Below are 288,358 nucleotides of genomic sequence, written 5' to 3'. Positions count from 1 at the left end.
ACCTAACAGAGCCTGGATCACAACAAAAGCTTAAGATCATCCACAGACATCACTGAAGGAAGAGGCTGCTGTCACCTGCTGCTCAGCTCCACAGGACCATGTCCAGCTCAAGGACAACTGGACTTCCCAAGAGCACTGTCTGAGGAGTCCTGCCGAGGCTGCCACATCAAACATCTCCAGAGGGTACCAGGACTCATGCACATTGGCGTCTCCACAAATGGGACCCCGGGGACACTTTTCTGGATGGATGTTCTCCCTGGGAGCTTTGGGACTTTGAGGCTCTAATTGCTGTGGCAGCCTCGTGTGCTGGGTCTCTCAGGAGCATCCAGACACGGGCATGGGTAACCAACACTTCTCTATGAGGTGTGAGGGATTCCTGTGAAGCTAGAACTAACCATTTAAACTGGGTCTGTGTTGTTGATAAAATATTTCAGGAACATGTAAAGTGCTGGCGGCCACAAATCATTTCCGACTTCGTAGCTGGGGAGAGGTAGTGTTAGGGCAGCTGAGAAAGGGGATGCCAGGGGAGTGTCAGGAATTCCAATTAGTTCTGTGCCCAAGGCTGACCCTGCTTTGCAATATTTGACCCAAGGGATACTTGAGGCAGGAAAATAGGGTCTGGAAGCAGGAAACATTAGGCCAATCCGCACTTCAGCCGTGACAGAAAATAGCCTCTCCTTAAAGCAGACACTGAGTAAATGACTTTGTAACTTTACTTCAGCCTTTTCATTTATATAGGGTGTAACCACATCACCAAGGGAAGCCCTTAGAGGGTATTGAAACCCCCACAAATTCTGTAACAGGGCCATTGAGCCCCTTTGCTTGGGCCTGCTCCCACCCTGCGGAGGGTACTTTCATTTTCAATAAATCCCTTCATTCCTTCCTCCCTTTGTGCATTTTGTCCAATCCTTTGTTCATGCCATGAACCTAGGCACCCCCCCACAGGTAGCATGTTGCTGTGAAGCCCTTTGTGTGCTGTTTTCCTACGGAAACCAGGACCTCAAAGATAGGCTTATTTTCTATAACCCACGTGGAGTCTCATGCTGGGAATCCGAGGGGGCGTCTGCTGGGAAGATGCTGTGAAATAAATACACCTAGGAGAGGGTATGTGTGTGTGCGTGTGCATGTGTGCGTGTGCATGTGTGTGTGCGTGTGTGTGCATGTGTGTGTGCGTGTGCATGTGTGCGTGCGCATGTGTGTGTGTGTGGTGGTGATGGTTGTAGTGGGGTGTGGATCTGGTGTTTTAAAGTTTTTAAGATTGTGTGTAATATAAACAGACTCCAGTTTGTTTAATTAAGGCTAAAGTTTCATTAACCAGAAGATCCCTGGCCTGCTCAGGGACTGAAGAAGACTTGAGCAACCAAGATGCCCACAGTGCAGGGAGCAGGTGGCTTGGGAACCCTTACCAGCAAGTGTTTGGGGCTCTCTGGAGATCAGGGGTGGGCAACCATTTTCTGTAAAGTGCCAGGTAGTGTCTGCTCTGGGGCCACACTCAGCTAGCCTTATCCTGTGAAAGTGGCCATAGTCTGCATGCAAGAGCGTACTGTGATCCAATGAAACTAATATATTTACAAACAAAGGCAGTGGCCAAATTGGGTCCTCAGGCAGTGGGAGCTGGTGTGCGGCCTGGACTGAAGCTACAGTTAGGATGGTGACTTCCTCCCTGCAGTCACTGCACTTCCTCTGTGTGGAACTCTATCACCTTGAAAGAGCGATTTTGTTGGTGAAAGCCAGGATGTGATTGCATGAAGGCAGAAGCAGCTCCATCTCAGATGCTGATCCTCCACATTGACCTCTGATTAACCCCACTTCCGGGAATGCTTCTAAAATTTGGCTTTTAGCTACTGTTCCTTGTGTAAGAGCATCTGCTTACCTAGTAAATCCTGCTCTTAGGTCAAACAACCTTGACCATCAGTCCTGCCTGTAGGCAGATTCACATTCATTCTTGTCTTTCTCTTTCCCTGAGGGGTCCACTTCGACCTTCAGGGACATCTCTTGCCTGGGTCTGAGGCCCAGGGAGACCATGAATCTGGAGACAAGGGCTTATTTGTAAGTCTCTGCTAAATGTTGCTTTCTGAAAAACTATATGTCATCCTCTTTCCCCAGCCTCTCGGCTTCCTCAGATTTTGGAAGAGGTGTCTGTAAGCCTACCCAACAAAAACAGATCTGTCTGGTACCCTAGGCGCAAGGCAGTCAATTCACTGACTGACCACTGACTGAGTGATTGGGTCAAGTTGTTCCCGTCAGATTAAAGTAGGACTTCGTTGAGTGAAAGGGAGAAAGATTTTTCTTCTGCTCACCTCTCCCTCTCCCTCTCCTCCTCCCTCTCTTCCTCCTGTGTAGGGACAGCTGATATCTGTGCAGGAGCTCATGAAGTCTGAGGTTTTTGTCAACTCAGGATCCAGGGCTTCTGCCCACTTCCCTTTCCAATCAAGACATACCAGATCGAGCTAATTCCACGTCCTGAGCCATTACTATGTGTCAAGTATCAGTGAGTCCCAGCAGGTGTAGAGATGCATGAGCCAGAGAAGCCATTCCACATGTCTTCAACAAACTTGTGACTGCTGAGGAAGACGGACACACAACCAACAAATTCACAATGCGATGTGTTGCAGCAAAGACGAACTGTGAGGACAAACCATCGTCCTTGCATAGAAGAGGTGGCAGGGCTGGAAGAAGGAGGCTCTGGCCCAGCAGAGGTCATGTCAGAGCAATAACTGGAAAGCTCTGTGGCTTTGCAGGGACACATGCACACAGAGGAATAGGAGCAGCATCACAAAGCGTGAAAATCCCTAGTGTGTTCAGATGCCCCTCTTCGAATCTTTCCTACTCTACCTGCCAAAGGGAGACCTGGGCTTATTTAGAATGACAGACCCAAAGAGCTGCCTCAATGCCATCACTCAATAACTAGTTCAAGCCCCAGCCAGCAGATGCTGCAAGCAGCTGACCTTCGCAGAGCCCACTGATGGCAGAGGTGAGAAGCTGGCTGTCCAGGACAGACATGTCCTCAGGTTACATGGGAAGCCATCAGGCTGCTGCCTGAACCACTTCCATGCAAATCTGCAGCCCTCTGGACTCCTTAATGCACTGCATGAGGCTGGATTGATGTTAAATAAACTTGCACCCCAATTCCGGCACAGAAATTTTTTATGTGTGTGAACTTGGGCAAGTCACTTTATGTCTCTGACTGCAGTTAGCTTATATGCACAAAAAGTTTATTTAAATCCATCTCCAATAGTGTCATGAGGCTGGAAATCATGGATATAGCCAGCCTGGCACACAGTGGAGCTTAGTAGCTATGAGACAGGAGCATTACTAATCCCATAAGGCTGGTGCCAGGGTGTGCAAGGACTCTCAAGGACTTTGAAGCAGAGGTTGTCAAAGGCCAGAGCTTTAGAACCTGTGGAAACAGGTGGAAGACTCCTCTGAGAAATGAAGTCTGTCTATTCTCCTGGGCTGCTTGAGTCATCGGCTGGCCCAGATGTATCCTTGGGAAAGCACGCCACCATCTTCACCCCTGCGAGATACTCCTAACTAGCCAGGACTTCACACCTGTATGGATGAGATCAAGACTAACCCATGTACAATTCCCCCAGGACAGGTTCCGGCCTTTGACCTTTGGGCTCCTACTGGACCTCTTCCAACCACCTACAAACCAAAAATAAAATTCTAAGCTCCCCAATCAACTGTTGGACCCCCATCGTGGCCAGAAGCATTCCAAAGTAAACTCGAAAATCCAGTGCAAGCCAAGATGGGAAGGGGCGGTCAGACAGGCCTCAAGATACCCTCATCCCTTTGGAATTCAGGCACAACTGACCAGCGTTAGAATGAAAACAAAGATCTTTAGAATGACAAAACAGAATCTTTGGTAGCAATAAGACACCAATTCCAGCCTAATTCCAGTGTAGTATCACATGAGAGATCGGGGCCCTGAAAGAGATTGAAGTATTTTACCACACAATATATTTCTTTGGCTTTTTTTTCTTTCTTGACAGATTCTCTCTCTGCCACCCACGCGGTAGTGCAGTGGTGTGAACTCAGCTCACTGCAACTTCTACCTCTCAGGTTCAAGCCATTCTCCTGCCTCGGTCTTTCAGGCAGCGGGCGATCACAGGCATGCACCACCACCCCTGGTGGTATTTTTAGTAGAGGTTAGGTTTTGCCATGTTGGCCAGGCTGGTCTCGAACTCCTGTGCTCATGAGATACTTCAGCCTCAGTCTCCCAAAATGCTGGAATTACGGGTATAAGCCACTATGCCTGATCTCTCTGGCATATTTTGAAATGGTTTGTAAAACTGTCCCATGTGGAGAAAATCTACATTCTATAGAGAATCCTCTTCCATTTCCAGGTCTTCTCCATTATCCAGGAGAGAATTAACTAAGAGTGTGGCACCTTTTAAAATCTGATAAGAAACATTTACCATCCATCCTCTTTGTACCCTGCTATGTAGGGGTTTCATCTGCAATAAGAACCTTGGCCTCCACAACACCTTACTTAACCCAGACTCTCCCTTCTGTAGATTCCAGGTCTGTAGATAATAACTTAACTCTTTCAGCCAATTGCCACACCCGCTTCAAGTTGTCCTGCTTTTCAGACCAAACCAATGTGCATCTTACATGTATTGACTGATTCTCCCCAGCACGTATAAAACCAAGCTATAGCCTGATCACCTTGGGCTCATGTTCTCAGGATCTCCTGGGGTTGTGTCCTGGGCCATAGTCACTTATATTTGGCTCAGAAGAAATCTATTCAAATATTTCACAGTTCAACTCTTTTTTTTTTTTTTTTTGAGACAGAGTCTCACTCTGTCACCAGGGGCCAGGCTGGAGTGCAGTGGCACGACCTCAGCTCACTGAACCTCTGCCTTCCGGGTTCAAGCAATTCTCCTGCCTCAGCCTCCCGAGTAGCTGGGACTACAGGCTCGCGCCACCACACCCGGCTAATATTTTTGTATTTTTAGTAGACACGGAGTTTCACCACGTTAGCCAGGATGGTCTTGATCTCTTGACCTCATGATCTGCCCGCCTCGGCTTCCCAAAGTGCTGGGATTACAGGCGTGAGCCATCGGGTCCAGCCCACAGTTCAACTCTTCATAGACATACTGAAATGTCTGAATGCTGGGGCTTCAACCATGCACCATGTTTATCTGTTTAAAATGTGTATCTGTTTTAAAAATTAATTACAATTAATTACAAATAAATTAATTAATATTTCTGCTTTTAAAATTAAGCCTGATACTATTAAAAAAAAAAACAGCTTAGATGGACGAGGCCATCCCTGCTGTGGAGGAAGGCTGTTTGAAAGAGGCTTTGCAATGCATGGCTGGGTGGGGCAGCTTTCACAAAACCTTCAAGCTCCTTTGCTGTGGCTGCATCCACATTTCCAACGAACAGCATGGATAGAATGGATTGCACTGATCCTCACTGGACACTGATGGGCTTAGCAGCAAGGCCATTATGCTATTGGATGTTTGGAGGTGGAGGGCCCTCAGGGGGTGATTTGTTGTCTTTGTTGGGTACTGACGCCTGCATTTGTGGACGGAGTGTTTTCACAGATGTGCTCTACTCTGCAGGCTTGCCAGCAGGCCTCTGCAAATTACAAGCCACCTCCAGGGCCACCTCTCTCAAGCTGCTAAGCCGTGAAAGGGAGTAGGACCTCAGCTGCCCAGACAGAGAGGAGTGTCTCTTTCCAAACCTGTAGCCAGCTGGGTGGGTGCCCCAAAGGAGCACTGAGGGTTCAGTGAGATGGGAGTTCAAGTTCTAGAATGTTCTCATTTGGTGCAACCAAGGGGCTGCCTCTTGGGGCGGTTGCCTCCTTCCTTTCACTTAGATGTGGTGGGAAGAGCCCAACTGCAGGTGATGAGCCAGGGGAGGGGCCCAGAGCCTTTCTGAGCCCCAGAGTTGTGGCCTGAGAGACCCTAGTAATGTCAACTTACTCTGGGTGGTATCCTGGGAGTGTCACATGTGAGACTCTTAACAGGGGCTTAACTGAGACCATGTGCCCTGCTGGCTATCCTGGCTCTGTGAGAACAGTGACTGAGGTCCCAGGTGACAATGGCCTGCCACACTCAACTGGTGCATGGTGAGAAGAGGCCTCATCGAACCCACCTACCGCATCCAGCATCTTTACTCCAGGACCTCTGAGCCACAGTGTGGGGGAGGGAAGCTCTGGGGAATACAGACAGCTTTAGAGCTTCTGCTTGGACAATAACAATCTCTGGGCTGGGGAACCCCGGGGCAGCCTGGCAGCCATAGGGCTCCACAGGGAGGTACCGAGAGAAGTTCCCTGGGTGGTCTTAGAACAATCTTCCCTCCTTTCTCAAGTGCATGTAATGTGCTGTGCCCTGGTAAGGCCCTGGAGACTCAGCAACCAGCCAGGCACTGCCCTTCTCCTACAGTCTGTTTAATGGTTACCTTCTTTTAGCTCCCTGAACATTTTGAGGTTGGGAGGGGTGTCACCAAATCATAAATCATCCAACTGAGGTGAATGATTTTTGTACCAGACATTGTGCAAGGCACTGGGGAACTGAGTAAACAAAGCCCCCTACCTAGCCCCCTGTTCTGGGTGTACAGTTGACTGCATAAGAACATGCTCTGCAACAAAGGTTCAAAACAAGCCCAGAGAAGAGACAGTCTCTAAGGGGATGACTGTGTGAGCTCAGCTCCTGGCTGGGCCTTGTGGAGGATAAAGGAAAAGAGCACAACTTTTGTGCCCTCTGTTGGTGTGGATCTGAGCCTTCTGGCTGCATAGAGTCATCATTAAATATTTATTCATTCATTTTTTCTTTGAGACAGGGTCTCACTCTGTTGCCCAGGCTGGAATGCAGTGATGTGATCACAGCACGCTGTAGCCTAGACCTCCTGGGCTCAAGCAATCTTCTCACCTTAGCCTCCTGAGTAGCTGGGACTACAGGTGTACACCACCATTCCTCGGTAATGGTCCAAAACGTTTTGTAGAGGTGAGGTCTCACAGTGTTGCCCAGGCTGGTCTCCTGGGCTCAAGCAATTCTCCTGCCTCAGCCTCCCAAAGTGCTAGGAGCACTTTGGCCATCACACTTGGCCGTCATTTAATATTTAAATAATTATCCCATGTAGAGGTAAGAATGTGGAATTCTCTCTCACTCTCAAAGTTCCAGAGATTTTGAGAGGCTTCCTCTTTCCTCAGTTTCCCTTGCACCAGTTCCATGCTTTAACAATTGCATTAGTCATCCCAGACACATTTCCTTTCTTTGTCTTGCTTTGGGTCCCCTAACACCCTGAGATGATAATTCAGTGCAGGTTTTCAGTTTGAAAAATTATCCCAGAAACACTGCAAGTGAAGCAGCCGTGTTGTCTGGGGTATATACCTTGGGGTTCATTGTCACGTGCCAGGAAAATTTAGGACATGGACACACATGAGGAGTTTAGGAGAGAAGGTATGATAGGTAGAAGAGAAGAGAAAGAGAAATAGCTTCCACTATAGAAGAAGGAGCATCCCATTGGAAAGGACCAGCTGGTGGCAAATGAATGGAGTTTTATAGTCCAGTTTGAGGAGGTGGTATCTGATTTATGGGGGGCTCACAGATTGGCTCAATTAGCTATGACATTTACATAGTGTGCAGGGAAGCCTGGGTGCCCACCCTAATCTTCTAATGCAAATGGGCTTTCCAGTTGATGGGTGCCATCTTGTCTGCTCCTTATGACACACGTGGCTGGCAGAGAAGGGAAGATGGAGCTGCCATTTTGAAACTGTCTAGCCCTTAGTGCCTGCTGGCATTCACCTGTGCAAGCTCCCAGCTTACAGGCTGCTCTTTGTTAGAACATGATTTGGGGCTGCTTTTCATTGAAAAGAAAAGCCTTACCGAGGACTCCCATGCCCTTGCTATCTGCCTAAGCAGTTTCTTCTTAACTCCTGTATCACAAGAATGCGAGGAGGTGGGGAAGGAAAGGGGATCATTGAGGGTGTGTTGTGAAGCCAGGTACCACTGTGGGCAGCTGGGCTCAGTCCACTGGGGGCTCTGAGCGATTACACAGAATGTGATGCAAAGTTGTCTCCACTGAGAGGCAGGGAAGCATCCCCCACTTTCTCTGTCACTGGCTGAGGGGTGATTCTGAGGCCTAAAGCAAGCTGATGTGGGAGGCCTCTAGAAGCTGGGAAAGAAAGATCCTCCCCTGAGGCTCCGGAGTTCAGAAGCCTCAGGAGGAGCACCAATGGTGACAGCTTTCTGCAGTGTCGTGCAAAATGTGACATAGTATGAGTGAGGGCAGACAGCCTTGGGAACCAAGACGGGCTCCTGTGCCAGCCTGTGGGTGCTGAGGAAGCTCACTACAAAGATGAGATAGCTGAGCTCCTTCTGAAAGTAAACAGGGTTAGCCAAGGTTGAAAGGCAGCCTGGGGGCCCTGGACTCCAAGGGGACGTTGTGAAGGAGCCGCAGCAGAGAGAAGTAGCACAATGGATTAGGAAGACATAGGCAACTCACCCAGCACCGGAGGCCTGGTGGGGGCTGAATTAGGAAGTGAGGCTCAGAGGGTCATAGTGCCCAGTGTGGAGTACTGGGGCAGCAGGAAGAACAGGCTACTTCAAGGAACAATGGGGCCAGGTGTGGGATCTTGGCATCCTCCTTACACCCAGCCAAGTTAGGGAGAAGGAAGGAGAGGGCGGGGTCACTCTTCCTCCTGGATTCCCCCATCACATTCTGCTAGGCAGCTGGGCAGTGCCAGCCCAGGGCTCAGTGCTTTATGAATATTAACCCTTTTACTTCTAAGAACCACATTGTGGAGTAAGTGATATTATTGAATCCACTTGGTAGATGAGGAAACTGAAGCACAAAGAGATTACTTCCCTGAGGTTAACATTGTTGAGTAGAACTGTGGTGAGATGGAGTAATGTCCGCCTCAAAGATGTCCAGGTCCTACCTCTGGGAACCTCTGAATGTGTTATTTCACATGGCAAAGGGACTTTGCTGATGTGATTAAGAATCTCGAGATGGGGGAATTATCCTAGATCATTTGAGTGAGCCCAATATAATCATAGTGGTCTCTATAAGAGAAAGGCTAAAGTGGCAGTGGTGGGGGGAATGTGATAACAGAAACAGTGCTAGGAGTGATGTAGCCACAAGCCAGGAAATGCAGGTGCCTCTGGAAGCTGGAAGAAGCAAGGAACACGTCCTCCCCTAGAGCCCCAGGAGGAACCCAGTCCTGTTGTCATCTTGATTATAGTCCCATAAGTCCATTTTGGAATTTCTGACCTTCAGAACTATAAGATATTCAATTTATGTTGTTTTAAGCTGCAAAGTTTGGGAAAATCCATTACAGTAAGAAAGTAATACAACATGTAATGGACTCCATTCTACCCAGGAGATGGCATGTGGGTTCCCTATGTGACACTGAGGAGGGAAGACAGATGTTTAAAGGACAGATTGATTGTAGAAGCAAGCCTGTGGGATGCCCTAAATTATAAAGCCTCTGGCATAATGGTCATGATCCATTATAATCTTTCTGAACTGCCATGGTCCCCCCACCCCCCATGCTGCCAACCTTCCCCAGTCCCTGGCATTGAGGCTTCCCCTGGTGAGGCCACGCTATTCATCTGTGCCTTGAATGTTGAGCCCTCAAAGCTCACCTCGCCGACGCCTCTACATGGTGGTTCAGTTTTCTCAAATCATTCTTGTCTTTCGAGGTTAATGACAGCAGGAGGTTATTATATATCTTGGACAATAGGACTTGCTCTTTTGGGAACTGGACTATTTATAGCATTTTTTAGCTTCTAAAACTCCTGTAGGGGACTATGGAAGTTTGTTCCTCTCCAGCTATGGGGTTGGCACACATCAAATTTTTAAGTCAGAGTTAGCCTAGAATGCTCCTAGGTAGGCGTCAGGGGTGAGAGAAAGGAGAACATGTTGTTCCTGAGCACCCCTTTCTGCCAGGCGGGGCAGAGCCCTTCTCTTTTTAGTGCTTCCTATCCAGATTGGCTAGCACATGCTGACCAGAGCGGGCCCAGAGCCAGAATGTTCAGCTCTGAGTTCAAATGTTGCCAGCTTCTAGCTATCACCTAGGACAACATCTTATCTCTACTCCTCACTTTCCTCATCTATAATGTGAGAATGACAGCATAGGCCTTGTTGTGAGATCACGCAGATAATGCATTTTTAATATTATTTTTATCTTGTTTCATTTGAGAGAGGATCTTGCTCTGTTGCCCAGGCTGGAGTGCAGTGGCTCGATCATGGCTCATTGCAACCTTAAACTCCTGGGCTCAAGCACTCCTCCCACTTCAGCCTCCCTTGTAGCTGGGCTATAGGTGCACACCACCAAACCCTTCTCACTTTCTGTAGTGATGGAGGGCTATCACTATGCTGTTCAGGCTGATCTCAAACTCCTGGGCTCAAGTGACCTTCCTGCCTGGGTCTCCCAAAACGTTGGGATTACAGGTGTGAACCACCGTACCTGGCCCATTTTTAACATTCTTTGAATGGTATCTGACATCTGAGAATGTGAAATATCTGCTAGTTGTTACATTGATGATCATCAGTGTCATAGTTACAGCATCCTTATTTCTTATTCTGTGAAAGAGATTTATTCTCATCTCTATTTTGGAGGCGATAAAACTGAGCCTCACTGAGGTCAATTGCATGTCCAAAGCCACATGGAGAATGGGTCAGAGCTGCATTTCAATACCAGAGCTCTCTTTTTCTCTTTTAATACTAAGCAATTTCTGAACCTTCATTTTCCTCTGTGCATCCAGGACACACGACACTCAGGTTGTCTCTTCCCGGTGATCCAACTCCCAGGCCCTTGGGCTTTGTCAGTTCAGATTCCCAGCGTACTCAGAGGCTCTGTCCTTCCATAATGAGTTCTCTGTCAATTACCAGCTCCTGCCCAGCAGCCTCCAGGGCAGTGCAGGCCAATTGTTCTGTCAGGCTTTGGACTGAGCAGGGCATCTCAATTTGGGCAGCTACTCAGTGGTCAATCACAACCTAAAACAGAGACAGCAGGGTGGCCTTATGCCCGGTGATTTCTGGAAACCAGCCAGCCCTTTTCCCCAATAAGACACTCTATTTCTCAGCATGCAGTTTTCTACCAGACTTTTTATGCTAAGCCAGGCTAGTCCTAATTGTAATTGGTTCTGGCTAGTTCCTGCAAGAGCTGTTAAATCTTTTATTTGCTCATTCTCTGGGGAAGTCGGCTCCCATTGGGAACTAACTCTTATACCCTTGAGAAAAGGTGTCTCCCCTGCCCTTGCTAGAACTTACTCTTTCACTCCTGTCCCACTCACCCAGCCATCAGCAGTGTCCTTAGATGGACATTATTTTTGATCTTCTAGAAAAATCAGTGTGCCCTGATTCTTTTGATAGACCTTAAACCTAAGGCTCTGGACATCTGCTTCTCTGTAAGGAGTATTTGCTGGCAAATCGACCTTCTATTCAATAAGGCCTAGCCAGTAGAATCTCTGCCAAATTATCCTTGTGACTTCTACAGGTTTAATTGGAAGTTTATGGGGTTCAACATGCATCGTCACTAAGTTTAAATAGCACATTGATTTAGGATTTACCTCTTAGCTGGAGATGGTTTCTCATCAGTCCAGGATTCTAGTAACTGCACAGGGCTGTAGCTGTCTACGATCCCAAAACACTTGTCACAGCTGTGATCCTATCTGGTCCTGAGAGTAAGTCTTCAAAGTAGCAGTTATTATTATCTCTGTTTACCAGATGAGGAAATGGGGCTCAGAATGGTTAAATAATTTGCCTCAGGCCACACAGTTATGACAGAGCCAGGATTTGAACCTGATATCATTTGGATGCGAAGCTTCTTGTTCTTTTTACTGTGTCCATTTTCAATTGGTCCCTTCGTTTATTCCAAGCCTATTTATTGAGTGCTTACCAAACAATGATCTAGGCCCCAGGAGCCCAGCAGCAATGAAATGGTTTCCATCCTGGGGGAGAAAAGCAATGAACAAACAATATTGGAAAGTGGTAATTGCTCTGCAGAGGATTAGAATAAGGGGAGGCTGGTGGAAGTGTAAACTGGGACAGCCTCTGTAAAGAGCAACTGGGCAATAGCTCAATCAAAATTTAAAATGTGTATCAACTTTGATTTGGCAGTTTGGCTCCTAGGTAATTTATCCTGCAAACATGTTAGCACATATGCAAAGCAACGGATGTATGTACAAGGATATTTGCTTCATCATTGAATGAGCAAATCAAAGCGGAAGTAATGTAAATGTCCATCAATAGGGAATGCAGTGTATCCCTACAATAGAGCCCTCTGGAACTATTAAAAAGAGCAACGCAACATACCTACAACCATCTGATCTTTGACAAACCTGACAAAAACAAGCAATGGCTCTTGACGTGTCCCAACAAGACCACTGAGTTTATATCCAGGCAGCCATTGGACAGGGCTGAGATATTGCCCCAAGTTACCCTGAATTGAGAGTTAGGTCAGTCAGCAAGGTAGTGTGTTTTCCTCTGGGAATGTTGGATATCAGGGAGAATACCTGCCTCACCTCTCAGGACTGTGCAGAGTACTAAACTGTCAACATCTATTGACTGGTACAAAATAGAAGCTGTGATTGCTATTAAAGTTGGAATCGGCGTTGTCCCTGAGCTTAGCTCGGTGTTGGGTTTTAGTATTTGCTGAATGCTTTCTCAGCGCTTTATTGCAATCCTTCTCTCCCTCTCTCTCTCTCCCTCTCTTTTGACTTTTCTCAGGTGTAGACCACTACATGAATGAGTAAGTGAATTAATGAGGAACAGACTCTGATCAGGTAAGAGTGATGGAGAGAGAGAGGAAGACAGAGAAGCTAAGGGTGTTTTCAAGGAAGTGATTCCATTTTCTCCCTGAGAAAAGGAGAAAAGTTAAGGTACACATGAGGCACTTAAAATAATAGATTGGTAAGGTTAACGGATTTTCAAATATTGTTGCAATGAGTACACTAGGTAGGTAATAGGAGGGAACAGGGAGTGAGTGGCTGGAATAGAGTGTCAGATGAATGCAGTTATTTTAACAAGGTCAAGGATATAGCCATAACATCGTGTAGCTGAGAAGATAGAGGGACAGATTGTTGGAGGTGAGGCAAAGGTGATTTGATGGATCACGTATGGATATATGTCTTCATGAATCATGATAAAATTGAAGAAAAGGCAGACAATGAGCCAAGACCCAATGTTAACCATGAATGAATACACTAATGGAGAGTCAGCAAGCTGATGTGTTTGCCTCCTGTAATATTCAGCTGTTCAAGGGTAGGCCACTGCCTGGGTGAAGAATGAATTAGTGAGGTTTGTGCTTGACCAGGTAAGAATGATAGAAGAGGGGACAAAGAGTTCAAGGGGTTTTCGAGGAAGTGATTCCAATGATGAGCCATGGTCCCTCAGGGAGATGAAGAGAGAAGTATGTGGCATGTGATGTACTGGCATATGCCAACACAAAGAGCACTGGAGGACAGGAATCTGATGGCACAGACTTCAAAATAAATGAAGTTTTGGAAGATAAAGATTCTCTCTTTCTTTTTCTCTCTCCACAATGATTCATGCATATTATCGTTTTCTCTCTAATAAAATAGAAAGTACTTAGAGGCCAAAAAATGTATGGTTACTCATTATTATTATTTTGTCCTTACAGAACCAAGCATCACAAGGTCAGGCATACAGGCCCATTTTAAATGGGCTTATTAGGCATGATCTTGGTTGCTAATGACAGAAACATAGCTCAATCTGGCTTAATGAACTGCCTTAGAAGACCAGGAATCACAGGGCTCCAGGCCTCTCTCTATCCTGACGTTCTGTGATGACTTTCACTGGGAGTCTGTTGTCCCTTGGCTGCGTCTGAGTTCCTTCTCAGAGAAGTGCAAAGAAGGTTCCAGCAGCTCTAGGTTTTAGCATCCTTCAAATGGCAACCCAGTGAGAGAGAAAACTATCTACCAGTGCTGACACAGAACTTTTCTGGCTGATTTTGACTAATTTGGCTTGGATCATATGCCAAAGTGTAGGCCCATGTCTAGAGAGATGGAGTTCTCTGATGGCCCAGCTTATGAGCTCCCTTTGGGGCCAGGAAAGGGGTCAACCTAATTAAAGCTTATAAACACAATATTAAAAAAGCGTGGTTTCTCAGAGGTAAATTTGCGTTGTTATTATCAAAGAAGGCAGAGGAGGCCCGTTAGGCAGCAGAAACACCAGATGTTCATCCGTGTACAGGGACAGAAGCTGCTGACGGAGTCATCGGGAAGATTAAATGAGATACAGGGTATAAAGCCCTGCTGTGGTACATGGTACCAAGTAGGTGTTAAATACCTTTTCATTTCCTATAACTCTCCTGCTGTATTCTGGGTTCTGATCATGACTTGTTCTGTGACACTGGATAAATCTGTAACCTTCGGGATCAGTGAGTTTATCTATCTGATGTCTTCATGGTAAATCTCAGCAAAAAATGGCCACAATTTTCCCCTTCCAGTACCCATATTCCTTGCCACAGGACTTGCAGCTCCTCCCAACAGAAGGCAGAGTCCATTATCTCACACTTTGAATTGAGGCTGGCCTGGTGACTTGCTTTGACTAATAAAATATGATAGAACTAGAGGCCAGTTTCATACCTAGGTCACAGAGACCCTGTGTTTCTGCTCCCTGCCTTGGGAACCTGTGAACAAGCCTGAGCTAGCCTGCTACAGCGTGAGACCACGTGGAGATGAAAATCTCAGCCAAGGTCCATCCTAGACTAACCAGGTCTTAACAGATCTGCCAGGAGGTGCAGATTTGGAGTAAGCTCAGCTGAGATCAGCCCAGCCCAGCCCAGACCTACAGAACTGCTCAAGTGACCCACAACCACCCTAGCTAAGTAAATGCTTGTAATTTAAGGCACTCAATCTTTGGGTGGTTTGTTACAGCTATAACAATTTGATACTGTCCTACGCAGCACGGGACTCCTATATTTTCAATTCTTGTTAAATGCCACTTTCTGCTTGCTCTTTGAATATATTTGATGAGATAAAAGCCCTTTCCTTTCCACAAAACTGAGTTTCCTGCATGTTAAACAGCTTTCTTTCAGAAGCTTCAGTTCCCAGGGTTTCAATCTACATGTGTTAGGCAGCAGTCTCTGCAATAAAAGCATGTTCAAGGGCACTTTTCCTGATCAACTATGTGATCTGTTGATTTTTCTTGTTTCCTGGAGTCCTGGTGAATGATTTGACGCTAACGCTTTCCCTTTCCTTTGGTTTTTTACATAGTTCTTATCTGTGTGTTTTAAAGGTTTTCTCTTTTTTTCTTTAAATTTCAGTGCTTTACTGAATAAGCCTTTGCGGCTGGACTTAGAGGACGCAGGTGCAGAGCTCAGTTCTCCTTTCTCTGGCTGTGCTGCCTGGGACAGTACAGCTCTGGGGCTTCCTCACATGCAGCATTAGGGGTTATGAGCATCGGCCTCATAGGATTTCAGAAAGGATCACCTGAAACTGAATGCCGGGAGGTGTTAGTGTGGTGCCAGGCATAGGGAAGGGGCTCGATTAGTTCCTCTCCTCCCTAATGACTGTAACCCTCTTGAACCGACCGTAATGGAACTGAGCTCCATTAATGTAACCCGCGATGGCTGCTGAGAAGCAGAGATAAATGAGACATCACAGAGGTTATCTTTTAATTATAATGATTATTTTTAAAAGAATACTGTAAAATATGCTGTAATAACAAGTCCAGAGAATAAGGGAACAGTGGAGGGACATTTATTCTCATGTGCAGTGGAATTATGAAGTGATGAGGGGCAAAGATCTTAGATCTCCCTGTTGGTGGTGGTTACAAGCTGGGATACAAGGTTGAGCATGCCCCATTTCAAATCCTGGTTTGTCCATTTATAACGGGTGTGACTGCCCACAAACTACTTCAACGACACAAGCCTCAGCCTCCCCGTTTGCAAAATAGGGAAAACAATATCTCCTCTATGTGGATTTTGTTGACTGAGATGAGAGAGTACTTAGCCTTGAGCACAATGCCTGTAAGTAGCAAGAGAGATATTTGATTTATCCACACCTTCCCTGGATGCGTGAGGAAACCGAGACTCTGAAAACACCTTCGGCTTCCTGAGCTTGCACAGATGGGTAGGGCCAGGCCCTCCAGTTTCTGGTTTTAGTAAGTGGTAATTTGAGCTTATATCTTCCAGGGTATAAAATTACAAAGCAGATTCTCATCAGGGAGAAAGAGTTTCTGCCAATTTCCAAATCAAACAGCTATTCTTCTAGTTGTGAAATAGAATTGATTTTCAGAGCTTAAAAAAGTAACGAAAAAGTAAGCAAGTAAACCCTCAGAGTGGCTATGGTGTTTAGCAACCTGCTACCCAGAGGTTGATTTGGTTTCTTGGTGTCCCATCATATCCAGGTATGATGGTGTGGGGCATGGGGAACATCACAGACAGGGGCAGGGAATGCAGATACTTGAGGAGCCTCAGACATACCTAAAGAGGACTATCAGGCAGTCAGGAGCTGAGTGCTGATGGGTGTTAGGCAGTGAGAGTCAAAGGTAAAGAGAGAAGGACAGGCTCTATCTTTTAGGAGCTTCCACTGGAAGCTTATTATTCTGGCAACAGCCAGACCTGGAAGTGCCAGGCTCAATTAGCACAACATGAGAATTTAAGAACATTTCTTTAGGGTCATGTTGCATTGCCACTTCTAAATGAAGCATCAAAACTTAGGCTGGCCTGATCTAATGTTAAGGAAAAAGGGTAACTGTAAAGTTTCTAGAGGAATATTCAAGCAATTCTGATTGAACCTGATGGGAACCCTGCCTGCTGCTAGGCACAGGAGGACCGAGGTAGCTCTTGCTTTCCAGTTGTCCAATAGAGTGGGAACAACAGATGGAAACAGATAAGTCAGCAGAAAGTGACCTTACAGACACAGGCTCACTCTGGCAGATAGTGGATGGGCAGCCAGAAAGCTGGGCATTGAGGATGAAGCGGAGTAGACCAGATGGAGAAGCGGAGGAATGGGACTGAGAAAGTAGAAGGAGGAATGAATGTGTAAATGACTTTAAAGGCTGTCATGTTTGAGAGGTGTGAGGTCATAGTGCACCCAGAGGCAGGGCTAGTCCCAAGAAAGTAGATGGGGAGACTGGACAAGATTGTGTAAGAATTCAAAGAAACTGACTCTTCCTAATTGCTTCTATATCTCTTACAAACTCCATCATGATACCTAACCATACGAAGACATTAAATCATTGATGAGTGAATGAATGAGGGAATGAATGATGTGCCAGTGCTTGAGTACAGTGTCTGGTAGAAGGGAAAGTGCTGATCAGAGATAAAGGGGAAGGCTGCATTGGGAGTTTCCAACAGCAGCGAGCAGATGGCAAGTGCTGGGGCAGCACGGAGTGCTGACTGAAGGATGCTGTGGAGTCAGAGGGACCAGAGAGGATCCCGGCCAGGCCGAGCATTCTATCTGTGGTTCTAGCCAACTCAAGAAGCCTCTCAGAGCCTCAGTCCCTTCTGCTGTCATACAAGGATAATAATTAGAATCTGGTTAGTCAGCACTACTTTGCTTGTAAGGGACAAAAAACCCAATCTGAGATGCTTAGGCAAAAGAGGGATATATTGTCTCTCGCAACTGAAATGCCTGGGTGTGATTTAGTCTGGGAGCACACATGAGGCTGCTGTGACCCACTTTTTCTCCATCTCTTAGCCCTGTTTTCCTGCAGGTTGGTTTTGCTCTCAGATGTGGCATGCTGGTGAGTGAGGAAGTCAGCCTCTGTCATAAAGGGGCCCTAATATCACACATTCTGAAAGTTCAAACGTCAGCTACACAGAGATTATTAATGTTTTATTCCCTGGGGTGAACACTGGGACTTCTTTCCAGGTCTTCAGTGCTGTACTCCTCTTGGAAAATTTTGTGATAACTTTTGTGATGATTAATTTTATGTGTCAACTTTGCTGGGCCGAGAGATGCCCAGGTGCTGATAAAACATTATTTATGGGTGTGTCTATGAGAGTTTGGCTCCTTCCTTCCTATAAAACAGTTCTTGGAATGGCAAAGCCTTGTTCTTTTTTGTTGTTGTTGTTTTGTTTGTAGAAAGTTATTTATTTAAAGAGAGAGAAAAAAGGAGAAGGAGAGAGAAAGAAACAGCTAACTTTCAAACGGAGTGAGAGAATCCAGAAAGATGGAATCCAGGAGAGAAAAGCAGCTTCCACACTGAGTGGAAGGGAATAGAGAGAGAGAGATGGAGTTTAGGAGGGGAAGACAGGCTTCCATGAGAGAGTGTGGAAGGGGATCCAAGGAGGGATATCCAGGAGAGAGAAAGATGGCTTCCATGAAGCGAGTGTTTGTGGAAGGGGACCCAAACATGGAGTCCAAAGCCTTGTTCTTAAATGTTGAGGTTGAGTTTAATTTTTCATAGCACAAACAGCTGCTGAGAGCGCATGGCCTCCATTTCTCTTCCTAGACTCAAGTCTGGTAGAAAAGAAACCTGTTCTCTTTCCCTCATTTTAAACACAGGTGTTTGGCCTCATTTCCTTGCTCTGAATTTGATCCTGTGCCTTATTTCTGTGTCTATTCCCTGGGATCAGTGGGATGGGCTGCATGGATTGGCTTATACCTTGCTCACCTGTCCACTGACAAGAGGAAGAACTCAGCTACACCAAATAACATCAATCGAGGACAGATCAGCGATTTTCCAAAAAGCAATTCACGATGCTATTGCCAGAGAAAGAAATGGTTGCTGAATCACAGCCAGCAAGTGTCTAATACACATTACTAATTGGTGATGGTGTGAAGATGGATTAAGATGGCATGCGCAAGGGCTCTAACACATGGTATGTACCCAATAAATTCCCAATATTAGTGTATTTTATAATGCAGCTGCTGATGCTAACAGTAATAAGTACGACTTCCTGCTTCATTCAGTTTATTACACTAGGAAAGAGCATACCTCCCAAAAGCTGCCTGCTTGAGCTCCAATTCCATCATTTCCTCTTGCCAGTTTTGTGTTCTTGGACAAGTGACATTCCCTATCTGTGGTGCATAATACCTACCTCAAGCCTTATGAGAACTATCTGAGTTAATACAGTTAATGTGTTTAGAGCAATGTCTGGCATGCAGAAAGAGCTAAGCATTTGTGGCTATTACCCTGAGCATGTCCGTGGTCAATTATACAACAAAGGGCTCTGATCTCTGCTTCTTAGGCAGTTAACCACGCAGAAGGAAGAGACTTCAATTACAAAGAAATGCTCCCATCTCCCTCAGTGCATGTACAAACAATCCAAGATTGCTAACAAAACAGTGCAGAGGGCTATCTGGAATTCTTCAGGCTGTTATGAGAGCTGGGGAAATGGACAACCTTCCTGGTTAGTGAAATGTGGTCAGAGACAAACAAGGTCCAGCTGGAAGCATAGAGTCTAGGCTAGGTTGAAATGGATTGAGTCGAGTCCAGAGGTTTGTCTCCAGCCCTGCAAGTATTTGGGAACCAAGCTTTATGAGGAGTGACTGACAACCAGTGGTGTGATGGTAAATATTTAACAATTGACTCTCTAGGGAAAGAAAAAATGGCATGATTTCCAGTATTTATTTGTCCATTTCGGTCTAGTAAATACTCCCACCACGGCTGAATTCAAATGACCAATGTTACTGATTAATCAAGGAGTTGGGAAAGAGAGGTACATGGTTGCTCCTCACAAGCCTGTATAAATAGTTGCCAGCACATCATTCTTGAATCTTCCTTGGTGATTTCCAGCTTTGACTCATTCCTTCAGCATCACTTCTGGCTACTTATATGTTCAAATTACTTCCTGGGCGGACAGCAGGATGTGCAGTTCCCTGAGCAAGTGTCATGTTCAACTCTGCCTACTTAGCTTTCCCTCCCTTTTGCCTGCTTATCCTCGCTTCCCCTGAATGACCTAAGAATGCTGCATCAGGTAGAGCAGGCTGTGTATTGCATCACTTCAGGAAGGCCATCAATGAAGGCTGAAGTGGTGCAGGGTATAACATATACAATCACCTGTGGCAGCTCAAATCTCAGACTTTTTCTTTTCCAAGAAGTCTTTCTTATTATTCTAGGCTGAGTTGTTACTGCTCCTCTGTATTCTCATAGAACCCTGAGTTTTTCTCAGTTCCCAATTTCCCTAAGCTAAGAAAGATATCTTCCCTGAAATATCAAAAGTCTCTTTTAGTGTTTAATATGGTTTGGTTCTGTGTCCCCACTCTAATCTCATCTGGAATTGTAATCCCCACATGTGGTGGGAAGGGCCTGATGGGAGGTGAGTGGATCATAGGGGCAGTTTCCCCATGCTCTTCTTATAATAGGGAGTGAGTTCTCATGAGATCTGATGGTTTAAAAGTGTGTGATGGTCCAGCTAAACCAGTGTTAAGACGGAAATTTGTAGTACTAAATGCCCACTTCAGAAAGCTAGAAAGATCTCAAATTGACACCCTAACATCACACTTAAAAGCTCTAGAAAAGCAAGAGCAAAGTAATCCAAAACCTAGCAGAAGACAAGAAACAACTAAGATTAGAGCAGAACTGAAAGAGATAGAGACAAAAAATCCTCCAAAAAAATCAAGGAATCCAGAAACTGCTTTTTTTTGAATTAATTAACAAAATAGACCACTAGCTAGGCTAATAAATAAGAAAAGAGAGAAGAATCAAATAGACGCAATAAAAGGTGATAAAGGGGTTATCACCACTGGCCCCACAGAAATACAAACTACCATCAAAGAATACTATAAACACCTCTATGCAAATAAACTAGAAAATCTAGAAGAAATGGATAAATTCCTGGACATATACACCCTTCCAGGAAGAAGTTGAATCCCTGAATAGACCAATGACAAGTTCTGAAATTGAGGCAGTAATTAATAGTCTACCAATCAAAAAATGCCCAGGACCAGATGGATTCCCAGCCAAATTCTACCAGAGGTACAAAGAAAAGCTGATACAATTTCTTCTGAAACTATTCCAAACAATTGAAAAGGAGGGACTCCTCCCTAACTCATTTTATGAAGATAGCATCATCCTGATGCCAGAACTGGGAAGAGATACAAAAAAAAAAAAAAAAAAAAAAGAAAACTTCAGGCCAATATCCCTGATAAACGTTGATGTGAGAATCCTCAATAAAATACTGGCAAACTGAATCCAGCAGCACATCAAAAAGCTTATCTGCCATGATTAAGTCAGCTTCATTCCTGAGATGTGAGGCTAGTTCAACATACACAAATCAATAAACGCAATCCATCACATAATGGAACCAAAGACAAAAACCACATGATTATCTCAATAGATGGAGAAAAGATCTTTGATAAAATTCAACTTCTCTTCATGTTAAAAACTCTCAATAAACTAAGTACTGATGGAACATATCTCATAATAATAAGAGCTATTTATGACAAACCTACAGCCAATGTCATATTGATTGGGTAAAAGCTGGAAGCATTCCCTTTGAAAACTGGTACAAGACAAGGATGTACTCGCTCACCACTCCTATTCAACATAGTTTTGGAAGTTCTGGCCAGGGCAATCAATCAAGAGAAAGAAATAAAGGACATTCAAATAGGAAGAGAGGAAGTCAAATTGTCTCTGTTTGCAGATGACATGATTTTTATACTTAGAAAACTCCACCATCTCTGCCCCAAAACTCCTTAAACGGATAAGAAACTTCAGCAGAGTCTCAGGATACAAAATTAGTGTGCAAAAATCACAAGCATTCCTTTACACCAACAATAGACAAGCAGAGAGCCAAATCATGAATGAGCTCCCATTCACAATCACTACAAAGAGAATAAAATACTTACAAATATAACTAACAAGGGATGTGAAGGACTTCTTCAAGGAGAACTACAAACCGCTGCTCAAGGAAATGAGAGAGGACACAAACAAGTGGAAAAACATGTCATCCTCATGAATAGAAAGAATCAGTGTTGTGAAAATGGCCATACTGCCCAAAGTAATTTATTGATTCAATGTTATTCCCATCCAATTACCACTGAAATTCTTCACAGAATTAGAAAAAAAAAGTACTTTAAATTTCATATGGAATTGAAGAAGATCCCATATAACCAAGACAATCGTAGGCAAAAAGAACAAAGCTGGAGTCAACATGCTACCTGATTTCAAACTATAGTACAAGGCTACAGTAACCAAAACAGCATGGTACTTTTTACCAAAACAGACATATAGACCAATGGAACAGAACGGAGACTTCAGAAATAACACCACATATCTGTAATCATCTGATCTTCAACAAACCTGACAAAAACAAGCAATGGGGAATGGATCACCTATTCAATAAATGGTGCTGGGAAAACCAGTTAGCCATACACAGAAAACTGAAACTGGACCCCTTCCTTACACCTTATACAAAAAGTTACTCAAGATGAATCAAAGACTCAAATGTAATACCCCAAACCAAAAAACCCTAGAGAAAACCTAAGCAATATCATTTAGGACATAGGCATAGGCAAAGACTTCATGATGAAAATGCCAAAAGCAATTGCAACAAAAGCCAAAATTTACAAATAGCATCTAATTAAACTAAAGAACTTCTGCACAGCAAAGGAAACTATCAGAGTAAACAGGCAACCTACAGAATGGAAAAAAAGGTTTTGCAAGCTACCTATCTGACAAACATCTATTATCCGAAATTGACAAGGAACTTGAATTTACCAGAAAAAAAAAACAACACCATCAAAATGTGGACAAAGAATATGAACAGACACTTCTCAAAAGAAGGCATTTATGTGAAACAAATGAAAATTTATTTATATGAAAAAAAGCTCAACATCACTTCTCATTAGAGAAATGCAAATCAAAACCACAATGAAATACCATCTCGTGCTAGTCAGAATGGCGATTATTAGAAACTTAAGAAATAATAGATGCTGGCAAGGCTGTGGAGAAATAGAAACACTTTTACACTGTTGGTTGGAATGTAAATTAGTTCAACCATTGTGGAAGACTGTATGGCTGTTTCTCAAGGAACTAGAACCAGAAATACCATTTGACCCTCAAATACCATTTGATCTCATTATTGGAAATATACTCAAAGGACTATACATCATTCTACTATAAAGACACATGCACATGTATGCTTTGCAGCACTATTTACAATTACAAAGTTCTAGACATGCAAAACTGTGAGTCAATTAAACCTCTTTTCTTTATAAATGACCTGGTCTCATGTGGGCCTTTATTGCAGTGTGAAAATGGACTAATACAGTGTCTGTCTCCACTGGGTATCATAAGTTCTCTAAGAAGAGAGGCCAAGTTGTATTCACTTCTGTATCCACAGAACCTACTACAGGGGTGTCCAATTTGGGGGCTCTTCGGGCCACATTGGAAGAAGAATTGCCTTGGGCCACACTAAAGTACACTAACACTAACAATAGCTGATGAGCTAAGAAAAAAAAAATCTCATAGTGTTTTAGGAATGTTTATGAATTTGCGTTGGGCTGCATGTGGCCTGTAGACCATAGGTTGGACAAGCTTGACCTACTGGAGCACCCGGCCCAGGGGTTCTGTCTGAACTATATTAGGTTGAGGCAGAGAATCCTCAGGGTAGACAATTATAACTGTGCCTGATTACCAGAAGGGACTCCATGCAAGGAGCAACTGGATTAGGTCTGTCGAAGAAAAGACATTCTGGGAGACAGATGACAATTCTAATGAACAATATTTTAACTGACAAAGCTCGTCAAGCAGTGAATGAGCTGCCTTGAGAGGTGGTGAGCTCCTTGTCTCTAGAAATATGTAAGTGAAGGTTGAGATATACAGAGGTAAGCTGTCTGAGAATTTCTTGTACTGAATAAGAGATTGATGCAGAATGTTTTGTGAAGCACTGAAGGAGGAAGATAAAATATAAGCTGACATTGACTTGGCTTTAGCTTCGTAACAAGTGAGACATCTTCAGAGAATCCATGCAAAGCTCTAGACAGCATATCATAAGAGGGAAAGGGGGAATTGACTCAGCACAGATCTCCCATCAGTTAAATTTCATAGGACATCAGCACCCTAGAATTTCCTAGTTGCCCCACCCAGTCCCTCTGGCAGTCTCTGGAGAAGCTAAATCCCAAAAAACTGTGGAGTCGTTTTCAGGGCAAACCATCTGCCTTCTTGGAGCTTGGAGGGTGGCCAGCCAGGTAACAGTGGGCCTGGGGCATTCTGCACCTCAGCAGCAGCAAGGAACACCAGGGAGAGAACGTGCAGACCAGGATGGAGAGGCACAGAAATTATGAGGCAAGATGCTTTCTGAGCTTGCCCACTGGCCATATTCAGGTCCAGGTTGGCGTGGCCAGTTGAGAGGGAGGGACATCATTCTGGGAATGGCCCCTTCCCAAAAGATGGCAACAGAATAGATTCACTATTAAATAAAAATGAAAAACTCCTCTCTACAGCCTACATGAGTTATATTGATTGCAGAAATCTGCCTGAACGTTCATCAGTAACCTCAAAAAAACACAGCTGAGTATATCCAGGGAGGCACTTAAACTGAATCCAGCACAGACTCCAACATCACAAATGCAAATCATCAGTATGTACATTTTCTTCATTCCAGGGAATGCATTTTTCCAGGATTCTAGTGGTAAGAGATCGTGTTACATTTCTTTGTACACTTTCCTTTTCTCCAAAGGAAAGGATGGAACCAAGAAAGTTGATAAGGTCTGCACCAAGAAGTCAGGATGGAACACTTACTATGCAAGATGTCTGTGTGTGTACATGCACATGCTTATAAGCAAATGTGAGTTTGCATTCAAATGAGCATGTTCATGTGTCAGCGTGAATATGTGGGCTTGATTGTTCTTGAAAGTACACATGCATTCTTAGCTGCATGTGCACAGCTTTGCATGAGCCTAGATGTGGGTGTGCATGTGTCTTATTCACGTGGATCTGAGTATGCAATGAGAGGGCACTCCAATGTGTGTCTGTGCATGGTGTAAAGAGGCCTTGTCTGCTGGTTAATGTGTGTGTGCAGCTTTCTCTGCAGCTTCCCCTCCCATTCTGCCTGCCCCTGGAAAGACCTGTGCTTTCCATGTATTTAGGAATCTGTGCACCTCTGCCTCCAAGACAGACTGAGGTTGTTTCTCAGGAGGAGCCAGCTTGACCCACCTCTAAACCCTAGGTCCTGCCTTGGACTGTGAATTTCACTATTGACGTTCTCTTCTAGGAAATGAGAAAGAATAAAAGCCCAGACCTAAAGCAAATATTCAACAAGACAGTGTTACTAATCCTGCCTGTACTCCTTGAAGAGAGCATCACGGTGACAAAAGTCAATCAGCCAGCTGAGCCTCACTTTGCACCCCTAGGGGTTAGGCCTGCACAGTCTGCAGATCTGCTGGCATTCTTACCAGCTCTGTCCCTGCACTTGCCCCTACCCAGCTGGATTCAATATGTCTGGTTTCCAAGTCCCAGCCCCTCTTGACCTGCCCTGACTAATGTCATTTGGTTCAATACAATTCATTTCAAGGCAAGTTGATATCATCATAATACAAAAATGGAGAAAATCCTTAAAACCAAAAGCAGGTTTAAAAATGTGTAGGGCTGAGACTCAGACTGACAGTTGCCTGCTGCCCTGAACAACACCTCCAGGGTGGTGAGGGAGGCAGGTTTGGGCCTGAGAGAGAAGTTCCACTGAGACACGCTTGCATCACAAGCCTCTGTCTCACCAGCAGCTCTGGAACTGAGCAGCCTTCAGGGCTGTTGCCAACTGAGGCAAGCGGGCAGTGTGTACACATCACCACTAACCCTTTCCGGAACTCTTCTCATCTTGCAAAAATGAAGTTTTATATGTCTTCAGTAACACCTCCCTATTTCTTCTTCTGTGGCAACCACTCTTCTACTTTCTGTCTCTGTGACTTTGAGTATCACATGTAAGCGGAATCAGATAGTATTTGTATTTTTTTGTGACTGGCTTATTTCACTCAGCTTAATGCCCTCAAGGATAATCCATGCTGTGGCAGTGTCAGAGTTTCCTTTCTTTTTGAAGCTGAGTAATATTTCATTGTTTGTATATTCCACATTTATACATCAGTATAATTAGTGAGAGTTTATGCATCCTTTCACTCTTTAGCATATATACTCAGAAGAAGTGGAACTGCTGGATCATATGAAGCATAAAATTCTATGTTTAATTCTTTGAGGGATGGCCATGCTGTTTTCTATGGCAACTGCACCATTTTGCAATCCTACCAGTAAGGTGCAAGGATTCCAGTTTCTCCACAATCTCATCAACACTTGTTTTATTTATTGATTTGCCATCCTAATGGGTATGAGGTGCTGAAATGGCTTCTGAAACATGGAGAAAAAAGAGTGGAAGAGAAGCAGGAGCAAACTAAATGTGCACAGCCTTACCCAGTTTCACTGTCCCAAGAACCATCGATGCTCTTGGGTGCAAAAACACAGAGTGAACAATGATTCTAGAAGGGAGAGAGGTAGAGAATAGTAGAGGCAAGCTGTGAACTAGGATGGCCAACAGAGCTGTTGTCCTGCCTTTTTGGTCACTTAGAGGTAACTGGACTTTCCACATTGCTGAAACTGCAATCAGGAAATGTACCTTTTCATAAATCCCTGACGATCTAGAAAACGGTTCTTGTTCTTTTGTGGCTACTTCCTTGACATCACACAAAATACAGGTGTGACCAGCTACCCTACTGAGATTCACATCCTTAAGGAAGTAAAGGGCCTGGCCTGGCATTAACAAGGGCCCAAATAATCACACCCCTCTATTCCCAGAAGCAGAGGGCCAGGCCTCGTCAGTTAGAGAGAAGTCAAGCCAGGGAGTCAAGAGACCCAGGAACAAGTCCAGCCAGTCAACCGTGCCCATGGCAGCACCTGACCTTGAGGTCACTTGAGCTAATAAACATCCTTACAAGGCTTTGTGTCTTGTGTTTCAGACCCTGGCTTCAGTGCCAGGATACAGGGTAAGACCAACTCTGTACCCTACAGTAACCTGTAGTCTCACCACATAAACACAATTATAATGCAATGAGTACTGTTGGAAGGCAAAGGGGAGCTGCACTTTGCAGCCTGGGAATGGGAGTGAAAGAAGGCAAAGGATGAATAGAATTGAGTTGGATGTGGAGAGGAGAGCAAATGGATTAGAATCAACTAGAGGTCACAATGCTGGCCATATTTTATGGGCTTCAGAGGGCATCCATGCTATTGCTGTTGATGATTATGATACGATACTATGACTCCCAGTTTAGTGTTCTTCTCTGAGTCCCTTCCCAGGAAGTCCATTGCAAGAGAATGCCATGAGTTTACCCACACGGCTTAACTTGGATTCATACAATGCAAATGCTTAGTCAGAGGATTCTCACTTCCTGCCTACTGCTGTCTGCGGATGGGATCTTATTTCCATGCATTTGTACCATGGGGCTGAAAAAGAAATGGGATTGGCTTTTGTGGTTTGTTTGATTTGCCTGCCTCTTCTTACCTTAGGAGGAAGCCTTCTGGTGTGATGGGGAGTGCCCTGGGAAAGTCAGGAGCCCTGGCAGGGAGATTCTTTATTTGTCATGGCACATAAAGAACAAATCTTTACACATCCCTGGGTTTGTTACGTGTGGAGAGGGTGGAAGTTTGGTCCAAATAACAGCAATTATGGGCACCGTTTTAGCATTTTCGTATCTTACATGATCCCCCTAAATCTTGGAGGAACTCTAATATATAGTTGGGGGAATAACAATGCTGTGGAAAGAAGATTGTTCTTGGACTCACACCCTTAGTGTCATGTCTTCTGAGTTCCATAGCAGAGCTCATCCTCATCAAACCTCAGCTTTCTCGTGCATAAAATAAGAGTCGTCGTGCCTCTCTTGAAAACCGTTTTGATGATTTGAATGAAGCATTAACGTGTCTTACATGTAGTAGTTAAGAGTCGAGTGTTACTGGAATCTGTAGTAAAGGATTGCAACCCTACTTTAAAGCAGCTATCCAAAGTGACATTCTCTAATAAGGTTCAGCAACTTCTGTGTTCTGGAAACCCTTCTGACACCACATTTTGGCTTATGCATCCAAACGAACATTTTTTTAAAGTTCTTTCAGGAGGCTACATATTTATTCCAGCAAAGCTGCTGTTGCTCAATACATAATTAGTCTGGTCTGGAAATGCACTTCAGAGCAGTGTTGCATAGAAATAGAATATGAGTCACATGTGCACTGTAATACTTCCTTGTAGCCTCATTGAAAAAAAATTAAAAAGCAGGTGAAATTAATTTTAATCATATATTTTATTTAGCTCCTAATATTAAAAATATTATTTCAATATGTAATCAATATAAAAACTATCAATAAGATATTTTACATTCTTTCTTTCATATTAAGCCTGTAACATCCAGTGAGTGTTTTACTGACAGCACCTCTCAATTCAGATGCTAAATTTTCACTCTAAGTACTTACTCGATTGATGCTATAATCTCATAGAATTTGCAGTTGCAAAAAAATAGATTCATGCATTCACATTGCTCTAAGCATGCTTAAAAGTTTTTAAATAAAGCTGTGTTAATGGTAGACTATTTTACTGTGCTTCAGTTTTTAGATTTAAGTTTAAATTATTCAAAATTGAAGAAAATTAAATATTCACGTTCTCACTCACATTAGCTATTTTGCAAGCACTCAGCCACATGTAGCTAGTGACTATTAGACCGCACATCTTTGGTCTGATCTGAAGATATTTCTCTGAAGGTCCTCAGCAACACTCATCTTTTTGAAGTTGGTTCCATGTTTGCTGAAAAATACCCTGAACTCACTGGGAGTCTTGTCATTTAGGCGGAGATTGTGAAGAATGATAAAGTGCTTGCTTTCAGACTGAAGACTGGCTACACTGAGAAGGGGTTACTTCCCTCGTGCGACTCCTGCCTGGAAATTGTTTTTGAGATCGTGAAACCTATTTGGGTAAACAAGTCCCAGTGTGTTTGCTTTACAATTGCTTGCATTACTTCACTGTCACTCCTGGCTCAGATTACAAAATAGGTGGTGTGACCCGATACACAGACACGCTGATGTCTCAGCATTGCTCATGAGTGCAGTGGCCAGGGAAACTGGAAATGAGCTGGAGAGTTGAATCAGAATCTCCCTAGGGCTGTCTACCCCCACCCAAGTCTGTACCCTTCCTGAGAAGGCAGGTTCCACGCTACAAAGAGGCCTTCACTAAAGCAGGACTGAACATCTTAGCTGTTCCATTGTGAACACAGGCAGCCTGATGATTCCCTCTTTGGTGCCTGGCTTTATATCCTATTTCCCATCTGGCTTATGCTGAACCCATTTTGAAAATGACCTATAGGTAAAAGAGCAGTTTTCCTTCTTAACATAGTAACCTGTAATAGCCTCAGCAGGTATGAAAATTGAACTACACTAAAAAAAGATTTTTGGTCATCAAACCCAGAGTTCCCCATCAGCTGCTTGAATACTCTATTATTATTATTATTATTATTGCAGTTGACTGTATTGAGCAGTGCCAAGATTACACAAGTACAAGATATGATGACTCTCAAGTCCACCTCATACACAGGATGGTAGTACCAGGAGCCTTAGGGTTAATTTTTACCTGGCCTCTTCTTTCTTTTCTTCCATTTTTCTATTTAATCAACATTTTGAAAGCACCTGGGGCAGCTTCTAGGGTTTCTAAGACTTACGAGGCAGGGGCCTTGCTCTTCTCCTTTAGCAGATGTAAACAGATGTGAAAATACATAGATTTAAGTATGTACATAATAGTAACTATTATCTTCATCAGTTTAAATACTTCTCTAGCCATTATTTTACTCAGGCACTGAGCTGGAAAAAGCCCAGGATTTGAAGTAAATGGACTAAAATTCAAAATTCTAACTTATTTATTACAACATTTTATGTACCCTTGGGTAAGTCACTTAACTCCTTTGAGCCTCAACTTCTTCATCTGTATAATGGGGTGTTAACACCTACTTTACAAGGCGGTTTTGAAGATTCAGTGAGCTGATCAGTGTAAAACCACATGTACTCCAGGAGCCCCAGGAACACATGGGCTGGCTCTCAACACATGCAACACCAGTGAGTACTACTTTTAATGAATCCTTCCAGCGGATTTGAAGTGGTCTTCACTGTCATGAAAATTGAAGCCCAGAGGAGAAATGCATCTTGCTATTGCTTCCAATGTTACATGCCAGATGGGAGTCTCAGCCACTGGAAGATGAGGACAGGCTGTCAACCTGCCTCAGGGTGCCAGGAAAGCACATTTGAGGAACACCCCACACAGTGGGGAACATGGGAGGCCCCCTGGGGGAGAAACCTTCTAATGAGAGAACTAGAGAAGACCATGGGGAAAAGCAAGTTCAGGGTAGAAAGAGGAAAAAGAAGAAAGAGATGAAATAATATCTAAGACCAAAGGACAGAGAATGGACAATAACCAGAGACAAAAAAAATGCATGGCATCTACAGATAACAGAAAAAAATGAAGTATGACTAGAGTGGGTGTGCGTATTCATGTATGCGTATGCGCATGTGTATGCATGCATGTGTGCATTCATGTGCATGTATGCGTTCATGTGCATGTGTGTGCTCATGTACATGTGTGCCTGTGTGCATTCATGTGTACATATGCACATGCACATGTGTATGCATTCATGTGCACGTGTCTGTTCATGTGCATGTGTGCACATGCACATGTGTATGCATGCAACATACGTGTTCATATGTATATGTGCGTATGTGTGTGTATGCATGCATGTGTGCATTCGTGTGAAGTGTGTGTTCATGTGCACGTGTGCGTTCATGTGATGTGTGTGTTCATGTGCATGTGTGCATATATGCATGTGTATGCATGCACGTGTGTGTTCATGTGCAGGTGTACATTCATGTGCATGTGTGCATATATGTGTGTTGTGACTGGGGAAGTAGATAATGGTCAGGTCATGTGATGAGCATCACATTGGGGTCACCACCTGAGGCTTTGACCTGATACTTACCACAGCTAGCACCTGAACAGGGACACTGACGTGACTGACGCCACAGCTGTACCCCAGTGCAAAGAGACCTGACCGTGATACTTATCACAGCTGGCACCTGGACAGGGACACTGACTTGACTGAGGTCTCAGGTGGTGACCCCAACATGATTAAGGTCTCAAGGTTCTGGGGCCTGGAGTAAACACTATTAACAGGTAATTCCCCTTCGACCTCCCCCTAAGAGGATCATCCAGTACAACTTTTACATTAGGTAAAAGTGAACAGTTAGGGTAAAGGAAAAGGGATGTGGTATAAACAGACTTAACTAGGGAAGCTTTCATGTCCCTATCTTTTATGCTATGACTTGAAATTCTAACCTAATGAACTGGCTGCCTTCAGCCCACTCCATTAAAACTTTTGGCCTTCCAAAAGGTTTTAGACTATAATCTCCTGACTTTCCCTAATCTTTTGCCAACTACCCCAAGAGAATCCCAACAAGGTCACATCAAGCTAAATTAAGATTTTTGTTTAATCTTTGCAAATCATTGAAATGTTTCAATTGTTCACATATGAATTTTAGGTGGATCATAATGACTGCTGTGTGGAAAAAATATAGGAGAAGGAGACTGGAGGCAGAGAAAGCAGGAAAGACACTGCTGCCAGTGTCCAGGCAAGCAATGATGGTGGCCTGCTCCGAGGAAGCAGCAGTGGTGATGAAGAACCCTGTACAGGCTTGAAAGATGTTCAGAGGGTATGGTGGACTCAAAGCCATGGCTTCTGATTTGTGGCCACTAGTCCAAACATCCACAGAAGCAACAATTCAGTTTGTTCCTAGAAATTCACAGATGATGGCTTGTCTCTGGGTGTCTGTTGTAGCTTTGTCTTGGGATTTTTTTTTCTTGATGCCAATGAACTGTGTTGTCATTGGGGTGAAACTCATTTTATAAACACAGCCTTAGATTGGGTGGCTGTGTAGGGGAATTAATGTTAATCGTTACAACAAATAACACGATTTTAGTGGCTTAACACAATAAAATTTTGTTTTCCCTGACATGAAAATAAATGTGGTTGTGGTGGATGATTTTTCTCCAGCCCAGATGACTCAGTAGTCCAGGGGCCATTTAATTAGTGGCTCAGATGTTCTCAGAGCCTTGGAATCCACCTCTTCGTCTTCTGCATCCAGCCACCCTATGATCAAAAGGAAAATTGTGTGGGAAGCTTAAGGAGTCAGGTCTGGAGCTGGTATACATATACGGATGCTCATATCCCATTGTTCAGAAACAGTCTCATGGCTCATATTTAAATAATCTGACAAATACAGTCTGACCACGCACAAGGGAAGAAGTAGGATCTGGTGAACATCGAGCCAGATTCTGCCATGATGCAAGCAACAACTGGGTGAATCAAAGAAGTAGATTCATTTCAACAATGTTTACTTTCTATTTTATTTTATCTTATTTTTGACTCTGTCTCACATTGTTGACCAGGCTGGAGTGCAGTAGCGTGATCTTGGCTCACTGCAACCTCCGCCTCCCAGATTTAAGCAATTCTACCTCAGCCTCCCTGAGTTGCCAAGACTTCAGGCGTGGGCCACCACACTCAGCTAATTTTTGTGTTTTTTAGTAGAGACAAGGTAGCCAGGATGGTCTCGGTCTTTTGACCTTGTGATCCACCTACTTCAGCCTCTCAAAGTGACAAGATTACAGATGTGAGCCACCATGCCTGGCCCAATGTTTACTTTCTTTAACCCAGAATCCTCTAGGTTTCTTCCTCTATCTTAAATGACTACCACTTTTAAGAAATGTGAACAGAAAACTTCAAGCGTGCTTAAGGCTGGCCTCATCTTCTGTTTGGTTTCGTGCCAGACCCGGTAGGCATGGTAGCGAATGTTGATGAGATGCTGATGTTAAGAGCAGAATGAGGCTTGAGTCTTCAGTGTCAGCCTAATCTAGGCATTCATTAGACACTAAGATCCTGGTTCCCTGTCCTATCCCTTGCTGGGTTTGTTCGGGCAAAAATTACTCTGTGATTCCTAGTATATGAGTGGATCTTCAATATTTCCAACTCTTTTTGGCAAGTATAGCCACCCAACACAATGAAGAGGAGGGCAAGGGAGTTTAAAGTGGGGGCATGTGATAGAAGACAAAGTCTCCTTAGCAGTCAGCAGGAGAAGCAGGTCTAAAACTGAGGTTTATTGCTTAGCAGTTGAGCTCTGTCAGCCCAAATTAATTGTTTCCTGTAGTTTTTCTTCTCATCCTAATTACATGCTTAACCAGAAGTCAGACAGTCCTCTATTTAAATTCATTCTCTAATGGTTATTGGTTGCTTGACTTTTGCAAAGCTCCTTGCCCATTTTAAGCTTCTATTTTCTCTTTTCTAAGTTGGATTTGATGATTTCTAAAATTGCTCTGGACTCTAATCTCATATGCCTCTGTCAAGGAATCATGAAACAGGAGAAAAAAGGTAAAACAGAAAAAAGCTGAGAGTCCTTGCTTTCATCTTTACAGAGGAATGCGTTAGGAAATTAACATTCCCAAAAAGACCTGGGATCTCATATGTTGTTTATCAAACTGTGATTAAGGAATAAGACAATCTATTTCTATACCCAGTATAGCTAGGTCACTGACACTTTCTGTGCTGTGGTCCCATCTATCTTGGCAAGACTACATGGGTGAAAATGCTGGTTTCACAGTTAAAAAGAGGAATCCTTCCCTCCACACGGCCATGTGAAGCATACTGGGGACCTGACTAATGGTAATTTCCACCTAGCATCAGTGTTCAGTGGAAATTACAGATGAATGAGTTGCCCTATCTACCATGTCAGCAAAAGTACTCTGTAATAAAAGGTTGACCCAAAGACTACTCAGTGGAGAATACACTTTCCAGGAAAAAAAAGAAGCTACAGAGATTCAGAAAGAGAATAAAATAGACATCAATTGTTTTGCCCATGCCTCTTTCTTTCCTCTGCTAGAACACTCCGATTTTCCTGGAGAACTCCCCCTTTCCTTCTGCTGTTCTCTGTGGTTATGGTGGGGTTAACCCGGTCCATTAGTCCCAGTCCAAAATCAGTCACCCTGGTCAGAGGATTGGTCTGAAAATGGTCAAAGACATTTCTAGGAATTGATGTAAGAAAATGGCCCTATGAGGCTATTCAGAGGAGGATACTTGAGGAATAAGCTGCAAGATAGAAATGCCATTTGCAGCAACCTGGATGGGATTGGAGACTATTATTCTAAGTGAAGTAACTCAGGAATGGAAAACCAAACATCGTATATTCTCACTCATAAGTGGGAGCTAAGCTATGAGGATGCAAAGGCATAAGAAGGATACAATCAACTTCAGGGACTTGGGGGAAAGGGTGGGAAAAGGGTAATGGATAACAGACTACAAAATGAGTTCAGTGTATACTGCTCAGTATGTGTGCACCGAAACTCCACAAATCACCACTCAAGAACTTATGTGACCAAATACCACCTGTTCCCCCAAAACCTATGGAAATTTAAAGAGATAGAAATGCCGGATAAGCAAGTAGAGAAACTGAATCCTGAGGACCTGTTCAAGATCCTGGATATTACAGTCCTTAAACCTTATATGCTCAACATATATTTGATTTTCCTTTTGATTGAAAACATTTTAAGGGAATGGGGAAAGGGTCTATATTCTGCAATGAAAAGGCTTTGACTAATGCAAGAGGGAACCAGATTGCTTATACTCTTTGAATAATGATCATTTTAACTGCACTGATAATGACTCTTCTCTGGCCTCCTGCTAGGCACTGCACACATGTGGCTCTTCTCTCCCAATAACAAGAAATACAATGCTCATAATTACATAGTTGTAATTACGAAGGTTCTGTTACATTGCGTGACTGGACCATGGTCAAATTGCTTGTAAGAAGTGAAGCAGAGGCCAGTACAGTGAGTCACACCTGTAATCCCAGCAAATTGGAAGGCTGAGATTGGTGGATCACCTGAGGTCAGGAGTTCAAGATCAGCCTGTTCAACATAGTGAAACCCCATCTCTACTAAAAATACAAAAATTAGCTGGGTCTGGTGGTGTGTGCCCGTAATCCTAGCTACTCAGGAGGCTGAGACAGAAGAATCTTGAACTCAGGAGGTAAAGATTACAGTGAGCCAAGATCAAGCCACTGCACTTCAGCCTGGGCAACAGAGTGAGACTCTGTCTCAAAACAAAAAGTGAAGCAGAGAATCAAACCCAATTTTGCTTGCATGGGCTTGTCTCTCTCTCACATGGTTTTTCCTGAAGGGAAAGGCTCAATAAGCATGAGGGCAAATCAGAGAATCAGAGAACACAATTGTTTAGCTATTCAAATAATACAAAGGATTTTCCATCAAAGACACAAATATCTAGAAAAGGGGTTATTGCTATATCAAAGAAAAAGATTGAAGAGAAACAAACAAACAAGCAAGCATATTTGAAAAGAGCATTTGCCTAAATAAAAGGAAAGGGTTTGTTCTGTGCCTAACATTTTGTGAGGATTTTTTGGTGCATTCGTAAATATCAACTGGAACTAATTTGTTATAAGAATACAGAAATCTTACAGAGTCTGATGTGGAATTAACTGAGTTTCAGACAAGGTTGGAAGTGGAGACAAGAAAAACCTCAGGCCTCTAATTCTTATTCCCAGTTGTCTCTGCTTGTCTGCTTTGCCCTTCTCTTTCTCTGTACACAGGCTTTCTGTCATCTGCTGTCTGTGGGTCAGAGCCTGGCTGCCTACGACTCCCTGGTTGGTATATTGCAGAGATACCCAGTCACTCAGAGAAGCTGATTTTCTGTCTCAACTCCCATTTTCTGCCACTTCCAAATTTCGCAGAAGAGGGTAACTGACTAGGTTGGTGAGGTAAGGATGCCACCCTGGCAGATTCCATCCTGGATCATTACTGGAGTGGAGAGGGAATAATGCTAGGATCCTGAATTTAGGAGCCCTCAGCAGAGGGTCTTGTGATGCACTGCTCAGATGCCCTGCCAGGCCCTGAAAACCTATTGTTTCAGCTAGCATCAGCTGCTTTCCAACATCACCTTGCCAGAGGTCATGCCACCTTCACACAGGAGCCAGGGTCTTCTTCCTCTAAGTGGGAAATCTCTTAAGGTTACTTTGCAGGGGGCTACTTAGGGCTTAAATCACAACTCAATTTCTCCTTCACCTCAATCATATGTTTTCCCCTTATAGCCCACACGATTTGTCTTGAATAAATGTCCTGCATTGAAATTTTCACCTGAATCTCCTTTGGAGAACCTAGTCTGTGACAGCTGGTTCCAAGGATTTTCTGAGAAAGGAGACGCTAAGATGAGATTCTGGGATGGGATAACCCACTGCTTGTCTGGCGACAAGGACTCTATTCCTGGGGTTAGTTGGAACACAGCTGCCCCCAGGGTGCGTAACAGAATAATTTCTGGCTTTTCATGAGTGGTGATCTGGGATGGATACCAGGGGACGGGGATGCATTAGCTGGTGCAAAGCATCAGATGTTTGTAAATATGGGGCAGAGAGTAAATATGAGTGGAATAGGATGGTTATTGCTAAGCTCAACTGAGATTCTGGAAAATTGAAATGAAAAGGTGAGAGCGATTAATTGGTAAGTCAGAGCTAAGTGTGAAAACCAGGAACCTCCTGGTTCGCATAAAAAGAGCTCTCAGCTCCTATAGCAAGAGGGCAGACAGAGCTGTGGACTTAGTTGTCAGAATATTTGACCTCTAAAGAAAGTAGAACTCCCCAACCAGGCAGTTCAGCTAGCAATTCCAGGGTCACCAGATCTTCAATCTCTAGGTTCCCCTGGACCTCTGGGCCACTTGCCCCTAGTAAGTGCTGGCACTCCTCCTTAGCTTGAAGGTGATTTAGAGGCCTTGCCTCTGCCAGAGAACGAGAGCTACTCTCAGGATCCATATCCACTGCCCTGCAACCCCCTCGCTGCTAGGCTGAGAACCAGAAATTATTCCCCTTTATGTTTGGGCAAGCTGAGGCAAGAAGAAGAAAGCTATACACTAAAAGAGCTATACACTGAAAGACTGAAAGATCCAGTCAGTCTTCATCAGCAGGAGCTGGGGGAATATGCAAGAGATGAGATTTTAGGGTGTGAAATTAAGAAGGATTTTATTGATTCAGGAACACTTTCCTGGGATACAAGAGGTAGCTCCTTGGAAAGAACCCTGAGAGATGCTAAGAAAACACTGACTCCAAGAAGCATGGAGAGATCAGTGGTCCCCAAACCCCAACTGGGGGCAATTTCAAAGGTTCCTCAATGCTCTAGAGTCCCCGTGGGGTCAAATTAAGGTCTTTGCTGGAACTACAGAGTAACTCAGCTTCCCCTTTTGCCAAACCCTGCTTTCTTCCCCTGTGTTTCACAGGTCTTAAGAGCAATTCTCAATAAACTTTGTGCATTCTAATTTTTGTCTCAGCATTTTCTGCCAAGAAAACTCAGCCTGCTACAGACGCCACTTCTCTTGGTGGGGCTGAAGATCCTGGAGTGTAGATGCTGGATAGTTACTCCATAAAGGTCTCCATATATACAGCATTGGAAGAACAGTTGATTTGCCCAGAGAAAATCGGTCACACTGAAGTCCAGATCCAGATATGTCTGTCTTCAAAGCCATTCGCATACTGCTGTGTTTTCCTATTTAATACATATTTTTATGATTGATCTGTTGGCAAAGTGTCTAAATTTACAGGCAGAGAAAATCAAGTTGATAGACATCAATTATAGCACGTGGTTGCAAACAGTTGGAACACAGTATATAAGATGAGCTAAGTGTCTGTGATTCATTCATTTAACAAACTTTTATTAAGCTCTTCTTATTCTGTGCCAGCCGTAGGCTAGGCACTGAGAATACAGCAAGAAATAAAGCCTTGATTCTGATTTCCAAAATGCATGATCCAGCAGGAGATTCATAAATCATTTAAAGGCTGTTAAAGAATGGTTCAAGCTTCCACTTAACATCCCATGAGAAGAGTTGAGCACTATTTCTTGAAGACAGAGGCCCACAGTGCTTCTGTGCCCCTCAGGCTCAGCAAAATGCTGAAATCATCTGGTATAGAACTGGCAATAAAACTGATTACCCTGTCTTCCCTTGTACGACTCACTCTGGTGTGAGCCAAACACCATACAGGCCTACATTCCATATTAAAGAAATTACAATCAGTGCTTCTTAACGGGATGCCACAGGTAGGTATGGCCTACTGGCAACTTTTGGTTGAAGCCGCATATGGCAACAACATTGTCCTTTTAATTTTCTCCTTTGGTGGTGATTTCCAGTGCCAAGCAGGATGAGAGGCAGGACCCCTCCACGAATATAGAAAGTGGACTGTTGCATTGAAAAAAGTGGAGTGCAGTGCCACAAGTAACTAGTGAACAGTGGGTGCTAGTGAGCATAGGGCCATGGTTGTGCATGGAAATGTCATTAGTTTTCCTTTTTCTTTCCCCATCATTGGCCACTAGTAATCTATATCTGCCACCCTACCTAGCAGGCACATAACAGAGCTTCCAGTGGCAAGAAGTTCCTAAGTTAAGGGTAAACACAATGAACGTCCATCAAGGTGGGGAAGTGAAGAATTATGTAGCCATCCTTCAGCATCCATCAAGGACTGGTTCCACGACCTCCCAAGGATCCCAAAATTCAAAGATGCTCAAGTTCCTGATGTTAAATGGTGTAGTATTTGCATATAGTCTATGCACAGACACCATTTACTTTAAATCATTTCTAGATTACTTAAAATTCTGAATACAAAGTAAATGCTATAGAATAGTTGTTATGAATCGTATTGTTTAGGCAAAAATGGCAAGGAAAAAGTCTGTACATGTTCAGTAAAGATGCAGTTCTTTGATCTGTTGTTGTTTGAATGGTTGGATGTGGGACTCATGGATATTGAGGGCTGACCATAGGTAGAGAAGGAAAAATGAGAAGAAGACATTTAATCATTAATCAACACATGAGTACTGCATTGTTTTTCATTCCAGAGCCCATGGTCCTGAGTAGCCAGAGAGGATATGATCCAGAACATGCATGGCCAAGTGGTCTTAGATCCAGTGTCAGGAGGAGATGGAGGAGACAGTTGTGTCCCAGTGGAGGCAGGACAGTGGTGGAGGTACACGGCAGGGGTGAAGGGGCTTTCCTACCAACAGGGTTGCTCAGCGCCTTTATTTGTCAGTCAAAGTCTTTCTCCAGCTAATGTCAACTTGCATCTCCATGTATTTTACATGGTCCAAACTTCATCCCACATGACCTGGCCAGGCCTTCAGCAGTAGATGTTACACCTAAAGTTCCTTTTGCCCAAAGAGCCTCCTGTGTTATCTAAGTAGCCAATGCTCCCCGCAGCCCGCACAATGGCCGTTGCCTGTCTAAATAGCCAATGCTCCCCACAGCCTGCACAATGGTCGTTGCCTATCTAAGTAGCCAATGCTCCCCGCAGCCTGCACAATGGCCGTTGCCTATCTTGCTTCCTCTGATGGACCTGGTTAGTCAATCCTTCTGCCCTGTGGGCTTCTTTGCTACTTGGTTTACTCATCTGTTGAAGCTCCCTGTGCACAAAGGTGGAGCTTCCCTCATTGCTGAATCAGCAGCTCCCAGCATAGAGCACAGGATTGGCCAGTCATTCCGCAGGCCACGGGGAATGTATGATTTGTAGAAGGAATTAATGAATGAGCATCTCATTGTGTCACTGATCCAGGTCAATGAAAGGGCTGCACAGAGACTGGCAGATGAGATTAGTGGCTCTCACTGGGGATGTCCGCCAATGGAACCAGAGGGAATTTGGGGAAGTCTGGGACCTCTTAGAATAAACAAATCAGCCTCTCTGGGTATTTTTAGGGAACAGTGGGATGCCACCCTCTCTGTTAGGAATCAAAGTCTGAGCAGGTCTCTTGAGGTCCTTTCATTTTGTACATTCATGAATTCTGTTTTGTTCTGTGGGTTTTAGTCTGAAAAAGTGGTGCTCCAATACCAGGATGCATTGAGTCCTCCCTGAGCAGCTGCCCCAGTTAGCCTGAGCAGTGACATGCAAATCCCCAAGATGTTTTGCATTTTCTCTAGCACTGTCCTCCACAGCCTGCTCTGTGTTATCTTTGTTTGGGTAAGAGCTGAGTCCCAGCCCTTTAGGAGCCTCGACAGCCAGGGGCAGATGTGCTCGTTTCTGTTTCTCCGTAGACCTAGTAAGTAACTGGCTCACAATGTGCCCCCTGTCCACTTTTTGTTTGCATTTTTTCCTCACTGAAATGAAATTGAATTCATCTGGGTAGTGCCCTCTTACCCTTAGTTACAATTTTGACCTTTAGAAGGATAATCAGATGTGTACAAATTTTCAGATTAACAAATTATGCTGTTTATCTGGAAAGGTTTGACAGCCTGGAAGCTCCAGGTAAACGCTACACTCTTACGGGTGCCCAGGCTGGAGTGCAGTGGCACAATCATAACTCACTGCAGCCTTGAATTTCTGGGCTCAAGGGATCCTCCTGCTTCAGCATCCTGAGTAACTAGGGCTATAGGCATACATCAGTATTCCTGGTTAAGTTTCTAGAATTTTTTGGTAGAAATATATTTTCACTATTTTCATCCCATGTTGGTCTTAAACTCTTGGCCCAAGTGATCCCCTTGCGTTAGCCTCCCAAAGTGCTGAGATTACAGGCATGAGCCAGTCTGCCCGGCCACACAACATTATTTTTTTATGGAAGTGGGCACAGCATTCCCAGAAGCTTGCAGTCACTGCTGGGCAGTGGCAGACAAGCCAGGGGAAGTAATTCCATTCTCTGAGCACCAGGCTGGGTGCTTCCCACCTATCAGCCTGAAAAAGGGGTGCTAATGGTTCTCCCTTCACAGATGAAGAATTTGAGGCTAGGGGATGAAGGTCACCCCCGCTTAACATGTGTTCTGTTTATCAGAAAGAAATCTCTTTGCGGAGAATCCCTCCACCGTGGCCTCATCCTCAAAACCATTGCCTTTCAAATAGCTGGCTGGTCCTATTAAGAATAGGCTGTCCTTGGATTGCTAAGGGTCCTGGCCTGGTGAGAGAAGTGCACACTTGGAAAAGGATCTAAAGACACCTCCTGAAAATGAGCCAGAAAGAGCCCCCCCATGCAATAGGAGGAGGATGAGTACACCATGGGAGAAGCTCGCTCAGCTTCCGACAGTCCCTGCATTCCACTCTACAGTCTAGATCTACCCAAGCCCTGTGTGTCTCCCTCACACCCAACTCTTTCTCCATCTCAGACTTTGCTCACACTGTTTCCTCTTCCTGGAAAAGCCTACTGATATCCTTGGCTCCTTCTGGCTGGTGCCTCTTCACACTGTAGCAGATGCTGCTGGTGCCTGGCCCCAGTTCCCCCTGGCCACCTTGAGGTTCTCCTGCACCAGCCACCTAGCGTCCAACTTCCACCTCTTTTTGCCTCTGCTCCTCTGCCCAAGGGCTTCATTTGGCAGAAGCCAGCTGATACGGTTTGGCTGTGTTCCCATCAAATCTCATCCCAAATTGTGGCTCCCATAATTCCCGTGTTGTGGGACGGACCTGGTGGGAGGTAATCGAATCATGGGGCCAGGTCTTTCCCTTGCTATTATGACAGTGAATAAGTCTCATGAGATCTGAAGGTTTTATAAGGGGAGTTCCCCTGCACAAGCTCTTGCCCATTGCCATGTAAGAGATGACTTTGCTTCTCCTTCACCTTCTGCCATGACTGTGGGGCCTCCCCAGCCATGCAGAACGGTGAGTCCATTAAACCCTTTTCCTTTATACATTACCCAGTCTCAGGCAGGTTTCTATTAGCAGCGTGAGAACAGACTGATACACCAGCTCAGCACTGTGTAGGGCAGGTGGAAAGTGCCAGAGATTTGGTGCCCTCAGGGCAGTCCTCAATCAGTGAGGGAAGAGAATGTGTGTGGAAGTGCCCCAGCTTCCTGGTCCCTGGAGGGGACAATGCTGAGATGCCTTCTGCACAATTGTCACCTGTTGCCTAGAGGGCCACCTGCCCTTTGATGCCGCTTTCTTGGCTTTTGTCCTTAATGATTCACCTTCCCTCTCACTCACTTTTGCTTCCAGGGATCACCTCTCAGGTAAGCTACCTGTACCAAGTCCTGATCTCAGGGTCAGCTTGGAGCAGGGAGCAGGGAGACAGGTGAGACAGACTATAAGAAATAATAGCACATTGTATGTTTCAAAATTGCTGAGGGAGTAGATTGCAAAAGTTTTCACTACAAAAACATAAGTATGTGAGATAATGAATTTGTTATTTAGTGTGATCTCATCATCCCACAGTGTGAGCATATATCAAAACATACAATCATTATTTGTCCATTAACATTAAAAGAAGACACTCATTAAGGTCCACTCACACCTTATCTGGTGACTGCATCCTAGGTGAGAGCTGTGAGGGTCTCCTCCTCAGAGGTCCCAGGCATTTGTGGGCTTCCCTGTCCAGAGCAGATGAACTGCAATGGTCTGTTCACTTCTGTCTCCCCCAGCAGGCTGTGGGTTCCTGGAGGGCAGGAGCTCTGTCTTGTGATCTTTAGACTCCAGTGCCTAGCAGATAGGAGATTCTCAGTGTTTACTTTTCAACCCAGTGATTCACCTTGTGGCTCCATTTCTCCATTATGAGCTTGTGTATAGGGCCCCTGACCTTGTGAGTCTCCATGAGGACAGAATGTGGGGCAGGCCAGGTGTCACCTGGGGCTCCTGCCACCAGGGAAGGTCCTGATATAACTAAAGTTAAAGTTGTGGTGTGGGGCAAGGGGCGAGGGACAGTCCAGATGAGCAGACTTGGATCAATTTCTTAACATTTTTTAAGGGCTGTGATGTATCTTGGCTGTAAATGATCTTTTCTGCACCAGGGGATATTTCTTTTATAAATGCTGCCTTGGAGGTCAGATTAAGATGCATTTAAATGGAGCATTTAATGACTGTTTTAAAACAGCCCAGGCCATAGCATACAAACACAGGCACACTGATTCTGTGCACTGTATCCTGCGGACCGGAACCAAGACTTGCTAAGTGAGTCCTCACCCTCTAGCTTAGAGAAAACAGGTGAGGATGTGGCCACTACAAAGCTAGAGGACAGAGCAGCACAGAATGGAGCAGAGGACTCTGTCTCACTGTACTGCTCTCTGGGGCTCCTGCAACGTGCTCTTCAAACATGAACAGCAAGTCACTCAGCAAGGGCTTGATCGGCCACTGTTTCCAGCTCCCCCAGAAACTTTCCTTGACAAGTATTTTCTCTCAGAGAAAAAATTTAAAAACACCTGTAACTGGATGAGGGGAAATGAGTGTAGATTTTTTTAACTGTACTTTGGGCTCTGGGGTACATGGCACATCTTGCATCCTGCAGGATTGTTGCCTAGGTACATACAAGCCATGGTGGTTTGCTGTCTCCATCCCCCTCACTCCCCACCCCCCCAGTCACCTACATCAGGCATTTCTCCTGGTGTTATCCCTCCCCATCCTCTCTGCCCCCTACTGTCCCTCCCCTCTCCATTTTAGACTAAGCCAATGCAGACCCTACCATCTCCCCAGAGTCTCCAATCTGGCAAAGACCTTTGAGAGTATTTCTTTGAAATCTACTTTTCACAATTATTTACTGGCCCCATGTCCCCCACTTTGGAATCCTATGAGACCTGCAGTTTCTTTCCTTGGGGAAAGACAGGATGAATGTACCCAGCTATCAGACACAACTCCAGGGGTGCCTGGATCCCCTGAAATCCAGTGGGCCCTGGATGGAGCTACCTCCAGATGACAAGTGCAGGCCAAGGGTCCAGGATGAAAAAGGCCTTCCCCACATCACACATCAGTCAGGGGAAGGCTTAGACACAAAGCGAGGAAGCCTGGTGCCTATCTCATCAGACAAAGAAAAATCAGGTAATTCACCAACAACACAGTCATTGATATTTAATCTTGTGTCCAGGTTCAGGGCCAACTGTATTTTTTTTTTTTTTTTTTTTTTTTTGAGAAAGGGTCTTGCTCTGTTGCTCAGGCTGGATTGCAGTGGTGCAGTCATGGCTCACTGCAGCTTCGACTTCCCGGACTCAAGTGATCCTCCCACCTCAGCCCTTCCAAGTAGCTGGAACTTCAGGCATGCACCACCACGCCTGGCTAATTTTTCTAATTTTTGTTTTGTTTTGTTTTGATTTGATTTGTTTTGTTTTTTTAGAGACCGGGTTTAACTATGTTACCCAGTCTGGTCTCAAACGCCTGAGCTCAAGTGATGGGCTGGCCCAAAGTGCTGGGAGTACAGATGTGAGCCACCAGGCTTAACTGTATTTTTAAAATACTCTTTTTTTTTTTAGGTATAATTTACTTACTGTAAAATTTACTACAAAGCATGTACAATTCAATGATTTTATAGTGTAGAATTGTGTTCACTAAAATAGTGATGATAGTGACTATCACTAAAAATTTAGTATAGATTTTTTTTGTTGAATTATAAAAAAACTTCATGCTCACTACCCGTCACTCCCCATTCTTACCTCTACCCTAGGTAAACACTAGTCTACTTTCTCTCTGTAGATTTGCCTTTTCTGAACATTTCATAGGAAAGGAATCACAATATGTAGTTTTTTTTTGTGCTTGGTTTCTTCCACTTAGTATAGTGTTTTGGAGGTTTAGCCATGTTGTACTTGGTTCATTTTTTATTACTGAATTGTAGTCCCAGGGCCAACTGTTTAAGGTGGTAGCATGTGTGTGTGTGTGTGTGTGTACTCCTGTGTGTGCATATGTGCATGTGTGCGTTTGTGCATGCGAGCATGTGGATGAGGCACAAGGAGCTGAGACCCTGTCGGGAGGGCTGGCTGGGTGTCTATATCACAAGCTGTTTTAGTGTCTACCCATTCTGAATGGTGAGATGACCCATATTCAGGGGCTTCAAATTAGCTGGAGAGAGCAGGTACAGTATCCTCTTACTGCAGAGACAAGGGCTGACTACAACAGTCTGCTTTTTTCCTCCTTACCAAGTCCTTGGCACATTTCTTCTGAAAACAATAGGGATTTTTGATTGTTTAATGGATTAGTCCATTCTTGCATTGCTATAAAAAACTACCTGAGACTGGGTAATTTATAAAGGAAAGAGGTTTAATTGACTCAAAGTTCTACAGGCCGTGTAGACACCAGGCTGAGGGCATGGGGACACTAAGGTTCTGCCTATCCCTCATAGGGACTGACTCATGAAATGGGCATGGCTGACCCTTCTTGGGCAGGGCTTCTGGGTCTACCACTGAGTGAGCTGAAGGAAGTTTGGGTTAATTTCTTTTTTGTCACTGCAAGTATCTTCCCATTTCCCTAAGCTCTGGGCTTTGGGGTTAAATGGCTGAGGTTAAGTAATAAGAAATAAGTAAATCCATGAGTCATTCTCATGTCTTTCTGATGTCCTCAGCCCTATTAGTCCCCAGTAAATTCTCCTTAATATTCTCAGCATTATTGTGCAGTTTAACGGCTTCTGTATTTAAGAGGGACAGTGAACTTGCCATGCAATCATTCTTATAAGATCCTTTATGAATAGCAACAGTGTCCACATTACGATTTTACAATTCCGCTTTAATAAGGATGGAATTGCCATGGGCCATTTTGAATGAGCTTGTCTTGGCTTCTAACTGCTTTAGGTCTTCTGGCAGCAGCCTGCTCTATTTCCTGGCTCTTCACTAGATTAAATTATTTTTCTCACAGTTCATCCCTTAACCCCTCTTTAGGCTAGCAATCTTGGAGAGACAGACCAAGGATTATAGAATTTTGGGGACTCAAGGGTTCTTAGAAGCCCCTTGTCCCCAAGAAAGTACAGAAATATTCAAAATGGCAGAACAGACCTATTCAAGTCCAATTTCAACTTGAATCCTACCAAGGATAGGTCTCCCTGTTTTAGCCACAGATGGTTCTTTTGCTCAGTAGCTCCAGAGAACTCCCCTTAACATTGAGCAGAGTGGACCAAACAAAGAAAAGTGTTTTTGGAGGCAAACAGATATGGGCTGAGTCTGACTGTGTCTATAACACTAAGCAGATTGTTTAGTTTCTCTGTGTTTCAGTTTTACCATTGGTAAAATGCACATAATGATGTTGATTGCGTGTTGTATGCAGACTTAGCTGTGATAATAGATGGTAATGCTCAACATGGAACAGGTGCTCCACAACCTATAATTATATTTCTGAGTAATGGTAATACCCTGGCAGGTACTAAAGACAGACTCCTTCAAGATCTATTCCAAACCACTTCAGACTCACCTTTACAAGAAAGGATAGAAAGCTCAAACTAAAATGAAATTAAAGAAAACTGACATTTCCTGTTCTCTCCTGCATCCAGATTTCTGCCGGAGATTGGGACAGCAGTGAGAAAGCGGAGATGATGGCCTGGAAGAAATAATGGAATATTTAGGTAGGTTTGGTGTCTGGGTTTCCTGGGGTAGTTGCTGTAGAGTTTCTAAGTATCTGGTTCCCAAGCACCACAGAAGCTAAGTGGAGCCCCAGCCTGGGATTCTCTCCTGGAGTGTGAGCTATGGTTAAGCATCTCTCCTGCCTACATTGTTCCTGGACATGTAGAATCGAATTCTGATTTCCTGGCTCTTCCAGAGATGCTGTGAGCCAAGTCTTTAATAAATTATGTATTATCTAAATTAACATAAATTGATTCTTCTTTTAAAAATCTGTAGCCTAAAACCATGACCAATGTGATTGCTTATAACAACTCCTCCACTACTTCTAAGTGCTGTCTAAAATGCATTTTTTTTTGAGGCAGAGTCTCACTCTGTTGCGCAGGCTGGAGCCCAGTGGCGTGATCTTGGCTCATTGCAACCCCCACCTCCTGGGTTCAAGTAATTCTGCCTCTGCCTCCTGAGTAGCTGGGATCACAGATACCCACCACCATGGCTGGCTAATTTTTGTATTTTTAGTAGAGACAAGATTTAGCCATGTTGGCCAGGCTAGTCTCAATCTAAACTCTTGACCTCAGGTGGTTTGCCCATCTCAGCCTCCCAAAGTGCTGCAATTACAAGTGTGAGCTACCATGCCCTCCCTAAAATGCTATTTGGAGGAGCACAGAACATATCTGTGTGCAGACAGCCAGCAATGAGAAGATCACAACAGCTCATTAATCTGGGCACTTTATTTTACAGAGAGGAAAACTGAGAGCCAGTATTGAACAGCAACTCTCCCAGAGTCTCCCAGCTTGGTGTCAAGAGTATTGAGCATTTGGTCCTGCTTTGCTGGGCTATGTACTCAATCCCATATTTGTCATCTCATGTAATCCTTTCTAGAGTCCTGAGGTGTATATAGACTTTATCATCTCTTTATAGGAGTGAAGTAAGGCTCAGAAGGCTTATGAAACTTCCCCAGAAGTCAGATATTTATAAGCAGAGCTGGAACTGTGACGTGGAACTAATGGCAAAGCCTATATTTTGAACCTGAACATGTGTTTGCCTTTGATTACATGGCTTTTCATATCACCCCTTCATTATCCCAACTAACTGGGGGTGATTTTAAGGTGACTATAAAGGGAATGTAAAATGACATTGGTGCCACTTCTGCACACAATGGTGCCGGCTGGGTGCTGAACCAAAGACAATGTTGTGCAAAGGTTAAATCTCTGAGAGTAGATGAAGGCTCCATTGGCAAGGACAAATGTAGGCTCACTATAAGCAGAGAGAATGGCTACCTCCATGGAACAAATAGTATCTTCTATGCATGTAGAGAAAGAACCCCTGTCATTCCTTCCCACCCTTTCACCTTCTTCCCACCATCCAACCAACTCCCTTATATGGGAGGACAATTACTAATATAATGGGATCTGGTCTTGGGACCTGGATTGGACCAGATTTTACCAGTGCCTGGACAGGGGCTTTCCCTTCAGGACACTTGATGAGATCGTTCTCTCTCTATCTCTCTCTTTCTGCCATCTCTGTCATTGCAACATTACAGGCCATAAATTCATGAGAAAAGATGGGAGTGCTGAACACCATTCATGTTTGGAGAATGTCAAGTAGATCCAAGTGACTGAGAGTGTGGTGTATCATAGAAGGAGGTGGCCAGAAGGTGGACCAGACCATACAGGCTCTGAGTAGCTTTAAGACACTCAGGCATTCAATCCCGGCTATCCAGCCAAACCCCATATGTAACTAAAACTACATGGAAGTCCTTCTTCAACTTCTCCTTATCTTGCCCTAGCTTCTCCCTTCCTTCCTTCCTCCACAGTTTCAGATTTCCTTTTGGTACCTTTTTCCTTCAAATACACTTAGCATGATGATTTTAATCTGCTTTCACTCAGACCCAGCTGTCAAAAGTAGATGAACCCTGTAGACCAATGTCCTATCCCCATTCCAGAATGTCACACAAACAGAACACCTACTCTAACCAGAATCCATGCCTGTAGCTTTTCTATCACGATAACATTTGATGGTCTGAGCACCTAGTGAGTTAGAAGTTATCAGCCTCTAATAAGTGAGGGAGGCCCAGAGAGACTTGGCAAAATCCCCAGAGTTGCTCAGAGTCTTAGTAGCTGAGCCTCAAATCTTGACAGTTGTGACACCAGTGCTGGTGCTCCTACTGGACTGGGGATTTATATCATCTTCCTCATCCTTGGCCTTGGCCAAACCCTCCTGAAATCCATGACAATGGCCTGCTGAACTTGGCCCCACAGAATAAGCCAAGTCTTGTCTTAGGCTGGCTTTTCTTTCCTCTCGAGGCCCTGAGCCTCCTCATGTTACTGGAGGGCTCTAAAGAACAGCGTGAAGAACCGAGGTTGCTGTTAGCAGGTGGCAGTTGAGTGGGTTTGGTTGGTTGGGAGGTGAGAGCACAAGCCTTGCTGGAACACCTTGCTTCTGCTTTCCTCAGTTTTCCTCACCTGTGCAATTGGGAAGGTGGGCAGGCACACAGCCTGGCTTAGCTCTCATGGCTCATAGGTCTGTAGTCCGAGAAATAGAAAAAAAAGAAGAAGAAGTCCTACAGGAAGGCCTGTTCCTGCTTTTCTGGGCCCACCCCTGAGCTTCAGCCATGCTGTTTCTGAGCTGATGAGGGCCAGAGGCCAACAGAAACTTATGGGTCATCTCCTGGGAAGCTCAGATGGGTTATTGGTGGTAGCATAGATGGTACGTTGAAAGAATTCTTGGGCTTAGCAGGGAAAGAATTCTGGGCCTGATTCATAGTGCCTACCACGAGGGCAGGATTTGGAGGTGGTGGCATACATGCCACAAGCAGCCAACTCTAGCCAGTGGTAAAATCAGCTCATCAGCTGTGGAGGAAAGAATGACTTTATTTCCACTGGCCTTGAATCAGTTTTTCCAGAAGTAAGCTCTAGGTCTCCTTTCATCCTCAAACCATATTTCATGTAAAGATATCATGATTCTTATTTTATATGCAAGTAAATGAATGCTTAAAGAGGTTGGGCAACTTGCCCAAAGCCACTCAGCTCATGGCCACTCAGGACATGGCGTATCTAGGATTCAAACCCAGATCTGTCTAATTCCAGTTTGCTTTCTTTCCATGCATTGGTACATTCTGCTCCCTATGTTTCCTCTCTGGCAAGAGCTGAATTAAGATTTTACAAGTATGCATGCATTTTTCAAAAGACCATCACCAAATGAAAAGTTGAAATAATCTTTAAATAAAAGATTTCTCAGCTCAAGAATAAAAACCCTGATTTGAAAAATTAAAGTCATAGAACAGTTGCAGGGACAGTCATTAAGTCCTTTAAAATCTACTCCTGAACTTGAGAGAGAGCAGCTAGTGAGAGCTAGTAGAAATGCTCGCAAAGGTGACCTCAGGCCTTTCCAGAGATTAGCCCAAAGCAGATAAGGATGAAATAGTTTCATTAGTGCAATTAGAGCCAGCATGAGAGGAATGTTCCCAGGAGATGTTGCCTCCAGAACACTTTCACTATAAGCCCCAGGCATTTGCCACAGTACCTTAAGGCAGAGAAAGAGTTAGATCTATTTCTAACTGAAAAGGCAGGAAAACCCTCCATCAGGTTCAACAAAGAGTTCATCCTTCAATGGTCTATTCTGGTCTCACATGTAAATTTTTTTTCTCTTCCTTCTCAATGTCTGATTTATCCAGTGGCATATCACATAACTAGACACAAAGCAAGTAGAGATGAGAGAGTTACCAAGTGACGCCCAAGGGTTTCTAGAGTTGAGGCGGTTCTCTGAAATCATAGAACTCTTTAGGATCTATGATGTTGATAACTGTTTTTAGATATAGTCTGGGCATGGTAGGTTATAGGCATGAGAGGTGGGGGCTAGATCACGGAGGGCCTTGAGTGGTGTGCTAAGATAACTGGACTTCATCTTGTGGGCGTTCTTTAAACAGTCTGAAAAGGGTGGATTGACATAATCAGATTGGCATTGCAAATAGCCAATCCAGTGAAGTGTGGAAAGTGGACAGAGGGAAACCAGACTGGAGGCAGGAAGATAGTCAAAAAGCAGATGGAAAATATCTGGTTTCCCATTTTACTGGTTCCAATAGGGCAGAAATTGCACCTGATTTATCTATTTGTATATCCTAGAGCTAAGAATAGTGTCTAACATCTAGCAGGCTGTATTACTCAACTTGCACACTGCTATAAAGAATTATCTGAGACTGGGGAATTTATAAAGAAAAGAGGTTTAATTGAATCACAGTTCCATATCACCAGGGAGGCCTTAGGAAATGTAGAATCACAGCAGAAGACACAGGGGAAGCAAGGCACATCTTACATGGTGGCAGGAGAGAGAGGTAGACTTTTAAACCATCAAAGATCATAAGACTTCAACCACTATCACAAGAACATCATGGGGGAAACCACCCCTATGATCTAATCACCTTTCACCAGGTCCCTTCCTAGACACATGGGATTACAATTCAAGATGAGATTTGGATGGAGATACAGAGCCAAACCACTGAACAGGCCCCAAATATGTATTTTTTAAATGACTGAATGATGTGATTTCAGTAATTCTATTCGGAAAAGAGAGTAAAATCTTAACCAAATTCTTAGTAGAGGGAACTGAGAGGAGAGGATGGATTTGAGAAACAGGGAATAAAGTTGGGAGACTTTGGTAATGGATAGAAGTGGGATGTGGGGACAAAAAAAGAGTCTTTCTAGCTTGGGGACATGGGGGCTCTCACTGAGTGTGATGGAAACAGATTTTGGGAGATGGGGGTCAGGGCGAGGTTAGGATGCTCTTGAAAGATGCATGGGAGCATATGCTCATAACACTGAGCAGCCAACTTTCTCTTCTGCACAGGCCCTTAGCATGCACTGTTCTCTTCAGACAGAATCTCTTCCTTCCCTTTCATACAGTTAACTCTCCTCAGTTCTGCAGGGAAGACCTTCCTGGACCCAGCTAGTCCAGCCAGATTCCCAGGCTCCAGTGAACTGGCTTCTTCTCTTCCAGCTGTAGATCTCAACTGGCCCCTTGTGTGTAGCTCATGGATTAATGTCTATCTCCCCTTTAAGAGAGGGTCAGCTCATAAGTACCAGGAGCATGTCTCTTTGGTAGTCACCACTGACTCCTAGTAATAAACACTATGCCTGACACACGATAAGCACTCAAAAAGATATTCATTGAATAAATGATTAAGTGAATTCATACCTGTATAAACAAATGAACGCATGTACGGGTGTCATAACTCTATCCTATAACACGTAATATGATCTGAGTCTCAATTAGCTTTCCCAATGCAATCAAAGAGGCAGTTTTTCAGAATAACATGGGTATCTGGATTTGAATTGATGTGCCTGCAACACAGTAGGTACTTGGCAAATACTTATTGAATTATTCCAAGCTTTTCTGACTATCTCATCTGAACATCTTCAGGCAAGAAATACAATGTTTTGAAACTTTGACTTTATCCACAAGAGGATAATGACACCTCAGTTCTTTAAAAAATGAGAACTTGGTGAGATTACCTATGTCGAAACCAGGCACATAGAAGGCACTCAATAAATGTTTATAATCAACAACTAGGTGAATTATGTAATAGAAATCCCCAAGAGTTTACAAGGGCCACTCAATAAAAAATGAGTGCAGCATCAAGAAAATCCAGGTCTTTCCACACACAAAAGGACACACACATACACACACATACACACACATACACACACATGCACACAGCCCTCACCCCGTATCTTCCCTCCGTATTGTCTATCAGCTTTCTGCAGCTGGTCAAACTCCTAGAAAGGGGTTAGCTTTCTTGCTGTGAAGAGTTCCCAAATATTTTAAGACATGACTCAAACACAGTGAAGTGAGTGAATTTCTGAATGTGTGTGTGTTCAATAACAATGTCCACTGCACGGCAGATACTCAGTACAAAAGGAAGCCTACTCCCTTCCTTTTGCATTTCCCTCTGTCTTCTCAGCTCTTTGCACAAAGCTTAACACATAGTAGGTGCTCTGTGAAAGTTTGAGCCAAACACAGAGGAAAAGAAGAAACGAAGAGAGGGAAGGGGGTCTTATTAACACGTGTTCATGTTTTCCTTTCTTTCCAGGCACATTATTACCATCCGGGATGCATTTAAGGAGAGAGTGGAATAGATGGGAGCTATCAGAGAGGGCAGGCTCATGGTCTGGAGCTGCACAGCACCTTTATGTATGATTACCGCCACGTGGAGCCCCTAGCATCGCTTGAGTTTGCAGGCTCCATGCCACCCACTGTGCCTAATGTTACCCTGCTGCTGTTGTTAAATCACTAGGAGACCCTGGCCACCTTCTTGTGACTTCCCTGACTCCATTTCTGGATACCTGGATTTGGTGATTCTCTGACAAGTGGTAAGAAGAGTAGAACAGCCCTTTGACTTATACAGCACTCTAGAGTCACAGATCTCCCTGCAGACCACAGCTCTCTCCCGAGCTGCCTTCTGGACATCTCAGCAGGTGCAACACGCATCACATGATCTTCACAGGCCTCTGTTTAGTCCCTTCTCCTCCGTCATTCAACTTGTCAACCAGTGAAGTGGGAGTCATCCTAGAAGCCCCAGATCAGTTCATCTTGAATCTACCAGGATTTAAATCCCATCTCAACTCCTTACCAACTGTGCCACCTCGAGTAAATTACCTAACTTCTCTCAGCCCTGTTTTCTCATCTGCAAAATGGGGAAGAATGGACCTTACTTAGAGTTGTTGACAAGGATGATAAAAGGTCACACGTGCAAAAATGTCAGCCTAGTGTAGACAAAATACTTAATACATAAGTCTTTTCACGCCCTGGCTCACCCATGCTCAATTCTCAGAAATTAATATATCATCACAGAATGACCACTTTTCCTTGTATTCTCTTAAGTCTTAAACCTCAGCATCCGCATCATGAGAGGCACCATTTAACATGCAGGTTCTCAGCCCTGCTTTTTAACATGCCACTGCCTTCATGCTGCAGGGCCCAGGAGTCTGCATTTATAAAGAGGGGCCTCTGATGCCGTAAAGACCGCCGCTTGAAAAAGCCTTGTTTTCAGTGGAGATCTGTGGTTGAATTAGAGCCCACTTCGTACCCAGCTGATTGGCTTGAGGCTTTGTGGAGTAGAGGAAACAGAAAGAAGGGGAACTTTAAAAAGGTTAAAGAGATCAGAGGGGGGTCCCTGCACAGTTGTCTCTCGCTGTATGGGAAAGGTTGACAAAGCCTCTGTCTCTTATATAAAACGACTATTGTGCTTAAATTGGCAATGCTTAAGGAAAGAAGCATGCCGTCTTGGCTCCACATAACTGTAATCATGGCTCTCCTAATTAAAGGCTGCTGGCGGAAGGCCGTCATGGCATCTAAAAACTCCCTCTGGGGCAGCCACATTTCTAAATGCCAGTGGTTGGTTCCTGGAGCTCTGGGAGAGAGGAGCTCCCAGAAGTTTCCTGGGGAATGTAGCTCTGGAAGATTATTTGTATCTCCTAATCAGCATCAGAGATTTGTAGGGAAGGGGGTTCTCAGCATCCTTGCCCCCTTCTCATTGCCCAAAGGTTTTTAAAGACTCGAGGGTAAATTGCTACCTTTCACTCATCCTCTCTCCTCGCCTCCTCTCTCCTGCTTGGAATCGAAGGACAGTTACCTGAGTGGGAATCAAGTGACCCAGTGAGTGAACAGGAAGAAAGGATCTGCACACGCAAATCCCGAAGTTCAGATTCAAGGTCTGGTTTCTCCCTCATTTTGGCTATTTTTATTGATTTCTGGACATTGAAAAAGTAACTGCAAAGTCACTTCTTAAATTCTGGCATTGCTCCTTTCCTAGGAGATGTCCTGGCTCTATTTCAATAGCGCATGGAAATCATACCTTGCAGAGCTAAGCGGGGATCAGAAGCAAAGCATGCAAGGTGGCTGGAGTAGCATGGTGGAATGATTTCATTTGCTGCCCATTTAAGTTTGTTTTACAAAACTTCCCGAGAGAGAGATAAAAGGAGGCAATTTGGGAGTGAGAGAGCCGTGGGTTCGAATCCAGTGCTCCATGCATCTTTCAATAGCAAGGCAGCTGCCAAGAGCAGCCCACCCTCTCTGACTCCAGCTCTCCAAGACTACACACCAGTGCTGTTAACATCCAGCTCAGAGTTTTAGGTAGACACGAGCCTTTTCTTCCTACAGCAAAACATCTCAGTAGTCACCTAGAAATATAAAAGTAACACATGAGAATATGTTTGTATAGTCCCAGGCTGCTTCGCCTTCAGTTGCTCGGTAAAGTGAGGTCTCAGGAACATTTTGTTCCTCTTCTATTGGCTTGAGGGGTTGCTCTTAATATAGCCAGACTTGAGGCCGCTTTTTTTTTTTTGAAATGGAGTCTTTCTCTGTCACCCAGACTGGAGCTCAGTGGCATGATCTCGGCTCACTGCAATCTCTGTCTCCCAGGTTCAACCTCTGTCTCCTGCCTCAGCTTCCCGAGTAGCTGGGATTACAGACATGCACCACCATACCTGGCTAATTCTTGTGTTTTTAGTAGAGACGGGGTTTCACCATGTTAGCCAGGCTAATCTTGAACTCCTGACCTCAGGTGATCTGTCCGCCTCGGCCTTTGAAAGTGTGGGGATTGCAGGCGTGAACCACGGTGCCCTGCCCTACTTTCAAGATTTCTAACTTCTCCTTGGCTACCTCACCAGTTGTAAGACACTCCAGAGCTGTTTTATTTAATTTATCGTATATTTGTATTCCAAGGCTCAAAGATTATAAGATATATAAAACTTATATCTATAAACACATATATGTATATCCATTTACATATATGTGCATGCATGGAGCACACAATATACATATATATGCATAAGCACATGTGTTTCTATTCATAAATGCATATAGAACACATGTAAACACATATATATTGACATGCTTCATATATAAATGTGTGTATACATATATAGTTATAAATGCCCACACTTACATGATCTACATACATGTGCATGTACACAGGTATGAATCATGTGGACTTGGAAGTCCCAGATGTATATCAGAGGCTCTCAGTGGTCAGCAACGGCTCCCAGGCCCTCTCACTGTATCTAGGCCATCACCCGTGGAGCCTCTGGCTGATGCCTCTGTTAGAGGTCACCCTGGCCTCCCGGCCTCTGCCCAGCACCCTAGCAGCCGGCTGCTTTATCTGCTGCACCCCACCTTGCATCATGGTGTCAGTGGGAGCAGTGCTCACTCAGTACCTTCTGACTGTGGAGAAGGCCCAGTGCAGCAAGGTTTGGGTGCTGAGCAGTTAACATGCAGGTGCTTCAGGTTCTTCATGGCCTTTCCTCCTGAGAAGCCCAGGGGCAGGGTAAGGCTAGTTGGCATGCCCTGCCCTGTTCCACCCTCAGGCCTGAGGCTGAGTCTTCGTACCAGATAACCTCACTCAGAGGCCTTCTGAACCCCCTCCCTGCAGGGTGCCTTTCATTGTGCTGCGTCTGCTCCCGGCCCCTCCACACCCACACCAAGCCACAGACCTCCACACAGGCCCTCAGGTGTCTGAACCCTAAATTCAAATCTGGTGTTACGCTTTTCCTAAAAGATGCCTTGGCTCCATTTCAACAGCACATGGAAATCATATCTTGTGGAGACAACCAGGAGATTAGAAATAAAGAATACAAGGTGGCTGGCATAGCATGGTGGCGTGACAAATGAGGGGTGGCATTGCCACTCTCGATTCACAGCTGAAGAAACAGAGAGGTGAGTGAACTTGCCCAATGTCACCCAGCTGAGAAGTGGGATCCTGGAGTCAACCTCAAGTTTGCCTGTCTGACTTGGAAGTCCATGGTCTTTCCTCTGCAGGGCCTCTTTGGGTAGCAGCAGAGCTGGGGGGAGGCATCGACTGACTCTTTTGGCTCTGGGCTCAGTATTCTTTGTGCAATGCCAGGGCCTATCCAGGTGAAAAACTGAAGACACAAGCTCAAAGCCTGCAGGGCCCAGGGAGCTGCCGGTGTCAGTGATCCTGGCACTGGGGCCAGCTCCAGTGGGTGGAGGGAGCCTGGCCAGCTGGAGGAGAACACCCTCTACCTAGAGGGGCAACTGCTCCTCTGCCCAATGTATGGGCCCCTGGGAGTAAAAGCCCAGAGTTGCCAGATCTTAATGGAAGTCATACTTTGAGGATTTTAGGTAAAATTAACCAAGGACTAATTCCCAGTAGCTAATTCAAACTATGTGTGTGTGTGTGTGTGCACGTGTGTGTGTATGTATATTACACTAGCTAAACAGAACACATATGTTAGCAGAATCTTGCTGGCAAGCTGCCAATTTGCCTCCTCTGCTATAAACTGTTTTACAATTTAAGGGACATATTTTGGTTAATTTTTGTTTGTTTTGTAGTTGAATCTGACAAACCTATCTCAGTTACCCCACAGCTCCTATGACCAACTTTAAGCTCTGGTCAGAGAAACAGAGGCAAAAGCAGCCTGAGAATTACTGAGGAAGACTGGACAGAAACCAGGGTCAGGTGGGGGGGTCACAGCTTTGTGAACCTCTGAGGCTCCAGCTCACCTTTAGAGTGAGCTCTTCGGCTGAGCAACATGCAAGCTCTATGTCCTCATCCATAGCCCAGGAAAGTACCAACTTATAAAGTTAAAGGGTTTGTGTCTGCGAAGAACCTAGGGTAGTACCTGGGACAGAGTGACCCTACATGGCAGCCCACAGGCCTGGCTGCTTGATTTGTGTGTCCCAGCGCAAGGTGGAAATGTGAGGTTGCTTGTTCAGAACCTGTTAAGAATTTCACTACAGTGACACAGAGTATTAAGTGGAGCCAGGGGCCCTTCTAAACATAGACCCTGTGTGACTCTATAGCTCGTATACCCATGAAGCCAGCCCTGGGTAGCCATCTTTATTAGCTAATAGAAACAATATTTGTTGAGCAACTACTGAGTGCTGGGCACCACGCTAAGTGCTTGCCATGGTTTTATGTAATCCTTGCTGTAGCCTTATGCATGGATGTAGCTGTTATTCTCATTGAACAGGAAAGGAGAATAAGGCACTTGCTCAGGATCGCTCAGAGAGGTTGATTCACTTGTTCAGGATCACTCAGCTGATGAGTGGCAAAGCTGGGTTTGATCCAGGCAGTCTGGCCCAGAAGCTCATATTAGTAACCAGTGAGCTATATTACACCGTTCTTATGATTATTATCATTATCATTGTCTTCTTCTGAACTTAAACAGGGAGCTGGGTCTGACTGGGATGGAGCACCCAGAGACCCCCCGAGCCAGGCCAGAAGATCAGGCCCAGGAAGCTCATTTCCAAAGCCAGAGAAGGTCAGGTAGAGGTGGCAGGATGTGTTCCTCCCTGGAGATGCTACCTGTGCGGTGCTTACATTGGGAGGTCGGCACCCACAGAGCAAGGAGAAGAGAGTTCAAATGAGGACACTCCTGCTATTCATTAAACCAAAGAGAGGCCTCTGCAGGACTCAACGCTTTATTCTTTATTCTCTGATCCAAACTCAGGATCAGAGCTAATCAACCGCAGAGCGATTACTCACATTACGCAGCTTCGGGCTGACTCAGCACCTTTGGAACCCAGGCTGGATAACAGATCCTCTCTTCCCACTGCCCTGCAGAGTTTCAGCGGGGGCCACCCCATTCAATAAGAGACTGCAGCAAATTCTCCTGAGATCAGATAGGTGCATGCCACTGACTAAGGAGTATTCTTTCTCTGTATTTTCTTCTTCTGGGTCTGTGTGGTCCCATCTTCTTTTTTTTTTTTTTTTTTTTTTTTTTTTGAGACAGAGTCTTGCTCTGTTACCCAGGCTGGAGTGCAGTGGCACGATCTCAACTCACTGCCACCTCTGCTTCCCAGGTTCAAGCGATTCTACTGCCTCAGCCTCCCAAGTAGCTGGGATTACAGATGCCCGCCACCACATCCAACTAATTTTTTGTATTTTAGTAGAGACAGGATTTCACCCTGTTGCCCAGACTGGTCTCAGACTCTTAAACTAAAGCAATTCACCCGCCTCGGCTTCCCAAACTGCTGGGATTACAGGGATGAGCCACCACGCCTGGCCCCCATCTTTTTCAAATAATCTTATGAATTCAAGATTTTAAGTTGCAAGGGGGAGGATGATGTATCAGCCACATCTTTGAAAATGTTGAAAACAGAGAAAAAAAGGTACTCCAGTTTCAATGATTCTCAGAGCAGTGATTTAATTTCTCACCTGCGAAATAGGAATGATAGTAATAATGGTGATGATCGTAACAGCTAACATATTCAGCGCTCACGGTGTCCCAGGCACTTTGCTAAACGCTTGACTCAAATTACCTCACGCACGCACTCTGACTTGACATAGGTGTGATCCTGCTGTCCAAACCACTTACAATCTTTTTTCAAGATGCACTAAATTATAGCTCAGACAATTTACATCAATTAATCTCCTTAATGGAGCATTTATGGTTAGATAATAGAACCATGGTAGAGATGAGTGGCAATCCATTGAGCTCCTCTGCTCAGGCTGGATCTTGCCTGTTCTGAGAGGGTGTGATGGACGTGGAAAGGAAAGCGAAGGGGAGGCAGGGCTGGGAAGCTGACCGCTGCCAGTGATACTTGTTTCCCTCTGTATCTCCTGTCCTTGCTCCCTCACTCAGCTCCAGGCACACCGTCCTCCTTTTTTCTTTCTTTGTTCCTTAAATTCTCTGTGCTTCACCCCTCTCCACGGCCTTTGCAAGTCTGTTTGCCTGGGTTGCATCCACACACCCTTCTGGCCTACAGCTTGACGTCATGTACTCGGGAAGCCCTCTGGGACCCTGGGTCCTGGCTCTGCTGTGCAGCCTCCTTCCTATTGTTTGCCAAAGCTGCACTTGAACATTTGTGTTGGATCTTATTTGTGAGTGCCCCCCCCCCACTGCATTAGACTCTTCCCATCCTGAGGACGGAGAGCATGCCCATCTCACCTATTCTTATTTATTACCATTGCAACCCTACTACCTAACACACAGTATGAATTAAATAAGTGCTTGTTGAAGGAGTGAATAAGTAGAAAGATATGTTCAGGTAGCAGGTGGGTGTCAGCTCTGTGAATGTGGGTGATGAATTCATGCTCAGCTGGACCCTAGTGCATACCTGGGGAAAGAGGCTCAGGTATCATGGCCTCAGCCACGGGTCAGATAGGCACACTGGATACTTTGTAAGTTGATGGCAGCATCATCGAGTCTGATATTCCAGGCTATGGGGCTGGCTGGCCCTTATGTGGACTGGATTTGAAGCTGGAAAAAAAGAGAAACTGGGAGAGCCAGGCAGGTGGGAAGCGAATGCCCTTCCACTGGCCCAGAATTCTCCCCACTGTCTGAAGCAGAAGCACTGAGCCCTCAAAATTTAGACCAAGAGGTGGTAAAAATTCTCTGTAAACGTCCAGAGAGTAAACATTTCAGCTCTGTAGGCCTTATGGATGTGTGGTACGACTATTCGACTTATGCCATCATAGCACAAAAGCAGCCACAGACGATGCATCAGCCAGTGAGTCTGGCTGTGCTCCAATACATACTTATTTATTGAAATTTGAATTTCACATCATCTTCATGCATCACAAAGTATTTTTTTTTTTTTAGATTTTTTTTTCCTCACGATTAAAAGACATTAAGATGATTATCAGCTTGTTGGTTGCACAAAAAAGCAGGCGACCTGCTGGATTTGGCTCACTGGCTGGGGTCTGCCGACCCTGATCCATACTCTTGCTTTGTATCTCTGTTTTCTCTGCCATTTCACAGAAGATGCTCTTTTAGTTCAGCTGGGTCCAGGTCCTCAGCTGTCATTTCCTCCTTGTGTGATCTAGGGTGTGTCATTTGATCTCTTGGGGCCTGAGCATTTAGGGGTTGGATTAGATAAGTTCTAAGCTGAGGCTTTCCGTTAATAGTTAGGCGATGCTGTTGTCTGGAGTCTCCTGCTGGGGTCTCTCCACTCTATGCTGAGGTTTCTTCTGGGGAGGTTCTGGGTGGCTTTGAGTAAAACTGAAAATCAGAGAGAGACCACTACCAGAGGAAGCCACCAGTCGATAGAGAAGCAGGTACCAGATTCCAGGTGCCACTGGAGGCTTGTTTATCCAGGTCACCCTTGGAATTGGACCTGAGCCACATATTCATTCCTTTTCCTTCCAGAAAACTGTGCAAGATCACGGAAATCCATTCTTATCTTCAAACACTTTGCTATTATGAAATAAGGACTTGATTTCTACCAACATGAAGAGGTGAGACTTGAGTGGGGTAAGGGACATGGGGCATGTTAACACAAGTAGTGTGTGTGCCAAGATCACAGCTCAGATCCGACTTGAAAAACAAAAAAACCTGGCCAACGTGTTTTGGTCTTATTCACTTATTCTTTGTCAGTGACCCAAGTGTATCCCCAACCCAGAAACCTGGGCTTCCTCGGGCCTCCCATCCGTTCTCCCACACACACCATTAATCCTGTCGGTCTGTGCATTTTCCCCAGGACCACTTGCAAGTGTGTGGCCTTTCTTGGACTCCAACCCACACTTCCGTCACTCAGCATTTAACCTTCCCTCACCTGAACCAAATTTGACCTCCTAAAATCATTTATCGTCGTCCTGCCTTTAGACACTTTCTAATTTTCAGGTCATGATAAATGTTATTGTTGTGTGTTTGTTTTGCTTTATTTTCCAAAAAGGAAAATCTAATTGTATCAGTTACCTGGTAGAAATTGTTTAATGGCTTAGGATAATGAAAAATTCTGGACATGGATATTGGTGACAGATGCCCAGCAATGCAGATGGGCTTAATGCCACTGAATTACACTTCAATATGGTTAACATGATAAATTTATGTTCTATGCATTTTATTTTTTTTTATAGACAGGGTATTGCTCTGTTGCTCAGGCTGGAGTATAATGGTACAACTGTAGCTTGCTATAACCTCCAACTCCTGGACTCAAGCTATTTTCTTGCCTCAGCCTCCCAAGTTGCTGGGACTACAGGTGGGAAGGCAACTTGTTTGGTAGAGGTAGAATCTTACTATGTTGCCCAGACTGTGTTTTATGTATTTTGCTACAATAAAATTTCTTTAATCATTCTCCCTCATTGCAAAACATGTTTGTAAAGTTTGTAGAGACCTTGCAAAGACTCAAATCTCCCACCACGCAAGTTTCCTTATACACACTCTGATCTCAGCTTCACCTTCAGCAACTTGTCATTCCTAACTAAACTCTTTTTGTCTCCCTATATTCCGTTTCTATTTCATCTGCCTAATATATATTTCATCTCCCCCTCTTTCCTATTGCCTGAACATTTGTTCAAACTTGAAGACCCAAGTCAACAAGACACTGTCATCTCCCCCATCATTGACCTCTTACTGATGGCATTAAAGGACTGTTTGTTTAATTTTAATATTAATATTAGATCAGCAAAAAAGGCCCCAGATATTTATAAGGGGTATGTCAGATAATGTCAGATAAGGAGAACTTCAGTGAAATAAACACCACTCATTCTATGCAAAAGATAACCAACGTCTTTGTAGTTTTCTGTATGTCTATTCTCAAACTTCTTCCCCTCCTTCCCCCTTCAGACTTGACTCCCACCATTAATTTTGTATTTGTCTGTCTATTTATTTTCTTTTTTTTTTTTACTTTTTTAATTGCATTTTAGGTTTGGGGGTACACGTAAAGAACATTCAAGATTGTTGCATAGGTATACACATGGCAGTGTGATTTGCTGTCTTTCTCCCCAGCACTTTTATCTGGCATTTCTCCCCATACTATCTCTCCCTAACTCCCCAGCCCCCCGCTGTCCCTCCCCTATTTCCCCCCGACAGATTCCAGTGTGTGATGCTTCCCTCCCTGTGTCCATGTGTTCTCATTGTTCAACATCCACCTATGAGTGAGAACATGTGGTGTTTGGTTTTCTGTTCTTGTGTCAGTTTGCTGAGAATGATGGTTTCCAGGTTCATCCATGTCCCTACAAAGGACACGAACTCAACGTTTTTGTTGGCTGCATAATATTCCATGGTGTATATGTGCCACATTTTCCCTGTCCAGTCTATCATCGATGGGCATTTGGGTTGGTTCCAGGTAAACAGTGTAATTGTAAACAGTGCTGCAATGAACAATCATGTGCATGTGTCCTTATAGTAGAACGATTTATGATCCCTTGGACATATACCCAGTAATGGGATTGCTGGGTCAAATGGAATTTCTATTTTGAGGTCCTTGAGGAATCGCCACATTGTCTTCCACAAGGGTTGAACTAACTTACACTCCCACCAACAGTGTAAAAGTGTTCCTGTTTCTCCACATCCTCTCCAGCATCTGTTGTCTCCAGATTTTTAATGATCGCCATTCTAACTGGCGTGAGATGGTATCTCAGTGTAGTTTTGGTTTGCATTTCTCTAATGACCAGTGATGATTATTTATTTTCTTCTGTTTTATTATGCTAATTTTTCTCCCTGAACAGGGTATCATGTAGTTGAACATGCTCTTGAACTTTACATAAATGGAATCATACTGCACCTTCTCTATGACTTGCGTTCTCCCCCTCAAAATCAAGTGTGTGAAATCCATTCACTGTTTTGCATGTTATTGCCAATCCATTCATTTTACTGGTATATACTGTTTGATAGGGTAAATATAATACATTTAGGCTCGGCATGGTGGCTCATGCCTGTAATCCCAGCACATTAGCAGGCCGAGGTGGGCAGATCACAAGATCAGGAGATTGAGACCATCATGGCTAACCCAGTGAAATCTCATCTCTACTGAAACTACAAAAGTTAGCTGGATGTGGTGGCTTGCTCCTGTTTCTCAGCTACTCTGGAGGCTGAGGCAGGAGAATTGCTTGAACCCTGGAGACAGAGGTTGCAGTGAGCCGAGATCGTGCCACTGCACTCCAGCCTGGGAGACAGAGGTAGACTCTGTCTCAAAATAATAATAATAATAATAATATATATATATATATTACATTTTAAAAAAACCTATTCCTGCTGGTGATGGAAATTTTAATTGTTTCCAGCTTTTGCTATTAAAAAAAATGTGCTGACATGACTTAGCTCTCCCTGTGCAGGTTTCTTAGGGCAAACCCAAGATTTTCCAGGTATATAGACAGAAGTGGTAATGCTGGTGCAGACTTACGGGTCTCCTTAACTACATCTGATAATGCCAAATTACTGTCTGCTGTGACTTTATCAAATTACACTCTCACCCAGCATTAGTTAAAAGGAGTGATTGCTCCATTTCCATGCATCATTGATTATCAGACTTTAATTTTTGCTTACTTGGTGGATGTGAAATGATATCTCATTGTGGCTTTATTTCACATTTCCAAATGACTGGAGAGGTTGAGTTTCTCATTATATGTTGATTGTTGATTTATAGTTTATTTTATATTGAGTAAAATCTGCTTTGCTCATTTCTTTCTATTGAATTTTTTGTTTTGTTCTTGTTGATTTAAGGTTGGTTATATATTCTAGAAAGTACTTAATTAATTTTATATATAGCAAATGTTTTCCCCTAGCTTTGGCTGACCTTAACACGCTCTATAGTTTCTTTGCTAAGTCGAAGTTTTTAAGTTTAATGTAGATAATATTGTCTATTTATTTCTCTTTCTTTATTTTATTTTAGAGATAGGATCTTGCTCTGTCACCCAGGCCCAGACTTGAGTGCAGTGTTGCAATCATAGCTCTCTGAAACCTTGACCTCCTTTGCTCAAGTGATCCTCCAACCCCAGATTGCTGAATAGCTGGGACTATAGGTACGTGCCACCATACCTGGTCATTTAAAAATTTTTTTGTGAATATAGCTATATAGCCCAAGCTGGTTTTGAACTCCTGGACTCAAGTGATCCTCCTGCCTTGGCCTTTTTGTAATTCCAGCGTTGACTAGAATTGCAAGCGTGAGACACCACACCTGGACATTTTTCTTTATTGCTTGTGATTTTTGTATCTTGTTTAATAAATTGTTTTCTACCTTGAGGCCATAAAGGCCTCCTCTATGTCTTCTTTTAAAATGTGACTAGTTTTACCTTAACTTTGTGGTATTCAAGTCTACTGAAGTGGATTTTTACATATGATGTAACAAAGGTGTCCCAGGCAAAATATTTTACCATTTGGATGACAATTATTCCAGAATCATTCATTGCACATCTACCGTTTTCCCACAGATCTGCCGCAGGGCTTTCATCGATTGAGATTCTGTCCCCGGGCTTTCTATTCAGCTCTAGTGTTTATTCCTGGGTCCTCACCACACTGTTTTCATTCCTAGAGCTTACTAATGTGTCTCAATATTTGTCAAGGCAAGTTATATCAGCAATTCTTCCTCTGAAATGCCTTGACTATTTCTATTTCTTTACTTTTTCATTCACATTTCATTATAAGCTTATCAGATTTCATTAAAAGCTCATGATGTAATTATATAATTCTCAGTCATGGCTCTCATAGTGTTTTATATGACACACATAAATCCATGCATGCTTATTTGTTCCCAGGATTCACATCTTATCCTTAAAGCTTTTCATAGTACCTGATACATAGTAAGTTCCTTAAATTAATGGATGATTGATCAAAGTTTTCTATTCAGCTGTGGTTCTATCTTATACAAAACCCCAAATTTATAGTATAATTAAATTATTCATTTAATTAATGATAGATCCTTGTCAAAGGATCTATCATTCCACAAAAGAGCAGAGAAAAAGTACCTGTCACTATCTGACCAGCTACCATGTGCCAGGAATGTTGCCAGGTAAGAGGCAAGCAAAGAGCCATTTTGGAGTTCCATAAAAGACACCGTGAAAACACCTGAGTGCTTTAAAAAGAGAATGCAATTTTCAAAAGTTAGGATTTTTGCCTTCTTCTCAGAACATGTGGCTTGTGGAAGGCAAGGAGTCCCTGCCTTGGCCTTCTGTGTGTGGGCTTTGTGAGTGCCTCCCAGGGTAACCCCCCTGACATCTTGTATGTCAGACCTGAACATTTCAAAATGGAAGTTTCATCAAACAAGGCTCACAAGTGTCCAAGTGTTCTGACTTTATATATATGGGAAATATTGGGAAGCACACAGATACAAACAATTTTTAAAAGGTGTTGGGGGTGCAACAGGGTCTCTTTTATTCTTTTTCTTTTTAATTCACTCTTAGAGTAATTTACAACATAGACTTACTCTTGATAAACAAGAAGCCTTCGGCCAGGGACCATGGGTCATGCCTGTAATCCCAGCACTTTGGGAGGCCAAGGCGGGTGGATCACGAGGTCAAGAGATCGAGACCATCCTGGCCAACATGGTGAAACCCCGTCTCTACTAAAAATACAAAAAAATTAGCTGGACATGGTGGCACATGCCTGTAGTCCTAGCTACTTGGGAGGCTGAGGCAGGAGAATTGCTTGAACCCAGGAGGCGGAGGTTGCAGTAAGCTGAGGTCACACCACTGCACTCCAGCCTGGTGCCTGGTGACAGAGTGAGACTCTGTCTCAAAAAAAAAGGCCTCCCTCTGAAAGTTAGCAAGGAAATAAAGCAACCCCCTGGGCCATGCTTCCTGACCTTAAAAGCTGTAGTATTAAAGCCTCGGTTTGAATCCAGGCTTGAGGAGGGGCAAAGTTGTCACTGAAATGAAGAACGGAAATAATCAGGCTTGTCTCCCATGAGGCTACGCTCTTGAGATAAGAAACCCCTCATAACCAGTAACATGTCCTGGAAATTCTAGCTCACTCACTCATTCACTCAAGAAGTATTCACTGAGCACCTACTATGTGCTGGGCTCCATAGAAGAAGTAGATGCGCAGCCATTGTGTGTTTTAGGAACTCACTCTATCACCCAGGCTGAAATGCAGTGGCATGATCTCAGCTCATTGCAACCTCTGCCTCCCAGGTTCAGGTGATTCTTGTGCCTCAGCCTCCCGAGTAGAACTGGAATTATAGGAACGTGCCACCCTGCCTGGCCAATTTTTGTATTTCTAATAGAGACAGGACTTCACCATGTTGGCCAGGCTGATCTCGAACTCCTGAGCTCAGGCAATCGCCCGCCTCAGCCTCCCAAAGTGCTGGGATTACAGGCATGAGCCACTGTGCTCAGCTTAGGAGCTGCCTTTTGCTAGTAACAGAAATCCAACAACCTTGGTTAATACAAGGGTATGCTCTTGGGATGGGAAATCCCTCACAGCTAGTAACATATCCTGGGAATCCCAGATCACTCATTCGTTCACTCGAGAAGCATTCAATGAGCACCTACTGTGTGCTGTGCTTTAGAGTAGAAGTGGATGCACAGCAATCGAATAACGTTCCTCCCTCAGAGCTGGTCCAGTGGTAGGCAAGAGACACCAAACAAATCAAAAGCTACAGAGAAAAATAAGGTTGGCTAATAAGCGGGGCAGTGACTGTGGGAGTGGGAGTGGTGCTGAGAATATTGCATGTGAACTGGACAAGAAAGGCCCCTTTGACAAGGTGACACTTGAGCAGTGGAAACTGACATAAGCAAGGGGGTGAGCCCCACGCTGTCTGGGGAAATCCTTTCTTGCAGGGGGAACTATGGGCATAAAGTCCCTGAGACAGGTGGTCACCAAGGGATGGCAGTGACCTGAGGTGGGTGGGGTGGGGCTTGCAAGTCTAGTGGTTGAATCTTCTGAGCAAGAGTGTCCAGGGGCATGGCCCATGATTTTCTCATCTGCAAGTATGAGGATGAGTGAAAAGAATGTTGGATGAAGCAGGACTCAAAAGGAATCCCTCTTGCACAAAATGCCTCTCTTTCAATAAAAATTTATTCAGCCAGTTGCAAAGTGCTTCCACCAAGCTATTTCCATAGGTACTTAGTGAATGATTCATATCACTTCCTGGGGAAGTCAGCTTCCCCAGGAAACAGACTCTAAGGTGGAGCTTACCATGTGGGACATTTATTAAGGGGTGTCATTGGAACCAACGTCTGTGGAAGGAAGGAGAAGCAAGTGGGATTGGGCAGAAGGGGAAGCTGAGCTGTGATGTCCCTAAAAAGGCCTCAGGTGACACCCCAGGAACCTCTGGAGCTGAAGTAGCCCTGCAGGGTTGTTTGGAGTGAAAGGGTGGGGACTGAGCCTTTTAGTGTCTCAGTGTGATTCGTCCTTACATGCAGGCTTTCCCTGGAAGGAGGTGTGACTTTGCAGTAACTAAGCCCCTGTTATGCCCCAGAAATTGTGCTAGGAGCTGTGATGACATGGGTCCACCCCTCTAACTAACATTTCCCTCTTCATGATGGTTCTTTCTGTATCTAGAACCCAGCACATCACCTTTCTGGCTTCAGAGCCTTTGCAATTGCTGTTCTTCCTGTCTAAAATACTCCTTTCCCTTGTGTTTCCATGGTTCATTCCTTTCTACTTTACAGGTCTCAGCTGAGATGTGACCTCTTCAAAAAGAGTCTCTGTGTTTGTTAGGGACTGACTCTTGCTAGTAACAAAAACACAACCTTGGTTAATTCAAAAGGCCTTATTCACTCACATTAAGGTCATTCAGAGAAGGCAGCAGAACTCTGGAATCGATGCTCAATGAGGTCATTAAGGACCCAGGCTTGTTCGATGACTCCTTCCCCTATCAATGGTGGGGGATTGTTTTCATCCTTAAATTTTAGGAAGGCTGCTGGGGCTCCACCCATCATTTATACATTCCAGATAGGCAGAAAACAAGAAGAGTCGAAGTTGCATCCATGATCTAGCTGTTTCTTCTCCTAAGGAGCTTTCTAGGAATTCTAGCTTAAAAATATTGCACTTAGATTATCTGCTCTTACCTGCAGAGGCTGAGAAACATAGCCTTATCCTGGGTACATTATTGCTGAGAATAAAATAAGTGTTCTAAAAATGCGTGGAGAGTTGGGTAAGCAGCTAGTGACCTCTGCTACCCCTTTCCTAATGACTGTAATACCACCTTCGCAGGCTCTTGACTTTGTTATATTGGCGTATTTTTAATTTTTTGTTAAGAAAACATTATTATCTGAAATGGTCATTTTCTGCTGTCTTACTCACGAGACTGGAAGCTCCCTGAGCTTTGCCTGTTTTGATTTCTTCTGCATCTTTATTTTTCTGTAGTGAGCTTAGAGCACTTAGGTTCTACTGTCAAAAAAAGAGTGGTAGCAATAGACACATGGATGTATTCATTCATTCATGTATCTTATTACTTTATCCTGCAATTATTTTTTAAGCTCTGTCTTGCTTTGCATGAAACACTGGGAGAGATAAACTGCCTCTCCTAAGGGAGATTGACATACAGATGTAAAAACTGAACGATAATATGAAAAAACAAGCTTAAGTAAAGTCATGTGTAGAAGCTGTAGGAGCCTAGAAGGGAGGATGCTCACCTGTCTGGAGAAGGAGCTATTAATGAGGCACTGTAGGTAGGTCATGCAAGGTAAGTAAGAGTTCACCAGGTAAACAGGGCTTTTAGCTCCAGCATCTTCCTCTCCGAATGAGCTAAGAAAATGCAAGCTATGAGGGAAGCAAGACAATGCAGTCTATTTTTATTCTGCAGGATGTTTTTCATCATGCCTATAAGACTGTGGGCTCAGGGGATGCTGATGAAGAGAGAACAAAGGCTCTCAAGGTCTTGGGGTCTCAGAGGATTGTATCTGGGAGGGAGGAGAAAGAATGACGGAGATGGGAGAAGGAGCTCAAGGCTGTATGAAAAGTCATTACGGGCTTTTAAGTAAATTCTCAATTACAATTATTCTAATGGATTTAATAAGTCTGCAATTTGGAACTACAGTGTTCCCAAGTGTCAGCTGTCATATGTCTCAGTGAAAGAGTCTCTTTTCTCCTTTGAAAACCAATAATAAGAAGATACCTCCATGGAGAATTCTGTCGATTACTCGCTCACCAGGGATGGGGACCTTCTATATTAATTTAAGACTAATTCAGTCACTAAGGTGCAGTGATAGACCCCAGCCCAGAACTGTCTATTCTGAACTCTACTAATTTGGGATATTAAGTAAGTGACAGCAGCAGAGAATGTGCCAGTGGGAATGAGTAACTGGGGCAGATGCTGCTTAAATGATTTGGATTCGAATCCTGTTTCTGCCTCATCCTAACAAGGAAACTTTGGGCGAGCCAGTTTTCTTCTCCATGTCTCAGTTTTCTCATTTGTAAAGTAAGGATGATGACAGTGCCCACCTCACGGCACTGGGGAAACAAATAAAAGCCTCTTCTTGCCATATAATGGACTTTTCTCATGATAGCCGAAGATTTTTTTTTTTTTTTTTAGATGAGAACAAAAAATAAGCTGACTGTCCAACATCACTTAGCAACAAAACGGCCAGCACGGTGAGCCAGCAAGATGAAGCCAAAAGAATACCTTGAACTTGGGCATCAAAAAGACTTAAATCAAATCCCAGCTCTGCCATTTATCACTTTCGTGGCTCTGTGCAAATTTCTGTCTTGCCTCAGGGCTCTTTCCCGTTGCCTGAGCTGTTCTTCCCTGACACCCTTCACGGAAGAAGAAATACTTCACTCCTTCAGGTCTCTGCTCAAAAGGCCACTTGATCAGAGAAGGTTGCTGAGTGCCCTGCATCACTCCCTCCCCCGCTTACCCTGCTTGAGGTTGTCATCTGACATACCAACTTGTTTATTCTTTTATCTTCTGTCTCCTCCAAGGACAGTGAAAGCTCTTTGAGAACAGAGATATCTGTGTGTTTTATTCCCTCTTAAACCTCTGCGTCCTAGAACGCCACCTGGCATAGATGAGGTACATAATGCCAATTGTTGAATAGATGTTGAATGAAAGGGTCTTAATTTCTCTAAACTTAAATTCTTCATGGAATGACTTACCTGCCCGAATCATTGTGGAGATAGCTTTTAAGTGCTTAGCATCGGTACAAGGATTGCGGGCGGATGTCAGTGTGATGCTAATGATGAGTTCTATAGACCCCTGTGGCTGTGGCAACACTTTCATAGGCTGACTCTGCTCCTCAAAGCTTTGGTCAAAGAAGGAGGATCCGGGTGTTTCCCACCTCTGGCTGCAGATGAGCATCACCTGGGAGCCTTGTAGAAAGGCAGCTGTCTGGGCCCTGCTGGGACCCTTCTGACCCAGATCCCTGGATGGAGCTCGGGAATCGGTGTTTTTTAAATATTGGAGTAGACATGGAATTTCCCCTTTAGGAATTAGAAAGGAGGCCACTCCAGAGAGAAGTATGTGACTCCAGTGCTTCCTGTGAGGGTCATTATTATTACAAAGAATAAACACTTCCTGAACAACGTAAAGGCTACATATAAAAAGCAAAATTACAAGTGAAGGAAAGGGAGCAAAGGACTATTGACCAGAGAGGCCTTGCTCTCAAAGAGCAAGCAACTTGGTCAGATACAGGAACTGCTCTAGCCACATCCACAGCAAACAGGCTGCATTTCTGTACATGAAACCAATGAAAGCAACGTGATAGTTCTTTCTTTCTTAAAACGCCGTCACTGCTGCATAGCAGGCAGGTAGTAAATGCTTGCAAGACTGTTGGCATTGGTGAGTGTTTAATCTTTTAATTATTACCCTTGGAGTTTTTTCCAATGTAATGCTAATAAGCAAACACATGGCCTCTTTCTTGAACTTAATTTCATGCATGGAGTATTTACACAACTGTGAATCCCTGCAGTGCAAAATACTGGGGCCAAGAGTTAAACCCATTAGATAAACAAACTGAAATCATTCTGTGTTTACAATAAATAAGCATATAAATAAGTAACCAGGCTGATATTTTCTTAGTAATTATCTAGATCTGTGCTATCCAATATGTAGCCATTAGTCACATGTGGCTTTTTAAATTTAATTAAAATTGAATTAAAAATTTAAGTCCTTGGTTGCCCTACCCACTTTTCAAGTGCTCAGTGACCACATGGGGCTATGGCTATCGTGCTGGACAACACAAACTAGGACATTCCCATCACGACATATGCTGCTGGACAACGCTGATGGAAATTTTCTAGAATTTGTGGAAATCTGCCATATATGGTATGCGCTAAACAACAAAATGGGCCCTAAGCATGAAAGACGTATTGTTGAGAAATTTGAGTCTCAGAGCAAGATTTTATTACTTTGTTGTCTTGGACACTTAAGAAAGGGCTGTACGCCTGTAATCCCAGCACTTTGGGAAGCCGAGGCATGCAGATCACCTGAGGTCACGAGTTTGAGACCAGCCTGACCAACATGGACAAGCTCCATGTCTACTAAAAATACAAAATTAGCTGGGCATGGTGGTGCATGCCTGTAATCCCAGCTACTCGGGAGGCTGAGACAGGAGACTCACTTGAGCCCAGGAGTTGGAGGTTGCAGTGAGCTGAGATTGCACCATTGCAGTCCAGCCTGGGCAACAAGAATGAAACTGTCTTAAAAAAAAAAAAGACCGGGCTGTAAATTGTTGATAGGAGGACACTATCTATATATTAAACAGACGATCAAAGTGGCTGCACATGAACGTTTGGAAGTTCTCTCCCAAAGAATGTCTTTGCTTGTGAAGGAAATGGAAAGATGAGTTTTCTGTTCTTCCTAGTCTCCCTTGTAAGGACGACTGTGCTTCTCACAGCCCCTCACCAGGGGGAAGGAAGATAAAATGAGAAGCGTTCATGTTCGGATTGGTATTTGCTTTGCTATGCCCTAAGAAAGCAAGCCAGATTGGATTTGAGAGTGATGTTACCTGAACTCATACCTCTCCCCCTGTTGGTCACCTTCTCTTCTCATAGCAAAGACAAGCTGAAGTCAGACAAAGCGGGGGCTGCTTCGCTGTAACATTTATACCTCACAATCAGCCTCAGTAAGATCTGGCTGTGCTGTGTGACGTCGGTCAAGTTATTTCAACTCTGTGAGCTTCAGTTATCCTGTCAGTAAAATAGCAATAACAGTGTGTCTGTCTGATGGAGCTGTTTTAAGAGGAAAATGAGACAGTGCATACATGCACTGAACATGGTGCCTGCCTCATGACACACATGCAACAAACAGTTTATCGTAATGTGTGCATGCGGCACCAATCTCAGCTTTGCTATTAATTGACTCTCTGCTTCACTAAATATATTAATGCATTTGTGTTGAATTCCTCATCCATATGTTGTCAGTGGTGTTACCACCCACATGTGGAAATTTCTTATGAGAACCAAATGAAACGAACTGCGCCAGGGAGCACTGACGTGGGCTGACACATAGTAGGAGCTTCACACATAGTAGGAGCAGCTGTTGCTGCTCTTGCCTAAAAATATCTTTGGGAGCAAAACCTTTTTAATTCTTAAGCCTTTAATGTTTTTCTGTTAAGATCAAGACTAAGCTGGACCATATTCAAGAGCAAGTGGATTTGCCCTGTATGCATGAGCTCTGCTGGGTCCAAGCATCCCTTCCACTCCCCGAGGACAGGGGAGGAGAGCTCCATTCCATATCAGAGGGTCCCAGGGTACCATGGGCAGGTCAGTGGGTGAGAACAGAAAACGTCAACTGGGCTTGTTGCTGAAGCCTCAGCTTCTTACACAGAGAGACTTCGTCCACTGGAAGCTGCCTCCGGTGCAACAGCTGGGCTTGTGTGCTGTTGGAAGAGTGGCATGTTGTGGACCTGCTCTGCCTTTCCCTCATACAGTAACCAAGCTGCCCATTTTCCTGGGGCTTCCTACCACTCCATGTGATTTTTTTTTTTTTTTAACTTTGTAAAACGTTTTTTAGAGACGGGGTCTTCTTCTGTTGCCCAGGCTGGAGTGCAGTGTCACGATCAGAGCTCACTGCAGGCTTCCACTCCTGACCTCAAACAATCCTCTCACCTTGGCCTCCCAAAGTGCTGGGATTAAAAACATGAGTCACCACAGCCGTCCACCCACATAGTAGTGCGTGCATGCGGCACCAATCTCAGCTTTGCTATTAATTGATTAATGTGCAGGAAGAGAGCAGGCAGGGCATTTCTATTGTACAGATATGGAAGCTGACTCTCAGAAAGAAGGAATACTTAATACTTTCTGGGAAGACATAGCTTGTACATAGTCAGGCTGGGATGAGAGCCTAGGACCTCAAATCCTACCTCTGCTTTGCTTTGTCTTTTTTTCACTGTAACATCCCTCGTGCTGTTTCTCTGAGCTCTGAATCCTCTGCATCTTCCCCCAGCCCCATTTTGCCTACTGCAGCCCCTGTCCCATGCATACCCCATCTCCTCTAACGGCTTCATCCTCACAGCCTGACTAAGGTACATGTAACTTGACCAAAATGATTCTTTCTAATGGCATAATGCCTAATATTTACCAGCTCAAGAGGTTTGGAAAAGAGACTGGATTATTCTAACCACATCCCATTGTGGCAAATCACAGGCACTTAATAACACCAGATCTCGAGGCAAGGGGCAGAGTGTGAGGCATGGCTTTGCTGCTTCATTGCCAGGTGACATTGGGCTGGCTTCTTAAACCCGAGCCTCAACCTCTTCATGTATGAAATGAAGTCATTCAACCCTAAAGCTTTCAGAAGGCACTTCCAGCTCTAGGATTCTTTGAAATGAGGAGAAGCATTTCAGCCTCTGAAGAGATCATGTTGCTCCATTCTCCTCCTCCTGTTTGAGGTAATGATGCATGTGGATTTGGAGACTGTATCAAGGGGAGACATGGTCAGTTTCCCTTGATGTCCTGCAGCAACTCCCTGTGCAGGCAGCTATGGGCACATAAAGCTCAAGATCCCATTCTTCTTGGAAATCCCTAAGGATTCTCTCCTTTTCTTTAATCTCCAGGGAATTTCCTGTTCCCCTTTGGATCAGGTCCAAAGGTTTTTACTGATAAATTATTAATGTTTGTCTCCATGTCTTCTCCTTCTGCCAGCAGCCTGCACAGTTCCCCTAAGAGCCAGGAGGGGTGACTGTGTGTCTAAAGTTTCCTCCGTTTTTGACACAGCCATAAATAAAACCTTCAGGCAAGGAAATCAAGCTGTAGTAGAGCAGAGCAAACTATCTGTAATGGTGAAGACGAAATATAAATTAGTACTCCAGTTCTGTCAGCTACATGCATACGTGTACACCAGCCAGGGGCTAATGAGCACAATTCAGTATTTGTCAAACATCTGTTGAGCACCCACCATGACTGGAACTTATTTGCAAATTGCTTTACAGTTCATAGAGCATAGATTATGCACTGAATTAGTCAAGGTTCTACTAGTGGCCAAAAAAATAAAAACTAGTTCTAACTGTAACTAACTTCTAAAAAAATGTACGTATGTGTGTGTGTACGTGTGTGCCCATGTGCATGTGTGATGGGTGAGATTCACTGGAGGAGCACAAAGGCAGTTCAGAGAGACAAAGAACATCGAAGACACAAAAGGGTAGGAGCCTGGGGCCCTTTGGGACTGCATCCGTCAGAGTCACACTTAGTGCACAGAAATGATTCTAGGTCTTTTGAATAGATGGCATCTAATATGGGGAAATGGTTATACAGGTGATGGAATAACTGAAAATTCCAATGGGTGACAGCAAAGTCACCAGATTGGCAGTAGCCAAAAGCCTACTTCTTCTGGGGCTAAATGTTTTCATCTCACTGGGAGAAGGTGATACTCAAATTCATAAGTGGGGGTCTGTATGAAGAGCTGGAACCACAGTGGGGCTGTCTCATCAGGTGCTGGGACATTAAGGCGGGAGGGTTACCTGAACTTGGCATTAAAGCTACTGAAAAGAGACAAAGCCACTACTGAATGACACCAGAGGGAACAGAAAGGTGGGAGAAATGCCTGGTTCTTCCCTCCCCTTGCCCACCAGTCTTCTGCCTGAGCTTCCCACTGCCTGAGCCTACCCAGAAGGCAGCTGGCAAGGGAGCTGGTGTACTCAGCTGCCTGCATGGCAGAGTACTGCAGAAGAGAAGAGTCCACGAGGAGGCAGGCAAATGGCCAGCTCGGAAACTTCAGCCATCCTTACTCCTGAGTACGGCCCCAGTATGACTCAGCTAAGCCATCTTTTGTCCTTAGCTTACTCTCTTAAAGGTTCAAGTTCCCAGCAAGGGATCTAATGGCCCAGCTTGATTCAGGCAATTCCTCTGGATGCTCAATGATGGTCAAGGCACAGCGTCAGTAAGAGAACTGTTGCGAGTGCCCTCATTCCTGACCTCCTCCAATATAAAATTATTGCAGATGCGTTTTCTCACTTAATGTCCTGGGAACTGGTCTTTATTTTCAGCTTACTCTGCAGACAAAGACACCGAAGCTCAGCAGGAGAGAATAATTTCCCACATAGTGTGTGAGGGCCAAGAGCTACGTGCAGTCACAGAGTTTGGATTCAAATTATGATTCTGACTCTCATTGGCCGAGTAATGTTGAACAGACAATTTGACCTCACAGCATTATTGGGCAAATACAATGAGATCACACACACACACACACGCACACACACACACACGTACACACAGACCTGGCAAAGCTGGTATTCAAAAACCCCTATTTCCAACAGAGCAGCTGCTTTTCTTTGCGTGCCATGACCCAATTAATGGAAGGTTTTAGCCAGGTTAGTAAGCTTTCCCATCGCATTAAAGAAGGCTGTTGTGGGGCAAAAGGTCACTCAGAGTGATCTGCATTACACGGAAAGACAGGATTAGTATCTTCTAATCCATGCATTTTCAACACGGGGCCAGGGGATGGTGGTGGTGCAAAAATTGGTTCTTGAGGAAAGAAAATATCACACTCTTGTTGTGTATAGAGAACATATACATACATACAGTATGTGAAGAATTATAGAGTATGTTTTTGGTATTAAAATTTCATGGGAGGAAGTGGTGACTAGGAAAAACGTATGTAAAAGGCTCCTTAGCCAGGCAATAATAAGATGCCCTTAGCTCTCTCTAGGAACTCTTTTATTGTTCAATAGAGAGTCATTCCTGCCATGCCAAGGGAGACTTTGGGGGGCAGGTAACTTATAACCTCTGATTTAAGAGAAGCATGGAGGGTAGGGATCATGCTATGGGCTTTTGAATCAGATAGAAATGACAGTCTCTCCTGCATCCTAACTACATGCCCTGGGAAGCTACTTTGTGTCTCTGGGCCTCAGTTTCCTTAACTCTGAATTGGGGATGGTGACGTTTCCTTGCAGACATGGAAAGGAATAGAGACAAAGCCTGTGAGGTACAGTAAGTGGCACGTTTTTGCTGCTCCATGCAAGGTGCTTGGGTCACCCTAACTTTGCTCAAGGCAGGGACTTGAAGCCTTTTTCTCATTTCTGATTTTCATGTCATGCTGTCTTGTTCTCTCTCTCTCCCATCTCCTGACCCTGCTCCTTCCCACCCCTGATGCATGGGCCTGATATCTTTCTCTGCTTCTGACTTTCCTTCAATGTATTGGACCCACCTTGGGGTTCACACCAGTCCTACCAAGTGCTGGGCTTTCTTTGGTTGCCCTTAGTGTCTTCTGAGAGTAGATCAAACACTCTTGTCTGTCCCTGAGTCCTGTCCACTCACCCTCAGCCATACACCAGGGACACAACAATCATCCCATGCAGTGATTATCCTGTGTTGCTTAGATGGTGATTCTGCCTTCAGAATTCCAAGACAAGGCACTGGGGCATTGTTCCCCATGCAGCCTCAGTGGCCTGGTATTAAAGAGCCAATATCTCTGTTTGGGCCCAAGCTGGCAATTCTCTAGCTTCCTGCCTGGGTAATAAGTCTTTAATGCTGCCCTTCCTATATCATTGCCAGTGGGTAGGGAAAAATTCTCTGCAAACACTCAAGATCTGCCTCCTTCACAAATGACTGCATCTGCTTTGCCTCAGTTCACCTATAGGTTCTTCAAATACAGACCTGGCTCTAAACCCTTTTGCATCGGTGTTTTTTACCTATTCATTTATCATTCACCCATCTGCCCATTGGATCACTCAGTAAACATCTATCAGTCACCTACTGTATTAGTTTCCTAGTGCTGTCCTAACAAAGTGCCACAAATGAGACAACAGAAACAACAGGACTGTACTGTCTCATGGTTCTGGAGGGTAGGATTCCATAATCAAGGTGTAGACAGGGCCATGCTCCCTCTGAATGCCTTAGAGAAGAAGCCTTCCTTGTCTCTTTCTAGCTTCTGGTGTTTGCTGGAAATCTCCTGGGTTCTTTGGCGTACAGATACATCACACCAATATATTCCTTGTTCTTCACACCATCTTCCCTGTGTGTCACTCAGTCTCTTAAACTTTTTTTTGTAGAAATGAGATCTCGCTATGTTGCCCAGACTGGTCTTAACTTCTATTTTCAAGTGCTTCTCCCACCTCAGCCTCTCAAAGTGCTGGAATCACAGGCAGAAGCCACTGTGTCTGGCCTCTCTTTGTTTCTTCACATATCATTCTTATCTCTGTGTATCTCCACATTTCCCTCATTTTTTAAAGACCCAAGTCATAGGATTTGAGCCCATCCTAATCTAGTATGGCCTCATCTTAACTTGACTGCAGCTGCCAAGTCCGTGTTTCCAAATAAGGTCGTATTTACAGATATTGAGGGTTAGGATATCAACATATCTTTTCAGGAATGTGATTCAACCCACAGTGTCTACTATTTGCTGAGGCCTGTCTGTGCTAGACATTGTGACAAGCAATGGACTCACTGCCCAACTTTATCGTGGGTCAACTGGTAAGGAGTCAGGAGGCAACACTCAAGAGCTGTCTCCCGGATCTGGGATGAGCCGAGCTTTTCTGGCTTTCCTAACTAGTCCTAACTAGTCCCAGGTGATGCTATTCAGCTAGCCAGCCATGCTGGTGGTGTTAACAATTAGATGAGTAAGGCTTTTTCCCATTGAGCATGCCCAAGCCACATGACTTGCAGTCTTTTCTATAGCAACTTAAGCAATGATGAATTGGCTTGAGCTGGTCCCATGATTACAATATTACTGCCCGATTCTTAGTGTGGGCTCCATGAGTTTACACTCTCAAGGTATATTCAAGCCATGAGGGGTCATCAAACTAATTCTTTGTTTCTACTTAGTCATCATTTTCAGGTAGCTGCTTGGATCTCTGGCCGTCTCTTTCCACTGGAGCTAAATTTCTCAATTTTTTTTTAACATTTTAAAAATTATCCTATTGTCAGTGTCTAACCTCTAGGAAACAAGAAGTTTAGCTCAGTGGCATATCTGTGCAAACATCTGCCAGGATGAGCTGCTTGGCTAGCTCAGAGGACAATAAGAAGGAATAGAAAAGAAATTGAATTAGAGGGAACAAGAATAATCACCTGTCTCAGGTTCTCTTGGAGAAAACAAAACAAAACATGATTTCAATCATTTTCAGGGGAATCCTTACTCCCAGCTCCACAGATTCAACAGCTGTACTCAATTTTCCCTTTGGAAATTGTCAGAGTCAACATTTTCCCAGAAAAATCAGTTACTGCAAGGGTAGGCAAACTCGTTCTGCAAAGGGCCCAATTGTGAATACTTGTAGCTTTGTGGCCATAGGGTCTCCATCATAACTGCTCAGCTCTGCTGTTGCAGTGAAAGCAGCTGTGGACAAACCACAAAGGACTGCCCCGAGCTGTGTCCCAATAAAACCTTGGTTACAAAAAGAAGCAGCAGACTGGACTTGGCATGTGGGCCATACTTTAGCAACCCTTGGGTTATGGCAGAGAATTATGAAGAATCTCCAAGAAACTGACTTAGAACCAAAAAGAGCCTTGAGTGTGACCCAGTGGCAGGGGGTTGGACCATCTCTGCACAGCAAGCCTAGCTTGCATGTCTCACAATGGAGATGTGTACTTCTCCAGATTATGCATTCATCCATTCTGTAAGGAAGCTCTCACTTATGCTGACCCAAAATCTATCTCCCTGTGTCTTCCTCCACTGGACCTTGGGACCACATAGAACTGCACTTGCCCCCAATAGCTCTCTTGCACCCAATAGCTCTTTGAATATTTCTATTCCCCTGAGTCTTCTCTCATCCAGATAAAACATTCTAAGTCTTTGGGATCATCTCTTTGACTAACATGGTTTTAATTCCTCCCCTTTTCAAATCACCCTCATCATGTGGAATGTTGGTTTCAGACAGAAAATCCAAAAAGCAGAAAGAGTTGCTACCTGAGATACTCACCTGGAGGGTAAGGTGATCTGCTTCTGGGCAGCAGAGGCCCCTCACCTGGGGAATGGGATAAGTATGCTGAGCTCACAGAGTTGCTGTGAGGAGGTGATGGAAACTATCTGCCCCCATGGGCCCTGGCACAAAGAGGGCTCTAGGTTAATAATTCGGGTCCTATCTTGGGACACCAGAAGGAATGGTCAGGGCTGATCAGGAGGGATGACTCCTGGAAGATGACTGACTCCTGCAATGGTGTAGAGAGTGGAGGGGTCCGGTGTGGTGCACTGAAATCACCTTAATGGTTCTGACACAGATGTAGGAGGAGAAAAAACAGGTGAGTGAGGGAGCCCATCTGAGTCAATCAGGGCACGCCCGCCAGGGAGATTCGTTCCTGTGTTGGTGGTGATGCAGGTGTGCCAACAAGCCAGTGGGGACTAGAGCGGAGATGGTCTCTGCCTCGAAGGGACCGGCAGAATGTCAGCTTGCTCTTCTCTTGGGGCGGCTGAAGGATTCTTCATGTTTCCTCAATTATGTTAATTCTGATCTTGCAGAATTCTGTTTTCAAAGTATGCTTCATTAGAAGGATGAGGGCTGGGTTGGGGACGGAAAAGGCTATGGGTCTCTCCCTCTCTCTCCCTCCCTCCTTCCCTCTTTCTCTCTCCTTCTCTCTCTCCCTCCTTCTCTTTCTCCCTCCCTCCATTCCTCTCTCTCTCTCTCTTTCTCTCTCCTTCTCTCTCTCTCTCCTACCCAGTACCTCTCTCCCTCACCACCCCCATCTCAATCTCTTCCCCGCTTCCTCTCCTGATCAACCTGGCCCAAAGTCAGGAAACAGTGGTGCTTGCTTTGCTTCATACCTCCTCACCATCCCTCTCCCTCTGTTAAAACAGACTTTAGAAACTATTCAGATTACATAGGAAGAATGGGGACCAAACTTGGCCTGAATAATGTTAACAATTGCTATTTTGTAATTCTAAGGTTCTGAGGACAGGCCTGACTGCTCTTATTTCTCCAAGAGTAATGAATTATTAACCACCCACCTGTTTTACCCCTGCCATCCCCCTCCCTCACGAAAATGAAGCCTTAACTACCCTGAGGTTATTTTTCCTAGTGTGGTGAAATACCAAACTCCCTTCCCTTGATGCTCCAACTTGGAATTCATCTTCTTTCTGGTTCCTCCCTTGATAGATAAATTTAACATGGGGATTCTGATTTAATCTATTTGTTTGGTCAAATAGACTTTCAACTTAAAACATGAGTTGAAAGTCTACCACATGCAAGCCCCCTGTGCTAGGCAATAGAGGTAGCAATAAGAAAATACAGCTTTTGACTTATGAAGTACTACAGTTCAATTTGGGTGACAGACTTTTTGCAAAAATTATCCTATGACAAGATGATTAATTAAGGTATGCATTTGTGGCATTGGGACCATAGGAAAACACACTTAAATGTCATTGGCAGGAATAGAAAAGCAGGAACAGGGCCAGGCGTGGTGCCTTATGCCTGTAATCCCAGCACTTTGGGAGGCCAAGGCAGGCTGATCACCTGAGGTCAGGAGTTCGAGACCAGCCTGGCCAACATGGCGAAACTCAAGTCTCTACTAAAAAAATACAAAAATTACCTGGGCGTGGTGGCATGTGTCTATAGTCCCAGCTACTTCGGAGGCTGAGGCAGGAGAATCCCTTGAACCTGGGAGGCAGAGGTTGCAGTGAGCTGAGATCGTGTCACTGCACTCCAGCCTGGGCCACAAGAGCAAGAATCTGTCTCAAAAAAAAAAAAAGAAAAAAGAAAAGCAGGAACACAGGGTTCTGGGAAGGAGGCAGCATGATAGTTGAGTTTCCTAAGAAAAGCCATTTCTGGCTGCAGAGAAACTGTACAAAGTGCTGAAAGAAGCATCGCCTTCGGACATCCCAACCTGGAGCTGAGAACAGTTTCTTCATGACTCAGTAGTGTTCTAACTGGATGCCATTCATGAAAAATAAAACCTCTATTGGCTCCCGGTTGGTCTTCTGATTGGCACTTTATTGCCATGTTGGCTGGGGGGCTGGCGTTTAATCTAGATTGTGTTCATAAGCACTGCAGTGGGAAATAGGGATATCGTGATGTCAGTGTGGATTCTCTGGAAGCAGATGCTGAGGCTGAGTTTTGGGTGCAAGATATTTATTTGGAACCAACGCCTGTAAAAGGAATGAGGAGGAAGCCGGGCTAGATGAAGAAAGAGTTTGAATTTCGAGGCTGACTGGAAGAAGTTTACGTTAGTAAAGCCAGGGTTTCTCAGACTCAGCCCTGTTGACATTTGGGGCCGGATGATTCTTAGTTGTGAGGGCTATGCCGTGCATGGTGGGACATTTAGCAACATCTCTGGCCACCACCCACCAAGTGCCAGCAACACCCTGATACATCATGACAACAAAAAGTATCTCCAAAAATTGTCAGACCCTCTGGGAGGAGGTGGGAGCGCAATCACCCTTGGTTGAGGGTCACTGAATGGTGGGCTTGGATCAAGACGTGTCTATCAGAGTTGCTTCATGGTGGTCAGAGACATCCAAGCCTCCACTGCTCATTCCCTGCCTGCAATTGCCCTGATAAAGCTTGGCCCAGGAAGGAGCTGGCGGAGTAGGTCTGCCGCACTCTGCACTGCAGGGCAGCGTGCCCTTCCTTGAAGGGGATCCAGGGCATCTCTCCTGTAACAGCCTATGCTTGCTTCCTTAGCTCCGCTTCTCCATACACCATGGGAGGCAGCTGCTCTAGGATGTTGGCTAATTCTTTGTCTTAAGGGGATGACCATAGCCCCTGCCACAGCAGTTGGCATTGGGACCACAGTTGACACTCACTGCTTCTCTTCTCCTGTCTCCAATCTAAACTCCCCTCACCTTTAAATACCACCCATCCATCTGGCTACCACTGAAATCTCAGCTTTATAGATGGCTGGATGCAATGCTCAACGCTATGCTCACTGGGAGGAATTTCTCTTGCTGCTGTCCTTCAAGGCCACCCCTGAATGGGGCCAAAGTCTATGTGTGGCTTACAGCTACATAGCAAACTGACCCATCCTTGAACCAAGATCAGACATTGTCCCCACATTCAGCTGCCCATGCATGATCCCCCACACAGGCCCAGGTGTGAGCTGGGAGGCATCCTGCTCTGACAGTGCGGAGGCCGTGGGAGTCTGCAATGCCTGTTCATGCAGCTGGCATGTGCTCGCCAGTCCTGCTTGAGCTTGGATGACCACTCTCATCTTGCCCTGGATGTCTGCTCCTCCTGCCCAGCCTGAGTTAGTGGTTCTGAGTGGACCCAGCTCATGATGGGCAATTCCAGCCAGATGGTCACATGGTGTTACCCAGTCAGTCACTCTGTCTCCACCAAGGGGCCAGTAACAAACAGGAATTGTGTTGAAAAGACATGTGATTCTTTTCAACCTAAATTCCAAGGGCCTGTCTGGGATCTATTTCCTGGAGCTTGCCACAAACTCCATATGGCATCTTTCTCCACCACCGACACTTCCAGTGGCATAGGCTCTGTTGAGACCTACGGTCCATGAGGTAACACAGGCCAGACCTGTTCAGAGCCCCTATGTGGTCCTGTTCCCCCTCAAAGCTGGTCACCTATGATGTCATCAGCCTGAGAATCAAAGCACAGAATATATGGGTGGCAGGTTCTCTGACAAGAACCTAAAAAGACCCACCACATGCTATACTTTCTGATTTCTGAAGGGAGGTTCAAGATGAAGGAACCTCCCTATTACTTTGCAGACAATGTCCAGGCATCCCTCTGGCTGGTGGATCCAGAAACATTCCGTGGTAGTGGCAGGACTTGAATCTTGGTAGGATTTCTCTGCTAACCTGGGGAACATGTGTCTTATCAATGTCTCCAGTGTGCCAGCGTCTGGTCCTATCACTATAACATCACCAAGGCAATACATCAAAGGGAAGCTCCGTGGCACATCCATGAGTCCCAAGATCTCTGATAATGTTATGAAATAAAGCCAGAGAGCTGAAATAGCCCTGGGCTCTGAGTGTGTGTGGTTGTCCATTCCACGTGAGTGAAACCATGGGTGACCTTCTAATACAACAGAATACATCCGCCAAACCAGTGGCTGCATACCATGCCCGGAGGTTGTTTCAATCTGCTCTAGTACAGATACCACAGCTGGCATATAGGCTCCCACAAGGGCCACCACTTGTCTGAGCTTGCAGTTGTCTAGTGTTGTTCTCTTGGATGCATGTGGTTTCTGCAGGGGCCACACCCATGAACTGAATGGAAATATGTTGAGGACTACCAACCCTACCTGCAACCTTAGATTCTTAAGAAAGGCTCCTTTCTCCCCAGCCTCCCTCAATTAGGAATTGTTTTTATTTGCCATTTACTATATTGACCAATGGGGGCAGGGCACAATTTTAGAACCACCCTCATAGTCTTCCCCACTGTGATAGCTCTTATTCCTCAAGCCCAGGGCCCAATATGGAGCATGACATAACCAACAGGCCTTGGGAGAGAGAGAAAGGACACTGACCCACTGTTGTCTGCAACATTCAAGTGACAGAGAGGGTGGGTGGGAGGGTGCTAGCCGGGGAGATGGTGGGATGGAGTCAGGTTCTGAATATGTTTTGAAGGTAATGGTGGAAGAATTTGCTACACTTTGGGCATGAGTGTAAGAGAAAGGGCAAGGTTTTTGGCCTGCAATCTTAGAAGACTGGAAGGACGATTTATAGAGATGGAGAATAGATTAAAAGAAGCAGATTTTGCAGAGAAAAGATGAGGTGTTTACTATTGATACCATCCAAATTACCAAGCATTTCCTGTTATGGGGCATTTTTAACAAACATTCTCTGATTGGATTTTATCCTTATAACAAACCTGTAAAGTAAGCAGGAGCATGCACATGCAGGCACTATCCTCCCCTCCACAGGTTTCCAAATATATCGGGATACTTTTCAGAAAGGGGACAGATCCATTCCAGAGAGGGCAGTTGCCACAGCATTACTTTTATCTCGTCACTTTCTTTATTGCAAAATTTTAGAAGGTTAGGCCAGGCATGGTGGCTCATGCCTGTAATCCCAGCACTTTGGGAGGCCAAGGCGGGTGGATCACGAGGTCAAGAGATCGAGACCATCCTGGTCAACATGGTGAAACCCCGTCTCTACTAAAAAAAAAAATACAAAAAATTAGCTGGGCCTGGTGGCACGTGCCTGTAATCCCAGCTACTCAGGAGGCTGAGGTAGGAGAATTGCCTGAACCCAGGAGGCAGAGGTTGCGGTGAGCCGAGATCGCACCATTGCACTCCAGCCTGGGTAACAAGAGCGAAACTCCGTCTCAATAAAAAAAAATAAAAATAAATAAATTTTAAAAAAATTTAGAAGGTTATTTCTCTCTTGTGTAACAGGTAGAGTTAAGTGTTTCTGGGAAATCTATTGTCCTCTGTCTCTGGCTCTAAAGCAGTGGTTCCAGTCATCCCTGAATGGATAGGGGACAGCAAGGCATTCCCCTTGTGTTTGAAAAGCACAAGATGCATGGTCCACACAGTGCCTCTGCTCAAATCCTGTTGGACAAACACGAATCACACTACCTCACCTGGCTGCAACAGAGACAAAGAAGCAGAATGTTTGCAACTGGGTGGCCACGTTTCCAGCTGCAGCTTGGAGAGGTCTATCACCGAAACAAAAATGTGAATTTATAAAGGAGCCCTGCCATGCTTATCTCCTCCAATCCCATTTAACAGAGAACCTGACCTCAGCGAGCTGATAATTTCCTCAAATCACCAATCTGACTGTTAATGTCCTAAAGTGCAATATATTCGTTCATTGATTTTCTGTCTCCAACCAAGGGTCAGTAAAAGAATGAGTTCATTGTATAACATCCCAGAGATCTTCCCAACGTCCTATTTACCCAACATCTCTCTCCCCAAGATCTCAACCTCAACTCAATTTATGAATGTCATTTTAGCTTATGTTGATCTGTCCATTCCTATCTCAAGCCAATCACCAATTATATAATTATCAAACTAAAGCCAAGACAAGCAATACAAACAGATTCTAGATCAGCAGGAAGGAGAATGGAAGGGGAATAAGTATGAACAATGATAATGTAATGTTTTGACACATATACATGCATATGTGTGTATGTGTACTGGTGTGTGTGTGTGTATGTGTACCTGTGTGTGTGTGTGTATGTGTACCTGTGTGTGTGTGTGTGTGTAACATCTGAGTGGGTTCCCTTATAAAAGCTCCTCAAATCACCTAATGTCCATGCAGTTAGAAGATGAGGTTTCTTTCCTCGGTTCAAAACCTACGCATAGTTTCTTTTATTATTACTATTTTTTTGTCAGTCAGGAAAGCAGGGACACATCATGGAGCGCAGAACCTCAGAGCCTTCCTCTGTCTCCTTGCTCCAACTTTTATGCATACTCTCAGGAAAAATATACACATTTCTCCCCTTTGTTTTAGAGCAAAATTTCATTCCAACTAGGAGGAATCAAACCTATCTGAAGGATGAGTTACGGTTTGCCAGGCAGGTAGGTAGACGGCATTTTAGCATTTCAGTTGGGGCAATAGATGGGCCTCTGAGGTCTTCCCTGTGTAAGCTCCCGTGATGTTTGAGTTTCATGTACAATCTTTCTGGCCCATTGAATACCCTTTCCCTGTCCTTACCTCCATAATGATTCACACAAAAAGTAGTGAAAACTGGAGATAGCCAGTTGCCTGCTCATGCTTGGTTCATTTTGGATCTCTGCAAGAGGGAAATCAATTGTTGGCTGATTGTGTTCAGAGTGTGACAAGAGAATGACCCACACACTAGCCAGAGCATCTGCAAGGAGGCTACCTTGAGAAGCCCACTGGTGCCACTTGAGGCACCACATTGCAGAAATGAGCCCCAAAGTGTCTGGAGATCATGGGTGGGGAGGAGTGGGGCAACCCAGAGGATCTGGATGGGCAGCTGGGGGCAGAGGCATTCAAAGGATTCAGCTCTCTTTCTGGCTCTGCCACATCATGCCCTGTGCCCCTTCTAGCTCTTCTGCGAGCCTGTGCCTTCCCTGTTTCTCTGCTCCTCCCTTCGGATAAGAGGAGCTTCTCCTGTTTCCACAAACAGAGTAATGACGATGACCCCCACTCCCAGGCTGGCCAAGGCAAGACTGGCTACATAATTTGTGGGGTATAGTGTAACATGAAAATCCAGGTCCCCTTACTCAAATATTATTAAGTATTCCACGACAGCATCAGCAGAGCATTGAATGAAGCATGGAAATTCCCCGGGTTACGGTGTCCTCATCTCACCCTGACTTTTGGTGAGGACAAAGCACGTGCAAGGGTTTTCCCAAATGTCTGTTGAGCTGAGCTGACCCTACAGTTCCTCATCCATGTCACATCTGCCTTAGAGAGTTCTTACACGGATTCCATGCAACGATAAAACAGGAAGGGCTGAGCACAATGCTTGGTGCAAAGTTGCAGTTTAATAAATGGGAACTGTCTTTGGAATCAAGTAAGAAGAACAGCAACTTCGTCTTGTTTAGTGCTTACAATGTGCTGAGTATTTGTCGAAGTACTTTCCATACATAGTAACTTGTTTCAGCCTCAAATGGCATCTTACGTTGCTGGTTCTATCATCATTTTCACTTTACAAACTGTCTGTGTATCCGTTCAGTAAGTGGCGGGACTAAAATTTAAATGAGGGCAGTTTTGGGTTGGAATCTGTGCCCTCAGCTCCTAAGCTTGCTTCCTTCCTCGCAGCACGATATGAACCAGAGCCTCTAAGTGGGCTCTGATGGCGCAAGGTACCTACAGATGTTCAAAGCTGCATTTCTTTACTTTCTAGTGATACCATTTAATGATTTATTTCACTTTTTAATTTAAAAGAATTTTAATTGTGGTAAAATACACATAACATAAAATTTAAAAGTCACTATTTTTAAGTGAACTGTTCAGTTGTGCTAAGTATATTCACAGTGGTGTGCAACCAACCTCCAGAATGCTTTTCATTTGCAAAACTAAACTCTATTTCCTTTAAACAGCTTTTCATGTTTTCCTCTTCCTAGCCCCTGGCAGCCACCATTCTACTTGGTGATTCCGTGAATTTGACTACTCTAGATTGCTCTTGGAATCACACAGTGCTTGTCTTCTTGTGACTGCCTTATCACACTTAGCATCCTGTCCTCAAGATTCATTCATGTTGTTACAGAATTTCCCTTTTTTAAGACTGTGTAGTATTTTATTGTATGAAAGTATTATGTTTTCTTTACCTATTTACATATTGGCTACCACGTGGGTTGCTTCCCACCTCTTGGTTGTTATGAATAATGCTGCTATATACACTGGGTACAAATAATTTTTTAAGGTCTGCCTTCTTCTTTGGCTGTAATTTCAGAAGCAGAATTGCTGGGTCATATGGCAATTCTACTTTTAATTTTTTAAGGAATCACCATACTGTTTTTCACAGTGGCTGTACCATTTTACATGCCTACTAACAGCATACAAGGATTCTGATTACTCCCCATCTTGGCCAACATTTGTTATTTCCTTTTTAAAATAGCATGCATTTAATCTTTAAACAGAGATAATTTTACTTTTTTCTTTCCAGTTTGGATGGAGTTTCTTTTTGTTGCCTAATTGTTACAGCTGAGACTTCCAGTACTATATTTGAATGGAAGTGGCAAAACTGGGCATCTTTGTCTTATTTCTAATCTCAGAGAAAAACCCTTTAGTCTTTCACTATAGAGTATAATATTAACCATAAGCTTTTCTTTTCTGTTTTCTTTTTTTGGGACAGAGTCTCACTCTGTTGCCCAGCTTTGAGTGTGCAGTGGTGTGATCTTGGTTCACTGCAACCTCTGCTCCTTGGGTTCAAGTGATTCTCCTACCTCAGCCTCCCAAGTAGCTGGCACTACAGGTGTGCACCACCACACCTGGCTAATTTTTGTGTTTTTAGTAGAGATGGGGTTTCGCCATGTTGGCCAGGCTAATCTAACTCCTGGCCTCAGGTAAAGCACCTGCCTCAGCCTCCTGAAGTGCTGCGATTACAGACACGAGCCACCACACCTGGCCATATAAGGTTTTCATAGATGGTCAATGTTATGCTTAGGCAATTTCCTTCTATTTACTACTGTATTGATTGTTTTATCATGAAAGGGTTTGTATTCGGTGTTTTTTTTGCAACATTTGGGATGATCACGTGTTTTTTCCATCATCCTATTAATGTGGTATGGTATATTGCATTGATTGATTTTCATATGTTGAACTATCCTTGCATTTCAGGTATAAATCCTTTTAACAGTTGAATCCTTTTAATAGTGATATTATTTTTGTTAAGTGTACTTGGTGTGCTGTTTATGAGTAATAACTTATGAATATTATTTCTCCTGCTTCAAGTCGTATTATTATTATTAGTAATTCATGGTGTATGTACAGTACCTAGTAGCAACCATACCTAATAGCAATTGACACTGAACTTTTGCAAATCAAATGCTCATACTCCTAGTTATCCTATAAATAAAAGAAGGTAGTTTTATCCTCATTTCATAGATCAAACAACTGTGAAACCAGAAAGGTTAAATCATTTTCTCTAGGTCACCAATAAGAATAGTCAAACAGCTGCTACAAGAATATAAATTATTGATTAGGCCTATTTTGTGTGGCTCTGATGAGGCTAAGTAGGAACTCTGATTAATGGCATGTGAAGACAGGCTTTAGTCAGCAAAATTATAGCTCTCTAATTCTCAGAACTGTTTGAAGTGAGAATAGGATGCACTAGGCAGTGTAATCTTCATTTAGGGGATTTGCTTGCAAAAGTGAGAAGGTCTTCACCAAGGGAGATGCTATTGAGGAAATGGCTGAAACAAGAGATGAAGATAAGAAAAGAATGGATATTTTTAATACATCTTCAAGTCTTTATTATTTTTGTAGCTCTTTTCAGCACTAAGCACTCAAGGTAAACAAATTTAGAATTACCACAATGTTCTAAAGCTGTACCTATATTCTAAGAAATACTGTTTAAGAAGAGAAATATCTAGAATCTAAAGACAATTCCTGCACTCTAGGTATTCTTGAAGACAATAGCTTCATTTCTTTATCTGTAGTGGTTAGCACAAGACATGACCCATAAACGAATATTTGTTTAATGAAAACAAAATAAATGAATAAATAAATAAATGAATTTATTTCATCCTTGAACCCAGGATGAAATAAAAGAAATTCTTCTTCCTCCAAACTAATTTCAAAAGGTTTTTTTAGTGGCTGGTTACGGAAAGAATTATTGTAGAGCTCATTAATTCCACTTGTCTTTTTTGATAAAGAGGAATCAATGACCAGCAAGATTCACAAGTTTGCCAAAAGTTAATTTCATAAGGTTGCATTCCTTCCCTTCTTTCCTGATCATAGCTGTATGGACCTGTTACCAGCTGTTATGGACCAGATGCTTGTGTCCCCCTAAAATTCACATGTTAAAACCCTACCCCTTAATGTGATGGTGTTAGGAGATGCGGTCTCTAGGAGGGAATTAGGACTAGATGAGGTTGTTAGGCAGAGCACTCAAATGGAATCATTATCCTTCTAAAAGTTCCAAGAGAGCCTGCTTCTCTTTCCATTGTGTAAGGACACAGGAATAAGACCGCCATCTATAAAATAGTAAGTAGAGCTTAAAGTATAATAAACAAATTAAAACAAAAAAGAAAAACTAAAACAGTAAGCAGGCCCTCCCCAGACACCAAATCTGCTGGTGCCTTGAGGTCGAACTTCCTGGTCTCCACAACTGTGAGAAATAAATGGTTGTTGTTTATATCACCTAGTTCATGATATTTTAAAATTTGGGGTATCTTGCATGTACCTTTCAGCAGCCCAAGCTAAGACCAGTTAACACTGACATCTGTTCATTTTACTAGTACATCCCGTCAACAACAACAAAATGTTTTTATATGAGTATTGAATGCATTTCTAGAGGGCTTGCTCTAGGATAGCTATTGAATTCAGTTTCATGGCAAAGATAACATTTAAAAGTAATATTATTTACTTTGGAAAGATCTGTTAGGGCCTAATCTGCTACTGAGTTTCTCCTTGTAGTTTACACGAGTCTCTCATGCTATAATTTCTGAGTTATCTCTTATAATGCTGAACTCATATGTCCCCTATTCTCTGGGCTCTGCCAACCTTTGCCATGACAGATCTTATACTCTTAAGATTCAAGGTACTGGTCAGGCATGAATGGCTCACCTGTAATCCCAACACCACGGGAGGCTGAGGTGGGTGGATCACCTGAGGTAGGGAGTTCAAGACCATCCTGACCAACATGGAGAAACTCCATTTCTACTAAAAATACAAAATTAGCCAGGCATGGTGGCACATGCCTGTAATTTCGGCTACTTGGGAGGCTGAGGCAGGAGAATCACTTGAACCCAGGAGGCGGAGATTGTGGTGAGCTGAGATCAAGCTATTTCACTCCAGCCTGGGCAACAAGATCAAAACTCTATCTCAAACACACACACACACAAACAGATTCGGGGTATCTTGTATGTCTCCCTCACTAAAGAACATGCTGTCTCAGGCTAAGGATGCTGCAGGTGCCAGTGCCAATCACAGGCAGGGCACTTGGGGCACGGCCAGGAGATGTGTTGAATCACACCAGCCTAGAAGGAGCCCCAGAGGCCATGGGTGCTGTGCCTTCATTGTACAGTCAAGGAAACGCAGGACCAGGCAGATTGCCCAACATATTCAAAGTCACATCGCTATTTTGTGGCAGAGCAGAACTCAATGATTTCAGGCACTCAAATAACAAAGACGATGATGTCACAAAAGCTACAGATCTTTTATTTTCCCAACGCTCTGACATTCACGAAGAACACCTTTGTGTCTGAATCATGTATCCTCACAGTACATTTATGGCCATGATGGGTCAGACGATACCACCCAAACTCTCAAGGCATCTAAAGAGTTGAATTTGGGGAAAACTCTTCTCAGAATTTCCTCCATTACCACCTTGTTCACCTGAAATGCCTGTTTACTGAACAGAAAGATAACAGCACTTCTTGTGGTATTCACCAAATGTCCTATTCTACGTAAAAGTCAGGACTGTCTCATCTATTTTCCTTTCTGTTTTATACATTCATTCTTAGAATTCTCTTTCTTCATTAGAATAAAAGTTCATAAAGCCATCTGCCCTCCACGCATTAACTTTATTTACCTAATTTAACTTCTGAGTGATTTGAAATTTATTTTAAATGCCTCAATGAATGACCTGCATTTTTACTAGCAGCTATTCAATGACTTGCGAGAAAACTCTTCTCTCATGGAATTGCCATATGTTGACCATATTTACGTCTTCATTCTTATGTCTGTACTTTCTTTTCTGCAGATGGAGAACCAGAGTAAACCCTCGTGGTGTCCTGGGTTCTAAGCATTTTGCTGGGGAGAAGGGACGACCAGGTACCCCGTTCCTCTGCATGAGCAAAGCCTGCAATACAGGTTTTCATGAGGAATAAACAACACTGAACAAGCTGCTTTTCCACACAGAAAATCACGGACTAACATGACTGGCCAGATGCACTGAAAAGAGAACTGAGACTCTGAACTCAGAGCACCCAGAGAGAGATGGAGAAAGATTAAATTTCATCTAACTGCGCTTGTATGTTTCCTCAACCTTGTCTTGGAAGGAGGTAAGGAGAATATAGTCTCAACTCACCTGTAAGCCACACTGTACCACCAAGAAATGAAATCTCAAACCAATCATTCCTCCCTCTCCTGCCTTCTCCCCTATGTGCCCCTTGGATGTCATCTGGGAAATCAATAGACTGAGTGGTGGGGGCTGGTGCTTTGCACACTGACTTAAGACATTCTTCTTAAAGAAATTTGATTCTTTTTGTTATATAGGGAGATATAAAAATGCATATGAATATGCAATTTTATTGCTTGATTTGAGCATTAAATTTTATTAACGCAGTGGGTGTGTTTTGTCATACCCATTAGTGTCTGTTAACGGTGAGGATGAGAGTGTTGTTCTAGCTTGCATGGAGAGGGACATTCACACGGTGTTTTAGGGGAGCCCCCTGCCGTATTATAGCAGTTTTCCAAAGCACCCATCTCATGGATCCCAGGTGCTTGTCTCTGCAAGCCCTACCGGACAGTTGGCTCCTTGTGGGCAAGGACCACTTGTTAACTCTTTACCTGGTACACGCCTGGTATACAGCTGATACTCAGCAACTATCTTGACTTCCGTTTCCTCCTTTTTATTCTAATTGCAATGTTCTTCCCTTTGTTCCGTACTGCCCTTGGAGATAGATCAGGTTTTTTTCTGCTTCCTCCAAAGCTCATGCCTTATCATTCACGAAACCATCCTTTGCTGTGCCCCAGGTAATGTGTCCAAGGATGATGTGTGGCCTTGCTGATGCAGCATTTCTTGGAGAGGCTGTCTACTGTTCAAGGCCCTGTGAGAGCAGAGGCAGGCAGGGCCCCATCCTGCCACAATTGATCTCTGCGTGAGCTGCACAGGAAATGAATTGGCAGGCAGGTTGGAAAATGTTGCAAAATGAATAGTCACTTGTAAGGGATCAGGATTTGGAGCACGAGCCTGAGAGAAACTTGATCCCAAACATTAAGACATAGTGGGAGGTTCCCTGGGATGCTAACTGCTGTGCCGAGACTTCTTGTGAAGCTATCTAAGCCCCTGCAAAAGAGACATCTGCAATCACAGAAGAGATGAAGAGTAATCCTGAGTCATGGCAGGAGAGGCCCTGGAGCAAGGCTAACCTGAGTTCAGCTCTGCCCCTCCACTTACTAGGAAGGATTTGAGCAAGCTGCTTAAGGTCTCTGAGACTCAGCCTCTGTACGATGGGTACCAGAACACCTTTTTCTGTGAGGGGTACATGAATTAGTAGAGATCCAGTGGTGAATAAAAAATCTGTTGAATGAATCATTTAATATAAATCACTTTTCCCAGTGCCTAGTTTCTCATTTTGCTTTTAATGAGTGAATAAATAAATAATATAAGTTTCCTACCATAATGCAAGTTAGCTCTTTCCCCCACCAAAATTTCACCCCTCCCACTTATCTGCTTTCATGATTTGTAATGTCTGGCCCAGAGAAATGAAATGATCTTGTGAAGGTCACAGAGAGGCAGCAAGCCAGAACCCGCTCTACTGCCCCTCACCCTGACTCCTCTTCTCTAACTGGCACCTTGTGTTTTCTTTTCTATATAATTTACCACCATGTATTGAATTTGTATGCCTTTTGCCTGCCTTTTTTGTCTGTCGGGGAACACCTTGAGGGCAAAGATTCTCTTATTCATCTCACGTGTTCTAGCACAGAGCAAAGTTGTATTTTAGAGAAAAAAAAGTAAAGGAGGAAGGAAGGAAGGAGGGAAGGAAGGAAGGAAGCAAGGGAGGGAGGGAGGAGAGGAGAAAGGGAGGGAGGAAGGGAGAAAGGGAGGGAGGGAGGGAGGAAGGGAGGAAGGAAGGGAGGGACAGAGGGAGGGAGAGAGGGAGGGAAACAAAATGGCTAAAACAAATGCAATACCAGCTTCAATTGGTGGGAATGTGTCATATGTCACAGGAGCAGAAGAACCAACTGGAAGAGCTCCTGATGGTCAAAGCTGGAACAATCTGAACAAGGAAATGAATGAATATTGGATTAAACCCAAAGTATAAATTATTCACACATCCATGCTCATATAAATAACTGATTTAATGAATGAGAACATTTTTTAAATAATTTATGTAGATATTCCAACCTCCAATAAAGAAAACATAACTTTCTATTTCTTAGGTGTTAAGCATACATGGTGACGTTCTTCTAAAAAGAACAGTAAGGAGAGAGGGAAAAATAGCAACTTTCTGGTGAAGAAAGTTGACAAACAAGACCTCAACCAGGTGATCAGAGTGAAATGTCAAGAGTCATCAATCATGTTGCTTACATGTACCCTGATATGAAGTGAAGAAGATGGCACTTCATCTTTTCCTTCCAAAAAGTCCGATCATGAGAAGAAGAAATAGAAAAACATTCAGTAGTGGAATATCTTACAAACCATCTTCAAAACTATCAAGGTCGGGCCAGGTGCGGTGGCTCACGCCTGTAATCCCAGCACTTTGGGAGGCTGAGGCAGGTGGGTCACCTGCAGTCAGGAGTTTGAGACCAGCCTGGCAACATGGTGAAATTCCATCTCTACTAAAAATTCAAAATTAGCTAAGCATGGTGGTGGTCACCTGTAATCCCAACTACTCAGGAAGCTGAGGCAAGAGAATCATTTGAACCCAGGAGGCAAAGGTTGCAGTGAGCTGAGATTGTACCACTGACTGCACTCCGGCTGGGGCAACAAGAGAGAAATTCTGTCTAAAAAAAGGGACAAAAAGAAAAGAAACTGTCAAGGTCAAGAAAAACAAGGCAAATCTGAGAAAGAGCCAAGCAGAGACTTAAAGAGACATGACAGGTAAATGTAACATGGTATCCTGGAAGAATGCTGGAACAGAAAGAGAACATTAGGTTAAAACCAAGAAAATCGGAATAAGCTGTGGACTCCAGTTGGCAATATGGTATCAATATCATTTTATTAATTGTAAAAAATGGATCATGCTAATGTAAGATTTTAAAAAAAGAGGAAACTGGGTGTGGAGTAAGTGAAAATCTGTATCATCTTCTCAAGTTTTCTGTACATCTAAATGGTTCTAAAGCATAAAGTCTATTAGAAGAATAAGAAAAGTGGGATAGTTATCAAACATCAGCCTACAGCAATGTCTTGAACTTCCTTATCTGCACCTTAATTCACACACAAAAAAACCCAACAACAATGAGAGAGTGTGAGAGAGAGAGAGAGAAACAGAAAGAAGGAGGGAGAGAGAAGGGGAGGAGGGTGAGAAAGAGAAACACACAGAGAGAGCAAGAGAGAGAGGGGGGGAAGAGATGGGGGCAGGAGAGAGGGGAGAGAGAGGGAATGGGGAGAGAGGAGAGGAGAGAAGAGTGGAGGAGAGGAGAGGAAAGGAGAGAAGAGGAGGGGAGGGGAGGGGAGGAGAGGGGAGGGAAGGGGAGGAAAGGAGAGGAGAGGAGAGAAGAGGAGGGGAGGGGAGGGGAGGGGAGGGGAGGGGAGGAGAGGGGAGGAGAGGGGAGGGGAGGGGAGGAGAGTGGAGGGGAAGGGAGGAGAGGGGAGGGGAAGGGAGGAGAGGGGAGGAGAGGGGAGGAGAGGGGAGGGGAAGGGAGGAGAGGGGAGGGGAAGGGAGGAGAGGGGAGGGGAAGGGAGGAGAGGTGAGGAGAGGGGGAGAGGGGCAGGGAGGGGCGGGGAGAGGGGAGGGGCGGGGCGGGGAGAGGGAGATTGAGAACCAGGACTCAAACCCAGGGCTGCACCTATAAGTAAGACTACGCTCATTACCTGTGAAACTGAAAGTATGTTTGTTTCTTCTACTGATTTTCCCTTCCCATAGAAGATTATTTCCAAAGTAACAAACTACAGTTTAGTCTTAATCTTTCAGGTTTGGGAGACTCATCTCTCTCCACCCCAAGCCTAGCTCATAGTAGTGATTTTTATTCTGAAGAGGGAATCAACTAAGAGGATGAGTGAGGACAATACCCAGATACTAGCGCCTCCCCATCAGTCACGGAAGTTTGTGTTCGCTCTCTAGCTCCACCTACTGGACCTTGACTAAATCACCGGAATAAATGCACAAGTGCTCACGGCAAGACCCCCATCCTATGCAAGGCACTGAGGGAAAGGAAGCAACATGCATTCTTTCAGGGACTGCTAGGATTAAAAGAAACGTTTAAGGTGAATCTCCTCTTTTACTGAAGGGGAAACTAAGTGCTAGATGCATTGGACATTTGCTACATGTGGAGTCAAATTGGCCAGGGTTGGAACCACAATCCTGCCACTTCCTGATAATGGCACCACAGGCAAGACACTGACTCTGTTGGGAATTCTGCTTCCTCCTCTGTAAAATGAGGATAACAAACTGTACCCCGTGCCTGCTGCTATTGTAGTTTTTAATTTTTATTACTTAGTCATTAACCTTTAATATGAGGACAAAGACATGTTTGGTAGATATTTCTTGATGGATACTTGAACTTATAACTGTCTTCTGGTCCCCCTACACACACATGTGCACACACATTTACACATAGACATCGTCCTTGACCTGGGAGTTTTGGAGAGTGGACTGCAGCAAGACTTCAGTTGGACTATTTCAGTCCAGGCTGGGCCAGGTAAGAAGGAAAAAAGGCAAGAGAAAGACAGCTGGCACCAGTAAGATTAGCAAAAGTGAACATCTGCCTCCATCTCACCATCAGGTTACATGAAACCATTATATGTTCACGCATTCAAAAATACTGACTTCGTATCTTCTATGTGGGTGATCTCTGCCCACATGCTGCAGCATCACCAACATAGGTCCGTGCTCCTGGGAGACTCTAAGGCCACCACTAATCTGACAGGAGGCCGAGCTTCGGAGTGATACTTGCTTGCCTGCCACTCATGGCCTGCTGTATGACCCAGTTCCTAGCAGGCCATGGACCAGTACTGGTCTGCAGCCTGGGGGTTGGGGACCCCTGTAACAAGGGAAACCATTGTCTGCTATGTTACAAAACATAATACACACACCCCTTTGTTACTCTATCAGACTTCTCTATGGTATCCGGTTCCATTTACCATTCCTTTCTTTTAGAAAGTCCTTACTTTTGGCTGGGCATGGTGTCTCATGCCTGTAGTCCTAGCACTTTGGGAGGCTGAGACTGGCAGATTACCTAGGTCGGGAGTTCCAGATCAGCCTGACCAACATGGAGAAACCCTGTCTCTACTAAAAATACAAAATTAGCTGGGTGTGGTGGTGCATGCCTGTAATTCTAGCTACTCAGGAGGCTGAAGCAGGAGAATCTCTTGAACTCGGGAGCCAGAGGTTGGAGTGAGCTGAGATTGTGCCATTGCACTCCAGCCTGGGCAATGTCAGTGAAACTCCATCTCAAAAAAAAGAAAGAAAGAAAGAAGAAAGAAAGAAAGAAAGAAAGAAAGAAAGAAAGAAAGAAAGAAAGAAAGAAGAAAGAAAGAAAGAAAGAAAGTTCTTCCTTTTTTCTGCCTTCCATGTCAACACTGTCTTCTAGTCTCCTTCACTTTCTTTCTGGAGCTTTGAACCAACCAATGCAACTGTGTCCTCTCAAGCATCGTAAGTTCAACATACCCAAAATTTAACATGTCATTTGGTTCCATCGAAAAAATGCTACTGAGAATAAAGGGGTGTTTTCTGAATGGAGTGCTCGTACTGGAGTGAAGTGCAGATGGCTGCATTCTTAAATGGTTTTGAAGTCAAAGATGATACCACTACCCCAAGACGAAGTGGTCAATACAAGGATCCAGATGCAGAACGGGAGGAGATGGCTGTGAAAACAAAAGTGCTACAGCTGAGTGGGAGATGGACGGCATTATTAGAAGGTTAAAATGCTGACATGGAGATGCTAATGAAGTAATTTTTAAGCTGCTTTACATGGATGCCTGAAGTTCATTTAAATGGGCAGGCTGTTTTCTTTCAAAGCCTAGGTCTTTTAAACTTCTAGAGATTTCAGACAGGGGTAAGTAATACATGGCCGATGAGAATGATATCAGTGCAAATCCAATAGAGCCATCCTTGGAATGGGCCCTCCAAACGCTGCAGTAAAGGGAGCTTAGAATTCTCAGTGTAGAGAAACAAACACATTGGTGGCCAGGTGCATAGTGGTCTTCTGTGTCTATAGGAGCTTCACTTCAAGTACAGAATTCCTCATAGCCATATGCCACTGAGCTCCAACTGGTAAGAGTCCACGGGGAAAAAAATGGCAAGAATTGTCCTACATATTACATGTTTTTGCTTCAGAGGAATGAGAGGAGAGAGAGAAAGGGAGATGTGAAAAGGTTAATTAGCATTTAAACACACAGTTGTGTTTTCTATTTGGTCTGACTGGGAAAATAAATTATGCTCTTCAAAGCACAGGCTTGCAGGCTATAATTGAAAATGGGCATGGTGAGTACAGCTTAGCCAATGTGGCACAAAAGAAAAAAAAAGAATCACATAGAAGCAAGCGAAGAGCTACCCCCAACCCCCAGCCTGGGGCTGAATGAGAAAGTGGAGATGGGGCAGAGAAGTTTGCTTTTGACTCTGATCCTGCCACTTTCCTCAGCTCACCTTGGGGAGATGACTTGGCTTTTCTGAACCCCTGGATTTTCATTTATAAAATGAAGGTAATAATGCTTTTCTTTCCCATATGTTGTTAGGAGTTAATGAGATGGTGTTTGGGAGAAGGGCTGGCATGGTGTCAGGTACAAAGGGTTTATTCAGGAACTGCTTATCCCCAATAACTCTCTGTTCAGTCCACTTTCATCTCTCTTTCTCTGATAAGTTCTGTAATTCTATAAAAGCTGGGAAAAGCCCTTAATGAGATGATGTCCCCTATTGTTCTTTAATTGTATCATGTTTAGTTTGCATCCTTGTCAAATCAATCCAATTTCAGTCCATTTACTGTAGTTCAATTAAAAAATATTTGTTAGTAAGTGACTGTGTTCCCAGAACGATACTTGGGAAACACGAATAAGAACAAGTGAATGCCTTCAGCCCAGGCACAGTGGCTCGTGCCTGTAATCCCAGCATTTTGAGGGGCTAAGGCAGGTGGATCATGAGGTCAAGAGATAGAAACCATCCTGGCCAACATGGTGAAACCCTATCTCTACTAAAAACATAAAAATCAGCTGGGCGTGGTGGTGCACGCCTGTAGTCCCAGCTACTCAGGAGGCTGAGGCAGGAGAATCACTTGAAAACTGCACTCCAGCCTGGTGGCAGAGCAAGACTCCAGCTAAAGAAAAAAAAAAGGGCTTCAAAGACCTTAAGCCACGTTAAAAGAAATAAGCAAATATTTGAGGGGCTCTAATCAGCATTTGGACACCCATTATTAATCAGTGGAGAGCGCCGATGAAGACGTGAAGACATCCATCATCATTTTCGTAGGAAGCTCATGAAGTGGTGGCTATACAGATCAGGGAGCTAAGACATGGAGAAGGTAACTGACTTGCTCAAGGTCAAGACAAGAGGATGGGCCTGAGTCCACGTCTGCCTGCCGGAGCCTCTCAGCGCTTTGGTTTTCTCCAGGAATGCTGCACCACCCCTGCCCAGCCCAAGGCATGTCTTAGCTTCCAGTGCTCCTGGTGCCTGTGTGCTAACGCTCAGCTGTTTGCAACTCTTCACACTAAACCCATGGGACGAAGACATATGTCATATATCAAATACCTCATTGTTAAAGACAGAGGAATTGGGGTTATCATCAAGAAGACTTTTTTTTCCACGACTGTTAGGGAAGTGCCCTAATAAAGTGTGTGTATTTGTCCCTGCCCACATCTCACGTTTAAATGTAATCCCCAATGTTGCAGCTGGGGCCTGGTGAGAGGTGTTTGAGTCATGGGGCAGACCCCTCATGACTTAGTGCTGTCCTTGCAGTAATGAGTGAATTCTCATGAGATCTGGTTGTTGTAAAATGTGACATTCCCCCTATCCTACAGCTCTCTGTCTTGCTCCAGCTTTCACCGTGTAACATGCCTGCTCCTGCTTCACCTTCTATCATGAGTAAAAGCTCTGTGAGGCCTCCCCGGAAGCCAGCAGATGCCAGAATCATGCTTTTCTGTACAGCCTGCAGAACTGTGAGCCAATAACACCTCTTTTGTTTATAAATGTCTTCTTTCTTTCTTTTGACTGAGTCTCCCTGTTGCCCAGGCTGCAGTACAATGGCACAATCAAACATCACTATAGCCTCCACCTCCTGGGCTCAAGCAATCCTCCTACCTCAGCCTTCCATATAGCTGGAAATACCATAACCTGCTGATTTGGGGATTTTTTTGGTAGAGATGAAAAAATTTTCCAGCTGCAGAATTTTTGTATATTAATGCAAGAATGTAACTCATATTCCAAAGGCATGTAACACCCTATCTACAGTTTATATGCACCACCTCTTTCTAGAATAAAACAAAAAACTGAAGTGGGTCTCAGCATTGTCATGCATAACCAAGGTTACTCTAGGAATCCATTACAATTTACATTAACACATCCATGAAAAAAGGACTTTTCTGTCTTGCTCATCTCTGTATCATCTGCCTGGAAGAGGGCCCCTCACAAGAAGGAGCTGGATACTTACAGTCACTACAAGATGATGACAGTTTCTATTCTTTCTGCTGTTAAACTGTATTTCCAATATTCACAGTTAACCAATTATTTTTCTAACTTCTACGTTTATTCTTTATCTCAACCATTCTCATAAGGCACATAGTATCTCAGACACTTTACTTATTAAACATCCCAGTATCTTCTTTGTTCTTAGTTTTAATTTCACCACCTGTAAAACACACAATAGCAATCATTATTAATTTCTTGAAATCAATTGTTAAATATGCTTTCCACTACATTTTACTACCTTCTGTGATTGCCCGTATTTTCTCCATCCCTATCCATCTCATGCTGATTTTATTTTTTCAGTAAGGGCCAACGAGTAGTGAATTTTTTGTATTCCTACATGTCTTTATTTAACTGTCATCATTAAATTATCATGATGCTGAGTACAGGCCTCTAGGCTACCAAACAAGTGCTCAGAAATGGATGCCTGCTATTTGTTGTTCATGCTGATTGTCAGTTATTTCTCCTTGGCCCTTTCCCAATGATAGACCACCTTTCCTGACATCTGCGGTTGGGGATGAAAGGTCTACTGAACTTATAATTGCCATCCCTTTGTAGCTAACCTGTCCTTTTCCCTGATGACTTTGAATACTACCATTTTCACTTTGATGCTCTGAGGCTTCTCTCTGAAACGTCTGGTAAGGGGCTGCCTGTAATCTACTCTTTGGGCTTCCCAGCTGTGGGGTGCTGAGGGGCATCTCCTGGCAGTCTTGTCTTGGGGCTGGAGCCATCAGTATCTGGTGTCAGCTCCTCATTCTCTCCTGTCAGTGTGTCCCCCACACATGCGCCTCCTTCATTCCAGCCATGTGGAAAGACCTGTGGTGATTCTTCGCATGCCATATTATTTCACAGCTTCTCACCAGGCTGGCTGCTAGGGTGAGGCATGTGAGCCACCCAGGGTGCATGACTGAAAAAGGCTCTCACTCCCAGGCACTGGTCCTGCAGTGTGCAAGCCTGGAAGCAAAAGTCATCCTGAGTTAGCAAATAAGAAAAACAAAGCAGCCAGGCACAGTGGCTCCTGCCCATAGACCCAGCTACTCAGGAGGCTGAGACAGGAGGATTGCTTGAGTTCAGGAGTTCAAGACTAGCCTGGGAAACATAGCAAGACCCATCACTTAAAAAAAAAAAAAATTAGCTGGTTGTGGTAGTCCCAGCTACTTGGGATGCTGGGGCAGGAGCGTTGCTCGAGCCCAGGAGATGGAGGCTGCAGTGAGTTATGATTGTGACACTGTACTCCAGCCAGGGCAACAGTGAGGCTGTCTTAAGAAAGAAAGAAAGGAAAGAAAGAAAAATAAATAGAAAGGGAGGAAAACAGAAAGAAAAGGAAAAGGAATGGGAGGGAAGGAGAGAAGAAGATAGGAAAGAGAGAGAAAAAAGAAACAGGAGGAGGGAGGAAAGGCAAGGAAGGGGAGGGGAGGGAAGGGGAGGGAGGGGATGGGAGGGAGGGGATGAGAGGGAGGGGAGGGAGGTGAGGGGAAGAAACCGAAGCAGAGGGGAATTAAATACATTGCCCAAGAGTTGGTAGCTTGTCAGAGGCAAAACTGGGATTGAAGCTCTGATCAATCTGAAGTCAAAGTCACTCTTTCTAACGTTCCTGGGCACAAATCGTTATCCAGCTCCTGCTCACTGAGATGGGGCTGGAACAACTGCCATAAGCAGGCAGAATGGGCACGGGATGCAGGAGGGTTCCTGGTTTCCCCTTTTCTTCTGCAACACACGCAGGGCTCACTAGCATGGAGGCCTCATATTGTGTTGCTCTTTTTTTTTTTTTTTTTTAGCTACAATTTGGGTTTCACTTCTGCATCAGGAAGTCCCTCTGGGGCTACAGACTTTCTGACAACTAGGAGGGGGTGAGTGTTGCTGCTCAGAGATGCCCATGTCCTGCAGACTTTTGCTATGTTAACCCTTATTCAGTCTCTGAGCCTCTGTACTTCAAAAACTAAATTTGGCCACGGTTTTAGAGGGAAGCCAGTGTCTATGCACATAAAAGTGGTGTACATGGAGCTCGGGGCTAAATTCCAGCCCTTACACCACACACACACACACACACACACACACACCACATACACACACGTGCGCACACACACACGCACACACAAACACCACAAGCACACACGCATACCACACCCCATGAGCACACACACACACAGAGGCATTAAACAATATCCTATTGCAGAATTATAAGATAACCCAGAGGCATGACATTCATTTCTTCTCTCAGAATATCATGTTTTTACTGAGTAGCTAGTATGTGCCAGGATCACTTGTGAGATATATATATATATTCTGAGAGAATAAATACATCAAAGTGGGGTCGCATGACAATCACAACACAATGCCATGCTCATTCAAGCCTGGTGTTTATCTCACATCCACTCTCCCATCATCCCAATACTGCCGCACACCGAAGACCCTTACCCTGGCTGTTCCACCGTGCCTATCTCCCTAACACCTACTTTCAATGTCTCCCTTTTCCCACTTCTTCCTCCCAGATTCATTGTGTTAAGGTTCAGTTTTGATCATGTGATTCCCTCACTCAAAAGTATTTATTGACTCCCCTATTGCCTTCTTGGTTATGCACCAATTATCTGGCTTAGCTCCCAAGTCCATCTGTCCGGGAGATCTGTCCTTCAGTTTTTACCTCCGAATGCTCCATTGTGTTTACTTGCATGAGGCGCTTCCTAAACCCCCAGCAAACAAGAAGCAGCATGCACAGCATAGTCCTTGTGCTGGATCCAGCTAACAGGCTCATCCCTCAACTCTTCTATTCACCAGCTGTGGGATCTTGGTCAAGTTGTCTATGACAGCATCAGTTTCAGAATGGCATTGTGAGAGTGAGATGCACTGGCTCAGCATGAAGCCCTCATAACATTGCCTGGCACATGCTAAGTGCTCTGCAATCCTTGTGGTCTTGCAATGAAGTCCCTGGACACTCTGTTTATAATAGGCTTATTTTTAGCTTTATGCTTAACATTCTAGATAACTGCATGTTTTATAAAACCTTCTCAACTCTTAGAGGATGGGGACAGTGTTGTGTTAATCCTCTATAGTTCCTACAACAGACATTAAACTAACATTAATGAATGGCTGTGAAATGGAATTACTTATCAAATGACCCTCCAGAATACATATATTCAGCTCTGTTGGGTTGTGCCAATAGCCCATTTGGATGAGTCATCCTTCTTTGTTAGCTCGTTTATCCCACACTTGATTAAAAACATAGTCCAAGAAGCCTGTGTGACCTCACATAGAATATGAAGAATAAGTGGGAGAGGCCTGGTGTCCAAGGGTCGTAAAGCACTTATCAGACCAGTCTTCAGAGATGCTGGAATTCATCCTCCAGGGGCAAACCTGATATCTGGACTTGGAAATTTCTATAGTTGACTCAAGCTTTCATGGCTGCCTATAAGCAGATCTCAGTTCCCCTTCTGTTCTGAAAGTTCCCCCTCTCCAAACAGAGAAGTGAAGCAGAAGATTCCTGCCTTCTGAAAGAATTCTAGAATACTACAAATTCTTTCATAATTCCTCTTATAGAAGATTTGGGCATCACTTTTAAGTGGGATGGAAATCAGATGTCCATCACGGCTCTGATCCAGACCAGCAGCCTTGTATTTCAATTCCAACCTTCTCTGTGTGGCTCCCAGCAAGGCTGGCAACTCTCTGGAAATGAGAGATACCTTTTCCTCAGTGGACTACTCAAGGTTTCCCTCAGTTCCTTAGTGTATAGCAATAGAGTTCATGCCAGAGCCATCTCCTTTGCTACGAAGTCTATTGAAGTTATGCACAGTTACATTACCTGTGATGTGATCAGCAATACTTGCCATGTTGTCTTTTATTCTTACATTTTTATTTTTGACTTTTGTGAAGCCTGGATTAAAAGACCCTTTCAGTGAATTCAAATCAAAACCATGTCAATCCCCATATCTAGTGCATTCCAAATACCAACATGACTGCTGGTGGGGGTGTTGACTTGGACAGCTGTTTTGGAAATCAGTGTGGTAATATTTGTCAAGACTCTTCAGAATCTTGATTACTTTTGTTTCCGTAATTTCACTTCTAGAAATTTACTCAGTGAAAAGAAGTAGAAATGTAGACAAAGACCTATGTTGACATGTGTAGGTATGCATTTTGAGGATGACGTTTTTGGTAAGAACACAAAATGGAAACAATCTATCTAAAAATATTGTGTCATTAAAATGACAGTACATTGAAATGACATGTATAATGAATGTCTAATGATGAGGAGTAAAAGCATGATGTGACATTAAGTGAAACTGCAGAATACCAATGGTGCACAGATCCCAATTGTGATATTTTACACATGCATTTGATTAAAATGTAGTTTTTTAAATAAAAGAACAGGAATTAGAACATGATGGATCTGGGTCAATATTTTTCAACTGGAGGCGATTCTGCCTCCCAGGGAAATGTCTGAAGACATTTTTGACTGTGGTGCCTTAGAGTAGAGGAGGCTGCTGGCCTTGAGTTGTAGAGGCTGAGATGCTGTTAAACGTCCTATAAATTGCCCCACAGCCCCCTCCAGCAGAGACTTTTCCAGCCCAGCGTGCCAGTGGAGCTGAGGTTAGCAAACCTGACAGGGAGTCCTCACCTTCTGTTAACCTCTTTCTAATATGAGCAAATTCCCTTATCTCTGTCTTTCTTTCCCTCTCTTTCTTTCTCTTTTCTTTTTCTAATATGTATTGAGGCCTGCGTATACCAGGCACTGTCCTAAGCATTTTTCCACACATTAACTAACGTTAATACACAACAACCTCATGGGGTAGGAACTGTTATTGTCATCCTAGGTGAGATAATCTTTCAAACTGTTTTGAGATTTCAAAATAATCATTATTTCTGATTGTACTATACTGCTTAGTAGTATAGTGTCTGAGTTACAGATAAATACATACATGCAGTTATGTACGTGTGTGTACACATACACGCAGTGAGTGTACATGCTACCTGTATATATTACGGCAAAATTATAAAAATGACTAGTTTTGGATAGTGGAATGCGAAAAAAGTTTTGTGTTTTATCTTTATACTTTATATTTTCTATATATACACATTTCTATATCTCCATATTTTCTTCAATAGATATTTATTTATTTATTTTGCTGCTGAAACAACCTAATAGTATATGAAAGCCCTGGAGGGCTTAAGGGCTGTCTACGAGAAGAACAGTCCCTGTTACATGAGAAAGTTTAAAGAAACTCTATTCCCTTCAAGTTATATATTTCACTAAAATAGAGCCCTGGCTCACATCACCAAACAAAGCTTCACTTCCTCTGATTCAATGCAGTCAGCATTGGGACCACAGATCCTGCTTGTAGCGATCAATTTGCTTGCTATGTTTTACCACGGCTAACTCCATTGGGATTAATCATTTCCTATTGATCTCATTATGCAACAGAAATCTTTTCCATTTATCCTTTGAATGACCCTTCTCATTTCCTCTCGGTCAAATGACACTCTAGTAGAGCGGACATAAACAAAGTTTTCATCTTTGTTTACATATCTGATTTATCTGGGGAGCACTTAAGAAATAAAAATGACCCATTGCTATCTTGAGAGATTATGATTTAACTTCTCTGGAGATAAGCGCTCTATTTTTAAACTTCCCAGAGCTTTTCATACACAGCCAGGGTTGAGAATCACTGCCTGAGCTATAGTCATGCTTACAGTTTTTGAACGGGCCCAAAGAGGAGGAAAATAAGCTTTCAGATGCAGCCTACATCAAGGAAGCTGCCTGCTGTTAGGGGAACAGGATACCTGCAGAGGCTCAAGTCCTGACAACGCCCTCAGCTCCACCTCCCACCAAAGACCTGTGTGATGTCAGCAGCAGCCCTTTTGGTAGGCTAGGTGAGAACTTACAGCCCTGACCATTGGGATGCTCTCCACCTAAAATGCAACCCCTTGGGGTGCTGAGGAACATACCAGAGCCTGCTTTCACTTGCCAGTCCTTCAACTATTTACAGGTGGGCCTCATGTCCCTCCACAGTCTTCTCTGCCCCTGCCCCCACTAAACACTCCCAGTCTTTTCCACCATCTCTCAGGGGACAAACGTGCTCCTCACACATTCTGTTTCTCTGGGTTCCTGCTTTCTATCAGAAAAGTTGTTTATAGCACCTGGCTGATCCTCACCATATGTTACTGCTCATTTCTGGAGTCTGAATAGTCTGGCTAATTATCATTTCTCCCATGAGCAGAACTTCCCAGAGCGGGTTTTCTGCAGTGGAAGCAGTAAGGCAGCACCCACATGTCCCAGAGGAAGGGTTGTCAGCTGACAGCTCACAGCTGGATCACTCTGGGGGATTTCTTCTTTTCCCCAAGAGAAAACGCATCTGATGACTGATTGAGATGGGGAACAGAAGCCTGGCCCTTTGCCTAAGTATGAAAGGTCTTTGAAGGGCCTTGTCAACTTCTGTACTCCCCATGGAATCAGCTGATGCCTCTGTTTTAACTGTATGGCAAATTACCCTCTCCCTCTGCTCAGTTGTGCTTCCTTTATTCCTTATGTTGCTGATCCTGACAGCACATCATGCTAAACTTTCTGCATAGATATTTTTTTTTTTTTTTTGAGACGGAGTTTCGCTCTTGTTACCCAGGCTGGAGTGCAATGGCGCAATCTCAGCTCACTGCAACCTCCGCCTCCTGGGTTCAGGCAATTCTCCTACCTCAGCCTCCCGAGTAGCTGGGATTACAGGCACACACCACCATGCCCAGCTAATTTTTGTATTTTTAGTAGAGACGGGGTTTCAGCATGTTGACCAGGATGGTCTCCATCTCTTGACCTTGTGATCCACCCGCCTCGGCCTCCCAAAGTGCTGGGCTTATAGGCGTGAGCCACCGTGCCCAGCCTTCTCCATAGATATTTTCATCTCGGGGTCTATTTTCCAGATAGCCCAACCTAAAGACACCTGCTCATAAAAGCAAAATGAACCTGTGAATTGACTGCCCTGAGTCAGATAGTTAGAACTCATGGTTGTCCATAAAAGGCCTAGGGAGAAGAATAGAGCCCTTTCCTCTACAAAGGGGTCATAGGAAGGCCTGTCTCCATTGCCATAACCAGAATACAATGCTTTCAAATTCCTCTGCCACCCTGGCTCCCTTCTCTGCTTCAGTTTTGGTGGTCTCAAAGGTCTTATATAGGACTAGAAACTTCAGATGGGGGTCTGGATAGTGGAGAATGGATATGAAACCTCAAACCACACATAAATGCCATTACTTTATGTACTATTCCAGCTCCAATAGCTACAGGTAAACACAAAGCAATCCTGTGTTTATTAGTCTTAGTCTGACCTCAAGTTGTGTTGTGATCTTGGCTAGCCTTGTTTCTCTGACTGCATCTCCCGACATAATCCTGCGTTGCGCCCATTGCTATAGCTTGTAAATCCTGTTACTTTAGTATACCCAGTATATGCTATAGCCGTAGTATAGGTTGTCCTCCCTGTAACTAAAATTGCCACCTGGCTTGAACTCCTTTGCCTTCTCACCAGCTATTTCCCCCGCCCACTTCAGCCAGCCTGACCAACTCGTGTATTTCCCTGAAATCTCAACTCACTCACCATTTCTTTTAGATTCTTAGCACCTATGCTGACCTCCTTAAGCTAGATGGGTCATCTCCATTTTGTACTGTCACCCTAGTTCCCCTGGAGACCTCATCACATCACTTGCCGTTTTCCGTTGCAGGATCCTATCCTTCAGGGCACAGGCCACATCTCATTCACCTTTGTACCTCCAGCAGCTAGAAATGTGCCTGGGACATCTATGGTGCAATTGGAGTAAACTAAACTCAAATTTTAAATTCTAATTTTGATATTTTCAGTCTATTAGAGAGATATCAGCTCTGCCAACCTACCTCATTGCCTTGTGATACATCGGGCAACTTTGCAAGTAGTTTCAAAGTTTCCATTTGTGATTGACCCAACTCCTCCCTAAACCCACAGGAGGGAAGTGAGAAATGGGCTTGATGTTTATAATGACACAGCCAGCTATGCAAGTCACTCCTGTTTGTTTTGACTCAGAAATATTTCAGCACAGAACCTTGGATTCCGGGGGATTCCTGAGGGAGGTGAAGCATGTGATCATCCTGACTTTTTCTTTGCGGCTACTCCTGAATCATGGCCCAGGAAGGCAGAATCCAAGCAGAGCACAACAGGTTTACTAAACTGGAGAGGCAGAGATTCGAGTCGAAAGTTTGCAGAGGGTCAGGATAACTGAGAGAACAGAGCTGCATAAAAGAGCAACTGCAGAAATTTATGTATTAATCCCCTTCAGGCACTGGATGAAATTAAAACATACATGTTTAGGGCAAGACTACCCGACCTTTGGCAAAAACAGCTTCCGGAGAGCTATGAGATGAGCAGAGCTCTCTGATGTTACACAGTGCTGAGAAATATTGGTGTTCCAATCATCCAGAGTGGAGAGAAGACCTCAACTGAGACCCAGAAAGGCCACATCTGAGAAGCCGTGTTCCTCTCCTCCTAGAGTAGGAGCACTCTAGAAGCACTCTAGCGAAGCCTAGCACCAGGCCTCTAAGGGTCAAGCTGATCTTCCAGCAAATTAACTGCCTACAAGAACAAAACAGCATTCTCTGAGGAGAAGCAACACAATTCAGACTTGGAAGGTGGTGTCGCGATGTCTAGACTACAAGAAAATCTTACAGACAAACACAGAACCAAGAAAATGCAATCTATGCACACGTCACTGGTAAAAACTGATCCTAAGATGATCCAGATGTTGGGTCAAGAATTTTAAAACAGCTTTGCAAATATGTTCGAGTACATAAAGGAAAATGTAATGATGATAAATTAACAGATGTGGAATCTTAACAGAGAAATGTAATTTATAAAAAGGAACCAAATTAAAATTTTAGAGCTAAAATGTATAACATCTGATGTAAAAAATTAACTGATGGAATTAACAACCAATTGGAGACAACGGAAGAAAGGACAGATAAACTTTCATATATTAATAGAAAATTTCCAGTGGAAAACAGCTGGTAGAAGTTGTCAATATCTGGTAAAACTATTATTTATTTTAATATTAGTTTTGCCTCAAAACATTTCCTTCTCTCTCTCTCTCTCTCTCTCTCTCTCTCTCTCTCTCTCTTCATCCCTTTTGCTCTTTCTCTTTCTGTTTCACAATGATAACTCCAATTTGAATCCAGCACCATAGGGTTTATTCTGGTTTTCTCTTTCCAGTATTTGTCGCTCCCTTCTCTGATAGCACAAAACCTAGGTCCCATTTTCTTTAATACCACTACTTTTTGGCTCAGTCCTCTACATATCCTCTAATCATGTATGTCTCACACCATCCCAACCCTCTCTGCTGTGCAGGTGCCCTCCTCCCTGTGCTTAGGTTCCGAAAGCCCAGGTCAAACAACTGCCCTCTGTGGACACTCTCCTTAGCCTTCTGTAGCTTAGGTGCCCCACTGTGTTTCCTCCCCAACCCTTGCAAGTAGAAGACTCAGAATATTAAACCACTTGGATTTACAAAACATGCCAGACTCCCTTGTATTTCTGCCCATCCTCAAATTTCATTCCCTGACATGGAATATCCTCTCTGACATGACCAATGGGCAAAGTCCTCTTTTTAAATTTGAGTTTAAATATTTTCTGATCCTCAAAGCCTTCTTTGTGCCAGGGATGGTTGCAATGCTCCTTTATCCTGGTCTTGATCTTGCATGCCCCTCCATTGCCCAAGTATTTCCAGATTCTGCTGCAGGGTAAGCATCAGCAACATCTAACACATCGAAGATGTCTGAAGGTGTGGCCAATGAAACTTACCCCTGTTGCAGCAGCACCAGGTAAGTGAGAATGTCTTTGTGTGGCAAACAATGTGTGAAGTTAATACACCAGCTTCAAGTGTGTTTTAGGGGACCTGCTTATCTGTCTTTCATGCCACCATGAAAGACAGCTCTGCCACCATGGGTCAGATCCAACCCCTTACCTGCCGCTTCATTACTGGAGTACCCTAAGAAATACAAGATCATTTTACTCCTTAGTTGTTTTTCAGGTTTAGGGCAAAGTCTGCTGCGCACAGTGCAGTTTTTGTTCTATTAGAAAACTTGTGAATAGTTCTGTCTTCACGGTTAAATGAATATGAACCTTTGAAATCCATAAAATACATAGAATGAAGATTTAGCCCATCAGATTTGGCAGCTTCATAAAACTGACCTAAACCTTCTTGTGCTTCTTGGATTCCAGTTTCCAGCCTAAGGCGGGGAATGAGAGACATGCTGATGTGTTTAATACTCATGAGAACCACTCCGAGGCTGGAAAGGGAACCCCAAGAGAAAGGTTTCATGAAAAAATAGGAGGTAAGAAGGGTTTTCTTTCTACCTCTGAACGTAACACGCAGAGGGAGGCTGGTTTTAAGTTTGGGGCTTGTCTGCATTTCTTCATAGGGAATACTAAATAAGGAGGTTTTGGTTGCAGGATTCAGGATTCCCTGAAAGATAAGAGTGAAATACTCCCTCTTTCTGCCTAGCCGCCACCATCTCGGGGCAGCTGGCATCAGACCTCTCTGGGGTCTGCAGGGGCCCCTCACCTGGCCTACCTGATCTGAATCTCTCTCCACTTTGATCAGATAACTTGTCTCTTTCAGGTCTTTGGGCTGCTGACTCACTGAAATGGAAACTCTGTGACCTGTTGTTGGGTTTTTACAGCTGGTCCCGCATGGCAACCATACCTGACAGCCTGGCCTTGGCTTCAGCTGTCCTCTTCCTGAATGACTTCAGCAATCCTCCCTGCATCCGCTTTCTCGTTTATAAAACAAAGACAGGATTATTGTGAGCATCGAAGAAAATAATAGATATAAGTTTTCATTGATTGTCAAGTGTTAAAAAAATTGTTATAGTTATGTAGTTATTACAAGAACTCAATGAGACATGTTAAAATGTGTTTCTCCGTGGTTTGGATAGTTAAATATTATAAAAATTGCTTGAGGGACACATGGAGCCTCTTTGAGTGGATCATAAAACCAAAAACTGGGAAGACTGTGGCAGTGATTAAATCTACCACCCCGAACCATGGCTTTATGATGACTATCAGCATCTTGGTGTTACACATATGCCCTTATCAGCTCTATGATATATGGAGCCTGAAAGAGGTTCAGGATCTCACAATCTAATCCTGAAAATTCATAAATGAAGAAATAGATCCCCAAGAAGCAGCATGGTTTGCTCAATGTTGTACAGCTAGCAGTAGAGCAAATACTAATGAAAGTAGAGGACTGTAGGCTTTCAGCGAAACGCAGTTCCAACAGGACCTCACTCTGGCTTCAGAACTGCTCAGCATAGACATTAACTAGCTTACCAGAGTTTTCCAGATACTCATTTTTCAAACCAATCTTTGAAGACAGGCTTCAGAGGTTCTTCAAAAAGCACACAAACAAAATCAAACAAAAACTCGTTACAGTTTTCCCCCCCCATCCAAAAATGGAGATTTAAATGTTCAGGGAACCCATGTGTTGCTTTTATCTGTTTTATGACATGTTGGGGTTTTGTTAAAGATTCTCGTTGAAACACAGGGTCTGCTACTGAGAATGCTGTGAAAATCATTGATCTAGAAGAAACAAGTATTTGAAGGGAGCAAAGATAAGATTGCATGAGGGTGGGTTTGTGTGTAAGTGTAGAGGGGTGATGGGTATTCAGAGGGGAGCAGAAGAAAAGTCAATGCATTCATCAAGTATTTTTCAAGTCCCTAACATGTAAATATGTCACCAACAGGAAGTGAATTTTACAATTCCCCAAGTTATACCACAAAGTCTTTTCTCTGCCATTCTCTGTTACTAAAGCTCTCTCTGGAGTCAAGGACTCCTGCCCTTATCTAGCCAAGTCATCTGCAGAAAACACCTGGCTCTATTCTATGAGGACAGACAGATTTAATCCTCAGGTAGAAGCTATGAACACGGTTACTCTCTACGTTCCTAAGGATGTTGCCATTGAAGCGTCCTCCTGAGGAAACATGTCAGAGAGTCCTTTTATTTTATTTTTTGTGAAGGGCTTCCTATCTTAGAAAGAGAAGAGAGACTGTGGATAATTCCAGTCAGTGGAGCCTCAGCATTTTTTAATATAAGAAAAGCTTAAGATAATGTTTTATAAACTGCCTTGACCCATGACCTACAGTAAAAAGAAAATATAGTTTGCATTGTACTCCAGTATGCACACATGCACACAAGAGTCACAAAACAGAACCAAATATATTACACAATACTCACTCTATGCAATGCACTCATTCCTTTTCTATTTTAAAACATTTGGAAAGTACCCACTAAATTGACTTTAGCATCCACTAATATATCTTGTAGTTTTTAAACATTTACTAAGGGGTAACATTCTAAAAGTTGGGAGCTAAAGGACTAATCTTACAGCTGGTTTTGCACTGCGTGTGACAGTAGATTGAGACTATGTCACTGTCCGTTCACTGTCCGTCCACTGTCCCTTCACTATATCAATGAAGGGAACAGGTGGAGATTATGGGGGAGTTTTCTGCCTCCACTGGCTCCATGTCTCTTTCCACCGATGCTGATGAAGTATTAGAGCTTGTTGATTTGCCAAACATCAACCCCCTCAAAGTGGTCCCAAAGAAGAGTAACCAGTTGGGAGGAGGCTTCACATCTGGTCTTCTGAGGAGCTGGGTACTTTGGGGAAGAGGTGGCTTGGGGCAGTTGAGCATGGTTTGAGCATGGACTTCCAAGGACAATGTTAGGGCAACATATGGAGACTCTAGGGAGAGGGACTGGGGTGTCCTGTGAAGGGTGGACTCTTTTGCAGGCCACTACTGCTTTCAGGGGCTGAGTGCCCAGGGAGGGAGTCAGTATGGGGAGGGCAGAAGCTGTGAGGAGTTGCTTCAAAGTGGATTCTAAATGCATATTTCCTGCCTCGTTTGTGACAATCATCTACCTACTGATTGTTAATATTAGCTGATTGTACACAGAAGTCATCAGGTGTCAAGAGCTGTTCTAAGTGCTTTATATATAAAAACTCATGTAAGCCTCACAAGAAGCCAGGAGGTAGGATTTATTATTATCATCCTGCTTTACAACTGAGGAAATGGAAACCTGGAGAGATTAATTGCACAAGATTGCCAATTCAGGTTTGACCTCATGTGTCAGGCTCAAGAGCTCCCCAGTCAGCATTGATCTGTGTGGATTTTTGCAGGGCAGCCACGTGCCCAGCATGCTGGCTGACACAGGTCAGGGACCAGATGGACTCGCCATTTACCATGATTGTTCTCTTACAGCACAAACTATGAAGCAGAGATTGATAAGACGTAAGGCTGCAGAGACAGAGGACAAGCATTATGCCCAGGGCCATCAACACCCTGCCTGAAACTTTGCACTCCATTCTATAGTTTAGGGTTTTCTAAAACACTGGTTCTGAAGTACAGAATCAAATATGTTTTTAAAACAGTAGGGTTAAAAGAATTAAATAGGTTCCTGCTATGCAGATCTGGTCAACACTTGGTGCTGGGGTGAGGCATAGCCTGCAACGTTCCCTTCAGGAATTCTAGGCTCTTGGCAACACTGATGAGAGGACAACTCCTTTAGGCATCAGAAGTTACCTTGAGGACTGACATGGGGGCAGTGATATGAGGAGCTTGCATTTTGGAAAGACCATTCTGGTTTCAAGGATCTAGAAAAAGGATAGAGTGGGGAGCTGGATGGGAGCGGAGGGATGTTGCTCAGAAGACCCATTAGGAGGCACATCTACCAATTCTGGGTACCTGTAGTAGGAATCATGTGGCGGGATGAATTGCAGAAATAATTGGAGGGCAGAATTGATGAGACTTTCTGACTGATTGGAAATGGCAAGGGAAGGAGAAGGATGGATAGAGATGACAGCCAGGTTTCTGACTTGGGTACCAGCCTCCTGAGGCTTCCACTACATGAGTCAGAAGACAGTGGACAATAGGAGAGAAGAAGTGAGATTTAGGCAAGCTCATCTAGAGAGATTTAGGCAAGCTGAGGGCCAAGAATAGGATGCAGTGAATTACCACTGTATAGTGTATGGGCAGAGAAAGATGAGTGCAGAGAGAGAAGAACAAACACCCAGAGATGAAAATCTAGCCAGGGAAGTCATGTCATAAAAGCCCAGGGAGCAGGGAGTGAAAATAGTAGCTGGCAACCATGAGTTTTTAAGGGTTCATTCCATAAGCCACACCTTCATAGACTGAGCTTCTAAAATTCTCACAGTTGAAGAATGTGTGGTTAAGGAAACGTGTACAGTGGTAGCATTGGCCCTAAGGGGCAAGGTCCTGAGAGAAGTTTTGACATCACTTAAACATTTTATTTTCACATTTATCAGTAAAATAGCACATTATTTAAAATAATTTGCATCTCAGATTAGTGGCAATAATGTTAACCAGGACTTGTGGAGGGTTTTTTGGATTCCAATGATGATACTGGATACTTTCACGTATTAAATAAGATTAAATGATCTCAATGCTCAAAATAATCCTATAGAGCCAATACTACTTTATGTTCCTTTTCCAAATGAAACATGCATACACACACACACACACACACCCCAGAAAACTTGGAATACTTAATTGCTTAAGACCACTCCATTAGTAAGTGGCAGAGCCAGACTTTTTCTTTTTTCTTTTTTTTTTTTAATTGTACTTTAGGTTCTGGGGTACATGTGCAGATTATGCAAGGTTGTTGCATAGGTACATACGTGGCAGGTGCTTTGCTGCCTCCATCCCCTCATCACCTATATCTGGTATTTCTCCCCATGTTATCCCTCCTCAACATACCCACCCCCTGCTGTCCCTCCCATAGCCCCCCAACAGACCCCAGTGTGTGATGCTCCCCTCCCTGTGTCCATGTGTTCTCATTGTTCAACACCCGCCTATGAGTAAGAACATGTGGTGTTTGATTTTCTGCTCTTGTGTTGGTTTGCTGAGAATGATGCTTTCTAGATTCATCTATGTCCTTACAGAGGACATGGACTCACTGTTTTTTTATGGCTGTATAGTATTCCATGGTGTATATGTCCCACATTTTCCTTGTCCAGTCTATCATTGATAGGCATTTGAGTTGGTTCCAGGTCTTTGCTATTGTAAACAGTGCTGCAATGAACATATGTGTTCTTGTGTCTTTATAATAGAATGATTTATAATCCTTTGGGTATATACCCAGTAATGGGATTGCTGGATCAAATGGAATTTCTATTTCTAGATCCTTGAGGAATTGCCACACTGTCTTCCACAATGGTTGAATTAATTCACACTCCCACCAACAGTGTAAAAGTGTTCCTATTTCTCCACATCCTCTCCAGCATCTGTTGTCTCCAGATTTTTTAATGATCTTCATTCTAACTGGCATGAGATGGTATCTCAATGTGGTTTTGATTTGCATTTCTCTAATGACCAGTGATGATGAGCATTTTTTCATATGTTTGTTGGTCTCATATATGTCTTCTTTAAAAGTGTCTGTTCATATCCTTCACCCACTTTTGAATGGGGTTGTTTGTTTCTTTCTTGTAAATCTGTTTTATTTCTTTGTAGATTCTGGATATCAGCCCTTTGTCAGATGGTTAGATTGCAAAAATTTTTTTCCCATGCTGTTGGTTGCCAGTTCACGCTAATGATTGTATCTTTTACTGTACAGAAGCCCTAAAGTTTAATTAGATCTCATTTGTCTGTTTTGGCTTTTGTTGCCAATGCTGTTGGTGTTTTAGTTATGAAGTCCTTGCCTATGCCTATGTCCTGAATGGTTTTGCCTAGGTTTACTTCTAGGGTTTTTATGGTGTTTGGTCTTATGTTTGAGTCTTTAATTCATCTGGAGTTAATTTTAGTGTAAGGTGTCAGGAAGGGGTCCAGTTTCTGCTTTCTGCACATAGCTAGCCAGTTTTTCCAACACCATTTATTAAACTGGGAATCCTTTCCCCATTGCTTGTTTTTGTCAGGTTTGTCAAAGATCAGATGGTGGTAGATGTGTGGCATCACCTCTGAGGCCTCTGTTCTGCTCCATTGGTCTATGTGTATGTTTTGGTACCAGTACCATGCTGTTTTGATTACTGTAGCCTTATAGTGTAGTTTGAAGTCAGGTAGCGTGATGCCTCCAGCTTTGTTCTTTTTGCTTAGAATTGACTTGGCTATGCGGGCTCTCTTTTGGTTCCAAATGAAGTTTAAGGTGATTTTTTCCAGTTCTGTGAAGAAGGTCATTGGTAGCTTGATGGAGATAACATTGTTTTAATGTGAATTTGTATCTGGACCATTAGCCACGGCAGTATGCAATGTCATCCACGCTATGTAATTATGTCATAAATATCTAGTTACAAATTCTTTCATCACTAGAAACTCTTCAGATTCTAACCCCCTTAGAGCCTTAGGACAATGATTGTGCATTTTGCATGTGTTGTGCAGGGAACACACAAAGAACAATCTTTAGCTTTCTGGTTTTCTAATCGTTCTACATATTTTGAGCATTGCCACTAATAGTTTTGATGTCTCTCATCCTAAGGAATCTCAAGGAATGCCTTGAAATTTGCATAAACCTCAATAATAAATGCTTAGGTAAATAGAAGCTAATCCGTATATGCTACAATAATGTATGAGGAGTGTTTGTGGATGGGAAGAATTGCAACATGTATTAGTTTTCAAATGTAATTATATGTGTTGTGGAAGGGAAACAGCCCAGTTAGAGAATCCTAAGGCAAAGATAATTACATTTTGGAACTTTCATTTCCCTAGAAACAGAGCACATGGATTATGGCCTCTTTCCCCGATATGAACATTGTCAGAAAGTAAAAACAAGAAAGCTATTCCTTGCGGTTGACTTACAGGCATTCTCTCTGATCCTTCTTCAGGTTGATAAGAAACTAAGAAGCAGACCCCTTGACTGCACTCTTTAGAAATAGAGGAAAGATTGTATCCCTTGACGATGTCTGTCAGCTTGAAAGAGTTATGAATCACAGCAAAATGGCATCTTATATTTAGTTATTCATTTCCCATTCAGATCCAGGTGACAAATCTTGTGCAAAACAGCTCCCTATGACTCACATCAGCTTTTAAAGATGTTGATGATGAAGTCTGATGAATCGTCATCAACCCAGCTTTGAGGGTGTACACAGTTTATTTCAGCTATTAATAAGATATGCAATCTTCATCTGGTTTGGAACATAATTATTATTATTTTTTCCCTCGTCGTGGCTCTCATGACAAGAAAGAAGATGTATTCCTGACTTAATGGAGCCTCTGGGAATCATGTCAAAAGACATGCTTCTAAATTTTGCCACATCTAGAAGTCTTGGGATGGATTCTAGAGATAAGACAAAAGTGGGGAATGCATAAAAATGGACATGAGGTACAATAATAATCACTTCATTATTAATAGATTAATGGTTTATTCATGTTAAAATTTACACAATAAAAAGTGATAAAGGTTAAAGAGATAGTAAACACACAGGTGGTTCCGAATCACCCCATTCTTGTTTTCTGTGGCTCAAGCCTGGGTTTTTTTCTATCAGCCCCTCTGACTGGTTGTGCCAAATCTGACCTTATTTCATTAGTTAGCTCATCTTTTGAATCGATGGTTATTCAGAGAGCATATTAGGTGCTGGGTTATGAAACTGGATAAGGCCTGGTTCCCAGCTGAGAAAGTGCTCACAGCCCCGAAGAGAAGTCCATAATACTCACAATGACATTCTGCATAGATTTAGGTAGGCATGTGGGACCACAGAGAAGAGACTGAGCAATTGTGTGTGTGTGCATGTATTCCCCTCAGATTTCAGAGAAGAACAGATATTTGATTTTCAGTACAGCAGAGCAATTGAATTACAGAATTGGGAGTTAGTGGCTTGGACTTGAGTCTTAGGTCAGAAACTTTGGACATAGTGTTTACCTTTCCAGCTCTCATCTTTTTCTTTTGTAAAATGGGACTCATCATCTTTGTAGTAAAGGGAAGCTTAAATGAGCCTATACAAGTGAACAGGCTCACAATGACCCATGAAAAGCATTTAGTAGTGTGTTTAGAGAGTCATACTAAAGACCTGCTTTCTGAATGACTAAATGAATACTCACTCCAGGTCAGGCATTGGGCAGTCTTAGAAACCCCCTGCCAAGCATGATCTGGAGGGGTTGGATGGCATTGAATCTAGAACACGAGACCTCCACACTGGCAGCAACCGCTGTCTCTCTGGTGTCCACATGCAATGCATCTTGGTGCAATGTGAGAGATGGCTTCTTCAGCTGTTCTCTCTTCTGTCCTCTTACCCTACTCCCTGCCTCACCTTGGGTGTGACATCATCTATCTGATCCTTATATGCATTCAGTGGCAAATAAAAGACCACCCAAGTAACGAGAATTTCACCACCAAATTATGTTTCTTGAATCTCATGTGAAACTGTTGTGTTGGAAGTCATTAAAACAAAGTGTCTACCATGCCATCTCCATGTCTGATGTTGTGACTTATCCTCATGGTCACATGAAGGCTGTTGCATCTCCAGGCCTATCTACATTCTAAGCAAGAAGAGACAAAGATGCAGGAGCAAAAGCAGTGGATGCTGGGCTGAAGGTCATGCTAGCTGGGTCTCTCTCAAAGAGTTCTACCCAGGGACTTCTTCTATTCCACAGGGCAGACTGGGCCACATGGCCATGGCTATCTATAAAGGAGTCTAAAAAGGAAGGCAAGGAGACAAGGAGTTGCTATCGTTTCGGGGTTGCCCTAACATGGAATATGTAACGCCTGCCACCCTCCAGGACCTAATTTAACTGTCACTGGCCCCAGGAATCTTCTCTTGACAACTGGTATTATGCCTGTTACTCTCATCCCATGAAAGGCCAAGGCATTCGCTCTCCATACCCCATCATTAAGCCTTAAACACTGACATTGATGACAACACTGGTGAGCACGTCACTTCACAGTTAACAATGTGCTTTCCACCATGACATTATGACTTCCTTTTCAACTCTGACCATCATTGGGCGAGCCATACACCTTTTCTGAGGTCCCAAGAAGGAAATTGCCCAATCTCACACAAAAGGGTGGTGAGGATGTAAGAACTGTTAGTCTCAGCTTACGAGATTTTGGAATCAGGTGGTATCAAATTCCAATGTTGGTTGGCCACTTGTTAGCTGTGCTAAGTTGGTGTCTTAGTCTGTTTTGTGCTGCTGTAACAGAAGACCACAGACTGGGTAATTTATAAGGTACAGAAATAGCTTTCCTTATACTTCTGGAAGCTAGAAGGTGCAAGCTTGCAGGACCAGCCTCTTGCAAGTTCCCTTCTTTCTATGTCATCCTATTGTGGAAGGCAGAAGGGCAAGAGAGAGAGAAAGGGAACTGAACTCACTTTTGCAATGAATCAACTCCCATAATAGAGGCATAAATTCATTCATATGGGAAGTTAGAAAAGAGATTTCAGCCTTGATTTTTTGAACAAGTGAACAGAAACAAAAATAGTATGGCACAGAAGGAAATAAAATCAGGTCAGAAAGCACAGATACTAAGGACTGTGTGATCCAGCTTCATCTGCTTGCCTATGAAGGACTGAAATTCTAAGATCCAAGTGCTTTGCTCAGCTCACCTGCAATACCATGCACCAGATAGAATCCAAGTCTCAGAATACCCAGGGCATGTGTCTTTCCAACACTCTCTTCATAAAGAAACCAAATGAGCAGCTAATGTCCAGAGCGTATCTCTTCAGCTTTGTTCAAAAGGAATGTTGTAGCCATTCAGATTTTGTAGCTGTGATCTCCGAATGGGGTGAATGGTAAATGCCATTCCTAAAGCCACATTCAATGCCCAGATGCTATGTTTCTATGGAACAATTTATTATTTTTTTATTGTTGTTTTCCCCTTTCTTTTTCTAGAAGTCATTCATTTCTTCATTCCTTCTGCTATAGATATTTATTATTTATTATGCACCTACTGTGCACCAAGCATGCTGTAGGGCACTGTGGATACCACACTGAATGCGAGGAGCTGCTTCATGAAACTTTGAGTCTGGTGCAGAAAGAAACTCATCAGGTAACAAATAAACATGTCATAATAAATGGAAGAGAAATGTTAGGGAGGAAGTCCACCTTCTGGCATGAGGAAGAAACCAGGGATGATCCATGTGTTTAAGGAGGTCTCAGGAAAGACCCTACTGAGCAGGAGATATTCGGTGAGATGTGAGGAGCGAGATGGACCCGGGTGGTCTCCAGACTCTGCTTCCCTCAGCATCCTCACCTGTGTGGGCAGACAGACTGACTGCAGGGCCAGGGCTGGGGCTGGGATGAGTGCTTAGGAACCCAAGTAATCCAGAAGCTTCCGAGTGACAAAAGTTACCACCAGGAATAACACATTTCCTTGAATTTTCAAACACTAGACTCATCTGCAGTTGAGCAGATGCACACATGCTACTCAGCATCTGACAGAATGGGGGCTGGCTTTCAGGAAGGCAGGCAGTTAGGATGGCTCTTTGCCAGGAAAGCCCTGCTTCCCTGTGGATTTTTGGGAAGGCCGGGCAGGGATGGGCTGGGAAGGCGGGGCATGTCAGAGTCCCCAAGAGATGAGGGCACAGTTGGTACAGGACTATCTAGGCAGCTCTGGGCACTCCATTCTGTAGCTAACACAGGATCTCATTCTAAATCCTCTCATGGCCCTAATCCTAAGATATTTTGCAATTTACTTCCACATCTATGTCCTTGGATGGAAGAAGTTTCTCAGCATGTTCTGAGTAGCAATCATCATCCCTGCCACCATTCTCCTCAACTTCATCTCAATAAATATATCATCCCAATAAATTCCCATTGCAATAGAAACTACAAACAAAGACTTTTACATAAACTGTCTCCCTTGCTTCTTATAGTAAGGCACTGATATAAGCAGTGTGCCAATTATTCCCACTTTACAGAGGAGAAATGGAGTTCAGGCCTTGCTGTGTGGAGAGTAAGGGGAGAGTTGGCCTTTGAACTCAGAGCTGACTCCAAATCAGATGCTTTAAGCCCTATGGAAGACCACTTCCTCCTTGACACAATGTGTCCATAGCCCCGAGGAACACCGTGTCTTGTGGTACTTACTGGTAGTAACATCAGCAGCAGTATGAGCAGCATTACTAGCAGCAGCAATCACAGTCACCGTATTCATAGTAGCAGTTGCAATAGCCATAGCAGCGGCAGCAGCGGCAGCAGGAGTAATAGCAGCCGCATCAGCAGGAGTAACATCAGTAGCAGCATGAGCAGCATTACTAGCAGCAGCAATCACAGTCACCGTATTCATAGTAGCAGTTGCAATAGCCATAGCAGCGGCAGCAGCGGCAGCAGGAGTAATAGCAGCCGCATCAGCAGGAGTAACATCAGTAGCAGCATGAGCAGTATTACTAGCAGCAGCAATCACAGTCACCGTATTCATAGTAGCAGCGGCAGCAGGAATAATAGCAGCAGCAGTAGTAACACTTTCTGAGCACTGCCTACGAGTCAGGCGCCACTTTATGTGATTTCTGTGAGTCAGCTCATTTAATTTCAGAACAATACTGAGAGTTAGGTAGTACTGATGTCTCCCTTTCCCTGCACTGAGAATCACAGAAGGTAAGTAGCTTGTTTGAAGTCACACGGCTGTTAAGTAGCCGTGCGGGTTTTCTGCCTCCATCTGGCCCTTCCCTCTCTCCACTCTGCCTCTTTCTGTGTTTTCAAGTGGAATGTCTTCACGTCACAGATTAGAAGGTGGGTGATCATGAAGGGCAAGCATGGCTATGATGCGACTCAGGTAGACACCTGTTGAGATTGCAGTTCTACTACTTACTCAGCAAAGGACTTTATCTTTCTGTCCTCAGTTTCCTCTTACATAGATTGGGGTGGGCAATAGAGTACAACTGAGCAGGTTTTGTCAAGAGGACAGACGCATTCAGCATGTAGTTGGGGGGCACAGGACTGATCCCGCATGCTTTGCAGCTCATGTGAGGAGGTGTTACAGTCCCGCCCAACACTCCAACAGCCCAGCTCATCGCTGACAACCATGGATTAGCCTCAGTTTGCAGCCATTGGTGGAGGGAGCTTATCTGTCCCAGGGCAGCCCATCCTAACGTGAGGATCCTAGAGGGCTCTGAAAGGAAACTAAAATCTCAGGATCCCAAAACTACTATGCCAAAGGGAAAATTTAAGCTTGGACAGTGACTCATGAAAAGAAATCCTGCTTTTCTTTTTGTTCCTAAATAGTTACAACACAGAAGACCACATACCTCCCTAGGTGGCCTCTCTCACCCTGACAATGTAAATTAACAGCTTATCTTCACAGGTACAGGACAAAGACGAAACGAGACATCTTCCTTCCGCCTACCCAGAGACAAATGCAGATTTACTGAGCACGAGACGAATACATAATTGACAGTTCTTCTACCGGCTCCTTTCCCATGTGACATACGAATTCAGTGAGCACTAATCAAAACTGCTCAAGAATGCGGCCACTTATCTCACTACTAACCCTCCATTTTTTTTTTTCTTTCCCCTTCCTCTCCTGCCTGCTCTTTTTCCTTTAAATATTAAAACCAGTGGGTGGGGTGGTTCACACTTGTAATCCCAGCACTTCAGGAGGTGAAGGTAGGGGGACGACTCGGGAGTTTCTGACCAGCCTGGGTATAGTTAGACCCCATCTCTACAGGAAAATTTTAAAGAATCAGCATTGCCTGGTGGTGCATGCCTGTCACCCCAACTACTTGAGAGGCAGAGGAAGAAGAATCTCTTAAGCCCGGGTAGTCAAGGCTGCAGTGAGCCATGATCATGTCACGGCATTCCAACCTGAGCATCAGTGAGACCTTGTCTCAAAATACACATATTTGTGTATGTGTATGTGTGTGTGTGTATAAGGGCTTATATATACATATGTGTGTGCACATATATAAATATAAACATATATATACACGTGTGAGGGCTTATACATGTATATATAAGCCCTCAAAATCCTCTTTGGAAAAATATGGGTCACAGATCTTACCGTGATGTGTCTCTTTTTCCCAGGCACATCCTCAGCCTTGACAAAATAAACCTCTAAATTGATTGAGACTGTCTCAGACATGTTTTGTTTCACAACATAAAACAGACCGAATGCCTGTTCTGCGTGTGGACGATGCCCTTGGGCATGCTTTCCTGTCCACTTTCTCAGGGTGGAGCATCACAGGCCTGCCAGCTCTGCGCACCACCCAGGGCCCCCTTTCCTGAAGAGAATGCAGCCTTTCTGGTACTTCCTTGGCATCTGTGTTCTGGCCAGTCTTTCTCCAAATCTTCCTGCTTCTTTGTCCTGCATTCCTTCCACAGGGACCCCACCCCACATCCAGAATAAGTTTCTGGAGCCCTGGCTTCACCTGGCATAACCCCAACTCTTCACTATTGTCTAAGCTATGCCCTGTGCCTGGTGTGCCCTTCCCCCTGCACCTGGGGCCATTCACTCCTGCACCATCCAAGCACTGCAGGACTATTTGGTAAGAAAACAGGCAGGTAACCAGGTTATGCAAGTATAATTCATACTCTAGAGAGAGAAGCGAACACAGCCTTTCCTAAGGATGCCAGCTCCTTATGCAACATGGGAGGAGGAGATGGGGAAGTCCCAAAAAACTTCCTGGAGGAGGTAGTATCCATCCACATTGGAAATGTTGAGAGGGCCTTTGCTTGGTGAAAATAGGGCAGGGATCTAAGAGGGAACAGTGTAAAAAAAATCATGGATGAGAGAGCAGCTGATACGTAGGGGAAGTACTTACCATCCGTAGCTTGTTGTGTATGCAACAATAATAGGTATTACTTAGTGCAGAACAAAAAACACATATACAAAAAACATGTAGGTATGCATGTATGTATGTATGTATGTATGTATGTATGTATGTATGTATTTATGTATTTCCCCAGCATCTTCAAGCACCAGGTTCTTCCAGACAGAAATATGGATTCCAAGATTTGAGCGCTTTGTCCACCACCCCTACCCCACGGGGCCAGATTGATTGTCCCCAGTTAGGGAAGAGAATCTCATCCCCATCACTTGCTCCCTGTGCCAGGCTTTGTCTCAGTCTCCCTCTCTTCTGAGATTCTTCCTCAAACTCTCCACCCTGGCTCTCTCTGCTTCCCAACAATCTTTCTCAATGTTTCTATACTCTGTTTCTTTCTCCCCTCTCTGTGCATTTCTCTTTCTGACATTGTCCAGATCCTATTTCATTCTATATGTGTCTCATCTTTTCTTCCTCAGTTCTCTTATTGTTATATATCTTCTCTGCTTCTTTTTTTTTTGAGATGGAGTTTCGCTCATGTTACCCAGGCTGGAGTGCAATGGCACGATCTCGGCTCACTGCAACCTCTGCCTCCTGGGTTCAGGCAATTCTCCTGCCTCAGCCTCCTGAGTGGCTGGGATTACAGGCATGTGCCACCATGCCTAGCTAATTTTTTGTACTTTTTAGTAGAGACGGGGTTTCACCATGTTGATCAGGATGGTCTTGATCTCTTGACCTTGTGATCCACCTGCCTGGGCCTCCCAAAGTGCTGGGATTACAGGCGTGAGCCACCGCACCTGGCCCTGGCCTTATCTTCTCTGCTTCTATCTTTTCTCTCCTTTCCCACCCTCTGTGTCTCCCTTTGGTATCTGGATTCTTTCTCTCATTCATTTACTCATCATAGATTCATGGAACACATGCTAACTTAGCTTATATTGTGGGTCATGCACTCTGGCAGGCTGTAGGGATGTAGTGAGGACTTTATAAATAGCAAGAAAGGCAGTCACTGACCTATACTTAGCAGCCTTCTCCCCTCCTCACAGCTCAAGACACCTGCTGTCTTTGTTCCGTGTGGAATAATGTAAGAAGCATGAACCTCAGTCATACAAATCTGAGTTTGAACTCTGGCTCCCGTGCTCATAAATGGTAATGTAGGGCAAGGCTCTGGATCCCACTGAGCTCTCCTCTCCTCAACTTTCTGTATAGAGTGATTGGTTATTGTGGGTGCTTAATAGACTTCAATAAAGGGAAACCTTTGTCCTTACTTTTAGTAGAAAACAGGGTGTCTGCATTGTGACACACATTGCACTAAACATTAACAAGACAAAGTTATATTTATTTTGCAGCATCTTACACTCTAACGAAGAAGAGATTGTATATAAATGATGCTGTAACCCAAGCATAATCTGTGTCCATGTGTGGCTCACACCCTGCCTAAAATCACATTTTAAGAAGCCTAGTCCAACCACAAAATGTCATTTTCAGAAAGTAATACCAAACTTCTCTTGAGTCTTTTGAGGAACTCGGATGAAGATACAATTGGTAATCCACATCAGCCATTCACTATCTTCTTCCTTGAGTCCTTGCTCCTTCTGATTCTGCCTTTGCTCAGAAATGCCTTGCATGCCACTCCCCCAGCATCTCCTTCCGGCTTCCAAGCCAGCTGGCTTCCCCTTCCCCTTGTCCTTTCCTTCTGACCATCCTCTTTAGTACATAAACTGACTTTGCCTCGTTGGCTAAGATCTTATCCCTTTCTTCTCGTCTCTCATGTTGGGGTATTCTTTTTCTGCTCCTCTGACCAGACATGAAAACCATCTTGTAACCACTGTAGCAAGTACTTGCCTTTAATTGAGAAAAGCTCTGAGTAAAATGGTAAAAATAAGGCGTGCACGTGTTAGTAAATCCTGTTTCTGTTATAACGTCACTGCAAAATCCACATATTGATAATTGCACCTCACAGTGAACGACCATCAGGAATATGTTGTCTTCATGTACACTGTCCTTTGAAACTCAGAAAACTTCTGGAATGAAAGTGTGAGTGCTGAGCTGCCTGTGTGTAGCTCCTCCTCCTTTTTGCCAGGGCCTAATGAACCCATCCGAACTGCAGGAGAAGATGCATGGGTGAATCTTTTTACACTGTGGATGGCGGTGTTTCCTCTCTCTCTGGCACCGGGGATGAACAATAAACAACCAGCCTCAGCTACAAAGGGAAGCAGTGCTGAGGGCAAAATAAACATTGACAAGAAGGCGGAAAACCGTGAGGAAATGGCGGCAACTGATCACCCACGCTGGGCTCTCACTTCCTCTGACTTCCTGCCCAGAAATGTGTTTGTTTCTCAAGTCGCTTTAACTCAGAAACCCACTGACATGTCAAAAGCTCTAAGATTTCGGGTGATCTAATGCTTTTCTTTCTTCATTCCTCCAAGACATCTGAATAGCTTTCCTCTTGACAAAAGCATCACTTTCCTATTTCTAGCACTAAGCATGTGGGATTTTAAAGATAAAACCAGGGAAAAAATATTGACAAGAAAGAAGCAATTTCTGTTCCCTGGTTTCTTCAGGGTCTTTCTGTTTGGAAGCAGCTGTGAAGAGGGGCTGGGCTGGCTGCTGACTTCACCACGCTGGTTGCAGAGCGCTGACCTCAGTGTTCACTTTGGAACATGTTCTAGGCTCCGAAAAGAAAAGAGAGTCTCCACCAACTAACTCCCTGGGATTAAAAGCAACTATAAGCAATAGTTTCCTTTGAAGCTCAGCTCTGGAGAGAACCCATTCATTTCACGATCAAATTAGATCAGAGGGTGAGAAGGCAGCCCAGCAGAGGGTCCTCATGAGATCTGTTGGGCCTTGGATCTGAGAAATAACTGAGGAAGAGTTGGTCTTAAGAGAAGAGTCATCATCCCTAGCAAACTAATACAGGAACAGAAAACCAAATACCACATATTCTGACTTATAACTAGGAGCTAAATAATGAAATGTCATGGACACAAAGAGGCGAACAACAGGCATGAGGCCTCCTTGATGATGGAGGGTAGGAGGAGGGAGAAGATCAGGAAACGTAACTATGAGGTACTAGCCTTGATGCCTGGGTGATGGAATAATCTGCACAACACACCCCTGTGCAGTTTACCTATCTAACAAAAATTCACGAGTACCCCGAACATAAAAGTTAAAAAAAAACTAAAGTCAAAAAAATTAAAATCGTGGGCGAAGGATATGAACAGACCCTTTACAAAAGAAGACATACATGAGGCCAACAAACATATGAAAAAATGCTCATCATCACTGGTCATCAGAGAAATGCAAATCAAAACTACATTGAGATACCATCTCACGCCTGTTAGAATGGCGATCATTAAAATATCTGGAAACAGCAGATGCTGGAGAGGATGTGGAGAAATAGGAACATTTTTACACTGCTGGTGGGAGTGTAAATTAGTTCAACCATTGTGGAAGACAGTATGGCGATTCCTCAAGGACCTAGAAATAGAAATTTCATTTGACCCAGCAATCCCATTACTGGGTATATATCCAAAGGTTTATAAATCGTTCTACTCTAAGGACACATGCACATGAATGTTTCATTATGGCACTGTTTACAACAGCAAAGATCTGGAACCAACCCAAATGCCCATTGATGACAGACTGGACAGGGAAAATGTGGCACATATACACTATGCTGCCATAAAAAACAATGATTTTGTGTCCTTTGTAGGGACATGGATGAACCTGGAAACCATCATTCTCAGCAAACTGACACAAGAACAGAAAATCAAGCACAGCATGTTCTCACTCATAGGTGGGTGTTGAACAATGGGAACACATGGACACAGGGAGGGGAGCCTCACACACTGAGGTCTGTTTTGCGGGGGCAAGGGAGGGACAGTGGGAGGGTGGGGAGTTGGAGAGAGATAGCATGGGGAGAAATGCCAGATATAGGTTATGGGGAGGAAGGCAGCAAATCACGCTGCCATGTGTGTACCTATGCAACAATCTTGCATGTTCTTCACATGTACCCCAAAACCTAACATGCAATTAAAAAATCTGGAAAACAAAAAGAAACAAAAACATACAAAAAAATTTAAGATTAAAATTACACACACACACACAAAGAAAAATGATCAAGGCACACATTTGGTTCTAGGCCAAACTACTGCCTTGGAGAGGACTAGGGAGTTCAGCAGAGGTCTGTCACTGAGGCTGTCTGTAGACCCCAGGACAGGTCCCATGCCTTCCAGCCTGAGTAGGTGAGAAGGCTATTGCTTCAAGACTCTCTGAGACACTGGAAGTCCAGAACTGGGGTCTGGGGGTGCAACAGTGGGATGGAGGGACACCCTGCCTTGAGCCTAGTGCACATGGGTGGGGGCTGTATGGAGCAGCATAGCAGGGCCGGAGTTGCCAGTTAGTTATGAAAGAACATCCCCCATTGCTTGTGGGCAGATTTCAGCAACAGAATCTCAGACATCAGGAAACCAGAGCCCCAGCAGGAGAGGCCATGGTGAAGCCCGTGCATCTGAGCAAGCAGGAAATCCTGCTCCTCCTCAGGCTCCCAGAAATGGCTGGGCATCCCTGGTCATGGGAGAGGCTGAAAGTCTTTACTAGGTAGTCTCCTTCATGTCCCAGCTGGCAAAATCTCAGGGTTAGCTATGGTTAAAAATGCAAAGATGGCTGGCATGGTGGCTCACATCTATAATTCCAGCACTTTGGGAGGCTGAGGTGGGCAGATCACGAGGTCAGAAGTTCGAAACCAGCCTGGCCAATATGGTGAAATCCCATCTCTACTAAAAATAAAAAAATTATCTGGGTGTGGTGGTGTGCACTTGTAGTCCCAGCTACTCAGGAGGCAGAGACAGAAGAATTGCTTAAACCTGGGAGACGGAGGTTGCAGTGAGCCGACATCACACCACTGCACTCCAGCAACCTGGTGACAGAGTGAGACTCCATCTAAAAAATAAAGCAAAGATCACGTTGTCCTTTACAATGGAAATGTTAGGCACTGCTAACATTTTTTTGTTGTTTATTCATTTTTTTTCTGCTCAGACCCTGTTTCCCAAAGGAAACCAGTCCATTTCCTGGCTTTAGCCACCAAGATCCTGTTCTGAGCATAGGAAACAGAAAAGAAAATACAGGTTCTGAGCAATACCATGTCCCTTGAATAGTGAGGGATGCAAGCAGGAGAAAAATGATACATAGAATCTGGGAAATAAATGGCCTTCTTTTTGTCAGGGATAATGAGCTATAAAAATACAGGCATGTGGTATACAGAAGGCGTCTTTTCTAGTATCACTGCAGGAAGCCCAGCTGAGAGTGACGGCAGCACATGGGAAACAGGCCAAACGCTGCTGGAGACACAGAGACCATGGCATCAGCTGAGCCCTAGACCGGGACGTGGCTGCAGCCAATTTCTACCTCGGATTTCCTTCTACTTTAAGCCTTTATTTTCCTTCCTCCCTTCCTTTCTTCCTTCTTAATTTACTTTTAGTTGAGTTATTTTGAAAGATTTCCATTTAACCAAGAAATTACTGCTTAGAGGTGACGAGCCCTGTAAAACAGGCTCCCCCGGGGTTAAGGCTAGGTATAAGGTGTGAGGAATCCCCTGTCGCATCTGGGAAGCTGGCAATCCTGATCTGCATATCTAAAGCCTCAGTCCCTGAACCTTCTGAAAGGAGGAATTGGTAGTCAATTTCAGGATGTTAAGAAGTAGACTCCTATGGCTTTAACTATTGCACACTTCAAGCCAGTTATTTTTAAAGAAGGAAGGAAATGATGGGCATTTTGTTTAGAGGCATTTTCTGCCTCTGGGCAGCTGTTCAAGATCACTGAGAATCAGATTTATGGGGCCTATAAATTTGCAAACGCCCTCATCCTTACCCCAATAAGGCTAGTGAAGTTGGAAAGTATAACTGGAAATAAGATTGTATCCCAGAAGAAGCTGGAAAATGGGAAACCCTGACCCCTTGTATTCTTCCAGAGACACTCTCTCTATACACTCTGTTTTTCAGCCTGGAAGGAGAGCATAGGGGACAGATCAGCCTCCCTACTGAGCTAGCCACCCAAATGCAGGCCATTTAGCTGAGGAATGGGCAGAGCTTTAAGATCCACTAATAAGTAACGAAAACTGTGGCTTGGCGCAGTGGCTCACACCTACAATCCCAGCACTTTAGGAGGCCGAGGCAGGTGGATCATGAGGTCAAAAGATTAAGACCATCCTGGCCAACATGGTGAAACCCCATCTCTATTGAAAATACAAAAATTAGCTGGGTGTAGTGGCACGTGCCTGTAGTCCCAGCTACTCAGGCGGCTGAGGCAGGAGAATCACTTAAACCCAGGAGGTGGAGGTTGCAGTGAGCCGAGATCGCATCACTACACTCCAACCTGGTGACAGAGGGAGACTCCATCTAAAAAAGAAGTTAACAAAAATGTTAAGGGAGCATCCAGATTCATGAACTCTGACTTATAAAGCTCTCGTGTTTGGTTACCGGCCAGTGGTGTTTTCAGAAATTACATTACTTAACAGGTAACTGAGGTGTTAGGGGATTTTGTGTGGCAGGAAGAACTGTAATCCTGGTAAATGCAAGGTGGTGATTGCACAACTCCCCAGGCTTCTGAGACAATGGGGAGCCGGCTACCAAGTGATTGCAGGCGGGGGAGGGGATTCCTTCCAGGGCTTGCTTCAAATGTGGTACAGAGTGGTGGACAAAAGCAAGCTGTTTAAAGAACAGAATCGGATGGGCCAGGTTGACTGATCAGGAAACTTCCCGACTTGCCAAAACAATTGAATCTGGCTCTGCTGCCCAAGAGGACGTCTGTGCAAACACAAGCCACTTCCCCCTCCCCACTTATCCAAGCGGAGACAACCTTGATCTTTTTCTTTCTTTGTTTTTCCTCTACTATTGTATACTGGGCATCAAGACTAGCTACAATTATTACTCATCTTATTGGTCAATGGACAATGAAAAATACATTGGAAGACAACTAAGAAGAATTTAATCAGAAAACTGTGAATTTGCAATTGAATGTAGTAACTAAAAACATCTTGGAATTGTCTCTCTTTGAGGAAGGAGTGGGTACATTTTCATTTGTATATGGGATGGTTGTCTTTTTTAAGAAAAAAATATTTCTGGAACTTATGAAAATAAGGGTACAAGAATGCACAGGGCAGCCGAAGGGTGGAATGTAGTGGTGAGAACACATCTATTTCCTTTGGGTCTACTAATTTTCCTTCCCAATTCTTCATGTTCACACTGAGATTGTTCATCATGGCGGTGATGGACAATCCTAATGTGATTATCCGCCCTCATTAGTTATGAGGTGTTTCAGTTATCCATTGCTGTGTAACAGATGACCCTACAACTTAGTGGTTTAAATAACGCATCACTTCTTATGATCTAAACATTGGCGGGACTTAGCTTGTCCCTGCTGCTGTTCTGTGTGATTGTTGTGTGGCTACATTCTGTTGGAAGCTCATCTGGGGCTGGGATAGATCCAGGATGGCCCTGAAAGGCTAACAATGAAAGCTTCAAGGTCTCCGAAGATGTAATCCAAAAAGTTATACAGCATCACTTCCACCACCACATTCTATCGGCCAAAATGAATCAGAAGGCCAGCTCAGATTCAAAGGGAGAAAACATAGACTCTGCCCCCTAATGGGAGGAGCAGTATGCATAGACAAGGACAAGAGAAATGTTGGTAGATCTCTTTGCTGATGATAAATTACACTTCACCCTGGCTACAAATATTTATGTCTCTCATGTGTACACAATACACTCAGACCCTCCCAAGATCCCTGGAGTCTCATCAAATCATGGCATAGGCTGCTCCAAGTCCAAAATCTCATCATGTAATGAGGTCTAGGTACAGATTAAACTTCTTAGGTGTGATTCCTTGAATGTAACTCCTTGGGTGAAACACCAGTTGATCCAATGGCCTGGGCACTAAAAACAAAGTTATCCTCTACATGAACACTCAATATGCAATGATAAGACAGAACCAAAGAGCTGCATTTGATAATTCTGTTTATAAATGCGAAAGGAGGAAGAATAGGACACACAAAGCCATCATTAGCAACTCTGAAATTTAGCCAGGCACATGTAACTTGCACCCCAAGCTTAGCAGCTTGAAAGAGAATACTATAACAATTTATTCTTTATGATTCTGTACGTTGGTTGGGTTCTGTTGGGTGGTTCTGCTCCATGAGCTGTTGGCTGTTATCACTCATACAGCTGCAGGACTAGATTCCTGAGCATGTGACCAGTGCATTTCAAGGAGCCTGTGCTTAGAAGGGCCTCAAGATTGAGGTTTAAAGCTTTGTGGTCACTATCTTGAAATAGTGGTCACATTTATCTTTGAATTTTTGTTTTGTAAATAATAGGACAATTGAATATTCATAGAGGCCTTGGAACATGTGGCCCTGCTTCCCACTATATCTCTCCTGTCTCCCCACCCCATCCCCAGATGGGATTTTTCAGCCACTTTCTCCATGTACCTTGATGTCCTGGGATCCACCTGGCATTCCTCCCTTGACCTCTGCCCCATGAACACGGTTTCCCTCCACGTGGGATGGTGACCAGGTTCGGTCAGCAAGGGGAAAGCCTGTGTTCTGCCACCACCCTCTACTCTCTAATGTTGAAGGGACCCAGGCACAGGGTGTGAAAAGGGTCTGGATCAGACATCCATGCCCCATGGCTTCTTGGGGTAGGTCACGGCAGTGGCCATTCCTGCCCTCGGCTGGCAGGACCCCAGCACCATTTGGTGGGTGACTCAGCACTGAAGGAGCCTCTTGCCCATCCCTGACTTGCACGTCCTGGCATGGAGGTTGCAATATCCTTGAGGATTGCTTGTTTGCTATGATTGGGGTGGCAGGTTATGGAATGAGAAAATGTCTCACTTGACTTCTCCACCCTCATCCCAGTCCTGGCCACCATTCCAATAGTTTGTGGGAGGAGTATGCCAGTGGCCATCAGGCCTGCTCCCAGGTTGCAGGGCAGGAACCCCAGACAACTGTGAGAGTCTGCACCTGCCCCATGAGTGCCCTAAGGAGCCCCTCTCTTGGTCTCTGTGCCTGGGGGGTCCCACTCTGAAACTTTTCTTCTGGTCACCTGGAAGCACTACCCAGAGATGATGAGTCACAAAACACAAATTGTGAAATTTCAGTGATTCTGCATATGAGTTAAGTGCTCTGATGTTTGTACTTAAAAGTAGAATTAAAAATGAATGGTAAAATTCATGCTAATAATTTAATATCTTAATGTTCTTAAAACAATATTAAATTGCAATTTTTTAAAAAAGTCATGAGTAGAAAGAGAAACCATGAGCTAAAGGGAACAACTTGTATATTTTAATACATTTTAGGGTACTTTTTTCCTGCTTTTTGGACAAAAGACTCCATGTTTTTATTTTGCGTTGCATCCCATGAATTCTGTGAGCAGTGCTGTGTGGATGTAATTAACTGGGAGCTTGGCTAGTGCTGGAACATCCAACATGGCTTCACTCCAAGGTCTGTGGGCTCAGCAAAGACGCTGAAATGGCTGGGACTACCTGTGCCTCTCTGTCTTGTGTAATTTCTCACCATGGAGCAGTCAACCTCAAGCTTCTTTACATGGTGGCTTGCTCCCAAGAAGATGAAAATGAAGATAAAGGAGCTCTAAAAACTTAGGACTTGAAAATCTTGCATTGCTACTTCCACTGCATTTATGGGTCAAACTATATCACAAGGCATCCCAGATTCAAGAGAGAGGTTACAGATATACTTCTGATGAAAGAAGTGGCATATGCAACCGGGGTAGAGAGGGATTGTAGTCAGCCTTGTTGCAGGCAACCATCCACAGAAGAGCAAGCAGGTTAGGTTAATCCTCATGCCCTCTCTCTGTGGCAGCAGTCAGAGAGTGGTCCCCAGATAAACACATGCCTCGAGAAAATCTATTCTATTCACAGCATCTAGCATTTTTACTTTGGAAGAGGAATTTCTTTTTCTTTCAGATTACAGTTGTTTGGATTTAGACTTGAGATGATCAGTCATTTTTCCTTTGAGGTAGGAAGAGCTAGATCATCAAATGAAACAACAGAGAAGCAATGTCCTACCATCATCTTTGGAAGACCTGGTTGCACCTATGCATATGGCCAGCATGACCCTTAGTTTCCCACGGTGTGAATCAACACTATTTATGTGCTTAAGTCATCTTGAATTTAATCTCTGCCATATTCTCAAAATATTTAGTAATACAATGAGGCACTATAGACAGGCTATGCACATTGTTTTACATCATTCTTTCAAGAGCGTTATCCTATTGCTTAAGCCAAAAGCCTAAGAATCATGACCCTTTCTTTCCCTGCCTTTTCAGACTTGAAATCTAATCCATTAACATTTCTTTTTGACTATTCTGATCTAAAGCCTAAATTCATTTACTGCTGATCATCCTCTCTCCATAATTTAAGCCAACATTATCCTGCCTATAATAGAATCCTAACAAACCCTCCTGCTTCTACTCTTTATGAATCTTCATGCAGCACAGTAATTTTTAAAATAAAATGAGATCATAACACTCCACGAATTATGACCTTCCTATGGCTTTCTGTGTGTTTAGATTAAAATCCAAACAGCCGACATTTACAAATCTACTGTATCCTGGTCTCTGTCTATCCCTCCAACCCTCGGACCCACGTCAGCTCATGTTCTCTGCACACCAAACACACTGTCAGGCTCTTCCGTGAACACTTGTGATTCTTCTGTCTACAGGTTTCTCCTTCTCACTTCACACCCTTGATTCCCATATGGCTTCTCCTAGTCACCCTTTAGGACCCAGATCAAATATCTCCTTTTCAGAGAGTCTCTCCCAGAAGCCTCTATATCTGTCTAAAAGAGATCCCTCTAATTCACCCTCAATCATGTTATAAGATAGAGATTATTTCTGTGGTAGCACTTGCTATTCTGTGACATTATCTTATTATGTTAACATTTTTTTTTTTGTCTACTATCTGAATTCTTCTATTTAAGTATAAGCTCCTTGAGGGTAGGCACTATTTTCAGTGCCTAGCAATGTTTTCTAGACATTCAACAAAAGTAGCAACAATGAAAACCAATGAAACAATAATCCACACTATGAGGCACATGTTATAATCCTCATTTTACAGATTTAAATTCTAAGGCTCAGAGAAGTCAAATGCCATGTCTAAAGTCACCTATCTAGGAAGAGTTGAAGCAAGTATTCAAGTCAAATTTTGCCTGCCTTCAAAACCCAAGCCCTTATTGCCCTAGTGTACCCTTTTCATAAAATCTTCTACTCAGGGTTTATATTTAAAGGTCTTGTAGATCAAGAATCATCCACAGTGGGACGCTGAAGGTATGAGCCAATCAAACGGTGTCTTGGCTCCTCTCACTGTGTTCTTACTACCAAACAGATTCAAATGATTCTCAAGCATGGCTGTTAAGGTAAATGGTAACAAGAGGTAACACACAGCCTCCAGGTGAGTCCAAAGGGGTTCTTCTTGACTCTGGTGGAGGGATTCAGGAGCTGGTTTTACGTTTAAGAGTTTTGTTTTACCATTAAATGAGTCACTTTTTACCCTCCATTTGGAAAAAGGGCGGGACCTTCCATTGAAAGCTTAGAGTAATTGACTTATTTTGTGCTAAGATGTTCTTTCCTCATTCATCTCACCTTCTGCAGGTCTTGCTATGCTTCTTGCTCAGGTTTCTGCACAGATAATCTCCTCAGGGCGGCCTACACCCATCACCCTATGCATTTCCAAGTCCTGAGCCTGCTCTTTTGCCTCAGTGCAACCATCATTACCTGCCATATTTTCCACATATGCGTCTGAGTCTGGGTCTTCCAGGACAATGTAAGCTCCCTAGCATCAAGGACTTTATTTTCCCATGCATACTGACAGCCTTGAAAGGTGTTAGTGAATAGTGGAAATTCAGTGTGTATAGTGTGTTTGGTATATAGTGAAATTCAATTTGTTGAACATATGGATAAATACATAAGTGAATCCTTTCAAGTATGGATTTATAGCATGCTAAGGAAGACCCTTTCTGCTTTAAAGGAATGGGAAGGAGCTGCCATTTCTTGAATTTCCCCGATGCCCAGGGTTCTTTCTCCAAAGAAACTCATTTGTCTTTCTCGCTCTGCAGTTAGAGAGCTATAATTATGCCCATTGGTCTGATGAGAAAGCTCAAGAGTTGGAGAGGTTGGGTTACATGTGCATGATGCACAGATGGAAAACGGTGTGGCCAGGATTACATTCTGGTCTGGCCTACTCGAAAGCCATGCTCTTTCAGCTGAGGAGTATTACACAAGGCCAGGTGGTGAGGAGACTCACATTAATTACAATATTGAAATAGAAGTGTAGTGATTTAAAAGTAGGAAAAATGTCCTACTTCCATTCTCTATTAGGCATTTGACATTTTCCTTTCAAAGTAGAATGAAATTTTATAGCTCTGAATGATCAAACTTTTTTAAAAAATATGGCTCAAAAGGTGTTTTCTTTGTCCTTTTGGTTATTTCACCATCTTCTTTGCAGTAGCACTGTTATTTCTAGAATCTTTCTGAGTGGAATGAATTCCCCTGATATGTACAATTTATTTAACGTAGAATCTTTGTTAGGTAATTTGGAAAGCTGAACTCATCAACTGAGTTGTAAATCTTTGAATATCATAAGACAAGCCCTCCAAACACATGATTTTCAGGACCCTGACTCTGCCTCAGGTCAGCAGGCCACAATGGTAAGGAGGGAAAGCAGTGATTAGGGGGTCACTGTAGGACACTTTGTAATACAGATGCTCTTTGGCTTATGATGAGGTTACCTCAAAACAAATGCATCGTAAGTAGAAATTAGCATATGTCAAAAATGCGTTTAACATACCTAACCTACTGAACGTTATGGCTTAGCTTACCTCAAACATGCTCAGAACATTTACCTTACCCTACAGTCGGGCAAAATCATCTAACGCAAGGTTTATTTTATAGTAGGGTGTGGAATATCTCATGTAATTTATTGAATACTGAGTGAAAAACAGAATGGTTGTATGGGTGCTATCATCTAGAAATTATACAATATAAATCTGGAAAGGAGACTTTATTTCTCATAAAAGGTTACAGCCTGCAGGGTGGCCATCTGACAGGCTGAGAAGTGCAGCCTCTGGCCAAAGCCATTAGCAAGTACTTCAAGGGAGGGAAGGATGAGATGGGACTCAATGGTGTACAGGTTGGCCAAGTGTCAACATGCAACAGGTTTTAGGAAGAGCTATGAATATTCATGAAGGGGGAAGAGAATTCTGTTTAAGTATACAGAATAAACGTGTATGTTACTTGCAGCCCATGTTCACTTTGGCATGGAGACTTAAAATTTAAATGTATCACAATTGAGTCCTGTATGTCAAAAGGTGAAGTGGGAACACAAAGGCACTCCATGCACAGCCTCTGTAAACCAGCCAGAATCAGTCCGTAGTCAGGGATCTTCCTCTCAGGTGGAAGTTACTGAAATCAATCTCTTGTTCAGTTGAAGCTGTGGTTATGGTTTGTGGAGCACGGAGGAAGTCAGTGTCTAGCAGTAGATGAGCTGCAATTGTTTTCACGTTGCTTACTTTGAGGACCGTGCTCATTTCGCTGCTAGAGAAAAAGAAAAATCTTATGGCAGTTAGAAAATAGTTTATTCTTTCAGTGGTGAGTGTGTTATGGTTTGGCTCTGTGTTCTCATCCAAATCTCATCTTGGATTGTAATTCTTATAATCCCCATATGTTGACGGAGGAATCCAGTGTGGGACGGGGGTGACGGATCATGGGAGCAGTTTCCCCCATGCTGTTCTCATGATAGTGAGTGAGTTCTCACAAGATCTGATGGTTTTATAAGGGACTCTTTTGTCTTCACTCCTCACTCTTTTCTCTCCTGCCACCTTGTGAAGAAGGTGATTGCTTTCCCTTCTGCTGTGATTGTAAGTATCCTAGGCCTCCCCAGCCATGCAGAACTGTGAGCCAATTAAACCTCTTTTCTTTGTAAATTACCCAGTTTTGGTGGTATCTTCACAGAAGTGTGAAAATCAACTAAAACAGCGTGTGTGACTTAATCCTTAATTGGCATGGTCTTAGGTTCTGTTTATAATTTGCTATCTTATTGCCACAAAGAGTTCATTCCGTCAATCTTACAATCTCCATTTTAACATCAATGCTGGTCAGTTGTGTCTATACTGTAAAAGGGAGGGAATATAATAAAATGTGTGTCTGACCTCCCATCCTGTCATGGTTTGGAACCTAGTTTTTAATTAAGGTTTCTGTGAGGTCCCCTTGGCCAAGGGGGAGGTCAGGTAGGGGATTTAGATTTTATTTTTGGTGCTTAGTACTCACCATTAACGTACACAGCTAAAAGCACACCGGACTTGGAGAATGGAGAATGTTTGAAGCATTAAACTAAAATTAATTTCTGGCTGATGGGGAAGCTGTAGCACCAGGATCATCAATTTTTCTCCTTCTGATGAGGCCGGAACAGTGGTCCCCAGCCTTTTTGACACCAGGAACCAGTTTCATGGAAGACAATTTTTTTTCATGAATCTGAGTTTGGAATGCTTTCATGGAGGGAATGGTTTGGGGATGCTTCAAACACATTGAATTTATTGTGCACTTTATTTCTATTATTATTACATTGTACCATCTAGTGAACTCACCATAACGTAGAATTAGTGGGAGCATTGAGCTTGTTTCCTGCAACTAGGTGGTCCCATCTGGGGGTGATAAGAGACAGTGACGGATCACTGGACATTAGATTCTCATAAAGAGTGAGCAACTTATATCCCTTGCATATGCATTTCACAATAGGGTTCATGCTCCTGTGAGATCTAATGCCACTGCTGATCTGACAGAAGGTGGAGCTCCAGTGGTAATGCAAGTGATGGGGAGTGACTTTAAATACAGATGAAGCTTTGCTCACTCACCCCTTTGCTCACCAGGGGTTGGGAACCCCTGGGCTAGAGATTGGCAGATAAAGGCACTGAGACACTAACACTGTATAATGCTCTTCAGAAGGATATCAATTTTTGACTGCATAGTTTGTTTTTTCTTTTCGTTATCTATTTCCCTATAGCAAGCGTGACCATCCTGTGTCTGCCCGTCAGCTCCCGTGAATCTCTTCAAAAGACCATTTCTTTCCATATCCATACACCACTTCTGACAGTAGCTGACACTTTGGCCAGTTTTTTTGCTGTGACCTTTCTTGGTGCCTCAGGTATAACTTCTCCTCCCTCTGCCTCAACTTCTTTACATTTTTTCCCCCAGTTCAGTCTTCCAGGTCATCATTAGCAAGCTCTTCAGCCTCAATGCCAACAAGCTCATGAGTATCCTCTTCATCAGTGCCCAACACTGGCTGTTCCAAAGCACTAACAACTTGTGTATTTTTACTATTTCCTCAGCAGAAGAATTTTTGTTAAAGACTTTGAATGTGTTCTCATATGTTTTCAAAACTGTCTTTCAAAAGCTGTTTATTCATTCCTGTGTGTCTCCTTCCCATGCTGCAGTGATATTCTGGACAGCATTTAGGATGTTATAGCCTTCCTAAAACTCACAGTGTATAGCCAGATTCAGTCACTTCAACGGCCTGCACAAACTTTTGGCATAAATAGTATGCTTTGAAGACAGCTACGTGCCTTAGTCCATTGGTTGAATCAGTGTGGCTGTGCACGGTGATAGCAAATACACAACTCTCACAGCAGGATGCCTGTCCCCAATATGCTGTGGATGCTCTGGAGTATTGTCAAAGATTAGAAGAATCCTGAATGAGATGTTTTGCCTACAATATTCTCCTGCCTGTGGAATAAAACTGTTCAAAACCAGTCATCAAACAATGCAGATGTCACCCAGGCTTTCTTGTTAAGGACATAATAAAGGGAAATGCATTCTTGCTCACGTTTGTGAATGCTCTAGGGTTCTCCATGATAGATTGGGAAAGGCTTGAATTTGAACCTTGCAGTACTTCCATCCCAAAGCGGCATTAAACAGTTCTTGAATGCCTCGATCCTGGCATTGTTTGGACTTTTGATGCGTATATGTACTCTCCAGCATATGCTTCCGGAACAAGCTTGTTTTATTGACATTAAATATTTGTTCCAGTAAATGTTTCTAATTCACAATTACCCTCTGCAGCTCTTTCTTAAGAGCTTCAGCACCTTCAGTATCGCCACGTGCTGCCTCACTGCTGACCTTCATGTTATAAAAATTACAGTGACGTATGAAGCATCGGAACTGTCCATGCCTTGCTGTAAGGGTGTTTGTGTACATGAGGTCCCTGAACTCTCTTTTAGTGTATTATATAAGATTTCTTGCCTTAGTCTGAACCCTCAGTAGAATAAGTGGTGTGGACTTCTGTATCTGGTCTTCTGTCCACGTGACAAGTAATTTTTTTATATCATAAATTGGTTCAGCTCTTTCTTCATGGTAATGATCGATTTAACCAGTGCTGACAATTTCACGCATTACTGGTTTACTTCTTATCCTTTAAGACGGTTGAGATGGTGGATTGTGAAAGTCCTAACTCCCTTTGCATTAATCATTACTGGCTTGCTGCCTTTATGCCAGGCAATTACTCTTGAGATGAAACTCAAGAGTAATTGCCTTCCTTTTCTTCTCACCCGAAGCAGGAGACACAGATGGGCATTTTGTAGACATGATAGAATGTGAAAACACTACACACAATATCCAAGAGAAAAAAAACACCCCTCTGTCAATGCAGCACACTGTAGAGTGCTGGCTCTTTACTGCTGTGATTGTGTGGCTGGCAGGGAGCTGCAGCTTGCTACGGCATCATGGAAGAGTAATGCCAGCACAGAAAAAGATCAAAATTCCAAGTGTAGTTTCTGGTGAATGCATATCGCTTCTGCATCATGATAAAGTAAAAAAGCCAAGTCAACACATCGTAAGTTGGGGACCATCTATAGTCTGTTTTATAAAATATTTATAAAATGCATATCTTTCCATTGACCTTGACCTAGAATGTTGCCTGAATTCCACCCATCTAACCTCTAACCAAATCAAGAAATAGAACAATCCTGGAATCCCATAAACTCCTCTCAGACTGTGACCTGCTACCCCTCACTCCTCCCAGAGGCAAATACAGCTCTTGCTTCTCCTGCTTCAGATTAATTATTCTGGTTTGTGAACTGTGTTTTAGGTTATAATGTGGTATCCACTTATTATACCTGGTTTCTTTCCCTAATGATGTGACTGGGTACTTTATTATGTTATTGTAAATAACAAAGTTTAACTCATTTGCATGGGTGTTTGTTTACCATTGTATTAACTAACATAATTTGTTGATCCTTTACTTATGACCGACATGTGGGTGATTACCAGTTTGGCACTTGTCATGGGCTGTGTTTCCTAGAAGCATAACTCAAGACAGGAATTCTTGTACAAGTGATTCATTAAGAAGCTGTGTTTAGAAGAAACCTGTAATGAGGTGAAGAAAGCAGGATGGGAAAAGTTCTGCGGCCAGGGGAGAAGCTAAGGGTGAATGTGGGTACAGGTAAAGCCCAACCCCAGTCGGATCATGTAGGAAGCACTGGAGCATAAATCACACCACAGAATCCGGCCTGGCTTAGGGAAAGAAAGTGAGGCTTTTGCTTTCCACAGTAGCCAGTCCTGGCTCCAAGCCACCCAAGATGGTGGCTATGAATTTACCTCTTAGGAACTTTTGGTGAAGGCAGTCCCAGTTGCTGAGGGCAGTGTTCTGAGAAGGTTGCAAGTACAACAAGCCTTTGGCAGTGGCCACTGGCAACAGGAAAGCAGATGACGCTGGGGGGCACTTTTAACAGTATCTGCTTCAGCTGATATGAAACATGCTGCTATTGGGGTCAGGATGACTGTGAGTCAAGGGAGGCAGCAAGGGAACAAAATTTAAAGAAGCCATCACCCTCAAGGCTTGCAAAGTACAGGCTCAGCTCTTACATGATCCCGAGAATGACAGCCTATTTCAATTGTGCACCCTAGGTGCCTTGTTGGCCTCACTTGCAAGTCCAGGACTTGCTGCTGTGAACACTTTGCACTTCTTTGGTGCATATATGCCTATGTATCTGCTGGATATAGACCTAGGAGTGGAATTGCTAAACCACAGAGTAGCATGTGGGTATGTTTATGTTCAGCTCTAGTAGATATGGCCTAACAATTTTCCAAAAATGGTTTTATCAGTTTTCACGCACACTGTTAACAGAGTATTGAATTCCAATGCTACACATTCTTGGTATTTTCAGTTTTTCTAATATTTGCCATTCTGGTCAGATATATTGTTATCTGAGTGGGTTTAATTTGTTTTTTTTCTGATGACTAGTGATGTTGAGCACATTTTCATATTTATTAATTATTCATTGCCTAGTGCTTTTGTTTTTTATTTGTCCAATTGTGTTTGTTGTCTGATTTTTATTGATTTATAGGAGAGAGAGAAAAAAAAAAAAGAAGAGAGAGGGTATTATCTTGGATACAAATTCTTTGTAGATAATATTTACTGAAAACGTTTTGTTCCCATGCTGTGGCTATTTATTCATTTAATGGCATATTTTGATGAAGAGAATTTCCTAATTTTAACATAGTCCAACTCTTAGTAATCTTTTTTATAAGTTTTGCTTATTTTTGTGTTCTGATTAAGAAACTGTTGCTACCCCAAGATTATGTACATTTTGTATTATCTTCTAGAAGTTTTATAGTTTACATTTAAATAAATTTTTATTTTAAGGTAGCTTTAGATTTCCAGAGAAGCTGCAAAGGTAATGCAGAAAGTTCCTACCTATTCTTTGCTCAATTTCCCCTATGGTTAGCATCTTACATTACTGTGGCCCATTTACCACAACTAATGAATCAATACTGATGCACTATTATTAACTAAAGTCCTTACTTTACTGAGATTTTCTTAGTTTTTCCCAATATCTTTTTTTTTTTTGAGACGGAGTTTTGCTCTTGTTACCCAGGCTGGAGTGCAATGGCACTATCTCGGCTCACCGCAACCTCCGCCTCCTGGGTTCAGGCAATTCTCCTGCCTCAGCCTCCTGAGTAGCTGGGATTACAGGCACGCGCCACCATGCCCAGCTAATTTTTTGTATTTTTAGTAGAGATGGGGTTTCACCATGTTGACCAGGATGGTCTCGATCTCTTGACCTCGTGATCTAGCTGCTTCGGCCTCCCAAAGTGCTGGGATTACAAGCTTGAGCCGCCACGCCCAGCGCCCCCAATATCTTTTTTTAAAATTTTTGAGATGAAGTCTTGCTTCCTCACCCAGGCTGCAGTGCAGTGGCACCGTCTCAGCTCACTGCAACTTCCACCTCCTGGGTTCAAGTGATTCTCCTACCTCAGCCTCCTGAGTAGCTGGGATTACAGGCACCACCACCATGGCCAGGTAATGTTTGCATTTTAGTAGAGATGGTGTTTCACCATGTTGGCCAGGCTGGTCTCACATTCAATATCTTTTATCTGTGTCAGAATTCCACCAAGGATACCGCATTACATTTAGGCATCATGTCTCCTTAGACACCTATGGCTAGGATAATTTCTTAGATTTTTTTCTGTTTTTTTTTTTTTGTTTATGACTTTGACAAGTTTGAAGAGTCTTAATCAAGTGTTTGTAGAATGTCCCTCAATTTGGATCTGTCCTATGTTCTCTCCTGCTTAGACTAGGGTTATGGGGTTTTGGGAGAAAGACCAGAGAAGTGAAGTGTCTTATCAAAACATGGTATCAAGGATACATGCTATCAACATGACTTATCACTGATGATGTCGACTCTGATCCCCTGGCTGAAGTCATGCTGCCAGCTTTTTTCTACTGTGGAGTCACCCTCCTCTCCCCCTTTTCTACACTGTACTCTTTGAAGCAAGTTTCTAAGAGCCGTTTGGAATTTAAGGTTCTACCTCCTTGAGGGCAGAGAAGCTACATAAGTTATTTGGAATTCTTCTGTATGGTGGATTTGTGTTTTTCTCCTCCTCCTTTTATTTATTTATTCAGTCGTTTATTTACACTGATATGGATTCTTGGATACTTCTTTTATACTTTGAGTTATTTATTTATTTCATTAGTTTGCTCAAGTTGTTCGGTTTTGACCAATGACCCCGTTAGCTCATGTGTCTTTTTAATATGACTCAATCCTGCTTTTTACATTTTATTACTTCTTTACTTTCTATCACTTCAAGACTCTTCAGGCCACTTTTGCATATTCCATGCCACCACCCTAGAATCAGCCATTTCTCTAGGAAGTTCTGGTTCCCTTTATTGGAGCACGGTGTTAGAAACCAAGAGCTGAGTGCTAGGTGTGCTTGTCACTGATGGGGCAGGTGTCATGGTTTCTAGGCTGTCTCAGAGGACTGTTAAAGAAAAGTTATTTGATGATATTTGTTAGATAAGGGTAAGGAAGATTTTATTCAAAGTCATCGCAGTTGATGTGGGAGCTGCTGTAGCACATCTTCCCGTGGAGGAGAGAGATTGGGCTCAACTCTGAATGCAGCATGAGCGAGTGGGAAATGGTAGCCAAGGAGCAGTATGGGAGTCAGTGAGTGGGAAATTACTAAGAGGAAACATCAAGGTAAAGGGAATTCTGGCTCAACTAACCTAAAAGGATTATTGATGAAGATAGTCCAGAGTCATCAGACATCACTTGGGGGTGGTGGAGGCTGAGGAACTGAATAAATATCAAGGATGAGGGCTTCTCACTAAACTGAGTTAGCAGGTGTATGGGTCCATTTTCATACTGCTATAAAGAACTGCCTGACACTGGGTAATTTATAAAGAAAAGATGTTTAATTGACCCAGTTCAGCATGACTGAGAAGGCCTCAGGAAACTTACATTTACTGTAACGGTAGAAGGCAAAGGAGAAGCAGGGCACCTTCTTCACAAGACAGCAGGAAGAAGAATGAACATAGGAGGAGCTACCAAACTCTTATAAAACTGTCAGATTTCTTGAGAACTCACTCACTATCACAAGAACAGCATAAAGGAAACTGCCGCCATGATCCAGTTACCTCCACCTGGTTTCTCCCTTGATACGTGGGGATTACAGAGATTATGAAGATTCAATTCAAGATGAGATTTAGGACACAGCCAGACCATATCAGCAGGGCTCTTTGTTAAAACTGGATTCTGCAAGGAAGTGCACAGATGGGGCTAGCAAAAGATTCAGAAGGCTGACTAACTTTGTCCAAGCAAAGAATCTATGTCAGGACAGAGCTAAGAAATATATATATGTATGTGCATTCAAACCATTTATATAGGTATCACATATATCTGTAATTATTGTTATACCTATCCGGTAGTACTTACATTAAGCTAAATGTTAGTTCATACTCATGGTTCCAACTTTAATTCATCTCACATGGATTATTCTAGTATTTCTGCTTGTCTGTAAACTCCTGGTTCAACAGTGGAAAATCTGGTTTCCACCATCTATTTACATATTGTTTAATCACAGTATGCATTAGAGTTTGAGAATTGTTAATTCATACCCTTATGAGAAACAATATTACCAATTAGAGTACAGTGTGTTTGTACAGTTCCTTTTGTATTTTGTCTACCTATTTCCATTAATCTCTAAAGTTACTTAAATCATCACCCCTTTTCCCCACCTGCTTCAGAGAGGTTATGTCATACATTTGTAATATAGTCAGATTTTTTTGCTACAGTTTGTATTCCATCTCGAACTCTCCCACCCTCCTATTTTTTAAAAAACATTGCATACATTAAGGTTTACTGTTTGTTCTAAGAAGTTCTATAAATTTTGAGAATGGATAGGGTCAGGTATCTACTACTACATAACCACACAAAACAGTTTTATATTCCTAAAAATTCCCCGTGCTTCACCTAATCAACTTTCCCTCATCCCCTTATCAATGGCAATTACTAATCGGGCTTCCATCTTTAAAATTTTGCTGTCTTAAAATATTCACCCCCCCCTGAATATTTCAGAATAGTAAATAAGTAGATGCATATACTGTGTAGCTTTTTCAAACTGACTTATTTTATTTATCAATATGCATTTAAGTTTTATCTATGTTGCTGTGTGGATAAATAGTTTACTCCTTTCAGTTGTTAAATAGCCTTCAATTGTCTGGATGTACCACAGATTATTTATTCATTTACCAGTTAAAGAATTTCTTGGTTATTTCCAATTTTGATGGATTAGAAATAAAACCTCTATAAATAATTATCTCAAGGTTTTTGTGTAAACATAAGTTTTCAAATCCATTGGGTAAATATCTATGAGTGCAATTAATAGGTCACATGGTAAATCTATGTTTAGCTTGAAAAGAAATCACCAAACTGTCTTTCAACATAATCAGACCCATTTGCATTTCCACCAACAATGAGGCTTCCTGTTGCTCAACAAAATTGGTTATTTTTTACTAATTTTAGCCATTCCGATAGATATGAAATCCTATCTCAGTGTTGTGAGGGGCTGTTTTCAGTTTTTGTTTTTCATTTTTGAGACATGGTCTCGCTGTTGCTCAGGTTGGAGTACAATGGCATGGTAACACTTCCTGAAGCCTACACCTCTCTGGGCTCAAGTAATCCTCCCACCTCAGCTTCCCAAGTAGCTGGGACAAAGGCAAACTCCACCACATCTAGTTATTTTTTTTTTTTAAGAGTCTCATCTGTTGTCTAGTCTGAAGTGCAGTGGTGCAATCTTGGCTCTGTAACCTCTGCCTCCTGGGTTCAAGTGATTCTACTGCCTCAGCACCCCTCAAGTAGCTGGGATTACAGGCACATGCCACCACACCCCACAAATTTTTGTATTTTGATAGAGATGGGGTTTTATTATATCCTCCATGCTGCTCTTCAACTTCTGGGCTCAAGTGATCTGCCCGCCTTGGCCTCCCGAAGTGCTGAGATTACAGGTGTGAGCCACTGTGCCTGGTCTTCAGTGTTGTTTTAATCTGTTTCCATAAAGATAATTAATGTTGAACATCTTTTCATATGCTTATTTACAATCTGTATATATTCTTAGTGAGGTATGTCAGTCAAGAAAAATGACCAAAGCAAGACTTAATCATTTCAGATCTATCTGCCAAATTTAAGGATGTGCATCCTGGAGACAGGTCTATGCCTGTTTTTACAGATGATTTTGAGGGCTTCAAATTTAAAGAGGAAATGGCAGAATATTGAGAAATACACAATTTTCATGAAAGGGCAGGTAGAGGAAAATAGTCATTCATGCATTTGTCTGCCTTAGTAAATCTGCATTTTTACATAAAATAATATAGGTAATAGGGCAGAGGAAACAATCAGATATGCATTTGACTCAGGTAGGCAGAGAAATGACTTTGAGTTCTGCCCTATGTCCCACCACCTGTGAAGATAAGCTATCAATTTACATTGCCATGGTGAGTTTTAACAGAAAACACTTTAGGGTAAAGACCTTGAGGCCCACAAGGAATTTCCTCGTGGGCAAAATATTAGGAAGGCATATAGGTTTTCACCTTTGAAGCCATCTGCTTCAGGACTAAAATGGGATGCAGGTTTGCATGACAATTTTCCAGCTCGACTTTTCCCTTCAACTTAGTGAGTTTAGGGTCTCAAGATTTATTTTCCTTTCACAGGTCTCTGTTGAGACATTTTGCCTGTTTTAAGTTGGGCTGTTTGTTTCCTTATTGTTGTGCTTTAAGCCTTCTTTGGATATTCTTCATATAAGTGTTTTATCAGATATGCAATTTTCAATATTTTATCCTGGTATCTTCTCATTTTCTTAATAACGTCTTCACAGAGTAAAAAATTTTAATGTTCATGAATTCCAACGTATCAGTTTTTCTTTTATAATAAAGTCAACTTTTCAGTTTTAAGTACTTTTTACTATTGTATCAAAAACTGTGTAAGTAAAATATGCATCCATAAAAAATAAAAATTCATCACCAAACATAGGTCATGCAGATTTTCTCCATGTCTTCTTCTAGAAGCTTTATAACTTTGCATTTTACATTTAGTTATATGATCCAATGCAGTTAATTAGAAGCTTTATTTCTTAAGCTTTTACATTTAGATCTGAAAACCTCATGGAATTATTTATTTGTTTATTTATTGCATGGGACAGAATAGGGGTCAAAATTCTTTTTTGTCTCCATATGAATTTTAGTTGACACAACACTATTTGTTGAAAAAAGTGTCTGTTCCTCACTAGTCTGCAGTGTCACCTCCTTATTTGGCTCTATTTCTGGACTTTATTCTGGTGCATTGATATATTTGTCTGCCCTTGCACCAAGGCCATACTGTCTTAATTAGTGCAGCTTTATAAGAAGCACTTACACTGGTGAGCGTATATTCTCCCCTTTCTTCTTTTTTAAGATTATCTTGGCTATGTTTTTTGACTATATGCATTTTCATATGCATTTGAGAGCAAACTTGAAATTTCCCTAAGGAAACTGGGAATTCTGTTTAAGATGGTATCAAATTTATAGATAAATTGTGGATAATATGATATTAAATTTTCATATTATAACTCTTTCCAGGAATGAACATGATATATTCTGCCATTTATTTAAGTCTTCTTTCATCCTCCTCAAAAATCTTCTATAATTTTTTTCGGTTGCAGAGTTCTTGAATATCTCTAATCAAATTTATATTTATGATATTTGGAGTTTTGTAGTTACTATTGTGAAAGGAAAATATCTTGAGGCCCCCAAAACAGTAAGCTAAAGGGAAAAGTCAAGCTGGGAACTGCTTAGGGCAAACCTAACTCCCATTCTATTAAAAGTCATCCCTCTACCCAATGAGGTAAATGCATATCTGATTGCCTCATTTGGAGGAACTAATCAGAAACTCAAAAGAATGCAACAACTTGTCTCTCATCTTCCTATGACCTGGAACCCCCGCCCCACTTGGAGTTGTCCAGCCTTTCCAGAAGGGACCAATGTTCATCTTAGATATTTTGATTGATTCCTCATGTATCCCTAAAACAAAACAGTCCTCAGACCACCTTGGGCAAATGTTGACAGGAGCTCCTGAGGCTGTCATGGGTGTAAGTCTTTAACTCTGACAAAATAATCTTTCTGAATTAACCGAGATTTGTCTCAGATTTTCAGGATTCACACTATATATGCATAATTGTGTGTGTGTGTGTGTGTGTGTGTGTGTATGTTTATTTAATTTTTTTATTGCTCATTCCTGGTATATAGAAATACAATTGACCTTTTTAAAGTATAAGTCGGTATCTTGCGAATAATTATAATAATTCTCTGCATTTTTTTCTTTGGATAATGGCTGAATAGCTTCTGGGTGCCTCTCTCTCTAAATGTGCATTACTGGTTTTACACTTTTCTCTGTTCTAATGATTAATGACCAAAGGACCCAATGTGGGTGAGGAAGGAGAGTGCAGCCAGGGTATTTATTCATGTTTCTACCCCTCTGGGATTGCCACTGTCTGGCTGAATCTTTCAACAGATGATCATAGCTCCTTTCAAAACAGCTGGTTCCAAAGGGATCACTCTCCTAATTTCTAAAACTCCTTGTTCCCTTGGGCTTAGATGAAAACTCGAGTGCCTGCTGGCCCTGGCTTTCTTCACTATTCCTTGTGGTTTCACTACATTTTGCCTGCAATTTTGTAATTATCCTCTTGTAAGTAAATTCTACTTGAATTATTCCAATTTGCATAAGCTGTTTGTTCCTGTTAAGATCTTAACTGACACAGGTAGAGACTTCTAAAACAGTGGAGCTCACATAGCACGGATGGAAATCAAAAAGTTTGTGAGCATGTTCTTGGGAAAACCACAACTGCATCACTTCTACTTTTGTCCTTTAGTTCCCACCTCCTTCTATTCTAGCAATGAGAGAAATGGCACCGAACATTGGTTGCTGGTTCAGAATATATACCACATATGAAAGCTAGTCCTCATGCTTACCAGATACTGGGGGTAAGGACTTTAAAATGTGTGTTTTCGAGAGGCACAATTTAGTACATTACAGAAAGTAAAATCGTGTATTTTCCTTATTCTCAATTGATCTGATAAATAATTGCTTGCTCAAAACTATAATAACATCACTATACTGGGTGACTATAGCTTATGGATAAAAGAAATAAAAGACAACATGTAATAAGAAGTAAAGGGAAGAAAAATCAAGAATACTCTCTTTTAAGGTACCTGCACAACCTGTGAAGTGGTTACAGTGAAAGTACACAGATTAATGTAAATATATACCACAAATTCTAGGATAACTACTAATTTTTTTAAAAGACATATATACTACGATGGAAAATGGAGGTATACAAAATGATAAGATCAGAGATTTCAGAAAAAAGAAACAGAAAAGGATAATGAATGAAAAGTTACAATTATGGTATAAATTAATCCAACTATATCAATAATCACTTTAAATGTGAATGGTCTAAATACACCAATTGAAAGATAGGCTGTCAGAGTAGATAAAACATAGGACCCAACTATATGCTGTCTAAAAGAAAGCCTTTTTTTTTTGGAAACAAAGTCTCACTCTGTTACTCAGGCTAGAGTGCAGTGGTGCAATCTTGGCTTCCTGCAACCTCCACCTCCCAGGTTCAAGTGATTTTCCTCCCTCAGCCTCCCAAGTAGCTATGATTACAGGCACCCGCCACCGTGTCTGGCTAATTTTTGAATTTTTAGTAGAGACAGAGTTTCATCATGTTGGCTAGGCTGGTCTTGAACTCCCAACCTCATGGTCCACCTGCCTTGGCCTCCCAAAGTGCTAGGATTACAGGCATGAGCCACCATGCTCAGTCAAGAAAGCCATCTTAACTGTAAAGGTACAAACAGGTTAAAAGTAAAGGGATGAAGAAAGATACACCATAATAACAGTAATGAAATGAAAGCTGAAGCAGTTATTATAATTTATATTAAAGCAGACTTCAGAGCAAGGAACATTAGGTGATAAAGAGAGGCTTTACATAATAATAAAGGGACCAACTATCTAAGAAGATGTAATAATCCTTAATAAGTATGTGCCTACCTGAGGAAAAAATGGATAGAATGGCAACGAAAAATAGACAAATTAATGATTACCTCTGAAGACCTCAACACTCTTCGACTAGTAAATGACAGATCCAGTGGGCAGAACATCATTATGGCAAAATCACCTAGATTTAATTGACATTTATGGACTACTTCATACAGCAAAGCAGAATACACATTCTTCTCTAGCTCTCATGGAATATCCACCAAGACAGACTACATTCTGAACCACAAAACATACCTTAACAAATTTAAAATAATAGAAATCATACAAAACATGCTATCAAACCACAATGGAGCTAAACTGGAAATCTGTAACTGAAAGATAGCTAAAAAATTCGCAAATATTTGTGACAACACAATTCTAAATAACAGTGAGGTGAAGGAAGTTTCAAGAAAAGTGTAAAAATATTTTAAACTAAATAAAAATTTTTTTAAAATGCAACTCATTAAAATTTGTGGGGTAAAGCAAAAGCAGTGTTTAGTGGGAAATTTATAGCATCAAATATATATTAATCTGCTTGAACTGCCATAACAAAAGACCACAGATTGTGTGGCTAAAACAACAGTTTATTCTCTCCCAGTCCTGGAGACTAGAAGTCCAAGATCAAGGTTTCTTCAGGATCTCTTTCTGCTGAGGCCTTGCTTCCGGTCTTATAGATGGCTGCCTTCTTGCTGTGTAATCACATGGTCTTTTTCCTGTGGAGAGACAGAGGGAGAGAGGGGAAAAAATAGAGAGCTTTCTGGAGTCACTTTCTCTTCTCATAAGGACACCAGTCCTATTAGATTACAGCTTAGTCTAACAGATTATTAGATAATCTAATAGGACTGGTGTCCTTAAAAGAATATCTTTACAACATATTTAATCTTTATTGCCTTCTCATAGACTCTAACTCCAAATATGGTAACATTGGGAGTTAAGGCTTCAAAATATGAATTTTTGGAGGAACACAATTCAGTTCATAATATAATACATATTAGAAAAAAGAATAAGATCTCAAATCAATAATCTGAACTTCCACTGTAGGATACTAAAAAAGAAAAGTAATTCACATCCAAATAAGCAGAAGAAAAAAACAAAATCACAGTGAAAATCAGTAAAATTGAAAATAGAAAAAAATACAAAGAATTTTTAAAAAGAGTATTAAATTAATAAGCCACTAGCCAGCCCAATGAAGAAAAACAAGAGAAGCCACAAATTATTTATATTATAAACAAAAGAGGAGCCATCGCTATTGATCTCATGGACACTGAAAGAATAATAAAGGAATATTATGAACAGTTTTGTGTCTACAAATTAGATAACTTAGATTAAATGGACAAATTTCTTGAAAGAAACAGTCTACCAAAACTCACACAAGAAGAAATACATAATATGAATATGTCTGTATCTATTAGAGACATTGAATCATTAAGAACCTTCCAAAATAGAAAGCATCAGGCCCATGTTCTTTTACTGATGAATTTTATTATATATTTAATGAAGAAATTATACCAATTTCTACAACTTGTTCCAGAAATTAGAAGCAGGGGAAACACTTTCTGACTTATTTTCTGGAGCCAGATTATCCAAATGTCCAAAACCAAAGACATTACAAAGAAAAAAAACAAATCAAAACAAAACAACAGAGTAATATGTATCATGAATATAGATTCAAAAATCCACAAACGGTTTTAGGAAACAAAATTAAACAAAATATAGAAAGAATTATAAACCACAACCAAGAGGGATTTATTCCAGCTATGCAAGGCAAGTTCAATATTTGCAAGTTAGTTAATGTAATCCATCACGTCAACTTGCTAAAGAAAAGCAACTATGTGATTATATCAATTAATATAGAAAAAACATTTGAAAAAAATCAACATTCAATCATAAAACTCTCAGCAAACTACAAATAAAAGAAAACTTCTTCAACTTGATAAATAACATCTACAAAAGGCCTATAGCTAATATCATACTTAATGGTCGAAAACTAGAAACTTTCCCATCAAGATCAGGAACAAGGCAAGAGTATCCTGTCTCATCATTCCTATTCAACATTGTACTGGAATTCCTAGCTAATGCAATAAGACAAGAAAAGTGAATAAAATGTACATAGGTTGGAAAGGAAGAAATGAATCTATCTTTCTTCACAGATGATGTAATTGTCTATGTAAAAAAATCAAGATATTCAAAACCACAGTAAAAATTCCTGGAACTAATAACTGAATGTGGCAGAATACAAGTTGCTTTTGTATATACTAGGAATGGACAAATGAAATTTGAAAGTAAAGTACACACACCCTTCAGAAACTAAAGAAAGAATCTGATTTCAACTTGGAATGTAAATGAAATTAATCTGGTAAGGACTAATGAATCAGAAAGAGTAGAGAATGATAATGTCTATATTTTGAGACTTTAACCCCTCTATGAGATCAAAGGAAGAGAGATGTATTTTGTTCAAAATTTAAATTTTATGTGACACACAATCTTGTGTAACCTGTCTTGTAAATTTGTTTAGATAATCTAATTCAGGTTTAACTTGACACCTGGAATAGTAGATAAAATCTTAGTGTTCTGTGTAAGTTGTTGCAATACTCTGATGTATTTAAGGGAATGTTGTGTATAGAATTAAATAAATGTTTGCAGATGTCCTCAAGGGGCTGGGGAAGGAAACCATGAAACTGTATGCACTGGATCTAAATTGTACAGGAAAGACTCATCTTCAAGATTCATAAGTTGGCCAGCTATTGTAATCTCCAACAGGTTCTTCTTGTCCACTGTACAAAAAAGCCAATACACTGAGACCGTGGTGTTGCAGTAGAGAAAGAGTTTAGTTATCACAGGCCTAGCCCAGGAAGAGGATAGGAAATGTTTCTGAAATCCACTTCCCTGAGATTTCAGAGGCTATATTTTTTCAAAGACAGTTCAGTGGGTAGAGCGCTAGGGGATAGGGAATACTGATTGGTTGGGTTGGGCATGAAATCCTAGAGGATCAAAAATAATCTTTGTACACTGAGTCAGCTTCTGTATGGGGCTATAGGACTGGTTGAGTCAGTTTCTTAGTATGGATCTGGGTGATTTTAAGTAGAGTCAGTCAGTCATCAGAATGCAAAAACCTGAAAAATATTTCAAATACCAATATTAGGTTTTACAACAGTGATGCTATCTACAGGAGCAATTGGGGGAGTTACATATCTTGTGGCTTCTGGCTACATGACTCCTGAGCAGTAATGAATCATAGAAAAGCAAGCTAGGGGACAATGGCTGGTTATCATTTAGCTATACCTATATCTTAGAAGAATTCAGGCTCCTTTAATAATCCTAACCTTCTGGTCTTTCATTAGTTTTACAAGGGTGGCTTTTTGTTCCTGAACAAGGAAAGGGTTAGTTTCAGGAAGGGGCTATTATCACTTCATCGAGCTGAGACATCTAGATTCTCTTGCCCCCACACACTGGTTCCATGATCTTTCAACTCTGAGACTTACATCTTCAACCTCAGACTAAATTACAGCAGACTTCTCTGGTGCTCCAGCTTTTAGACAGCTTATTGTGGGACTTCTTGGCCTCAATAATAGCATGAGTCATTTTTTCTATTATCTCTCTCCTCTCTCTCTCTATATATATATATATGTATATACATATATACATATATGTGTGTGTGTATGTGTGTGTGTAGATAGATAGATAGATAGATAGATAGATAGATAGATAGATAGATAGATAGATAGACAATCTCCTGTTGGTTCTATTTCTCTAGAGACCCTGACAAATACAATTTTCCAATTTATGGGAGATAAGAAGAGTCTCCATGAAATCAAAAGAAAAAGCAGTAAGATATATTAACCCCATTGATTTTGATGTTAGTGAAAATTACTTTTTTGGTTTTCACTAGATTTACACTCTGTTTTGGTAAGTTGCAAAGAAATTTGTTTTTGCCCTTGGCTGAAATTGAACTAATATCTAAGAAGAGATAAAGCAAGTTTATTCAAGCTCTAACATGCTATACGCACATACATACATAAACATATACACACAATGTTAATGCAGTAGACGTCTAACTAACTAACTTTGAAAATGCTTTAACTTTTTAGCTTTGGAAATAAAGGAGTAAATTCAAGCGCAACAAGGGAGCTAAGCTATGAGGACGCAAAGACATAAGAATGACACAATGGACTTTGGGGACTTAGAAAAAGGGTGGGATGTGGGTGAGGCATAAGAGACTACACATTGGGTACAGTGTACACTGCTCAGGTGATGGGTGCATCAACATCTCAGCAATCACTGCTAAAGAACTTATTCATGTAGCAAAAACCACCTGCTCCCCAAAAACTTATTGAAATAAAAATAATGCAATACAAGGGCAACACACTTTTTTGGATTTTATGAGTCTATACATATAGACTGACGGTTCCTAATTGCCCATCTGTCCTTCTTTTTGTTTTTTCCTACCTTCCTTCCTTCCCTCCTTTATTCCTTCCTTCCTCCCTCCCTCCCTCCCTCCCTCCCTCCCTCCCTCCTTTCTTCTTTCCTTTCTTCTTCCTCTTCTTTTCTTTTTAACTCAGGCTGCTTATAGCCCAGAGGTACAGAATTACTCCAGTCAGAACAAACTGGGATGTGTCAGGCAGTAGTATAGATTTTTCTCTGTGCTAGGGGGATGTAAATAGTAAATATCCTTGGCACAACACTATGTGCCAGCTGTGAATTCTGGTAAATATTCATAATTTGAAGATAAAAGTTAACTACAATTGGAATTGTTTGCTATATACAGAAAATATCATTTGTAATAGGTATACAATTGGTCTTTTGTTTAAGAAAATAACTTATTGAATTCATTCAGTCATTCAAGGTAAACTAGACTGAGCGATGCTTAAAATGGCATGTCATCCTACAAGAGAAAATTTCAATTCTTTGAGAACCTCTGGAGAGAGGGCTGAAGGGCCTAGAATTAGAAGAAAAAGGGAAGAAAGAATCTTCAGAGACAAAGGAGGGGCCACAACAAATGATATGGGTAGCAGGAATTCAAGGAAGAACACAGCAATGGAAACTCTCTGATAGGGGAAACTGTCTAAGAATTTCTGTGAACAAAGACGTCAGATGTTCCATTTGAACTATTCTCCATGGCAGATCCTGTAGAATAGGCTACTCAATAGCCATTCCAACTTTTTACTCTCTTCCTTTTCTTCCTCTAATGCAGAGTCTGGGAAGCTAAAGACTCTCATGCTCAAGCAGATGCCTGCTGAGGATTTGGGAGAAAGTCTTTGATTCCTAATTACAAAAGCTATTCCTGCTTCCTCTGCTTCCTCCATTTCTCCTTCTTCCTTCCTGGCTGTAATGGCTGGAGCTATGATTATCTTGTGACCACAAGGGAAAGGCCAAAAGATGTCCACAAACTTTAGCCCTGTTATCACAGGAGATATGCAAAGGAAGCTCAAACGATTTGGGAACTATTTAAGGAATCTCATGAGTTCTAGGTGATTTACGGATATTCATGTGCAATTACATTAAGGTGTTCCTGCTTAATTTTTGCTCTTAAATACAAAAATTTTGTCAGCAGTAATTGTAAATATAGATCATGATTTGCTTGACATGATGATCAAGAAAATGATGTAAAATGGTACTTCATATGCATATTTCTAAAAATATATGGCAATATTCACAAGCAGCTAATTGAAACAAATGAGCAAGGGATGATAATGGGAATATATTGCAAAATGCTCATTTTATGTAAGCATTAAGTAAAATGCACATACTGTCTTACTTAGCTTGTCTATTATTCTTTACAGGCATACATGCACCATCTTAATGATTTCAACTGTGCCTTTTGCTATAAGGTCTTAAGTTTCTCAGCCATAAAATTTTCTATTGTGGATTTGGTTAGAAACTTAATCTTCAGAGGAAATGCTAGGTCTGTGTCCCCAGGAGACTGATATGGTCTTAAGATAAGAGACAGTCAGAAGGGGTCAAATGATAGCCAGGCTGCAAGGAGAATGGCCCCTGTGAGGTCCCCTTTGTGACTGTCTCCACCTTCATCAGGCAGCTTGCTCTGCCAGTCAGAGGGAAGCAAAGGAATCAAGAATGGCATTTGTCCAAACAGGGTGAGCCAATGAAGAGCTGGTGACCCTGCAAGGCACACAGTGTAAAAAGCACGTGCCAGTCCCTTAGTTCATAGGCAGCCTGCCTCCCATAGAGTCTGTCAAAATGTTACCAATTTCTAGGTGTCTCATGGAAATATTGAAAGCTGTGCTTAATCATAACTGTCCCCACCTTGACCCTCTCCCTGCTGATTGGTCTTGGCTGCCAGGTGCTGCTTTGAATTCTAGCTAGGGTAGCCAATTTATATGTAGCCGCCTGGGACTTTTCTGGGGTTTGCACTGAAAATCCCTCATGTTAAGGAAATCCCCTGTCAAAGTCAAATTGGAAAGCTGGTCCTCTTGGTCCCTGGAAAAGCTGCAGGTGCATGAAGACCCTGCTGATGACACAAAGCTTAACTTCAGGATTGTCTTGAAAACATCATGCTAAAATATGGGCAGTACTGCCTGATATCCAGGCTCAGGTCTCTGGAGCCTTACTGGAATCTGGCAGAATGGACAGCTGCAGTTGATTTTCTTATTACTGAAAGCCAATTTTATAATAAGTAATAAGACTTGTAATAAAACTTATTTAATATAACATTATGACAGAAGCTTATTATAAATGTTTTCTTACAAAAACTCAAAGAGGAAAGTAACCAAATAAATATTGAGTTAGCTAGAGAAGACATAATTTTTAAAGTGCTTAAGGATTGTATCATAATGTATTATAGCAAATTTTTCTAAAGGAGGGATATATCTTGGAAATCACAAAAGGCAAGATTGAAAGTGAGGTTTATATGTTTCAATAGAAACTTAAGTAAAAGAATGAACTTTCTCAGGAAAATGAAGGGGGACTTGAAGGAAAGTAAGTCTAGACCAAAGAGATAGTTTAGAGAAAGCAGAGAAATTTGCCGAGTAGATAAAAGCCTGAATCTTGCCTGTGAAGAGCCAGACAGCTTCGGGGAATAAAGGCTACAGGTCTAAGAGAAGAAATGGAAAGATTCTTTGAATCTTTGTAATGTTAGCTGATTATACTTGAATCAAAACTCCTAATAAGTGGTTGACAATTCAGCCTGATAAGACTGGTCAAAGAAACCCCAATGAATTTAGAGAAGAAAATGCACATCACAGATGAAATTTCCCTGACTCAGATATTAAATCTGAGCCTTTACAGATGATCTTCAAGGCCTTCATATTTCAAGATCAGCACCTGGCGGAGGCTTATGGGAATAAGGGAATCCTATAGGCTATCAGATCACTGAGGCTTCAGGTATGTTCAGCTGAGATGATTTAAGGATCTAGTGTCCATGGTGTATTATGTGGACAGAAGCTACCTCCAAAGCAGTCAGATCTCAGGTTGAAGATTCTTCCACCAAAGCAACCACATCGTGGAACAACTCTTCTTCCTCCAGAAAAAAAGCAGAATCTACCTTCTTGTTTTCAACTTTGGTTATCTCTTTCAGACCAACAGGGTACCGAAGTTTTGATGTGCTTCTTTTTAGTGGGGCAAATGGCCGGAGATCCTAAACAATGTTGTTAATGGGCTAGGTACAGTGGCTCACTCTTAAAATCCTAGAACTTTGGGAAGCTGAGGCAGGAGGACTGCTTGAGCCCAGGAGTTGGAGACCAGCGTGGACAACATAGGGAGACCCTATCTCTTAGAAAAATAAACAAAATTAGCCAGACATGGTGGTACACACCTGTAGTCCTAGCTACTCAGGGGGCTGAAGTGAGAGGATCACTGAGCCTGGGATGTCAAGGCTGCAGTGAGTGGAGATTGTGCCACTACCCTCCAGCTGGGTGACAGTGCAAGACCTTATCCAAAAACATGATGTTAATAATATCTTTGATATTTTAGGTTCTTTTGATATATCTCTCACACTTGAGAGTGGTGCAGCTGACCGAGGTTTAATTCCCCGACCTCATGAACCAGTAGGAGGGACCAGGGAATCAGTCCCTGAGGACAGTTCTAGAAGAACCTCCTTCCTTCCCTCTTCCCTGGAAGCTCATCTGAAGTCTTGGTATTAGTTTGCTTTGACTGCCATAACAAAATATCACAGATTTGGTGGCTTAGGCAATATAAATTTATCTTCTCACAGTTCTGGAAGCTGAAAGCTCAAATATCAATATCCCAGCAGGGTTTGTTTATGGTGAGGCCTCTCTTCCTGACCTGCAGACAGCTACCTTCTCTCTAAGTTCTCACATGACCTTTTCTGTGTATGGGGTGGGGATGGGGGTTGAGGGTAGGAGGGGAGAGAGAGAGGATAGATGTCTCATTTCTTTTTATTGTCTCATAAGGATACCAATTCTATTGGATGGAGTCCCACCCTAAGACCTCAGTTCATCTTACAGCCTAAGAGGCCCTCTCTCCAAATGCAGTCACATTGCAGGATAAAGCATTGACATGTGAATTTTAGGGTAAGGAGACAAAATGCAATCTGTAACAGCCTCCATAGATTCTTTCTGCAGTCCAGGGGACTTCCCTGACCTCTCTATCTCCTAATAGCACTGAGGGCCCTCTAGTCACAAGGGAGTTTCCTTGTCATTCTTGTTTAAACACTGCATTTCCCTACATCCTAAGAGAAGTGAATGTTGAGCAGGGCTGAGTACATCCTCCAGGGTACCCCCTTCTGAAGGTCTATAACCAGATAAATATTAAAGTCATTTTGAATTGTCTTCCCTTTAGTTAAACTACTGGTGTTTAAGAAATTGCACAGCTATTCAAATTGAAGCTTAACAGTATTATAATTCATAGTTTTATTTTATAAATAGAGATTTTATATGTATAAAGAATCCTATAAATTATTTTTATTTTGTAGTTCTTTAAGTACATGTATTGTATTTGTATTACATTTTTATATCATTAACCAGTTCTTTATAACATAAAACACTGTACCAGGCATTTTACATGAGCACTCCAGCAATGACACTTATTTAAAATTTGAAAGGCCACATTGGGTTGCCAAGCGTTGTATTTAATATTGTTAAAAGGCAATTGTGGAAGGAGCTTAAAGTTTACCTAAATAAATTTGCATTGGCTAAAAAGATCAGTTCCATATATGAAAATCAATCAATGTAATACACCACATTAACAAAATAAATGCAATAATTGTGATCATTTCCATTGATGCAGGAAAAGCATTTCATAATGCTCTTAATACAATTCAACATTTATGATGAAAGTACTCAACAAAACTAGAATTCTAAGAAACGACCTCAACATAATAAAAGTCATATATAAGGAAATAACCACACAGTTAACATCATACTTCATGGTGGAAGATCGAAAGATGTTCTGAGATCTGGAATAAGGCAAGGGTACCTTCTCTGGCAACTTACATTCAGTATTGGAAGTCCTTGCAGAGCGATTAGGTAAGAAAAGAAAGGAAAATCATTAAAAGTGAAAAGAAGTAAAATCCTCTTTATTCTCAAATGGTATTATCTGTAGAAAACCGTAAACATTACACACATATGCTAGAATCAATAAACAACTTGGCAAAGTTGCAGAATGTCAATTTAACACACACAAATAAGTTGTTTTCTGTACACTACAATGAGTAGTGTATACAAAAAAATTAAAAAAACAGTTCTATTTAGCATCAATAAATAAATATTTTGGGATAAACGCAATAAGAGAGGTAAAAGATTTGTACACTGAAAGCTACAAAGGCATTACTGAAAGAAATTCACGAAGATATAAATGAATAGAAATACATTCTGTGTTCATGGATTAGATTTACATTATTATGATGCCAAACCTACCTAAAGTGATCTATGGAATCAATGCAACTTCTATCAAAATCCGAGTGGCATTCCTTTTGCTGAAATCGAAAAATCTATTTATGGGTGAAAAAAAAAACAGGCTGGGCGGAGTGACTCATGCCTGTAATCCAAGCACTTTGTGAGACTGAGGTGGGCAAATCACTTGAGGTCAGGAGTTGAAGACCAGCCTGACCAACATAGTAAAACCTGTATCTAATTTAAAAAAATTAGACATGATGGTGTGTGCCTGTAATCTTAACTATTCAGGAGGCTGACACAGGAGAATCACTTGAACCCAGTGAGTGGAAGCTGCAGTGAACTCAGATCATGCCACTGCACTCCAGTCTAGGTGACTGAGTGAGACTCTGTCTCAACAACAACAAAAAGTTGATATTCTTACTCTTCCCGGTTTCAAAACTTAACTACAAAGCCATGGTAATCAAAACACGGTGGTATTGGCATAAAAACAGATATATAGGTCAATGGAATAGAATAGGGATTTCATAAGTATATTATAATAAGTATATAATAATCATATATGTAATATACATAATATACTTATATAAGTATATTATAATCACTGCATGCATGATCCAGTAATTTTTGAAAGTGGTTCAAAGATTAGTTAATGAGGAAGGAACAGTCTTTTCAACAAATGGTGTTAGGAAAACTGAGTATGCACATGGAAAAGAAAAAAGTTTGGCCTTTACCTTGTGCTAAATGCAAAAATTAATTTAAAATAGACCAAAGACCAAATAATAAAAGCCAAAACTCGAAAATTCTTGTAAGTAAACATAGGGGAATAATTTCTTGACATTGGATTCGGCAAACCTGTCTTGAATATGACACCAAAAGCACAGACAACATTTTAAAGAAATATAAATTTGCCTGCATTAAAATTAAAAACCTTTGTGAATGAAAGAATACTATCCAAGGGAGAAGGCCACCAATAACGGAAGAGAAGACATTTGAAAATTATGTATCTTATAAGGGATTAACATCCAGAATATATAAAGAACACCTACAACTCAATAACAGCATAAAACAAGCCAACTTAAAAAGGGGCAAAGGACTTGAAATTATGCTCAGCATCCTTAATTATTGGGAAAGTGCAAATCAAAACTACAACAAGATATCACTTTACAGCCATTTGTATAATTATTACCAAAAAATCAGAAAATAAGAAGTATTGGTTGGGATAGGGAAAAATTGCAACCATTATGCACTGTTGGTGGAAGTGTAAAATCAGGAGGTATCTATGGAAAACAGTATGGTAATTCTTCAAAAAATTAAAAACAGAATTACCATATGATTCACCAATTTCCCTTGAAGAACTGAAGCAGGAAATTGAACTGATATTTGTACATTCATGTTCATGGCAGCAATATTTACAATAACCAAAAGGTGAAAGTAACCCAAGTGCTCATCCACAGATGAGTGGATAAACTAAATGTGTTATACACACATCATATTATTCGGCCTTGGAAAACGCAGGAAATTCTGGCATATGCTATAACATAAATGGAACTTCAGAACATTCTGCTAAGAAACATAAGCCAGCTACAAAAGGACAAACACTGTATGATTCCATTTATGTGAGTTACCTAGAGCAGTCAAATCACAAAAGCAGAAAGTGAAATGGTGGTCACGTAGGGCTGAGAGAACGGAGAATACAGAGCTATCATTTTATGCATTGGAGTTTCAGTCTGAGAAGATAAAAAAGTTCTAGAGTTGGATGATGGTGGTTTTTGCACCACAATGTAAAGGTAGTTAATACCACTGAACTGCGCACTTAAAAATAGTTAAGATGATAAATTTCATTATAGATATTTTACTACAACAAAAAGTCATAAGAATCAAACATGATTTTTCTCATAAAGTTGCCTGACCACCTCTTTTTTCTTTTTCCAGAAAAGAGAAACCATTGACTCTTATCTTGATATGAAGATTGTGAAGATTTTCTGACAATCAGTTGATCTTCTTTTTTTTTTATTTTTATTTTTTATTGCATTTTAGGTTTTGGGGTACATAAGCAGAACATGCAAGACAGTTGCATAGGTACACACATGGCAGTGTGTTTTGCTTCCTTTCTCCCCTTCACCCACATTTGGCATTTCTCCCCAGGCTATCCTTCCCCACCTCCCCCTCCCACTGGCTCTCCCCTTTTCCCCCCAATAGACCCCAGTGTTTAATACTCCCCTCCCTGTGTCCATGTGTTCTCATTTTTCATCACCCGCCTATGAGTGAGAATATGCTACTTTTAAAGCTTAAGTTAATTAGAATTCTCAAAAAAGAGTCTTATCATCTTTGTCCATTGCTTTAGATGCCACCTCCCTTTATGGTCCTTTAAATATGCACTAATATGAAAATGAGGCATAGCTCCTTCACATATTTTCATTGCTGGATTCAGAGTGTGAAGGTGGAGTAGATATAGTCAAACCTGCTCAGATTTGCACAACTACTTAAGGTCTGGGTTGATTGCAGACTTTGAATCCAGCCCTACTCAGTGAAATAAGGTAACAGAACAGCATGAGCTGCAGGGCAAGTGAGCTCACCTTGAATTTGTGACTGTGGCTGCTTTTCATCATGAATAGTGGTCACTGGTCCTTGCTCACATCAATCTAGGCCAATTCTCCCACACAGAAGAAAGTCAGCGTCAACACCCCAGCAGTTAAATCTGGTCCTGACAGCTGCTGCAAAGGCTGAACCGTCCAGGAGAGGTCCCATTACCTGCTGTGCAACTCCTCTGTTGAGCTGAGTCCAGCCAACAGGTGAGCAGGCACAGCGACTGGCTAGCTGCAGCCATGATGAGGCCAGGCAGTCCCAGGGCAGCAGTGAATTACCTGGGAGAGTGGTGGAGGACCAGCAGAAACTTCAGGAGCCTGGGACAAAACCTCACCTGCTCTTTATTCTGAAAACAGAGATGAGTTACTTAATCTCCTAATTTTTGTCTCCTCTGATGTAAAATGGGAAGAAGATTTGCCTGGCAGTTTTGTTTTCAGGATAAGATGTGACAATCTACCTCTCTTGTCTGGCCCCACAGTCAGTATCTGATAGAGTTCACTTTTTCCTCACTTTCATTGCTCTTATTTAATATGATGTTCCGAATAGAGCGATTTGATTCCTGCCTTGGTACTTCCATGTGCCTGGAATGTCCTCCCACTGCTTTGAAATCTACTATTAATCCTTCAATATGCAACTCAGATGTCATTTTCTTCCCTGTTACAAAGGCCACTGTCACCCTTCCTTTTATGGAGACATATGGTAGCAAGTGCCACATAGCTTTTCCTCTACTCCATTTCTGTGTCCTGGTCGTAATTCTATTTTTGGGCTCTCTCTATTCAATTATTGCTTCCTGTGCCTCTGTTCCCTGCACTATCATTGTTCTATCCTAAGGGGTCAGCAAACATTTTTTTGTATGGGGTCTGATCATAAATACTGTAGGCTTTGCAGGTCCGTGGTCTCTTTTGCAACTATGCAGTTGTGCTATTGTACTGCAGAAGCAACCATAGACAACTTATAAATGAATGAGTGTGGCTGTGTTTCCAATAAAACTGTACTGATAAAAATAGGCAAAGAGCCAGACTTACACACTGGCTATAATTTTCAGCTCCTGCCTTACCCCATCCAGGTGGCATGGAGCTTGGCATAACAAACATTAGAAAAACAGTATCTGTCCCAAATTCTGGGCTTGCCTTAGTCTGTTTTCACACTGCTGTAAAGAACTGCCTGAGACTGGGTAATTTATAAAGGAAAGAGGTTTAATTGTCAGCATGGCTTGGGAGGCCTCAGGAAACTTACAATCCTGGTGGAAGGTGAAGGGAAAGAAAAGCATCTTCTTCACAAGACAGCAGGAAGGAGAGTGAATGCAGGAGGAAAGACCAAACACTTACAAAACCATCAGATCTCATGAGAACTCACTGACTATCATAAGAACAGCATGGGGGACACCACCCCCATGCATCAATTATCTTTACCTGGTCTCTCCCTTGACACCTGGGGATTATGGGGATTATAATTCAAGATGAGATTTGGGTAGGGACACAAAGCCTAACCATATCAGGGCTCAAGCCCGGCCCAAAAATGTCCTCTTCCATGCAGGTGCTCCATTCTTGTCTGGGACAGGCCCTCTGGATGCACACACACAAAAATATCCAAGTGATCCATTGCATGTGCCTTTTGCTCCAGAGGCCCAAAAGGCAACAACATGTAATGATGTGAAAAGGGTGCTCCTCATAGGATCAGAAGGCCTGGGGTGAATTCCTACTTTGCGTACTTGTGCAGAATCTCACACTGGCCATATCACCCTTTTGAGCCATATCTGCCAAATGAGTCTCTTTATCTTTACAAAATATGTTGAGTGCCTCCAATAGAGACTGTAGTGAAGATGAAAATCATATCACATGTGATGTTGCTTTGTAGCCTGACTTGCTAGTCAAATGTATGATATAATCAATATCGTCATTATTATTATTTAGTCTCAGGCTGTAGCTTTCTTCCGCACTCCACACCCTGGGCTAGGAGGAGAGGTAGGCATTCGTTCATTTATTCATCCACTTACTTAATTACAAATTCAAGAATGGAAAGTTGTCAAATAAGGAATGAAACTACAGTAAAGGGACAGTACAGACTCAACATTCCAAGCACTTCTAATTGAGGTTTTGTTGTCTAGCTCTAGTTTTATGTGTTCTGGTAATTTGGCTGTTGAACAGGGGCCTAAGATACACCTAAGTGCTTGCCTGGATTTTTAGACTGTGAGAAGCAGTAATTCATAGGTTGTTATGAAGCCTCATTTAAAGGCTGGTTGGTGTGTCAGATATTGTTTCTATTCCACCAAAGTCTGTTCTCCCTTTCTCCATAAGTTACAGCCACATTACCTATCCCTTACAGGAAGATGTGGCCATGAGACTGAGTTATAGCTAGTGGAGTGTAAACAGAAGTAGAATGCAACATTCTAACTTGACTCTTAGGAAACCACACACACACACACACCCCCCAAAAAATCAAACAAACAGAACACCTCTCAAACACATTTCTTGCTTTTCCACTTCTCCAAGGCCTGAAAGGATATGGATGAGAGCAATCCTGGAAGCCACATGTGAACAGCAGCAGCCTGGGTCCCTTAATGACCTTATGGAGCAGAGGTGCCCCTGACTTGGAACCTTCACTTTGGATGGATGACTGAGCAAAATTTAAACTACTTGTTTGTATTGTGTTGTCAGCAACTAAATTTTAAATTGTTTATTGCAGTGTTTTCTTACTAAAAATGATATAGGTATATGTTTCTTTTTTATTTACCTCCTTAATGTCTTCCTTTCCATCTGTCTTCCTGCCTTCCTCTTCCTTGGTAAAATGCAAAAATCCATAACCCTCAAGATAAGAAATGCTTTGGTTGCAAAACTTTTCAAATTTTACAAAGTTAAGGTGATATACAAGGGCTGATCCCTGGTGAGGCTTGAGGCTTAATTCTTATGTAAGTTGGGAAGATTTACAAGTAAAATATTACAAATTTTTGAATACAAAATTATGCATGAAAGCCGTAAGCCTAAGCTTCATCAGCTTAATAATAGATACCTCACTGGTGGTGTAGCCACAGTGTACATAATCATGTAATATTGCTGGCATGTTCTGCTTGAACCTCCTAATCAAATTTACTGATATTTCTGCACAAAACATATAAACATTCTACTTGGGATCAGTAAAGAGTGAGCCAGGCAGGGCGACTCACACCTGTAATTTCAGTACTTTGGGAAGTCCAGGCGGGAGGATCAGTTGAGCTCAAGACCAGCCTGCCCAACGTGGTGAAACCCCATCTCTACTATAAAATACAAAAATTAGCTAGGTGTGGTGGTAAACACCTGTAATCCCAGCTACTTGGGAGGCTGAGGCAGGAGAATTGCTTGAACTTGGGAGGCAGAGGTTGCAGTGAGCTGAGATCATGCCACTGCACTCCAGCCTTGGCAGCAGAGCAAGATTCCACCTCAAAAAAATAAAGACTGTACATAGACTGTCGGTGATTTAGGTCATATTTTCCCTCTGAATTAAAGTCAGGTTTGGTCTTGCTGTCAAATGTATTTTTAAAAATACAGCTTTTGAAATGATTTGGATTTGGGAATTGTAAATACGGGAAAACTATATAGCAAATCATCTGTTCTTAGTAGACAATGTGAGGGGGGGAGGATATCATCTATATAATGTAAGCCCTTCCTTTAAAGTAGTCTACAACCTCATTAATAATTAGAACATGGGCCGGGCGCGGTGGCTCAAGCCTGTAATCCCAGCATTTTGGGAGGCCGAGGAAGGTGGATCACGAGGTCAAGAGATTGAGACCATCCTGGTCAACATGGTGAAACCCCGTCTCTACAAAAAATACAAAAATTAGCTGGGCATGGTGGCGCGTGCCTGTAATCCCAGCTTCTCAGAAGGCTGAGGCAGGAGAATTGCCTGAACCTAGGAGGCGGAGGTTGCGGTGAGCCAAGATCGCGCCATTGCACTCCAGCCTGGGTAACAAGAGCAAAACTCCGTCTCAATAATAATAATAACAATAATAATTCGAACATGAAGAAACTTAGATACAATGTGATTACCACCACAACTGTAGCTCACAAAGGGAATGAATGAAAAGTTTTGTGCTTTCATTCATTAAAGGGCAGAGAGCTTTAGAAACTCATCTAAGATTCAGGTCTCTCTGATCCCAAAATCCAAGCATGAACTACTGTTACTCTGTCCCTCCTTGAGACAGGTCATATGATAAAACTAACACAAAAAGCTGCAAACATAAAATCATGCCAAAATTGTGTACTGAAGTTTCTTCAAAGCTTCAGAATTATTTCCCCTGATTCTGCATTTGACCCACACACTTGACATCTTTTCCTACCCCATCTCTTCCTTTCCACAATGACATTATTCTACATTTTAAGTCAATAATAATAGAAAGACCATAAGATGCAACTAGTGTATGACTAGTTTTTGTGACCTTCAAAACATCTTTTAAGTTTTTAAATACTCCAATTTGGTAATTTTGCATAAAAATCTATATGTCAGGCATCGCTTAAGAAATTGAGAGATGTAACACCAGGCTTGCATTTTTCATGATACTAACTGGCAGCCCACCATATCTCAAGTTGGTTCCCTTGTTAAGCTTTCTCATAGCACCTTGTACTTTTCTTTACAGCATTTGACACAATTCATAATTCTACATTTATTTCTGTACATATATACTTGTTTTCCTGACTCAAAGGTAAACTTGATGTCTTATTTGTTTATACTGAATCCTCCGGGTCTAATGGAGAACCCAGTTTAAAGTAGGCAGGCAACAAATACTTGTTAAAGAAATAAGCATTTCTGAATTAATATAAGAAAGAAAGAGGACATGGGGGTGGCATATTTATTGGGTCCATTTTGCACCCTGTTACGATGATAATTCATTAAGCTATGCTCTTCAGTGTGGAGCTATCCGCAGCCTTTTTGAAGAGTTGATCCGTAATGGCTAAGAACAACTGCCATTTGGGTCCAAATGTTGTAAGTATAATGACTTCGTAGTGACATCTTTCTGCCACTTAATAACCCTAAACATTAAAGAAATTAGAATTGGCAGAGTCTGTGGAGCTATTTTTTTTTAACTTGCTGGGGTTTCCAAATGGTAGCTTTATGCTGCCACCTAGTATAATAATAAGGATTTATAGGTAATAAAACATAGGCCCCCAATAATAAGACTTGTCATGAACTGCATATGGGAAAACAGTCTCCAATTTATGCTGCCTGATGAGACAGTGATTGACCATAATCATATCTTGATTCCAGAGACTGGCTTTCTTCAGAGGACTATAAGGTCCTAGAGCATATGGTTTATGATCTTACTAACAGGCATCAACGCTGATAGTTGGAAACTATCATAGACACAACACACATAGATAGGAAACAACACACATAGATAGGAAAGGTCCCTCACTAAACCTTCCACAAAGCACTCAGCACATTAACCTTTCCCCGCTGTTTTGGGTCTTTGTTATTTGAGTGAATGCTTTAATCCAACAAATTTAGTGACTCCCAAGAGTCCAATACTGTGCACGCAGCTCCTCTCCTCTTTGTGGTGAAATAATCTCTACAGCTAATTTCACGTATATGTTTTCCAGTATTTTCTGATCCTCACAGATGGATAAATTTCTCCCAGTTCTCCTCCCCAGCGTTCCTATCACTTTGTCAATTCCTACGCCATGGACAGCATCATGTGAGAATCAGGTACCCCTGGCTCATTGCAGAGGCACAGGTTTTCACAGCAGATGGACATGGGTGTGTCCTATCTACCTCAATCACTGTGTGAATGGGTACACAAATTAATTCTTTTATTCTCAATTTTATCACCTTCAAAATCAGAAGTAATGTGACTTTCTTTACATCGTTGGGAAAATATGTAGGATATTATACATTAAGTACTTAAATACAGAGATGGTATTAGATAAATATTAAATTTCTTCCCTTCTAGAATGCAGAAGTCTGCGCTTTTATCTGTTCATCTCAGCAGAGTCCCTCATGAGTTGGGGAGATCAATAAAAACTACAAAAGCAAATAAGAGGGAAATACGGAATCATTAAATAATGTTGATCCTTTAATAGCAGCAGTAACTGAACAAATAGGAAATCTGGAAGTTCCCAAAACTAATCCAACAAAAAATAGGTTTCAGACATGAATGAATATTTCTTAACAAAAGGATCCCATAGTCAAGACAACCCCCATTGATAAGTTTTAATTTGAAGATTCACTACGAGGTCTCTAAAAAAAACACACACACAACCCAGTTGACTATTTGAGCTAAGTGTTTGTTTGACATTCCATTTCTTCCATCTTGAGAAAGCTCTTAATTTTCTTTTCTGTAGGTATCTCCTACTTCATAACAAATCCAAGTCCCTGGGGTTTACATGGTCCCAGGATTGACACAGGTCAATCCTAGTTGCAAACTGCCATGCAGAGTAGAACCTGAAAGCCTTCCCAGTCCATTGGGGCCATGCTGTGCTACATTGCTAAAAAGCAATGCTAAAAAGCACATGCTAAAAAGCAGATGCTCTTTTATTATCTTTAGAAGGTGTCCTTGACTTCCACCATGGCAATCTAAACATGCCACCACTATGGGTAGTAAGTGTAAGTGTGCCAGCAACTACTTACACAGGCAGTGAAGGGAAAGGAAGACTAGGTCTTATCTCATTGTCCACTCTGTCATGGTTACCCCATACCTGTGCACACGTGGACTCTATATTGGTCAATATTCTTGCAAGAAGTCACGTCCAGGAAAAAGCTTTAAAAAGGGCAAATTTCAGAGGAGGGGTCAGTGTTAAAGGGGCTGAGAGAAATTAGTGAAGCCTGTCGGCACCAACAACCACAAGAAGCTTTTGCCAGCCCAGAGCAGAGGAGCATGTGAGAGCCGTGGAAGCCATGTACCCAGCAAAGAAGCCATGTACCCAACACAGGAACACAGCTGCTGCCAGATCCATGTGGAGGTAGGGAGAGAACAAGGGAATAAACACTCCAACCTCCCTATATTCCCACTCTCCATCATCTGCTGGTAGCCCCATCGGTCAACTTTAATGAGGTATCAGGAGGCTAGGGATCTTGATGTTGCAGATCCTGGAGATGAGCTTGCCTGGAAACACTAAAGGGCAGAGAATGGATTTGGGGGACACCGAGCACAGTCAGCATAAGCTCCCAATGTGCAGCATTTGGTAGTATGGACTCATTCCCTTTCCTCCTCCCTATGCACTAGAATGCTGAAAGGAGAATGTTTGACTCAGTTATAAAGTGTATCTCAAGTGAGATTTCCTCTCTGATAAATTAGGTCTTCATGTTGAGCCCAGATCCCCCATTTGAGTATTCCCTTGTCCTTTCTAAGGTTGTGCTTGGTGGCTCTTGTGCAGATCTCAATCAATATAACCTCAGTCAATAAGATGGTTCATGACATTGAACCTTAAGCAGGAAGACATCAAAGTGCTAGGTTCTCCAAAAGGCCCTTTGGTCCTGCTACAAATTTGACAGCCACCACCTTTGCAAAGTTTAGATTCCTTTAAGCAATATTTACATGAGGAAAAGAAGCTATTTTAAAAGCTAAAACAAAAACTAAACAGAAAAACCCTGTTACATCCTATTGCAAATTTTCTACCCAAGTAATCTTAGTTAGAATAAAGATATTTGCAAAAGTAACTTCCTGGCTGGAGGTAATTAGCTGAGGGAAATTTTAAATGGCACTTCCACAGAGAAAACACAGAAAAACAAAAAATAAGACAACAACAAGAATATATGTCTGTTTGAATTTTATCTAGACATAGATATAAATTGACAGATATCTATGTTATTATAATTTTTGCTATATTATTTCATTATCATCATAAGCCTGGTAAACTAAATTAAAATAACAATGAGAAAATCAAGTTTTACCTATTGGCAAAAGTGATATTTAAGACATTATTTAACTGGCATGGCATAGAGAAAGTTCCTGGGAGCTTGCTCCCCCAGGTATTTATCCTGTAGTTGCTAGACCCTGGGGCTGCTAGAGGGCCCAGGATAGTCTGGCCAAGTCCTGACTTGGTCAAGTAATAAACATTTAAAGAGTTTCTTACTGACCAGTTGCAGTGGCTCATGCCTGTAATCCCAGCACTTTAGGAGGCAGAGCAGGCAGATCGCGAGGTCAGGAGTTCGAGACCAGCCTGGCCAATATGGTGAAACTCCGTTTTTACTAAAAATACAAAAATTAGCCAGTGGTGGCATGCACCTGTAGTCCCAGTGACTTGAGGGGCTGAGGCAGAAGAATCACTTGAACCTGGGAGGCAGAGGTTGCAGTGAGCTGAGATCATGTCACTGCACTCCAGATTAAGCTTCTTACCAATGGTACAAATGTATTTTAATTTTTCAGGAACCTATATAATGTGTATAGGTGAACTGCAACTGAGTAACAACCCTGCTTATTAAATATCGCTCAGTCCTCTGCTGATGGGGTGTTGGGGAAAGTGCACACTCCAACATTTCTGGTGGCAACTGAATTCTCAGAGTCTCTTGGAAAACAAGTGTGTCATGTAAAAGAAATCTGTTAAATATGCTTTGTATTATTTAATACTTAGGCACTTTCCTGCCCTACCCCTTACCCTTACTCCCCCCTATTCCAGAGAATCAGTGATAAAAATAATTCTTTTAGATCAATATGCATGGAAATTAACAGAACATAGAATTCTTCAATGCTTGGAATTTATCCCATGGAAGTATTAATAAAAAAGAATATATTGATACTTAAGGATAGATATACTGATCAACTGATTGTCATGTTATATGAAATAAAACATTTTTTAAAAAGGAACCAAAATCAAAGACATGGCTGAGCTATCTCAGGAATAACATCAAAAGCAGGAGCAGCTGAAATAAAGCAGAATCTGCCCCTTTCTGCAGCAATGGTTTTAACAGCGTCTTTTAAAGCTCCAACTGCACCATGATGAGCCACGTTTCACAGAGCACTTTGACGACACGGTCTTGGTGTTTCTCAGCCAGCATCTCCTGAGATCCACAAATGGGTAATTATTGGCTTGTTTTCCCTTACTGGAGCTCTCAAGATCGTGTGTAATATTCTGCTAAAAGCAAACCTCATGTGGCCCACAGAAGATCCTTCGGTCCTGTTACTGCCTCAGTCAAGCAAAAAGGTACAGGGAGGCTCAGTGTTCTGTTGCTGAATTTGTGGGAGAATCACAGTCAATGAGGGTTGGGTGGGTGATTTCAGAGCAGAGAAATAAGAAATGAAAACACAGTTCCACAGTCAGCTGTCCACCTCTTGGTGGCCTCGTTGCACACATCCTCCAGTTTTCATTCACGGTCTTGGAAATTATTTGTTATCCCCAGATGGATCTTAGGGGCTCAGAAACGTCATCTGTAATCATGAGAATTTTAGGACAATGAGAACAGGAGATACTCTCTCCAGTATCATTTCCATCCTTTTGGCCCCAGCCTCCTATTATTCAAACCTGTCAAGCCACATGAGGGTGGATAATGGGATACCGGATATCTAGACCAGACAAATAGGCAGAGCACCGTCGAGAATCATATTCTAGCTGTTCCAGGATTTGAGCCTTGGATGGGGATCAGAAATAAGCATGAAGGCTTTCACAGTGAAATTTATCAAAATTATGCAACGTCTGGTTTAAATTTTTCTAAATATTCTAATAAGAAGTAAAAAATGAACATTGATCTCTGGGTGGTTTTCGTTTTCTCACATGTAAAATGGATAATAATAGTTCATTTCTCACTGGAGGGTTTTGAGAGTGAATAAGACAGTACTAATCCATCTCAAATCATTTGTTGAATGAGGCAGTGGATACACAGACAGACAAGTAAAGCAAGATAAATAAATATAGATACATAGCTACAGAGACTGACAGCTACTTGTTGATAGTGAGTATTAAAACCTGAGCTCAATGTTCATCATTCACTGGATCTTCAATATGTTTGTTGAGTATATTGATTATTAGAACAAAGCTTTGTTTTTTGTGTGTGAACTTTGAACCTGTAAATGTTACTGCTTCACATTTAATCACTTTTTAAAAATTAGGATAAAAGCTGTATTTCAAAAAGATGGATTTCCACTGGTCAATTCCACTTGTAGATTATTAAACAATTATCCACTGGAGTTACAGAAACAAGTGTCTTCTGCCTGCATGGAAAGCATACACTTCCACAGGGCAGACACACATCTTTGAGTATGGAGTCCATGGGGAAATGTAGATGCATCAGTCTTCTTGGAGTGAAGAGTTTCTATGGATGATGTGTGAGGTGTATGTAAGGAATGTTTAATGTGCAAACTGGTCTATGCAATTATAAATTGTATCTTACAAAATCACTCTATCTTGGTCATTTGTGAATACAACCTGGTTTGAATGAATCTAGTTATCTACTTCTGATAATAATGACATTAATGATGATGGTGATTGCTAGCACTGTATGTACACAGTTCTGTCTGAGTGATTTGTGTCTATTAACTCATTTAATATCTTCAGTGTTTAATAAGGTGTGGTGGTTCACACCTGTAATGCCAGCACTTTGGGAGTGGGAGACTGAGGTGGGCGGATCACAAGATCAGGAGTTTGAGACCAGCCTGGCCAATACGGTGAAACCACATCTCTATCAAAAATACAAAAGTAAGCTGGGCATGGTGGGGGCCACCTGTAGTCTCAGCTACTTGGGAGGCTAAGGCAGAAGAATTGCTTGGACCCAGGAGGCAGAGGTTGCAGTGAGCTGAGATCCCACCGTTGCACTCCAACCTGGGCAACAGAGTGAGACTCCGTCTGGAAAAAAAAAAGAGTCTTCTATGTTAGGCCCTATTAACATACACATTTTCCTGATGAACCCACTGAGACACAGAAAGATGATGAATTTAATGATATCACACATCTTATAAATGGCAGAGTCAGGGTGGGAATCCAACAATCTGAATCCAGAATGTATGCTCTTGGCCACTAAAAATCACTTTTATTTAATAGCATAGGAAATGGAGGCCTAGGCAAAAACATGATTAATAGTCCAGAGTCAAGGTTCAGCATTACCTTTTGATTTCATTAGTACAAACCCACTAAACGCTTAGCAAATGGGCAAGGTACTGTCTATGGTTCTAATATTTGTGTCCTCCAAAATGTGTGTTGAAACTTAAACCCCAATGTGACAGTATTGAAAGGTGAGGCCTTTAAAAGGTGATTAGATCAGAAGGGTTATGCCATCAAAAATGGATCAATCCTAATTAATAGGCTAACAGATTATCATGGAAAGGGAACTGGTGATTTCATAAGAGAAGGAGAGAGTCAGGAGAGACCTTGGCATGTTGGAAAAACTTAGAGAAAAAGAGGCAGGTGGACTTGACTCTCCTGTGACTGCTTTAGTTGCCTCCTCTCTCTGGCTGATAACGGTCAATACTTAGATGATGACATCTCACTGTCCCTTGACCTCGCAGACCCAATGACCACTCTATGTTGGTTTTCAGCATTTTTTTGTGTTGATGTGATACTCACTTTTCCAACAATGGGATAAGAAGGCAAAAATCGAGCAGGCAACTCTTGGAACTGTCTCTTTCCCCCTTTGTGCTCAGTCTGTTCTCTCTTAGATAGCACATTAATACACTCAGCCCCCTTGCAACTGGATACGCTGCCCTTCCTTGGGACTCAGTCCCAACCAGTTAGAAAACTCTTAACAGATTCAGCCCCTTGACCTGAGACTTTTCAGCCTCCATAACTGTAAGAAATAAATTTGTTTTCTTTATAAATAACACAGTTCAGGTAGTCTTTTATAAACAGGAGAAAATGGACTAAGACAGTACTAGAGACACAACAGAGAGCAAGCTGGGTAAAGTCCAATCTTTGTCTTCAGACAGAGGAAAAATGAGTCAGGACACAGGGCAACAGGAGTGGGTGCTGGCAGTAAAGTGTGGTGGAGGCTGTGCTGCTGGAGGACAAGGAACTAAGGCAGCTCAAGACACCAGGGTGAGAGCTGAAGGATGACTGAGCTGGACCAGTGAGTGCTCTGGAGCTTGACACTCAAGCCCGCTGCACAAAGGAAAATATCAACCTCACCATAGCCTTAGAAGGTCAGAATGGTCTGGCCTCTGCCTGCCCCAGAGTCATATCTTTGCCACGTTTTCCTCTCCTTTCTAGAGTCAAGCCCACCTGACCTTTTTTTTTTCAAAGTTTATTGAACAGGCCAAGGTCTTTTCTGACTCATGCCTCCTTTACATAGGCTCTTGCTTCTACCTAAAACACTCTCTTTCTCCAAAGCTGATTCGATTTCCTCCCTCAGGGCTTGCTTCCATGGCTTCTCCAGGAGGCTGTGCTGAACCACTCTTTGAGTAGTTTCCACTAATGATCCCAATTCGTGATTGTTAGGAGTTGAGAATATTGCCCAGAAAATTTGGACATCAAAGACCTAACTCCCAGCACCTCAGAATGTAACCTTATTTAGAGAGAGAGCCTTTACAGAGGTAATTAAGTTAAAATGAGGTTCTAGGAGTGAGGTCATGGATTAGAGGTGAGCCCTATTCCAGTATGACTGGTGTCCTTATAAGACAGGGAAATTTGGACACAGGCGCACACACAGGGAGAACACCACGTGAATATGAAGGCAGAAACTGGGGTGATGCTTCTACAAGTCAAGGAAAGCCAAAGATGGTCAGCTAAACACTGGAAGCTACGAGAACATTTCGGACTCAACCTTGGCAATACCTTGGTTTCAACTGTTATTCTCTAGAACTGTTGAGATGATAAGTATCTGTTATTTAAATCACTCAGTGTGTGGTTCTTTGCTACAGAAGTCCTGGCAAACTAATATAGTGATTGACAGTTTATGGGTCTACCATAAGCTCCATGAAGTCAGGGAGTATGTGGGTCAGTCATTTGTGCCCTTAACGGGACTGGTTACAGTAGGTACCCAAGGAACTCTTGCCATTAACTAATTTTCCTCTCCTCTCCCCTCTTCTCTTCCGTGTCCCTTCCTTCTCCCCTCTCCTCTTCCATGCCCCTTGATTGTGAAATAATTTCTGGATGAAGCAATCTGTAAGTTTTCAGAACTTGATCATAGCTTGAGACAAGTCAAGAAACAGCTGAGACCAACTGGCAGATCAGATGTCAAGGAGACTCCCCCCGCCCCACCGACAGACACCCCACCAAGAGACCCTTGTCTAATTTCCGGGTGGTCTTAGGCATAGCCTGTTTTCTAAAGATGGGTCACAAAGACCTTATAGAGAAGCAGAGACCCACAGGGCAAGTAAAAAGCGTGTGATTCAGGGATGCTGCTCAAGCCTGATTTAGAATCCTGGCTCTTTCTAACTGTGTGCCCTGAGACATTTTTTTACCGCCAATTCCTACTAATCTATAAATCAGAAATGCTGTGTTAATCTGCTTTGTACATTTAACAATATTCTGTGAGTCTTTTTGCTGTGACAACAAATGCTGATTTAACATTTCCTTCTTAATATTTGTAATATATCTAGATATATAGTATATGTATATATTTATACATATACATTCACACAGTAATTTATATAGCCAACAGTCATTATTATACATTAAGATATCTTCCAGATTTTGCTATTATAATAGTTCATGTGATAAAGTCTCCTATATAGTTATTTTATGAACTTATCCAATTATTTTCTTAGGCTCTATTATAATTACTTTTTTTTTTTAAGGTGAAGTCTCACTCTGTCACCCAGCCTGGAATGCAGTGGTGACATCTAAGCTTACTGCAACCTCCACCTTCTTGGTTCAAGCAATTCTCCTGCCTCAGCCTCCCTAGTAGCTGGGATTACAGACATCCACCACCATGCCCAGCTAATTTTTGTATTTTTAGTAGAGGTGAGGTTTCACCATATTGGCCAGGCTGTTCTTGAACTCCTGACCTTGTGATCTGTTTGCCTCGGCATCCAAAGTGCTGGGATTATAGGCATGAGCCACCACACCCAGCCTAATTATTTCTTTAGGATCAATTTCTACAGAATAAATTAAGGTCTACAAAAATGCAAATTTTAATATATCTTCTACATATTGCCAACTTGCTTCCCAGAAAAGTTGGATTCACTCTCCTCCCAGCAATATATAAAAAGTACCTGCTTTCCCACACCAAATATTGTCACTCTTTCATGCATTACCAGCTTAGCAACATTGAACATTTCTCATCTTCATAAGCCACCCCTGCTATCGCCTCCCACATCTTGCTTTGCTGCTGACTCCTCTAGTGCACTACAGCCACATGTTCACTGTGCTCTGGTCCATGTCTAGGAAAGAGCTTCACCCAGGCTCTCTTAACTCCCAGAATCCTGTTGGATTCGGTGCAAAGGTGACCCCTACAGAGAATCAGAGGGTCAGCAAGAGATGCCTTGTCTCTCCTCTATCAGGCCAAGCCAAGGTTTTGCCATTGGCTGTACTTGTCTGCTCAGGCCACAGTGCTTGTCTAAGGCTCCTCTTTCAGAGCCAGGTTCTGGTAACACCACCCTTTCCATTCCCCTTGAGACCTCGCCTGGGAAAGAATCTGCTGTTGTTGGTCTCCCGGTGCTTCCCATCCTGTGCATTTCTTAACCCCGCCCTCATCTCTCCAAACAGTCCCCTCACTAATCTTTCTTCGGTTACTACTTTAGGTACACCATATGTCTCCAGCTGGTTCTATTGCTGTTGTAACCATTTTTGATTTGGGCATTTGCCAGTTGTACATATTTGAAAGATACATGTTTTAATTATTCTTTCTTTGTAATATATTGTTGCCAGTATTTTCCCTAGTCTATTTTTCAAATACATTTTTTACGTTGCTTAAAAAAAGAAATTTTAAAAAATCAATATGAGGCAAAGGGAAGTCTAATTTAGCAAAAAGTCTGAATTCTAGCTTTATATTTTAAAGGTTACATAATTTAGAGTAAACACAGTTATGGAAAATAGAAAAGTGAGTTAAGAAATCTTTCTGAAACAGAAAGCCAGACATCATTCGATAAACAGAAATCATGATATTAAGTAAAACTTTTGCTGTAAACCAAGTTTCTTTAAGTGGTTCAAAGTATTTGTTTCCTCTTAGGTAGGTTCAATTTTCTCTCTCAAAGTTGTGTTTATACCCAGCACTCTGGGAGGCTAAAGCAGGCAGTTGACAAGATCAGGAGATCGAGACCATCCCGGCCAACATGATGAAACTCCATCTCTACTAAAAATAAAACAAAACAAAAATTAGCTGGGCATGGTGACACATGTCTGTAGTCCCAGGTACTTGGGAGGCTAAGGCAGGAGAATAGCTGGAACCAGGGAGTCAGAGGTTGCAGTGAACCAAGATTGTGCCACTATACTCCAGTCTGGCAAGAGAGTGAGATGCTGTCTCGAAAAAAAAGAAAAAAGTTGTGTTTATATTACTCATTAAGTGAGACCTTTAGTCATGATTTCAAATTCAACTAACATTTCATCCAGTATTTATCATGAGCCAGATACTTTTGTATGCCTAACTTAGTATGCGAATTCTGTAGGATGGTATTCTCACCTCCATTTTAAGGTGAGCTCAAAGTTCATAGACGTTGAATAACATACTCAGAGCTACACAGATAAAGAATAAACAAACTCCTCAGCAGGAGATATTTTTAACCTAAACCTCTTGTCTTTGAATCAGTGCTCTTGTCACAGTATCAAATACTTACCAAACAGAATACATTTCAACAGAAGTCATGAATATTTTACAAAAATCAAATTTAGTCTATGTGAAATGATGCTTCTGCAATATTCACATTCAGTTTGTAAGTGGTAAAAGATACTTGGTAAGAAATAAGGACCAAATATAGTTTAATGGAGAAAATTCTCCAAAATTAATGAGTTATAAGCACCATGGTTAAGTGAAATAAACATTTTAAAAAACCCTTGATACATAAAAATAAATACTACAAAAATATACTAAGAAGCAGGTGGTAAAGGATGCCCACACTGACATCAGCTAAAACTGAGATCTCCAAATGGACATAAAAACTTTTAGTGGGTACTGCTTGCCATGGATTACTTCGAATGGAAGGTATGCGGAGCATCAGAGAATCTATTGATTTTGGGTGAACTAACAAGAGTTAGTGGACCAGAGACCAAATTGCTATTTTTCTCATTTTGAAAATAATAAACTGTACAATAATAGAAGTGTTATCACAAGTGCATTATCAAAAACTCATGGGTGAGCCTCATCTGAAGCAGAGTTGGTAAAACACATGGCATTTATGGAAATTCCTCCCCTTCAGTGCTCATAACTACAGACTTTAGCTGCTTCCATGTGATACAAGCAACTTGCCAATAAATAACAAAAAGATAAACCAATCTGCTCACATCATTATGAGCAACAGCATCCAAACAACAGCCATTGAGAGAGGGAAGTCTCTTGTGGCAACATCTGGAGTAGAGAGGATGGGGTAGCATTTAGCTCAACACTTCCAAATAATTTATTTGTGGAGAAAGACAATGTTCACCAAGCATGGCAGCATTCACGGATGCATAATATACTCTGGAATCCAATTCTGGCAAGATGGCATCTTTATGATAGCAACATCTCTTTCTCAACTCCCATCCTGCGTTTACTGACACCACCTCTATGAACTTGGTGTAAGTAGACACAGGATGCCTAGTGAGGATGAACAAGACCTTGCAACATGCAGAAATCTTGACGGAAAATGCTGCTGAAGGATTTCTGCTCCCCCAAGTTAGGTGAGAGCCTGGAGACCAATGGAGAGAGTCCTGGGTTGAAGAGTGGAGCATGGCAGAACTTGAAGGAGTATGACTTGCAGAGATCTTGAACCTCCAAAAGTTTCCAGAGCTGGAAAATGCGTTTCTGGGAAGATCTGTTGACTTTCTTGTTCTCAGAGAAGCTTTGTAGCATCTGGACAGGTAGACACAGTGCTCCTTTTAGCTGAGTACTGAAATCCTTTTTGTCATATTTGGAGCTCAAAACTGATACTGATACCTGAACCTAAACTCCATTGAATGGGTAGTGGGAAATTACAATCCACTCAAGAGAGATCTAATAGTTAGAACAGGAAACACATGCCACCTGCTAGCAAAACAATGCTAGAGAAGGCAGGCAACTTAAACAAACAAAATGATGATCTTTAAGAGTACATTACAGCATCAGAAAAGATTCCAGATAACTAGATACAGTCAATTCTCATTATTGGTGGTTGTTTTATAAAGACTCTGTAAGTCATGAATACTGAATCATTGCTCTTAGAGGTCATACAACCTTCAGTTTCTGTGAGCCTCTGGTCACAACAATCTTATCAACCAATCAACACATAATCTTATTCTATGTGTGTTTCTCTAAAAAAAAACCTGATTTAGTATACATTGTGGATTCATTAATATATTAGTCCATTCCCACACTGCTATACAGAACTAGCTGAGACTGCAAGGTTTATGAAGAAAAGAGGTTTAATTAACTCACAGTTCTGTATGGCTGGGGAGTTCTCAGGAAACTTGCAATCATGGCAGAAGGTGAAGGGGAAGCAAGGCACATCTTTCCAAGGAAGAGCAAGAAAGAGAGAGAGCGAGGGGGGAAGCACCACACACTTTTAAACCATCAGATCTCAGGAGAGGTCACTCACTAGCATGAGAACAGGATGGGGAAATTGACCCTCTTGATCCAATCACCTTTCACCAGGTCCCTCCCTCAACATTGGGAATTAAAATTCCACGTGAGATTTTGGTGGGGACACAGAGCCAAACCCTATCAATTAATGTGTCTAGACAACAGCACAGCTCATGCCTGAACAAAGCTTATCTAACACATACATTTTTTTCCTAAGGCATATCGCAGCCTTGTTGTGCTTAGGAACACTAGACTTCTGCACTAGGCTTGGGGATATTTTAAATAGCAGAACTGCCCAAAAAGGCACAATAATGCAAAAAATTTGGCACTAAGTAGACCATGAAAAGTATGTTTGTTTATGGTACAAGTATAAGGTGGTGTTGTTTGGCCTCAGCTGGGAATGTGCACATTCCCCCAAACTTTGCCACTTTGAGGATGCCCATGTATGACAGTGAAAGCTCCATGGGTACTTGTTTTAAAGTTAAAAATATATCTTAGTTAGTAGACAAATTTGCCAACACAGAATCCATGAATAATGAGACTCAACCGTATGTAATAATGCTTTTAAACTAAAACCTTTGATAGTTGAAGGAGAAGGTGGTCATTGTTAGAACCTGGAAGACCAAGTAGAAGAAAAATCTCAATCCAGGAGGAAAGATCAAGAAATGGATCTGTGAGGAGAAAGGCAAGAGATGAGGAGAATAGGTGGGGTGTGTTTAATTTACAATACTCGTACTTACAGGTGAACAAGAAGACAGTGGGTGAGGAAAGAATGTTAATAAAGTTAACACACTTTAAAGTATACTGAGTTAAGAAAGGTCTGAGTCAGAATCCCAAAAGCCTCACCCAATCCTAGACAAGACTGATATTAGAAAATATACACACACCACACCAAAGTCTAACAGTGTTCTTCACTCTTGAATCTCAGGGATAAGGAGAAAACATTTCCAGCTTCTGTGCAGAAAAAAGCAGAAAGTGTCAAAGGTAAAAAGGAGACAGTGGTATTTTGAGACTTCTAAGAGAATAAATATTGATTCAAGAATTCTATGTTAAATCACAATAACATGTATTTGTTGATATGAAAGAAAGATCATCTGCCAGCCTGGGCAACATGGAAAGACCTTGTCTCTACAGAAAATGCAAAAAATCAGCCAGGTGTGGCGGTGTGCACCTGTAGTCTCAGCTACTTAGAAGGCTGAGGTGGTAGGATAATCTGAGCCCAGGAGGTTGAGATTATAGTGACCCATGATCACACCACTGCACTCCAGCCTGGGTGACAGAGGGAGACCCTGTCTCAAAAGGAAGGGAGGGAAGGAGGGAGGGAGGGAGGGAGGAAGGAAAGAAGGAAGGAAGGAAGGAAAGAAGGAAGGAAGGAAGGAAGGAAGGAAGGAAGGAAGGAAGGAAGGAAGGAAGGAAGGAAGGGAGGGAGGGGAGGGAAGGGAGGGAAGGAAAGGATGGAAGAGAAAGAAGGAGAGAAGAAATGAAAGAAAGAAAGGGAGGGAGGGAGAGAGAAGAGAAGGAAGGGAAGGGAAGGAAAGAGAAGAGAGGAGAAGAGAAGAGAGGGAGAGAGGGAGGGAGAGAGGGGAAAGAAAGAAAAGAGAAAGAAAGAAGAAAGAAAGAAAGAAAGAAAGAAAGAAAGAAAGAAAGAAAGAAAGAAAGAGGAAAGAAAGAGGGAAAATCTGCAAGGATTTGGAAAAAATATCACCTACATCTCACCTGAAGAAAATGTTGACGTTCAAACACCAAATGTTGTTTGTTGTTAAACATTTGTTAAGAAATCTCTAGAGGAGGGAAGACAGAGTGTTTTATAATAATGGGAAGCGAATCAAGACAGATGTAGGGATACAGATCAAGAGTCTTGGAACACATAGAGGACATACCAAAAAAGAATTCCTGAAATAGAAGTCACATGCTACAAAGGACAATGTTTAAAACTGGAAGAACAAAACTCACTCTGTGAATAAAATTCTGAAGATGTGAGATAGACATGGGGGAAGACAAGTATTTCCAAATTCGTATTACACTGGGGTAAGAGGAAAGCAATGGGGGTATAGGCTAAGGAAGCTTGGCTAGGAGTGACAACTGATATCTTATTTTAATATAATAGTAGAGAAAGAGCAATGTTGAGCTTCAAGCAAGAAGACATCATTGATGGTGCCATGATAATAGTAGATAGTAACTACATCAGACTAGCAAAAATAAAAGGAATAACTATAAATAGCAAAGGACAATAAGTAATAAATATGAAGAACTCAAAATAAATAAATCATATATTGTTGTTCTTATACTGTATGTCAATGGGCAGAGGCTGCCAAGCTTGTTTCAAAAATAGGAACCATCTCCATGTGATTGACAAAAAATGAGTTGAATATGAAATAATTAAAAAGTAGAAAGTAGAAAAGATCACTAAAGATATATCAGCCATTCAATTAAAAAGCTGAAATAGTGGTACTAGTATTCTATAAGCTGTAATTATGCAATTTAGATATTGTATACATAATCATAAATTAGATTTGTGTAAATTACTCTTCATTCTTCAAATAGATATTATACATTTTTACATATGTCTAACAACAATTTATGAAAATTGATTAGAATCATGACTACAAAAACCCTAATAAATTTAAAATAGAAGACTACAAAAACCCTAATAAATTTAAAATACATACTATGAACAAAATTATAATGACTATAAAGAATAAATAACAAAAAAGACCAAAAATTGACTACTTAGAAGCAAAAACCACAAAGCAATAAATACAACTAAAATTATAGACTATCTGAAAAGGAATGAAGAGGAAAAAATTTTCTATTAAAATCCATGGGCCACAATAAAATCAGTATTCAGAGAAAAATTTCAAACCTAAAATGGTATTATTCTGGATGAAGGAAGACAAAATACAAAGAAAATTAGTCCTTTTCTTAGGAAATGACTGAGTACAAACCCAAAAGTCTGAATGAAAAAAGAATTATTCAAGTAAATACTGAAATTAATAAAATATATAGAAAAAAGTATATATGTTGTATAAAAAATCTGATTCTTTGAAAAGATCAGTAAAACATACAAATGCCTTATGAGACTAAGAAAAAAAAGGATAAAATAAAATATGGCACAAAATGAAACAGGAAGCTTAAACTCATACATAAAGACTTTAAAAATTATAAATAATAGTGTAAATGTGTTGCAAATAAATTAAAACAAACCTAGGAAAAAAAGGATCTCTCCTAACTGAAATACAAACCACCAAAACTACTCAGAAATATCTGAGCAGACCAGTTACTCAAAAAGGTATCAAAAACACAAATAAAGATTCACCCTTAAAAACCATACATCAGGACTAGTTGGTTTCACAACTGAGTTCTATGTAAACTTGCAAAAAGCACCTATTTCTAATGCAGAAACTTCAGATGACACAAGGAAAATGAAAAACTCAACAACTCAACTCTTCAACCAGCATAACATTAAGACAAAGCTCTACACAGTTCTGAAAAAGATACAACAATGGCAATAATTACAATAACTGTATGTCAATGTCATTTATGACTTGGGATACAAAATTTGCAATATTGCCAAACAAGATAATGCCATGACTTGGTGGGCTTAATTCCAAAAATACTCTATTAGGAAATTCATTAATATAATGATATCAATTTTATCTTCAGTATCGATTGTGCATCAGAGACTCTGCTACATAATTTACACATATTAACATCGTTACCATCTCATTGCAATCCTATTTTGGTCATTGTAATCATAATTATCATTGAACTGTGAAGATAAGAAACCCAAGGCATAAAGAAGATAACTTGTATCCCTGTGATCACACAGAGAGTAGTGGTTACCCTAAAACCCCCAGAAATTTTGGCTCCTCTGTCCTCGTCTTTAACCACTCTACTACTAAGACAAGTGTGTGCTGGGGGCAGGAGGTCGGCAGGGTAAGCCCACAAGGACAAATGCTAGAAAGGAATTTGGTTAAGTTTGGTAGCTATTATGACTATATAACAAAATGCCAATCAAAACTATGTCATGATTCACTACATAAATCTTCCTTAAGCATTATTCTGTTTAAGATGTTCACAATGGTGAAATTCTGAAGCCACTGCTCTGAAAATCAAGCACAAGATGGGAGGTCCATTACCTTCGTCGATATTCAACATGTTTGGAGGTTATTATAAGTGCACTGACATAAGTGAAATAGTAATTTAAAGCACTGTAAAAGAATCCTCTAAGACATTGCTCTTGAAGCTGTAAACTTCACTCCTGCACCATTACTCTTTCTACTTCCTCGAGCATCACGGTCATTAGCAAACAAACATAATACCACCTCCTTGACTCACGTCCCCCTCCTAGCACAGCAAATCGTTGCTGTTCTTTGCATCAAAGCACCTTGAAGTGGCTGTTCTGTATTTGCCTATTCTTCAATCTCTTTCTATCCATTTATTCTTATCCTACTTGAAGCTGGCTTTTGTCCCTACCACTCCAACCCCAAAATGCTCATGATCTTCAAAAAACCTCCATGCTGTTGAAGCCTGTGTCAATTTCATTTTTTACCCTGTGTGGATGTAGTGGTGTACCACCCATACCCCTTTAGGGACAAGAAACTCATTTGCACAGCTGCCAGGAGCATTGGCTGCTCACAGCTCACTGCAGAGTTCCTCACTAGGAATTTCCCAAGGGATTTCACACAAGATTATGTTCCTTCTTGGAACAGCCCACATCTAGTGATTATCTATGGGAAGCTACCAAGTTCAGGACATCCCTGAATGGCCACCCCAGCCCCAGAGCTCCTTTTAGGGGCTACTGAGGCCTCCATTACAGCTCCATCACGTCTCAACTTATTTCTCTGTTTAGTTCTGTGTCTCTTGCTTCCTTTCAATCTTGTTCCTGGGGGCGTACCTCAAAATATGTTTTCCTGGAAAACTCTGTTCCAGTGTAGCTTCCCAGGACACTGAGCTGTGATCATCATCAGCTTTGAGGTAGTTGATCATTTCCACTTCACTGACCCCCCGGCTTCCTGAGATCCCTCCAATTACACAAGGCATCTCTTTCTCATTTTCCTTTGCTGGTTCCTTTTCTTCACCACAAACTTTTATTTTGTAGTGCCTCGAAATCACATCCCTGATACTTTCCTCCATCTACATTCCCTTCTTCCTGATCTTTGCTGTGCTTTGCATCAAGGCACATTGAAGTGGCTGTTCTGTATGTATTTGCTTATTCTTCAATCTTTTTCTATCCATTTATTCTTATCCTACTTGAAGCTGGCTTTTGTCCCTACCACTCCAACCCCAAAATGCTCATGATCTTCAAATAACCTCCATGCTGTTGAAGCCTGTATCAATTTCATCTTTTACTATGTGTGGGTGTAGTGGTGTACCACCCAGATTTTCCTTTAGTGACTCACTTTTATGGTTTTAAACATCATTCATATGCTGAGAAATTTTTCATGGTTATTCCAACCCTCCCTCTTCTCTCACAGGGAAATTGCTCCTCCCACAACCTCCCCCTGCCCAATTGGTGAAAAGTCTACTTTCTCAAGCCCAAATCCTAAAGTCATCCCTGACTCCTCTCTTTTGTCTCAGACCCAGCATCCAATCTGGCAAGAATTCCTGTTGGCTCCACCATCAAATTACATCAAGATTTCAACCACTTCTCATACCTCTGCTCAGAGCTGTCATCATCTCTGTCCCAGATTTCTAAAAGAGCCTTCCTAACAGCTTTATGTAGCCTCTTTACAGTTTTTTCAACATAGAAGCCAAAGTTGTTCTTTTAAAACTTAAGTCATATCAGGTTATTTATCTACTCAAAACACTGCAATGGCCACAGTAAGCATTCAATAGAAAACAGTTAGGACACTGCCTAGTCCCCATATCTTTACAATCAGGGAATTGGAATGCTTCTCCTGATTTAGGCCACTGATTGGCTTCCCTGCCAGCCTGCAGATGCAATAAGCAGACTGGAGTGTCCTACCAGTTACTCTGTTTCCCCAAATGTTCCAGCATTGCTGTGCAGGGCAGAAGTACATAAAGATGCAGAGTAAAGTCAGCCTGAGAAAGAGGTGAAGGAATTGAGGTCAAAGAAGGAATGGATGTCACCTTTTAACTCTGGATAAAAGCATCTATGTTAATTATGGCCCCTTGGAATCCACAAACATTTCTTGTTTGAAGTCAAGTTCTCCTCAGCTACTCTCGTGCTGTAATTAATGTTTTTGTTTTACATTTATGTCTAGAAAGAAAAAAATAATAAAACCACTGTAATGGCTCACCATTTTTCTTTCCTTTAGTACCTCTTGCTATCTCATTCTCTAAAAGGCAAATTTCTTACAATGGTCTCTTAGGTTCAACACGAATTCCCCTCCATATCCCAACACTTCATTGTATCTCTGACTTCCTCTCCTACTACTCCTCAACCTCCACTTGGCCACTTTGGACCCCTCATTGTTTTGCATTCCTTTCTAGTGCAGTTAATTCTGGTATGATTTAAGTTCCACTAAACCAAGAATTTTGGGCTCCTCATTAGCTGATAGAGTCCAAGCACCTAGAAAAGTGCTTGGCACCTGTTATTAATCCAATCAATACATAATAAATGAGTGAATGAAGGAATTAATAAATGAGTAAATGAGATAAAATTATGAAAATTTTATGACACTTTTACATACCTGTAAACCTCAACAGACTATTTAAGGCATATATACCTCCAGAATTAGTAAGTTTTGATTTGATGAGTTGGCTGGCTAAAAAATACCAAATTTTTTAATCCATTAAAAATATAACAGGCTAGAAATGAAAATGAAGGAATTGTGACAAAAGCTATAAAATATTTTAGATATAAAATTACCAGAATGTACCAGACATATATGAAGAAACTATAAAATCTTACTGAGGTCATAATATTTTATCTGAGTTAACAGAAAGAGAAACTGTGCTTCCAGTTGGAAATATTGAATATCATAGAAAAGGTTAGGTCTTCCAGGTTGATGTACATACACATTAAGTTGAATATTAATTAGAATACTTTTTTGAAATTGCATTAAATAATTTCAAAGTTTACACAAAAGAATACTGCCTGAAACTGAGTGTTCTCAAATGAAAACTGCTGAGAAGTGTTTCATAGAATATTAACCACACAAAAAAGCCACTTCAACCCAAATAGTATGATATGTGAATGGTAATAAATCCGTAAGTTAAGAGAGAGAGAGACATAGTGATGCAGTTTGGACGTGTGTCCTTGCCTGAATCTCATGTTGAACTGTAATCCCCATTGTTGGAGGTGGGGCCTGGCAGGTGGTGATTGGGCTATGGGGTGGATTCCTCATGAATGGTTTAGCACCATCCTCTTGGTGCTGTCCTCACCATAGTGAGTGAGTTCTCATGAGATCTGGTTGTTTAAAACCGTTTAGCACCTTCCCCATCTCTCTCTTGCTCCTTCTCTTGCGACATACAAGTTCCCACCTCACCTTTTGCCATGATTGTAAACTTCCAGAAGCCTCCCTCGAAGCAGATACCAGGGCTGTGCTTCCCGTACAACCTGCAGAACTGTGAGCCAATTAAACATCTTTTCTTTACAAAAGTTACTCAGTCTCAGGTATTTCTTTATACCAGTGCAAGTAGAGCCTAATACACATAGATTCCAAGGAGGGATCCCATTAAAAGGGAAATTTATAGATGATAAAGGTGATTTCTATGGTAAAAGAAGTGAAAGTATGTTTATTTAATAAGGAGTTCTGGTACAACTGGCTATCCATGCAAAAGAAGAAGGACCTAGATCTCTTCTTCAAATGATAAACACAAATAGCAGTGGATTAAAGTTTTAACTATACAAGAAATCAAACAATAAAAACCTTGACAAATTTTAATATAACCATGAATAGAAGAGGAAATTATTTTTTTACTACAAAAAAACAAAAAGCTACAAAAAATTTCTAAAATTAAAAGGAGATACCAGAAATTAAGTCAACAGAAATATTTAAAGTTATTATTTCAAAATAAAATATTTACAATATATGTGACTGAGATTATTTTTGAATACAATCTTTTCAGATAGATAACTAAAATCTCATATAAAAATTGGCACTGTATATAAACAAGGAATTCACAAAAGAACAAAAACAATTTTACATAATACAATTAAGAAAAGTTGCTGAGCAACTGATTGAAAATCAGTTTCATAATACAATTAAGAAAAGTTGCTGAGCAACTGATTGAAAAGTTACTAATCAGAAGAATGAAATTAGACTATGTGCTAAGTATTATATTAGGCTAATAGAATACTTTACATTGAAAATTTGATAAAAACAATAGAGAATAAGTACACCTACTGCTGGAAGGAATGTAAGAAGAGAAAATAAGCGTTAACATTATACATCACTCGTGGAAATGTTCCTTGGTGTGTGGTATTGAAGAATAAAATGGCAATATCTTTCTTAATGTAAGAAAAAAATTACGTTCTTTGCCCCAGCAATTACATTTCTGGACTTCTATTCCAAATAAATAAGTATGCCAGTGTAATGTTTAACTGGCAAAGCAATCAGAACACAGTGGTTTTTCACCAGCAGGAGATTGTTGTCTACCATTAGATTTATTCCATGGGGAGAGGGTGTGTGTGTGTGTGTGTATGTGTGTGTGTGTGTGTCCTCAATATGGATTTTCTCTTTAACAATTAACTGTGAAAATTGCACCCAAGACAGTTTATATAGATCTGACTGTGTGTGTGTATGTGTATATATATATATATATATATATACATATATACATATGTATATACATATATATAACATACATATATATATACATATACACACATAATTATTTACATATATATAACTAGAGATGTAATTTTAAAGTAAAATATTGACATTTTCATAACCTTGAGTGCATGTGGAGGAAAGAAATAGAGAAAAATGAATGTTTTCTGATAATGGGAAAGAAGGGAAAACAGTTCATTGTCCCTGATAAAATAATAAAAGGATGGTCGCAGGAACCAGCAGGAATCGAAGTGATTCCTGTGAGGTTGTTTAGCATGAGGTGCTTTATAAACTTTTATTTAAGTGGGTTCTAGCTTACAAGGAAACATTTTATGGGACAGAAAAGCAATTAAACTGACAAAAAAGCATTTGTTCTTGGGGAAGCAGGATTGACAGGCCTTGAGAATACTCTACAACTTAGCCCAGGCTCAAAAGCAACTGCTAACGGTGTTTTGCAAAACCACACGTTCCCAAAACACATCATTTTCAGACCATTTCTATAGAAGTCTTCCTTTTACAACTGTGGACCCCTTTGGTGATCTTGAATCATGAATAAGCCAGCTTGGTTTAAAGAATCAGCATTTTGCTGCCACCAAATCAATGATGAGACGGCTGTTCACGGTCAACACCACCGGGAACCAGCCCTCTGTTGAATTTAGGTAATACAGAGATGCAAGAGTAGCCCAACAGACAATTAATCACTCTTCTAACTTTGCCATTTATAGTCAAGTACAAAATATAATATGTATGTATGTACGTTATGTGTAAGGAGGTACATCCACTGCAACATTTGTTATTGTTGTCTGTATTATGAGGTCAAAATAGAAAAAGTAAAGCAATGATATATTTTAATACACTTTAATGACTTCATTCGGTAATTTTTATAAAGATTCATCACTGTTTAATGATCTCATTCTTTTCTCTTTGAGGAGAGAAAAGCCCGTTTTCTCCCATTGATACTGCAGTTAAAAATTAGCATTAGCCCAACAAAAAGCTTAGTAGGTCACGCTTCATTACTATAGAATGCTTGATAATGAACAACTGGAAGCCATCCAAACAGCAAAAAGTAGGGGATTAAACAAAGGAAATTCTAGTACATTTCTAATTGTACAGTTTGCAGGTATAAAACGGATGCTAAGAGTTAATAATGAAATGTGAATTCCCTGCTGCTCCCCAGAGTACATAATAGTAATATGTCAAAAGTCATTAGCTCTCGTCCCCACCTGCTCATGACATCTCACCCAGTTGTTTTGGAGTTGTCCCCGGAAAAATTCTTCATCTACGTTCACTGGGAAGTCTGCCCTCAGCTTGCAAACGGCATTCTCTTTCTGCTTGCTTTTCCTCTCCCTGATCCCTCACTTATATCTACTCAAAAGTCCTGCAACCAGGACTCAGCATGCCTACCCCAAATGTGGCCCCAGACAGCTGTCTTGGATGCTTCTGAAACCACAGTCCTCCTGGATAAAAGGGAGAAGCAAAGAGCCCAGATTTCCCACTCATCAGTGCCTCATTGTCTTTCTCTAAGAAGTGGGGGAATCATCCCCGTCATAAAGTTCCCTCATAAAAACCCCTTTAAAACATTTTTTTAGATGGAGTCTTACTCTGTTGCCCAGGCTGGAGTGCAGTGGACCCATCTCAGCTCACTGTAACCTCCACCTCCTGAGTTTAAGCAATTCTCCTGCCTTAGCCTCCCAAGTAGCTGGGATTACAGGTGTCCAACACCATGCCCAACTAATTTTTGTGTTTTTAGTAGAGACGGGGTTTCACCATGTCTTGAACTGGTGTTCTTGAACTCCTGCCCTCAGACCATCAGCCCACCTTGGTCCCCCAAAGTGCTGGGATTATAGGTGTGACCCATCACGCCCTGCCCCAACTTCAAATTTAACTGGAAGGTCTTTTATCTCATGCTCAGAAGTAAGACCACATGGACTTATGAACCTGATGGGATTCATGCCATTTACACTCTATTTCTCTTCTTCTCAATAAGGGCTCCCTTTTATCTGCAAAGTAACACATGCAAATGTTTATCCGAGGGCTTTCTCCCCTCTCTCAATGGATACTCCTGACCCTGCCAGTCATCACTGACCAAGTTCAAACTATTCCTTCTTCTACAAGCACATGTGAAAATATGCCTGCAAACTACACTAAGTGAAAACAAGGTAACATATTATATATAAAACCATGTGCAGAAAATGACATAGACTAAATATGGATAGATTTCTGTAGTAATATTTTTCAATTTCCCATATTTTCAAGTATCAACATAAATTAATTTAGCATAGGAGAAAAACAATAAAAATATATGAAAGATAAAAACATTGCTTAATGTATAAATGATAAAAATGTATTTTATATGCAGTAGATGCCTAATACACAAGTGTTGTTGCATCTAATTTTTACAATAAACCTAGAAGAGAACCTACTGTCATTCCAGTTTTATGGATGGGCAAACTGAGGTTCACTGAGTTCCAAGGTGTATAACAAGTAGTTTGTATATCTGGTTTTTTCTGAGCCCACCTCTTTTTACTGGGAACTTCTTAATCCTTCTGGTCTTGGTCAGGGGCTCAATTCTCCACTGAGGTATCCCAGTAATCTCTCTTGGCCTCGGCTAGGTCAGACTGGCTTTCTGATGTTTATAAAATATGCAATGAAAAGCCATACACAATACAACAGGTTAACTGGTGAGCCAGGATTAGAACCTAATCCAAACTCTCATTCTTTGCACAACCTTACATTTCCTTGCAAGAGACAGGCAAATAAAGAGCTCAGGGACAGAGGAACAAAGGATTGTGGTCACAGGCCCCAGACCTTTGGACCAGCACCACTCCCTCAGGCCTGAACTTTAAGATTTGATTTAGGCCTCTCATGTTTCAAAAACACTGACCTCAAAACTGAGTTTCCACCCTCAGGATTAAATTTTAGTTCCCAAAGTGAATTTTTCGTTTCTTAGTTCTTTGCATCATCTCTGGCTCAGGGCGATGGAGAGATGTTTTTGACTGCAGAGCAGGGAGTCCAGCAGGGTGGTCTGCGCCTTAAAAGATGCTCTACATCTCCCAAACCCTGAGGGACTTCCCTGTGGTCTGGCTTGGATCCCTACCAGGCCTGCAGCACTGACCTATAAGCACAAGAAGAGCCCAACTCTGGTCTGCTCTCCACCAATACACCCTCTTCATCATCTGCCCTCATTTCCGAAACCCCATGGCTTCCTTATCAAGTGCCAGGAACTAGAAATTTTCACACTAAGAAGCTGAATGATGCAATGAAAACTTCAAGCATAAGGCCTATTGAGCAAACATAGGTCCAAACAGTTTCTTCCAGGGACCAGCTATTTGACCTTGAATAAATTACTGGCTTGTTTTAGGTGTCTATTGTCTCCTATAAGAAAGGGTATAATTAAGCTGCTAAGAAAATATCAAGGACTTCGCAATGGAAGATTCCCCTCCTCTCTGCTCCTTTGTTTCTGCCTGGAATGTATTAAGTTTTTGACAGATATTTGTTGAATGAGTGAACATCTCTATTTAAAACTGTCTTGCATGGCAGAGTGTTTAGCTCTGACTATTTTGCTGAACGATATGCTTTTTACAATGACATTTATTGAGCATATGCTATGCACCAAGACCTACACTATGTGCATTCTTTCCTTTCATTTCTGAATCTCCCACATCACCGTATATGACACCCGTAGTAACAATAATAGCTAACATGCTATAGGAAGAAACCAGGATGTGACCTTTTCATAAGATAAAATAACTCAGTCAAGAAAGAAAGAAATTTTTCTCCGTTTTCCCCACAGCCTGCACCTGTCAGAACCAGCACACCTAGACAGGCACTCAGTGCAAGACATATCCCTGGTCTGAGCCTCTGCCCCTTCATTCCATGGTGTTGCTATGAGTGTTACATGAGAAAATGCCTGCACACTACGGACACACACGAGTGCCCAATTAGTTCTCTATTACAATGCTAATTTCACCATTGTCGCATCTCTAGAACAACAACAACAAAAATCATGGCAACTAAGCAGCAACTTAACTTAGTAAAAAGCAAATCATTTTCCACTCTGCTTTTGCTCATCAGTCTTATTTATTCTCCTTCCAGTTCTGACTGTTGCAGGCTAAGTGGAGGTGTGTTTACAGGATGCAAAATTAATTTTTTTTAATATGGAAAACAGCCCACTGTTTTAATTGACAACATAAACACTAAAAATATAGCAGCTTCGCTGAATACTTATGTTTTGAAAAGAGATCAGGAAAAGGGAACCATGTTTTTGCTGAATCTGTCTTGAATGGGATAGCCTCTACTGATATTCACTTCAGAAACTTGAGTCCTTGCAGTAGTCAGTCAGAGAAACTTCAGATCACTTTGTGACGCCTCATAGAAATTGAAACTACTAGGACTCACTACTCTATGATTCATGTTCCTATTGGTTTAGAGCTTATTCCCCTAAGAAAAGACTCTCTGACCTATGACAGAATCCTCTGAGATGGAAGTTGTTCTATCTACAAAATGTGCTTCAGAATTGAAACAAAACACGTCTCTGTTTTGCCTTGCTCAACACCAGAAGGTAGTACGTGCGTGATAGGTATGGGAACTCTCCCCAGCCGGACAGTGAAGGATGAAGTTATTGCAGGTATAGAATTGATGGGGCACTATGCTGATCGCATATCTATGACACTACATTCGGTTTTGAGTATTACATTTGTTTTAGAAGACACAGCTACAGGAGTTCATCCAATGGAGAGTCACTAGAATGTTCAGGGGATTAAAAGCATGTAAGAACACTGAAAGCAAAACTAAGTAACACAAAGAAAATGGTCTGGAGACTTTCATCTCTAAAATATCTTAAGCATGTTATTGCAAGAGCAACGTGTTTGTTCTAGGTGTACCGATTTGTAGGTTGAGGGTAAATGGGTAGAATTATGAAGGAAGAAATTTGCATTTCTTCTAGGGTTTTGTAGAATAGTAGAAGAGGGGTGAGCTTCCCTCTCAATCACAAAAATACCAGATAAAAAAACCTTGGCAGGTTGGATGGAGGCTTCAGAGGATCGACTGTGCATTAGACATCTCTTTAGGTACGCTAAGCCCAGCAATTTGGGAGGCAGAGGTTGGCAGATCACCTAGTTTGCAGTCTAAGGCTGGTATTTTCTATCTCCTAGCTGCCCAACAACTATGATTCAAGAAGTGACCCCCACCAATGGGGGTACTAAAATACAGTTTGCAAGTAAATATCAGTGGAGCAGAGGGGATTCAGACACTTCTTTAGGATCCTTAGGTTCTCTTCCATTTCTTAACTTTGCTGAGTCTATAAAACCCATTGACTGCTTTCCATCTCCAACCTAGGGATGAAGTTTTGTGGTTCAATATATCAAAGAAAGTATTTGCTTGACTAACTTTAAGGCCCTAGATAAAGAAAAATGATACATTAATCACTAGGTAAATGGCAAAAAATCGATAGCTAAGAGGAGAGCTAAGGACTTCAGCATCTTGGCGAAGTGGTATTATTAGTTCAGAATCCAGCCATGACTTGTGGACATCATAACTTCTCTACCAGTTCTTCAAGTCTTAGCAACTTTTCCTTCTATGATCTCCTCTGTCTCTAGTTCCAGGATCTACACCATCTTTGCTTTTGACTTCTCAAAGCCTGGATACAAAACTTGGCAAACTTTGTCTTCCTCTAAAGAAATCCACTGTCCCAAAGGTCATTGGTGATCAATGTCAGACTTTACTAAAAGATGAGAAGGAGATGAGAGTTAGGGGGACTTTTCTCCACAAGTCCTTCTCTGGCCACCTCCAGAGGCTATCACTGACTATGGGCTATCACTGACCCACACAGTCACTAGTTGCCTCCTTTCTCTTTTCTCCTTGATTTTCCCTAGGAATTCACACTTTTCTTCAGTTTTTATGTAAAACAACTCTTCCCTCACTAGGTAACTGACAGCTAATTCCCAGAACAATGTGAGGTGGCAAGTCAGGGCTGGGAACTGCACCCACCTCTTATTCAAAACACTAATAAAAGCACTCCTTCCAGATAAAGATAATTTTCTACTTATCAGAAGGGCTCATGAGTAAATAAGTTGGCCTCCAGCTGCATATTAGTGTGTGGGTAAGAGTCAGTATATGTGTCTGCGTTGGGGAGGCTTACTAAGATTCTTAATGAAGTGTGAAACTATTTGCAAAAGATCAAGGAAAGACATTATTAACTGAACCTCAACTGGCAGCTACCGAGATGTGAAGAGATTTATTTCTTAGGTAAGCAATAATCTCTTAATAAAATTGTGAATAATGCGTGGGAGAATTGGGTAGGCTGCAGATATGAAAGGAGATTAAAATTAAAATGTCAAAGGTACATTGAATGGAAGGAAACAAGCGTGGAGGTGGGAGGACTAAGAATGAAGATGCTGAAGAAGGAAACAAATCTGAAACTCCAAAGTTGATATGCTGTATTGTCCATTCAAGAAATGAATTTTGCTTCTTGCTTTTGGGAAAATCTTTAACACACTGAAGAATCTAGAGGAGAAACTAAGATGGTAGAGAGTTTGGAAACCTGAGCCTGGCAGGGAGATGGACACCTGGAGGATGTGGGGCTTGAGAAAGCTTGGGAGAGTGACTGAATCCAGAGCAGAATAGGTGATCACATAAAAGAGGATGAGGAATTGTCTGAGCTTCCCAGAAGCAGTAACAAGAAAGAGAGTTCTCAAATCCAACATGTAAACAGGCTGGGCCAACAATATAGATGATGAGGTGGACCAGGTGAAGGTGACCCAGAGTACGTTGAGTGTGACCATATGGCTCGCTCAGACTCCAGCAAAAATCAGGCATCAACTGCTCTGGTCCTTCCCATTTTTTCCTTTAAGAAACCAGCCCTCTGTTTACAGATCTTATTTTTTGAGAGGAGCCAGATAAGTAACATCTCTGTTTCTGAGGCTAACAATTAATTTTAAGAATTAAAACTTTGGTCAACAAAACAAAATATTTTCAAGGGCCATGAGCATCTGCCATTTAAGTTTTATAGAGACTACAGAACTGAGAAAACAGATTTATGCTCCACATTAGGGCCTGCTTTTTAATTACTTATGCTGTCCAAAGATGGGTAGGGTTTTACTAGAATAGTGGAAGAGGGTTGAGCTCCAATCTCAATCACAAAAGTACTAGATAAAAAATGTTAGCGGGTTGGATTGAGGCTTCAGAGGATTGACTGTGTATTAGACTTCTCTTTAGCTAGGTTAAGCCTAGCAATTTGGGAGGCAGAGGATGGCAGATCGCTTGAGCCCAGGAGTTTGATACCAGCCTGGGCAATGTAACAAAAACCCCATTTCTATAAAAAATACAAAAATTATTAGGTTGGTGCAAAAGTTACTGTGATTTTTGCCATAAAAAAGTAATAACAAATACCATAATTACTTTGGCACCAATCAAATACCTGGGCATGGTGGCACATGCCTGTAGTCCCAGCTACTTCGGAGGCTCAAGTGGGAGGGTCACCTGAGCCTGGGCAGGTTAAAGACATAGTGAGACATGATCACACCACTGCACTCTAGCCTGGGCAACAGAGTGAGATCTTATTTCAAAAACAAAATAAAGGCTGGGCATGGTGGCTCATGCCTGTAATTCCAGCACTCTGGGAGGCTGAGGCAGATAAATCATCTGAGGTCAGGAGTTCAAGACCAACCTAGACAACATAGTGAAACCCCATCTCTACTTAAAATACAAAAACTAGCCAGGCATGGTGGTAGGTGCCCATAATCCCACCTACTGGGGAGACTGAGGCAGGAGAATCCCTTGAACTCAGGAGGCAGAGGTTGCAGTGAGCTGAGATTGTGCCACTGCACTCTAGCCTGAGGGATAGTAAGAGTCTGTCTCAAACAAATAAACAAACAAACAAAACAAAACAAACTCTCTTTAAAATGAAAATTACTGGGCCACCCTCAGGGAGCCAAGATAATAGGTATGTGGTGGGCTGAAACATGAGTGTTTTATAGAAGCACTTCAGGTGGTTCTGTTGGGAAGACAAGTGGGAAACATGTTCTATTTGATTACCACCAAGGCTCTATCTTTCCTAAGATTTCTCAGACATGGAGTAGGGACCAGAATCGAGGAACTGGAGCTGGATAATTGGAAGAATTGATCTGACATGCCCCGACAAGTTTAGTTTCCCCAGTTACATGCTTTTATTACATTCTACATTTTTGTGACATGTATCACACTACACAGTTATTCTATGATGTGGGTAAATGTGACAGCTATTGTGGAATTATTTTTTCAGTGTCTATGTCCTTTGCTCGAACGTAAGCTCTGTAAGAACTGGAACTGTCCTGATCCTGTGCACCAGCGTAAACCACGGTTACCTTCAGGCTAGAGTCTCCCTCTTTCCTTCAACATCTACGTGGCTTGGTCCCCTTTAATTCAGGTCTCTACTTGAATGTCCTTTCTTCAGAGATGCTTTCTTTATTCATCAATTTTCACACTGCTGTAAAGAACTACCTGAGACTGGGTAACTTATAAAGAAAAGAGATTTATTTGACTCACAGTCTCTCATGGCTGGGGAAGCCTCAGGAAACTTACAATCACAGTGGATGGCAAAGAGAGAGCAAGGCACATCTTATGTGGGAACAGGGGAGAGAGGGCGAGTGAGTGAGGAATTGCCACAAATATAAACCATCAGACCTTAGGAGAACTTCCTCACTATCGAGAGAATAGCATGAGGGATATTCGCTCCCATAATCCCTCCTTCCACCTCCCACCAGATCCCTCCTCCTATATGTGGGGATTAAGATTTGAAATGAGATTTGGGTGGAGACACACAGCCAAACCATATCACCTTTCTTACCCATGCTTCTTAAAACACTAGCCTCCATTGCTCTGTATCCCTTTATCTGGTACTAACTCTGCTCATGGTATTTATCCCTGACATTGTGCTATATATTTATTTGCTGGTTATTTTAATGTCTGTTTCTTCCTTCGTACTTAAGTCATATAGAGTAAAGAAATCTGACTTTCCCGTTCTCCCTCTCCTGAACCGAGAAAGCAGCATGGTACACCAGAGACACCCAATGATGTGTATGGATTAGCAAATGAGAAGACAAAGAGCCGTGACAGGATCCAGCAAGTCTACTAAATAGAGATGATCCAGTTTGTGTGGGGCGTGCAGAGTGTGACTGTGTGCAGAAAAGTGCAAAAAAGTGTGGAGACATAACACCAAAGAGGTCGTCTTTGGTCAGATGACAATTTGGCTGTTAAGCCAAAGGAGATTGGACATTCCTTGAGGGACTAGGAAGCCAGGGAACAGCTTGATTAGCCTTGAGTCTTTGGAAAGATTAATCTGGAAAATAAGACAAGGATTCTTAGCATATGTCTTTGGAGAGATTATCATCCCATGATTAAGTGAAGAGGCCTCTGAATGCTAGGAAATGGGATTCAACATTTTGGAGGAGACTGCAGTTCTTGTTTGGCATTTTCTAGCATGATTAAGGCCCACTGTCTTAGTCCTTTGGTGTTGCAACATAAAAACTCAAGACTAGGTAATTTGTAAAAAAGTAGATATTTATTTCTCATGGTTCTGGAGACTGGGAAGTGAAAGATCAAGGTGCTGGCAGGTTTGGTGCCTGGTGAGGGCCTGTTCTTTACTTTCAGGAGGGTGCCTTCTGTTGCTCCATTCTCTGGTAGGTTTAATGCTGTGACTTCACAAGGCAGAATGGATGAATAGGCAAAAGGGACTAGCTAGCTCCTTGCAGCTCTTATCTAGGCACTGATCTCATTCGTAGGGTGGAGCTCTCATGGCCTAATCATCTCCTAAAAGCCCTATCTCTGCTTTGCTACATTGAGGATTAAGTTTCAACATCACTTTTGGAGGAGACAGACATACAAACCATAGCACCCATGATGTGGCCTTAGTCACGTTGAAACTAAAACCTTTTTTTTTTTGAATTGCATTTTAGGTTTTGGGGTACATGTGTAGAACATGCAAGATAGTTGCATAGGTACACACATGACAGTGTGTTCTGCTGCCTTCCTCCCCTTCACCTATATCTGGCATTTATCCCCAGGCTATCCATCCCCAGCTACCCCCCTCCGCTGTCCCTCCCCTATTCCCCCCAATAGACCCCAGTGTGTAGTACTCCCTTCCCTGTGTCCATGTGTTCTCATTGTTCATCACCCACCTATGAGTGAGAATATGCGGTATTTCATTTTCTGTTCTTGTGTCATCATTTGCTGAGAATGATGTTCTCCAGATTCATCCATGTCCCTACAAAGGACACAAACTCATCATTTTTGATTGCTGCATAATATTCCATGGTGTATATGTGCCACATTTTCCCAGTCCAGTCTATCATCAATGGGCATTTGGGTTGGTTCCAGGTCTTTGCTATTGTAAACAGTGCTGCAATGAACATTCGTGTGCATTTGTCCTTATAGTAGAAGGATTTATAGTCCTTTGGATATATACCCAGTAATGGGATTGCTGGGTCAAATGGAATTTCTAGGTCCTTGAGGACTTGACACACTGTCTTCCACAATGGTTGAACTAATTTACACTCCCACCAGCAGTGTAAAAGTGTTCCTATTTCTCCACATCCTCTCCAGCATCTCTTGTCTCCAGATTTTTTAATGATCACCATTCTAACTGGTATGAGATGGTATCTCAATGTGGTTTTGATTTGCATCTCTCTAATGACCAGTGATGATGAGCATTTTTTCATGTTTGTTGGCCTCATGTATGTCTTGTTTTGTAAAGTGTCTGTTCATATACTTTGCCTATTTTTGAATGGGCTTGTTTTTTTCTTGTAAATCTGTTTTAGTTCTTTGTAGATTCTGGATATCAGCCCTTTGTCAGATGGGTAAACTGCAAAAATTTTTTCCCATTCTGTTGGTTGCTGATTCACTCTAGTGACTGTTTCTTTTGCCATGCAGAAGCTGCGGAGTTTGATTAGGTCCCATTTGTCTATTTTGGCTTTTGTTGCCAATGCTTTTGGTGTTTTGGTCATAAAGTCCTTGCCTACTCCTATGTCCTGAATAGTTTTGCCTAGATTTTCTTCTAGGGTTTTTATGGTGCCAGGTCTTATGTTTAAGCCTTTAATCCATCTGGAGTTAATTTTAGTGTAAGGTGTCAGGAAGGGGTCCAGTTTCTGCTTTCTGCACATGGCTAGCCGGTTTTCCCAACACCATTTATTAAACAGGGAGTCCTTTCCCCATTGCTTGTTTTTGTCAGGGTTATCAAAGATTGTATGGTTGTACATATGCAGTGTTGCCTCCGATGTCTCTGTTCTGTTCCATTGGTCTATATCTCTATTTTGGTACCAGTACCATGCTGTTTTTGATTACTGTAGCCTTGTAGTATAGTTTGAAGTCCGGTAGTGTGATGCCTCCTGCTGTGTTCTTTTTGCTTAGAATTGACTTGGCTATGTGGGCTCTCTTTTGGTTTCATATGAAGTTTACGGTGGTTTTTTCCATTTCTGTGAAGAAAGTCAATGGTAGCTTGATGGGGATAGCATTGAGTCTGTAAATTACTTTGGGCAGTATAGCCATTTTCACGACATTAATTCTTCCTAACCATGAACATGGAATGTTTCTCCATCTGTTTGTGTCCTCTCTGATTTCGTTGAGCAGTGGTTGGTAGTTCTCCTTGAAGAGGTCCCTTACATTCCTTGTGAGTTGTATTCCAAGGTATTTTATTCTTTTTGTAGCAATTGTGAATGGCAGTTCGTTCTTGATTTGGCTTTCTTTAAGTCTGTTATTGGTGTAGACGAATGCTTGTGATTTTTGCACATTGATTTTATATCCTGAGACTTTGCTGAAGTTGCTTACCAGTTTCAGGAGTTTTTGGGCTGAGACGATGGGGTCTTCTAGATATACTATCATGTCATCTGCAAATAGAGACAACTTGGCTTCCTCCTTTTCTATTTGAATACCCTTTATTTCTTTTTCTTGCCTGATTTCTCTGGCTAGAACTTCCAGTACTCTATTGAATAGTAGCGGTGAGAGAGGGCATCCTTGTCTAGTGCCAGATTTCAAAGGGAATGCTTCCAGTTTTTGCTCATTCAGTATGATATTGGCTGTTGGTTTGTCGTAAATAGCTTTTATGATTTTGAAATACGTTCTGTCAATACCGAGTTTATTGAGGGTTTTTAGCATAAAGGGCTGTTGAATTTTGTCAAAGGCCTTCTCTGCATCAATTGAGATAATCATGTGGTTTTTGTTTTTGGTTCTGTTTATGTGGTGAATTACATTTATAGACTTGTGTATGTTGAACCAGCCTTGCATCCCCGGGATGAATCCTACTTGATCATGATGGATAAGCTTTGTGATGTGCTGTTGCAATTGGCTTGCCAGTATTTTATTGAAGATTTTTGCATCTATGTTCATCATGGATATTGGCCTGAAGTTTTCTTTTCTTGTTGAGTCTCTGCCGAGTTTTGGTATCAGGATGATGTCGGTCTCATAAAATAATTTGGGAAGGATTTTCTCTTTTTGGATTATTTGGAATAGTTTCAGAAGGAATGGTACCAGCTCCTCTTTGTGTGTCTGGTAGAATTCGGCTGTGAACCCATCTGGACCTGGGCTTTTTTTTTTTTTTTTTTTTTTTTTTGTGGTAGTCTCTTAATTCCTGCCTCAACTTCAGATCTTGTGATTGGTCTATTCATAGTTTCAGCTTCCTCCTGGTTTAGGCTTGGGAGGACACAGGTGTCTAGGAATTTATCCATTTCTTCCAGGTTTACTAGTTTATGTGCATAGAGTTGTTTGTAATATTCTCTGATGATGGTTTAAATTTCTGTGGAATCTGTGGTTATTTCCCCTTTTTCATTTTTATTGCATCTATTTGGTTATTCTCTCTTTTCTTTTTTATCAGTCTGGCTAGTGGTCTATTTGTTGATCTTTTCAAAAAACCAGCTCTTGGATTTATTGACTTTTTTGAAGGGTTCTTCGTGTCTCTATCTCCTTCAGTTCTGCTCTGATCTTAGTTATTTCTTGTCTTCTGCTAGGTTTTGAGTTTTTTTAATCTTGCTCCTCTAGCTCTTTCAATTTTGATGATAGGGTGTCAATTTTGGATCTTTCCACTCTTCTCATATGGGCACGTATTACTATATATTTTCCTCTAGAGACTGCTTTAAATGTGTCCCAGTAAAATCTTTTTAAGAGGAATTTGAGAGCAGTTACCAAGTCATACCCTTCATATAACTTGACCCAAAATATAGAAGTGCTGAGGCTGGCTTGGAAGTCACTCTAGGCCCAAAATTATCTAGACAGATGGGCCAATTCCAGTACAATGCATTTGGGCAAGGTGGAAAATGCAGCCCTGCAATAGCCTTTGTTAGTTCCACCTGTTAAAGTGCCTGAAAACAGAACAGGGAGGTTCTGAGGATGTCTAGGGTCTGAAGAGGTAGTCCCATTGGTTGGTTATGTTTGTGTGTGCCTGCCCCAGTTCTAACTCCTAACCCTCTGCCTTTAGAGGGCTCAATCTCCCTGAGTTCTGAGCCATAAGGAGACAGGATGAGTGGGGTCTGAGAGTCATTTGGCTGCCCCACATCTAGAAACCAGGATCCCTAAGGTAAGTCCTCGGTGTGTGGGTCTCCTTCAACTACTGCTATGAGTCTTTTCACTAAGCTCTGCCACAGTTCCCACCATGAACATGGTCCCTGTCTGGCCTGAAACTCTACCCAGACAGCATTCTTATCTCTATTGTACCTGCTCCTTGCCTCAACCCCCCATGCACTTAACTCCACCCAGAACTTGGTATCAGCCTGAAGAGACATTCTTGTTCACATGTTCCAAAGAAGTACAGTGACTTTTACATCTTGCTTCCTCTCCTTCTCTGCTTGAAATGCCATCCAAGATGACACCAGCTGATGTCCAGGGACTCAAGGCAGAACGACTGAAATCAGGACAGGTTAATCTTAGTGGAGTAGCAGGGATATGGTTAGAAACACTAATGATAACATCAATGACATCACTTCATGTCTCCGCACACACAGAGCCATTTCCTCATTGTCCCAAGAGGCAGAAAAGTCAAGTCTCAATGCTAACATTTTAAATCAACAGAGACTGATAGAGACTGAGGCTTAGAGATCCAAGTGACTTGTTCAAAGCCACCAGTCAGCTCTCAAGTAAAGACAAGATTCCATATTTCCTAACTTCAAAGCAGTGCTATTGTTGTTTTTCATTAAAATGCTGACTCTATGGGCCTGAGGTCCTCTTTGAGGGGTTGGAAAGCTCTTCTTTTCTTTCCCCTTTATGTATCTTAAAGATTTGAAACCCAAGTGAGTCACTTTACCTCATCAAGCCTGTTCCCTTATCCATAAAATAAAAATGAATAACTATTTCATAGAGCTATGCAGATAAGACAAACTCCTGTAGATCAAAAAACTTTGTTACTGGAACCCATTAAATAGGTGGGGGATGACATTGTTGGAGCAAGGATACCCAAACCTTACCTTTTGTCATTAGCACCTATAAAACAGTCATGGAGATGAGCAGGGAGGATGGGGGTGGCATCTTGGCCACATTGCACCGTAAAGAAAATTGAGTGTCAACGCATAGACATAAGCTTTGTGATTGCACCAGTAGAATTTCTTCCTGTGAAGTAAGTACTAAAAAGAAGGTGGCCAGGAAAGACACAGAGACAGAGAAGATTGACCGAGAGAGAAAGAGATGCAAAAAGAACTGAATCACCTAAGGTTACAACCAGCCTCGAGAGGCAAGAAAAATTTTGATGATGGAATCATAGAATGTAAGAGAAATAAAAGTAAAGGGTGATGATGGAATAGCTAGCCCTCTCTCCAGACTGACAGAGTAAGTAGAGACACAAGTGTCCCCCCATAGTCAAATATGGATTAACTTTTAGTTTTGTCTACTGATAAAATAAGGATAACAGGAGGAGCTAGCATTGTTATGAGGCTTGAACAAGTTAAAAGATATAATGCACACAATAAACACTCAGATAGTATGAGCTGTTATTATCACTATTGTAAACTTGGTTTATTTAATGAACTAACATAGACTGATTGGCAGTGGTCATCTAGACAAGGGATCTGAAGCCTGTCTTGGATCAGCAGGAAAGTGTCCTGATGCATTCCTGCTGCACATCGTAGGCTTTGGGTAGAGAAGGGGATGGTGCCTGATGCTGACCAATGATCCAAAGCCCCAGTTCCTCTTACGGATGAAATAACTGAAGTTAGAGGTAGATGGTGATTCCTAAAGTCAAATGCAAAAGGACAAATATGGAAATAAAACTCACACCTCTCTTCCAGTCCAGATATCTAAGCCTGCTATTGCTCTTCCAAGCTCCCCAGCCAACAGGGCAACTGGAGGAAAATGGAAACAGGAAGAACAAGTCCAGTGGATTCCAGAATTTCATTTCAGAAGAGGAGAAATTTCTCTGCTCAGGTTTGGATCATAATCCTGAAAGTCATAATTCTGAATGTCATAATCCTGAATGTTGAAATCCTGAAAGATCAAAATCCTTAGTCTAATTCCCAAAAGTCAAAAATCCCTGATGTCTAATAGACATAATGATATCTTTGGAATTGGGTGTTATGAAGGCTTCTAAAAGTAAATTTCAAGGAGTTACCAATAAACTTTGTTTTTTTCCATTGAGCCCAATGCATTTGGTGGACAATTCAAATGAGTGGATAAGCCATATGATACGACAATCATGAAAACTTTGGTTTAAAAATGCATCACTTGTCTGCATTGCCATTCTTTCCAGCTGATGAAGTTCCAGGAGCTATTAATGAATTAAAAGGATGTTTGTTTGAAGAAGTCAGTGAAGTTACCAACTGGTTTGAAAACAATTTTGTGCATATAAGAAGACACTTAATGGTGTTGCTGTTCAGTCACCAGCATTGTTTCCACTGAATCTGTGGTCTGTGTATGAGTGCAAGCAAAATGAATCTTCACCTATTCAAAACAACACAGAAACATGACACAGAAGTTGGAAAATTTTAATAGAGGATGCTTATGTCAATGTATATCAAATCATAGAATAATATCAAAAAGAGCAACACCATATGTAGAAAATAAATACATATTCTCCTACAAATGCCATACCCTAAAAGAAAGAAAACCAGCTATTCATCATGATGCAAAACTTATTTTTCATTTTTTTCTTATTTTTAAGTTATTCCTCCACTATTTTAAATTGTTAGCATTATTATTTACCATTGGCTATGATATATATATTCCGTCTTCACATCATTGTCAGTACTGGAGGTATAAATTCTAATTTGTTTTATGTATTTTCGCAAATTTGAATCCACAAAAGAGCATTATCACAACGTGGACTTTGTGTGTAATCATTGTGCATGTGTGTACAACATTAAAACTTCCTCAATAAGTGAGGGTACGTCCTTTGTGTACATCTGCATTTGCCAAAAAAAAAAAAAAAAAAAAAAAAACCTCGAGATCACAGCTCTTTGAACTACTGCGTATGCAGTGGTGACCCATCATGGTTTTTTAATCTCATCCAAAGACTTAAGTTGTCTGTCATAGGATGTCAGATGACCACAGTTATATAAGCTATTTCTTTATGAATACAGTTCATCTACTCAGAACTGTTAACACTTGTGTGACTGTTGTTAGTATATTTGAGCATTTATCCTTGCAAAAGTCGGTGTTACTATTGTCTATTTTTATCATGTAAAGTGACCTATGAAATGTCCTGTCATGTTTTTGTTTCCCAAATCAATCCCTTTAAAAAATGTAAACAAATATATTTAAAATAATTTTTATTATTTTTTCCTAATTATATTTTCAGGATTTTGATCTTTCAGGATTTAAACTTTTGGGATTGCATCTTTTGCGATTGTGATCCTTTCTCTTCTGTTTAATGCAAGCTCCTGCTGGTGGTTGATTATAGCAGATTCTCTAAGAATCACCAGAGACTGTTGAGGTGCCACAAAGGATACCTTGGAATTATTCGTGCCTCCTTATCTTATGGACTTCCTGACAAATTGCTTATTTGCTCTGTGGTTTGAGAACATATTATTTTGCTACAGGGGTTCTTGTTTATCTCGGAAGCTCTGAGAAGCTCTGATGAGCTGAAATGAACATGCCGATTCCACTGTGCTCATTGAGCACCCAGTGCTGCTGGAGAAGAGCCCCAGCCACTTCCAAAATTCTCATCTCGTAAAACACCCTGGAGGTGGAGATCTTTCTTCCTTTAAGAAAATTACGGCTTGAAGAAGATACAAAACTTTCCCAAGATCACGCAGTTAATCAAACACAGTATCAGGAATCAAATCCAGATTTGTCTGTCTCCTAAGATTGAACAGGAACTCTTCTCATTGCAAAAAAACTCAAATCCTTTTTGAAAAAAGAATGACATCCAGGTGCCAGAGGGATAGAGTTACTAAAATTTCACAATGTGTCGGACCCTATAGGCATTCATATGCATTGCTTCATTTCGTGTTTGAAACAATCCTACTCCTGCCAGGCTTCTTCATTGTCAAATTAAAATAGCAGAACCTAGTAAAAGTGTCTAAAAGAGGTCACGTGTCTGCATGAGGTTGCACCAGCCAAAAGTACTGGAGTCAGGAGACCTGAAAGGAAGTCCTGATACATGCCTGTTGTCCCAACACCATTATGAGTAGCACTTCTTTTCACTGTCCAAAGGGTTCTGGTTGAGATGATAAACTATGCATTCACCCTAATTACCATCGGAGTTCCTGCCACCTGGATGCCTTCTGATGCCTGAATCTTCAACATCTCCTTCAATTATTTCAATTATTCCTACCTTTCCAATAGTTTTTTTTTTTTTGCTTTAGTTAATTAAGTCTGTGTTTTGCTTACAATAATAACAAAAATTTGAGTGTCCATTGAAAATATTCACCAGTAAGATTTCTTTTTATTTCTTTCTTTTCTTTTCTTTTTCTTTTTTTTTCTTTCTTTTTTTTTTTTTTTGCAGAAGAGGTCTTTAATAATCCAGTGGCTAGGGTTTTCTACCCATAACATTGAGCCTCCTTTCTATACAACTCCCATGCTTGCTCAAAGGGTTTATGGTAAGTGTCCATAGTAGCACACACTCAGACTATTCTTGTAAGCATGACTTCCCCTGACCTGGGTTGACTCAGTTACTGCCATTGCTCAGTGAGCACTGTTGCAGAAACAGCAACCAGCCCTGAGGCCTTTTATGGTGCCCAATTCAGTGAGAAAATCAGCCAGCCCACCTGGAGACAGGCTGATTAAAATTTCATTCATTTTGGTAAGGTAGGAATTTGCTCTCACTGGAATTGACACTTAATCTTGATTTATGTGACTGAATATGCTTTTCCAGTCTCTGATGCTTAGCCAGTGTATGGATTTACCAAATGCTTTACATGCTGATTTTTTTCCCCCAATGATCAGTTGCCACTGCAATGAAGTTAGGCAGGAAGGATACCCATAGTATTCACTCCCCCAAAGATAACACATGGCCTTATGAAGGGGTGCGGGGCCTATCGAGGGTCCAGTCTTGGAATTAGCATAAAGACAACATCTCAGAATGGAACTGTATTTGGAGACAAGGTCTTTAAAGAGGTAATTAAGCTAAAATAAGGTCATTAGGGTGGATTCTAATCCAGTATTGCGGATGTCTTTATAAAAAGAAAATTAGGACAGACACACACAGATGAAAGACCCTGCGAAGACACGGAGAGGATGGCCATCTATAAGTCAAGAAAAGAAAGGGACTTCAGAAGAAATCAGCCTTGTTGACACCTGGATCTTGGGCTTCTCATCTCCAGAACTGTGAGAAAATAAATTGCTGTGGTTTAAGCCACCCAGCCTATAGTACTTTGTCATGGCACCCCTAGCAAACGAATATACCTTCATTTATTCCTTCTTCGATGCTCTCTTCCTTTACATAGATTCTGCTTCCTGGACTACATCACTTTTATTCTCTCAAAAGACCTATTTTTAAACTTTTATTTTTTTTTGCAAAGTAGCTTTATTGATAAAAAATTTCTTCCATTTTTGTTTTGTTTTGTTTTCTGGTCTGGGAATGTCTTTATTTCCCTTTTACTTTTGAAGGATAATTTTGCTTAATACAGAATTTAAAGCATGTTTTTTCTTTCAACACTTTAAGCATTTAACCCTACCCTCTTCTTGTTTGCATGTTTTCTAAAGATAAGACTGATATAATGCTTCTCCTTGCTCATCTAAAGGTAAGATGGAATTATTCACCCTCTGGCTTCCTTTAGGATTTCTACTTTGTCTTTGATTTTCTACAGTTTAAATATGACATGCCTAGATGTAAATCCTTTAGTATGTATCCTGTCTGGTGTTCTCTGAGATCCCTGGATCTGTGGTTTAGTGTTTGTCTTAATTTTGGAAAACAGTCAGCCATTATTACTTCAAATATTTCTTCTTTTCTGCTCTGTTTCCTTTTTCTGGTATTCTTATTATGTGTATATTACGCTTTCTAAATGGTCCCAAATCTCTTAGATGTTCTGTTCTGCTTTGTTTGTACCCTCTTTTATCTTCCCTCTTTGGATTTTGAAGTTTCAGTTAACATATGTTCAAGGTCACTGATTCTTTCCTTGGCTGTGCACAGTCTAATAATGAGCCCATTAAGGTATTCTTCTTTTCTCTTACAGTGTTTGTGTGTGTGTGTGTGTGTGTGTTTGAACAGGATCTTGCTCCATTGCCCAGGCTGGAGTGCAGTGGCATGATCCAGGCTCACTGCAGCCTTGACCTCCCAGGCTCAAGCAATCCTCCTGCCTCAGCCTGCTGAGTAGCTAGGACTACAGGTATGTGCCATCACACCTGAATACTTTTAAAATTTTTTGTAGAGATTGGGTTTCACCATGTTGCCCTGGCTGGTGTGCAACTCCTGAACTCAAGTGATCTTCTCACCTCAGCCTCCCAAAGTGCTACGATTATAGGCATGAGCTACCATGCCCAGCCTCTGTCACAGTGTTCTTAATCTCTAGCATTTCTTTTTGATTCTTAGAGCTTCAATCTCTCTGCTGACATTACCCATTTTTTTCTGTCATGTTGTCCACTTTTTACACAAGAGCCCTTATCCTATTAATCACAGTTGTTTTAAATTCCCCATTTGATAACTCCAAAATCTCTGCTGTATCTCAGTCTGGTTCTGATGCTTGCTTCGTCTCTTCCATTGTGATTTTGACTTTCAGTAGTGCTTATCATTTTTTTCTGTTGGAAATGGGGCATGAGGTATGTGGTAGAGAATTCTCTAGTGTGAGGTTGTATGACCACATGGCTAAAAGTTAGCCTGTCAGTTTGTTGTACCTGTGGTGCTATAAGCTAAAAATTCCTCTACTGTGTCTACTGTTTCTGTCTTAATCTGTTATCATTGGGTGTCCTTAGAAAATCCTTCTAAAATAATGTCTGAGGCTTGTAGTTTTCTTAGCCATAACTTCTGCTATTATACAGGCACTCTATTCGTTCACGGGATGGTAAGGAATGAGGGCAGGAAAATGTTCTCTACTCCTTCGATTATGTCTAAGGTTTTTTATGTAGCCTGTGTCCCTAGGCCATGACCTTCTCAAGTGTTTCCCAGCTTTCCCTTTCCTCACCGATTAGGTGAGACATAAAGGTTAATGGAGTCTGGACTTGGACATTTCTCTTCTCCCAGGACAGTTAGACGCTGGTGAAATAGATTCTCCTGAGGGCAGGCTTATTAAGGAGAACAGAGAGCTCTGGGCATAATTCAGAATGTCTACTTTTCTCCTCCCCTACTGGAAGTATGAGGGGAACGTTTCCCAAAATTCATCCGGAAAGCTGTAGGGAGGAGCTTTACCTTTTTGGAGATAAAGCCATGAAAGGGTGGGTCTTCCTGAAGACTGCCCCCTTCCCAAAGTCATTAACTCTCAAAGTCGTCCACATGGAGCCCCCAGCAATCTGTCAGTTAGAACTGAGTGTTCCTGATGGCATTGGTTCCAGCTGTGGACTTCTGCCCTCCAAAAGCTATGATTCTCTGTCCTCACCTCTCTGCTATTATAGGTTTAGGGGCAAAAGTTTGCCCAGTGACCTCAGTTCTCTGAAGGATCTAAGAAGAGTTGTTGATATTTTTAGTTTACTTGGTTTTTATTTATTTGTGAGGATGGAAGTGACAACTTCAAAGCTCTTCATATGTCAGACCAGAAACTCAAGTTGCATAGTGTGTCCATTACAGTACTTCTAAGTAAATGAATCAGTTTATTTCTGAATTTGAGTTGTGAAAATAGAGTTTACCTAAAAACAAAGTGTTTTCATGAGCTTAGGGCCAAAGCAGGCTACTTGGCTAATGACTTCAGCAGAGAAGGAAAGGAGATGACTCTGGACTTAGAGTCCAGAAACACAACAGGTTGAGATTCCAGCTCTGCCATGTCTTTTGAGGTGACCCAACTTCTTCGAGCCTCACTTTCTAAATGTGTGAAATAGAGAAGCAGGGGATCATTTGCAGAAGAACTTACAATTAATCATACCCTTCCTCTGTGATAGATTTTTAATCAATAGAGAAAAAGATATGAGTCTTATGATTATAAAATATCATAGCTATGTTATTACCAGTTGAGCAATCCTATTAACACAGGACTCCTGTAGGCTTGAGAGTAGGAAAAGGGAACAGAAATATTTCTCTAAAACTGTTTATCTCTGGTAAATCCAGAAGGAACCTCTTTCCTTTGACCCCTATAGAAATATAAGGAACAAGATAAAGAGCACCCTGGCCTCAAAACATACATTTCACCATTATTGTGAATATTAAATAAGACAAAGCAAGGAATAATAATTGATATGGTGTGCCTGTGTCCCCACCCAAATCTCATCTTGAATTGTAGCTCTCACAATTCCCACGTGTTGTGAGAGAGACCTGGTAGTAGGTAATAGAATCATAAGGGTGAGTCTTTCCTGTGCTGTTCTCATGATAGTGAATAAGTCTTATGAGATCTGATGGTTTTTATAAAGGGGAGTTCTCCTGCACATGCTCTCTCTTGCCTGCTACCATGTATGATGTGACTTTGCGCCTCATTCACCTTCTGCTGTGATTTTGAGGCCTCTCCAGCCATGTGGATCTGAGTCAATGAAACTTCTTTCCTTTATAAATTAGCCAGTCTCAGGTATGTGTTTATTAGCAGTGTGAGAACACACTAATATAATAATGATGATGATCGGTAATGCTTTTTGACTAATTTCTTGCTCTGGTCCAGGCATTGTGCTAAGTGCTTTATGTGCTATTCTTTAAACAACCCTATAAGACTTACATTCTTACTACTCCCTCTGTGTAGAAACTGAAACCTATAAGGATTAAATAATCTACCGAGGTCAGTCATCCTCATGTGATTTAGTTCAAATTCAGTTTTTAAGTGTTATCTAAGCAAAAAGAATCTTTAGAGCCCTGAGAAAAAGTTGAAAATCCTCCAGGGAAAACAGGAGCTAGGCCAAAGCCTGACACATGAAAGGCACTTCATACATTTTGGCGGAAGTTAAGGCACGTGTTCAGAAATCACTACCTGTCTCACTCACTGCATTTAAATGTATACAGATGCACACCCCACAGCTAGACAGTGTACCCCCTGCAGGGATGGGATAATTATTTTTTTTAATTTTTATTGATATATAATGATTGTGCATATTTATGAGGTACAGAGTGACATTTCAATACATAGATACAATGTGTAATTGCATATAAGTAGCATATCTATTGCCTCAAATATTTATCATTTCTTTGTTTGGGGAACATTCTAAATCCTTTCTACTACCTACTTGAAATCCTCTCTAGTACCTATTTGAAAATATTTATTATTGTTGACTGCAGTCACAGAGCACTAGACCTGATTCCTCCCATCTAGCTGTAATTTTGTGTTTGTTAACTAACAATCTCCCTCTCTTCCCACTCCTGCCCACTTACCCTTCTCATCTCTAGCAACCACTGTCTTACTCTCCACTTTTATGAGATCAAAGAGAGTAAGACAGTGGTAACTAGAGCAGGGAAGGGTAGGAAGGAGGGAGGGATAGGAAGATGTTGGGACAGCTATTTTTACTTCACTGAACCTACTTGCTACAGGACTGAGTTCTTTGCAGTACTTGGTAACTATAAGATTTATTTATCAATGCCTTCTCACCTTCCAATTAAAATAAATGTTTTGGAGGGGAAGAAAGAATAAATGAGTCAAGTAAAGTGTGTATGATAGCCAGGATATGAAAACAACCCAAGTGCCTGTTGATGAATGAATGGATAAAGAAAATGTGGTATACACACACACACACACACATACACACATATACACACACACATACATACACATACACACGCATACACACACAGACATACACACACACATACACAAACACACGTATAGATACACCCCCACACACACACATACACATATACACACACAGACACACACACATACACAAACACACATACAGATACACCCATACATACACACACATATATACACACATACACACAATGGGATATTACTCAGCCTTAAAAAAAGGAGGAAATCCTGTCACTTGCAACAACATGGATGAACCTAGGGGGCATTATGCTATGTGAAATAAGCCTGAAACAGAAAGACAAATATTACATCATTTCACTTATAGGTGAAATCTAAAGAAGTCGAACTCATAGAAACAAGTAGAAGGGTGGTTCCCAGGGTTAGGGAGTGAGGGAAATGGGGGGACTTGGGTAAAATGGTGCAAATTTTCAGTTACAAGATGAACAAGTTGTGGACATCCAATGTACAGCATGGAGATTACAGTCAATAACAGCATATCATACACTTAACATTTACTAAGAGAATAGATCTTAAATGTTCTCAACACCAAAAAAAAAGATAATCATGTAAGGTGATAGATGTGTTAATTAGCTTAATTGTAGTCATGATTTCACAATGCATATGTATATTAAAACATCACATTTTATACCTTGAATATACATAATTTGTATTTGTGAATTATATCTCAGTAAAGCTGAGGGGGAAGTAAAGTGTGTGTGTGAATCTGCGTGTGTGTTGTGTGTGTGTGTATAAATGTATTTTCCTTAGGCAGTTGGGATGGAATAATGGGAAGACAGAGCTGGGAAAGGATTAGCATTTATTAAGAAACCTCTTGTGTTAAGTGCTGTGTGCATGGTTTTCCCTGCTGGCCTTTTAGGGAGTAGGAAATGTGCCATGACTAGATACAGCCTGTCACTGAGCAGTCCGCAAATATTAGTAGAGCACCTTCTGTATAATGGAAACTATGCTGGGGAAACCGATCTGAGAAAGCCCCTGTTCTCCCAGGGCACCAGAGAGAGTAAATCAATTGGAACACAATGATATAAGCTGTAAGTATTGCTATGTGGGAGCACAGTGTGCTTTGGTGGCACATGAGAGGACTATGAACTGGAGGATGAAGGAGTCTTCCCAGAGAAGGTGTGGTCTCAGCTGAGACATCTAACAAGTGAGGAGGTAGAGGCAGCAGAATGTACAGAGGCCCAAATCACTGACGTCAGCTATTAATGTTACTGTGACTGTCTCACTTGGTGTCATGGGCTCAAGAATCAGTAAAATCCTGGTTTTCCCACCTCCAGTGTGTGACCCTGGGTAAGCCACCGGATCTTTCTGAGCCTCTATCTTGCTCTCTGCCTCACAAGGACACCCTACATAACTTATAATAATGAAATGAAAAGGAAATGGGTTGACCGACTCACAGAACCAACTCTCTTCTTGGCATTTAAGAGTGCTACAACATATTTCTCTTTCTATCCTCTTCAAAGTGCTTAACATTTTTATTTTTTATTTTCTGGATTCTAGAGCCTTCTGGGATACCAGATCACTCCCAACAACTGTTACAGAGAATTATGAGAAGCTGAGCAAATATGCTGTATATAATAATTACATGAGAACAACCAACTGGCAGTGCACACAGCGAAGTCCTCCCAAGCTACTAGGTAAAGGTGCACGCTATTAATTCCAGGCAGAGTCCATAAAACAAATTCACAAGTTAGTGAAGGCCTGTTATAAATCAGTAAATAACCATGCACTGTAATTCCAGGCTTTTAACTCAGAGTGCACAGTACCTATACCTTATCTGATTTTTTTAGGCTTTTCTTTAAAGTGCATACTTTAGATCTACAAGAAAAAAATTACAATATTTTCGGGTTAACACTGCAAAGATGGCTGGGGATAGATGAACCCTATCCAAGTTAGAATGTAGGCTTCTTTTCAAACCGCCTTTGGGTCGATGAGTACATTGTAGTATGTTTGACACAAAATCAGTATCTGTCATGCACTCTTAGGCAAATGATAATTTTCTACTGAAAACTATTTCCTTAGTGATGGTAAATCTCCAACTACTGTTGACAGATCCAATTTTTGCAAAGTGCCAAAAAGCCTAAAACATGCGGGGAAGTATAATTCAGCTTCGCAGGTGTTGTTGAGCAGTTTGCTTACTTGCTCTCAGATTCACCCCTCACCCATTCGTTTTCTTGCAAACAGGTTCTACATGTTTGACTTCATGTGTCAAGTTCAGACCAGGGAAAGACTGTTAGGAGACAGGAGAGTAGGAAGTGTGTAATAGACATTGTTGATGCCTCACTCAGATTCCCAGGGTCTCTTTTCAGTTCAGGGTACCTATCCCCCAGCTGCTGAAGGCTCACACTTGTGATCTTCTCTGAGGAAGTGGTCCTTAGTGGCTGGAGCCATGTCACCTGGAGGTATTTTGATGTTACACAACCCCCTTGGAATCATGTCTAATCACTGACTTGTGTGCAGTTTACAAAAGCCCATCTCCCTTGCCTCAAGGCAGGACAAGCACTGAAATGCAATTTTTACCCCCAAAGCTTTCTGCAGGATCTTGCTATAATTAGATATCACCTAGAAGCCTATCCTTGCTTACATTCTTTCCTTTTTTCATCTTTGCTTCCTTGGTCATTCATATTTCTCCTGGGAGCCTGTCTTAGTAAATAAATGACTTATACACAAGTCCCTGTTTCAGGCTCTGCTGCCAGGACACAAGCCTAGGTCAAGGAGAGATGCCAAGGTATGTCTTCCCTTTTCACTCTACCTCTGGTGGAGTCTGATGCAGTCGTTCAGGTTCCTTCATTCTTCCTGCTCTTGCCCTGGTAGCTTGCACTGGTTCTGGCTCCCTCATGGTCATTCTAGATCCTGTGAGATGGCTCTGTTCTCTATGGTTTTAGCTCCTTTCTGGAGTATATCTCTGGCCCCATGTACTCAACATTTTGGCTGGATCCTTGGCAGTCCTCTCCTCCAAGGTTCTGAATCTCTTGGGCAATGCCAGCTCCTGGACTTTGATAGCATCGTATACTCCTTGGCCTGCCAGCTCTAGAGGTGGCAGCCGTCTCCTACAGTTGTTAATCTCTGGGTTGCCTTACCTTCTCCTGGTTTCTGCATTTCCAACACCTCTGTAATTAGGCCCTCCCACTAAATTCCTTCTATTGAGCTCCATGGCATGGATGTTCCTCTGTGTTCCTTGACTGATCCCCTGGAATCCTTGTTTTGTGCTAGACCAATGCTTTCATTCTTCCTTGCAATTAGGTCAGCCACAGACTAGTTTGAGCCAATGCAATGTGTATATAACCCATAAAACCTCTTAAACAATTCTCTGCACTCTGTCTTCATTCATCTGCTGACAGATGCCTGGAGTCTGAAGGAAGATTCTGAGAACCTGGGGTATGGCTGATCCCCAGATGCAAGGAGCCTGAATCCATAAAGACTGTAGAGCAGAGCTTTTTCTCACACCCCACCCCTTGTAATCTTCAATGGACTGTGGCATGCATGAGAAATAATATTTTAATTTGTGATGTATATAGGAAAACAATAGAAAGCAAAGATCAGAAGTGTGGTATATTAGTGAGCTATTCCTGCATTAATGCTGCGTGATTAAGCAACCAAAACTTAATGGCTTACAAGCACATTTACTGCCGCCAACTGCAGTTCAGCTTCTGTGGGCTAGTCTCTCTGCTGGCTGATCTGCTCCAGGCAGCAGGCTTGGCTTCAGGCTGAAGTTGGGCTTTTTCCACCTGTTTTCATTTTGGGGGCCAGGTTGAAGGTGTTGTTGCTTTCCAGGGCTTAAACTTCTCAAGGCAAATCGCTAGAGGTCGGGAACTCAGCCAAACTGTGCAAGCACATTTAAATAATACCTGCATGAACTGCTTTTATTAAATCTTCTCACCTCTGTTGTCCAATCGAGAGTCCATGGAGCAGGAAAATATAATCTACCCCTCAGGGAGGGGGACAAGAATGAAAATGTGCTGAAAAATTATCTAATAAAAAATACAGATCTGCAAAGAATTATCACTGTCACAACTCCTGGTCTTGGATTTTTCCCAGGAATATCACTGGCCTCATCCTCTTCTATACAGAAGGAATGAGTTCTGTGAATTCCCCTTCTTTCCAAACTCAGCATTTCTCTTCCTTCCTCCCTCCCTCCCTCCCTCTCTTCCTTCCTTCTTTCTTTCCTTCCTTCCTTCCTTCCTTCCTTCCTTCCTTCCTTCCTTCCTTCCTTCCTTCCTTCCTTCCTTCCTTCCCTCCTTTCCTTTCTTTCTCTCTTTCTTTCCTTTCTCTCAATTATACTTTAAGTTTTGGGATACATCTGCAGAATGTGAAGTTTTGTTACGTAGGTATGGATGTGCCACCTTGGTTTGCAGCATCCATCAACCTGTCATCTACATTGGGTATTTCTCCTAATGCTATCCCTACTGGAGCCCAGGTGTCTCAAGTCTCATATTGGACCTCACACTCAATAATTCGCATCTCAGTAGGCTTCTGGTTGTGCACAGAAGCTGCAGAGGCAGAGAAGTCTAAGTGTCACCTAGTATGTGCTTTTGTTTTCTCTAGAGTAATGAAAATTTTATCAGGGTACATGGTAACCCAGCACAAGGCTGTGTTTCCCAGCTTCTCTTGGAGCTAGTTCCCAGCCAGTGGGAGGCAAGCCAAAATAGTGTCAAAGCCTCCTCTTGCTCTTTATCAAACAGGATGATCAGAGCTGGAGCAGCCATCTTGCACCCAGAGAGCAAAGCCAAGCTGAGATGGCAGAGCAACAAGACACAGGGTGCCCGGGTGCCCAGTGCCACAAAGCTGCTGTACCCAGCCTATTCTCTTCATGTTCAGACTGTTGGAAGAGAGAAAGGTAAATGACTATTTAATTTAAACCAATATTCAATTTGACCTTTGTTACCACAGCTAGAACCTGTATCTTAAATAATATAACAATCTTCTGTCTATTTGTTCATAACCAAGTGCTTTGGATTCTCCTTGGGGGTGACTATCAGCCCTTTCATTCAACATTCAGTAAAAAATTATTTGAGCAGCAACTACATGCAAGGCATTGAGTTGTGTGCTCAGAAGATAACAGTATCTAGCTCAATGCCTTAGACTTTTTCTCCTGGCCCTCATTCTGTCATGCCACTCGAATGCCAGCCAAGCCATCAATCTCCGACACTCTTTCCTACATTTATACCTTAGTGCATGCTTTTCCATCTGCCTGGGCTGCCCCACTCCCTTTATTTTATTTTACTTTTTGAGACAGAGTCTGGCACTGTTGCCCAGGCCAAAGTGCAGTGGTACGATCTCTGCACCTCCTGGGTTTAAGCGATTCTCCTGCCTCAGCCTCCCAAGTATCTGAGATTACAGGCATCTGTCACCATGCCTGGCTGATTTTTTATTTTTATTTATTTATTTTTTTGTACTTTTAGTAGAGACAGGGTTTCACTATGTTGGCCAGGCTGGTCTTGAATTCCTGACCTCGTGATCCACCCACCTCACCTCTCAAAGTGCTGGGATTATAGGCATGAGCCATGGCGCCTGGTTCCCAATTCCCTTCTTAACCTGAAGAACTCCTTACTCACCCTTCAAGGTCCTGCACTAGGAAGATTTCTCCAGTTCCCAGGGTGGAGTTGGTTCATTGCCAATTTAGTTTGTATTGCACTTGTTAACATACAGCTTTATTACAGAATTTGCAATGTTTGACAATTCTGCTAAAATGAAAGGTCCTCAAGGGAAAGAATTCTACCTACTTTTGACATTCAATAAATATTAATTGAACTTTAGTCATGGACCAAGCCTTCATTAAACGTGGTGACTGAGCCAAAGCCAACCACTTCCTGTTCTCATAGAGCTAATGAGTTAGTGGGTGAAATAGTATTTCAATGAGCACAGCAGCTTAGACTACTAACAGTCACAGGTGCTGAGAAGAAGCAGTTCTGGTGTTACAAGAACTCATGACAGGGGAGCTCATCTGGTAGGAGATTTAAGCACAGAAAAGGCTCCCCTTTGAATGTGATGTTTGAGCTGAATTTGAAGTTCTAATTCCCCTTTTGACCATGCCAAATACCTAGAAAAACACTTGGCACAAAGTAGTTGCTCAAGAATATTGGCTGAAGGAAGTAGTAATAGACTATTGACAAATGTTGTAGAGGAGAATAATTACCCAGCATTGCAGTTTCAGCCCTTAGCATGTTTTATCTCATTTAATCTCACAATATTTAAATATATTCTATAATTATTAGTCTTATGTTATAGATAAAGAAACTGAAACGCAGAGAGGTTAAGTAATTTTTCTAAGGTGATACATCCAAGAAGAGGTGGAGTTAGAATTGAACCCAACTTTTCTGGCTCCAGAGTTCCAGCTTTTAGTGGCTACATTATTGGATGAGGTCATCTCTTTTCCATGCACCAGCTTTGGGCTAGCCATTATGCTTGCATTATTTCATATTTGGGAAAGGTAGATACAATTTTATTTTCTTTTTTAATAGATAACTATAATTGGGACTGAGGGATAGAAATGTCTCCTACCAAAATCGTGAAGTTCATAAGTAGCACAATTGAAAAGAAAGCCAACCTAGCTTCTAAAATCTGCACCTGGATCCTTTCTGCATTGCCAACTGCCAACTGGCGATTGAGATGGTGACACTGACGGTCAAGAGGCTGTGGAAGATGACAAGAAGAAGAAGGTGGGGTGCAGGGAATGTGCAGGCTTCTGTTAGACCTTCCACCACCTTCTTGGGACTTGGGCTTTTAAAATAATGTAGAAGCTAAAAACAAACGGCAACTCATGAGCGCCCTGAAGCAAATTTCCATTTCTTTATGATTCTACCCTACCCAGGTCACTTTGTGTTTGTAAAAAGCATCATGATCACTTGCAATACTGTCTGATTAGAAGCTGAATCTATTTCCCTTTGCAAATATGAAGTTTCCCATATATGAAAATGTTATAGAAAATGACCTGTAATAAATGGAAATTTCTAAAGAGAAATTACAAGCTGCACCTACAGGTTTTAAATCCAGTTTTATTTTTTTCAAACGGATGGGGAAAATATTGAGCTATTATTATATGTTCTAAAAGGTGTGTAAGCAGGGAAATGACTGAAGAGGAGAGGCGATTGCTGAAATCTGTGCTGACTCAGCTACTGAGCTGCAAGATGAAAGTAACAAGACCTGAGCTGTCTCTGTAGATTCCATACCAATCATGTTAATTGGAAACTGGAATGAGGCAATGGTCACAATCAAGAGATTTATCACCCAAAGGGCTGAGCAGTTCATAAATTTAATCCAGCAAAGGAATTGGAAATAGAATTGATGCTTATAAAAATCAGGAGTGGGGAAGCGGGTCCTCTCTAAACAATCCTTAGCAGCCAGATGGCCACGAGTGCTTGAACATATTTTATTTGAAGCTATTAGAAATATGAAAAGGCAGCTTCCTCCCAGTCCCTGGCTGAAGTATTGTAGCTTCTTTTTTATGATCCTTATAAAAGAAGAGCAATAAAGAGACACAAACAGGGTAGTTAAGTTTAATGGTGATAAAAACCAGACACCTGAATATATGTAATTTATTTTCTTAAAAAACGTGCTCAATTGAGGCTGCTATTAATTAGCATGAAAATGTATTGCAGAGCCAATTTTGCATGAAGTTTGTTATCGTGGCTACTTTATGGAAAGGAAAAACAAAACAACCAGAAAGATCTTTGTGACTTCATTGTAAGAAGGAGGTGGAGGGTAGTCATCAAAACAACCTGAGGACTTCATCTGGGGAAACTACTATGTGCGATCCCAGATCTCAAGAATTCAACCAGAAGGCTGCCTCCACCATAGGGATGAGAGGGTAGGGGAGCACTGGGGGAGAAACCCACATCAGTTGAAGACCTACGATGTCCAGGAACAGGGCTGTGTGCTTTCCACAGGTCAGGCACTTGTAACTATCTGCATTTTCAGATGAGGAAACTGAGGCTCAGAAAAGAGCCTTGGCCCCAATGACAGAACTTACTAAGGGACAATCCAAGACACGAACACAAATGAGTCTGTTCCAGACCCCATATTTGACTAGTGATTGGCTGTTCCTCAATCCAAAGTCTGGATTCCACTACCCATTGTGTTTTGTTTGCTTCTAAGCAGCCACATTGTTTATCTGGCTTATTGGAACATCAAGGAGGCAGAAGCCGGAAATGGTCAAATTACTGTCAGCCGTCTGTAGCCTTCATGTACCTGTCTGCAGGATGAGTAGGGCTCTCTCCACTTACTGCTTGCTGTATTTGCACCATGCGTCACCACAGGACCAGGTGGAGATAAGTGAGTCAGTAAAACTCAATTGAACAACTACAGTTTCTGTGGCCAGCTGTTGCTCAATTAATATTTAACAAAGAACATGGTCACAGCTAAAAATACTTTCTTAAAAGTGATCAGATCCAAGCACATTATACTTGCGTCCTTTTGATAAAGGTATCCTTTAGTGAGTTGCTTGATTTTGTTTGTTTGGCTTTTCCAGTACGATGGAGTGAAAAGAGCCAGGCTCTGTTTTTCTATCATTGAAAAGAGAGGTTCAGGCTTCGTTTTTATTGCTCATGTGCTCTGTACCACTGAGCAAGATACTTTACCTTCTCACCCTCGGGTTCTTCGTGTATAAAATAAGAGTCATAACTCAACTTGGCATTTTGTGGGGTTCAAATAAGAGAACACACTGGAAGTGTTTGGAACTCAGCCAGATCGCAGTAAATACTCAGTACATGCCAGTCCTTCCCTCAGGTGCCATGGAAACTTTTAGGATATAATAATAACTACTAAAGTTTCACATGGTTTTATGTACATAATAAATTGACTTCATGGCTCTTTATTTCACCTGCTCTTCACCCCAAATATGTGAGGTTGGCAGGAAATAAACAGGCATCCCCACCTGCATACACGGATGAGCACATTGAGGTGCAAGGAGATCAAATGCCCATCTGAGCCACACAGCAAGTAAGCGCTGCCCTTGGCTGTTCCTAGGTTGCATGCCCTGGGGCTCCAGGTAGACTTATTTCCATTGCTCCGCATACAACATCAACTCCACCTTCCCCTGTTCATGCTGGCACGTCACTTATCCATTCACTGCCCTGCTTCCTGATGTGCAAAATGGCAGCTGTAGCTCAACCTTGCAGTTATTGTGCAGAGTCACTGGACAGCATAGGCAATGACCTCAGCACTGTGCGAGTGCAGTGCTCAGTAACAGGCAGGATGACACTTACTATACCTCCACCTAGCAGGGATTGTCCTGTGGCCAATAAGCATCAACCTTTGCATTTAGGCACTGACATAAATATTATGTCTACAACTGTCCCTATTTCATACACGAATTTGTACAGACAGAATTGGAAGAAGAAAGAAAAAACAGGCGGGTTTGGCATATCGATGGGAAAATCACTCTGAAAAACTTCCGCGCTTCCTCAAATTGAGAAAATGTTAACCGACAGCACTGAAAATTGGAGGAATAATGTAATGTCTGCTGAGGAAAGTAGACGATACAGAGCTGATATGTGACCATCATTGGCTATTAAGTTCTGATTTGCTGAATTTCTCACCAAAATAGGCAACAGAAACGCTCCCATGATTAACAAGGTGCCAACACGTTGACCAATAATTCACAGAGTCAGCAAACACAGCTAACTGGCCTGCAAACACAGGGAAAACACTTTATGAGCCTCTGCTCAATTCAGAAGGGGAGAGGATGCAAGTCCTAGCATAATAACCATATTTCTTACTTGCTCTGTCCAGATAAAATCTCACTCTAGATTAAGAGGTAGTTTCCTTGTTGCTCCTACATCCTGATTAGAGAAACATAAACTCTATTGTGATTATCTCTGCAATCTAGTGGCTGCTGGAGAGGACACAAAGCAGTACTGTCCTTGTGCTATAAATATTGATAACATTATACACCGACACTTTATTGATGCACAGTAGATCAAAGGGCCTGGAATTTGGGTGTCCATTTTAGATGATTGATAATGCAACTTCTGATCGAGCTGATCGTTAATCACTAGAGCTGAATTACAAAGAGGGTATGAAAAGCAGAAAAGGGAGGAATTATGTCTGTACTAGAAAGAAGAAAGTGCATAAGGAAGAGAGAGAGAGGGAAAGAGAGACGCTAAGAATGAAGCAATTAGAAAGAACAGAGCTGTCAGTTATTAGACATTTATTATGACCCAGGCAGGTTGCTGAGGACCTCACAAACATGTTCTCATTTAATATTAAAGATAAACTATAAGTTAGCTACTACTATTTTACAGAGGAGAAAACGGCCTAGAGAAGGTTATATAACTTAACCAAGGTCACTCAGAAAGTAATTGGAAGAACAAGGATTAGATCCCAGGAGGGAGGAGAGAAGGAAGAACAATGAGAGGAAAGAGGAAAGTTAGTTTTAGAGACTGCCAGCTGGCAGTCTCTACCAGTCATTCTCTAAAACTAACTTTTTCATGAGAAAATTGGTGGCTTTTCTATCATAGGCAAATGGTCATAAACAAAGAAGCGCTTTGATTGTGCCAAGCTTAACTTTCTGCCCCAGAAAGTAAAACTCCAATTAGAAGTGAGATTGGGCTGGAGGTTTGTGCTTGCTAATAGGGATGGAGAACACCAACTTGATGGGCCAATTCATTAGCAGGGGCCACTGTCTGCGAATTCAAAAGCCTAGAGAAGGGCTGTGCAAGCTACCACAGCCCTGGGCTTTTTTGCATGCTAGAAAGAAGAACTCCAGGGAGCAGTGAACATAGCATCTCAGAATAACATCCCAACATCTATTTAGTTAAAAGAGCTAGGAATACATGAAAGTTCTAAGTAGTCACCCTTTTCCTGGGCTGGGAGAGAGGGGCACTGAGTATAATCTCACTGGAATCACAGTAGATTATTTTCCCTAAAAATAAATAGAAAAATAAGGGACAATCGCAATAAGATTATGTAAAAATAGCTCAGGCTTTCTTTGGCCTGAGAAAGAAAACCTCTACTAGAAACAGAAACTGAAAAAGGGATCAGACACCAATATGACCCCATTATGTATTTGTCACATAGGGCAGGTCACCGTGGTGGGTACTGGAACACAGCCTCTGTCCTCAAGGAGCTATAGTCCAGGTTAATGTCAAGCCAACATTCCCACCTGGGTACTTGGACTCCCAAATTCCAATGATTCTGCTTCCTGGCTGCCACTGATCCTGTTAACCTTAACATGCAGCTTTGCTTCAAGCAAGTATTTGATATATGTCATTTGGCATCTTTGACTGAAGTTTCTTATAAAACAGAAGAGGCACATTTCAAAACATATTAGGGCCAGACATGGTGGCTTGTACTTATAACCCTAGCAGTTTGGGAGGCCACAGTGGGAGGATTGCTTGACCCCTGGAATTTGAGACCAACCTAAGCAACAAAGCGAGACCCCGTCTCTAATAAAATTTAAAAAATAAACAAATAAAAATATATTGAGCATGAAATGTGCTCATTTATTCATTCTGTATGGGTTTATGGAGGCCTGGACCCTGGGGCCTCAGCAGTGGACCAGAGAGACAGGGTCCTTGTGGTCATGCAGAGGGACACACAACGGGATTCAGACAAAGCCTCAGGGGAGGAACAGGAAGTACATGGGCATGGTCCTGAGATGCATACTAAATGTGGCAGGTGGGTTACTTCAGCAGAAGGCCTCAGGTCATTTCTGTGAGTGGGAAGAATTTAGTGAACGTCACCAGGATGAGAGAAAGGTGACAGAAAGCCCCCACTAACAGCACGGACGAGGCCCCGAGGATGGAAAGTGACTGCATACAGCTGGAGCCAGAGACTGGGGCCTGCTCTGTGCTCATTTCACCTCCTTTAATCCCTGCATCCATCCATTTAAGTACAGCATCTACTTCAGGGATGGCGGAGAGCAGGGGGCGGACTGGAGGGCAACAGCTTTGTGTGAACACCCTGCAGATCGACAGCCAGGGTTCTCGGGTAAGTAGGGGAAATGACAGCACATGCTGCTCTGCCTGGACTCCTCCATCGCCTCTGGACATGAATGCTGGGCTGTTTCACATCAAGCAGCTCTGCCTCAAAGTGCTCTGGCCACGTTAACGTTGCCATATGGAATTTAGAGGCTTGCCATTTCCGTCCTCGGTTCTGTCAACCTGGCCCTCTCCAGCGACTCAGCTCGATCCCACCCTTCCACTCTCTACTTTCTGCTGTGGTCACTGATCATCCCCATGGGGTTCTGGGCACCTCCTCTGCCTGTCCCTGAGTTGCAAACCCAGTACTGTTATACAAATGATTTCCAGCACACCTTTGGAAAATCAGGAAATAAAAGAGTAAAATACACAACTCTACTTGCCCAGTCCTCCTGCCGCCCATGGCCTGGCATATGTTCTTAGGAGACTGCTTTCTGCACCAAGCAGAGAACCAGCACTGGCAAGAAGTAAGCATGGCAAGAACTCTTGCTCCATCTGGGCCTTTCCTGGCCCCTTCACACACTCCCTCGCCCCCTCCTCACAAGCACAGGCGGCCACACTAATGAACATGTTCCCTCTGTCAGATCAACTTCCAAGAGGAATCCTGCCTTCAGTCATTTCACTTTTTCACCTTAAGAGCTGTTCTGAGCTGGCAGCTAATTTACTTTCACATTTAGTGAGCGGGTTGATGGTGTCCCTGGAGACTCATTCATTTGTGCAGTTAGAGGGAGCTGGGAAGGAGGTCTTAGAACAGTCAGGTACAGGGGGTGGGACTCTGGAGCCCAGCCTGCGTGAGTTTCACACACTGAGCTCCTTTTTGTGCCATTGGTTGAAGGTGGCTCGGGTGGGGACTTGGGGATATGGGACTTGTTGTAGGCAGAATAAAGCCCACCCCCCCATCCCCAGGGATGTCAACATCTTGATGCCTACAACTGCAAATATTTCTTTACATGGCAAAAGATATGTTGCAGACGTGATTGAGATAGATACATTAGTGTGCATTATTCAAGTGGGTCCAGTGTAATCACACAGTCCTTATAAATAGACTAGGGAGGCAGAAGAGTGAAGCAGAGAGATTGGAAGACACTGTGCCACTGGCTTTGAAGACAGAGGAAGGGGGCATGATCAAGGAAGGCAGGCACATTCCTTCAGAATTAAAAGCTGGGAAAGACAAACAGGTTCTCCACTGAAGCCTCCAGAAGGAATTCAACCTTGCTGACACCCTGATTTTACACAGTCAGATCCATTTTTAGACCTTTTATCTCCAGAACTGTAAGATAACAAATTTTATGTTGTCTTAAACTGCTAAGACCGTGGCAATGTGTTACCACAGCAGTAAAAGCTAACATGGGCATCTTAGTGGAAACATCAGAGCCCTCAAGGCTAGGTGTTCACTCATTCATTGGCCTGTTCATGTGTTCTTTCATTTGGTGCACACACAAACAGTGAGAGCAGACTCTCTGCCAGGCCATCTACCAGATGCTGGAGAAAGGATGGTGTGTTGACTGCTTCCCATGGTTCAGCCTTTACGGGAAGCTGACAGGGTGCTAGCAGCAAAGGGCCATGCACCCTAAGACACTGGAGTGCCTAAGGTCACAGGGAAGCCCAGCAGGGGTGCAGTAGAGAGGAACTTAATTTCATCACAAAGCATTCAGGAAGGTTGCCGGAAGAGGTGAAACTGGAGTGAGACTTTAAAGGATGAAGAAGTGCCAGTCATGTGTGAGAGGAACAAAGGTATCCAGGCAGCAGGAGCAGTGTGTGCTGGGGCACAGAGGCATGAAAGACCTCGGACTTCTTTTTTTTTTTTTTTTTTACTTTTTTTTGAGAGAGGGTCTCACTCTGTCACCCAGGTTGGAGTGCAGTGGCACGATCTCGGCTCACTGCAACCTCTATTTCCCAGGTTCAAGTGATTCTTCTGTCTCAGCCTCCCAAATAGCTGAGACTTCAGGTGCACACCACAACACCTGGCTTATTTATTTATTTATGTATTTACTTTTGATGAAGTCTTGCTCTGTCACCCAGGCTGGAGTGCAATGGCACTATCTCAGCTCACTGCAACGTCTATCTCTCAGGTTCAAGTGATTCTCCTGCCTCAGCCTCCCAAGTAGCTGGGATTACAGGTGCCCACCACCACATCTGACTAATTTTTGTATTTTCAGTAAAGACAGGTTTCACCATGTTGGTCAGGCTGGTCTCAAACCCCTGACCTCAAGTGATCCACTCTCCTCGGCCTCCCAAAGTGTTACAAACATGAGCGACTGTGTCTGGCTGCCCTTGGACTTGTTAAGGAGCTTGGTATCCAAGGAGCATAGAGTGCCGAGTGGATAGGAAAGTGAGAATATGAGGCTAGACAGGAAGGCAGGGCCACATCAAAGACAGTCTCGCTCAAGAGAGGAAAGAGCTGCAATCCTCTCCTCTCCCACTAAAGTATTTTCCAAAGCAAAGGCGCATGGTCACATTTGAGAAGTCTCAGAGAGAAGTAGCCAAGTAGCTCAATGCAAGCTTGAAATGGATTTGAAGTCTGTCATATTTATTCTTAAAAAAGCATGTACATGGAGCCTTCATTTTTTTCTCAAAATACCTATTTCATTCCATTTGTTTTCTATCAAGATCTCCTAGAAAAAATACATAATCCAGAAAGAATTGCCTTCTTTTCCTTAGGTTTGTATATACTCTCCAACGCCTGTCCCAGTTTAAGAACGCCTGCTGATGGGGGGTTCCTGAGGGTTGTAAGCAGATGTTCCAGTAGGAGAAAGTATGGGAAATTCAGAGTTTAACATGTGTCCCATCAGAGTCAGATGAGAACACGTAGAGAAGGGCAGAGTAAAAACAAAAGCAAATGTCACAGCGCATCAAGCTTGAAGCTGCTGTTCAGACTCAGGAGGGGAGACATGACCAAGAGAATCCAGAGGTAACCTACCTGCCTTAACTGAACCTCAAAGCAGATGGGTCTGGTGTACACATGCTGGGTGTAATGGGGTGAGTAGTACCCTCCCACCCCTAATTCATGCCACCTGAAACCTCAGAATGTGACCTTATTTGGAAATAGGCTCTTTGCAGATGTTAGTTAAGATGAGGTCATACTGGATTAGAGTGGGCCCTCAATCTGATGACTAGCATCCTTACACAAGTACACAGGGAAGAGGCCTCATGAAGATGGGGGCAGAGATTGCAGTGAGACGGCTACACATCAAGAAACATCAAGGGCTTCCAGGAGCTACCAGAAGCCATGAAGAGGCCTGGAAGGATTCTCCCCTGGATCTTTCAGAAGGAGCCCGGCCCTGTTGACATATTGACTGCAAACCTCTAATCTGGAAAATTGTGAGATAATGAATTCCCGATGTTTTAAGCAGCCCAGTTTGTAGTAATTTGTTACGGCAGCTACAGGAAACTAACAAACCAGGCAGAGGCTAGGTTCTAGCTTCTGGGAAAAGGTGTCATGACTAACAGAAATATTGCAATTGATGGGAATTCTGTTATTCAATAAATACTTACTGAGCACCTGAATGTGTCAGGCTCTGGACTAGCAGTGAGGCATTGGGAGCAGGCATGAAGAAAAGGTCAGTAAGCTATAACCTGCTCCAGCTTCATGCACAGCCTTGTTGTATCAGTTCGTTCTCACACTGCTGTAAAGAATTACTTGAGACTGGCTAATTTATAAATAAAAGAGGTTTAATTGACTTTACAGTTCCACATGGCTGGGGAGGCCTCAGGAAACTTACAAACATGGCAGAAGGCAAAGGAGAAGCAAGGCATGCCTTCCTATATAGTGACAGGATGGAGTGGGCAAGTGAGAAAGCAAGTGGGGGAAGTGTCACAGTTTAAAACCATCAGCTCTCGTGAGAACCCACTCACAAGCATGAGAACAGCATGGGGGAAACTGCTCCCATGATCCAATCACCTCCTACCACGTCCCTCCCACAACATGAATTGTGAGGATTACAATTTGAGATGAAATTTGGGTAGAGATGCAGAGCCAAACCATATCAGCGGTGGAGAGTTTCTCAAAGTGTGCTCCCCAGACCACCCTCATCAGAATCCCTGAGTGCTGCACAAAATGAGGTCCATGAGCCAACATCATCAGCCTGAGACCAAGCTGGTTGGGTAGGCTGATTCTTGGCCCCATTCCAGACCTTGTGAATCTGAATCTCAGGGGTAGGATCCAAGAATCTGTTTTCCAGACGGTCTCCAGCTGGTTCTGATGACTGCTAAGGATTGAGAACTTCAGTTCTAGCAGTGACAGTTTAATATGGTGAGGCAAATTGGCCTGAAGAGAGAGCAAATCCTAAGCTGAAGGCACCTAGACCCTCTCAAGAATAACCCCTTCCCCACTAGTGCATGTGGTTTGAACCAGGAGTTAGGACCTGCTGAGACCGCAGGTGAAGCCATTCGTGTACATCACTAAGAGGAAAGAGGGATGAAGAGGGAGATTTCTACTGGTCAGAAGCCTGTGCTGTTTGTACTCAATTCTGCCAGTCTTAGCTTCCTCCTTCTTCCCCTCCAACTTGCTATTCAGTTTCCACCAAGCCTTGCAGCTGAATATGCAGAGGGAGAGCTGCCTGAAAGCTGCAGTGGGCAGTAATGGCAATAGCTAGCACTGGCATTACCAGTGTTGCCATCCTCATGTGCACCGAGCATCTGCCATTTTTCAGGCACCATATGCAGTCATGTTATGCACAGGATATCATTTTACTAATCCTCACACCCACAGGATGGAGATGTTATTGTGTTCATTTTATGGATAAGGAGATCAAGACTGACACAGGGATTAATTGCCCAAAGTTACAAGCCCAATAAATGACATAAGTGTATTACGCACTCCATCTTCCTGCCCATACCTCTCCCTCTATGCTGAAGAATACAATGACAGAATAAAGGACAGAGTTCCCTGCAATCAAAGCCAAGAGGATGAGAGATTCTTCAATTGTGTTATGCTCGGGAATCATCTGGGTCAATGTTTGGGAGTTCAAGGATGGGGCCTGAGATTTCACACTTCTAACAAGCTTCCAGGTGGTGCCAATGGGGATGGTCCCTGGACCACACTATGAGTACCAAGGAATTAGATAATTTAATGGTTGACCTCATTTCTCAACTAGGCAGATAAGTAGACTTATAACTCGATAAATAACATGGCTGAGGTCATTGGGTCCATTATATGTACAACCAGGCTGATTGTGCAGCTGCTATCAGAACTGAGAAAAGCAAAACACATTAAAATGAATGTGAAACTCTGATCTTGTCAGTGATTTAGATGTTGTCAGTTCTTCTCTTCCCCATTCTCACGCAGCTATAGTTAGACAACATCTTCCCCTGCAAAAACTCCTCTAGCCAGTCCTTGAGCTGATATTGAACAGGGTGTGTACGAGAGATTCTCACCCCACCAGCAGATGGTTATCAAAAGTATAGAATTTCCCTTAGACCAGGGCTGCTGGCTTTTACTTGACGCAAGGCCTCTTGTGCTGTGTCCCTGAACCAGAGGCCAGCCACCTGAACGTTTGCGTAGGCTTTGTGACTCCATTTCCAGCTTGACCCCCTGTCTCTTGCTGCTTGTTCACTTGCTCTCTGCACCTCCAGCATGGACATAGGTTCTCCATCAGGAGTCATAACGCCGCCTTGCTTACAGCATGAGTCCCCAGCTGCCTTGGATCTTCTGTTGCCAGACTACATCTGTTATATTCAAGTTCCCACACTGAAGAGTTTCTCTGCTTCCCCAAGACACTGCCATTAGGACCAGCCATTCCCTGATCAACCTCATAATTAGCAGAGTGTGCTAAACTCTAGGTCTACCAATCTGGACTCTTCCCTTCTCCCAGCAACCTACCATTCAGATAATAGTCATCCTTGCAGTGGAGTTCTCATGCCAGTATATACAAAAGAGGTCTCTTCATCCTACCATGGTGACTCGAAATTTTAAAAATTAGAAAAATCCAAACATGTATTATTTTAATTGACAAAAATGGCTGAAAATCATTTTTAAACACAAAAGTGCAATGCATGCTAAAATCTCAAGGAAGTTAAATTTTATTTAGACTTAATTGCCATGATAAGTTCATGTGCAAACAGTGCCTAAGTTTATTGTTTTATGATAAGATAAGGACATCTAGAGTCAACACCTCTGGACATGATTGGCTACATTCCTTTAAATAAAATATGGATGTTGTTGGTACAAAAAGGAAAAGAGAAAAGGAAAGTTATTTTTAAGTGTAGATAACATATCTCATATTTGATTAATGTAGGACTAGCAGCAAATGAAGTAATAGAATAAACAAATACTGAATGGCAAACTCGAAATCAGAGACTTTGCCAGTCTCAGGCAGTTCTTACATTATGTGTTCACCTTTGAAGTCAGTTGGTTCAAGTGTTGGGTGAACGTGCCCTTGCCTCGGTGGTTTAGCCTTGTGATGAGGGAACAGAGTGAAGGGAGGAAGGGTTAGGCCTGGTATCACGAGGACTTGCATTCAAGTCTTACCCAATAAGCTGCATGTTCTTGACCAAACTATGTAGATTTTCTTAGTCTCTGTTACCTACTCCTAAAAATGACAACAATGACATCCCCAATCTCAGTGATTACTGCGATGGCAAAAAGATTTTTTAGACTCCAGACCATTCTGCCCTGAGACCTTACCTACTGAGTCCCATCCAAACTCTCTTGTGCTGAAATCAACCCTTCCTTTTTCGCACTGCTCAGGCATAATCCCAGAGAAACCAAAGAGGGGTCCTGGGCATGCTGACAGGTGGCAGTGATCTGAATATCTCAGGTAGCAGAGACTCCAACTGTGCAGGATCTAAAACACAGTCAGTATGAAACCCACCATAATTGCCATTTTTAACATGAGAAGTCATAGGTTTATTTTGGGGACTTAAATGCCAGAAGCCTTTGGCAGCACTCTTCACAGCAGAGATAGGAGGCCAGGCATGGTGGCTCATGCCTGTAATCCCAGAACTTTGGGAGGCTGAGGTGGGCGGATCATGAGGTCAAGAGTTCGAGACCAGCTTGACCAACATGGTGAAACCCCATTTCTACTAAAAAAAAAAAAAAAAAAATACAAAAAATTTGTCTGGAGTTGTGGCGGGAGCCTGTAATCCCAGCTACTCAGGAGGCTAAGGCAGGAGAATTACTTGAATGCAGAAGGCAGAGGTTGCAGTGAGCCAAGATTACGCCACTGCACTCCAGCCTGGGTGACAGAGTGAGACTCTGTCTCAAAAAAAAAGAGAGAAAAAAAAAGCAGAGATAGGAGCAAGCAAGGAGAATGAAAAGAAATATGAGCAATGAGGCAGCACCTTGTCCAGGAGAATTTTGCCTGAACTTCTGTAAACATACTGTGCATGTTTATCTTTCCTCCCTTACTTTTTTTTTTTTTTTTGGCTTTCCCTTTATCTTTTAACTCAATTCAGAATGATCTATTTATTCATAAACTTATTCAATCAGTATGTGAGTACCCACCACTACAAGAAGCAGTATAATAAAATGGTTAAGAAGATGGACTCTGGCCCCAGAATTCCTTGGTTCAAATCCCAGCTTTCCCACTTAATAGCTGTGCAATCTTTGGCAAATCTTTTAACTACTTTAACCTCAATAACCGCATTTGTAATATAGTAAAAAAAAAATCAGTACTTGGCTCACAAGGTTGTTACGATGATTCAATGAGTGTAGGGACACTTAGAGGCTCACACCTGTAATCCCAGTGTTTGGGGAGGCCAAGATGGGATAATTGCTTGATGCCAGAAGTTCTAGACCAACCTAGGCCACAATGTGAGATACTATCTCTACAAAAAATTTAAACATTATCTAGCCTTGGTGGTGGACCTGTATTTCCAGTTACTTGGAAACAGAGGTGCTGCCATCCTGAACCAGGTTCATATAACTGAGTGATGGGTGCACCTGTATTCCCAGCTACTCAGGAGGCTGAGAAAAGAGGATTGACAGTTCAAATAACTATCCTTAGGATTCAAGGAGTCTCTTCTCTTTGCCCTCTGAATCCACCCCCTGCCCAACACAAGAGATGCCCCCAACCCTTAGGGTTGACAGATAAAATTAACTGGGTGTGCAGTGTTTCTATTTCCTAAAACTAGCTACCCTACCCGCCCTTCTTTTCGGGGATGGGTGTTGGATGTGATTGGGGAAGTTTCCCATAAGTCATATGCTTTTTCCTCTCCTTGTCGTTGCTTTTCCATGAGCCACTAAACTTTATATTTTAATAAAAGACAGAATCCAGGAGAGAAGCAGACTTTCAGAAAAGGCAGGACGTTGCTGGAGAAATTACCAAGTTATAGGTAGTCCTTTGTTGTAATACATCAAAGTTTATGGGTGGTCATCTAAAGCTAATTTTGGGGAGCCCGGCATATTCAGAACTCCAATCTTGGGAAAGTGTACTCTCCCTATCTGAGCCTATTTCCTCATCTATAAAGTGGAGGTCATGGTATTATTTGTGTAGTAAGGCTCCTGCAAAGACTTGCAAAGTAGATGATCAATCCATGGTTTCTGAAAGAATGAGACTTTCCAATGATTCTGGAGTCAGCTGCATCAGAGTTAATAGGTGACGTGGTTTGGCTCTGTGTCCCCACCCAAATCTCATCTCATATTCTAATCCTTATGTGTCAAGGGAGAGAGCTGGTGGGAGGTGACTGGATCATGGGGGTGGTTTTCCCCCTGCTGTTCTGGTCATAATGAGGGCGTTCTCACAAGATACAAGTGTCTCCTATGCTATCTCTCTCTCCTGCAACCATGTAAGACATAGCTTGATTGTAAGATTGTAAGGTATGTCTTCTACCATGATTGCAATATTCCTGAGGCCTCTTGGGAATGCAAAACTGTGAGTCAATTAAACCTCTTTCCTTCATAAATAGCCCATTTGAGGTAGTATATTGATATCAGTGTGAAAACAGACTAATACAATAGGGGATACTGTGACTCTGCTGAGGTGGCTGTAGACTAAGGAAGATTTTCCTTCAGCCATTTTCTTATGTGAAACACTGACATGAGCTCTAGAAAGGAAAGGAAAGACAACTGACCATGTATCATGCACTAGACACTTGATGTGCCTCATACTATTTAATCCTTCCTTTTACCTATCCTGCAAGATGGGCCATAAGACCCCGCTTTACAAATGAGGAAACTGAGGCTCAGGGAAAACCAGCTAGATGACTCCCAAACCTGCACCTGCCACCTGGGCTCCAGAAGAGCAGCTAGAGGGCCTCCTCATTGTGATCAAGCCTAGAGAAGCAATACAATGCAACCCAGGACCGTTAGGCCCTAAGTCTGTGGAAGAACTGACGCAAATGGAGAAACAAAGATTCCACTGTTAAACCAACGTCCCAGCCCTCCTCTGCCCACGGGTCACCTGGAGCAGTCTCTTTTCCGTATAGTGCACCATCATTAAGCTCATTCAAACACATCTCCGTGTAGCTGCTTCACTGGGTGCCTCAGACCTAAGTATGCGTATTTTTAATAAATCAACATGAGATCATGTCTCCTCATCTCTAAACTGAAGGCAAGGATCCTGCTGTGTGTTGGCCTCCTCCAGGGGCCCTGAGAATCCAATGTAACCCCAGTAATACTGACAGCTATCACTTAAATACCTATCACCAGGTGCCAGGCATGATTATGAGCACATAGAATAACTCACAAAATCCTCATTTCAGCAATGTGATACCCTGTTATTAGCACATTCATTTTACTGATGAGAAAAGCCAGGCACAGAGAGATTAAGTAACTTGCTCAAGGTCACACAGTTGCTAAGGGGAGGAGTCAGTATTTGAACCCAGGGAGTCTCTGATCACAGGCTTTGTGCTCTGGCGAGAATGGGAGGGCTCCCTGGAAGCTTCCAAGGTTATGGGCATTCTAGAGTTATATCTGACCTCACTCATCCTGACTCCTCCCCCATCAAGGAGTAGTTTGACCTACAAAGTTATCTCATCATTACCAGTGCAGTCTTGTGAGCTCAGGTCCTTGGAAATATTGCTATTCTATGCAATATCCTACATTAATACTCAGTTAATGCTCCACCATTGAAAGTCATGCTCAATTCCTTGTAGTGTAAAATTTCCACTGCTTCCCACCACTTTGGAAGCCTTGGAGTAGGTAATTGTCTCTCACTCCCTCTTCCACTTCTGCCCATTCTCCCCCTAGCAAGCTCATGTGCTGGAAACTCACCCTTGTTCTATGATTTGAGCTTTTCCCCTGTGCGGAAGAATCTGTACACATTGTACTCTCCTTGAAATGCTCTTCCCTGGCAGTTCAGATGGCAGGCTCCAACTCAACCTTCAGGTCTGAAACCTTCCCTTCCAACTCCCCACTACATAAAGCTCTCTGCTCCCTGCCCTCTCTTTCTCTCTATCTCATCAACCCAGTTATTGTCTGGACCAAAAGCTACAGCTGCTACCCCAATTCACAAATTATATCCTTAGGGTTTGTAGAAACCTATCTGGATAAAACTTGTGTTTTTAAAAATTGTGGTGAAATATGCACAACATAAAAACATAAAATTTACCATCTTATTTTTAAGTGCCCAGGTCAGTAGTGTTAAGCACATTTACATTATTGTGTAACCAATCTCTAGAATGTTTTCCTCTTGCAACACTTAAATTCCATGCCCATTAAACAACTTTCCCTTTCCTGTTCCCCCAGCCCTGGCAGCCACTCTTCTATTTTTGTTTATATGATTTTAACTACTCTAGGTACCTCATATAAATGGAATCATTGAGTATTTGTCCTTTTGTGTCTGGCTTATTTTACTTAGCATAATGTCCTCATGTTGCAGCATTTGCCAGAATCTCCTTTCTTTTTAAGATTAAGTAATATCTCATTGTGCGTATATACCATACTTTCTTTCTCTATTCATTCCATCAGTGGATACCTGGTTGTTTCCACCATTTGGTAACTGAATAATACTGCTAACAGCATAGCTGTATACAACCCCCTGCATTTTAAGCTTCTGTATTTGCTGTTTGGGCTGTAGACTTCTAGGGCTGAGCTCCACACACTGGACTGTTTCTAGCTCCCTGGCATTGTCAGGCTCTCTTCCTCCTCTTCCCACCACAGTCCACAGCTGTGCCTTCTCCATGCCTCTGGGAGCTATTAATTAGGACAATTCTCTCCTCTCAGGTTTTAGGATAATTTTGACTCAACTCATCAGGTATACAAGTAGGGTGGATGACTGAGCCTACAGTGTGCTCTCTGAGAACTTGGCGGGGACATTATTTTAAACCGTATACAATCTCTTTCAAAAGTTCTCTCCTCCCACTAGATGGTACTTTAAATACTCCTTGCAATGCACAGACTGTCTTCCTTACCACAAGGGGCACTTAATGGGGAACTGAGACCTGTTAACTGAGGGGACATTGTGACCTAGTGACACCAAGGAGTCAGTGATGCTTAGTGAATGAGTGCTCGAACAAAGGTTCTGGAAGGCAGTAAACAGGAGTGGAAGAGGAACAGGAGGCAGCAGAAAAAAGGCCCCAAGAGAAAGATAGGAGACTGCAGACACCGAACCAGATTTTGTTGGAGCTGGGACTGCTTCCCCAGGAGGAGAAGTACAGGGTCGTCTAATTGACCTCATAAGAGGTGAGATCCTAGGAGCCAGCTCTAGGGATGGGGGCTGTATGGAAAACAGATGCTAGACCCAGGTCAAGAGATTCCTCCCTTGACTGCTTCACTGCTAATGGACGTATAAACAAGGACAAGTTACTTATGAGGACAACAAACCAGAATAATGATATATATCTTACCGTGTTTATGGATTAAAAATAAATCCATGAGTGGGCTGAGGAGCATGCCTGTTAGTTTGCAGATGCTCAGTAAAAATCATTCATCCTGGCCAGGCACAATGGCTCATTCCTGTAACCCCAGAACTTTGAGAGGCTGAGGCAGGTGGATCACTACCATCCTGGCCAACGTGGTGAAATCCTGTCTCTACTAACAATACAAAAATTAGCTGGGCCTGGTGGCACACACCTGTAGTCCCAGCTAACTCAGAAGGCTGAGGCAGGAGAATCACTTGAACCTGGGAGGCAGAGGTTGTTGCTGTGAGCCGAGATCATGCCACTGCACTCCAGCCAGGCGACAGAGCAAGACTCCATCTCAAGAAAAAAAAATTGTCCATCCTCTCTTGTTCTTTCTTGCAAACCTCACATCCAGCATAATTCTATGCCCAGAATTATGTCTTGATAAGTATTCAGGGTGGAAGAAAGGAAAGATAGATGATGTTTTCTCCCCATCAGCTGCCTTCTCAGGGAATTTGGATCTCCAATTTGGGAGACTTACAGAACACCTCATCAAGACTGGAGATGCCCAGAATGGGCCTGCACTCCCCAGTAGAGTGTTTCCGGAGTAAATGGAAGATGGGTGGTGCTGTACATGGATGAGGCAATGTCTGTCATTTGAATTTAAAAGGACAAGTAAACACACAGTTCACAGTCTAAATAAAACCAGAGACATTCCCTCATTAGCAAACCTTGATATTGTGAAAGACAACCCACAAAGCACCTGAAAGACATTCACAGACCAGCTGCCATGAGATCTCTGCACCAAGAACTTTTCTCCCCGCTGTCTTGTTACTAGAATTGAAATCAAGCTTCAAGTTTGAAACTCAGCTAGGAGCACCCCCACCAGGACACACAGTGGCCTGCAGTTAGACTCTAAGCACTGGGCCCCTTACGTTGGCTGGGATTTTCCCAGGCACACTGGTGGAGCTTTCTGCTGAAATGTTGCACAGCCCAGCTGTGTACCCTGAAAAAGGTTTTGGGATGACAGTCTGGAGAAAGGGCGGAGTTTGCCCTCAAGAAGAGTCAGAAAGCCCCGGACTCCTAAGGAGTCAACTACTTAAAGGAACCCAACATTTCTACAAAACCACAGAGAAATATCAAGGTCACTGGATCGGACATAATTCCCCTAAACAACATAAAGCTTGGCTTGACAATATTGAAGAAATCAAACGGGAAGTGATTATTTTCCACCCATTTCTACCATGTCCTGATTTGCCTTTAAAAGAAAAATAAAAGATAATTTGGTCTAGATAATTATTATCATAATTATTGTCAACACTGTCAACTTCATCCTTACAAGGAATTAAAATATCATAGTGACATATCCAGGCTGAATCTTAAAAATTGAGGGAGAAGCAACTAGACAGAGAAGGCAGACGAGGACTGAGGAGCTGAAAACACCCCGGGCAGAGAGTGCAGAGTGAGCTAAGAAGTGTTGCTCCACCTTAATCTCTTTTTGGTTACTTAACTTCCCTCCCTTTTCATCTATTATTTTGTGTTTGTTCATGTCTTTCAACCTGTTCCATCCCCTTTATTTAATCTGTTTCTGTGTTGACACTTAACTCTGGATTCCAACCTATTTCTGGTTAGCAACAGCTACCTTTGCAATAGGTCACAAATTCATTCTTTCATTCAATCATTCACTCAATAAAACCATATAATATGGTTTGGTTCTGTCTCCCCACCCAAATATCATCTAGAATTTTTAATCCCCACATGTAGAGAGAGGAACCTGTAATCCGCACGTGTCAAGGGAGAGAGGTGATTGGATCATAATGGGGGTTTCTCCCATGCTGTTCTTGTGATAGTGAGTGAGTTATCACGAGATCTGATTTTTTTTTAAATTATTATTATACTTTAAGTTCTGAGGTACATGTGCAGATCATGCAGGGTTGTTACATAGGTATACACAGGCCATGGTGGTTTGCTGCATCCATCCCCCCATCATTTACATTAGGTATTCCTCCTAATGTGATCCCTTTCCATTTCCCCACCATCTGCTAACCCTCCCCTAGCTCCCCCATCCCTCAGCAGGCCCCGGTGTGTAATATTCCCCTTCCTGTGTCCATGTGTTCTCATTGTTCAACACCCACTTATGAGTGAGGACTTATGGTGTTTGGTTTTCTGTTCTTGTGTCAGTTTGCTGAGAATGATGGTTTCCAGATTCATCCATGTCCCTGCAAAGGACATAAACTCATCCTTTTTTATGGCTGCATAGTATTCTATGGTGTATATGTGCCACATTTTCTTCGTCCAGTCTATCATTGATGGACATTTGGGTTGTTTCCAAGTCTTTGCTATTGTAAACAGTAATGCAATGAACCCATACATGTGCATGTGTCTTTAAAACAGAATGATTTATAATCCTTTGGATATATTCTCAGTAATTGGATTTCTGGGTCAAATGATATGTCTAGTTCTAGATCCTTGAGGAATCACAAAACTGTCTTTCACAATGGTTGAACTAATTTACACTCCCACCAACAGTGTAAAAGCATTCCTATTTCTCTACATTCTCCCTCTGTTGTCTCCAGATTTTTTAATGATTGCCATTCTAACTGGCATGAGGTGGTATCTCAATGTGGTTTTGATTTGCATTTCTCTAATGACAAGTGATGATGAGCTTTTTTCCATACGTTTGTTGGCTGCATAAATGTCTTCTTTGTAAAAGTGTCTGTTCATATCCTTTGCCTACTTTTTGATGGAGTATTTTGTTTTTTTTCTTGTAAATTTGTTTAAGAGATCTGATGGCTTTTTATGGGGCTCTTCCCCACTGCACTTTGCCCTTCTCTCTCCTAATGTGTTGTGAAGAAGGTGCCTGCTTCCCCTTCCACCATGACTGTAAATTCCCTAAGGCTTCCTCAGTTATGCAGAACTGTGAGTCAGTTAAATCTCTTTCCTTCATAAATTACCCAGTCTTGAGTAGTATCTCTATAGTAGTGTGAAAATGGGCTAAAACACCATAGTATTTGTGAGGTAAGATGTCTGTTACCTGTAAGGCTCCATGATAGGTACTGAAGGCACATAGAAGAATGAGACCTGCTTCTTGTCATTATGAAAACTACACTCCAATAGAGGAAACAGACATGGATCACAATGTAAATTGTGATATACATTAGCAACTCATTCATTTATTTGTTCACTCATTAATTCATTATTCTATAAATATGCATGGAATTCCTGCTATATGCCAGGAATTGTGCTATACCCTGGGGATGCAAGCTTATTTTCTTTTCATACCTATCTTCTCCTCATTTGCCTTTGAAAGGAAAATAAAAGATAACATGGTCTAGATAATTAATGTCAACATCACAGAGCAAGAGTTTATACATGACCAAAAAAGACACAGTCCCTACTCTCGTGGAGTTTATAGTCTCCATGTGGAGAAGCTTAAGAGACCACTTGTGTCTTAGAAGACTTCAAGAGGAGGGGTGCTGGGAAAATTGGGTGTTGTGAAAGAGGGTTTTCCTTCTCCATCTATTGCCCTCCTACTGTAAGCACAAACTGTCAACTTCTTGAAGACACTTTGGTTACCCGTGGCAACATCTGAAGCAAGCAATAAAGAGCTGAGGAAAGCACACCCTTATGTTGACTTCTCCACACGGCCCTCTGAGCGTGGTGATTGGGAACATAAAACAAGCTCCTGATTAATTAGGAATGTGTTGGGACCTCATCACTAGAGCGGGTGTGTTGAATTTGAAAGGGATCTTTAAAATTTTTTAAGTTTTTTCCTAAAATTTACAAAATGTGTTATTTGAAAAAACTAAGTTCTTTTCACAATTTTAAAAGGGGAAAATACTTGGATTTTTAAAGTTTAATAAAACAATTTCAAGTCCTTACATGACCTGGGCTCAGTCACCTCTCTGATCGTATCCTTTCCCACTCCTCCTTTTGCCTTCATTTTATTGAATAGCCTTCCCGTTCCTTAATAGCCTGTTTTCTCTTTTCCCTGGGACATTGCACAGGTTTTCCTTTTTGTTCTGCCTGTGACTTCCTCTCTTCCTCTATCTCTCTCCTTCCAAAATGTCTTCTTATCCTGACTTCTAACATCATTTATACTTCAGATTATACCAATTTACTTCTTCCTTTGACTATAAAACCTACAATGAGATGATGCCTTTGCTATGCTTTTCATAGTCCATGACCTCCTCCATCACTACCAAATACATTGTTTTAATACTTTACTCAAATTTCCTCTTTTCCCCATTCCAGTGGGAACACCATGACAACAGAGTTGTGGCTACTATGTTCACAAGTTTATTTCTAAGTCCAGCCCAGTAATTACCAAATAAATATTAGTTGAATTAATGAACAAATCAGAATCATCAGTAAATATAATTTCTACTGAGAATAATCACATCAGTCAGCTATTGCAATGTAACAAATCACCCCAGAGGCCAGTGGCATGAAATGGAGGGCAACTTTCATTCTCACACTCAAATCTCTGCAGGTGGTTGTGATGGCATTCCTTCAACCTGCAAGTCATGGATTAGTTGGAACAGTGCTGCTCTACATGTCTCTCATTCATCTGGGGCCAGCGTAAAACTGCCTTTGCAAAATTATGACAGTAGGAGCAATCTGACATAGTTGACTCCAACTTCCCTCTGATCTCCAAGCTGTCCTTTGTCACTCCTGGGTGTAGGCTAAGCGAACTTTGGGGAGAATTTATAGTTCAACTTAAAGCGAGGTTAATAATAGTCCCTCCCTAAAACTAACCCTCCTTTTGCTCAGGGATGAAAACTGCTTTTGTAAGCCTAATGAAAACCATAAAAAAATCGGATTATGGGAGGAGCATGAACTATACTACAAGATAGACATAGTTTCTATAATCCCTTATTATTTAGGATTCACGTGGCCAGAGGTCATAAGATTTGTGACTTCTTCAATCGCTCCCATAGACAACATCATTATTATAGAAACTACAGTTGGTGTTTTGAAATATCTTTAAGACTGACTCCACTAGGACTCATGATTCATGACTCAGCTGAACCTTTGGCCCAACCCAAAGGCATACTTTCCATACCCCTATGATTTCATCCCCAACCAATTAGCAGCACCCATTCCCTAGCCCCCTGCCTATCTAATTGTCCATAAAAACCCTAGCCTCTGAGCCTTGGGGAGATTGATTTAAGTGGTAACTCCAGTTCTCCCACATGGGCCAGCCTCCATCAATTAAACTCCTTCTCTACTGCAATGTCACAGTTTCAGTAAATTGATTTTGTCTGGGTAGCAAGCAGAAAGAACCCACTGGGCATAGCAAGCAGGTCACCTGGGGAAGATTTTTCTCATGGTAATGACAGAAGTACAAGAGGCAGAGTTCAGCTATACAAGGACATCTCAAGCCTTTGCCTGTTTCATGTGTATTAACATTCTATTATTAAAACAAGTCATATGGCTAAGCCCACATTCATGAATGGGAAATATACTCTGCCCACAGGGAGTGGCTGATAGGACTATTTGTTTAACAATAATCCAAGATACCATAACCAGTCAAGATACAAGGATCAATTTATAATCTAGCCGACATTTACTTCATGAAGTTGTTTTTCACATAGTCAATTATTAAGTAGATTTTACTCATACTGCACTATGCTAGATTGCTTGCAAAATCCACAATTAGGAAATGAGTCATGGAATCTGCCACCAGCAGCATACAAGTAAGATAAAACATCTCTAAAGATGATTAGTCTACAAGAAATTATATTACATGCTTAGCAAAGACTACATATCATACAGCAGATAGCAAAGATTTTAGAGTCAGGCAGACCAGGTTTGCTAACTGTCTAATTGTGGGTAGTTGTTTAAATTCGCAAGTCTCCTTTACCTCCCCTGTAAAATGGGTGTGGTAACTGCACCTACATCTCACAGGGTGGCATCAAGACAAAATGGCTCAGGCTGTGTGCAATGACTGGCACAGAATAAGCACTTCATACACATCTGTTCTCTCTCTTTGCATCCTTTTGCCCTATTATGCCCTTGTCAAGACCAAATTACAGATGACAGAATCTCATCATTTGCTAAAAATTGTGAATGTCATTAGCTGCTTGATTTTATCTCTATTTGGAGGCCACTTTGATGTGTGGTTCATTAACATGAAATCTTCAAGGAATGAAGTATGAGTTTGACCTCATTCATTTTTTTTTAATTTTACTTTAAATTCTGGGATACATGCACAGAACATGTAGGTTTGTTACATAGGTATATATGTGCCATGGTGGTTTGCTGCCACCTGTCAACCCATCATCTAGGTGTTAAGCCCCATATTCATTAGGTATTTGTCCTAATACTCTCCCCTCCCCTTACCTCACAACCCCCTACAGGCCCCTGGTGTGTGATATTTCCCTCCCTGTGTCCATGTGTTCTCATCATTCAACTCCCACTTATGAATGAGAACATGTGGTTGGTTTTCTGTTCCTGTATTAGTTTGTTGAGAATGATGGCTTCCTGCTTCATCCATGTAAAGAGTAAAGAACATGAACTCATTCTTTTTTATGGCTACATAGTATTTCATGGTGTATATGTGCCACATTTTCTTTATCTGGTCTATCATTGATGGGTATTTGGATTGGTTTCAAGTCTTTGCTATTGTGAATAGTACTTCAATAAACATATGTGTGCATGTGTATTTATAGTAGAATGATTTATATTCCTTTGGGTATATAACTAGTAATGGGATTGCTGGGTCAAATGGTATTTCTGGTTCTAGATCCTTAAGGAATCACCATACTGTTTTCCACAATACTTGAACCAATTTATACCACCACCAACAGTGTAACAGTGTTCAATCTATTTCTCCACAGCTTCGCTAGCATCTGTTGTTTCCTGACTTTTTAATAATTGTCATTCTAACTGGTGCAAGATGGTTACCTCATTGTGGTTTTGATTTGCATTTCTCTAATGATAAGTGATAATAGGCTTGTTTTCATATGCCTTTTGGCAGCATAAATGTCTTCTTTTGAGAAGTGTCAGTGCATATCCTTTGCCCACTTTCTGATGGAATTGTTTGATTTTTTTTTCTTGTAAATATGTTTAAGTTCCTTGTAGGTTCTGGATATTAGACCTTGTCAGATGGGTAGATTGCAAAAATTTTCTCTCTTCCTGTAGGTACCTGTTCACTCTGATGATAGTTTCTTTTCCTGTGCAGAAGCTTTTTAGTTTAATTAGATCTCATTTGTCAATGTTGGCTTTTGTCACCGTTGCTTTTGGTGTTTTTGTCATGAAGTCTTTGCTCATGCTTATGCCCTCAAAACCTATTGCCTAGGCTTTCTTCTAGGCTTTTTATGGTTTGGGGTTTTACATTTAAGTCTTGAGTTAATATTTGTATAAGGTGTAAGGAAGGAGCCCAGTTTCTGTTTTCTCCATATGGCTAACCAGTTTTCCTAGCACCATTTATTAAATAGGTAATCCTTTTTCCATTGCTTGTTTTGCCAGGTTTGTCAAAGATCAGATGCCTGTGGATGTGTGGTGTTATTTCTGAGGCCTCTATTCTGTTTAGTTGTCCTCTGTCTGTTTATATATGTGTTTTGGTACCAGTACCAGGCTTTATGGTTACTGTAGCCTTGTAGTATAATTTAAAGTCAGGTAGCGTGATGCCTCCAGCTTTGTTCTTTCTGCTTAGGATTGTCTCAGGTATCTGAGGATACAGGATCTTTTCTGGTTCCATATAAAATTTAAAGTAGTCTTTTTCTAATTCTGTGAAGAAAGTCAATGGTAGCTTGATGGAAATAGCATTGAATCTATACATTACTTTTCATGATATTTATTCTTCTTATTCATGAGGATGGAAATTTTTTCCTTTTGTTCATGTCCTCTCTTATTTCCTTGAGCAGTAATTTGTAGTTCTCCTTGAGGGGGTCTTTCACATCCCTTGTAAGTTGTATTCCTGGTACTTTATTCTCTTTGCAGCAATTGTAAATGGGAGATCTCATTTCTTAGAGTCTATCATCTTACACATCTTATTTGGATTTTTTTTCCCCTAAGTACATCTGCCTTTAACAACTCTGAACAGCTTCTAAAATACCTCTGCTTATTGATATCTTTTTGTACTCACCCTGTTTTCTATCCATGGGTTGTCTTACCCACCACACACTTTCAACTCTCACCCTTGTGTATGTGATACCCTAATCTATATCCAAATCAGAGGTCCACATCTACATGTCAAATTGTTTATTGGATTTTCCTAAATGAAGATCAAGCTGGTATCTCAAATACAATGTATCAAACACTAAATGTGAAGTCCATTATCTGAGTCTGCACTTCTCCAGTGTTCTTTATCTGAGTGAACAGCTTCACCCTCCATCTAGCCACAAAGCTTAAAACCTCACGGTTGCCTTTGATTTATCCTCTTCCCTCATCATGGTAATCCATTCAATTTGTAGTTTAGTCAAGATGACTTTGTCTGTGGAGCAACATAAAACCCTAACATCAACCAGCTCAAACAGAAAGAACATAGCAATTAGTTTAGGGAAGAGCAGTCACCAGGTACTGGGTTTCAGAACAACTTTACCCCAATTTTCCTGGCTTCTCCAGCTCTATCCTCCCCATGTAAGCTTCACTGCCACAGTGACCACAGATGGGCCATAGCAACTCCAGGCATCATTGCCTATAAAATCATACCCAGAGCTTCCATCAGCAGAAATGTCTGTCTTAGGAGTGAGGACCCCTTCCACAGGCATTGCCTGATGTTTCATAATCACAAAGATTCATTCCTAAAGCAGCAAAGAGGATAAATGTACCATGCTTGGTGTTGACCATGACACCAATTACTCTTAATCCCATTCCTTGACAATAAAATCTAATTAGCACCATATATTTTTCCTCCTGAACACCTTGAGCCTCTTCCTGCCCATGTTATGACCCCAGTTAAAACATTCAGTGCCTCTCACAGGAACTATAAATTTCTGCCCTACTGGTTTTCACATCTCTGAACTTTCTATAGCTTCCTGCCCCAATCCCTTTTTGTAGATTCAGCAAATATAACTTTCTAATAGAGGTCACATTATGTCACTTCTTAGAACACGTTTATGTTTTCTCGTAGGACAGAGTTCATACTATACAACTGGACATTTGACTCCTTCAAAATTTGACAGTTTCTTTTTCATTACTATTTTCTGCTAATATTAACAGTTTATGTTGTGCCTATATGACGTTATAGTAGCAAGGCATTATATATTATACTGTCTTTTTTCTTTTTTGAGACAGAATCTTACTCTGTTACCCAGGTTGGAGTTCAGTGGTATGATTTTGGCTCACTGCAACCTCTGCCTCCCACTCAACCAATCCTCCCACCTCAGCCTCCTGAGTACCTGGGAACACAGGTGCACATCATCACACACAGCCAATTTTTTGGTAGAGACAAGGTTTTGCTATGTTGCTGAGGCTGGTCTTAAACTCCTGAAATTAGACAATCCTCCCACCTTGGCCTCCCAAAGTGCTGGGAATAAAGGCATGGACTACCATGCCTGGCCAGAGGGCTGCTTGCTTGCTTATTTATTTATTTAGACAAGGTCTAGCTCTATTGCCCAGGCTGGAGTGAGTAGTGTGATCATAGCTCACTGCAGCCTCAACCTGCGAGGCCGAAGCGGTCCTCCTGCCTCAGTCTCCCAAGTAGCTAGGGCTACTAGGTGTGCACTACCATGTCTGGCTACATTTTTTATTTTTATTATTTGTGGAGATGAGACCTTGCCATTTTTCCCAGGTTGGTTTCAAACTCCTGGTATAAAGTAATCCTCTGCCTCATCCTCCCAAAGTGCTACGTTACAGGAATGAGCCATTGCCCCAGTTCATGTTAATTTTTCCTGTGCATTATCTCAATTACTCTGCACAATTCTCTGTGAGATAGACACTTCATAGAAAAGGAAGCTCAGATATAGAGAGGTCAAGTAATCTTTCCAAAGTCAACTAGAGACTTGTACAGCGGAAGTTTAGAAGCAGGGCCGCCTGACCCCAAAGCCTGTGTTCCTAACCATTAAAGCACATTACCTTCCTCCTACCTCCACCTCAATCATATGTACAAGTCATCCCACACTTTTTAAGTGTTTTTTGAGGAAGCCTGGTAAGATTTTGTCTTCCTGGGTTTAATAAAGTTGCTATTCCAGCCCAGAATGTTCACCTCTATACCTCTGCCTTCAGTCTTACTATTTTTTTTTTAAACAGAGTCTCACTCTGTCACCCAGGATGGAGTGCAATGGCACAATCTCAGCTCACTGCAACCTCCGCTTCCTGGGTTCAAGCAATTCTCCTGCCTGAGTCTCCTGAGTAGCTGGGACTACAGAAGCATGCCACCATGCCCGACCAATTTTTTGTATTTTTAGTAGAGACAGGGTTTCACCATGTTAGCAATGATGGTCTCAAACTCCTGACCTTATGATCTGCCTTCCTCAGCCTCCCAAAGTGCTGGGACCACAGGCATGAGCCACCACATCCAGCCCAGTCCTACTTTTATACTTTCTCTGACACCACCAACTCCAGACAAGATTATTTCTCTTTTCGTGACACCCTGCTTGATTGTCACATAAATCCATCTCTTGCTCCAGAGTCTGAACTGTTTCATGATAGAGACAACTGGTCGTCCCTCAATTCTTCACAGCATTGTAGCCCTATGGTTTATATTTATCCAAAATAGTCCAAATGTTTTTTGAGAATATACTCTGGGCAAGACAGTGCTGGTTACCTTGTGATAAATACATTAAAGGCGCAGTTGCTATCCCCAAGAGGTAAGCATATTAGTGGGAGAGGTAGATACACAAACAAAGGATTTCAAGGAGAGAGAAATGTACAGGGTCCAAGGTACTATATAAGCATATCTTTGAGTTAATTTCATGAATGCATTCTGTAGATGTATAACATTGCCCATGCATTGATCCCTTACTGGTGAGCTAAGAGCTTTGCATGCATGTTTTCACAGTCTTTGGGATGTTGTTCCTCCACTGCTGATGATGCTTCTACATGGAAGGAAGCCTATTAGCAAAATGCTTACTTTTTTCTCCATGCCCATACCCAGTTCCCGCAGGGACAAAGTGTGATTTGACATGACTGACGGGAGAAGTCAGGTACATTTAGGCTGGCCTCATCCTCACCTCTTGTGAAGGAGTGTGCTTGCAGAGGATGTATGTTCCCTATTGCTCTCAGCATATAGGGGAGCTCAGCCTCATATCGCACTGACAATATTACACATCAATTGTGTATCATGATTCTACTCATTCTCTGACCCAGTGCCTTTTGTGATGCTGCAGGGGCTTTCATAGACTGAAAACAAGGAAGCTCAGAAGAATGGAAAACTACAACAAATCCAAGGTGGGATCCATGGATCAATGTTCCAGCCTCCCCTGCTTCACTGGATAAGCCTAGTGGTGGGGGTTTAACAATGTGTCCTTTAGATTATTTTGCTGAAACATAACAATGCACACTTACATTGGCTTTCCCTTTTTTTCTCTTTCTTACATTCCCTACTTTCTCACCCCTTCTTTCTGGAACACCTCTTAAACAAAACACCTATATCCAAGCTCTTATCTTAGGCTCTGCTTCCAAGAGAACTCAAATTAAGACAGATAACATGAGGACATGATGTATAATCCATCTCTCAGCTCTGTAGTCTCAGTATTTGTTCCATTCCAAGAGGCATTTTCCCAAGAGCACCGGAGAAATGGTGTGAGTTACTATGATTGGTCCTTGCCCATGTTAAATGGAATCATGTGGCCAGGGAGTTGCAATATACCAGTTAGCTGAGCTGAGGTCCATGCTCAGCCCAGAGCGGGATGTTGTGATCAGCCTCACCAATGTCACCTGTGCAGTCAGTCAAAGTATGTTTTCATAGAAAATCAGAGTTAATTACTAAAAGGAGGGAGAATAAATGTTAGGTAAGTCAAACAATGTATGCTCATTAAGAAAACCACCAAAGAGTCCCTTCAGCTATAGATAGCATAGATGACTCTGACAACAGAAATGAGAAAGAAGCATCTTTTTTTTTTTTTTTTTTTTTTGAGACGGAGTTTCGCTCTTGTTACCCAGGCTGGAGTGCAATGGTGACATCTCGGCTCACCGCAACCTCCGCCTCCTGGGTTCAGGCAATTCTCCTGCCTCAGCCTCCCGAGTAGCTGGGATCACAGGTATGCACCACCATGCCCAGCTAATTTTTTTGTATTTTTAGTAGAGACGGGGTTTCACCATGTTGACCAGGATGGTCTTGATCTCTTGACCTCATGTTCCACCCGCCTCAGCCTCCCAAAGTGCTGGGATTACAGACGTGAGCCACTGCGCCCGGCCGAAAGAAGCATCTTTGCCAGGAGAATGATAGCATTGTCTGTTAGGATTGGAAGTGATCTGGGATACAATTTCACCCAAACTTAAATTATTGGAAAAGTTCAGAGAGAGACTAAGCCCATTAGCTTGAGGTAGTCCAGACAACACTTGGTAGTTCTGGATTAGAAACCCAAGACTCCAACCTTCCAGTACAGAATCAAGGTCCTTCTACTTTCCCATTCCACCCTCCCAGTGGCTGCTTCCTCAGAGAGCCCAGCATCTCAGAATTGCAAAGACTATAGGATCACGCTTTAAAAACAACATATTATTATAAAAATGATAGGCTTGGCTAGAAGACAGGTCTCCTTCTGCATTTACTAATTCAGACTATTAAGTCTCATCTGTGTCTACAAAGAAAGATAGTGACTCTTAATTTACTTAGCTTACAAAACTATATTTCTTGCTACACACAGTGCCTGGGACAGTCCCTGACTCAGCTCTCAGCTGCCCTGCCTTCATGATGATTTAGCAATCAGCTGAGAAAAGAGACTTGAAGGGAAGGAGAGAACTATTTGGCTGGAAGCCTTCCCAGCAGAGGTGGGTTTTTCTTCAGCTTTGAAAGACAGGACAGACATAGGTTGGCTGAGAAGGAGGTGCAACGTGGGGGTGGGGAAACAGAGATAAGAGTGTTTGGGGAAGGAGCATCTTGTTTTGAAGTGAGAACAAAGGAATTGAATTTGAATGAATAAATAAATCACAGATGAGTAGGGTGAAGACTATAATATAAATTTCAACATCCTTGACAGCATAAAGTGTTGCCTACAGAATGAAGCTGTGGAAGTGGAGGGGAGGGGAAATGGAGGAGAGAAGCTAAATTTAACAGACACTATCAAACAGTAGAAAAAGAGTTTAAGCTTATTATTAGAGTTACAAAGAGAACCGACAAAACTTAAAGCACAACGATAGTACTAGCAAATGCTGGGAAAAGGATGGAATGAGAAGGGAGAAAAACGGTAAATCAAAAAATATAGTTTCAAGTGTAGTAAACAGAGTCATGGAGGCCAAAAACAGAATAAATAAAGGCAGAAACAGAATGGAAGAAAGGCTGTTTGTGCATAGTGGCATTAAGAGTGAGGAGAGAGAAATATTCACTTCCACCATGAGCTTTACTGTGCTGTTTGAACCATTACCATGTGCATGCTCTGCTCTGAAATCTGTAAAAGAAATTCCACAATTCAGCAGTTGCCCCATTGGCATGAACTGTTTCTCTTCTGTAGCCAGCACTGCACTTGGGCTGGGAATTAGAAGATGAACGAAAGAACAAAGCATTGAGTGCTATAATGGAAGAGGCTTTCTGGTTGGGAGACGTGTAAGAATGACATTAGAAAGAATTCCCAAAAAAGTAAAACAGAAGATGGATACTGAAAATGAAGAAGAGTCCATCAAATGATTCAGCAAGGGTTCTAGAGGCAGATGCCAAAGTGCCTAAAATAACAGAGGCAGGGAATGCAGTGAAACTGTGTAGCAATTGTCGATTGTGCAATTTTGTTTATGCATTTGGTGCTAAATTATAATACTGCAGGGATAAAGCAGCCCAAATAAGGAAGGGCTTATTTATCACATTAGGAGGTCTGGATTGTCTTCTGCAGACCAAGGATCACAAACTCAAATACATAGCTCACTCAGTCAAATTCTCAAAAATAAGAGAAGAGGAGGGGGAAAGATGATGGTAGATGGAAGAGCACATGCCTGAGCTGGGCAGAAGGTGCAGGTGGTACAGCAGATGGTTGCCGAGATTTTCTAGTTTTGAAAATAAAGCTAGGAATCAAGATTTTTATGTGAAAACTGTTGGCAATTTTATTAGTCAGGCTACTTTATGCTGTGTTATGATAACAACAACAACAACTCTAATGCTCAATGGCGTACCATTAAAAAGATTTATTTTTCACTCACACAAAGCCCAGATGGGCAGAACAGCTCTCTTCCATGTTGTACCTATGTCAGCAGGGACCAAGGGTCTTCAGGGTTATTGAACCAAGGTTGAAGAAGTACATTGCCTCTTAACAGCATTGACCCAGGTACCTACTGTCTGGAATGAGTTACTTGCCCTTAATCTAACTTTAAGGGGGACTAAGAAGTATGATGGCACACACGGGTGTTTAATAAGCACTCAATATATCTGCCATGCCAACTAATACAATCATTTTTTAAAAAATACCATATGATGCCTTTAATAATGGTTTTGGCAGAAGAGTGGGCAGTTTAAGATCTCTGCTATAGCCAAAGATTGGAGATACTTTAGAAATATCACATTTTCATTTTACAAAAAATAATTCCAGAAGCTGTGCAGAAGATCGACCAGAAGGGCAACACTAGAGGCGGGATGGTTATTGAAATTGCCTGGAAACGCCCTACTGAGGAGCTGAAACAGGAAAGGAACAATCGGGTTAGGAAAGGAGAGGTGCTCACGAGTGCTATTAACTCTTGGTTTACATCCTTGGTTCCTAAGAGGAGGATTCCACGAAGTTTGTGTGACTTGCCCAAGGTTGCAAAGTTAATAAGCAGCTGTTCAAAACATTAATCCAGCACACCTTTTATCCCTTTGGTAGAATGGTCGAAAAAAAACTAATGGATATATAAAATCTTTGGGGCCGGCGCGGTGGCTCAAGCCTGTAATCCCAGCACTTTGGGAGGCCGAGGCGGGTGGATCACAAGGTCAAGAGATCAAGACCATCCTGGTCAACATGGTGAAACCACATCTCTACTAAAAATACAAAAAAATTAGCTGGGCGTGGTGGCGCGTGCCTGTAATCCCGGCTACTCAGGAGGCTGAGGCAGGAGAATTGCCTGAACCCAGGAGGCGGAGGTTGCCGTGAGCCGAGATCGCGCCATTGCACTCCAGCCTGGGTATCAAGAGGGAAACTCCGCCTAAAAAAAAAAAAAATCTTTGACTTTGAGAATTAGGCTTTGGGGAGCTTATCTAACCCAAACACTCAATGCCATCAGATTTTGTTCATAACTGATTTTAAATGTGAACCTCCTCAAAGATATTACTTTCTTCTTAACTTATAAGACCTGCCAATGGGTAAACATCAAATAGATAATGTATTCATTTTCCAACCTTGATTTAGACTCTTTTTCTATTCCTTCTGGGAAATCTTTAGCTTAAGAAAGAAATATTTTTATCTTTCTCACCTCTAAACGTGTCCTAGTGCTGGAACAGTTGGCATTCTAATCAGCGTGGCTCCCAACCATCTGTGATGAGATTTCTTTGGGAGGATTCAACTCAGTCTCTAATACTCAGAAGTAGTTAATCCACTTGAGCTTAAAGCAGAAAGAAAATAGAGAAAGGAAAATTGCTGGGAGGGAGGGAACAGTAGTAAGGAATGTAGGGGAGGGTGAATTAAATGAAACTGTGAGCTTTTTTACTTTTTTGCCCTAAACCTTCAGAAAATGAGAACATAATGCATCTGTATAAGAGCACATAAAAGTTAATGTGAAGAAAAAAATTTTCATATTAATTGTATGGAAGTTTCATAGCAGGCACTGGGATGGTCATTTTATGTTATCATTTCAGTTAATCTGTTCTATTTCCCCATGTGATAGTTGATGTTATCCCTATTTTATAAATGAGAAAAGTAAGACTCAAAAACATACCATATCACAAGCTATCAGAGAATCCTTTTATTTAAACTCAAAGTCTGAGTACTTTGTTTTCAATATCCTTAGCAACAGTCTTATATTAGAATTCAACAAATTTTTATCAAGTATTTACCATAAACCCCAAATTATGATGCAATTAATCTTATTTCATCTTTAAAATAATCCTATGAGGTCAGTATTATTAAGCCAAATTTTTATAACTAAGGGAATTGGGGTGCAAAATAAAGAGAATTAAGTGCCTGAAGTTTTATTAAGTGTCAGTAGAAATACGAGACAGGAATTCAAGTTCCTGGAAAACTAGGTCTCTTCGAATTGGCCTTTTTTCTGCTCTCTTTGGAAAGATCCTTCTCATACTGACATCTCTCCCAACTTCTTAGCCTTTTACGATCTTTCTCCCTTTGTCTAGAGGACCTACTGAAAGAAATATTGACGTAGAAAGTCACTTAATTATTACAACCACTTGGAAACATATATGTTATCAGTGTTTGTTCTTCCAGTCACAATATAGGGCGTATGTTAACAGATTAGCCAGCACAATCATATCCTTAAGGGGCACTACTTTGGTGAAAAGATCAAAAGATCTGAGTGTGAAGCTGGTATGTGAGGCATCTTTGTTATGAGAGTTTGAGCAAATATCTGAAACTTTATGATTCTCATATAGAAAATGCCATTTTGGAACATCATCCTGGATCATATGTTCAAGAGGTCCAGCATCCAATTAAAAATATACATTAGATGGCCGGGTGCGGTGGCTCAGCCTGTAATCCCAGCACTTTGGGAGGCCGAGGAGGGTGGATCACAAGGTCAAGAGATCGAGACCATCCTGGTCAACATGGTGAAACCCTGTCTCTACTAAAAATACAAAAAATTAGCTGGGCATGGTGGTGCATGCCTGTAATCCCAGCTACTCAGGAGGCTGAGGCAGGAGAATTGCCTGAACCCAGGAGGCGGAGGTTGCCGTGAGCCGATATCACGCCATTGCACTCCAGGCTGGGTAACAAGAGCAAAACTCCATCTCAAAAAAAAAAAAAAAAAAAGAAAAAGAAAAAGAAAAATATACATTAGAAATGCAAGGAAGAAGAAAAATGTGACCTATATCAAGACATAAAGTTGTCAATTGAAACAGTCACAGAGGTGATTCAGATGATTAAATTAGTAGACAACAACTTTAAAATAGCTATTGAAATTATGTCCAAGAAAAGGATGGACATATGAGAAAATAGATAGAGGATCTCAGCAGAGAAATGAAAACTATAAAAAAGAACCAAATGGAAGATCTAGAATTGAAAAGTGCATTACCAAAAGAAATTAACTGGATGATTATACTGAAGTTTTCTGTCTATTTATTATACCAAATACTGACAAGAGGGTAATAAAACCTCAATTATAATTATGAATATGTATATTTTAAACTTAATATTATTGTATTTTGCTTTGTAAAGTTTTAAATTCTGTTATTAGATGCACAACTGTGATGGTTATTTTTATGTGTCAACTGATTGGGCCATAGGTGCCCAGATACTTTGTCAAATAGTTTTCTGACTACACCTGTGAGGGGGTGTTTTAGATGAGGTCAACATTCGAATTGCTAGACTGAAGACAACTGATTGCCTTCTGTAATGTGGATAGGTCTCATTCAATTAGTTGACAGCCTCAATAGAATAAAGAGTTTGACCCTCCCAAGGGTAACAGGGAACCGTCTTGCTTTATTATCTTGAATTGAGATGTAAGTTATTCTTCTATCTTCAGACTAAAACTGAAACATCAGCTCTTCCTGTGTCTTCCAGCTCTCAGACTGGAACTACATGATTGGCTCTCCTGGGTCTCCAGCTTACCAACTGCAGATCGGGGGACTCCTCAGCTTTCAAAACTACATAAGTTAATTGGTCTTATTGTTTTTTATGGCTGCATAGTATTCCACAGTGTATACACACCACATTTTCTTTATCCAATCTGTGAATGACGGGCATTTAGGCTGATTCCATGTCTTTGCTATTGTGAATTGGGCTGCAATGAACATATGAGTGCATGTGTCTTTGTGGTAGAATGATTTATATTCCTTTGGGTGTATACCAATTAATGGGATTGGTGGGTTAAATGGTAGTTCTGCTTTTAGCTCTTTTAGGAATCACCACACAGCTTTCCACAATGGTTTAACTAATTTCCACTCTTACAAACAGTGTATAAGGATTTCCTTTTTTCCACAATCTTGAAGCATCTGTTATTTTTCTTTTCCTTTTTAATAATAGCCATTCTGAGTGGTGTGAGATGGTATCTCATTGTGGTTATATTTGCATTTCTCTAATAATCAGTGATACTGAGATTTTTTCCCATATGCCTGTTGGTTGCATGTATGTCTTCTTTTGAAAAGTGTTCATATCTTTTGCCCATTTCTCAATGGGGTTGTCTTTTTTTTTTTCTTGTATATTTGTTTAAGCTCCTTATAGATGCTGGCTATTAGACCTTTTTCAGATCATACTTTGCAAATATTTTCTCTCATTCTGTAGGTTGGCTGTTTATTCTGTCAATTTTTTTTAATAGAAGCTGTATAGAAGCTCTTAAGTTTAATTAGATCCTGTTTGTCAATTTTTGCTTTTATTGCAATTGCGTTTGGCATCCTTGCCATAAAATATTTGCCTGTTCCCACATCCAGAATGGCATTCCCTAGGTTGTCTTCCAGAATTTTTATAGTTTTGGGTTTTACATTTAATTATTTAATACATTTTGAGTTGATTTTTGTGTATGATATAAAAAAGGGGTCCACTTTCAATCTTCTGCATATAACTAGCCAGTTATCACAGCACTATTTATTGAATAGGAAGTCCTTATCCATAGCTTGTTTTTGTCAGCTTTGTTGAAGATCAGGTGTTTGTAGATGTGACCTTATTTCTGGGCTTTCTGTTCGTTCCATTGGTCTATGTGTCTGTTATTCTGCTAGTACCATGCTGTTTTGGTTACCATAGTTCTGTATATAGTTTGAGGTCAGGTAATGCCTCTAGCTTTGTTCTTTTGGCTTAGGATTACCTCAGCTATTCAGGCTTTCTGGTTCCATATGAATTTTTAAAAAGTTGTTTCTAGTTCTTGCAGCTGATAGCTTGCAGTGAGTGCCGAGAATGAGTACTCAGACAATTCCAGCTGAGCAGGGCGGGGAGCAACTCTTCTGAGAGAGTACTGCTCCAAGACCCCTCCACCATGTATTTATTGAAAGAGCTTGTTAAACCACAAACATCCAGTAGACTGCTTTTTGAAGCCAGGTCCTGAGGCACATATTACATTGTAAAAGCAATCAAACGACATTCTCAGGAGGCTGTTTTCAGTGTTCCTTATCACACACCCCACTCCTTGTCCTGTTTTCAGGGTTAAGGAGTTACAGTCTCATGCACAAACAACACACACACAGTGCCTCAGTATTTTTCCATGCCCTGACCTCAAATGCCTTGGACATAAGCTTGAATATGTTGCTATGCATCCCCCACAGTTCTGTGACAGATGACACTGGTAGTTTGATTGGAATATTACTGGATCTGTAAATTGCTTTGGGCAGTATGCCCATTTTAATATTACTCATTTTTTTTATTCATAAGCATGGAATGTTTTGCCATCTGTTTGGGTCATCTCTGATTTCTTCAAGCAGTGTTTTGTAATCCTCATTGTACAAATCTTACACCTTTCTGATTAGCTATATTCCTAGGTATTTTATTTTTTTTTTTGCAATATGAATAAAATTGCTTTCCTGATTTGGCTCTCAGCTTGGCTGTTGTTGGGTATAGAAATGTTAGTGATTTGTGTACATTGATTCTGTATCCTAAAACTTGCTGAAATTGTTTATTAGCTGAAGGAACTTTTGGGTAAAACCTATGGGGTTTTCTAGATAAAGAATCATATTATCTGAAAACAGGGATAGTTTGACTTTCTCTCTTCCTCTCTTACAAATAGGAAGAGAGAAAGTCAAACTATCCCTGTTTGATTTTCTATTTCTATGCTTTTTTTTTTTTTCTCTTGACTAATCAGTCAAGAGACTAGTTGAATAGAATGGTGAGAGAGGCCATTTTTGTCTTATGCTGGTTTTCAAGGTGAATTCTTCGAGCTTTTCCTCATTCAGTATGATGTTGGCTGTGGGTTTGTCATAGATGGTTCTCATTATTTTAAGTGTGTTCCTTCAATACCTAGTTTGTTAAGAGTTTCTAACATGAAAACATGTTGAATTTTTTCAAAATACTTTTCTGCATCTATGGAAATAATCATGTGATTTTCAACATTATTCTGTCTATGTGATGAATCACTTTTATTGATTTGCAGATGTTGAACCAATCTTGCATCCAGGGATGAAGACTACATGATCATGGTGGATTAGCTTTTGGATGTCCTGATGAATTCTGTTTGCCAATATTTTCTTGCAGATTTTTGCATCAATGTTTATCAAGAATATTGGCCTGAAGTTTTATATTTTATTGCTCTTGTGCCTCATCCAGGTTTTAGTATCAGTATGGTACTAGCTTCATAGAACAAGATGGGGAGGAGTCCCTCATCTAAAATTTTTTAGAATAGTTTTAAAGAAATGATACCAGATCTTCTTTGCATATCTAGTAGAATTTGGCTGTGAATCCATCTGGTCCTGGGCTTTTTCTTGGTTGGCAGGTTATTTATTACTGATTAAATTTAAGAGCTAATTATTAGTCTTTTCAGGGAGTCAGTTTCTTCCTGGTTAATCATGGGAGGGTATAGTGTCTAGGAATATATCCATCTCTTAGTGTTTTAAGTTTGTGTGTGTAGAGATGTTCATAGTGGTTCCTGATGGTTATTTTTATTTCTGTGGGGTCAGTGATAACATCCCCTTTGTCATTTCTAAAGGTGTATATTTGGATCTTCTCTCTTTTCTTCTTTATCAACCTAGGTAGTGGCCTATCTTATTAATTTTTTCAAACAACAAACTCATGGATTTACTAATCTTTTGAATTTTTTTGTGTGTCTTGATTTACTTTAGTTCAGCTGTGCTTTAGATTACTTCCTGTCTTCTGCTAGCTTTTGGGTTGATTTACTCTTTCTTCTTTGGTTCTTTCAGTTGTGATATTAGGTTGCTAATTTGAGATCTTTCTAACTTTTTAATATGGGCATTTAATGCTATAAATTTTCCTCTTAACTTTGCCTTAGCTGTGTTCCAGAAATCCTGGTATATATATTTTTATTATCATTAGTTTCAAAGAACGTTTTGATTTCTGCCTTAATTTTATTGTTTACCCAAAAGTCATTCAAGAGTAGGTTTTTTTGTGTAGAATCTTGCAGGGGCTCTCTGTATTTCCTGAATTTGACTATTGGTCTGTCTTGCAAGATTGGGGAAGTTTTCATGGCCAATATCCTAAAATACGTTTTCCAAGTTATTTGCTTTCTCCTCCATTCCTTTCAGAGATGCTAGTGATTTGTGGATTTAGACTCTTTATAGAATTCCATATTTCTTCGAGGTTTTATTTGTTCCTTTTTATTCCTTTTTTTCTTTATTTTTGTCTGACTCTCTTATTTCAGAGAGCCAGTCTTCAAGTTCTGAGATTCTTGTTTCAGCTTAGTCTATTCTGCTGTTAATACTTATGATTTCATTATAAAACTCTTATAGAGTGTTTTTAACTCTATCCGATCAGTTAGGTTCCTGTTATACTGGCTATCTTTTCTGTATCCTTTTATTGTAATTCTTATTTTTCTTGGATTCGGTTTCACCATTCTCCTGATTCTCAATGATTCTTTGTTCCCATTCATAATCTGACTTTTATTTCTCTCATTCCAGCCAACTCAGCCTAGTTAAGAACACTTATTGGAAAACTAGTAGAGGACATAAGACACTCTGGCCATTTGAATTGCCACAGTTCTTCTGTTGGTTCTCTCACCTCTGCATGTGGGTGTTCCTTTAACTGCTGTGTAGATCCAGTACAGTCAATAGCCTTCTGTTCTGAATATTTTCACAGGGCTGAAGGTTTGTGCAGGATCTTTATTTGTATCTGGCTTTTGTTTTTGGTTTCATAGAAAGGTATGTTAGCAAAATATTTTTCGTGTTGAGCTTTGTGGTGTGATCCAGTAGGTGGCACTTATGTGTAGTGGGCAGTTGGTAGGCTCTTGCTCAGTTGTGTGGCTCTCCTGTATTTCCTTACAGTTGCAGCCATGTTTCCCTTCCATGCTCTGAAAGTGAGGGCTCCTCTTCCACCGAAGTCATGATTACAAATTGGCATTCCCAGGCTGCCCACCACAGTTTTAGGGTGATCTTAGAGTTTATATTTCCTCTCCAATTTTAAGGCAGCAGAGTAAGGAACCTTAGTAGTGCTTGTGACTGACGGTCTTTTGCTTGTCTGAAGGAGTTCTTAAATAGGATATAAAAGTCAATAATTTTGCAAGAGAAGAATAAAAAATTTTAGATTGCTCTAAAAAATTTTAGATTGCACTAAAATTAAGAACATTGGTTCACATCAATAAACATCATTAAGAGGACAAAAATGAAAGCCACTGGGAGAGAGAAAATATTTATAAGATATATATTTGACAAAAGTCTGATCCAGAATATATAAATAAAGGCTACAAATGGATAAGTAAAAGATAAACAATCCAATAGGAAAGTTGATTTAAAAACTTGAAGGTACTTCAAGAAAGAAAAGGCAATAAAGATGAAAAAGGTGCTCAATAAAGGATCCATCAGAAGCATGCAAACTCAGACCAAAGAAAGTATCACTACCCACCACAGGAATGGACAACATTTTAAAAAGTCAAACCAAAGCAAGGGTTATTGAGTATGTGAAGCAATTGCAACATGCATTTCATTCTGGAAAACTGTTTAGCAGTGTCTACATAGACCTAAATTATGACCCAACATTTCTACTTCTAGGTATATATCCAACAGAAATTCATACCAACGAGTGACAAAAAGTCAAGTTCAGGAATATTTTTAGCAACATTTGGTTTCTAATATTGAGAAATGGGAATTTTTATTAAAATAGAACAGAAAAAGAAATCACAATATATTTATTATTCACCAAAAGGTATATTATATATCAATAAACTAAATAAACTATATGTTGAGATTTATATATATATATATATATATGTATATATATATATATAAATCTCCAACAACATAGGTTTAAATCTCAATGTAATATTGAATTTTAAAAGCCAGATGCAGGACAGATGATTCCATCAAAACATTTTGCAAAAACAGACAAATCTAACTTGTGTTGCTAGAGGTCAGAGTGGTGATTACTTTTATAAAGGAGGAAAAAGAAGGGTTGAAAAGAGGTGCAGGCAGGATTTCTGGGGCTGGTGATGGTATCATTCTGTTTCCCAGTCCGTGTTGTGGTTACATGCATGTCTTCATTTTTTAAAATGGAATCAAACCTATAAATTAAGCACTTCTCTGTATATATTATGTAGTTTAGTAGCAAAAATTATAAATGCTAAAAAAAAGACAAAACCTAAAAAATACAGAGTCAGTGAATGATAAAGATATGAGTAAAAATTCATGTGAGAAAAAACAAAAGCATAAAAAATTCAATAAACCAAAATATGTTTTTGGGAAAAAAAATAATAAAAAGGCAAAAATAGAACAATAAAAAGGCAATTCTATAGCAAATCTACTCCAGAAATAAAGGGAAATAATTTTTAAAGCATACTTTATCCTATTATTTTAAATCATAATCTTGTATTTATATTTATGTACATAATAAATAATAATGTAAATAAATTTTTTTACATTATTGACATCAGACAGTGGGTTAGAGTCAGACGGTTTCAATGTCAATCAATTGATAATGGGGAACCCCTGAATGCTTTTGAGCAAAGACGTGATATGATCTGATTTGTCTTCTGGAAAGATCCCTCTGGGACTAGTATGTAGAATGACTGAATTACTAGTGTGTAGAATGATGCTACTAGTATGTAGAATAATTGAAGAATAACTTTTTTTTTTTTTTAGATGGAGTCTCGTTCTGTTGCCCAGGCTGCAGTGCAGTGGCATGATCTCGGCTAACTGCAACCTCCCCCTTCTGGGTTCAAGGGATTCTCCTGCCTCAGCCTTCTGAGTGGCTGGGACTACAGGTGTCCACCACCATGCCAGGTTAATTGTTTGTATTTTTAGTAGAATTTTTAATAGAGATGGGGTTTGCCATGTTAGCCAGGGTAGTGTCTATCTCCTGACCTCGTGATCCACCTGCTTTGGCCTCCCAAAGCACTGGGATTACAAGTGTGAGCCACTGCACCAGGCCAAAGAATAACTATTTTTAAAAGAAATAAATTTTGCTGCAGAAATAAAGGGAAATGTAAAAAAGAATACTTTCCTGATCCTTCTCAGTTTATGCTATAGTTGTATTTGTTTGAGGCATCACTTTCAAGTGCTTTAAACCAGAGCTAAGGTTTATTTTCATCTTTCTTTTCATTAATCTGAAGGGCAATGATCCATTGTTTGTGACTCAACATTCTGGATTCGCATAGTAGAAGACAGGCAATTTGTTTCAAACCCACAGAAAAACATTTCAACACATTTGTCTTTTTCAGCATCATTACCAATTATGACATTGATATCACAAAAAAATATTAATTCTAAAATAGTCACAAATATTTAATTTAACTGGCAATGCATTTGCTTCTATTCAACCATAGCTATGTTTAGCGCCTGGTTTTTATTTGAAATTTATTAATTCCATCAGCATATACTGAGCTTCCAGTTAGTGCTGGCCACAAGGTTTGATCCTACTATGCAGTAGTGCATAAAACACAACTACCTCCCTGAAGAGCTCTAATCCTATGTGGTCAAGAAATAGGCAAACATAAACATACATTACAGGGCTAGGCATGGTGGCTCATGCCTTTAATCCTAGCACTTTGGGAGGCCAAGATGGGAGGATCACTTGAGCCCGAGAGTTCACGATTAGCCTGGGAAACATGGCAAGACCCTGTCTTCACAAAAATAAAAGTTAAGAAAAAAAAATTAGCTGGATGTGGTAGCCTATGCCTGTAGTCCCAGCTACTCAGAAGGCTGAAGTATGAAGATAGCTTGAGCCTGGGAGGTTGATGCTGCAGTGAGCTGTAATCATGCCACTGTACTCTAGTCTGGGTGACAGACAAGACTGTCTCAAAAAAAAAACTTACATTACAGAGTATTATAAGCTGCAATAGAAATATGTCTGGAGTCATATGGTAGATCAGAGGGGAAAATAATTAAGTTTATTTAGAGAATAGAAAAGTGTTGAAGGAAGATTTCATACAGTCTGAGCATTGAAGTACATGTGGGTTTTGTCTGATGAGAAACAGGGATATGCTGAATGTACTATGAGAAGAATCATTAGCATGCAGTCCTGGGCAGGCATATTATGTGCAGAAAGGCACAGGATAATTATGGGAACATTCAAAGGACCCGTTTGTGAAGGAACTTCAGGTGCCGCTAAGATGCTTAATTTCAGCATAAAGAGGCAAGCCCAGCAGACTTCTAGAGAGATGGATGAGAGGGTCCAGTATTATTTTGAAAGATAACATTCTGTTCACTCTTCTCTGAAGGCCCTGTGAGTGTCTTGCCATCACTTGACTATACCATGAATGTTCTTTCTGATCTTCCTGCTTTGGGCGGTGCAATGTGCTATACTTAGTCTGCTTTTAAAGCATTGCCTGCCAGCATAAAAGTCACGTGTCCTTGGAACTATTTTCTGAGCTTTCTGGCACAATCAGTTTCTCTCTCTACAGTGTATGCTGCCTTAAACATATGCTATTATAAGAGGCACCCCAATTAATGATACATATACTTCCAATCCTTCACTAGATTTGAGGATATCTGATGATCCTGGGCCCTGCCTTCTTATTTATAGCTTTAGTGCCCTGAAGAGCTCTAAGTATGTAATGAGTATTTAATCAATGCTTATTAAACATACCTCTCAATCATACAGTCAATTGTGTTTAAGAAAATGGCCTATCAAATAACCATAATGACCCAGAAGAATTTTTGTATTGTAAAATATCACACAATTTTTGTTTGATAGTTTTAATTGTTTTAAATTGGCATCTCCTGTAATAAAAGAAACTCATAAATGCTTTGAAAAGAAAGTCAAGGAAAAGTTCTAACATTTACTTGACATTACTAGAAGCTCACACTATGCCAAGAATATGTGTCATGGTTAATTATGTGTCAACTTGGCTAAGGTGTTGTGTACAGTTGTTTGGTAAAACACCAGACTAGATGTTTTTGCTAAGTGATTTTTAGATGTAATTAACATTTAAATCAGTACATTAATAAAGTAGATTAACCTCCTGCTTTAATAATGTGGGTGGGGCTCACCCAGTCAGTTGAGGGCTTAAGAGAAAAGAAAGAGGTCCCTGGAAGAAGGGAAGAAATTCTGCCTCCAGGTTGCCTTGAAACTCAAGACTACAACATCAAAAACATTAACTCTTGTTAGAATTTCTAGCCTTTCAGCCTCTTCTGCAAATTTCGGACCTACCAGCTTCCACAATCCTGTGAGCCAATTCTTTAGAACAAATCAGTCCCCTCTCCTCATTACTCTTACTTAGATAACACAATATGACATCATTCACACATCACAATCAGCTTTTGAGGCCAGGATTATTCCTATTTTTGCACAAAGTTATTGATACTCTGAAAGCTTATGTATCTTACATGGTGGCTGTAGCAGACAGCAATACTGTTTGTTCACCAATAATCTATCTCTCCTAGGGTGAGCAACTGTTCTCATTTGCCTAAAACTGTGGTTAGAGAAGACAGAATGTAGGAATCACAAACTCAAACCAGGAACTGAGACTTACAGCTCTTTCTCTAAGCGTTTAGCGAACAGTTGCAAGACAGAGACCCTCTTAGGATGGAAGAGAAATTTCCATAGATGCCATTGTACTCAGAAGAACATAGATCGAGGAATTGTTGGTTAAACCCTTGAATAATTATTTTCTCTTTCAAAGCTTCAAGTCACCTATCTGTGAAGTAAAGGTGTGTACCACATACTTACTCTCTTTCCTCTCAGCCCTGACATTTTATGGTTGGACACATCCTCCTCAGTATCATCACAGATGCATCTCCTAGATTTTCTTGATCACCAGAAAGCAAAAAAGAAAGTCTAAGATAAACTAAAAGTTCAGACACAATAAAGAATACACTAACAAGTTTGTTAAGGTTCTTTAATTGGCAGAATGCATTAGGGTAAATGTGAATGGCTTTGTAGAGTTCCTCATTTCCTGCTTATCTCATTAACAATATTTGTATCTTAAATGACTTGACTTTTAGTTTGTGGTCAAGAATACATAAGGATAGTTAAATAATTATAGACAGTATGTGTTCTTTACTGCAACTGAGCCAGACTTGATGGGAGATAATATGAAGACAACCCAACTCTAGCCAAAGCTCTTTCCCTGTGCACTTCTCACCCGACTGTCATGGTGTACACAGCTCAACTGTTCACAACCCTCTTGGACTTGTCTGACAGCCACCACTTAAATGCAAGTGTCCCGCAGCATCCTCTTTCTGTCAGGACCGAGGCAGATTTGAATTTCTTCTGTTGTAAAGTGTGTGCATTTTAACAGCTTTTTAATTGAACGATTCTCTAAAAGTACATTAGGAATTTTTGTATCATATGCTTTTATGTTCAGACACAAAGATTTATTTATGTTAAATTTCTAGATGATGTCAGAATTGCAAGAGTTCTTCATGGATGAATCAACAGATTGAGAGAACTGAACGAATTTATCTAAAGCCAAATAAACTATTTGTTTGCTAACATTTGATGTGTGCAGAGCTCTATGATGGGGCTGAGCATGGAAGAGAGATGCGACATGTTCTCCAACCTCTGTGAGACTGGTGCTATATCTCAGCCATGAATTGATTCTTTAGGTTAAAGAAGAGAAATCAAATTCTGCTTGAAATATGTGGCAAAGTTGTCAAAAAAGAAATTTTGAGAATAAAAAATAATTCTCTATTGCAAGCAGAGAGGGAGCACATGCCAGCAAAGGCCTATAAGTAGAAAGAACATAGCATTCTTAGGAGGCAGAGAATTTTTAGTAAAGTTGAGAACTTTGACAGAACATTATAATAACCTGGGGAACTATAAAAAGTATAAACGCTGAAGGCCATACCCAGACCTTCTGCCTTTATTGAAAGTAGGTGGAAATTCAAATTGCCTTACACTTTTCAATAGTATTGAGTACATCAATTCCTTATAAAATGGGGAAGAACAAGTACCCCAAAAGTCCCATACATGAAGAAGAACTTGGAGGCCTTCTTATCCACTCCTGTGATTTTTACAAAGAAGATGAGAACTAAATAGAATTTATTTACCCATAAACATATTGAAAATTTCAATTGAGGCTGGCATAGTCTCAAAACATTTTTATACTCTCTTCTTACAGGATTAGTTGGACAAAGTTGGGTCTCATTAATATGTGCTGATTGGCAATATTTATTTCCAAGCATGAGCATATGTAATCTGATAACCACCCATTCTTAACCAGTATCTGTGTTAACTAAAGTTGGTTTGGTCAACTCAACCAGGCTTCCCTTGGAAGAAGCTGTTCTAACTGTGTATTAGTCAGCTCTGGCTGCCATAACAAAATACTATAGACTGGGTAGCTTCAATAATATAATAAGTTGTTTGTGGTGGCTGCAAGTTCAACATCAAGGTACCAGCAGGGTTGTTTTCAGTTTCTGGTGAAGATTCTTCTGAGCTGTCAGACTGCTGCCTCCTTGCTATGCTCTCACATGGCTTTTCCTTGGCACAGAGCTCTCTGGTGTCTCTTCTAAATAAGGATGCTAATCCTATTGGATAAGGGCCCCACCCTTATGTCCTCATTTCATGTTAATTACTTTTATTTTTCTTTTGAGATGGGGTCTTACCCTGTCATCCAGGCTGGAGGGCAGTGATGGAATCTTGGCTCACTGCAACTTCTGCCTCCCAGGCTGAAGCAATCCTTCCACCTCAGCCTTGTGAGTAGCTGGAACTACAGGTGCATGCCATCACACCAGGCTAATAATTTGTACTTTTGGTAGAGATGGGGTTTTGCCACTGCCCCACCTGTAAGCACTCTTTTAGAAGATCCGTCTCCAAATACGGCCACTCTAGGGGTTAGGGCTTCAATCTATGCATTCTGGGGTGATATAAACATTAAGTCTAGAACAAACCACATAAAATATTCATCAAGCTTGTGTTTTTCATTCTGTACACAAGCAAATATTTAAGCACAGGATTTTTAAAGGGAGTGAGGGTTGACTCTGTTTATATTATTGAGTTTGATTTTCTTTTTGTATATAAATGCCTTACACTTAGTAGATTAGGATACATTTTGCCTGAAATCACCTTGAATGTTTTGCTCTTGCATGACTGGCAGGTTGTAAGATAGGAACTAGGCTCTATGCACAGATCCATCTGGCTTTTCTTGCCTATCTGATGTAAAGTTTTAAAATAAGACTTGAATTATAAAATATCCTAGGTATTCAATACCAGACTGTTTAAATAATTAAAGATTCATAGCTGGCAACAAAAAATAGAGCATTTGGACTTTGGAGTAGACAAAACAGATTTTAAATCCTGGCCCCCTTCCACACTCTGAAAGAATGTGGAAGTTACATAAGTCCTGTCTGAACATCAGTTTCCTCTTACATGCACATTGAGTAATATGAACTTCATGAGTACTGTGAGGATAAACTATATTCATTCAACCCCTAACCACTATCAATATTTATACTGTTTAACAACTAGTAAGATATGGGTATTGCCCAATCATAATAGATAGTGTCCAATGGAAAACAAAAACAAAAATAAAAAAACAATAAACAAACAAAAACTATAGGTACACTTCAGCCAAATGGCGAATTTTTGTTCAATCATTGGCCTGAATGAACGTAGGTATAGGTGCAGAAAATGCAGAAAGCAATAGAACAAGATCTATATCTTAAGAGATTCAACGTATACTGAGGAAACGTCAGACACATAACAGAATAAATGCAATGTAGTGTTATAGATAATATGATAATGTTGTGGTCTAGATATTTGTCTCCCGTGACAACAAATATAGACGTGGAATCCTAACCTTCAAGGTGAAGGAGATAAGAACTTTGGAAGGTGACTAGGTCATGAGGGTAGAGCCCTCCTAAATGGAGTTGGTGCCTTCATAAATGGAGCCCTAGAGAACTGTTTTGCTCCGTCCACCATGTGAGGACACTGTGAGAAGCTGCCATCTATGAACCAGGGATAGCCCTCACCAGACACCACATCTGCCAGCACCTTCATCTTGGACCTCCAGCCCCCAGAACTATGAGAAAGAAATTTCTGTTGTTTATGAGCCACTCAAAAATTGTTTAGTTGTAGCAGCCTGAATGGACTAAGACAGATAGACAGTATGTGATGAGTGAAAGTGACTCGTATTAGCCTGGCATATAACAGGCTGTCTTCTCTTCATGTTTGCCTGAATAGGGAAGCCACTTTTGCATCATCATGAGATTAAGCACTATTTTATCTAACATAAGCGGGAGGGAGAGAGAAAAATCAGAAGGCAGATACTACTCATATTATGAATAAAATGAAACCAATTTTAAAAATCCAGCTCATTCTAGTCTTCCTCTTGTACTGCAGTGCATTGCTTTAGCATGCTACCCTCCAGGCATGTGTAATTTGTCACTGTTACCCAAACACATAAGTAATCTCAATAATACAAAAATAATAATTACCTTTTATATCCAGTGAACCAAGCGTTGCACTACCCATTTTATGTCTGTCATCTCATTTAATCCTCTTTGAGGCTGCTAAGAAGACAGTATTATATCTACTTGTTCAGTGTTGACGCTGAAGGTCAGAGGGGTGGAGTGAATGCTCAAGGTTTATTTCACTGATGGTCTGTTCAGGATGGTAACTCAGAACCAAATCCACCTGCTCATTCAGTGCTCGGATTTGGTTCCAAGTTACCATCCTGGATACACCCAGTGACTTCCTAGAGGCTGCAGGGCAGCCCAATCCCTTGCTTGTTTCTCATCTTATGTGGACTCTTTGAAACAAAAGACAACTCTTACCTAAAATAGGGCAGTATCATAAGACAGTGCAGGTAAAAAGAAACAATGTCATATTATGACAATATTTAAGGAAATAAAAATTAAATATTTTATAGCACCAGAAATATGATTACTGAACAAATCTTTTCATTATGTTGATATGTAAGGGCATAGAGAAGAGAGGAGACACTTGTTGAAAAGGGAGATTTTAGTGTTATCCTTGTATGTATAGTGATGTGTAGTCTGCACTACTGAAAAAAAGTGATGTGAATGCTACCAACTTGGATTCCTTGGGCACAAATATATGCTTTTAAGTAGAAGTGTTACTAACAGAAAAAAAAAAGCATTCTTTATGACTGCAGGCTTACCCACCAAAATGAGTCTAGAGGTTCTTTATTTTACAGTCTGACACAGAAATCCTTCATGTTGCCTCCTAGGCAGCAACACAAGAGTGTTGTCCCCTAAAGACTGGCCATAGAAGGGGTGCTCATCAGTCCGGGCCCACCTGCGGTGGTTAACAAAGGGCCCGTGGGGCTCAGTCTCTGATCTCATTTCTCTGTAGCCAATGGCAATTTTTGTTTTTCCACCCATGGCTTGGGTTGACCTGAACCTGCTTTTGTCTGGCTCAATCACAGACTTCCCAACCTCTAGTTTCACCATCACGTTTCCAGGATTCCTCAGTTTTTGTGGCAAATAGCATGCTGTGATCAAGCGTGCTTTTGATGCTATGACTGGTGGCCCCTGGGATATTTGGGGGTTATGTGATTTAATCATACCAGAGAATTTCTTTGTTCCTCTGCCTATTCCTTGCTCCTGCCTGGGCTGGACGGTTTGGTGGTTACTATTTATTAACTTTTGCAATGTAACCATATTGCATTTCAGGGTCCACATAATAGGCCAACTATTAATTATAATATTGAAAGTCAAACTGAAGTTCAGGGCCAAGCCGAGGTCAATTTCTGTGTGCCAGGACAGAAACCACCAAAAGCCAAGCTGAGCTAGAGTTGGGATGACAAACAGCAACTAGAGGAAATCAGAACTGGAAAAACTGTGGGGGAGAATCGAACCAATGTCCAACTTGGCTAAAGATGTAGTCTTGCCATCAAGATTTACTGCAAAGGGCAAGAGTCATGTTTCTCAGCTCATGCCGTGGGCTTTGTCAACCCTGCTGCCTATCAGCTGGTAGCAAGAAGCAAATCACCACAACCATGAGCTCCTACTCCCGGCTGATGCTTCCCTTCACTGAAATGATAAAATGATGGATTTTGCTCAGATTGCATAATACTCATATTAAAATAGGGATTGGCTAATAATGGAGATTCACTAACAATCAAGAGGACTTACATTCATACACATTATTTCCTACAATGCCCACTCTTAAAGCAATATGAAGCTGCTTACAGTAAACACTGTAGCTACAATACATTTATTAAAACGAGATGAAAGTGCACATTAGCAAGTAATGGAATAGCAATAGACAGAGAGGCCAATGAAATGTGAGTTTCAAACCTGAGGCTTCTGGCGGCACCTGCAGACAAAATGAAAGGCATAACTGTCAAATGAAACTTATCATTATGACCTGCAAAAGAAATCACTTGGATGGGAAAACCACTACATGCCAGCAACTGATTACTTTATGCAATCATCTCATCAGTGTCACATTTTAAAAGAGAGGAAGACAGACAATTTATCCCAAGTCACAGCAGCAGTAGAGGAAAAACTAGATTTGAGGGAATAGTATCCATGGTCTCATGTCTATCTGCTTTACCCTAAACAGAGGCTGCTTCCCCATGGGGATATAATCAGGCCCTGACACAAAGATCAGCTTACAAAGATCAATTCAGTTATCCTAATTTGTTTTAATCTTGTTGATTTTCAAAAGTCCATTTGTTAATTTACTTAACGTATTCATTCCGTTTCTGTAGATGATGAGACAGCTTTGCCCTCTGACCTCAAGGAACTTACTAGTAGAGAGAAACATATAATGAATATACTATTAGAGCAGATGCCCAGTGTATGATTTTTCTGATGATGAGAAAGATGATGAAGAAAAAGATGATGATGATGGGACAGTGATGGTGACGGTGATGTCACAGAGAGGCAAGAAAGGAAAGGAAGAGGAAAAGAAGGGGAGAGGGAAGAGAAAACAGAGAAGGTGCACGAAGAAGGGCGAGGAAAAAATCTAGTTGTTTTTAGACATTAGTCTAGGCAAATGCCACGTCTCCACACATCTCCTGAGTCCTGGAGCCATGCCCCCAACCTCTTAAGTTCTTTTTTATTTTTAGCTCCAGCAATCAAGATTCAGGCTTAAGCTCAAAGTCCATTTCAGCATAGTTCACTAAGTTACTTCACGTGAGACGATCTGATTAAGTGCATTGTCCCTTTTCTTTACTTAATCTTTACAAAAAGCCATCAGAAATACTCCTCTATGCACTGCATATGATAGAGACAATGCCATGGCTGAAGCAGACCCTGGAACAGATGAAGATGAGCTTCAGAGGAGGATGAGCTGCCACCACCTTCCCTTCTCAGAGCCACTGCTGAGCAATGGAGCATCTGTCCTTGCGAGAGGTGTTGGAGGGCAGGAGCAAGTGAGCAAATATGACTCTTACAAAAAAAGAGTCAATTTCTTCCAGTGTACATGTGGCTGCATTAGTAATGGTGAAGGAAATGGATAACCAAGATTCATCTGCCACTTGGGAAAGTGCATGCAGAATGGTCAATATACTAGTTTGCTTTAATTATGGGTTAGATGCTATGTGGAAAATGTAAAACTCCTGACGCTCCAAATAAGACAGCTAATATTCTACCTGCTGTGAATTTCAAGCATTATATCTTAGCAATTTCTTTTGGAAAGAGCCCAGGGCAAATTAGAGAGCAGTAAGTTCTTAGAATCCAGCCCTAGTCTGCAGAGGTGGGGTGTCCCCTTCCCCATAGCAGCCAGGATGTTCTGATGGTGTCATCCTCCTGACCCTCCTACAGGCTACCACTTGCACTGGGGAAGAATGGTTCTCAACTGCATCTTGAATTGACAGAGCAAGCTTCTGATCTTTGGCCTGCTCCCCACTGGCAGTGTAAACTTCTCTGTATTACTTGATTTTTCTGAACCTAAGATGAGCCCAAAATCAGTAGTAGCAGTGGCGCTGGAAGAAATAAAGAAGTGGAAAGAGAAGTAATAATAACATCCAATTAATTGCCTATCACTTGGCTTACTGCCTGGCATTAGCAGTAATCATTACCCCTGCACTTAAAAATAGATATCTTTCTCTTCGTTTTTAGATGAAGAGAGACTGAGACTCAGATAGCAGTTGCCCAAAGCCTCAGAGTTGGTGAGTGGCATGGCCAGGACTTGAACCCTACTAAAAATCTTTTTCGGCTGCCTCAGCCTTCATTATGTAATGCTGCCTACCTATGGCATTCCTGCGGTGACTGGTTGGATGCAAGGGAAAGCAGGAAGCCCAGGGTACCTCTCAGAGTTCTGATGTTGGTGGGCAATTCTCTGGGAAGATGGACGGGAGAAATACAAAGTCCACATGGGCAGCCATGGTGTGTCTGGGTTTCAGAGGACAACCACACCGTTGTCCTTCCGTGTATTGCTGTAGCTCACTGCCCCTTCCATCGGCCTTCTCTAAATGCAACCTTTGGCTTCACCTACCTTCCTCCCAGTCTTTTCTCAACTGAACACAACCTGGTGTGTTCCCTCACTTTACAAGTGATAGTATGTACTCTCAATCTCCCTAATTTTTGAAACACCACTTCCGTTTTGGTTGTATGAACCACACTTCCCTGTTCTCTTTCTATCTCTGATCGCCCTGAGACATAATTGCTGGCAGCTTGTCATCTGGATGCTTTGATCATGTCTCTGGTCTTTGCTATAAGTCTTCTCCTCTCCTTTCCTCTCTTCGGTTCTTTTCCCCACTGTTAGGTCTCCCCACATGCTCTTATTAAGCTATCTTACATACGTCTTTGGAGCCAATTATCACTGTGAACTGCTATCAATGCCTCCCCAATATCTGTCATGAGGTAAGCGGTCAACATCACTTAAAAATTTTTCCTGGTAATAAATAAGTAAATTATCACTAGGTAAATGGATGTAAATGTCTAACAACTGGAAAGGGGCTCTGATTTAGAAATCTGTGTCTCAGATTTGTCTTATTGAGATGATGCTTAAAGCTGAAGAACTGGCTGAAATCAGCCAGGGAACATGTGTCAGGAAAACAAAGTCCTAAGGAATACTAACAGTTACAGGAAGAAGAGAGAATGGGGGTCTCTGGGAGAAATCACAGTTACCAAGATGGTAAGAGTGAAGGGCTGAGGACATGCAATGCTAGAAGCCAATGGAAGTAAGAGTTTGGTGGCAGAGGGGTGGTTGACTGGCTCTGAAGGCCCAGGAAGGGCACAGAAACATGCCCTTTTGAGTTGGCAGTGGGAAGATCACTGCTGCCTCAGGGTGGGGACTTTTAGGGCCACTATTTTCCTGTCAGGCCAGGTGCTTTTATGCCTCTAAGTCTTTGCACATTCCATTCTCCTACATCTAAATTGCTATTTCATTCTCCGTTTCTGTTTCTGACAAGCTTATATTCATCCTTTAATGCTTGCTTATTTAGCCAACAAATATTTATTAAATGTTTACCATGTGAGAGGCATTGCTTTGAAATCCCTCAAATGTCATTTCCTTCATGAGAAATTCCTTCACCAATCCCCCACGTGGATGCAAACGTTTTCTTTTCTGTGCAACCACAGCCCCCCTGTACACCTCCAACCAAAACCCTCAATCCCCAGTCCACTGAACTGTGGACAGCTGTTTACTCACTGTCTCTAGAACAAATTCTTGAGAGCAGGAAATTGGTTTTAGTCCTCTCTGTATGTATAGCACCATATTTTATGTTAAATTCATTTATTGACTCTTCGCCTTTATCTACCAATCATTTTGATTTTTATATCTTATTTCTTGATGCCAGACAGATATCAATAATATGCTAATGGAAGTCCATGTTCGCTGTTATAAAAGAGATTACATTTACTCTAGTTGGAAGAAAGAATCATATACATTTGAAGTATTGTTGAATGTATTTGAATACAGGAATAAATGTGGCTATTCGTATATAAGGCAAGCTACTTCCCTCCATCACTCCTTAATCCATTAGAGGAAGAAAGATGAGTTAACTTCTCCCATGACAAAAATGGCAGCCTCATTTTATACTTAAAAATTAATTACCTGTTTGTAAATAATTCGCAGCTTATTTCACAAATGTCTGTAATAATTCTGCTTAATCTCTTCAATCATCACAGCCTTACCTGTTCCAACATCTTTCGAAGCAGCATGCCTTAAAATTTGGAGAAATTGTAAATAATGGGGTAGAGCCACTCACCGGAGGTGTGAACAAGCTGCCAAATTGCTCTTCAATTTTTAAATTACTTTGACACAAGCAGCAACCACGACAAAGATAAGCTTAGTACTTGTCAAACCGCAAGTGCACTGTAAGAAGATTCAGAGAGGATTTCGTGTATGGCATGCCACAGTCTGACTGGAAGCCGAACAGCAGTCGTGAGCATACCTGGCATTAAGGGAAATTATTAAAACTCTATGATTTGAAATGGATGGTTTGCTTCCTTTTCCTTATCCTACCAGATTCTACTGACCAATAATTTGAGTCCATCCATTTATCCACTGTACCAGGATAAGGTTTCCTAAGGGAAACCTTAGGAAACAGTTTAAACAGTTCCTAGAATGGACTCTCATTCCTTGCTTTCTTCCTGCCAGCTTCTCTTCACATGCACTATGTTTTTTAAATACCTACCATAAGGTACTCTCTGTGATAACTTATGTGAATACAAAGGCAAATATGACCCAGTCTCTGACCTCAAGCATTTCTGTTCTAGATGGGAAGCAAGAAATTAAGTTTTCTCCTGCTGTCTTCTCTGTGCTCCTAAGGCAGACCCTACATAATTGCATTATAACAACACAGTGCATCATAATTGTTTCAAGTATTATCAATATTGCCTAATGCGCTTCTTCTACCTATTCTGTCTACAGACCTCACCACTCTGATTGGAAGGAGGAGTCTGTGACTCAGACCTGGCCCATCACAGTAAAACATCCCTTGGTAACACAAGTAATTCAGGAATGTCCATATAACCCAAACCATACAAGCTGGAAGCACTCTCTAAGTATTTTCTGCTGGAACTAAGAACAGAGAGGTTTTTGTTTTTTTCTCTTGCATGTAGTAAACTATGAGAATGTGACTCAACATGACAGCACATTTACTGTCGTATGGATAACACATGAGAATAAAGACGATTTTTGAGAGAAAAGTAGTGATGAGAAACAGACAAAAAGATATCTTGCAACATCAAGTCACTTATTCCTGTCTCAGATATACCTGGATTTCTATAGTTAATATTTATAACATTGTTTGTTCGCTTAAGTTACATCAGGTTGAGATCTTGACACCCCAAACTGAAGGAACACTGGCTAGTAATTGGAATTGGCATTAGAAGTAGGGACAACGACTTTGAAAACTGAAATGTGGAAGTGGCTTTTGTCAAGATGAGATAGGGGCATCTTCATTAATCACTCTCCACTCCCCTCACCTACTTCGCTAGGAGGACATATTTTGTTGCAAAGCTGTACGGCATTGGGTTACAGGTTTCTTGTGGTATCCTGAAACTTCGACCATGTGCCTAACAAAACCAGAATCTCAGTGACTTAGTAGAAAAATGTGATATCAGCCTGTAGGCTCTGTTCTTCGTTCTTCAGTAAATTTCAACAACAAAAAGACAAATTGATTTATCTAAAATCACAAAAAAACCTGTAGGCATTTCTACATAAAAAGTTCTTTCTAGACAGCCTCAGCAATGCTAAACTGGAACAGTCAAGGCAGTAAAGTCCTCTGTAGAACTGGAAAACTAAGTGTTTTACCCCATGGTAAAGTTAGTTTAAGCAAAAACGGGGTAGTGAGAAATGTGGAAGATTAGATTCTTCCCTACCTACACAAGGTAATCATTCCCTATGGCCTAAACAACCTGGATGCTGTGGTGGGGAGGAAAGAGGATTATCTTCACCTTATCATCCTAGCCTTTCTTTCACTTTCCTTTGAGGTAGAAGACAAGACAGAAGCCATTAATCTGATGGTCAGAATGTCAGGTCTATTGATAAGTGATCAAAAAGGTAGGGTACTTATTCAAAGATAATGACCAGACATGTTCTGGCATCAGTCTTGCAGACTGGTATTTTAAAGAATACTTGAGACTAAACACCAAATATCAAAAAAAATAGGTTTGGATGGCACATTCCCTAAGACAGTCCTAAGGCTCATTCAAGCATATTCAGCAAGGATTCAACCATAGAATTGGATTTTTTCTTACTGCTCAACACCTTTTAGGAATGGCCTAGGATGATGCCAGAGAAGGGAGTTCACTCAGAAGGCAGATTCTGTGGCAATCATGTCAGTTGAAAAAGGAACTCAGTATATTATTAAGAAGCAAGACAATGCGTGATGCACATTTCCATCCCCATCCATTGAATTACTGTGTATCTGGCCACTGCATATTATTTCTTCTTCCTCCCTTTTTCCATGAGACAATTATGTTGATTAACATTTTACCTCGGGACTGCTTATTAGAGAAAGCAGATAGTGACATTTATCATTAGCTGAAAGTTTACAGAATCTTTTTTATGCCCCAATAGATATCAGAGAAAGGAAGGCATAACATTTAAAAACCCTGGATTTGAGATACAATTTTGGAAGCAGTAACTATAAAGCGTAGCTGTTATATTGGGAAAGAGTATTTTTTTTCCATTTTTATATGCTAAAAAGATTTTGTAAATATTCCAGAAAATTCAAGACTTGATTGTAAACAGTACACAAGACTCCTTTCTTCTGGTAATTAGAAATAATCTCCTTTGGCTACCACCGACATGGGCAAAGCCACATTTAGGTCTCTAAAATTATTCTGTGTCCTGAGGTCGTTTCAGGGTCAGCCTATATCTTTATTTGGAATTTTTCTGCTACCACCATTGAGGGATGGTCTTCTCTGTTCTCAAGAGTCTTGGAAGTTCAAAGATAAATCCCTGAACCATTTGGTGGCCAATGTACCTTTTTGAGGAAGATAAAATCAAGGGGGAAGAGACAAGGTGAGCCCAGCATAGGTTCTTAGTTTTGGTCTCTGGTGTCCTCAGAACTTTATGGGTTCTTGTGGCTCCCAATACAATTATATGAACCAAGTTAATATCTTTCCAGTTAATTCCCTTTGTCATTAAGCTGGTTAAAAATGGGTTTCTTCCCCGTCTCTATTAAAAATACAAAAATTAGCTGGGCATGGTGGCGCATGCCTGTAGTCCCAGCTACTCGGGAAGCTGAGGCAGAAGAATTGCTTGAACCCAGGAGGCGGAGGTTGTGGTGAGCCGAGATTGCGCCATTACACTCCAGCCTGGGTAACAAGAGCGAAACTCCATCTCAAAAAGAAAAGAGAGAGAAAAAAATGGGCTTCTTTCACTTCTATCAGAAGAAGTCCTGAAAGGCACTGTTATCTTTTCTATGGAGTCATTGAACATGCATGTAATATAACTGAATTTTTTAAAATAATTACACGAATTCAACCCAAATTACTAACTCACTGAACACTGTTAATTAAGACAGAATCAGCATAAAAGGCAGAATTTATATAAATCATTTACAGCTTTCCAATTTAAACATTTATTGTCCTCACAAACAGTATGACTCAATCAAGTGTTAAAGTGAACGAAATATGGCCTGAGAAGGACTCTGTACTTCTATATTTGAATTCTTGTGGACGATCTGCAACCTAGTTTAACAGGAAGACAAGATAGAAAACCTAATTTAGGAATATGCAACTGTAACTCTAGCTGAGTCTTGGCCAATCCCAGTGGCTATACTTCAACCATTCAAAGACTGCTGAGTGTTCAAACTGTTCAAACAAGACAAATGCCGAGCTGTAACCAATCCAACTGTTCTGCTCCTCACTTCCAATTTCTGCACCTCATTTCCTTTTTTTTGAGATGGGGTTTTTCTCTTGTTGCCCAGGCTGGAGTGCGATGGTACAGTCTTAGCTCACTGCAACCTCCGCCTCCCAGGTTCTTCTGCCTCAGTCTCTCAAGTAGCTGAGATTACAGGCATGTGCCACTACACCCAGCTAATTTTGTATTTTTAGTCGAGACAGGGTTTCACTGTGTTGGTCAGGGTGATATCAAACTCCTGACCTTAGGTGATCTGCCTGCCTAGGCTTCCCAAAGTGCTGGGATTACAGGCATGAGCCACCGCACCTGGCCATTTTTTTGTCTATAAATCTTCGTCCATCATGTTGCTGTGCTGGAGTCTCTGTGAATTGGCTGTGAGTCTGGGTGCTGTCCAATTTGTGAATCGTCCATTGCTCAATTAAACTCCTTTAAATTTAATTCAGCTGAAGTTTTTATTTTATCACAGGTGTTGTAAATGTTCACTCAATAAATACTGTTTAGCAAAAAGGCAGCAAGGCACAGTGACTGAGAGCCTGGGCTTCATAGCAGACAAGGCCCAGGCCAGACACCCATTATCATCTACTAACGGTGCAGCTTTGAACGGCTTAATTACCCCTAGGCCTAATTTTCTTTAACTTTAAGATTAGCATGATACTAGGAATGTTGTTAGGGTTAACTGAGTAATATAAGCAATACTTTCAGTATTACTGTTGTATATAGTTTATGATCTATAAATCGTGTTCTCATTGATACTCTCAGCCATGTACTCAGATGTTACTAATAGGATGAGAGAGTCCCATGTGTATCAGTAGTCAGAGTCAGGAACATTTATTCCCACAATGCTCTCTGGGCATTATTCCAAACTATCTTGGTACCAATCAGTAAAAGAGCCTATGCAACCACTTTGTGCAATGCCCAGTCCTGAGTGCTGCGAGATACCTTGAATGATGCAAGAAAAGGCCTGAAATGAAGCGCAGAGAAAGAAATAATTTAGACACTCAAATGCTCACTTTCCTACACCACCTCTCTCTTTTCTATTTCCTATGTAACCAGTGGAATACAATTATGAAAAACTCAATTAAGATAAGCTTGTCTTAAAAAATTAAACACACATTCAATTTATATCATTTCTTAGAATTAGTTTGGTAGGGAAAAATTCTCATAATACTATTAAATTTCCCATTCAACTCTCAGTCAGAGAACAAGGGCTGCTGGCAATAATTGCTTTTTAAATGACTCACTGCAACTCAGTGTAAACCCTGCTGTAATTATAGTCTTGCAGAGGAAGTACCTTATGATGAAAATTTGGACAAATCCAAAATATTATTTTGTTCTTTCTGCCTCTTTCCATGAAACCTTTTCAGTCTTTCACTTCTGACAGTTACCTAGTAAGTCCATTTAGAGAAATTATCATTTTCCCTTGAAAAGCTAAGCAGGCAAGTGTTTAGGTAATAGAGCCATAGAATTGTCCTTCAAGTTGGCTTAGAGAGCTTTCAACTGTAACTCTTGCCCCTGCCATGCTCTGGGTATCTGCTTCATTGATTGTACTCTGCAAAACTGCTTTTTCTATTTTTCTGTGCACATGGCAGGTAAATGACCTCTTAGCACAGACATGAAACAGACTCAAATCTCAGGCACCACACCCTATTACATGTTTTCTCAATGCAATGTCCCAATTCTAAATTCTGGGCAAAGAGAATCTAGTTAGCCCAGCCTGGGCAAGGGACCATCCCTATTTGCTAAGTTCTGGCCAGGGAGGAAAGCTCATGAAGCACAAACAATTCTCACCCTTTGGAGGGCAGGGAATGCAGTTGTATTAGAGACTGTGAGTTAACAGATGCCCAAAAATGTTCTACTATGCACAATGTATTTCTAGTTTGCTGAACAGGAAATTGAAACCCAGAAAATCATAGCCCATTAAGTCATCAAATTGGTGAGTGTGTGGCTTTGAAGTCAGATTTTTCTGACTATAAAGCTTGCAATTTCTATTAAATTAGTAGTTTTTATAGTTAAGTGCACAATACATTCCACTGGCTTTAAGAAGAAAATGTCAATAGTACATAGTCAAATTCAGATCAAATTCAGAATAATATAGTAATGGTGGTGTGTAAATTACTTATATCTGCAGCATACAAGTCAAGAGATAAAACTATTAAAAATAACTGTAACTATATAATTTGATAAAGAATATACAAAGTGACATCAAAAATGTCCCAGTTGACAACTTTTTACATTGTATATGGGAGGGGAAATTAAAAATTTGAAAGTTTTATATGCAATTAAAGTTGTTATTAGCTTAAAATAGACTGTTAGGTGTTTATGTAAGCCTGTGATGACCACAAAGCAAAAATCCATAGCAGATATTTAGGAGATAAAAAGAAAGAAATCAAAGCATATTGCTATAGGAAATCATCAAATCACAAAGGCAGATAGCAAGAAAGGAATAAAAGAACAAAGAAACTACAAAACAGCCAGAAAATAATTAACAAAATGGCAATAGTAAATTCTTACCTTTCCATAATACCTTGAGGCATACCTTACCTATTATTTACCTTGAATGTAAATAGATTAAAATCTCTAACAAAAAGACATAGAATGGCTGGATGAATAAAAAATATATATATAAAATTTAAAATTAAAAAAATTAAAAATAAGACCCAAGTATATGCTGCCTATCAGATATTCACTTCAGCTAAAAGAGCACTCGTAGAATGATAGTGAAAGGATATAAAAATATACTCCATTAAAATGGAAACCAAGAGAGAGCTGATTAGCTATACTTATATCAGATTAAATAAACTTTAAGTCAAAAGCTGTAAAGAGAGGTTTACATAGTGATACAAAGGTTAATTCATCAAGATGATATAATAATTATAAAAACATATGCACCTAACACTGGAACACCTAAACATATAAAGCAAATATTAATAGAGCTGAAGATAGAAATAGGTAGAAACACAATAATAGTAGAGAACCTCAATATCCCACTTTCAAGAATGAATAGACCGTCCAGGCAGAAAATCAATAAGAAAACATTGAAATACACTTTAGTCCAAATGCATCAAAAAGATATATACAGACACGAGAAGATGGCACTGTAGTACCAACTCAGGATTGCAGCTCCCAGTGAAAGCACAGAGGGTGAGTGGATGCCGCATTTTCAGACAGATCTTTATTGCTCACAGACCAGGAGATTCCCAAGTGTAGGAGGCCCACAGGCCGCCAGCACGGCTGTTTGGGCCAGCGCAGCTCTTTGGGCTGGTGCAGCTGTTTGGGCTGGTGCAGCTGTTTGGGCCAGCGCAGCTGTTTGGGCTGGTGCAGTTGTTTGGGCTGGTGCTGCAGCGCAGCAGCACTCTGTACAAAATACACTGGTTTGGTTGCTCTGTTAAACCAGCAATTGGAAATTTCAGAAGGCAGATTAGCGCATTCATCTGATTAAATGGGACTTAAACAGAAAGCCAGGCCAGGAGAATCCCAGGCAGCAACATTGTTTCAGCCGGCACAGTGGGTCACCACATGGGAAATCACACAGATCCCAGCACCCTTTCAGCAGGTGACTGGAACACCTGGGAGAGAGTTAACCACTCAACTTTAAAAAAAAGGGCTCTGAGGCAGGGAGCCAGGTGATCAGGCTTGGCAGGTCCCACCCCCACAAAAACAAACAAAACAGCAATTGGAAACTCAGGGTTGAGAGTTTCATAGCAAGCACAGCTGAACCCAGGATGGTACAGCTCGGTGGGTGAGGGGCGTCGGCAATTACCAAAACACTCAACCCCTACGGAGTTACTCTGCCGTTGCTGACACAGCCTGCTGTTGCTGAGGCAGCCCGCCATTACACAGGCAGGCCACCATCACAATGGCAGTTCTAACCACACCCATATAAAGACTACAGGGGATTACACATGGCAGCAGGGCAGAGCCCACGGTAGCAGAGCGAAGCCCACGGCAGCAGGGCACAGCCCACAGCAGCAGGGCACAGCCCAGAGCAGCTCATCATAGCCACTACAGGCAGGCAGTTACTAGACTGCATCCTTGCTGGGCAGGACAGTGCAACGGATACTCATAAATAAAGCCCTAACTCCCTGGGACAGAGCACCTGAGGAAAAAAAGGGGCTTTATGAGTTCTGCTGCAGCAGACTTAAATGTACCTGCTTAGCAGCCCTGAATGAACAATGGAGCTCACAGCTCAGCACATGAGCTCCTAAAAGTACAGACTGTCTCCTCAAGCAGCTCCCTGACCCCCATATATCCAAAGAGTTCCCTCACAAAGGACTGAACAGACTGACATTTGGTGGAAACCATTCAGGGACAAAGATAGCAGAAGAAGAATCTGGTAGCAACCCTCATGGTTCTGCAGCTGCTACAGGAGTTCCCCAGGCAAGCAGGGCCTGGAGTGGACCTCAGCAGTCCTACAGCAGAGGGGCCAGACTGTTAGAAGGAAAATCAGAAACAAATACTTCATCATCAACAATCTGGACATCGACTCAGAGACCCAATCAGAAAATCACCAACTACTCAGACGACAGGTGGATAAATACACAAAGATGAAAAGAAACCAGTGCAAAGAGGAGGAAAACACCCAAAACCAGAACACCTCGCCTCCTACAAGGGACCACTACTCCTCACCAGCAAGGGAACAAAACTGGACAGAGAATGAGTGTGATGAAATGACAGAATCAGACATCAGAAGGAGGGTAATGAGAAGCTTCTGTGAGATAAAAGAACATGTTCTAACTCAATGCAAAGAAACTAAGAACCTTGAAAAAAGATTTGAGGAAATGATAACAAGAATGGACAACTTAGGGAGGAATAAGAGTGAATTGAAGGAGCTGAAAAACACAACACGAGAACTTCGTGAAGCATGCACAAGTGGGAGAAGAGTGGAGATATCCAAAATTGACACTGTATTGTCAAAATTGAAAAAGCTAGAGGAGCAAGATCAAAAAAACTCAACACCTAGCAGAAGACAAGAAATAACTAAGATCAGAGCAGAACTGATGAAAATAGAAACATGAAAACCCCTTCAAAAAAAATCAATAAATCCAAGAGCTGGTTTTTTGAAAAGATCCACAAAATAGACAGACCACTAGCCAGACTGATAAAAAAGAACAGAGAGAATAACCAAATAGATGCAATAAAAAACGATAAAGGGGAAATCACCACAGATCCCACAGAAATTCAAACCATCATCAGAGAATATTACAAACAACTCTATGCACATAAACTAGTAAACCTGGAAGAAATGGATAAATTCCTGGACACTTGTGTCCTCCCAAGCCTAAACCAGGAGGAAGTCAATACTATGAATAGACGAATAACAAGGTCTGAAGTCAAGGCAGCAATTAAGAGCCTACCACACAAAAAAAGCCCAGGTCCAGATGGGTTCACAGCTGAATTCCACCAGACACACAAAGAGGAACTGTTACCATTCCTTATGAAACTATTCCAAATAATCCAAAAAGAGGAAATCCTTCCCAAATCATTTTATAAGACCAACATCATCCTGATACCAAAACCTGGCAGAGACTCAACAAGAAAAGAAAACTTCAGGCCAATATCCATGATGAATATAGATGCAAAAATCTTCAATAAAATACTGGCAAGCCAGTATGCAACAGCACATCAAAAAGCTTATTCACCATGATCAAGTAGGATTCATCCCAGGGATGCAAGGCTGGTTTAACATATGCAAGTCTATAAATGTAATTCACCACATAAACAGAACCAAAAACAAAAACCACATGATTATCTCAATTGATGCAGAGAAGGCCTTTGGCAAAATTCAACAGCCCTTTATGCTAAAAATCCTCAATAAACTCGGTATTGACAGAAGGTATCTCAAAATAATAAAAGCTATTTATGACAAACAAACAGCCAATATCATACTGAATGGGCAAAAACTGGAAGCATTCCCTTTGAAACCTGGCACTAGACAAGGATGCCCTCTCTCACCACTCCTATTCAGTATAGTACTAGAAGTTCTAGCCAGAGCAATCAGGCAAGAAAAAGAAATAAAGGGTATTCAAATAGGAAAGGAGGAAGCCAAATTGTCTCTATTTGCAGATGACATGATAGTATATCTAGAAGACCCCATTGTCTCAGCCCAAAATCTCCTGAAACTGATAAGCAACTTCAGCAAAGTCTCAGGATACAAAATCAATCTGCAAAAATCACAAGCATTCCTGTATACCAATAACAGACTGAAAGAGAGCCAAATCAAGAATGAACTGTCATTCACAATTGCTACAAAGAGAATAAAAAACCTAGGAATAAAACTAACAAGAAATGTAAAGGACCTCTTCAAGGAGAACTACAAACCACTGCTCAACGAAATAAGAGAGGACACAAAGAGATGGAGAAATATTCCATGTTCATGGTTAAGAAGAATCAATATCATGAAAATGGCCATACTGCCCAAAGTAATTTACAGACTCAATGCTATCCCCATCAAGCTACCATCAACTTTCTTCACAGTACTGGAAAAAAACACCTTGAACTTCATATGGAACCAAAAGAGAGCCCGCATAGCCAACTCAATTCTAAGCAAAAAGAACACAGTGGGAGGCATCACACTACCAGACTTCAAACTATGCTACAAGGCTACAGTAATCAAAACAGCACGGTACTGGTACCAAAACAGAGATATATACCAATGCAACAGAACAGAGGCATCGGAGGCAACACAACGTATCTACAACCACACAATCTTTGATAAACCTGACAAAAACAAGCAATGGGGAAGGGATTCCCTGTTCAATAAATGGTGTTGGGAAAACTGGCTAGCTATGTGCAGAAAGCAGAAACTGGACCCCTTCCTGACACCTTACACTAAAATTAACTCCAGATGGATTAAAGACTTACACATAAAACCTAACACCATAAAAACCCTAGAAGAAAATCTAGGCAAAACTATTCAGGACATAGGAGTAGGCAAAAACTTTATGACCAAAACACCAAAAGCATTGTCAACAAAAGCCAAAATAGACAAATGGGACCTAATTAAACTCCACACCTTCTGCACAGCAAAAGAAATAGTCACTAGAGTGAATTGGCAGCCAACAGAATGGGAAAAAAGTTTGCAGTTTACCCATCTGACAAAGGGCTGATATCCAGAATTTACAAAGAACTCAAACAGATTTACAAGAAAAAAAACAAACAAGACCATTCAAAAATGGGCAAAGGATATGAACAGACGCTTTACAAAAGAAGACATACATGAGGCCATTAAACATATGAAAAAATGCTCATCATCACTAGCCATTAGAGAAATGCAAATCAAAATTACATTGAGATACCTTCTCATACCAGTTAGAATGGCAATCATTAAAAAATCTGGAGACAACAGATGCTGGAGAGGATGTGGAGAAATAGGAACACTTTTACACTGTTGGTGGGAGTGTAAATTAGTTCAACCATTGTGGAAGACAGTGTGGCGATTCCTCAAGGACCTAGAAATAGAAATTCCATTTGACCCAGAAATCCCATTACTGGGTATATATCCAAAGGACTATAAATCATTCTACTATAAGGACACACACACATGAATGTTCGTTGCAGCACTGTTTACAATAGCAAAGTCCTGTAACCAACCCAAGTGCCCATCAATGATAGACTGGACTGGGAAAATGTGGCACATATACACCATGGAATATTATGCAGTGATCAAAACCGATGAGTTCATATCCTTTGTAGGGACATGGATAAACCTGGAGAACATAATTCTCAACAAACTGACACAAGAACACAAAGTGAAATTCCACATGTTCTCACTCAAAGGCAGGTGTTGAACAATGAGAACACATGGACACAGGGAGGGGAGCACCACACACTGGGGTCTATTGGGGGGAATAGGGGAGGGACAGTGGGGAGCTGGGGATAGCCTGGGGATAAATGCCAGATGTGGGTGAAGGGGAGGAAGGCAGCAAATCACACTGCCACGTGTGTACCTATGCAGCTATCTTGCATGTTCTGCAAATGTACCCCAAAACCTAAAATGCAATTTAAAAAAAGATATATACGGAATGTTCTATCCAACAGCAGTGGAAAACACATTCTTCTCGAGTTCACACAGAATATTTTCCAGGAGACATCATGTATCAGGCCACAAAACGAGTCTTAAAAAATTTAAAAAGATTAGTCATGAAGTCCTTGCCTATGCCTATGCCCTGGATGGTTTTGCCTATGTTTTCTTCAAATGTTTTTATGATGTTAGGTTTTATGTTTAAATCTTTAATCCATCTGGAGTTAATTTTAGTGTAAGGTGACAGGTAGGGGTCCAGTTTCTGCTTTCTGCACATTGCTAGACAGTTTTCTCAACGCCATATATTAAACATGGAGTCCTTTCCCCATTGCTTGTTTTTGCCAGGTTTTTGAAAGATCAGATTGTTGTAGATGTGTGGTGTTGCTTCTGGGGCCTCTGTTCTGTTCCATTGGTCTATGTCTCTGTTTTGGTACCAGTATCATGCTGTTTTGATTACTGTAGCCTTGTAGTATAGTTTGAAGTCTGGCAGTGTGATGCCTCCAGCTTCGATTATTTTGCTTAGGATTGTCTTGGCTATGCAGGCTCTCTTGTGATTCCATATGAAGTTTGAAGTTTAAAGTGTTTTTTTCCAATTCTGTGAAGAAGGTCCTTGGTAGCTTAATGGGGACAGCATTTAATCTATAGATTACTTTTGGCAGTATGGCCATTTTCATGGTATTAATTCTTCCTAACTATGAGCATGAAATGTTTTTCCATCTGTTTGTGTCCTCTCTTATTTCTTTGAGCAGTGGTTTGTAGTTCTCCTTGAAGAGATCCTTTACATCCTTTGTTAGTTGTATTCCTAGGTGTTTATTCTCTTTGTAGCAATTGTGAATTGGAGTTCGTTCTTGATTTGGCTTTCTGTTTGTCTGTTATTATATAGGAATGCTTGTGATTTTTGCACATTGATTTTGTATCCTGAGACTTTGCTGAAGTTGCTTATCAGTTTGAGAAGATTTTGGGCTGAGACGATGGGGTCTTCTAGATATACAATCATGTCATCCACAAATAGAGACAATTTGACTTCCTCCTTTCCTATTTGAATACCCTTTATTTCTTTTTCTTGACTGATTGCTCTGACTAGAACTCCCAATACTATATTCAACAGGAGTGGTTCTCACCTTGTCTAGTGGTGAGGGCATCCTTGTCTAGTGCCTGATTTCAGAGGGAATTCTTTCAGCTTTGCCCATTCAGTATGATATTGGCTGTAGGTTTGTCATATACAGCTTTTATCATTTTATGATATGTTCCATCAATATTTTAACTTAATCAACTACTTTATCCAACCACAATGGTATAAGCAACAGGAAGGAAACTGAAAATTTTAACAAGTACAAGAAAATTAAACAACATGCTTCTAAAATATCAATGAATCAAAGAAGAAATTGAAGACAAAAGGCAATGGAAACTACAATGTATCAAAACTTACAGAAGCAGAAAAAGCAGTTCTAAGAGACAATTTTACAGTGATAAATGCCTACATTAAACAAGAAGAAAGATCTTGAATAAATGACCTATTGTTACACCACAAGTAACAAGACTAAAAAGAACAAACTAAGCTTAAAGTTAGTAGTAGGAAAGAAAGAAAGATTAGAGCAGAAGTAAAGAAAATATGTACTTCAAAAAGTATGGAAAAAATAACAAAACTGTGGGATTTTTGAAAAGATAAACAAAATTGATAAATATTCAGCTAAACTAAGAAATAAAGGAGTGAAAAAAATAAAATAACAATTAAAAGAGGAGACATTGTAACTGACATCATAAAAATACAAAGACTACCAAGAGACTACTATTAACAATTATATGCCAACAAATTGGCTAACCTAGAAAAAATTCATAACTTCCAAACCACATACAACCTACCAAGAATAAATCATGAAGAAATAAAAAATCTGAACAAACCAATAATAAGTAAGGAGATTGAATCAGTAGTTAAATAAAAATCTTCCATTAAAGCAAAGTTCAGGACTTGATGATGTAACTAGTGAATTCTACCAAACATTTAAAGAAGAATTAACACAAATCCTTCTCAAGATGTTCCAAGAAATTTAAGCCATAGAGAACATTCCAAACTTATGAGATCAGCATTACCCTGACACCAAAACCAGAGAAGAATATTATGAAATGAGAATATTACAGATAGATATCCTTGATAAACATAGATGTAAAAATGCTACATTAGATACTAGCAAACTAAATTGAGCAGCACATTAAAAGGATCATACACCAAGTAAAAGTGGTTTATCACTTGGATGTAAGGATGGTTTCACATATACAAATCCATAAATGTGATACATCACATAAACAGAATGAAGTCATGATCATGTCCACAGATGAAGAAAAGGCAATTGACAAATCTTAACATTCTCTTATGATTAGAAGTCTCAACATAATAAGCATAGAAGGAATGTATCTCACCCAAATAAAGGCCATATTTGACACATCAACATCTGACACATCTTACTGGTGAAAAGATGAGAAGAAAACTTTTCCTCTAAGATTAGGAATAAGATAAAAATACCCATTCTCACAACTTCTATTGAAATAGTACTGGAAGTCCTAGCTAGAGCAATTAGGCAAGAAGAAGAAATAAAAAGCATCTAAATCTGAAAGGAAAAAGTTAAATTGTCTCTGTTTACAGATGACATTATCTTATATAGAGAAAACCTTAAAGACTCCATATAAAAAAAGAACTAACAAATTCTGCAAAGTTTTAGGATAAAAAAATCAACCTACAAAAATCGGTAGTGTTTCTATAGGTTAATAACAAGCTATCTGAAAAAGGAGTTAGGAAAACAGTCCAATTAACATTAAAACAAAAAAAAAAAGGGCCGGGCGCGGTGGCTCAAGCCTGTAATCCCAGCACTTTGGGAGGCCGAGGCGGGTGGATCACAAGGTCAACAGATCGAGACCATCTTGGTCAACATGGTGAAACCCCGTCTCTACTAAAATTACAAAAAATTAGCTGGGCACGGTGGTGCGTGCCTGTAATCCCAGCTGCTCGGGAGGCTGAGGAAGGAGAATTGCCTGAACCCAGGAGGTGGAGATTGCGGTGAGCCGAGATTGCGCCATTACACTCCAGCCTGGGTAACAAGAGCGAAACTCCGTCTCAAAAAAAAAAAAAAAAAAAAAAAAAAAGTGTGTAGGAACAAATTTAAACAAGATGGTAAAATATCTCTGTACTTAAAACTATAAAACATCAATTGAACAAATTGAAGATGATACAAATAAATGAAAATATATTACAAGTTCATGACTGGAAGAATCAAAATCATCAGAATGTTTATATTACCCAAAGTGGTCTACAGAGTGAATGCAATGCTTTTTAAAATTCCAACGGCATTGTTTTTTTACAGAAAAAAAAATCCCTAAGATTAATATAGAAACAAAAAACCCTGGAATAGGTAGCGCTACTGTGAGAAAGAACAAAGCTAGAGGCATCATACTCCCTGATTTTAATTTATACTACAAAGCTATGTTAAGCCAAACAGTATGGTGTTGGCATAAAGACAGACACATAGACCAAAGAAACAGAATAGAAAGCTCAGAAATAAATCTATGCATGTATGACCACTAATCTTTGACAATGGCACCAAGAGTATACAATGAGGATAGTTTTTTCCAGAAATTATGTTAAAGAAATGTGATGCCCACATGCAAAATAAGTTGAATTGTATCCTTGTTTTGCTCCATTCACAAAAAGCAATTTCAAAGTATCAAAGGCTTAAACACAAGACCTAAGATTGTTAAATGCCTAAAGAAAACATAGGGGTAAAGCTCCATAACATTTGTCTTGACAATGAGTTTTTTTTGATATAACACCAAAACACAGGCAACAAAAGCAAAAATAAACAAATAGGATGACTTCAAACTAAAAATGTTTCTGCACAAAAATTGAAACAATAAACAAAATGAAAAAGCAACCCATGAAATTGGAGACAATATTTGCAACCTGTATTTATAATAAGGGGTTAATGTACAAAACATTTTAGAAATTCATAAAACTCAATATCAGTAGAACACATTACATGATTTTAAAATGGGCAAGTGACCTGACAAACATTTATTTAAAGAAACATTCAAATGACTATCAG

The 288,358-nt window shown here is 41.6% G+C and overlaps 2 long non-coding RNA genes across 2 annotated transcripts; both read right to left on the bottom strand.

The window, feature by feature from the left end:
• Positions 1 to 10,126: 10,126 nt before the first annotated feature.
• LOC103788621 (uncharacterized) lies at positions 10,127 to 11,914 on the bottom strand. Its single transcript, XR_614590.1, has 3 exons — positions 11,861 to 11,914; positions 11,532 to 11,677; positions 10,127 to 10,956 (listed from the first exon to the last, which is right to left on the bottom strand). It is a non-coding gene; the product is annotated as an uncharacterized LOC103788621 (long non-coding RNA).
• Positions 11,915 to 149,562: 137,648 nt separating this feature from the next.
• Positions 149,563 to 267,011, bottom strand: LOC118148471 (uncharacterized). The gene is made up of 3 exons (XR_004735287.3): positions 266,947 to 267,011; positions 251,796 to 251,924; positions 149,563 to 151,520 (listed from the first exon to the last, which is right to left on the bottom strand). It is a non-coding gene; the product is annotated as an uncharacterized LOC118148471 (long non-coding RNA).
• Between the last annotated feature and the right edge of the window lie 21,347 nt (positions 267,012 to 288,358).

Source organism: Callithrix jacchus, chromosome 16, assembly GCF_049354715.1.
Source record: "Callithrix jacchus isolate 240 chromosome 16, calJac240_pri, whole genome shotgun sequence".
NCBI lineage: Eukaryota > Metazoa > Chordata > Mammalia > Primates > Cebidae > Callithrix > Callithrix jacchus.
The sequence above is the reverse complement of the archived record's forward strand: the minus strand, read 5'-3'. Positions and strand labels throughout refer to the sequence as shown.